We start from the raw sequence: 262199 nt of genomic DNA, 5'->3' as shown, positions 1-262199 counted from the left end.
TATTCCCTGAACATGAACATGTGTGTGCAGTTAAGTGTGTGTGTATGTGGTCCGCTGGGAGCAGTGCTGGTTGTGCAGTCTGATGGAGTGTTTTTATTTTTTTTCATTTATTAGCTTATGTTATGTTTTGGATCCAGGATTCTCAGACTTTGTGAACACAGGGACTCCTTCCCGTGAAAACAAAATCCACACATGTATTTCAGGAATTCATGAAGACATATTATGTAATTGCACATCATGCTAATTCAACGTCAGCAAGTCAGCATCTATCAATCGGCTGAGCTGCTAATAGTTTCCAGACTCACTGTTTCATCTGTTTCTGAAGATTGCTCCACTTATTTCCAGAGACTTGAAATGGGAGAAAAACACCATCTCCAAGAAATTCATCAAGAAAGCTCAACAAAGAATGTTCTTCTTGAGACAGCTCAAGAAATTCAACCTGCCACAGACCCTGATGATCCAGTTCTACACAGCGATCATCGAGTCCATTATCACAGCCTCCATAACTATCTGGTTTGGTTCCTCCACCTCACAAGAAAGAACCAAACTCCAGCGCATCATCAGGACAGCAGAGAGGATCATAGGATGTAACCTGCCATCACTTCAGCAGATCTACTCCAGCAGGATGAGGAAGCGGGCTGGCAAGATTACATCTGACCCCTCACATCCTGGACACCTCCTCTTCCAGACACTCCCCTCGGGTAGAAGACTGCGGTCCATCAAAACCAGCACAACACGTCATGCTAACAGCTTCTTCCCCAGAGCTGTAGCGCTCCTCAACCACAGTGGACTCCTCCCACTGTAAACCTCAAAACATAAAACTGAACTGTACCAAACCGGACTGAACAGCTATTTTGCACTCTGCCTATTTTGCACTATGACTATTTGCACACCTGTACAGATGTTCTTTTCTGTAAATATATTTTCAGCTCTTTATTACCTTTAGTACTTTTTACTTTTTTAATTTATCCCCTACCCTATTTATTGTTTAGTGTCATTTTCCTTTAGTTTAATACTGTGAATAATCTGTGTTCTGTGTTTTTTGTTACTTGTCATACGTGTTGCTCTCATCAAGACAAATTCCTTGTATGTGTAACATACTTGGTGAAAAAAAGAGATTCTGATTCTGATTATTTTCTATTCCAGAAAAAAAAACAAATGTAGTTGTTTTGCAGAGTGATGAGCATAGTAACATTGCAGCATATCTCATATCTTGTTTCTTTTGGCTCATACTGGCACAGAAATGTACCCCCCCCCTCTAAAATGAATGATGTTGACCTAATCACACAGTAAGCATCAAGGCCGCATAGCATTTCTGTGATGAAACTGTTATTGTTCATTTTAGCAACATAAATACGAAATATGGGAAGCACATCCACAACAACCTGGCCTGCTTTCTTCCCAGACCTCCATGCCGAGTTGTGACTGCACTACAAGTGTGAGGGCCCGTAGGTGCAGCTCAATTTACACAAAGCAGAGTTGGCAGTGACTCAGTAGCTCAAGGTCATCAACTCAAACCTCTGTCTTCTATCAACATGCTCAGCTGACAGGAAATATCGGCCATGCGTCAGTTGTGCCCTACAATCTTAGGGGAAACCCCCCAACCCACACCACCCCCTACATTCAGCCAGCCTCCTGTCGGTGACCTGGCAACATCTGCAGGAGGCCCAAGCCTGTATGAGTGTCACTGAACCTGAAGGCCTGCTAAGACCCCTATGGTGAATGTTATCGATGGGGGAAAAAAAAAAACACATCTGTGACTGATACAGGCATAGTGTGAGATCCTTCATCTGACCTGTTAGCATGTTGCGCTGCATAGTCAGCATTCCTAGAGGCACTTACCTTCTTGTCAGGACCCTGGAGGCCCTTTTTTTGTATGTTTAAACCGGTATTGTAAGGAGTACAACTGTAAAGTCATATAAATATATTACATACATATCGTAGGGTTTCTATTGAGGTATTTAGTGTCCTGGTATTCAGTCTAGTAAATCTAGCTAGTATTTAGTCATCCTGCAGTTGATGCACCGCAACGACTTGGAGGGATGCTGAGAGGTCAAATGCTAACCATAGCTACACTAGGAGACTTTAGGAAGACGTACACTTTACTCTTTACACTAGTAAAAGACTAATGTCTGACATCCACGCACATTTAGAGACAAATTGTCACTAATCACAACGTTTATACTCACAGACTATGACTTTGCAAAGACTGAATATCCTGCAGGTCCACTATTCAAATCAAATCAAATTTTATTTGTCACATACATAGTCATACACAGTATAACTTGCAGTGAAATGCTTTTATGACAGTCTGCCCACATCAAGCTATACAATAAAGATCTACATTTAAACTTAACTAAACCTTAACTTAATGAAGTAAAATGCAAAAGTGCAAAAGAAAAATAAAATAAAAAAATAAAAATAGAATAAGTTACATTTAAGTTAAACAATAAAATATAAAAATATGAAAATATAGAAATATAAGCAAAAAAAAATAAAAATACAAATATATATACACAGATGAAATAGTGTATTCAAACTAGCTAAATTATTTTACAGTTTAATTTCCCTTCATTTTAATTTCATTTTTTTACTTTTTAATTTAAATGTTATTTTATTCTTTCCCTTTTTAAAAAAAAAATATTTATTTTACGAGGCCTCACAGGAGTCTCCTCCACGTCCTCCATGTTCCTGTAGCCGCTTTGCTACTTCCTGTTTGGGGCTGGAGCGAGCCCACCGGTACTTCACAATGTCCACGTCAAAATTACCACGAGCCAAGACTTATAATTAATATTACAATAGATTAATAATTAATATAATAATATTATCATAATGTTGAGATGGGGACAAAGCGTTAATAGGAGTTAAGGCCGCTATCCGGACCACCTCACACCAAAAGACGAGATGACGGAAAACCTCCGCTGCAACTCCAGCAAGACTCGCGTGACTTTCTTCCGACGCTGGAAATTAGTCAGTGAGACATGACATACAGCTTAAAATGAACACGGTGTGACACACTGATCGGCCCTGGTGTTTTACGAACACAACCCTTCTCAATAGATCATCAATAATGCTGTACTGCTTGGGTGCTCGGCGTGTTTTTGTCTGATCAAGCTTTTTTATTATTATTATTATTATTATTATTTTTATATAAAGCTCTGCCGTGATAATCACAATATAGCTAAGTAACAATCGTTAAAAAAAAATGCATTAGTTATTAAGTTATAATCACGCAGCGCCGGCCTGCACGGCGCGCACACGTGAGCTCCTCCACCTGACCTGCAGCGCTGTGTGTGTGTGTGTGTCCGTCCAGCGGGACGGGACGGGCCCGGCCCCTCTCTGTGCTGGAATCCTTCAGCCTGCTAAACGTTGCCTCCTTCGTAAATCATTTTTTAGCTTATGATGTAACATAAATCCAAAATGAGTGTGTGCAATAGAGTTATTCGTGTGCAGCATCTTATATCCGGTTTAATTCGTTTTGATTAGACTACAGTTACGTTTGATAGGCCATTATAGGCCTTTATTATTTAAAGAATATCTAATGTTATTTTGCATGCAAATGTAAGTTGCACTTATGCAATGTTTTTTTTTTTTTTTACATACTTTTTTATATTAGAGTAGAGGAAAGTCATTCACACATCATTTTTGTAGCCTATTTTGCAGATTGTTGGTGTTTTAATCATTTGCAGTTGCATTCTTAATAAACAGATTTCTTAAATATTGGCCAATGCTGTTCATTAACAGCATTCTGAACAGATTTCGGTCATTCAAACAACTCTTCGTTGTTAGAGATCAGTTCTAATGGTCTACGTAGTCATTTTTTTAATGTCAGGTTTAAATATGGCTTGGGCATAAGGACAGTTTATGGGGCAGGCCAGGTCGGCTGGGGTAGGGTCCAGCTGGATTTTTAAGGCCTGATCTAAGCTCCACGGTGAAAGCTGCATTTAAACCCTTCAAAAAGGACGGCGCCCCTTTAAACACTATTCGAGCTGGACTCCTTGTACCATGTACGCTTCTGTAATTGCATTTGCACATAATTTGGGAGGCTCATTCATATATTAGAAAGTATACACCATTTTAACAAGACCCACAGATCATGTATATACCATGTGACCATGCTATTCTCAGTAACAGCAGGAATTACAGAAGGTAAGTTACCCCAGAGTTATTAGTATTTGTTGCTTTATTTAAACATTGGGTCATCATATGTTCATACTGGTTGAATTAGAGTCTGTGATGTGTTCCAATAAGTCAGAAAGATCTTGTGATGGCCTACAGATTCAGCAGATTCACAGTAGTTTCTAAGAGAAGATCATGCAGAAAATTTATTGTGGCTTGAAATCAACATCCATATCCAGGATCTGGTCAGGTTCACACAATGTGTCCAGAAACAACACAAACAGATGGCAAATGAGCACGAAATCAAAACAACTGCTCAGATTACATTTACTCTGATGGAATTCCAGTAAAGAAGAGGACTAGAAGACATACTGGAACTTATGCTGTCTAATACTGCTATATGCCAGTCCAGGGGTCTCTGTCTTCTTTGATCGGTCTATAGGGGATTGCATGGTTTGCTGTCTCTGTAAAGTCACCTGGGGTCATCGTCCATGTCGACTAACACCCGAGCCAAGGGTCCTGCCTGTTCGTCCTTGATATGAAGGAGACCTTGCGGGCCATCTCTGTATGGTAGATTCTCTTGCAGTTTTCGTAGTTCTTCCTCTGTCTGAGTCTGAACGGCTTTTCATAATAGCGGCCACGCTTTACAGTGTCAATGACTCCGTCCATCGCCAACACCCTGGAGCAAGAAAAGACAGCTGGATTAAGGATGAGATGCATGGGTCACCCATTGCCACTGCAGCGAACAAACATGCACTGGTTAAACAACCTTCATTTTTAATATCCACACTCGTCCACTTTAATAATGGCTCACATCTGCCCGCATTCACGAAACCTAGCATCACCCCTGGCCACACCCACCCGCTCTATCAAGGTCATGCCTGCCTGCATCTGCCCCCTTAAACACAGGCTAGTGCCTGCGCAGACCTGCCCATGTTCAGCCTTTGTCATCTTGTCTTCACCTGCAGAGATTTAAAAAAAAAAAATCTCTTCCATTTAATTCCATTTACAAATGCCTGCCTGAATGTCTGACATTCTGCACATTTTAAACACTGAATGATCCTTAACCAGAACCTAATAATACATACGAGACCCTGCGAGAACAATAAAAGATAAGAAATTCAACACCCAATTCCTGTGTGATTAAGTTATAACCCCCCACAAGTCCCTCCATGACTTCGACAGATATTCCAAAGCTTTAAATTTCTTCCTTGATCGTGTGCTTTGGATCATTGTCTTGTTACATGGCTCAACCTCAGCTCACAGACAGGTGCTTTGACATTCTCTTGAAGAATTCACAGTTCCCTCAATGGAAGCAGAATCCAGTAGACCACCTTTGAGCTTTGGCAGATCTGGGGCTTTAAAGCCTGAAAGTGCTCCTGAAAGGTCTGCAGGAATTGTGCGAGACAAACAAGTCAACTTAGGCCAGAATCTCAAAGAAATGTTGTCAGCAACCTTGTGGAATCGCCGCTGTTCCGAGAGCAAAGCAGGCCCTACTCCTAATGAAGTGTTTGGTATGTGTGTGTGACTGATTTACGTGTCCGTTATTCGATCCTAATCAACGCTGAAAAAAAAAAAACGTTACCACACTTTTATACCTTGTTCTGTGAATGTGAGGTCTTTAGGGTGGGGTAGGATTTTAAAAGCCCTGTAGTGTAGAACAAAAAACCCGCAGCCTCGCCCATGTGTAATTTAATGCACAGGCTAACCTGGGCTTAAGCCAATGGGCCCACAGTACCTAAGGACCTCCGGCTGACCACTTTTGTAAGACTGATATAGACTTAATATAATGTAGTAACAGAGATGATGAGTGTAAAGACAGTTTAGCAGGCTCTGTGCGAGGCCTGCAGCCTTAGTGCAATTAGGTGCAGGTGTAGTTCCTTACCTAAACACTAGGTGGAAACACATTGGCAGTTTTAGAACCGTGAACCCAGAACCTTGTTAATAGGTGGTGTCCCAACTCACTAGCAGAGTCCGTTGATCGTGTGTTTGCTGTAAATGGAAATGTATGATAAACACTAATCTGTAAACACTCGTGCGCATGAAGAAGAATCCAATTCTGCCACAGAATCGAAATTCACCCAAACAACTCCAGCAAACTAGGCTGTTATGGTGGACAGGGACTGTTCACGTACTAGCTGCAATGTCTTCAATCATGAAAACTTGGGACTTCCATAATTACCAGTCTGTCCCTTTTATAGTAAATGTGGTACATTGTGTACACTATCGGTGTTGACTTAAGCATCACAAACCTGATCTTTTTCACAGACAGCTTATAGCTGTAATATTGTACCCAGGCACGCAAACGTTCAACTGACAGGAGCTTCATTTTATTTCAGAGCAGATATAATAATTCTTTGTTTTGCAGTATTACTGATCTCTTACACCTGGATGTGGCTAGATGTTGATCTGCATGTATGTTATTTGCTTTAGATTATGTATTAATCTTCTTGTGGGCTTATTATGGAGAGATCTATAGATTGCAAGCAGTCTATTACACAGCAAATACATTTTCACCACATCATCCCTGTAACCAGCTGTGAATTTAGAAAGGAGGAGGATGAGGATGATGATGATGCAGTACACATTATTAGACTGATGATCAGACTGATGAGTGCCAGGTGTTGAGCTCTGAGGTCAGACCGGTCACATGACCTCACACAACGACTTAGCACGTTCATGCCGGTTTATCAAGACCTCTACAAAAAAAAAAAACATCAAAACGTGTAGCTTAAATACCTGTTAAGAGAGCTATAGGCAGCATCAACGTTCCCGCCTCGGACCATCACTGTCCGAGCGACGAAGCGAAGGTGGTTCGCCATGTTCCACGCGTTGTCCAAAAACCAGCGACCGGGCGGAAAAGTCGAACAGCGAATAAACGTTCCGCCATCAGACCAAGCCAAAGGCAAAGAAATCCCTCAACCTGAGCAGAGAAGGAAGCGACCTGACTCTGAACTACTGTTCGACAACTGTACAAGCTCAATGACTATTTAAATAAAATACATTAATAAATGAATTTAGAAATGTATGAAAATTTAGTGAGATGTACTAATAAGGAGCTAAAATGTATTTTTAAATCGATAAAAATGATGAAAGAGGTCAACGGCCAGACTGGTTTGAGCCACAAAAGCAACATGGCTTTATACTGATGTTGGGATTATTCAATAATGAATTATTTGGTGTACAAATAATTGAACCTTTTTTATTTTTAATAAACAAATTGGGTAGTAAACAGCAGAAAACATGTTATGTAATATGAAATATTTTAAATAAATAAATAAATAAATAAATAAATAATAGCGAGAGGCATCCACCTACAGAGCCGGATTGCCACCAGCAGTTCCTTGGCACGCCGTTCGCTTAAGACGTGCGCCGCCTAGCGGAGCGCAGTTTAAGGCAATGCTGTGGTTCCTGGATTAAGACGCTGGAGCAGTGCTGTTGTTGTTGTGGTTGTTTACATTAAACCTAATACAGCTTAGTTAAGATATATCGCTATATATTAAAATCATAATTCACAACTTTTTTTTTGTTTTTATCCAAGTCAGAGTCATTTCAGAGACTTTCTAAATTACTGTTTTATACAAGAGCATCTCAGGTGTTGTTGCGACCTGTTGTGAATAATCAGGTCAGCTGATTACAGATGAGCTTATCTTTAAATAAACGCTATTAGGAAAGAGGTCATTCATTAGGAGGAAGATCGCTGCCTGTTGATTCTGGGGCTTTTATTTATTTATTTATTTATTTATTTTTTTACAAGGTTTTAGGCGAGTTTGTACAGCAAATGATTTATTACTGAACAATCCCAACATCAGTATAAAGCCTTGCTTTTCTTTTTTTAAACAGTTTTAATGTGGGTCTGGAATTTACAGATTCTCCTTAAAATATTTGATTGAAAAATAGTTACGTGTTAGTGTAACTTCTACGATTAAAACTAAGTTATATGGATGAATATAGACATATTCTCTATTTAATGTGATAGAGAAACCATCAAACTGAGCAGAGACGTTGGCTAAAGGCGAAAGAGCTGTAGTAAAACAGCAGACATCTTGGGTTTCATAAAATAACATAAACTTTATTTCGGTTAAATAAATATACATCTAAGTTGGATTAGGTCATTTATCCAGGCATAGTAAGATTTAAAGTGTAAAACGACTTGTTGCAGTCGTTAGCTTATCCAAAACTCCGGCACGCCTCGAAACTGCTGGCCTGAATCTGTAGGTGTAGAGCTGCGGCTGGCTCTCCTGCTCTGCAGATGGATAACGTTGGATAACGGCACAGGGTTTTCACCAAGCACTGTATCCCTCCGCCGACCACCACGACTATACATCATATAACTGACTAAGAACTTAAGAAAACAAGAACGACCTAAAATGAAACCGATGAAGACAAAAAATACACAATAAGAAAAAGACAAATGGCCAAGAAAAATAACCTGTGAGCGGGGAGATTAATGCGCTGGGCTGTGTAAGGAGCTGGAGAGGGAACTGCAGGCTGTGTGCAGTGAGCGGGCTTCTGTGAGGCAGCAACCAGCTGCTCGTTAAGGAACTAGAATTTGGCGGAAGGAAATGCTAACTGAATTCAATTCAGTTCAAATCATTTATTTCTTTCTTCATTTATTTATTCTATAAAAGCAATAGAACAACAAAGGTTGTGTGTTAACGTAAAATAACTGCACAGCTGTGGTGAAATAGGCCTGTAAAAAGTGTTCACCCCCTTGGGCCCCTCTTTTGTTGCTTTCATTAATTGAATCATGGTGAATTTATTGTATTATCTTACAAGAAATAACATAAAAAAATATTTCATGTGAAAACAGGTGTCTTGGTGACCTCCCTCACTATTCTCTTTCCTGCCCGGTCACTCAGTTAGTGAGGATGGCCTGCTGTAGGCGGATTTTAACCATGTGCCATATTTCTTTCATTTCTTAATAAAGGCTTTAATTTAAGTCAATGAAATGTTCATTGACTTTGATTTTTTTTTTTTATACTCTTCAATAAATTTTTCTCTGAGTTGCATGGAGTACAATGGGAAAGTCCAGGGAGCTCAGTGCAGATCCGAGAAGGGTGATCATAGATTTTATAGAAGGAACGTCTCTTGGAGGCATTTCTGTACAACTGCAGACTTGAGATCATCAGATCAAACAACTGTACATACCTTTTTTCCCCCTATTATTTTACGATGTAGCCACCTTGCCAAAGTCTGAAAGTACACCCAGATTGTCACATTCAGATGAGAGGAGGAAATTGGTTTCAGATGGTCAGGAACAGCCCATAGCTCGGCCATAACCTGAGAGCTGAGAGCATCCAAGGAAGAAGCCCCTGCTCCAAAACTGTCACTGTTATCTCTTCAAGCTCAGTGTTTGCAGCAACAAGAAAAAGCCTTCTTAAGGAACGTTTTACGCTCAATTGAGAAAAAGCTGGCCTTGTTTGGCCACAGTGATCAGTGATATATTTGGAGGAGTAAAAGTGAGACATTCGAATCCCTATGTTCGAACTGTTAAGCATGATGTTGGTTGCATCATTCTCTGGATTGGTTTTCTGTCACAGGAACGTTGCACAAAGATAAAGGTGCACGTATTTGTCACTGTACACTGTACACTGTACAGCGAAATGTGTCCTCCGCATTTAACCCATCTGGTAGTGAACACACACTCACATGTGTTAGGGGCAGTGAGTACACACACACACCCAGAGCTGTGGGCAGCCAACTCCAGCGCCCGGGGAGCAGAGAGGGTAAAGGGCCTTGCTCAAGGGCCCAACAGTAGCAGCTTGCCCCCAGATATATGATATATGAAGAACTCCATATATCATATGTATACTTCATATATCTTTTCACTTTGTGCAATGTTCTTGTGACAGAAAACCAATCCAAATAATGATGCAACCAACATCATGCTTAACAGTTCGAATATGGTCCCTCAGAATTCTTTAGTGGTAGTAGTAGTAACATTAGATAGACAGTTGAAACCTGAACACACTTGGGTGATCCAACAGGACCCCAAACACCCATTATCATTAGGGAAGCAGGTTATCATTAGGTTTTTGTAATGGCCTTGGGAAGATCCTGGCCTTTAACCTTCTAAAACATATGTGGACTGTGCTTAAAAGTTGGGTCCATGCCAGGAAACCTAGTTCTGCTTAGAAGAGTGGTTGGTATATGTTATACTCTCATCAATATGTTTATATATATATATATATATATATATATATACACATTCTCACAGAATATCAGTGAGACATTAAGGTTAGTGCTGAGTGACTGTAGGAGTTATCTCATTGAAATGCAGTTGCCTTACAGAAAGCGTTCAACAAGAGTTTAAGAAAACAGACTAAACTTCTTCCACAGACTCCATTTCGACTAAAAACACACACACACACCCCCCCCCCCCCCCCTTCTTTTTTTTCCCTCTGCCCTTCTTTCCCATTCTCTCCCTGTCCTCATTTCCCTCTGTTCGTTTTCCAGGAGTATCAGTTATGCCAGACATGCTGAAATGGAGCTGCTGAAATGTGCTGGGGGGATGAGGGAGAAAGAGAGAGAGAGAGAGAGAGAGAGAGAAGGAGGTGAGAAGGGAAGAGTGGGGGGAAAAAAGAGAAGTTGGTAATTACCTCTGAGCATTTGAAGCGGTGTGTGTGTGTGTGTGTGTGGAGGGGGGTCTCAGTTTACACTACCTCCTCTATTTCTACCTTTGACCACTCGAGCTCTCCATTTGCCTTTCATCTCAGTCAGACGTTTTTTCAGGTCGGCCCTCTTTGTCAAACACGCACCTCCATTTGGAGATGACCCTTTTTATGGTCACTTACACACTTCCAAACAATTTCCTTTCATTTACCGTGAAATGGCTGACATTCTCCTGCCCACCCACCCACCCAACCTCCCCAGCCCAGCCCAGCCCAGCCCAGCCCAGCCCCCCTTGTCTCTCCCTGTCTCTGCACCTCAGTCTCGCTCGCTCTCAACATCAGGAATGTACCGATGTGTTCTAAGCCGATGAAGATGGAGGGATTACAGGGAGGCTGGAGAGATATGAAGACACTGGCAAGCAAGGAATGAGCAGAGTGATGATAAACATGTGTGGGCGTCATCCTCATTGTGGAATGGTCAGCATGTAGTTCAGTTAAGCATGAAAAAGTCCTTCAGGTCTCTGTGTTATTTCCTATCAATATCTTTACACATCTAGGGTGAGTCTAGGTCTAGTTCCCTTTATTGTTTCTCCGTTTATGCTGGTAAAAATGCCCTTTTTTTTTTTAGCTCCCAGTGGTCCAGTGGACTAAGGCAGTGCCAATGATCCAAGGATCGTTGGTTCAAGCTTGGTTATGCTGCTTGTCATCGGCAGTCAGAGTCAGAGAGAGCACAGTTGGCCTTTCTTTTTTTTCTCATGTGCACCTTAGATTTGTTCAAATCAGAGATATTCATTCTTTACTCATGCGTAATGGTTTGGCCCTCACATTCCTCTCTGTAGGAGCTCCTCGTGTAATCTTATTTTGAGTGATGAGATGAGATTTACTTTACCCGGTACTACTAGCATATTATATGCTGTCAACTATCCTAAAAAGTTAACTGTAGCCTCGTGTAGCCTCCACCCAGCGCTTCCTTGTTTGCATTTCATTTACACTTGAACAGAACATGGTCAGGAACCATCTCTCGCCACCTCCAAAAGCATCACAGTGGTAGTGATAGCTAAAGTGCAGGATAGGGCTTTGTGGTATGTGTTAGCTAAGCAAAAAGACACCAACTCAGCACTGCCCATTCTTCAATTAACACCCTTCCAACAGTAAAGTATTGGGGTGTCAGTCTCATCTTGTGGAGGTGGAGGTTCATCAGCAGGAACTGGACAATTTGTTAAACCTAAAGGATGGGAGGATGGTATTGAATGAGGTTTTTCAAGGAATGCTGGCAAATACATGGTACATTTTGAACGTGAAAGTTTATGTGCAATAAAAAATACACATATATTTCTATAAATATTGAACACATCTGATACATCTAAGATCATACACACATCACAGATAAATCAGATTTGTGTCAGTTTAAGGCCAGAAAGTTGCGTTGACATTTGCGTCCAATCGAACTAGTCCCTTTGTTCAGGCTGTCAGCTAGCAGTGCTGGTTCTTGTAACGGGTTTTGATTAATTAGTCAAAAAAATCCTGGCTCTGATTTTGGCAAGGTTCTGAGTTTGCTTTCACACTGTACTGCTGCAAAAAATGGCCCACAGACTCGCCTCGGAAAATGTGGTGAAGTTTCCCCTTTAAACACGCGTAGTACTAAAGGCTAAGCCAAATAACTGAGTGCTGCACTGGTGTCTCCATTTGTCTTCCTCAGTTCACAGTGAAGTGCTGAGTCCTCTTTAGCTCAGCTCATTAGCACACTTTTCTATTGTGCGTCAGTCGCAGCGCAGTTACTCCATGGACATACAATGTTGTTGTGCGACGGGGAGAGAGTGTCGGTAACTGTTTGCGTTGAGCGGTCGCCACAGTGTTCGCTGGTTTATGAGCATGCTGTGACTTCCTTTGGCTGGGGTGACAGGTCATGTCGTACACTACGGTTTATTCAGGGCCCATGAGAGATCATTAAATCAAGCAGCACTGGCAATGTGTTGTTTCCATTACACACTATGGACAGCTCCTCAGCTCTCTTTCGGAAGCCAGAGATTAAAAATGGGCCTCTCTGCTTGAGACGTCCCGGAACAATACTTTGCTTTTTCGAAATGCAGAACTAAGAGCATGATTATACAGTTTTAACATGGTTAGAACCGCTGTCTACCGTTTCTCTATGCTGGTGGCTCTTGTTCGGTGGACTCTAGAAGAGCCACTTAACCATGAAAGAGAGATTTACGTTCCTCATGTCGCTGTTAAACAGGGACAGTAGGCTTCAGGTCGAGGAGACCTGATGAACAGGAGACAACAGCAGAGATGAGAAGCAGTGATAAGATGGACTAAACATCAGTTTGTGCAGTTTGGTTTGAATGCTAACAAGCACTGACATGCATACTCTAGCAAAGGTGAGTAGAGTAGTCTAAAGCCTGTACTCACGTAAAGCTTCTACAGACATAATTTCCCCAAACAGATAAACAATCACGTGCTTAATATAAAGATCATTCATAAATGAGCACTATAATTGGGTAGACACTTCTAGCCTGCAGATTTACCAGAAAACAACCATGGTGTGTGTCGGACAACTTGTTTCGCTAGTATTTTATTTGAAGTTTTTACATTTGTATGTGATTTTTATACTATTTTACTCTTATCTTTTTAATCCCTTTGGTCTAAAATCAGACAAACTTACCAACACAACCAACTTAACGCTATTAAATTAAACACAATAAGAAATGTAGAGGGAAAAAATGAGTAAAAGGTGAGTAAAAGGACTTTCAATTCAATTTAATTTTATTTATATAGCGCTTTTTACAACAAAAGCGATCCAGGTCTGAGCCTCTTTTGAGCAAGCTAGTGGCAACAGTGGGAACGAAAAAACTCCCTCGAAAGGAGGACCCATCCTCCTCAGGTCGGCACTTTACTTCCTTATCAGTATTCTGGAGCAGTAGTTGTTCTCATTAAAGAGGACAAATTCTGAAAAACCCCCGTTTTCAATGCTTGTGTTCCTACGTTTGGGTAATCTGCAGTGCCTACCAAACCACAAAACAGGACAACAGGACAGGACTACCCTGTCAGTTTCATGTAGGCTACCCAGGTGAGAAATCCTACTTAGCTCAGGATGTGCTCCTGTTCCTACACCAGAGAAGGTGAAACTCTTTTTAGAATAAGAGTTGAAACACCCTCTTTGAAGTATCTCCACCCAAGAAATTTCAAACAATATCTCCTACCCATTGAACTGTCCTACCAATGCTTACTGCGCATGCGCACATCAGTATTACGGCATGATTCATGTGCTTGGCCGCCCGCCCATAATTTCATCCTACCTGGACTTTCCGCATTTCATCAGTGCAGTATTTATAATATGGTATTTATAATATGTTTTATTGTGTTTTTATGTTAATTGCTTGATTTAACTGTATTATATAATTGTGCACGTTTGTACAGAATCGTCCAAAATATGTTTCAAACGTGTGCATAGCAGTCTATCAGATTATTCTAGCTACCTGTAGAGTAATTTCGTTAATGCCATTTCTCTACTAAATCGCTGGTGTAAGCAGAAAAAGTAACAAATAACGCGCTGTGTAATTTCCCTATGAGTTGCTGCCTCTCTATCTGTAAATGCGCGCTGTGGTAGGACAATCAGAATCAGATTTATTGGCCAAGTATGTTCACACACACAAGGAATTTGTTTAGGGACTCTCTAGTATAAACAATATACAGCGACATATAATTTACAGACAATACACAATATACAGAACAATAGTATACACAGTATATCTATAAATATGCGCTACGGAAGGACATTTCGATATAGTAGGACAACTCGACAGAACATCAGCTAACGTTCTTATAGCAATGCTAAGACCGAAGCACTGCTCCGTTTGTGTGTATGTGTGGGCAAACAACTTTGCGTCTGGCTGCTTCACTGGGTCAGTACAATGTGCAATGCAGGACCGGCAATTAAAATTCTCTTAATTCAGTACCAATTTTCTTTGGCAGGACTGCAGACGAGAGAATAATTAAGTATAAAAATAATTACGCTGTGCCTTCCATCTGCTGTTTAGTAGGTGCAGCAGACTACAGCTGGGAGAATGGGGATGTGAACTCAAGGTGAAGTAAAAGAACTGCAAACAGTGGAGAAATGAGAATACATTTGGAAGGAAAGTCTGAGAAAATGCTTATTATTATTATTATTATTTAACAGAACAGCCACTAAGAAGGTGTTTTTGTGTGTATTTTTTTTTGTGTTTATAGAAAAACAGACTTTTAGTATAAAAGACTTTTTAGACACTAGTGATCTGTGTTCACTTAGGAAAATGGGAATAAATTGTGATATTTAATACTGGATTAATGCTTGTCGGGCTAAATCTAAATGATTAAACTCATTATAGGATGAGAGGCTGAATAATTAGCTGTTAATAAGACAGTACTGTGCTGTACTGTACTGTACTGTAGTGAATTGTGGTAAACTTCGGCCGTTAGCTGTCGTTTGCTCTCGGTGAAGCAGCGCAGGGCGCGCGGAGTGTAAGCCCCGCCCACCAAACAAAACCCACGAGCCGCCTACAGAACTTGAGTTCATAGAGAGCGAGAGAGAGAGAGAGAGAGAGAGAGAGAGAGAGAGCGAGAGAGAGAGAGATCTACATAGACACGGAAAATAGACCAGAGAGAGAGAGAGAGAGAGAGAGAGAGAGAGAGAGCGAGAGAGAGAGAGATCTACATAGACACGGAAAATAGACCAGAGAGAGAGAAAGAGAGAGAGAGAGAGATCTACATAGACACGGAAAATAGACCAGAGAGAGAGAAAAAGAGAGAGAGAGAGAGAGAGAGAGATCTACATAGACACGGAAAATAGACCAGAGAGAGAGAAAGAGAGAGATGGAGAGAGAGAGAGAGAGAGATCTACATAGACACGGAAAATAGACCAGAGAGAGAGAGAGAGAGAGAGAGAGAGAGAGAGAGATCTACATAGACACGGAAAATAGACCAGAGAGAGAGAAAGAGAGCGAGAGAGAGAGAGAGATCTACATAGACACGGAAAATAGACCAGAGAGAGAGAAAGAGAGCGAGAGAGAGAGAGAGATCTACATAGACACGGAAAATAGACCAGAGAGAGAGAAAAAGAGAGAGAGAGAGAGAGAGAGAGAGAGATCTACATAGACACGGAAAATAGACCAGAGAGAGAGAAAAAGAGAGAGAGAGAGAGAGAGAGAGATCTACATAGACACGGAAAATAGACCAGAGAGAGAGAGAAAGAGAGAGAGAGAGAGAGAGAGAGATCTACATAGACACGGAAAATAGACCAGAGAGAGAGAAAAAGAGAGAGAGAGAGAGAGAGAGATCTACATAGACACGGAAAATAGACCAGAGAGAGAGAGAAAGGGAGAGAGAGCTACAGATACACTAAGGAGAGAGAGAGAGAGAGAGAGAGAGAGAGAGAGAGAGATCACATAGACACGGAAAATAGACCAGAGAGAGAGAAAGGGAGAGAGAGCTACAGATACACTAAGGAGAGAGAGAGAGAGAGAGAGAGAGAGAGATCTACATAGACACGGAAAATAGACCAGAGAGAGAGAGAAAGGGAGAGAGAGCTACAGATACACTAAGGAGAGAGAGAGAGAGAGAGATCTACATAGACACGGAAAATAGACCAGAGAGAGAGAAAGGGAGAGAGAGCTACAGATACACTAAGGAGAGAGAGAGAGAGAGAGATCTACATAGACACGGAAAATAGACCAGAGAGAGAGAGAAAGGGAGAGAGAGCTACAGATACACTAAGGAGAGAGAGAGAGAGAGAGAGAGAGAGAGAGATCTACATAGACACGGAAAATAGACCAGAGAGAGAGAAAGGGAGAGAGAGCTACAGATACACTAAGGAGAGAGAGAGAGAGAGATCTACATAGACACGGAAAATAGACCAGAGAGAGAGAGAAAGGGAGAGAGAGCTACAGATACACTAAGGAGAGAGAGAGAGAGAGAGAGAGAGAGAGAGATCTACATAGACACGGAAAATAGACCAGAGAGAGAGAGAGAAAGGGAGAGAGAGCTACAGATACACTAAGGAGAGAGAGAGAGAGAGAGAGAGATCTACATAAGCACGGAAAATAGACCAGAGAGAGAGAGAAAGGGAGAGAGAGCTACAGATACACTAAGGAGAGAGAGAGAGAGAGAGGGCGAGAGAGAGAGAGAGCTGCATTCAGAAGGCAGATCTACACACACAGAGACAGAAAGTAAGGAGGAGGAGGAGATTCCTGAAAGAAAAGGGACAAGAAAACGTCCGAGTTTCTGCCAGCAAGTAATAACGGAATCAGCCATCAGTGAAAGAGGGAACCATGGAGGGAAAAGTCACGGACTTCTCTGGAACCTGGAAAATCAAAAGTTCAGAGAACTTCGAGGAGCTGCTGAAAGCACTCGGTAGGTTTTATTACTTATGTGTTTATTTAGTTTTGTATATTTATAATTACATATATCTATTACTAAATAAATCTATCATTGTTTAATCGCCTGAAGGACAATGTTTGTTAATAATCAAATCAAATATGTTTAATTACATGTGAACACGATTCTTTACTAATCCACCGTCCCTGAGTAGCTGTACAAAAAAAATTATATATTTTTTTTTCACGTGGGAACAAGATACCATAGTTCTGTTCATCTCAAATAAACACTGAATTAAACAATCATGGTTGATTCGAATGATTAATTTAGTCTTTTAACATTGCCTTTCCTTTCACCAAGGCTTTTTGAGGCTGCTATCTTTCTAAAGTCTTGCCCTGTGTAGCCTGTAATCAGAGTTACAGCAAATGGGCTTAACACAATTCAGTGCAGTTCAATGACCGGCCTTGTTTTTCTTAGTCTGTATCAGTTTAGCATTTCTAAAGGCTTTTAGGGCAGTTGACTGAGGTGCTGTGCTTTTGCCTATGGGGCTATAATGTCTCCACTGCAATTTACATCCCAGTTCAGTAAGTCTGGGGGAGCCAGACCATAAAAAGAGCGAGTAATGGTTGAGTATTGTCAGGTAAATTTCCTCCCCGTTAGAAAGCATTGTAATGAGGAATTCGGGACTAATTTGCTTCAGCGCTTGTAGGTCAAATCTTGGCCATCATCAACACGGCAGGACAAATGGCTCCCTCATGAAGAAAAGCTGGAATTCGGTGATCTTCTGGGAAAATACCCCCCCCCCCCCCCTCAAGGAAATAAGCTCTGTAATGAAACCCCAGGCATGGCGAGATATTTGTGAATGAATCAAGCGCTCCCTGGCCTTCCCAAAGTGGGGGAATGGCTTTTGATTACCTCCAGGAATATTCAGGGGGAATGCTTTCCATCACAATTGGCGTGGGTGTGCTCATTAAGGTGCGGAAATCTACCCCAGGAGAGAGTCTTTTGATGTGGCTGTGTGTGAATGGCCTCTCATTCCCCATCCCTCGTTCTCTATGTGTGTGTGTCTGTCTGTTCTGTAGGTGTAAATGTGTTCTTGAGGAAGATTGCAGTAGCAGCCGCGTCCAAGCCCTCCGTGGAGATCTCCCAGCAGGGTGAGACCCTCTCCATACAGACCTCCACCAGTGTACGCACCACCCACGTGTCCTTTACCGTGGGACAGTCCTTCAGCGAGACCACTGTGGATGGACGGCCATGCACGGTAACTTTGCGCCTCTGTTCATAGATATCTAGATCTCTGAGAACAGCGTTTCCGTTTCAGAATTCACCACAATTTTAAAATATATTCAGCAGATGGAAACAGATGTTTCCTCTGTTAGTCTAATCTCTGTTTGTCATTTAGGCTATGCAGTGTATGAGAAGGAGCGCCTTTCAAAGAATCTGTTACACGTTTATCAGCTAACTGCTTTATCTCTGTGTTCTTCCCCTCAGAGCTTTCCAAAATGGGAGACAGACAGAAAAATCACATGTGAGCAAACACTGCAGAAGGGCGAGGGGCCCAAGACTTCCTGGACACGTGAGCTGACCAATGACGGAGAGCTGATTCTGGTTAGCTAATCATTGTGATTGATTACATAAGTGCACGTTATGTTGTATGTAAATAAAGCCTGACTGCTAGTCATGCCATATGACTGCTAGCCCAACTGCTAGTCATGTCATATGACTGCCAACCCAACTGCTAGTCATGCCATATGACTGCCAACCCAACTGCTAGTCATGCCATATGACTGCTAGCCCAACTACTAGTCATGTCATATGACTGCTAGCCCAACTACTAGTCATGTCATATGACTGCTGGGCCAACTGCTAGTTATGCTGTATGTAAGTAAAGCCTGACTGCTAGTCATGTCATATGACTGCTAACTCAACTACTAGTCATGTCATATGACTGCTAACCCAACTGCTGGTCATGTCATATGACTGCTAACCTAACTACTAGTCATGTCATATGACTGCTAGCCCAACTGCTATTCATATCATATGACTGCTAAGTCTACCGTTATACATGTAATATAACTGCTAGCCCAACTACTAGTCATGTCATATGACTGCCAACCCAATTACTAGTCATGTCATATGACTGCTAGCCCAACTGCTAGTCATGTCATATGACTGCTAGCCCAACTACTAGTCATGCCATATGACTGCTAGCCCAACTACTAGTCATGTCATATGACTGCTAGCCCAACTGCTAGTCATGTCATATGACTGCCAACCCAACTGCTAGTCATGCCATATGACTGCTAGCCCAACTACTAGTCATGTCATATGACTGCTAGCCCAACTACTAGTCATGTCATATGACTGCTGGGCCAACTGCTAGTTATGCTGTATGTAAGTAAAGCCTGACTGCTAGTCATGTCATATGACTGCTAACTCAACTACTAGTCATGTCATATGACTGCTAACCCAACTGCTGGTCATGTCATATGACTGCTAACCTAACTACTAGTCATGTCATATGACTGCTAGCCCAACTGCTATTCATATCATATGACTGCTAAGTCTACCGTTATACATGTAATATAACTGCTAGCCCAACTACTAGTCATGTCATATGACTGCCAACCCAATTACTAGTCATGTCATATGACTGCTAGCCCAACTGCTAGTCATGTCATATGACTGCTAGCCCAACTACTAGTCATGTCATATGACTGCTAGCCCAACTACTAGTCATGTCATATGACTGCTAACCCAACTACTAGTCATGCCATATGACTGCTAGCCCAACTACTAGTCATGTCATATGACTGCTAGCCCAACTACGTGTGCTGGAATTCATGTCTGTTTCTTATGTCTTTGCTTTGTTTCAGACCATGAGTGCAGGAGATGTTGTCTGCACCCGGGTGTATGAGCGAGAGTGAGGGGTCGGCCCGATGGTCCAATGGCTCGTCTAGCTACATCCCGGCCCTCTTTTTTTTAATTACTCACTTATATGGTTGTTCATTGTCACTGACAGCACCTTCCCCCCATTTATATGCATCATTAGGACCCTTGGGTGTGTCTGAGATGTGTGTGTGTGTGTGTTTTGTGTTTCAGTGTGGATGTGTGTGTGTGTGTACTTCCTGGCTTCACACTTGGATATCAAATGCAAAAACTGTATTTATTGTGAAGCGTTCAACAGTTTCTACCGGCTCACAACAGTGAAAATCTGCATGGGTTTATTTTATATGAGGTTTAGGATCAATAAAACATGTTAACATCCACACACACACACATGCATAGTGGCCTTTTTTTTCGGCTTCTGGTAAATCCGTTGGCTCCGCTGACAGTGACAATTCTGTGGTTGGTCGTACTGCAGTCGCTAAATGACAAACAGATGTTTCTGCATGCTAAGTCACTGCTTATGTAACAAAAAAATGAGGACCTTACCTTCCTTCCTCCTCTGTCCTCGCTGAATCTAAGTCTAAAATCACTGTATGAACATAACGAGCCCATGTCCTGCATTTGTCTTATGTATTTATTATCTGTTAATGATGTTTGTGTGACGTTTGTAACACTGCTTATAACTGTAGTGCGAATGGGCGGGGCTAAACTGTTGTCATCTGTGACTAGGCACTAGGTAAATATGTTGGCCTTGGTAATATGAGCTAGTTTTAGCTCGCTTAGCGTGGATTGGGGCGTGAACGATGTGAAACTTGAACAGTGTGAACGAAAAAATGCAACTTTCCATGATATGGGCTGTTTTATTTAAAGTAATATCAATATATTACTTTTCTCAGATGTGGCCGATCTTTGTTGCTAACAAATATCAATCTCATCTCTGTAAATTCATGCATTCACAGAGCTTCATTTTCTTCACATAGACAAATCAAAAAGGTCTAGAACATGGTATGGCTTACCTCAGTCTAGAAAACCAGAAACTAACTTTTTGAAAGAGCTGAATGGTGGGGAGGCCTTTATGAGTAACACAAACCTTATAGCAAGTCTAATTCCTTACAGAACACCTTATAGATCCTTATAGCATGTCTAAGTCTAATTATAGCATGTGTAATACCTTACAGAACACCTTATAGTTCCTTATAGCATGTCTAAGTCTAATTATAGCATGTGTAATACCTTACAAAACACCTTATAGTTCCTTATAGCATGTCTAAGTCTAATTATAGCATGTGTAATACCTTACAGAATACCTTATAGTTCCTTATAGCATGTCTAAGTCTAATTATAGCATGTGTAATACCTTACAGAACACCTTATAGTTCCTTATAGCATGTCTAAGTCTAATTATAGCATGTGTAATACCTTACAAAACACCTTATAGTTCCTTATAGCATGTCTAAGTCTAATTATAGCATGTGTAATACCTTACAGAATACCTTATAGTTCCTTATAGCATGTCTAAGTCTAATTATAGCATGTGTAATACCTTACAGAATACCTTATAGTTCCTTATAGCATGTCTAAGTCTAATTATAGCATGTGTAATACCTTACAGAATACCTTATAGTTCCTTATAGCATGTCTAAGTCTAATTATAGCATGTGTAATACCTTACAGAACACCTTATAGTTCCTTATAGCAAGTCTAAGTCTAATTATAGCGCATCTAATTCCTCACAGCACGTCTTTTAGTTCCTTATAGCAAGTCTAATACCTTACAGAACACCATATAGTTCCTTATAGCACATCTAAGTCTAATTATAGCACTTCATATTCCTTACAGCACGTCTAATAGTTCCTTATAGCAAGTCTAATTTCTTACAGCACACTTTATAGTTCCTTATAGCACGTCTAAGTCTAATTATAGAACATCATATTCCTTATAGCACATCTTATAGTTCCTTATAGCATGTCTAATTCCTTACAGAACACCTTATAGTTCCTTATAGCATGTCTAATTCCTTACAGAACACCTTATAGTTCCTTATAGCATGTCTAATTCCTTACAGAACACCTTATAGTTCCTTATAGCATGTCTAAGTCTAATTATAGCATGTGTAATACCTTACAGAACACCTTATAGTTCCTTATAGCAAGTCTAAGTCTAATTTAGCACGTCTAATTCCTCACAGCACGTCTAATAGTTCCTTATAGCATGTCTAATTCTAAGTATAGCATGTCTAATTCCTTACAGCACACTTTATAGTTCCTTATAGCACGTCTAAGTCTACTTATAGCACTTCATATTCCTTACAGCACGTCTAATAGTTCCTTATAGCATGTCTAATTCTAAGTATAGCATGTCTAATTCCTTACAGCACACCTTATAGTTCCTTATAGCATGTCTAATTCTAAGTATAGCATGTCTAATTCCTTACAGCACACCTTATAGTTCCTTATAGCATGTCTTAGTTTAAGTATAGCATGTCTAATTCCTTACATCACACCTTATAATTCCTCATAGCACGTCTAAGTAATTATAGCCTGGCTAATTTCTTACAGCACACCTTATAGTTACTTATAGCATATCTGAGTCTAAGTATAGCATGTCTATTTCCTTATAGCACATCGTGTAGTTCTTCATAGCATGTCCAAGTCTAATTATAGCACGTATAATTCCGAATTGCTATGTTATTAAATGTGTTTATGTAGTTTTTTGATACATTTTGAAGCACACTAAAATTGATTCACAGGGCCCTATGTGCCCTATCTTTAGGGCCCTATCTTTAGGTGAGCCGTCAACCACACACCGCGCAGCTTGACGTAGGGTGTGTCAGTTTGTGTTTGCTATCGTAACAACAGGAAAAGTACGGAAATGTGTGCGTAACAATCAGGGGTGTACACGCGTTGGCTTTGTGCCTGTGTTGACAATTCACTGCCAAGATAGCAATGAACGTCTGCCTAGGTTGTTTTCAGTCAGTGGAGCACCTGTGTTTTCCGCTGCCAAGACAGCAATACGCCAGAAATTTACCTCATTTCTAGACCACCACCCCTATCGGCATAGATATATTCGCGAGCACCATTGCAGGCGGAAGGTGTGAAACAGGCTGTCGGCGGGGTGTAAGATAGCAATGAGCATCCCGACACGCCTTGCGCAAGGTGTAAGACAGGGCCCACAGACTTTATTGAGTTTGGGGACAGTCTAGATCTAGTGCTTGTTAGCAGTGTTAGGCTATCACCTTCCATTCTGAACTCAAAAAGCAAACATATCGATTATCGGACATCAAGGCTGATCAAGAGCATTCTAAAAAAGTGATTTATCATGTACATTTCAATGAATTTCCCTTTAGTCAAATACAGATACAGTCAGCTTACATAGACTTTTTTTTTATGAATCGTCTGAAATTTAAACAGCCCTATTGGGTATTTGAATGATGGCTTGCTTTGCTCTTGACCTGTTCGTATCTTTCTGAGGGTCATTCTATTGTTTTTCTTCTATGTTTCCTTTCTCTAAGGTAACCGTCATCTGCTTACTTGCTTTCTATCATTCTCTGAGCCTTTTCCAGTTTGGACTGGCCACGATAAATCCGTATTTTTTCGCACACACCCTGTTTTTTCCGAAAGGGCTTTGGCAGTGAGGTCTGAGGAACATGGGAGTGGTTGGAGGGAAAGAGTGACCGAAAGAAAGAAAGAAAGAAAAATAATTTCATAGTTTTGAGCATTTATATTCCCTTTGCTCATCAGAACATCTGTAGCTAGTTACTGCGCTATGAGGTCAGAGAACGCCTCTCATTATTTCTCTCTCTCTATCTTTCTCTCTCTCTCTCCCTCTGTAGCTTTAGCATGTACAGTGCAGTGTTTGTGTTCGGGGCTTCTGGGTTGATTGCCCCTTCCCCCCGACATTCCGGTACATTTAACATAGCTTTGTCTTATTCTGATCTGACATGATTAATGATTGTCTGGTACACAATGAAGTTTTAATGAGCTTCACCAGAGTCAGTGTGGGTTCACCGCTTTCTACCCTCTGTTCACCCCCCCCCCCCACCCCCACACACACATACCTATGTGCCCCATTTATATTATACATATGCAAGTACCCAAATTTAATAATATGTTTTGTATGTATTATATATACATCATTTAGACAAATATATTGGGACACCAGCTAAAAATGAGCTCATCCAGCTTTCGTTGGAGTAACTGTCTCCACTGTCCAGGGAAGATTCTAATAGACTTTGGAGCGTTGCTGTAAGGATTTGATTGCATTCAGCAGCAAGTGCCCCACCTCATTCCCAACTCCCCAACTCATACCAAAAGTATTGGATGGGGCACCATCCATCATTCCAGTGAACACAGTTCCACTGCTCCACAGCTCAATGCTGTAAGGGGGGTCTGTGTACCCCTCTAGCCCACGCCTGCTATTAGGCATGGTGGCAGTAGGTTCACGTTTATCTGCTCCGAATAGAAGCCTATTCTATTGTCAGTACTTCTCTACAGGGACTAGACAAGCTGTGCATGTTTGCGCATTTGCACATCTGTGTCAGCAATAGGTGCCACTTGAATGCGTTCATTAGAAGGGGTGTCCACAAACATTTGGACATATAGTGTATGTACAGTAGCATGCAAACATTTGGGAACCGTGTAGATTTACAGTGTAGATTGTAGGCTAGCTTTTGTCCTGATAGTGTTCGTACAAACACACACACACACACACACACACACACACAGGCTCTGAGTTCATAAGTCCTCTGTATTTTCTCAGTCTGCAGCTGTGATGGTTTTTCCAGGCTGCCAGACAGCAGAGCACACTGAGAAGCCCACTGAGTTTTCATTCAAGGTTAAGGTTCCAGTCCAGTGTGTGTGTGCAAGAAAGAGACTGTGTGCACAAAAAAATCTCAGGGGTACTCTTGAACTCAAACAAGCCCTGTGTGTGTGTGTGTGTGTGTGTGTGTGTGTGTGTGTGCACGTAGCCCCTCATCAGGTTAACTGGCTCTTTTAAATAGTCTGGGAGAGACAATAAAGACAGTGTTTTCTCATGCTCCTGCAGGAGCACTTCGATTAGGTCCAACAATACAGGCTAATTCTTCGGAACAGAGTGTCTCAGAGCACAAAGTCAGGTCAGTTCCTGCGAGCTGATCCACTAAAAGGAATAGAGATTTATCTTTTAGCCCTGATGCAGCCAATCAGCCAAGACATGCATATATTTATAGTTTGCGTCTTCAGTGCTAAGCTAACTTTGGTACCAAACACTGGACACTGAACGCTGTCACCAGTCCCATCAATGTAAAATCTACATAGACACATTTAAAAAATATCAGGAGTCTGGAAAATGCCATTGGATGGATAAGCTAAAATTGGAACGACTTTATCTCCTGCATAATGTCCTGTTTTGTAGTACCGTTCCACTTTAAAACTGCATGAACCGCAACACACTGGAATATACTGTGCAATACTGTGCAATGATTCCATTGACTTAAAATGGTTGCATCAACATTCAGCTATGCAGAGAAGGTTGTTTCTCTGTTTATAGTCTAAAGTCAATCAGGTTCTAACCCACATTGGTTTGGCTAAGGGCCTGTTTACACCCTACATAGTATCTGGATCTACTTTAACCGGATTCTGTTTACACCTGGCACTAACATACGTTGTGTATCCGGATAGGATCTGTATCTACTTTGACCAGATTCTGTTTACACTTGACACTAACATACGTTGTGTATCCGGATCTAGTTTGACCGAATTCTGTTTACACCTGGCACTAACATACGTTGTGTATCTGGATAGAATCTGTATCTACTTTGACCGGATTCTGTTTACACTTGGCACTAACATGCATTGTGTATCCGGATAGAATCTGTATCTACTTTGACCGGATTCTGTTTACACTTGGCACTAACATACATTGTGTATCCGGATAGAATCTGTATCTACTTTCACCGGATTCTGTTTACACTTGGCACTAACATTGGTTGTGTATCCGGATCTAGTTTGACCGGATTCCGTTTACACCTGGCACTAACATACGTTGTGTATCCGGATAGAATCTGTATCTACTTTGACCGGATTCTGTTTACACTTGGCACTAACATGCATTGTGTATCCGGATCTAGTTTGACTGGATTCCGTTTACACCTGGCACTAACATACGTTGTGTATCCGGATAGAATCTGTATCTACTTTGACCGGATTCTGTTTACACTTGGCACTAACATACATTGTGTATCCGGATAGAATCTGTATCTACTTTCAGCGGATTCTGTTTACACTTGGCACTAACATGCGTTGTGTATCCGGATCTAGTTTGACCGAATTCTGTTTACACCTGGCACTAACATACGTTGTGTATCTGGATAGAATCTGTATCTACTTTGACCGGATTCTGTTTACACTTGGCACTAACATGCATTGTGTATCCGGATAGAATCTGTATCTACTTTGACCGGATTCTGTTTACACTTGGCACTAACATACATTGTGTATCCGGATAGAATCTGTATCTACTTTCACCGGATTCTGTTTACACTTGGCACTAACATTGGTTGTGTATCCGGATCTAGTTTGACCGGATTCCGTTTACACCTGGCACTAACATACGTTGTGTATCCGGATAGAATCTGTATCTACTTTGACCGGATTCTGTTTACACTTGGCACTAACATGCATTGTGTATCCGGATCTAGTTTGACTGGATTCCGTTTACACCTGGCACTAACATACGTTGTGTATCCGGATAGAATCTGTATCTACTTTGACCGGATTCTGTTTACACTTGGCACTAACATACATTGTGTATCCGGATAGAATCTGTATCTACTTTCACCGGATTCTGTTTACACTTGGCACTAACATGCGTTGTGTATCCGGATTCCGTTTACACTTCTCATTAGTATACACACCCATAGTGACCAGATTAGATCAGATTTCCACGCGTTTAAAGCACACCAATGCATACGTCTCATCAAAACCAACAGTTTCTCATGAAAAATGTTGCCGCTCAGAAAGACAGTTTATAGTACGGGTTAGTTCTTTAACAATGTGGTGGAACCGTACATATGTTTCTGCATTCCTGTAATGTCTCTATCAGAAAACTCAAGGGAAAGAGAGGGCGAGTGAGATAAAGCAAGAGAGAGAGAGAGAAGCCATAGATCCACAGGAATCATTACTCATATTAAGCTTTTTTGACAAATGTATTTCCGCGCACCTGACGGAATCTGATAAAAAGAATTTCATTTACACTTGTAGTACATGTGGACGAGGACCGTCTCTGACCACCTCTGCATGTGATTTGAGTAATCTGATTGTAATCTGATCACAGTGCCTCTTGGGGGTCTTTACACCTGGATTTTCAAGTGGGCACGTGATATTCAAACATGATCCGATCTCCAAATACACACCTTTATGCCAGTGACTGCTAGCAACATTAGCCTAACAGCTCATGTAGATATTTTACATATTTTACACTACATTTATTTTATAATTATACTAAGATTAAAAATCTCATTTGCAAATGAGCCCTGAGCCAAGGCGACAGCGCCAAGAGGACAACCAAACAACCCCAAGAGGACAATCAAAAAACAACGAAATGAAAGCAAACATATATGAATATATATATTTTTAAAGGGGGGGGAATAAAATCTATTAATCTTAAATTAATCTTAAAATCACACTTAGGCATCAGCAGCCGATGTCAGAGAGAGCACAATTGGCTGTACTCTCTCCTCTAACAACCCTTCAGAGCTGTTGGCGTATGTTAGCTGGTATGGTGGAGCTGTGCACTTAGCATTTTCCTCTGCCTGGCGATGTCGTATTGGCGGCATTTCGAAAAGAGGCTGTGGCAGACTTTCCATGTACCCTCCTACTTCTGGCAGTACTAGATTGGGAGAAAAAGGAGACATTTGCCAAACGTTTGACTGAAGACTGCTCCTGCACCATAAGTGCCAGCATGCCTAGTGTAAGATAGACTGACCTCATTTTGGTCTTAAACGCTAGGAGCAGTCAGCAGTTGCCTTGTTAACAAGGGTCATGTTACACCAACACTGGTAAAGGGTCACTGACATTTCGCAGCTCATTCCGCACAAAGGCATTGTGGTTTTTCGTTGTAAAGGGGGCCCAGCCCTCCCTAACCCTCACTAACATAAACCATACATACTGGAAATGTGTGTGTGTGTGTGTGTGTGTGTGTGTGAGGGGGGTGCAAAACCCACAAACCCACACAGACCACTGGAGCCCCTTCCTTCCATCCCTGGCTGTTTCCACGGCAACTCTCCAGCACCAGGCTTGAAGTCAGCTCTCATTCCTGAGGTGGTGTTATCATGGGGCTGCTCGCGCTGGATTGGCTGTGGAATGCTGTGGTTTTTCGGATCCAGAGCTGAGGGTGAAGGGGTGGTAGGGGGTCTGTGAAGGGGAGGTTTGAGGAGGGGTGTGTGTGTGTGTGTGTGGGGGGGGGTGGTGGTGAATGTGGCTGCAAAACAAAAAACACCTCCATATGAGCAGCAAATGGTGAAGTACTGTCCTGACGAGCCTGAATGACAGACAGGATGATGTGTTGAAGGTCCAAAACCATTTTGCCTTGGTGTTGGCCCAGTGGGTGGGCTGTGGACTGAGTGTGTGTGTGTGTGTGTGTGTGTGTGTGTGTGTGTGTGTGTGCCAGCACATGGATCATATGACTGCCCCTTACTCACCTTTGAACCCCACATGATGCAGGGTCATACAGCCTCAGTAATGAGAGAAGGTACAGAGAGATGGAAAACAGGAGGCAAAGCAGAACAGCTAGAACAGAAGAGGACAGTAGAGAGAGAGAGAGAAAGAGAGAGAGAGAGAAGGTATGAGTGAAAGAAAGGGGGGAGAGAGAGAGATCATGACAGATTAAAGTGTATTTGAGAGAAAATCATCCATATTCTTCTCCACTTCTTCCTGGTCAAGGGGTGCGGTGGGTCCGGAGCCCATCGGGAGTCACTAGGAGCAAAGCAAGAGACCACACACATGCTTTCTCACACTCATTTACTCTCACCCACTGTGCAGATATGAAGAGAACACACCAAGCTCCTCACAGACTGAGACCGGACCGCGGATGAAACCCACAAGCCCAGGTCCCTGGAGCTGTGCAGCACACACACTGCAGTAAAGAAGAATAAGGGAACACTGGGCTGACCTGAGAAGAAGTGTTAATACTTAGCATTTAAAAGCATGAGCACTGTTCTCTAAACTCTGCCGTGATTTGAAGGGCCCCACAGACAAAGGCCGACATGTGGATGTAGAGGGCATAAAAGGTCAGGAGTACTGGCTTTCCCATATGGAAAAGAAATATATGGCCATGTGAGATACATTTCAAGCCCGCATAACAGGTACGGTTCAGTACATAGATTCAGGCTGTCCCATTAGGCCTCACCCTTAGACAATGCTACCAGCACTGTGAACCTCCTCTTCCTCATGGATGAAGGAGAACATTAGCTGCCCATTCAGAGAGAGCATGAGGCCAGCTGTGCTGTCTGGGGCTCCCAGACATGGATGGCTGTGGCATCAGTTGGCACTGAGCTCTCAGTAATAGAGCCAACACTTTAGACAACTGCTCCTCTTTAAAGCCTGCATTTTGTATGTTACTGTATTTAGACCACAGGATAGTGTTGGTGCACAGTGTTTACCTCAGCAGCCCCCTTAATATCTGTATGTGACCGCACTGTTCAAGGTGGGTCAGCACCGCCTTGTGGATGAAAGGGACACTCACACCTTGTCCTTCAGATGCTTCAGAGAAATGTGTCTTGTTTGTTTTGTCCACAGACATCTCTGAAACGAGCTAAGCTTAGATAAGTAACAACTGAAACACTATATATAGTGTTCAGCTCACTGATTTACCCTCAGGGGTGAAAGTGTCATAGTGGGGACACAAACCATTCCCTCAATTGAATAAACCATTCCCTGTATTTAATAAACCATTCCCTCAATTTAATAAGCCGGTCCCTCAATTTAATAAACTGTTCCCTGAATGTAATAAACTGTTTCCCCAATTTAATAAACTGTTTCTTCAATTTAATCAACCGTTCACTCAATTTAATAAGTTATTCTCTCAATTTAATAAACCGTTCCCTCAATTTAATAAACTGTTCACTCAATTTAATAAACTGTTCACTCAATTTAATAAGTTATTCTCTCAATTTAATAAACCGTTCCTCAATTTAATAAACTGTTCACTTAATTTAATAAGTTGTTCTCTCAATTTAATAAACCGTTCCCTCAATTTAATAAACTGTTCACTTAATTTAATAAGTTGTTCTCTCAATTTAATAAACCGTTCTCTCAATTTAATAAACTGTTCACTTAATTTAATAAACTGTTCACTCAATTAAAAAGGTTGTTCTCTCAATTTAATAAGTTGTTCCCTCAATTTAATAAACTGTTCACTCAATTAAAAAGGTTGTTCTCTCAATTTAATAAGTTGTTCCCTCAATTTAATAAACTGTTCCCTGAATGTAATAAACTGTTTCCCCAATTTAATAAACTGTTCACTCAATTTAATAAGTCATTCCCTCAATTTAATAAACTGTTCCCTGAATGTAATAAACTGTTTCCCCAATTTAATAAACTGTTCACTCAATTTAATAAGTTGTTCTCTCAATTTAATAAACCATTCCCTCAATTTAATAAACTGTTCTCTCAATTTAATAAGTCGTTCCCTCAATTTAATAAACTGTTCACTCAGTTGAATTAGTTGTTCTCTCAATTTAATAAGTCGTTCCCTCAATTTAATAAACTGTTCCCTGAATGTAATAAACTGTTTCCCCAATTTAATAAACTGTTCACTCAATTTAATAAACCGTTCCCTCAATTTAATAAACTGTTTTCCCAATTTAATAAACTGTTCACTCAATTGAAAAAAAGTTGTTCACTCAATTTAATAAGTAATTCCCTCAATTTAATAAACTGTTCCCTGAATGTAATAAACTGTTTCCCCAATTTAATAAACTGTTCACTCAATTTAATAAACTGTTTTCCCAATTTAATAAACTGTTCACTCAATTGAAAAAGTTGTTCCCTCAATTTAATAAACTGTTTCCCCAATTTAATAAACTGTTCACTCAATTTAATAAATCGTTCCCTCAATTTAATAAACTGTTCACTCAATTTAATAAGTTGTTCTCTTAATTTAATAAACCGTTCCCTCAATTTAATAAACTGTTCACTCAATTTAATAAGTTGTTCTCTTAATTTAATAAACCGTTCCCTCAATTTAATCAACTGTTCACTCAATTGAAAAAGTTGTTCTCTCAATTTAATAAACTGTTTCCCCAATTTAATAAACTGTTCACTCAATTTAATAAATCGTTCCCTCAATTTAATAAACTGTTTCCCCAATTTAATAAACTGTTCACTCAATTTAATAAACTGTTCACTCAATTTAATAAATCGTTCCCTCAATTTAATAAACTGTTTCCCCAATTTAATAAACTGTTCACTCAATTTAATAAATCGTTCCCTCAATTTAATAAACTGTTCACTCAATTTAATAAATCGTTCCCTCAATTTAATAAACTGTTCACTCAATTTGATAAATCGTTCCCTCAATTTAATAAACTGTTCCCTCAATTTAATAAACTGTTCACTCAATTGAAAAACTTGTTCTCTCAATTTAATAAGTTGTTTTCCTCAATTTAATGAACTGTTTCCCCAATTTAATAAACTGTTCACTCAATTTAATAAATCGTTCCCTCAATTTAATAAACTGTTTCCCCAATTTAATAAACTGTTCACTCAATTTAATAAACTGTTCACTCAATTTAATAAATCGTTCCCTCAATTTAATAAACTGTTTCCCCAATTTAATAAACTGTTCACTCAATTTAATAAATCGTTCCCTCAATTTAATAAACTGTTCACTCAATTTAATAAATCGTTCCCTCAATTTAATAAACTGTTCACTCAATTTGATAAATCGTTCCCTCAATTTAATAAACTGTTCCCTCAATTTAATAAACTGTTCACTCAATTGAAAAACTTGTTCTCTCAATTTAATAAGTTGTTTTCCTCAATTTAATGAACTGTTCCCTGAATGTAATAAACTGTTCCCCCAATTTAATAAACTGTTCACTCAATTTAATAAGTCATTCCCTCAATTTAATAAACTGTTCCCTGAATTTAATAAGTTGTTCTCTCAATTTAATAAGTTGTTTTCCTCAATTTAATGAACTGTTTCCCCAATTTAATAAACTGTTCACTCAATTTAATAAATCGTTCCCTCAATTTAATAAACTGTTTCCCCAATTTAATAAACTGTTCACTCAATTTAATAAACTGTTCACTCAATTTAATAAATCGTTCCCTCAATTTAATAAACTGTTTCCCCAATTTAATAAACTGTTCACTCAATTTAATAAATCGTTCCCTCAATTTAATAAACTGTTCACTCAATTTAATAAATCGTTCCCTCAATTTAATAAACTGTTCACTCAATTTGATAAATCGTTCCCTCAATTTAATAAACTGTTCCCTCAATTTAATAAACTGTTCACTCAATTGAAAAACTTGTTCTCTCAATTTAATAAGTTGTTTTCCTCAATTTAATGAACTGTTCCCTGAATGTAATAAACTGTTCCCCCAATTTAATAAACTGTTCACTCAATTTAATAAGTCATTCCCTCAATTTAATAAACTGTTCCCTGAATTTAATAAGTTGTTCTCTCAATTTAATAAGTCGTTCCTTTAATTAAATAAACGGTTCCTTCAATTTAATAAGCCTCAATTTCACAATCTGTTTATTTAGTTTAATAAATTGCTCCCACTGTGTAGAAAAGATGCCTTAGTTAAATTAAGGGAAACATTTATAAAATCGATGGAATGATTTATTACATTGAGGGAACAATTTATAAAATCAAGGGAGGCTTTCAAATATTCTATTAATAGTCTCTAAATATGATTTTTTACCTGATCTTTCTTATCTTTGGGACTGGGTATTTGTTCACGTGTTTCTTGGCTCCAGTGGCCCGGTACTAAAAAATCCCGTGCACGTTATTAAGAACACTACTTTAGAGTGTAGTTCAGAAGTCAGCACTTCGCGACCTCTGTAGGGCGCTTCGAAGGCACAGAGAGCTGTTTGAGACGCGCCCTCGTTCCTCCGGTGATTCCAGGACAGGGGCGTGGCATTTCTCCGGCGCGCGCACGCACGTGGCCCTGTAGCCGCAGTCACATGACTCTTGGTTTCCTGAACTCTCCTTCGGTCTCTCGAGGCGTTAAAACGTCGCCGTGTCTGTCCGCAAATTCGCTAAAACTGCGGGGCAGGAGAGCGCGGTAAGGGCACGGCATCCCCAGGACTAACAGAGGGAGCCTTAGAGCCAGTGGAAAGAAGCTGTGAGCTGAGCTGTGGAGGACGGAGGACGGAGGCCCCTCCAGCAGGGCTTGTTTACGGGGTTTGTTCGCAGCGCCGCTCGAAAACGAAACGAAACCAAACGGCGAGCCTTAAAAATCCGACCCATCGGTCTGAATTATGATCAGATTTTAATCGGACGCGGTTTAAGCTGATCTTCAGAGAGCGGGAGGGGAGGTTCAGTAGCTCAGTTCTGCTTCAGAAAGTGGCCGAAGCGGACTGTTGGTTAGCTAGCCAGCTAACACCCGAGTCTTCACGAGACTTCACCAGATCCAGACATGTCAAAGTACTCGAGTTTTCCGGAGCCGAGCGATGACCACAACCCCTTTCAGGTGATGATTAGACCATATTAATCCTGTGTTTTTTTTTTTTTATTATTATTATTATTATTCCACTGATGGTCCACTGTCTTTATTAACTAACTTTTTTTTATTGTATTTTTATTTATTTTTTTGCCATGTTGCGCACAGGACCCTTCAGTCACACAACACAGCAGCAACACGGACTACCCCACTCTGGACCTCTACAACCCCTTCGACACCAGGACGGCAGGGGTGGGTTCAGACACACAGCTTCACCTCTCACAGATCCGTCCTTAGACCGCTGCCACTGCCCCTGACTCTCATTCATTGGGCTCAGAAGCCCTCGATTCAGCATTTACTCGCACAGACTAGAGAGACTTGTGGGTGTAATGATTTGGCCCCGGGCTCCTGAGTGGCGCAGCTGTCAAAGCGAGAGGGGTCTCGTCCTCTGGGTGGGTAGGAGGGCCCTCCCTCTCCCCCGTCACAACTGCCTGTTAGCCGACGTCACAGAGCTGTAAAGCAAATGCGGGTCGGCGGCGGTTCCAGAAGATGTGGTGGAGCTTCATGTGTCTCAGAGGAATGTGCATGTGTTAAGACTTCACCCTCTCTTGTCTCTTCTCCGGTCGTCCTCCTCCTGGTGTGAGGACTGGTGTTGAGAACTGCGTTAAATATTAGATATTATAATTCAGTTATAATTCAGAGTTCCAGCTCACAGCCTGTGTCCGAAATGACCCCCTATTTACATTGCAGGGCGCTGTTTAGTATGTCAGCCATTTTTCATTCAGAGTGTCCGGATCATAAAGTGGACTTCAGGCGCTATATGAGGGCACTATAATCCCCCCACAGTGCACTTTATTTATACAATTTATAGTAAACGGTGTAGCTCACTACATGAGCTGAATGTATGCCAAAACAGATTGCAGGTGTCTTGTTACTAAGCAACAGGCAGCGAGACGAACTTGCAGCTAAGCAAGTGATGGTTACGAGCCAGTGCACGCCGTGAATTTCAGATATTGTCCCATGTAGTTTCTTAATGGTTCAAGCTTATGTTTCTAAGCAACGTAGCTGTCAAAGATTAGTCCATGAACAGCGCCTTCAGGCGATTTGGCCTTCAGGCACTCGGTACTGACGCTATGGTATAAATACTGTATCACAATATTTAAAGACTTTTTTTGCGATACACAGTATTTATCACAATACATGTGATCACAGACTAAATAAATCAGTAGCGTCAGATTCTTTTATTCAACATCTGCTGCACTTCATCTAATTAAACCAGTCTAATTACACTGTCTGTAATGAAACCTGCAGCTGATCAGTGTTTATTAGGCACTAAGAGCATCCTCGAAATGCTTAGAAAATGTTATATATTATCACAATAACAAAATGTATAACAATATGATAAAATATTGTCATATTGCCCAGCTCTACAGACACGTGATGATGATGATGATTATGAGAAGGGGGAGGAAGTGTCCGAATTCTCTCTCTACCACTGCATAGTAAACTAAACAGTCTCTCCCTATATAGTGCAATGCTAATGAGGGAGTAAGGATCCATTACATTTACAGCCGTTATCACATTATTGCACTGCTGTATCAGTGTTTTTGACGTGTTGTCATTACACCCTATCCTAACCAGTTATAAACTCTCTCTAGAGTGTCCAAATGTCAAATATTGACCTGAATCATTTTAAAAGAATTAAAATTGTATCACATTGTGCATTGTTAGCATATGTGCTTTCGATCAGTAGCCTTTACCGTTCTATTGTTCCGCTAGTCAGTCATGGTTCTGTAATAAACAGTGACGACTGGTTGCCTGGTTAACGGCTTCTTCAGATTGATGGATGGGTGGTTCTGTATATAGAGACTGGTTCTACACGGCACCAAAAGCGTTCCACTATTATATCAGCACTACATAGAGCCCTTTTTGCATAGCGTGTGTATGCATGACCCTTTTCCCCTTCTAGTCAGCAGACAAGGAAATGACATTATGTATGAACTCGCCAGTCTCTGAAAACAAAGTTGACTGTTCAGCAACAATTAGTGGTGCCCTAGTTTAATGTAGGGTTTAATGTAGGGTTTAATGTAGGGTTTAATGTAGGGTGCAACTATGATGAGTAATATTTGGGAATGACTGCTAAATAATCAGTTTTTAATAATGATTTATTTCATTCTTGTGATTTTTATTAGAGGGGTTAATATACCCTCAGCCCACAGTTCCATTAACAATACTGACTTCACTACTCAATATGCTTCCGATATTTTTCAACAAAGAATGAATGAAGCTAAATGATGATGAAACGATAAAGACTAGACTAGAGTAGAGAGGAGGGGGGGGGGCTGTGTGTTACGCATGATGTTTACACCACGTTTTCTTGCGGTGGCTGACAAACACCCAGGTATACTGTATGATATACAATATCATACACTATACATGGCTGTGTGTGTAATGTTGAATAACTCATTGTCGTATGTGTGATAATATTGCTAATGGTAATCACTAGTAATTACTTCTCTCTCTTTTACTCTATAGCCTCCACCTCCTTATGATGCCACACCTCCATCTGCACCGCCTCAAGCTCAGACTCCGCCCACCAGAACCACTCCTACAGAGCCTAGAAATTATGGGTCCTACGGCACGCAGGTACCTTTTAAAGCCACTTCACAGATATCTCACATCATTCCACTATTCGAGTAAAGCTGCCATGAACACAGGTTCTAAGGGCATTTTCTTTTATTTTTGCTTATCGTCATAAATTCAGTTTTACTGTGTTTGGTGTGCAACTAGGATGTAGTGTTCCTGTGCTTGTTGAGAAATTGAACAGAAACATGCTGGACGTTTATTTTGGTGGATAGTATGGATGCGTCGATCCGACGTTTTCCGCTCCAATACCGATACATAAACTCAAAAATAAAAATAAAATATAACACATTAACATGGATATAAATGAACTGAGCTGTTATTTATTTGTCACAAAATTAATAATTTAATTAATACATTACCCCATCCCCTCGCTCTCAGCTCTCTTCCATTACAGGAGCAAGTCTCCAACCAAGCAGCTTAGCTCTCGTCTCTCAGTTGCTGAAAACGGCAGAAACAGCAAAAACTGTGGCTTTAAAAATTTGACGGGGGATTTCAATCTGGAATTTCTAGAAAAAACGTTATCTGTGGATTTTGGACACTTCTAAGTTTTAAAGCGGTATGTTACCGTCATCCTGAGTTAAACAGCCTAGAATTCCGGCAGTGCAGCATTCAGTGAACGGATCGGTCCAGTGAATCGGCCTAGATATCCAATACCTGATCCAGCTAACTTTGTTAGTATCAGGACCGATATCCGATCCTAGTATCGTAGAAGGTAGTAACAGAGAAAGTGAAAGAATGTGAGTCTGTTGTTATCTATCACAGTTCAAAACACTGTATAACCTCTTTCTCGCTGTCTCCCCAAAGCAAGCTGCAGTGAGCGCCACTACAGCAGAACTCCTGAGGAAGCAGGAGGAGCTGGAGAGGAAAGCGAAGGAGCTGGAAAGGAGGGAGAGAGAGCTAGACTCGCAGTCCCGCAGCACTGGATCCTGTGAGTAAAGGTTGGAGATGGGAGTCTAGGGGTACACAAAGAACCTGGCACTTCAACCTGGTGTTGATTCAGGACTACTCCAGGGTCTGCACAGCTCAGTAGTGTTTAACCAAATACAGTACGATACACTGGTGTGTCAGTAGATGGCATTTTTGCAGAATAGCAAAAATAAGGAGTACCTAGTGGTCACAAGTCACTGTTTGAAAATGTTTGCAACAGGCTCATAGCTTACATGCATGAGCAGGAGGGTCATAACTATATACTTCTCAGGTCCAGTAAACTCTTATTTCGGAGTAGGGTTGCACAATATATCGTTTTAGCATCGTCACTGCAATGTGTGCATGCACATTCGTCACATCGCAGGATTTGCAACTTCATGTAAGATGAAATCATGCCTCATGCTAAATCTATCTTGATCCAAAGGGAAAATTCGCACAGAAATCTGATGTCTTACTTAATATTGCAGTGTGTATCGCTAACAGGGCGGCCATTAATGACTATTTTTCTAGCGATACCAATCATTTTCCTCCAAAAAAGTTAAACTGAGCATTTAAAATTCCTTTCATTTTGACAAAACTGTAAATAAAAGTTTACATAGTAAGTGTAAAACTGTAGACTTAAACAAGCGCTTTAATGGTCAGCAGTGCAGTGGGGTGTAAACTAATGGCTAAATATATTCGTTAGACTATAGCGCTGTGTGAATGTTGACGGAAGAGGCGCGGGTTCTTCTTTTAAAGACGTGTTTATGGTTGCTTGCGGCACATTTTTAAAAACGTATCAGGTCTCCATTGTCTTGTATGCCGTCTGCGTCGCTACCACTGCATAGTTTAACTTACTTCTGTGTGGGCAGCGCAGCGGCCTCCAGACAGGAGATGTGTGTGGAAGTGTGCTGTCAGTTTAGCCACTCGGACCGTTTGCGACTTTCGAGGCGCGTCAAGTATAAACCAGGCATTAATCTTGAATAGCCAACAGTAAACCCCTTAACCTAGAAAGGCTTATTACACACTAAGGCATATAACTCTGTATTTACGGGGACATCTGTACAAACTGCTAGGGCTACTGATAGTCTGTAACAACACTTTTGGCTCATCGAGGGTGGCTGATTAGAATAGCAGCAGTGTGTTTTCTCCTCAGGTGCTTGTGCGTCGCGTGAGTGCTGCTATGGTATGTACCCCCGTGTACAAACCACCTTTTTGTTTTGTGCTAGTTTCAGGTTCTCTCATACTTTCACAGCAGAGTCGGACTCTGCTGGAGCCCCAACTGTTTTTTTTTTAAAACCATAGCTTTTAATGGAGCTGAATGGGGCCAGAAACAACTGACCTGATCAAGCTGTTACATAGTGGTAATGAGGAAAGGGGCGTGTTATATGAACTGTGAACGTGTTTAAGACCTGAAAATCTAAATGCATGAAAAAAGAAATAAAAATAATGTTAAAACGATGCATCGGCTTAATAGCGCAGACTTCATCTGAATCTGGCAATTGTTGTTTACATCGTTTTTAAGATTCATGATGAATGGACCAATAGGAATGCTTCAGAATGACTTAATAAAATCTTCCATTAAAAGTGAAAAGGGTGTTCTGGAGAGGCAAGGTTTTGTGTGACAGTGATGATATATATAATAGATAATATATAATTTAGTTTCTTTAATTTAGTGATCCATTAGAGAACCCCTCATACATAGAACAAGGAGCTTTGTGGCTAATTCATCATACACACTGACTGTAGCCCATCTGTTGGTGCACAGTTGATCAGGCCCCTCTACCTCATCTATCAATGGAAAATGACCCCCATATGATTAGCGCTGACAGGACATTATTTGGGTGGTGGATCATTTTTAGCGGTGGCACTGTTTTTAACATATTAGCGGCATGGTAGAGTGCGTGTTGCTGGTGGACGTGTATTAGATGAAGCAGGATTTACACACCTCTGTGTCACTGCTGAGTTAAGAATGGTCCACCTACTAAAAATATCCAGACAGACGTTGTTTTTGCTGTGGGCAGAAAGTGCTGACGAAGGACCAGAGGATGATGTAATACAAGCTAGTCAGAAAGAGATGAGCTACCGACTCAAACTATATGCCTTTAGGGAGATGTGTGTGATAAAGTGGAGAGAGAGAGAGTGTATAAAGTGTATTTAAAAAAAAAAAAAAAAAGCATACACTACTCTATCTGTATTATAGATGCGCTCAGAATGGCCCACCAGTAGTCCACTTCCACTGATTGATGAGTTACACAGCATCAGATGGGCTGCAGTAAGCCATAGTTGTGTAACTGATGAAATGGCCAGTGAGTGTAGATACCAGATAGGTGTATCTAATAAATAAATAGGTATTATACAAAGATGGGAAGAAGGGAAGTTATTGATGAGGATGAAAGCCAGCTGAAAGGGTGAAAGGGAAGGACCGAATGGACAGCTGACAGTTGATGAACATGGCATTAATGGAATGATGTTCTTCTTTTTTTTTTAGCTCGTCAGAATAACTGGCCTCCTTTGCCCTCTTTCTGTCCGATGGGGCCCTGCTTCTACCAGGACATTAATGTGGAGATCAGCCAGGGATTCCAGCGCACTGTCACCATCATGTACTACTTCTGGATGTGTAAGAGGCTGTGATGACTCTGTGTGTTTATCTGAATGTGCGCACTGCCATTGACTTCTGAAAGGAGCCAGCCTTCATATACAGTATACACTGATCAGTCATATTAACACCACTGACAGGGGAAGAGGAAAACCATTGATTCTCTTCATCTACAGCGGCATCTGTCAAGGGGTGGGATAATTATTAGGCAGCAAGTGAACAGTCAGTTCTTGAAGGTGATGTGTTGGAGGCAGGATGGATGGGCAGACTGTCTCGGATGGGAAGAATCCGAGACAGTCTAGAAACTGTGATGGCTAGACGACTGGGTCAGAACATCTCCAGAACATAAGAGAGAGTTTGCAGATTTTTTTTTCTGGTATACAGTAACTACCAAAACGTGGTCCAAGAAAGGACAACTGGTGACCCAGCGACAATGTCATGGACATGTGAGGGTCACTGATGCGATCATGGAGGCCCCATCTCACAACTTGCAGAACTTAAAGGATCTGCTGCTAACATCTTAGTGGCAGATGCCACATGGCACCTCGAATGGTCACATCTGTTGTGAAGGCACAAGGGGACACACTCAATATTAGGCAGGTGGTGCTAATGTTATGGCTGTTCAGTGTTTATCCAGTCAGTTGTAGTCACCTGCTTTTCCAGTGTGTCTTGTGGAATTGAGGGTATTAACAGGGTGTTTGCTGCAATTACTACATATACTCTTCTGAGAAGGCTTTAGGCTAGATGTTGAAACATTTCAATTCATATTTGATTGCATTCAGCCACAACAGCCTGTTTCCTTCTTGTGGGGGCTTTGTACACCTCTAAGTAATATTTGTCACTGAGCACAATGACCTAAGGCTAATGCGTGGCTGCTCCAGAGTGTCCCACTGCAGTGTGTGTGTGTGTGTGTGTGTGCGCAAAGCTGAATGCCTGAAGAAAGTTACAAAAGGACAGAGTGTAGTTTATCACTGCCATTCAGCTTGCAATAACTTTAATATATCACTAGAGGTCAGAAAAATGCAGATTTACTTGTGGAACATGAGGATGTGTCATTTATATTTATTCTTGAATCTTTTCCATGTCTGTTGTCAATGACTTTTATTTTTCTTCTTTCTCCCTTTCTTTTCTTTACAGTCTCAGCTGGCATTCTGTTGTTTAACTTCATATCATGCCTGTCTCTGTTCTGTGTGGATACCAATGGTGGAGTGGGCTTGGGTCTGGCTATCCTCTGGGTTCTGCTTTTTGCCCCGTGTTCATTTGTCTGTTGGTACAGGCCTGTGTACAAAGCTTTCAGGTATGTACCGCCGACCATACCGGGGCTTGGCAAGCATTCCGTTACATTTGAAGCACAGAGCAACATCAGTGACTAGGCAAGGTTACTGCATTTGAAAAGAGGTATTACTAGCCATTAATAGCCATTACTGAATATTAATGCATGGATCTCAATGCTGGTTTCTCAACAGGAGCGACAGCTCTTTCAACTTCTTTGCATTCTTCTTCGTCTTCTTTGCCCAAGTGGTCGTCTACGTCATCATGACCATTGGGATCCCTGGCTGGGGCTTCAGGTGAGGTGAATGGTGCAGGGCAGGTAGCCCCTCAGGGTCCAAATGTGTTTCACAAATCTACAGTAGTTTGGTCTCCTGTTATTCTGATGTGTTTCAGCTGCTATTATACCTGGTGTAACTGCTCTCTACCAATGCCTCCCCTTCTTTCCCTCTGTCTTACATTCTCAGTGGATGGATAGTGGGTCTCTATGCACTAAAGATTAATATTGCCGTTGGAGTGATCATGCTACTGAATGCTGTACTCTTCACCGCCCAGGCCGCCATGGGAGTGGTCATGCTGAAGAGGGTAAACTGAAGAACTAGCTAGCTGTATTTAGATATGTTAGCCAGCATGCTAAACACCACGCTGCAGCCTGAGCACAGATTTGAGGGAATGTTGTTTTAACTGTTTTCAGGCACATCTGATGGCCAGGTTTGCATGTCGCAATTACTTTGGACTTGTTTTTTTCCCACCTGTTTTCAGAGCGTGATTTTACAAAACATTGAGCTCACACAGCGCCCCCACCCAGTGGCTCTTTTAAATGCACGTGGGGGAAATGAGCTATTTGGCCATGAACTAGATACACCGAACAGAAATTTGACACATCAGACACGTTGTAATTTTGTAACATACCGTCCTCATCTGTAAACCAGATTTGGGCCATATTCTCTTGCTCAGCCAAACACTAGGCACATAGTCTTACTGTATGTAAAGTAGCATAGCATGCAGTGTGTCAGATTCATTCCCCTGTTCGCTGTGATTGTGGACACTGAGATTTTAATGGTACAATTTGCATAATATTTTTTTTCTCTCAGACACCTGATATTGAATAGATTTTTTTATAAACAATCTCTAGTTTTACTCAACATTTATTTTTCATTTTGTGTGTTTTTATGTTTATTTTTTGTAATGCACTTTCAGCTCTATTTAAACTGTATTTTTATGTTTTTTATTTTTTGAAAGATTATTATTATTATTATTATTATTACTACACTATCAACTGTGTAATAAGCATTTTTCTTTTCCTGCAGGTCCACTCAATGTACAGGCAGACCGGAGCCAGCTTCCAGAAGGCCCAGGCTGAGTTTGCCACTGAAGTATTTTCCAATCAGGCAGTGCGCCAGGCAGCTGCGAGCGCCACAACCTCAGCAGCACAGGGGGCTTTCACAGGAGCCCGGTAGAGTGAATGAAGAGCGCAGAATTTTGACGGGGTGGGTGGGTAGTGGGCAAGATGAAGCTGGAGTGGTAAAAAAAAACAAAAAACAGGTACAGCCAACAGGGAATGTAGTGAATTGATATTGATCTTGATAATATTCCCAGTCCAGCTCTGTTCCAAACAGACGCCTGCACACTTAGACTAAGCCCTTCCTGATCGTGTGTAAGGTATAGAGATATAGTGGCTCAGGATAAATGTAACTGAAATTGTCCCTTTATTTGCTTTAATAGCTATGCTGGACTGCTAACCTGCTAGCTGTTATTTTGAATATACTGTTTGGGGTAGGTGTGAGTGGATCACTACAGATTTATTACATAAAGATTCATTAGGAGAACACAACTAAGCAGATTGAACTGACGTACCACTATGTTATAGCGATTTGTGCCAAAAGGTTGGCACATAAACGGTGCCTAAAAGGCAGAACGGTAACTGGCCACACAGATATGGTGCAGAGTTGTTTGATGGCCATAAGGCAGTTACCCAGGCTTCTGTATTGTAATGAATGCTCTTTCAGTGGTTTGGGGGCAAGATTGTTAAGCAGTAAGGTAAAGTGATGCTGTTGGAAAACATGGGAGAGTAACTACAGTACGTATCATACTATAGAATCACAGTTCAGCTTCATGATGACGCAATCGTGGTGGATGCCACCACCAAGAGCTAGATCATGACTTGAGGAAGAGCACTGAGTTAAACTAGAGCTGAAGAGCTCACACAAAAAAGTGACTACTGGCAACAAAAATAGATCTGCAGTGTGGAATGTAGCCTAAAGAAGAAAACGCACCACAAAGGTCTGTGCAACTAGTAATGTGTAAATATATTAAAATAGCATTGCTGTCACACAAAAACCACTTATCTCCAAAACAGCATCTCCATAGAAGAATTAAAAATGGAAGTCACTTGTCATTTTGGAGCATTTCTATTTGTCCATTCATCATAAACTTTTGACACTGGAACGAACAACTGCCAGCTTCACATTATGTCAAAAAGTGAAGAACAGCAAACATGGCGATACAAGGTTTTTGTGTGACAATGATTTTGTTTTTGAGGCTGCATTCTGTAGGATTTGATCATTTTGCTAATGAATGACTTTGTTCTATGGCCTAACAGGACTTGCCAAAATTAACTCTGAGAACACACATGTAAAAAAACAAACAGTGGGCTCCTTTTTTTTCTGTTTTCTTTTACATTTATTAATAAAAGATAAATGGCCAAGTGGAATTGAAGACTGCTGGCAGTGTGCTTCGCTCCTGCACCTGACATTTAGCCTTATATTTGCCAGACACTGTCTAGTCTGGAGACCTAACAAGTTGTCAGATTGACATTTTGTGAAAATGCTTTGCATGTAGGACTAACGTGACTGTGCTACTGGACCTCTGACTTGTGGCTAACTTTGAAGGCATTTCTAAACGCCAAAGATGAAGCCTTGCCAGTCATTTGCCAAGAGAAAGTACCTGCTTTCGTATTGTCCTGAAAGAGTCAAGCCACCCTTGTGGAAATTACCCATTTTGTTGATTTGGTTGAAGTCTAAATAAGTGGGCAAATCCTTAGCAGGAATTTTGCTGCACATTTTAGGCCTATTCCTATTTATTCACCAAATTTAAACTGTTATGTGCCATAGCTTCTTTTTTTTCTTATTTTTTGTACATGCAATGTTTCTGGCAGATTCAATAAATCAACAGTAAATGCGCATTACACAGAGTAGAAGTGTGTCTTATTAGAGGATGCGACCGATTTTCACTTAGAAAATCAAGAATTGATTAGGAAGAGTCAATCTATCGGCTGTAAATTGATTCGCCATGATTTAGCATGAGTGGGACAGTGGATCAGTCTCAGACCCAGGCTGTTCCACTGGCCAAGAGCAAAGCAAACTGCCATCAGTTTAGCACCCAGGCTCCTGTTCATATACACAAGTACATATTAATGTCGGCTTTGTAAGCACTAACATTTTCTGTCCTTCTTTAACTTCAGCAGAGAATGCCAGTCTAAGAGTTTGCCTAATGCCAAATGTATATCTCCAAATAAGTGTTATTTTTTGGGTGTTTTTGATATTGGTTGTAGCTGTAGGCTATGTTCTCGTCTTGTTTGTCAATGCTGTTAATTTGTTTTAATAAAAAAAAAAAAAAGACTGCCTCTAAGAATAGGATTACCTTCTGTGTTGTGTCTGTAAACAGTGGGTTAAGGATCATTTATGCTTGAGTAAATAAAAGCAACCCCAGCTGACTTTATTTTACAGTTTTTACAGCAGAACATGTGCTCGCCGAGGCGATAACTGTTTGAGAGAGTGGATGTGTATTAAACCATCAGTGAAATGGCATATTCTCAGAGCTTGCAGATCTGGAACAAATTGAAAGGGGTAACCAAAAATGATTATCTGTAGGAATGTAACAATGCAGTGTCAGGTTTGATCAAATTTTGAATCTGAGGTACAAATTCAACGTGATTCCTGGTGTTTGTGTTGTAATGTATTTGCATCTGCTGTGTTGAGCTCGTTTCAGCATGATCACCTTGATGTTAAAGTCAGATCTGATTGGTGTGGCTGTGTTACTTTTTGTTTAAAAAAAACAAAACAAAAAATGGCCTGTGTTATGAGCACCCCCCCCCCCCAAAAAAAAAACAAAACACCCAAATTATTATTCTATATATAACACACATACATACATACATACATGAACATAGTGTTCAATGGTTTGGGCACTTGTGGTCAAAATGGCTGATGTAAATAGTTTAGTAAGTAGAAAATTAACTGAAGTTAAAGAGGACATTTTTGAGCAGTTTACAGGAATAGTGCAGGTCAAGTTGAGGTCTGAGACTTTCCAGCGAGAACTGTTAATGGGATTGCTAGAATGACCAATCAAAACCAATCCCATTTTCCAGCGAAAGACCTTTTGGAACATTCAGTAGACTCTGGAGTGGTGAAAGCTGCATCTTTGCCACAAAATTCTGTTTTCAGCATCTAAACTGTGAAGTAATGATGTTAAAATGAGCAAAGGGTGCAGAATTTCATGAATGGACACCTCTCCAACTGTTAAGCATGAGGATGGATCAATCAAGCTTTGGGCTTGTGACATTGGGAACGTTACATTGGTAGAGAAGCAAACAACTGAATAAAGCGGGATAATCCTAAACAAACTCCATAATCCTCAACAAGCTTCAAGTGGCGGAAGCTGAAGGTTTTGCCATGGCCCTCAAAAAACTCGAAGGAGCGGTGCATGCTTGACAACCTAAAAACACACAAGCTTTGATACTTGCCTAAGGAGCTGATCATGCAGGGTGCCCAAACGTTTACTTCATGCCTTTTGGAAATCATACCATAAACCGGTAAACTGTGTCTGTGTAGGAGTGTGTACAGGTTATTTTTTATTGCTTAGCTTCACAGTAACTGATATTTTGACCAGAAACATGCAAACATTGGCATATATATATATATACACATAGGCATATGGTATAGTGTGATGCAAAATCCTTTATTTTTGTCTTGTTGGCCCTAACCTGCTAACATGATCCATGAGCCACAACCGGTAATCGTAGTGGAAAAACTCAGATGAGGCAAGGTGTGTTTCTAATATGCCTCTGTGTGACGTGGAACAGAAGTCAAATGTGAATTCCAGTATGTTGAAATCCATGTTTTCTAAACCGGGCAGCTCAGAAAAAAAGTAACAGGGTTGTTGTATTTCAGTTTGTGGGTTGGTAGGCATGATAGGGATGTGCACCAGCACTGAAAAAGTGTGTGTTTTCATAATATGCCCCTTATATAGTCCGGGCAGTTGCTGACCACACGTGTCCATCAAATATAACCAGTTTTGTCAAGTTGGTCACACTACTAGACCAGCTAAACCATCAAACTACAATGAAATTCTTTTCACCCACCTCGACCATCAAGGACCAGCTTAGATCATCTAAAACTAAAAGGTTTAACCAGTAAAAGCTGGTCTTGACTTGGTTTATGTAGCAGGAAAGTAAGTTAATGTAGGTTGAAGGTAGGTTAATGTAGAGAATCCAGCTCAAGACCAGCTTTTGCTGGTAGCTGATTTCAGAGGGTCTTAAATGGTCATCCAGGTGAAAACATACCATACACTGGTAAACTGGATAGTTCATAAGAGTGTGATGGACTCAAATGATGGCCTACCAGTATGACCAACTTTATCAAGCAGATCGTATGCAGGTATACCAGAATGGTCATACTGGCCGACTAACTTGGTCAGATTAATCGTGCTGGTCTAGCTGGACTGCCATCTCAAACGGACCCATACTCTAGGCTTGCCAAGAGCTAAGATGGTCCCCCAGGCTGTGGATTATCAGCAGTTACACCTTATGCCATGTTCTGTTGCTTAGTGTGGAGGTGAATTTACCTGTATTGTGGTGCCCCAACCCAGGTTTAGACCCAGAAAATGGGGGACCCCTGACTGCAGCATTATCAGATGTACCCTTTAATTCTCAGACGACGTGCACTGATTTGACCCCGCTCACAGTCGACCCCTCCTTCTGAGCCGCGTCACATGTCTGTCTCTGTGTGTGTGTGTGTGTGTGTGTGTGTGTGAGTGTGCATGTAGGAGTGTGTACGCGCGTGCTGGGCAGTGAAGATGGCGGAGGCCGCCGCTGGTCCTCGACACAGTTTTTTCTGTCACTGCTGTAAGAGTGAAGTGGAGCCCAAGTTGCCGGTGAGTTTCCGCCGCACCTGCTTTATGATCGGTCGTGTGGGGTGGGAGCGGGGTGTCCTGGCTGTTTAACACAGGGGGTCTCTGAACGAGCAGCAGCCCGTCTGATGATCTGATCCTTACACTTCAGCCGTATTCAGACTTTAACTACAGCCAGCCGATAAACACCGGGAGGGATAAACAGCACTGTGCTCGGTCTGCTCGCCACACTCTCAGAAAGGTAGGATATTACAGTGGTCCTGTTTTGCCCCGCGGGGTCGGTCTGATCTAAGTTTGGGAGTGACATCGTTGCCATATTTAGCCGCGGACAGAGGGGCGGTCAGCTGTGCGCCTGCGAGCACATTCATGAGGGCGAGCTGTGGCCCTCGCTACACCCGCTGACGGGGACCTACTGTTCGCAGCTGTTTTGACGCCGCTACGCACGCGCTCGCTGCAGACCCCGCCCGCTGAAGGACGAGCGCGACCACCACCAGATTGCAACCAGTCACAGAAAATATGTTCAAGCAATGTTAAACTGTCAACATTACCTTCACTGAATCACCAGTCCAAGCTGATGATGATATTCACTGAAACTTAATATTGAAACAGCCCTGAAATTATAACCAAAACAACAACAACAACAACAATATTTCTGCTGTAAAAGATGATAAATCAACGCTGCCTTTTGTACAGCAAAGGTAGCTAATTTCAGTGAAAACAGTCCAATGTAGCTATTAAAAATTTCAGAGATATCAGTGAACATCAGCACAGTACAATAGGAAACATGCACACCTTTATACTACCTACTAAAAACAACTTAATGGTGCAAACTATGAATCTTGACCATTAAAACTACTTACAACATAAAATACATCAAATATCCACGTGTAATATTTTGCCCTGCATGAGGCTGGTCCCCTCTCACACACTCTCCCCTGTGTGTTAATGTTCATGTGCCAAATCAGGAGGCGCAGCGCTTGACTGTCAAACCTGTTCAACCTAAGCAACCCGGCGCATTACAGGAACCTACAGCGCGTTCAAGGCAAAACATAGCTAATTATTATAGGACCCAAAAAGCTTGGCAATATGAAAAAAACAGCCCATGCTGGCTGGCAAGCTCCCCATGCAAACGACAGAAATGGCAAACTAGTGTAGCTACATGCTGCACCAGCCGGACATTAGCCGAGCAATTAGCTACAGAAACTAATGCATTTCCTTTAACAGCTGAAGACAAAATGCCTGGTTGTGACTGAAGATTTTTTTGTTTTATAGATTTTGGGCTGTAGAGCTAAACTGTTCAGTAATGTAAAGGTAATTTAGGTGCAAGCAATAAAACTAGCTAATGCATTTCCATTAACAGCTGAAGTCAAAATGCCTGGTTGTGCCGCTAGTTAGCTAGCTAGCTAAAATCTTCAGTCCCGACCACGCATTTTGCCACAGTAATGTAAAGGTAATTTAGCTAAAATAATTTACAATTATATAAATTATATAAATATATATTTTTATTTATTTTAATGAATGAATGAATTAATTAATTAATATGAATATTTTCCTCATACCTCAGAGGCAGCAGTTGGCTGTTAACGGCCGTTCGGGTCTGTTTAAATCGCCGGAGTGAGCGCGCGCGTCCTCTGTCACGTGATCTCCCGGTCAGCTCATTGCGCCCAACGTTATCATCGATCTTTTACCATTGATCCAACGTAGTACTGGTTATCAGACTATACCTAAATCAAATCTGATCAAAAATCAACCTCGCCTTGCGAATGTGTATGAATAAAAACATCTACTAACTGTGTATTTAGCTAACACACATACATACTAAACTACTAAACTAAAACATAGCCAACTCACCAAACCTTAAAAGAGCATAATTATTTGTTGTGAGTGTGTATAAACAAATTCATGCATTTTATAGACACTAGATACATATAGAAAATACATCTAAAATTAATCAATCTAAGATGAGTCGCTAACAGTGAGTCCTTGTTGGCTACATTAGCCATGTATAGCTAGTTCCAGTGCACAGCTGAAGAAGCATAGCTTGGCTCATCAACTACTTTTGGAGTAAAGTGCCTACGTTTTACATGCAGTTATCCCTTTGAACGTTGTTCTGCTGTTTTAGATGTGAGTAAAGGGCAATGCATAAAGCACTTGCTAATCATCTACACAGGAGTTTCAGTGCCCCAGGTGTGAGTCTGGCTTCATTGAGGAGGTGACTGAGGACTCTAGGTGAGAGGTTTGCATTTGTGCCAACAGTGTGTGAAAATGATGTTTCTAGGACAGTTAGCCGGCCTTTTGTCAACACCACACATCTAATATACCAGAAATCTTCATGGTTGTTAATGTAGTTCTTTGTGTGTGTGACTTGAAACGAATGGGTGTTGTACTTTAGCCTTTTACAGAGTGGAGGAGTTGCGACTGATGGAGTCGTGGGCAGTGATGGCATGGCCTCGCAGTTTGCTGAGGTAACTTTTCTTTCCTAGGCTTTTCTGAAAGTCTCCTTTTCCAGCTCACGTATGAGAAACAAGGACAGTTATTGCATGAGAGATCTGTCCTCGTATTGAGTGCACAGTCTTTTTTTTGTGTTCTTAATGCTTGCATTTAGTCTTTAATAGTCCTAAAATGATGACGTGGAGTGGTAATGACGGAGATGCTGTTCTCCCTTTTACATGGGAATACTACAGATAGGAATTTTTTTTTTAGGTAGTCACCACCATAGTTTGTAAAGTAATAAATAAATGTCAGTTAACGGAAATGGTGGAGGTCAAGTTGAGGTCTGGAAGAAAGTTGAGGCCTGGCCAAGAAAACCATTCCAGAGAACTGCTCATAGGATTGCTAGTAAGGCAAAAGCCCTTCATGAAGAATTAGCAGACTCTGAAGTGGTGGTGCACTGTTCTACTGTGCAGCGGCACCTGTCAAAAAGTCATAATCAGTGTTTGATGTTCATAGCGTCACTTCCATGAAGCCAACTCAAGAAATCATCTTCTACTCGCTTAGCTATTTACACTGACACATTTTTGACCAGGGTACCCAAACCTTTGCATCTCAGTTCTCTCTGATTACATTGCTGCTGTTTCTGGCTCATATTCTGTGTAACCTTGCTTTGGGTGATCTTTGCTGTGAACTTGTCTTTTTCGTCATCAGTTGTGGCAGCTGCTCTTCATGGAACGTTCTGCCCTCCTCTCCGACCCCGCTGTCTCTGGCTCAGAATCACTCCATGGGAGCTCTGCTGTGCAGACGGTGGCTGATCATCCTCCCGAGACGTTGAGGCCGGTAGCTGGTCTAGAAGAGCTTTCAGAAGCCGTGGCTCCTGAGCCGGTCCCTCCGCAGCACAGTCAGGGGAGGCACTCCCGAACAGACCGAGGACCAGCAGTGGAGGGGTGGGTACAGATGCGTTAAGTAAACTCTCGGTATTTATGCAGTATACAGCATGCAGAGTTAAAGAAGTTTGAACACCACGACGTAATTAGGCAGTTTCATCCTATTGCATTTCTGCCCTATGTCTGTATCTATAAAGAACTACAATGTCAGTTTACAGTGGTTAAGGTAAGGTTTTTTTTTGCGCTTGTCTAAGAATACCAGGGTCAGCCATGCTCTTCTAACTGCTTTAAAGGCTCAAGCTGTCTATTACACAGAGAGGATCTAAACTTAGACGAGGAGGATAACCAGAGCTTTGTCTGCTTTTTGTTCTGTCCGATCCCTTAATTACCCAGATTAGGTCAATTACCAGGCTCCTATAATGCCTGTAATCATTTACTCTGCGCTTTACTGGGGGATTTAACAAAAACACACAAGATTAGTTTCACTCTGTTCGAGGTTTCTCATGCTATAGCCTATATCCAAACAATGCACATGACCTGATCTTGTTTCTCTTGTTAAGAATTGTTCAACAGTTCTTGGCTGGCCTGTTCACCAACTCTGGTACTATGAATTCTCAGCCAGCAGCATGGTAGGTGGTTTGATGTTTTTTCATGTCTTTTGGGGTCTATTTTAGAGCTGTCACTATCGATTAAATTAGTAATTAAGGAACCTATCGATTAAGTTGATAACTGAGTAGTCCGAGGCCAAAGATTCCCTGTCCCTGTCATATAAAATACCCTGTACCTCCATTTTTGCCATTTCTCACTTTTTGACATCATTTTAATAGCCCACACCTGGCATTAGGCATGGTGCCAATAGGTTTATGTTTATCATTTGCACATCCGTGTCAGCAAAGCGTGCAACTTAAAGTAGCTAAATGCATTCATTACAAGGGGTATTTATACAGTTGGGATTGAAGTTATTCAGCACCCATTACAAACATTCCTACACCTCCTACACCTCTACTGACCCAAAAGCACAAGAAAAGTTCCTGTATGCTTAAGTCACAGGCGTTTTGAGATATGGGCTATGTCTGAAGGACACCGAATGAAGCATACTTTGAAAAGATTTCCCTGCTTACGCTGAAGAATAGCGGTGTCTTGGTGATGCTCTGAGGCTGCTTTGCTTCCTCTGGCACAGGGGCTCTGCAGCATAGAAGGGCCAAGATGGATTAAGGCAAGTATCTTCATTCCTTCTGCGAGGAAGCTGAAGCTTGGGCCTTCACTGGACCTTCCAACACGACAATGATCCCAAGCATACCTCACCAAGTTCACCAAGGCTTGGTTTCAGAAGACGTCCTGGAAGATCTTGGAGTGGTCGTCACAGTCGTCTGACTTGAACCCCACAGAAAATCTTTGGTGGGATTAGCAGAAGGTGGTTGCAGCAGCAAATCCAAGAAAACTATTGGACCACTGCCCATGAGGAATGTGCTAAGATTCCTCAGGAATGCAGCCAGAAGCTGGTGTCTGTCATAACAGCAGAAGGGTGCTCTACTAAGTACTAAAGATGCTTGCCATGAAGGGGATGAATAAATCTGCAGAGACTGCAGTCGTCATTAAAAGTGATGTAGTTTGTGTTGAATTTGGAGAAAGCACTTTATATTATAAAGTGTATAATATTTTCAGCAAATGATATCACCAGGGTGGCCTGTGGAAACGGCATGACCCCTTTACACAAGTCAGGACTTAATACACCCTTTAGCTGAAATTCCAGTTTACAGATGCCAGATAAAGTTTCAGTTCTTGTAGTTGGATGCTTAGGTCAGGGGACTGTGTTGGCCAGTTTGCATCAGTTTGCATCTCTTCAGGTTAGGTAGATTTCTGTGGTATATTTTGGGCCATGTTCCTGTTGTAGAAGCTGTTTTTGTTCACAGATGGTTTGTTCTTTGGTATTTTTTAGAATACACTCTTCCCTCCACTTGTGGTATACTACTAATGACTAGTCCACGTGTTCCCAAAACCCACCCGGCTTCTCTAGATGTTCTATATCATACTTCAGGCAGAGTTTTTATGATGAGGTTGCAGTTGAGGTTTTCCTCTTATGATTCATATATGAAGATTTTGTTTGTGCAAGGGGTTCTGCGCGCTGAACCGGTGCACCACCCTCTTGACTCAGCTAAACTTTCATGCAGGTTCTTAACAGTCATAGGGGGGTTTTGATTTGTCTTACAAGCATACGAGCCGTTCTCTCTGAGAGTTGCCTCAACGGTTCCCCTGAACTGGCATTTCTTAACAGTCCACACTGATTAAACCACAAGCTGAGACGCTTTTGGCTTGTCTTCTTTTAGCCTTCTTCTGCCTTGTGGGCATCAATTACTTTCATTTTCAGATCTTCAGACAGTTGCTTAATGGAGCCCATGTTTGATGAGTGCTAGTACAAGGGTTAAAGAAAAATCGTGATTATTGATTAATATTGATTATGGCTATGCAAAAATGCCTCTATATTAGTATATGAGCAAATAGGTGTGTGATGCACCCTGCAATTGACTGTCAACCTGTCTAGGGGGTATTCCCATTTTTGCACCCAAGGAAAAAGTGGATTACCTGCAGGAGCTGGGTTTCTACTTTTTAATAAAAAAGACCTGGCCTGAAGTGCCAAACTTATGCACAAGACTGCATCGTGCTGCTGTCCAGTGAAAAACATGTATCTCAGTTTTTGTCTGTTTTTAATTTTCTCCGTTGCTTGGACCTTGTAGCTGCACACTGTGTGAATAGAAATGCTCTTAATTACTTGGTGTAAACTCTTACTTTACACTGAACTTCTATTCAGAGTTGAGAACATTTTTGTCTTCTCCTGTAAAGTCATAATTTTGGAGAAACGTTTTTTTTACTGGACAGTGATGATGTACTTTGCTATACTAAGAGACAAGGATTCACTATTTGAATAATCTTGTTAAACTGAGTAATAGTGACAGCCCTAATCTGTTTCCTCGTGCCTGAGCTGAAACACAGTGAAGTGGAAAAAGTATACCCCTTGTCTGAATGTCTGAATTTGTGGAGAAATGGAGAAAGCTTGTCCCAGTTGTCAATTTTCCCATGTGTGGGCAACCTCCCAAAATCGAACTGAAGGCCTTTCTTGCCTAGCTGGGGTCAGTGTTGATGTCTCAACCGCTAGGAAAGAGCACCAGGCAAGAATGGAGTCTATAGCACTATAGCATGGCATCCATTGCTAACTTAGAAGAATAGAAATACTCCATTTGTTTGGGGTCTGAGGTCTGGGATAATGTGTTATGGACAGATGGATCTAAAGTGGAGTTTTTCTGGCTGATTTAGGCCCGGTTATATCTGCATAAAACCTACCGCTGCTTTACAAAAGAAGAACTTTATATCAACTGTGGTAGTGTGATGATTTGGGGATGCCTTGCTACCACTGAGGGGACTGCAAGATCTGCTCTGTATCCAATAAAGCTTCAAGAAATTTTCAGGCAGGTCTACCTTACGATGGTTAAAACATAAGAAATTTTGAATGTGCTACCACAGTGGCCAGGGGGTCGCAAGCTTGAATCCCAAACCATGCCGCTTTGCCATCAGCAGCCAGAGTCCAAGGGAGCACAATTTGCCATGCTCTCTTCGGGTTGGTAGATGGAGCTCTCGCTCCTCTCATCACTCTGAAGCGATGTTGCCTGACAGACAGGTGTCTGTTAGCTGGTCCGGTGGAGCTGAGGGCCCAGCGTTTTCCTCTGAGCGTGCCGTTTGCCCAGTTTGAAAAGAGGTGGTGGCTGGCTTGACATGTATCAGAGGGGACTTCTTAAGTCCTTGGGAGCATTGCTAGTACAGGGGGAGTTATGAATGGGGGGGTTAATTGCCAGTTTTGGTTGCATTTATTTTGTCTGATGGGGGCTATTGAAATACCAGCTATTGAAAGGAAAGGGCAATTATTTACTTTTTTAAATCAAGTACTGGTTCATGCTATAATGTCCTTCAGTGTTTGAAAAATGCACATATTTAAGAATTCAGACAGGGGGGCCACACTTTTTTACATGCACTGTATCTGTTGGGCCTAACCACAGTAATTTCTAACCACAGTCTTGTTGCTCAGGACTGGAATGCTGCATTCAAACCCTGGAGATTATGCCTGGGGACAGGGAGGTTTTGATGCTGTCATTACACAGGTGGGTGACTTCAGTGCTGACTACATTGACTGATGAGATGAGGACCTCCATAATAATTTCCTACACACCTCAGTTCTTTCACATTGCTCCAGTAAAGTGGGCATATCATGCATTTTTTAGAAACATGGTTTATATTTATTTTTTGACTGCATTAAACTGCATTGTGCCTCTTAAAACAGCAGTCTGAGATCCTTAAAACACTCCATACAGCTTCAGTGTGAATGAGTGGATCTAAACCTTTAGCGAGATGTTGTGCCATGGACTGTATTAGGTGACAGAAGATGTTCATTATGGAGGTTAACTGGTCGGTTGCTCTGTACCACTTGCCGGAGTCGTCGTTCCCCTCTGGCATCAATGGCCCGTGGGGCACCACTGTTATGCTGTTGGAAGGAAGTCATGGTGTGAAAAATTCATTCTCAGTACACCTTCACTACAGCAGATCTACAACACACCATGAAGCAAGCGGTTTCCGAGATGCTATCACCTTTTACACAGTACCCTATCATCATGCGTCTTTCTTCAACAGCCGTTTTTTGTCGCCAGGTCCATCTGTGAGGTCCTAGGTCGACTTAATTTCAAACCATAATAATCTGATATGACAAAGACTGTGGGCGAAGGATGGTAGTATGTTTTAAAGATTTGCACATTGCAGTGAAGAAGTGCCCCCAACAGCATAACAGTGGTGCCCCATTGATGCCAGAGAGGAACAACGACTCTGGCAAGTCATACAGAGCAATTGACGCACCACTGTGGACCAGTTAACCTCTATAATGAACACCTTCCATCACCGAATACAGTTGGGGGTAGATGATCATAGAGGCCCTGAGTGGTCCAGCGGAATAAGGCGCTGTCACTATGACTAGATCGCTAGTTCGAATCCCAGTCATGCTGCTAGCCATCGGCAGCCGGGCCCAGAGAGAGCACAATTGGCCTTGCTCTCACCATTTGTCCGTCTTCACCCTCTTAGTGGCAGTAGCATTGCATGTGATGGGGGAGGATATGTATGGTTTGGGTAACTGGCAATCCAAACTGGGGAGAAAATCCAGGTTCAGTCAGAAATAAAACTTTAAAATGGTAGGCGGTCATACAGTTCTGATATGGCTGTGTATTTTGGTTTGCATGGCTCCAAATGTTTTGCAGCTTAGCTTACATAAACAGATGTAAACACTGGGAATGGTTCAAGTTTAACAATGATTTTGAAACTCTTTGATTTCCCCTGATTCCTTTATCTCCTAAACACCTATATATACACCTATACCTATAACACCTTTATGAGTCTTGGACTTTCCCGTCAAGTATGGTAATGTTCTCTTTACTTTTTTTCTGTGTTCTAAAAGAACATGAATTATGTATGTAATTCTGTCCTTTTCTGGCATCCTTTTGTCCTGCAGTTGCTGGGTCAGTCAGAGAGCGCTGGTCCACCGCCTGCAGAGAAAGAGATGATCTCATCCCTCCCTACAGTCCACGTTTCCTCAGAACAGGCTGGTGAGTTCCCATAATCTCCTGAGTCATTGCATGCAACACCATCCTTCAAGCAGCGCAGTGTAAAAAAAGGACCCACCCACACATTTCTTGACGGTTTCCCAGAAGGGATTTTCCAGCTTCTGCCGACTACTGACAGTCTCTCAAAGGCTTGTACGGCCTGTAGAGCCAGTCAGTGTGAACTGAGGGCGGGGGTCTTTAGGAGTGAGCATATTGTTCGTAGTGATGCACTGATCTGATATAGTGAATCGGTATCAGCACTGATACTGAGCAGATTAAACAGATTAAATACTGATCAAATGACCAGTCCATATCCAATGCAGTTTCTTATTCATTTAGCAGTAAGGTCACAAAGTATGATACTATTTTTCTTTTGTAGTGAAGCAGTGACATATGCTATCTTGCATACATAGGAATGTCAGATGTAAATGATTAAAAATCATTCAAAGAAAAAAAAATCAATGTTTCCATTGACCAGAACTATGCAGCTTGCACTGTGCGACTCACTCTGCGGTGTATACACTACAGGGGTTTCAATTTTATATTGGCTCTCAGCAGAGGATGTTTGACAGCCCTCAATTGAACATGGCTAAAGCCATAACAGTAAAGGGACAAGGAGGGGCCAAGGCAGTGGCCCATTTACTAAAGGCTGAAATCACCTCCCACTTTGCCACTTTCCCATGAACGCCTGGGATGACGAACGGCACAACAGTAAACAGTTCTGGCATGATGTAGTAACAAACCCTGTTCTAGATTAAACATGGACATTCAAAGCTTGTAAAAGACTGTGCATCAATGACAAGACAAGACAAGCCAACACACACATACACGCCAGTGAAACACACACAGTGGACAGTAAGCGCACATGCCACAAGTGGTGAGCAGCCATTGCTGTGGTGCCCAGGGATCAAAGGGGGTGAAGGGCCTTGCTCAAGGGCCCAACAGTGGCAGCTTGCCGAGCCCAGGTGTCGAACCCACAATCCTGTCATCAATAGCCTGAAACTCTAACCGCTAAGCGATCACTACCCCACTGATTTATGAAGTGTTATTGCCACTGCAGGAACCTAGAATGAGGTTAGTTCATATGAAACTGGCCCCACCCACTGAAAATAACCACGACCAGGGGATTCCTCTGCCAGATCATATGTATCTTTGGTGGTTTAGCTAATACGTTAGGCCTGCAGTTCTACCAACCAATGGAGTCGAAACCAATTGGAGAGCTGGCTTAGTTGTATCCACCCAGATACCACTCATAATGATACAAAAATCTTAATTGGACACATGTATTGCAGACATGTATTTACCCATTCCCAGTAATGATTAGGGCTTTTCTGAAGGCCTGGAAGGCTCTTAGTGCCCCCCACTGGTCCTGAATTCATAAACTAACTTTTCCAACTCATCCAAGTGCATAGACTTTGATACAGCCTTTTTTTTTTTTTTTTTTTTTTTTTTGTATTTATGTACACAAGAGCTTGGGTCAGTACTGAAGTCACTCTTCTTTTGAACATATTGCTTACCCAAGTTTATTCTCCCAAGCGCTCTCTCATGCCTCTCTCTCTCTCTCTCTCTCTCTCTCTCTCTGTCCCACAGCATGTCGTCTGGAATGTCCCGTGTGCAGAGAGGAGTTCTCGGTAGGGGAATCGGTCCGACAGCTGCCCTGCCTGCACTGTTTTCACAGTGACTGCATTGTGCCTTGGTTACAACTGGTGAGAGCCAAGCACAGCAGCTTTCAGACATGTCATATCTGTAGAAAGGAGAGGGATTTCAGCCCGGGCAGACAGCATTGTTCTTTACGGTGTTTGTTATCAGTTTAGTGGCTTTCTCTAGTAAAGTAATACAAAGATGAGTCTCACTGCCTTGCCTTGAAGTAGCATTTGAACTGAGTGACATTTGAAATAATAATAATAATAATAATAATCATGGAAAACAACATAGACCCAGCCCTGACACATACAGACAACAGCTTATTAGTGTCCATTATCCTTTCAGCCTTTTTTTTACTGGTCACTTTCATACCACAGGACCACTGGTCCCAGCAGTTATAATGCAGAATAAAAATTGCTGTGGTCCTATGGTGGTCCCATTCCATTGATGATTTGTAAAGCAGCAGAGGGGCTACAGTGTGTAAATGTAAACCTAGCGGTTGTATGTCTGATAACATGGCCAGTTTGTATATATACAAAGTCGATATACTTAATAAACTGGCAACCAATGGGAATGTATTCGAGGTATAGAGTTAATTTGGCTCATGACAATATTGTTCAATACAAGAATTCTACAACGAGCTTGTTGGAAACATGGTCTTCACTCTTTGTCCACAGCACGATACTTGCCCTGTCTGTCGCAAGAGTCTAAATGGTGAAGATCACAGCCTGCAAAGCCAGCCTGCACCTCAGGAGACCAGTCCTATCGCCACAGAACCCTATGGGACCCAGCACCTCTGATGATGGTTCTCTATTGTCTCTCTTTTACAAGTATACAGAGAGAAACATAAAGCGCTCCAGAGGCAACAAGTGCTCTCCGCCATGTGCCTTCTGTGCTCGCTTGCATACAGACTGAGACACATTTTGCGGCCCCTGATCACACTATTTTGAATTCTGTTCAGGGAGAACTTTCTGAGACGGTCAGTAAACCATGATCTCTTACTGATGTTATGCACAGCACGTACGATCACTTTTTTTACAAAGTGAATAATAACTCATTGAGTATGTATGTGTTTTCTGACATGAGAAGCATTTGTACAGCTCAACGTATAATTAAATTGTTTATTGAGAAGATTGTTTTCTGTCTAAATTAATAATAAATTGAGATACATTTGATCTTGGTGAGGGATCACTTTCCCAGACAGGAATTAAGCTAGTGCTGGACCAGAGTTTCCTTTCAATGGAGAATGTCTTCAAAAAAGAGTAGAGATTTTGCATTACCAGAAGACCAACTCTGGAATTTTGCTACATAGAACATGAAGGCATTCACTTTAAACAGTGTAGTGTGTGAATCTGAATGGTTCTCAGTTATGTGTTTACATTAGTTTTTTGGGTTTTTTTTATTACATTGTTTATTACTAGTAATAGTAGTATTATTATATTCCTGCAGTCCCTAGGATGTCTAGTTCAAGTAGTCCGTGCCTGATGACTTGCATATAGTTGCCTTTTAGTTGGTTTTATCTTGCAGCTGATTATGAGCGGGCAATTTTTGCAGTTTATCTGAACAGCAAAAACAAATGGGCTAATGGTAATCTTGTCTTTTCTTTGGCTGATGTGGAAAAAATTGGGAGGAGGAACATGCTTGAAGCCCCTCCTCCTCGTCTAATGTCCTATAAATGCCATCTCTACCTTGTTCACGTGTCTATGACAGGTCTTCGCAACTGTCCACCACCCCACCCCCTCCCTTTAACTTTAGCAAATGTATCATTCCTGGCTCCACTTATCAGAGAGGATGGACTGGCGTCCTACCACACGCAGAAGCCCCTGGATCTCCAGGCCAAAATCCAGAGTTCTCTCTTACAGTTTCCTCCTAAGTTGTCATATGCTGATGGCATGGTCTGAACTAGCAAAGTTAGGTATAAATAAAAGGAGAAAGAGGTGCAGGTCTTCCTTAAATGTCAGTTTAATTGTCTGAATTTCTGCCTAAATTCGACCTGAAATGTGATTAGATCTTCATTGTGAACCCTAAAACTGTCAAAACATGAAGAGAACACGATTAAACAAATGACAAAGCAAATATATATATATTTTTTTATTTACTTATTGAGCACAAAATAGATTTCAGTTCCATTAATAGAGTTCAGACCATTATCTAACACTAGATTTCAGTAACTTCAGCAGCAACAACTTCAATCAGACATTTCTGTTAAATGGCATTCAATCCTATACAATGGATTGGAGAAAATGTGGGCCCATTTCTTCCTTACAAGGAAGAAACTCAGTGATGTTGGTGGAATTGCTTTATTTTGGTCCTTCCACAACATTCTGTATTGGTCTCATTGCCTTGCTGCATGAACCACCTGAAACTACCCTGATACTGCATACTACACGGCTAAGGGGACACATGATTACTATCCTTCTTAAATGGAACACCTGACTTTATTTAGAATCATATACTTAAATACATAAACATAGATATTCAGTGGTGGATAATTTAGTTTATAATGTTTCTCCCTTTATCTGGTTTAGGGATTTGATTAGATTAACTACAATTAAGCATTGAGTCCCTGTTGGAGTATGGTTCTACCAGCTTTGCATAGTTTGAGAGGGATTTTCACCCGTTCCTCGGCTTGATTGGATGATGCTCCTGGACCAAAATTTCCGAATAAAACAGATTCTTTGACCTTGACCTGTTGTTGGTCAACCTCTCCATGTGCTTGGATGCTGAAAGCTGTCACAGTTCCAATTCCAAATAGTCCACAAAACATTATTATAAATGGGTTGATGAGCCTTTATGGTCTTGCTTAGCAGTGGTTTCATCCTTCCCTTCGCCCCTGTGACAACATTTTGCCCAGTCTCCTTATGGTTGAATCATGAATGTTGACCTTCTCTGAGGTGAACGAGGCCTGCAGCTCCTTATACGTTCGCCTGGGTCCTTTTGTGACTTCCTGGATGATTTGTCACTGTGCTCTTGGAAGAATTTGGTAGACCGGCCACTTCTGGTCCAAGTTTTCTCTATTAGGATCTCACTGTGGACATAAAGGACATATTTAGACCCTGGAGTATCAAAGCCTAAGATTCATATTTTAGCCCTTTTTTGGTTGCTGTGCAGTGTCCTGTTTCTTCATACATTTTAGCCCACTTTACATAGCTGGAATGCTCAGATTTGGGTCCAACAGAGCCAGCAGAAATCCTCCTAGCTACATCTAGCCCAAAATAGAAGACAAATATGCAAAAATGGAAAGAAATCAGCAACCAACACTTTAGTCACTTCTATTTTCTGGCAGGTTTCTGATACCATATGCTTGACTCATCTAATTACAGCACAGAGACTCAAAGGTCTTACAAACCTTGCTTTCATGCTTAGGTGTTCTTGCAATGAGGCCTTCTAGACTTCTAGAACCTTTTTTAAAACATTTTTGTAGAGATGTGTGAGTGGTAAGATCTTATAAATTGGTTTAAGAAAAAAAGACATTACATCTAGTGAAGGTTCTATAAGCCTTTAATATGTCCCTCACACTCTTATCTCAACTGATTGATTACATCTAGACAAACGGGGGGAATGGTGTGCATTAGATTTTTGGTGAGCTGTTCCTTTAAGCTTAAAGACTAGCTTAAAAAAGTAAATGGGCTGATGTCAGCATGCTTAAAATGATATTTACAGAGATACACTTCATAGCTAGGATATGAGTCACAGCTGCATCATGTACCATCTGTGGCTGGATGAGGCTGCTTCTTTGTTCTCAGTACCAGCCAGGTTGATATCTTGGGGCCTTAAAGGTGCCATACAATTGAATAATGTATTTGCCTTGGCGCAGATAAATATGAAAAGCTTAATAAGTGTATAATACTTTTTTTTATTATTTTACTTGTAGTGGGTTTTCTATGAGACAATCTTGCCATGATGGTGCACCAGTAACTATGGTAAGCAAGCATGAAACTGGCAGGCTACAGATATATCCAAAAACGGTAGGTACATGATTTAGACAGAAACAACAGTGAATATAACTCTGTCTGGCTGTAAGCTATGACTTACAGGAAACCTTTTATACCCCAGGAGTGCCCAACTCTGGTACCAACTTTCCCTCCGCAGTTGGCCAGTCCTGCCATAAACCACTGATGAATTATCTTTGACAGCTGACGGCCATAGGTTACCAAACACTGGGACGCTTTACATTCCTGTCATCACATAGTGCAGCCCAAAATATTCCTGACTTCCAAAGCAAGTCACTGTCTGACACTCTCTATTGCACGTGCTGACTTTTATGTTATTACGTCCTCATAACATAGAATCACACATCGTTACCGTTACAACAAAACCTGGTCTCCAAACTGAGGACTTTACAGGAGAAGGAAAAGACCTTCGTTCAGTGATGGTCAATATCGAAAGATTTAAGAGCACCAGTCCAGGCTTGTGCTTATTTTTGGCACATGTGCATCCCTTCATGGCCACAACCTAACCTTCTTCTAATGGTTATGATATCAAACTGGTTTCATGAACATGACAATACATTCAGTGCTCTTTAGTGGCCTTTCCAGGCTGGGCAATATATCATAAATATTGACATATTCGAAACTATTTAATACAAGCTGTAAAAACACGACCATATTTATAATATCGCGCCTGCTATGGAGGTTGTCATCTGTTTGTGAATTCTAAAAAACAATCCAAAAAGGAAAGTACATGGGTTATTTGTGTGGAAATGGTTTGGTTTCCAGAGGGATGCCACTCAACAGAGTACAGTCTTGAAGCAGCATGCTTTATTTCACAATCTCAAACATCAACACAGCTCCGATGTCATCATTAAACTCGTTGATGACACGGAAATCGTGGGCCGGATCTCCAACGACAACAAGGCAGTCCACAAAGAGGAGGTTAGCTTCCTGACACGCTGGTGCCAGAAAAATCAAGTCAGCATGGAGCACCACAGAGAGGGTCAGCAGCTTCGAGTTCCTTGGCGATCACATCCCATGGACAGAACACACCACGTGTGGCGAAGAAAGCCCAACAGCGCCTCTTCTGCCTCAGACGGCTGAGGAGCATCCTCAGGACGTTCTATGCTTGCACTGTGGAGAGCATTCTGACGGGCTGTATCGCCACCTGGTACAAGAACTGCTCTGCAGAGGGTAATGCAGAAAGCCCAGCACATCACTGGGGTTCAGCTCCCAAGGCCTCTGCGTTTATATACCAGTTGCTGTCTGAGGAAGTCCAAGAGAATTCTTTAAGGACTCCAACCCACCCAAGCCACTGTCTGCTCTCACAGCTGCTGCCCAGCGACAGAAGGTTCAGAAGCTTGGAGACCGGAACAGCTTCTACCCCTAAACCATCAGGCTGCTGAACAGCCAGTAGTGCAGTGTATCAGTCCACAAGTCATCTCACCTCAGTCTCATCTCACACAACCACCCCATACACACACTTAACAGCAATGTAAACATCTAAATATGTAATTATAACATCTATCTATTTTGTTAATGTTTAGTAAATGGTTAAAAAATCATATATATATATATAAATAAACCATTTAGTAAACAGAATATTACAATATTTACTGTTCAAATATACAGCATGTAACTGAATTTTGGTGTTAATAAATGCGGACTACTACTAGTAGGGCCCTACTAGCCCTACTTCCCAATCAGGTCTAAAGTCCAACAGAGCACCTTTGGGATGTGGTAGAACTGGAGATGGGGGTCATGAAAGTGCACCTGTAAAATCTGCAGTAATTGGCAGGAAACGATCCTCAGAGACATGTTTCCAAAAGCTAGTGGAAGATTCACACAAGATTGAAAAAAGGGTGTTTTCAGCTGTTAAACGTGAATGAATGAATGAATGGCTGGCTTTAGGTCTCTGTTTCAACGCCGTAAGCCCAAACAAACCTGCAGTCCGACCACCAGCAACACACAGCAGCGTCTCCACGTAGATCAATGTGTACAACCGTCCTGAGATCAGCTCCGCCTCCAGTCTGCGGCGGCGAGCCAATAGAACGACTGGAGGTTTCTGCGAGCGTGGAAAACACACACACACACACACACACACACACACACACCCCCCAACTAAAACAAGAGGCTTCACACAAACCTTCGCCTCAAGTCCGTCCACTTATCGGGCCGTTCAGACGCCTGCCTCTCCACTACCATTCCCACGGGACGCTACGCGTTTCACTGAGGGTCACCAGTGGCCCGGGGCGCACGAAAACACGACCCCTTCTAGATAACGTCCTCAAGCGGCCATCACGCCTCTGTTCCTCCGGGCAGTGACAGATGAACACAAACAGGCCGACATTTTGTCAGGTCCACACACACACACACACACACAGCTATTGGGGGGAAGCAAGCAAGCAAGCAAGCAAGCAAGCTTCTGGTTAGAAAAGCGCGAAATAAAAACTGAGGGGGAAACCAGGAGAAAGTGGAAACACCACTCGATACTGCGCCCTTCATTCACTCCCTCCCTCACTGCCTCACTCCCTCCCTCCCTCGCTCCCTCGCCCCCTCCTCTCCGTGTCTGCCTCCCTCCCCTCCCGCCTCTGACTGGGAGAATGCCCGTGTTGTACTGACAGAAACGATACGGGCTCAGCAGACATGGAGGCCCGATTAACGCCACAGGCCCGCTCGGACACCCCTGAGCTCGACTAGTGCGGTCCCCGGAGAGGGAACACGGCGACATTTCGGGAACATTCACGGGTAACGGCCGTTGGGACGAGCAAGGCGGGAGAGGGCGAGGAAACCGAGAGAGAGAGAGAGAGAGAGAGAGAGAGAGAGAGAGAGAGAGATCCATTTCGGGTTTCTGTTGATTCAACGCAGCCGCCATTTTGTTGACAGTTCGTGTTTTTTAATAACCTGTGCGGGGCTTTTTCCAAACAGCACTCGGGTGTCATTCCGCTTGTGTTCACGCTTCGGGAGACGCCGACGTCTTATTATTGCCCTTTTTATGGGCGTCCTGGGTGTGGAGGAACACTTTGGCTAAGCTAGCCGAGTCGCACCACAGCGGGCGCCTCGTTTAGCTAGCTAGCTACGTACGTAATACGTGCGGAGCGCTCGCAGCTAGCCCGCTAACGCTAGCCTTACCAGTAACGTGCCACTGACAGGACACCTTCCCCCAGTTTCTCCCCCATGTTTGCCCACGACGGGCTCCGTTTACGACGTGTTCTGCTTTTGTTTTTTTTTGGTTTTTAACAGTGTACCTCACGCCACGGAGCATGTGCTTCGCGTATTCACGGCTTACAGCCACGTTGCTGGAAAGCCACCTTACCATCACAGAGCGAAGCCCTGAAAAATGAGAGCTAACTCGCCCGTAGCGCAGGAATAGCTCCATACATATTCGTGCTCCCTGCAAAATAACCCCCCTGTCTTCGCACAATGAATGGCATTTCGTCCAGCGCGGGGCAAACAACTGGAGAGAGGCAGGGGTAGCGCTGTGTTTTCGTCTTGTTAGCTAGAGATAGCTAGCAACTGTCTTGTTTTGGAGAGCCGCGAGCAGCCAGCGTCCATGCCCCTGGAACGCAGCGCTCGCAGGCTGGATCAGGCTGGATCACGCTGTGCTGGCCCTGGATGTTGGGGGTCGAGTCGTGCTGCTAGCTCCGTTGGGACCCTAAGCTAGCTAGGACAGGTGCAGACGTTCGCAAGATTTGGGAGGACTTTCGTATCCTACTTGGCTGCTTGTGTTTTTGTTGTTTTCTTCCACCTTTTTGACCTTTTTTATTTTTTAAATTGTCTTTTCCTCTCTTTCCTTCTCGGGACATGGGCAGTTTCAACATCACTTTCCCGAGGGAACCATATTGGTACGCACGCAGGGTGGATTTGGACCTGAACGATGTGATCGCTGTTTAAGACCGCTAATCACGGTGAGTTGCCCCCCTCCTCATCCTCCTCCTCCTCGTCCTCCTCCTCCCTCCTTCGTACCTTCTGTCAGAAGCACACTGGTGGTCCATCCTGTTGTGAGAGGTACAGCGATGTCGAGGAATGCCCCATCAGATCTCTGTTAGGCTGTAGGATCCACATGTTTGGTTGTTTGCGGTGCTTTTACGACTTCCTAGGCACTTGCCAAAACTAACGATGGGAGTCGGTAGCTAGTCCCATTACAACTGCAGAAAAAGGTGTAGCCAAATTGCCGAGCTTGCTGTTCTCTTTCTGGAAGTCTGCATCAAGATCCAAGACTTTTATTAGTCATTTGGTACAAGCAGGCTGTGCTGGAGCTCAGACTGGCAGCTCTCTTGAGTTAACAACAGAGAATATGAGCCGTGCTAAAAGTTCTCTAGGGATTGATGCCTTGTGTTGTAGTCTGTGTGTGTGTGTGTGTGTTAGCCGCACTTTAGAGGTAGACACTCACTATGCCTTAAACTCGCTGCTGCAATCCCCACCACTGTGAAGTTCTATGAGGCTCATAATTGTAAGCCTCGTGTGTTTACGCAGTGGTTTAAGTGGTTCATTCACCACTGATTTGGAGCTGCTTTTTATTGACAGGCAAGGAAGTTGAAGGGGAACTTTCCAAGTGTTAAACAATGATCGGATTGTGCACCTGTCAGTGGGTTTGGTGCCTCGGTGGTAGAGGAACAAGCCATCCTGAAGGAACCTCAATTATAATGGGTCACTGCACGTGCACGCTTGCCGGAGCCCTGTGTCTCGGCTGGTCTGCATGCGAGTGCCGAGCTTCTTTTACTGACTGACCGACTGGCCGCTGATGAGGGAGAATCAGTCTGGAAACCTCTGAGCCACCCCTGACCTCTGACCCAAGGCGAGGTTATTTGCTGCCAAAAGGGAAGGAGGAGTTCCCACCGCCTGCACCAGCCGGCAGTGCCTCCTCCTCCTCCTCCTCCTCCTTCTTCTTCTCCTCTCCTTAGATAGATGAAGACCTTTTAAAGATAGTTCAGATGTAGAACGAGCCTACTCTCATACGGGACTGCTGACTGCTGTCTGCTGTCTCATTATTATTTAAAAGAGCGGCCTCACCTTTGGAATATGTTGCAGGAAATGCCTGCGTCAGCACTGTCCTGCTGTAGCAGGCTGTACATTGTTCGTTTTAATGGGGTTCACTTAACCGGCCAAAGCTCTTGGAAAGTGACGTACCTTGCGAAAACGTTCACAGAGTAATAAGAAGGATGCCACCGACATCCGTCCTCGTTTTTGGTTGCTTTTCAGCATGTAAACTGGTAAGCAATAAAGATCGCCTTCATAGCGAGAAAATAAAAGTATTGCGACGGAGGTAGTTGAAGAAGGAAAGTGGCACTAAGTTGTTAACTGCATCTCTGCTGCAGCGTATTACATGTGCTTTTTTCCCCCGCTTCCGTCGTTTTTCTCCGTGCCATCTGGTCACCTCCAGCCTCACAGTATGTTGATGAATTCCTGGATCTGTGACTCCTCCTGTGTGTCTCGGCTCAGCAGCGTGTTTTGTTTTAGACCTCACTAGTTACAGCATTCGCAGTGGAGTCAATTGAAGGTAGTCTGTGGTAGAAGAGAGCCTGTCAAATTTAGAGAAGTGGATTGTACCTTTACTCAGGATGTCAGAGCAAGGCCAGCTGCCTGGACAGCAAACAGAAAGAAAGGGTACTTCATGTCCTTCTGTTGTTCTAGTCTTGGCTACAGTGAATAAAAGACACGTTTCAGACTTTGTGTTTGGAAGCCGTGGAATCTGTCGAAATAATACTCATGGTGTGGAAGTATTGTGTTCTACTACTGTGTCTTTTCTTTAAAAAACGTATTCTCCTGCTAGGCCATCAGAGGAGATGCCAAAAATAACAGTGATTCACGGTCTGATTTCCCTGTTTTTGTTTTGTTTTGTTTTACTTGTGCCTTTTCTCCTTTTAAACAAAGGCAGCGTGAAAATGTGCCTCAGCACGAACGAATAAGTTTTGTAAGAACTAGAACACTTAGGAAATAGTGGAGCGATTGTCACTGAGGGAGGGACGCACAGAGGAAAGCGAAGGAGGGAGGGTGCGCAAGAGAAAATCTGTTTTCGATTAGCAGGAACACAGCGACTCTGGTTTGACCGCTGTACTGTGCGCTTTCCAAGTGAGTAAGAGACGGAGAGTGGAAGAGAATGAGTGGAAAAGGAGAAGGAGGAAGGGAAGGCAGTATTGGTAGGGGGTGATGTAGTGAAAAGGCAAGAAGGATGATGTGGTTGTGGAGGGAGGTATGTGAAATAGGGGGGTTCATTGAGAGAGAAAAAGGGGGTTGGATTTTAGAGATATGGAGTGAGTAATCGTAGTAAACATAGAAACGTGGGCGTGGGGAAAAGGCAGGCAAGACTCCAAGTTCTGGACCACAGTTTATAGTGGCAGTGATCCGGCAGAAAGCAATTTCCCTGCACAGAATGCAGTCACTAATGAAAATGCGTTTTTCCATCAGATTTCACATGGAGCGTTCATCCTGCCTGGATCAGTAAACAGCCATGCTCGCAAGCGTACGATTGAGATGATCCAAGCACTCTTAATAGACTCTTTGCTCTGCCGATAAGCTTTTGGTCTCAGTGGGGCATGAAGAAACCGTCTGCATGCCTCTTCTCTCTTGTTCTGCCTTTCTCGCTCTCGTTCTCCCTCTCTTGCTCTCTCCTGCTCACTCGTTTTGATTGGCTGTCGCGGAGGGCTGGAGAAGGCGGTCAGATCCTCTGACTCCCAGAGGGCCGTGTGTGCTTAGGTCACAGCTCCAACTTGCCTCTCAATGACTTCATCCACAGTAAGCACCTGCTCTAAAGCAAGCCCTGTGCTAAATCACTTTGTAGCTGGCGAGTTGGAGCGGGAAGAAAGCTAAGCTAAATGTAGTTATTTGTGCACCGGTCACAATAAAAAAAAATTGATTAGCCAAACTGACATTTGGGGTGTGTGACGTGGCTGTAACTGATAGCTCTATAAGTTTTGAAAGTCTATATCTGGTTACTTTAGAATCGCGTGAAATTTGGGGCTTATGGTGTCCACACTCTCTAAACTACTGGACATTCCTACTGACTGACATTGGTGAGACTGGCAACAGACTGCAGACACTCTAAAAGTTTGGTGGTTCATGCTGGCAGACATATTGTCCCAGTCTTCCCTGGATACTGTTAACTGTTTGGCCAATCGGAAAACTGCTGAAAATGTAGGAAATCTTATGATGAGAGGATTTTGTCTGAGAGTAAATTGTCACTGGCATTCTGCTTAGAGGTCAATCCATACAACTGTCTGAAAGCGAAGCGCTATCATAGAGTCGTCCTCATTTGTGCGTTTTACCAAAACCCCAATTTGTAGTGCCAGGCTTGTCCTCATTACCAAGCTAGTCTGTCTAGCAACAGTGAAACCAGGCTAATGAGCCGCCAAGTTTTTGGCTTTGTTGATAAACACTGAAAGATGATGCGTATAAAATGTGAGCTACAGTGAGAAGTATCATCTACTGTTTGTTTACGAGTGCTTTAGGAGGCAAGGGCAGCCTGGGCATCAGTTAGTTTAACAAAATCTGCTGTGGTTGTTAATGCTTGTACTAAAGTTGCTAAAAAGCAGGCTGTGTAACGCCTTATTAGGTCATGGAAACAAAAAGAAGAACACAAATGCTGAAAAATGGTACTGGTACAGCCATGATCATTCATGCTTCACTTTTGAGTTCACTGTTCTGGTTGAGGTGATCCTGGGTGGCACCTTTTCCACTTTTGAGCAGTCTCTGGAAATCGATGTAACTGCTAATCTGATACACAGATTCATTCCTGATTTAGAGTAAAAGGGACATTTACTGAGTGCATTGTTGGTCGATAGGTCTTGCTTACCAAATGAAATAGACTTTGGTTTAAAAATTTAAATGATATATGAGCAAGCAGTGTTATTTACTGAATCTTTGAACTTTGGGTAATGATGTCCTGCGAATATAATTTTGCTTGTCTGAACTCCCTACTCTGTCTTCATTTCCACAGCTTGAAGGCGAAGAGGGCTAGGCAGCGAGGAAAGGACGACATTGCTGCAACCCAACCCAAGTATTTCTTCTCAAGTGTTACTATACCCCCTTCCCCTTCCCCTCTACCCCTTCCCCTCCTCCTACTGGACTTGTGAACCTGCTACTTCTAAAAACTGTACAACTCGTGAGCACATCCTGTCTTGCTCAACCCTCCCTGCCAATGGATCAGAGGACACAGGGGGGGCCCACCACGCCACCCCCTCTCCCTGCAAATGCCCTGCCCGTGGAGCGTGAGAAGGAGGGAGTAGGTGGGCAGAAAGAGGATGAGGAGGACAAGAGGAAGCGCGAGAAAGACCGAGACGGGGTGCCAGCCAACCTCTGCAACCCTGAGAATGGCCCCGGTGACCCGCAGCAGCAGCAGTCTCCACAATTCTCTGTCAAAGAGACCAGCTATTCAGAGGGCAATGTCAAGCTTAAGATAGGCCTACAGGCCAAGCGAATGAAGAAACCCCCTAAAATCCTAGAGAACTACGTATGCCGACCAGCTTTTCGAGCGACTGTTAGACATGGGACCCGAGGAGGGGCACGTGGAAATCGTCGGGGAGGATCCAACGATGGCAGTGGCAACACCCCTAGTCCATCCCATATTAAAGAAGCAGAGAAGGGCCCCACCGTTAACCAAGGAGCACCTCAGTCGTCAGGTGTTCCCGCTGCTACCGCACCAACATCTTCTCTTCCTCCTCCCATTTCCACCAGCACTGCCCCTCCTGTGAATGGGAGTGCACCAGCTAAACGAGTGAGTAGGCTCACTGTCTTATCCCAGATTGGGATTCTGGTCATAGAGTAGGGAAGGGAAAGAGCTGTGTTTATTAGTTCTCCAAGGACATTTTAAAGAAAGAGACTAGAAGGAGTTATGTAACAACCCTCCTGCTAGGGACTTTGATTTACAGAGCCAACATTTTGGAAAGTGTATGTTGAACTCTCAAATTTTCCAGGCTGATTTACATTGACAGCTCTTTTTTGTAGTTATTTTATTCCTTTCCTGGAATCTCTGACAAAGCTTCATATAGTTATTCCTGTCTCAATCATTTTATCTGTCTCTGTTTGTTGCTCACTTTTACATGTACTTTATCTTCATCCTCCATTTTTCTTTCTAACCGTAATTATTTTCTTACATTTATTACATTTACTTTCTCAGTAATGCTGATCAGATCACGGTTATTGTGTCATGGATCAAAAAAGGGGAGAGTTTTATTTTGACACTGTTTGTGGAGTCCGTTTTTCCAAGTTTCACTTACTTGAAGACTTCTCCTTTTTACACTCAGCCTGTGTCTATATAAGACTCCCATTTCTCACACTAATGGAACTCTGCTCCCCACTGACAGCATGGTGATGGCGCTGCAGATGTGTGGCCATGCTCAATGTGTTGCCTTATGGCTCTCATGGCTCAGTGTTTACAAACCGTAACGGTTTTATCCACATGCTCTGTTCATGTGACAGCTGCTCAGTCTGTGTCTTCTCACTGCAGCGCTGCATCCAGATTGATAGAAATACTACTGTAAAAAGTAACAGCGGCAGTAAAACTGTATCCTGCACTGTTATGTATTCCGTGGTTCAGGTGCCCCCCCAAACCGATGGGTGCAATCCGTATGAATCTCTTTTTCTTTTTTTCCTTTATATCACATACTCTTACACTCTTGTTCTCTCTTTCATTTGTTTTTATGCTACTGAAGGTCTTTTCCTCAGTAGCATTTTTTTCCTCCCTGTATTTGAAATGTATGTAAGGTTTCCCCTCTCTGGTAAAAAACCAAAAGGACTTGTTGGCAGCAAATGACCTTATTGAACAGGGATAGAAACTGATATTTACTTCATTTTGGTCTGAAGTTGGATTTAGGTTTGCCAGTTAGGCTTAAGCTGAATACGATTATTTTTAATCTTTTGTATATTTGAACTTTTTGGAAAGTCTTTGAAATGTACGATGTTATGCAATAAGACCCTGTAAAAATGCTGCTGCACATGTTAATTTCTTGTTGCTCATTTATTGTATTTTTTCCACACTAGGGTCCTCCAAAGCTGGCCTGCAAGTCAGAAGGAAAAGCAGATGTGAAAACCATTGCACCTTCAGAGAGACCCCTAAATTTGCACCGATCTTTAACAGACAGCAAATCACACTCCTCCGGAAAAAAGGGCCTTGTATCCCAATCCAACCCCTCAACCCCTTCTCCACCAACTCCTACCCCCACTGCACCAACTATACAGGACACCAAGATGGATGGAGTTACAAAAAGCCCTGAGTATACATACACCGATAATCAGAAAGAGCAAGAGAGGGGAGTTCAGAACTGGGGTGCGCCTACAGTGACTGAGAAACTTGCACAGCTTATAGCCACCTGCCCACCTACTAAGTGTCCTAAGCCCAAACCTCGCAAAGTGTCCCCAGCGTCATTACATAGTAGTTCTCCCCCCTTGGTTACCAATTTGCAGCGGCCTGAGCGAAACAGGAACACTTATTCCAGAGCGGTTCACCTTGCTCCTCCTCCACCTGTGTCACGGCCCCCAGGCCGTCCATATGGATCACGAAACAAAGACAGTATCCTGGAGAAGTTATCCAGCATACCAAGAAAAGAGGAAACTGATGGACTTTCAAAGGGGATTACAAGTAGCAACAGCCCCACCTCCATTCCAGCAGTAACGTATGGTAACAGCCGCTTTCCAAACATCACAAATGATAGCAACGACAACAATAACAGCAATGGTTTGAAATCACAGTCTCGTCTCGGGCACTGCCCTTCTTCTTATTCCTCCACACCTACTCTTTCCACCTCCTCGTCGTCCTTAGAGAGGATAGGGAGTGGGAGCAGCCACCAGGGGATGCCTGCCTCCATTGGCTCTCGAATCCGAGCAAGCCCCTCACAAACAGATGAGAACATGGAGAGGGAGAAAGAGCGGGACAAAGACACTGATAATCCCAGAGACTTAAGCAAAGGTTCTTTAACAGCAGTATCAGGGAAACAAGACACTAAAGAGAAGTTGCCGGTATCCATACCTCGAGGTGATAGGGGAAAGAGCTTGAGTCCAGCCAAACGGAGTCCTGCTCAGGAAAGTCACGCTAGTGGGGAATGTAGCCCTGTTGAATCCACCAAACATGCTGCATCTCCTTCTAACCCTTCTGGTACGAGCAGCAACAGCCCAGCACCACCTTGTGATGATCCTGATCCTGACTCTCCTGCATCCCCAGCAGAACAGGACTCAAAGCCCCTGAAAAAGCGACGAGGTCGACGCCCTCGCTGGACAAAGGTGGTCAGCCGTGCACAAAGACCACTGCAAGATGCTGCTTCTTGTCAATCCAAATCCATCGCACCATTGGATGCAGATTTCACTTCATTACCGCCCTTACGTCGGCCTGTGGGAAGGCCACCTAATGCTAATCGTGTACCACCTGTCGTCTCCCAGCTCTTTGCACCTCCACCCAAGAAAAGGGGCCGCCCTAAGTCCAAAATGCCAAGGCTTGATGCACCTGCACGTGGTCGACCGCCCCTGAAGGCCGCCCCCTCAAAAGTCTACTCCATGCTTAAGTCCAAAGAGGAACAGGATCCCCCTGTCTTGCACCCAGAGGTGGACCTTAACCCTCCTAAACCCATGCCAAGGAAACGAGGGAGACCGAAACGATTGCCTCCAACCCTACCACAGGAGACCCAGCCACCGACACTAGCTCCAGAGTCAGGGGATGCTGCCGCAGGTGACAAGGGCTTTCGCAACAAGGGCAATGGGCAGCTCATAATGAAGACGATTATTGGCAAGATAAACAAGATGAAGACAGTGAAGCGAAAACGGTTCCTTAGTCAGATCCTGTTAGGATCAGGCTCAGGACCTGACCAAGAAGTACCTAAAAGCACTGTTGTGTCAGGAACTGTGACTTCCGCGACACAGTCTCTCTCATCACTTGCTGCAACCTTTGGTGGAAAACTGGGACCTCAGATCAATGTAAGCAAAAAGGGGACAATATACATGGGTAAAAGAAGGGGTCGCAAGCCAAAAATGTCAACCAACCCATTACCAGGTGCTCCTACACCACCACCTGAACCGTTCTTGACCCCAAACACCTCCTCCCCTCATCACTCACATCAGGCATCTCAGGCTTCACAAAACCAGCAGCATCAGGTGCCTCCTTCTGATATTTTCCCTTCCCCATCACTTTCCCAGTCCAGCGGGGGCCAAAGCCCCATCAGCGATGCCAGCTTTGTTGAGCCAGGTTCTGTGCATTTCATGACCCATCCACACTGCAGCCACTCCCATCAGAACCACCACACATTTTCCTTTACCCCGCCAACTTTTTCAGCACCCTCTCCTCGTACTCTTGGAGGTACCACGTCTGCACACTCCTCTCAAAAGAAGCCTTCTTGCAGAGGCCATCACCATCACCACCACCACTACCGGCAGCACTACCATTATCATAAGCTCTCGCCTCCCAGGCCACTATTGCCCACGTCCCCTGCTCCCCTTAGTGAATTGAAGGAAGCTACGCCGTCACCTGTCAGTGAGTCGCACAGTGAGGAAACTGTGCCTAGTGACAGTGGCATTGGAACAGATAACAATAGCACTTCAGATCGTGGTGAGAAGGCTGGGAGTGCCGGCGGCTTAACTGGAGTGGGAGTTTCACAGGGTATGACTAGTGGGCTACTGATACCTGGCTTAATGGGGTCATCTGTAGGTGTTGGGGTGGGGCTTAACCCCAGAGGCAGTAGGAGGCATTCATCGTCTGTGCTTCTCGATCGCCCCTCACCCACACCATCCCCGCTTGGAACAAGGTCATCACCTGACCCACGTCGACCACACCCAGTGGCACCTCCCTCAGCACTAGTTGGGCACAAAGAGAAGCACAAGCATAAATGCAAACGCCGTGGGCATGGCTGCCCAGGCTACGATAAGTTGAAAAGACAGAAGCGCAAACGAAAGAAGAAGTACCTGCAATTGCGATCCAGGAGGCAGGATCCTGACTTCCTGGCTGAGCTGGATGAGATTTGTGTGCAGCTTAGTGAAATACGAATTTCCCACCGCACACCCGCCCTCCGTTTGGGTAGTAGCTTGGGTCTGGGAGCGGGTCCAGCTGGCGCAAATCGTGGGGCTGGCTTGGCTAGTGCCAGAGCAGGCAGTAGCATTGGAAGTGGAACCAACCCTCCACCTCATCATTATTTGCATAGAGACCTTCTACCCACTATCTTCAGGATCAACTTCAGTGGTTACTACTCACCCCACCCAGCCTACCCATGTGATTCTCTGCACTATGTCCGTAAGCCTGATCTCAAGAAAAAACGTGGGAGGCCCCCAAAGCTGCGAGAGTCGATGTCAGAGGTGCCTTTTGTTCCTGGACTAGGGTTCCCCCTATCCAGCGGCGGGTTCTATCACCCATCTTATGGCGTTCCATATTCTTCTGCCCCTCTTGGACTTGGCTATTATCGGGGCTATCCCCCAGCCAGTGCACTATACCCTCACCCTCACCATCAGACTCCACATTCAGGCCAGTCACACCATGGGCATCATTCTCCTTCCTTCCCCCCTCCCCCTTCATATGTTCATCACCATCACCCCTCTCACCTGCTTCTTAACCCTTCTAAGTTCCACAAAAAGAAGCATAAGCTGCTAAGACAAGAATATCTAGGTGGTGGTCGGTCACCAGTGCTCTACCCTGCTATGTCCTCTGAACTGTCATTCGGCTGGCATCACAAGCACAAGCACAGGCATAAGCACCGTGACCGTTGCGGAGAGGAAGAAGGTGATGATGGTGCAGGTGGTGGAGGAGGGAGAAGTGGAGGTGAGAACATGGGGACAGGGCGAGGGGAGCGAGGGAGAAGGGGAGGGAGCCTGGAATCTCTCCAACGTTGTGGATATGGTCGGGATGGCTCGGCTGACTCCAGTGCTAACAAACAGGCAGCTGCCACCTCTGGCAACTCCCCCTCTTCTTCATCGTCATCCTCAGCAGAAAGATACAAGCGTAAGGAAGCCTCTATGTCTTGTCTGGGCCCTTCACGGCTATCTTTGGGCCGAGGGAGCAGGGGTCATCACCCGGTGGACTCCTGGTTCAGGATTGGCAGCTCTGATGTTGATTACTCCAAGCTCTCCCGTAACCAGATCCTCAACCAGGGTGCGTTCTCTGACGGACATGCGCAAGACCCAGTAGGGTGTTCAGATAGCGAGGAGGAAGATCCTACTTCGGCTAATGAGGAAGAAGATTCAGGCTCCCACCACACCAACCTGTTTGCTTCTGCTCTCACTCGGAATTCCCTTAAGGGTAATCGGGGCAGGAAAGGTGGGAACTCCGAAGGCTCAGGTCTGATAAGATTGGATAAATCGCTGAGGAAGGATCGTTCCACGTCAGCTGAGAGGAGAGAGTCTGGTGAGTGAGTTTAAGAGATCAATGCTAATGTTAAACTACTAGTTCCATAAGAAATACTGTGCTTTAGGTAATTTCCAATCAATAAGATAAATGAAATAGTGTAGAACATGGGATGATGTTTGCTGTGACAGAATGCAAATCAATCCTTGAGCCTTCTGAGGTGACCCACATTCAGTCTGACATTGTGAAGGTTACAGAATTAATGCAGTAATGTAGTCACATTCCAAATATAGCTGTTACTTCTGTGTGGTCCAGAATTCGTCGCTGTAATTTGATTGGATGACGGCATTCTTTGTTTCAGTGCACTCCACGCATTGGTCTCCAATCTGTTACTGATCAGACTGGATTGATTTCAGCTCAAGACTGACGTTTCAGAGAATCAGACAGTTTAGTGGAGTTGACTCCTCTCTGCCCCAATCTGCAGTTTGCTTTCACCCAAAACCCCACCGACATGAAATGCCTCCCACAGCATGAATGCAGCACCTTGCTTTAAATAGCAACAAGAGGGAAGAGTAATGGCTTTGCAGCAATATCGGCACTGCACTCCAGAGCTCTTTTAAAAGCAATGGACTTTGTTTTGCGTTTTTCAGAATAGAGACCTGCAGGGTTTCAGTGCCATAGACTAGAATCCACACAGATGTGTGTATATATTTGCATGCATGCACTGCACCTGCTCAGTATTACTGTACTAGGTAACATGGAGAGTTGTAGGTAATTATACAGGCTGACTGGAAGGGGGGGGGGGGGAGTGGTCTCTATATAGGCATCCATGTGCGAATGTGAAGCGTCCCTTGTGAGATAGAATGTAGTGTACTATAAAGCCAGTCTGTATCATTCAGGGTTAGACCTCAGGTTGCTGGGTCATTCAGTGCTCAGTGACTGCACCTTGGAGCTGTTGTAGATAGACATGTTAGAAAGTGGTTTTCAGGAGAAGGAGGAGAAAAGTGTCATTAAGAGAGTGTGAGTGAGTAAATGCATCATGTTGAAATACTGCTTTGATGTAATGAAAATTAACATTCCAGAGATCTTGAAATAAGGCACTGAAGAAACAGTATTGGCAGCAAAGCATGGGAAAAGTAAGACCAGTAGAGCTAGAGATTTGGTTTCAGTAAGAGAATGAGATGCATGCTACGCAGGTTAGCTAAGCAGCACATTGTGAAAGGCTAGCCAAACAGCTTTGGTTTCACATTTTAGTTATCAGTTGAAATTGTGCCTCTAATAGTGGGAATGACCACCCCTGGCTTGGATGATGCTAGTGAGACCTTGTGGTATTAGGTGATGGAAGGTGTTTGTTATAGAGGTGAACTGCTCCCCTGTGGAGCGTTGATTGCTTGTCAATTACTACTCCCCAGAGTCGCCGTTCCCCTCCTGGCATCAGTGTCCCGTGTTGCACCACTGTTGTGATGTTGGGAGCTCTGGGAAACAATTATCTGCTTGATTAGTTAACATCTAGCTAACATGGATGGAAGTTTACATGGACTCTCACTGCTGCTATTATTGTTGTTGTTGTTTGTTATTATTACTATAAACAGTCATCTTTACTTTCATTATTCTTGCCATTACTACTATGGTTATATCAGCACACCTGAGCAGTAGACCAGTCTTATGTGGTGGTACAGTGACTTTTTAATCAATAATTTAGTGGGATCAGCCCCCTTATGAGTCTTCGTTCCTTCCTAGGCTTCTTCCTTCAGCGCTGACAGAGTTTTTCATTGCCACAGTTGCCATTGGCTTACTCACCGGAGGTCTTTGTTTTATTTTATGTTGATCTTTTCTATCATTACTGGATTTCTGTAAAGCTGCTTTGGGACGACCTCAGTTGTAAAAAGTGCCATACAAATAATGTGATTTGATGATTTGATCTAGCTGACATCAGGTAGAGTAGTTAACAGCTGTGTCTGCTCTTGTCCTATCTCATGTCTTCTTGGTCATGTGCCTAAAAACAAGGCCATGGCAACATGCTCATTTGTCAAAACCCCAAATTGCAGTTTGGTCTGTGTATTTTCTTAAAAGCTAGTTATAAAAGCCAAATAGTCATTTCAGAATTTAAATCAGCCCTCAATGAGGTTTGCACATCCCTACTTGTTAGCCTGTCACTTTTTAATCCTGCTTTCAAGTACAAACATTGTGTTAAAAGCACATGGTGTGAGTTAGGGCCGTACAATGTCGTTTTAGCATTGTCATCCTAATGTGCGCAATAGTCACATCGCAGGATGAGCAATGTTGTGTATGGCTAAGAAAATTCCCAATTTCTCATTTTTCATGGTATATCTACCAGAGGCAGATTATCATTGCCCAATATCATTTATTTTACTTGAATCTCGGATACATAAGAGTACATTAGTAATATCATGACCTGCTGAATTACTGACACCTGGTGACTTCTGATAAAAAAAATTCTGTACTTTTTTTTTTTAAACCTAAAATCAGTATCACCATTAATTAACCGTTTACCTCAATGACAATTAATTAACAATTATATAAGCTGCTTGAGTTGCTCATTTGGCTTGGTGTTTGAGCTCTTCTCTATGTTGCTTCCATGTCACAGAATGGATGGGGTGGCAACACTTGCGGGAGTATGTTTTTAAGGGGACAGTACCCAAACACACACAGTTCTAACAGAATTGGAAAACAAAACCACATGACCAAGATTACATTGATTTATAGGTTCTGAATGTCAGTTTTAATTAATTTTCGATTAATTGTCCAGGCTTAGCATGAATTTGTTTTGTCATGTTGTCAGTGCTTTTGAGAAGCCAAGAAAAACATATGGGCTCATACAGGCTGTGAATGTCCCTCCGTACATTTAAAAAGTGCCACTCTTTCCTTTCTTCTTGTTGGTCTTGCAGGGAATTCTAGTGTGCAGACACGTGGTGGCCCGTCGGGTACGCCTGAGTGTTCAGAGGCTCCCCTGCACCGACACCATCATCATCCTGCCCTGTCCGTCTCCTCCTGTCTGCCCCACTGCAACCTGGAACAGCCTGGCGGTGGAGTGGCACCCCGCCCCTCCAGCCGTCAAACAAGTCCGTCTACACGCCCCTCCCAACCTGCATGCTGCCTGGACTCTTCCCCCTCACGCTCCTCCCACCGCTCAGCTCCACCTCCTCCCAAGAACAACCTACATCATGTCAACAAGATACTCCGTGCCAAGAAGCTACAACGACAGGCACGCACAGGCAACAACGTAGTGAAGAAAAGGGGTCCGGGACGGCCCCGCAAGCACCCGCTCCCCTCCCCTCCTCCATCTCCCCCGCCTCCAGTCCCCGAACTAGAGAACCACCCGCCTCCCACGAAGCACAGAGGGGGCTGGGAAGGAGACACGGTGATCGACGCCATTGAGTCTGTCGTACAGGGTCAAAAACGAAAGAGCCGGAAGAGAAAGCGATGGGATAGAGAGAGAGATGAAAACGAAGAGGAGGAGGAAGAGGTTGAGGAGGAGAGGGAGGAAGAGGAGGAGGAAGAGGAAAGGACTGAGACCAGAGAGGAGGAGGAGGTGGTGGCAAGAGCACGAGCGACAGGTGGGACAGGATGGCTGGCGCAAGAACAGTGCTTTCAGAGGTTTGTAACTATTCATTTATTTTAGGGCTGAGTGTGGATGTGTGTCACGTTGGTGCACTGCTGCACATAGAAAATGCAATCAGGAAATGAGCAGAGGTCTGATGTGCTGCCACGGTGGCCCAGAGGTCGCAAGTTCGAATCGCGGGTGCTTTGCCATCAGAGGCCGGAGTCATAGAGAGCACAGTTGGCCGTGCTCTCTCCGGGTGGGTAGATGGCGTTTTCTCCCCTCATGACTTCTAAAGCAATGTTGGCTGGCACAGCTGGTGCTGTTTAGCTGGTGTGGTGGCGCTGGGCACCTGGCACTTTCCTTTGAATTGTAGTTTTAAAAGAGAAGGTGGCTGGGTTGGCTTCAGAGGAGGAAACGTGTTAATCAGTGGGTTAATTGTCAGTACCAAATTGGGAGAAAGAATTGAGTATTTTTCTGTTTTTAATGTTTGGTCACTATGAAGTCTTTTTAGACAAAGTAAATCAAGTCACTTTTCATGCTTTTTTTTCTTTTGTAACACTTGGGAACGTGAGATATATATAAATATATATAAATAACAGCAACAAAGTTATCATTTTTCTTTGAGCCAGAATGACCTTTCGGTAAGAATTTTCAGGTGTAATGGACTGTTAGCCAAACAGCACAGGAAGCTCCACCAGCTCACACAGAGAACAAACTACAAGAGCTCTGAGCTCTGATGTGAGAAATGGCATTTGTGTCAATGCGTTCCATTTTGTCAGTAAAATGTGATGTGGGGAAAAAGGTAAAGCTAGAGAGACTGTGTACCCCCTCTGGTGCAAGTGGAGGCGGTCCAAACGCTGTGTAGATGTGTAGGGGCAGTGGTGGCTCAGCGGTTAGAGCGCTGGGATATCGATAACAGGGTTGTGGGTTCGATTCCCGGGCTCGGCAAGCTGCCACTGTTGGCAGCTTGAGCAAGGCCCTTTACCCTCTCTGCTCCTCGGGCGCTGGAGTTGGCTGCCCACCGCTCTGGGTGTGTGTGTGTGTACTCACTGCCCCTAACACATGTGTGCGTGTGAGTGTGTTCACTACCAGATGGGTTAAATGCGGAGGACACATTTCGCTGTACAGTGTACAGTGACAAATACGTGCACCTTTATCCTTTATCCTTAGATGCACTGAGGTTGTGATAACCATGTGGCTTCAGACTAATACAAATGCTAATGAGGATACTTTGTTTACTTTTCAGTGCGGTGGAGGGTAAATCTGATGCCCACTCCTCCCCTGAACGCACAGGTCCAGGTCCAACCCCCGTAGAACAAGTTCCCCCCACAACAGTAACTAATCAGCGGGAGAAGAGACCTGCTAGGCCACCTAAAAAGAAGTTCCAGAAGGCGGGGCTTTATTCGGATGTATATAAGAGTGATGAGTATGTGAAACACAGAAAGGCAGTTTTGTGTTTGCAAAACTGTCTCTGTCAATGTTTATCTTTTTTTACGGCACAAAATACAGGCTGTTTATTACTGTATTATAATAATATACACATATATACCCCCCCCCATACATTCTCCTACTTATCTCTCTTTCTGTACCTTTAATCAGTCCTCGGAGTCAGCTGCTACAACTAAAAAAGGAGAAATTGGAGTATATTCCAGGTGAACACGAGTATGGCCTTCTTCCTGCTCCCATTCATGTTGGTGAGTTGGCTTATATGCCGTATATGCCGTAACGCAACTCGCAGGAGTCTTGTGCTTTACTTTTCATGGACGTCAGTGTCATGCATGTTACAATAGGGCATCAGGGGTGCTCACTTTCTCCCCTTCTCATTTCTATAGCCATTAAGCTTTTAAGCAAAACAGTCTAGTCAAGCTCATATCATTGGGTGGCATTGGACATAAAATCTCCTTGTATGCTAATGACAGTTCTAATTTTGTCTGAGCCAGAACAGTCAGGCCATCCCTTGTTTAGGCTGTGCTTGTATAATAATTTCTTTCATTTTCAAGTTTTCTCTGACAAAATTAAAAATCTGGCCATAGAAATAACACATGTTTATATGACCCTATTATGAACAGTATGGCAATATTGGACTTTCAGTGATTTCTTTGAACTGTTAGTTTTCAATATGCATTTTGGAAAGGGGTCAAAACACATACAGCAGTCAGAATTGGTATGGTTCAACTATATTCGTTGGTTGCCTGACCCATATTTTAATCACAGTCCACATATTTTGGCTATGGTAGAAGTCAGGACTTTGAGAAAGACATGCCAAAAGCTTAATGTTAGTCTGCTTTAGCCTCCTTTGGTGTGTGTTTGGAGTCATTGTCCTGTTTGATGTGAACTGTCTAGTTGACGGTTTGAAGTAGGGCTGCAACTATCAAATATTTTTGGAATTAAATATTCTGATGATTTTTTCTTTTTGAAGCGATTAATCAAGTAATCAGATAAATCTTTTTTCCCCCAAACATGCACTATATGTCCAGATGTTTGTGGACATTGTGTCTTTGTAATTGTGGTAACAGATGTGCAAATGCACACATAGCTTGCCTGGTCACAGGAATAGGCTGATAATAATAGAGCAGATAAACATAAACCTATTGGCACCATGCCTAATGCTAGATGTATAAAGCTCCCCAGCATTGAGCTGTGGCTTTACTTTTAGGATGAGCTGGGGGTTGGTGATCAGCCAACATCCTGGCTTCAATGACTCTCTTGTTGCTAAATGCAATCAAATTCTCACAGTATTGTTCCAAAATCTAGTAGAAGGCCTCATCTGAACAGTAGAGACTATTACTCCAACAAAAGCAGTATATTTTAGTATTATGTTTATTTAATATATAATAAACCCCATCTTTATCTCTCTAGATTTGTTTTATTACTTTAAACATTATCTTTAAGTCACTAGATTTAGGGTTTGGGTTGGAGTTAAGGTAAGCATTTGGGTTACGTTTAAGATGACTCTTATTTCAGTTGCATTTAATAGACATATAGGTGAATATTGGTTAAAGATAAACTGGAAGATAAAGGTGCTTTTCAAAGGAGCATCATCGCAGATTGACCTTTTACCAAGACTTAGCTGTTTTTGGTTTCTCATTTTAATCTTTTTCACAACCAAATTGAATGATCAGCAACTTCTACATTTCCTAAATTTCCAAATCTACTTCAAATTGGGTCCAGGGAACTTTCAAATATGCCGCATATCAAGAGTCCCAGATATGGGCTATCTGGTAATCTGAGGAGGTTTTTCCAGGGAAGGGAATCATTTTTTAGAGTAGTTGGCAAAATAATGCAAAAAATACAAATACACTAGTAACACTTAATCAACCCCAGGGGTACCACAGCAACTACTTGGCAACACCTAAGCAACCACCCTACACACTTTGAGTTTTATGAAGAAGCATTATGACAGGTATATGAGCTGAGAGTTTTCTTGGTCTTCCAGATTTCAACACAGCCTCCACAGGTCTTCTGAACTGACATTTCATAGTAACAAATCTTCTTATAGCCTTGTGGGCATGAGTTACTTTCTTTTACTTTTCAGATCTTTAGAAAGTTGCTTTGAAGAGTGTTTGTACAAGACTTGAAGAGTCCGAGAATGTATAAAGCTTGGAAATTTGATTCAGTTGATGGTTATTGTTAGACGTGCCTTAGGCTTGATTTGCTAATCAAGGTCTAAAAGCTTGAAACAAATGAAGCCTTTGAGTCTTTTTAGTTCCAAAATCTTTACACAAGCTACATTAATAATTTGATTTATGTTGTAATGTTATGAAAGACAGAGTAACTGCATTAGGATTTGCTAAAAAGGCTTTATTTTATGGTTTATTAGCTATAGAGGCTGTGTTTAGTTTTTGTTTAGTCATCATAAAAAATACAGTGTATCATTTGGATGTTTTTAATCACTGGTGCTCAGAAACGAGAACAATGATCAGTATATAGAAATATGCTCACTAATAAACTATCTCACTATTTGTTACTTAAACACATTTAGTGACACTGTGACACGATCGATTGCGGATTGGTTAGGTATTCAGTTGCATGTGCTACTGTGTAATACCGCAGCCTGCAGAGTTTAATGAGTAGTACAGTATGTCACCCTCCTCCCAAGACTGCCTATTATTAACCTCTATCTGTCTCCACTCCTCTCCAGGGAAGTACTTGAGACAGAAGCGCATTGATTTCCAGTTGCCTTACGACATCCTGTGGCTTTGGAAACATGACCAGGTAGTTTGCTAGTACTACCCCCATTTATCTAGCAGAATGCAGTATGGCTTATTTGTTGTTTATGAAATGTTGTCATATGTCTTTAACTGTGTATCAATAACCTTTTCATTTTTTTTGCCCCCCAGCTCTATAAGAGACCGGATGTGCCTCTTTACAAGAAAATTCGATCCAGTAAGGAGATTTTCATTCATATCAGTTGCAGTTTCATATCAGCTGCAATAAATGATCATTGATTATTTTATAATAAAAAAATATATAAAATAATAATGATAATATATATATATATATATATATATATATTTTTTTTTCTTTTAAATTATTATTATTATTATTATTATTATTATTTTATGTAAAGTTTTCTTAACTTTCTTTAATCCTCTCTCTGTCTCTCAGATGTATATGTGGACGTGAAGCCTCTCTCTGGCTATGAAGCCACTACCTGTAACTGCAGGCTCCCAGAGGACCACAATGATAAGGGCTGCTTGGATGACTGCCTGAACAGGTAATAGCACTTGCTGCTATTTAACAGAGCTTCATTTAGAAGGCTTTTGCCTTCACCTCTGTTCACCAGACTGATGCAATTACATTTAATGAAGCTAGACAGCCTGTTTTGTAAGTTTAAAAGGTTGAGCGTGTTAAAAGGTAGTTGAAAGGCCCCATGATACGGCTGTGCCCTCTTTACTGTAGGCCTTTTGTCCAAATGTTCTAGATTCACATATTTAATTCTGCAAGCCGTCTAAGGTAGACTGATTGTGTGGTCTTTTTAAATCCTTTCCAAGCTGAAAGAGTGTTCAAAACTGTAAGAACCATGTGGAGCTGAGCCAGAGCAAAAAATTGGACGATCTGAGGAACCCTGAGGACTGTTTTGGGAATCACTGGTTTAGGATGATAAAAGACTAGTACAGTAGGATAATATAATCAAATTCTCTTCCTTTCTCTCTCTCCCGTGATCTTCTCCCCCCACATCATTCTTTTCTTTCTCAGAATGATCTTTGCCGAGTGTTCTCTTAACGCATGTCCATGTGGTGAACATTGCGATAACCAGCGCATCCAAAGGCACGAGTGGGTGCAGTGTCTGGAACGCTTCCGGACAGATGGGAAAGGATGGGGCATCCGCACAAAGGAACCACTCCGTTCTGGACAGTTCATCATTGAGTACTTGGGCGAGGTGGTCAGTGAGCAGGAGTTCAGGTAGGCCTTGTACTAACCAAAAAAAACACCAGTTTTTCCAGACCCTATAGTTGATAGATAGGGAGGAAGATGCATTCAGTGGCTGAATTGGTTACAAAATGCTCCTGTTAATTGAGATTTACCTTCTTTACTATTTAACGCAGGGGTGTGGAACTGAGGGCCGGCGTCCAGCACCATTTTGTAATTTAACCTGCTCCAACAGGTCGACTAAAACTGGTAATTAAACGATGAGGTGAATCAGGTGTGCTTGAGCAGGAAAATCACAGTGCTGTGCAGGAATCCGGCCCTCTTGGACTGTGCTTTTAAAGCTTAGTGACGTGTTTCATAAACGTGAATTCATTTGTTAATAGGTGGTGCACAATTACAGGCACTGGAATAATGTAAACATTTGCCTGCTCTCTTTAGGAGTCGGATGATGGAGCAGTACTTCGCTCACAGTGGCCAGTACTGTTTGAACTTAGACAGTGGCATGGTGATTGACAGCTATCGTATGGGCAATGAGGCTCGCTTCATCAATCACAGCTGCGAGCCCAACTGCGAGATGCAGAAGTGGTGAGTAGATCACTTGATGGGGACTGTGACAACAAATTAAAATGAGTATGATATAAGTATACACTGTTATGGATAATGCTTTTCCAGATTATGTTGTGGTTTCTGTGCTGTAAATGGTTCAGATATATGTTAAGCCATTGGTACTCGCTTACAAAGCATTTGATGCTTATGCTGTAGTCGCCGAGTGATTACCAGGAGTAAGTGGTCGTGACAGTTCCGCAAATTAAACATAAGATGTTTTTTCTTTGGCTCTGTTGTATAATAATAAATGGCAATGATTAGGTGAAACGTAAACATCCTCAGGAATAGGGCAGTGCGCTCAAGATGTAGGCCAGAGACCCTACATCTGCTTGGTACCAAAGGACAAATGTGTACACACACACACACACACACACACACACATACTCACACACACGAGAAAAGCTTCCAGGCTAGGCGGTGGGTCATCTGTCTTGTCATGGAAGAGCAATTATGTCTAGCTGGTAGAAGAGGGTGGAGGACACAGCTGTGCTTCCCACTATATATGCATACCTAAACGTGCGCTTGCACTCACTTGCACATTCAGACACAAAGCCATAGCTGACTACAACTTTATTTCATTGTCTACAACAAAATTCTTATATATATATTTAATATAAGAAATAATGTCATGGTCATAATAGCCTCTTGGTTATTTTTCTAATGCTCTAAAGTGTTTTTCATATTAATTCCATCTTTCCTTTAGTCAAATTCACGTTATTAACATGTCAAAGAATTTTAAAGAAGTACACAGAAAAAAATTGATGATAAGTGATATTAATCAATTTCCTGTCTCAGGTCAGTGAATGGGGTGTACAGGATTGGTCTGTTTGCTCTGAAAGACATGGACAGTGGGACAGAGCTAACCTACGACTACAATTTCCACTCCTTCAACACTGAAGAACAGGTGTGTTTTGGCTGCGTTTGAGGTGCACACATACACACAGTAAATGGCATGTACTGTTTATTAGGAATGCTAGGAATGTTAGGAATATTAGGCATGCTTTTTTTTAACTGCAAGTGGGAGGTTGGAGTTTTCTCAACTGGTTGTTGAAAAACTGTCAACTGATTATGGAATTTGGTTTGTGAATGGAGGCTCTGTTATGCTTAAACAGGAAAATACTTCTCCTAACTGCTGCAATTTTCTAGATTATTACTGTATGCTTCAGCATTACAGATTCTGTTCACATTTGGGTAGGTCCTGCTCTTGGCATCTACCAATTCCGGATTTATTCGTCAGAATGCCGGATGGCATAATTATTCCAGCGAGCGTGTTTCCGCTGCTTCACAGTCCACTTTTGACTGTATTTTGTATCTGCATTCAATAGAAAATAGTGTTCGTTTGTTTGTAAATGCTTACATTCAAATTAAAAGTGGTTAAGATGCCTATCCCTACTATTTGTGATAACTGTCACTGTCTTTATCTTTATATAACTTGTGGATTTATTGCTTTGTAAGGTGTGCCTGAGTATTTCATATATTTTTCCTTATTATTAATTCATGCTCTTCAATGTCTTCTCTGTTTTCTTTTACAGCAAGTCTGCAAGTGTGGCTCAGAAGGTTGCCGGGGTATCATTGGTGGCAAGAGTCAACGAATCAATGGCCTGCCTGGCAAAGGAGGAGGGTCAGGAGGTGGGGCCCGGAGGCTTGGTAGATTAAAAGAGAAACGAAAGTCGAAGCACCAGCTAAAAAAACGGGTATGAGAGACTGGATTGGGGTTACCGGTGGAAAGAAAGTTTTACTTATACATTCATTATAGTTTTAAGACACTATAACAGTAATGTTAATTTTTGTCTCTCACACACACAACCTCACAGGAGGAGGAGTCCAGTGACAGCAGTAAGTTTTACCAGCACCTTCTGATGAAGCCCATGTCTAACAGAGAGAGGTAGGTTACCACGCATAAGAATAGAAAGCCAAACTTGTTCAAAGATTAAAATTCAGATTCAGTCACATATCCATATCTGGAAGCAGACATGTGCACACACTCTCATTTACCAGTTTTCAGTTTCCAAATATGTTCATATATGTATAGCTGTATTCCCCAGCATCCTCAACTGGCTGTTTCCATTTGCAGGAACTTTGTGCTGAAACACCGGGTGTTCCTCCTGCGGAACTGGGAGAAGATGAGGGAGAAACAGGAGCTGCTGAAGAGGGAGGGAGAAAGAGAGCGAGAGAGGGACAGCACCAGCCTCTCCCCGTATGCCCGCTGGGGAAACGTTATCCGGGACGACGGAAACATCAAGTCAGGTGTGTGAAGTGCTTGTTGCACCTGGGTCACTTCCAGAGAAGGTAGGACTGGACGTCATGACCCAAAAAAGCACATTTTATCATGTTTTGTTCTGATTGACTACAGAAAGACAAGCCAGTCACGTAATGTTTTCCTCAAACTCCATCATTTCGATATTGAAAATAGCTTTCTAGCCAATTAACTGAATTGCCCACTAGTTTCTGCTGTTGAGTGAGTGGCTAGTCTGCTGCCTCTAGCAAGTTGATTTTGATAATTAGATCTAATTAGTGTAGATTTATTGCTGCATTGCAGTGCTTCTTATCTGATGTTTCTCTGTTTACCCTGGTGTATTCAGTTTGTGTGAGAAAGTTAGGGCTGCGCAATTTTGCTAAATCAATGCATTTTTGATGCAGTGAAAATGGATGGTTGTCTTTAATTTAATAGAGCAATCGACATTATAAAAGTGGAGTATATGAAGCAAAGGGTGCGTAGGGTGTAGGGTGAGTGTCGTGTCTAATTAACGGTATTATCTGTGTGCGTTTCAGACGTGTTCCTGACGCAGTTCTCTGCGCTGCAGACCTCTCGCTCCGTGCGCACACGCAGACTTGCCGCTGCTGAAGAGAATACAGAAGTCACCCGCACAGCGCGACTCGCTCACATCTTCAAAGAGATCTGTGACATGATCACCAGCTACAAGGGTCAGGACTACATCCTTAAATGCACATCATACAAAAGTATTCCAAGCTGTAATTATCAGTTAATACATAGAAACCCACACATTTTCTTGGCTCAAGGATGCACATATTCTTCATTCTTTTGCATCACACTCTGTCAACACTTCCAGCTAATGTGTAATCTCACTGTTAATGAGTGACTAATGACAATCTGTCTCCGTAGCGTTGGCACACACTCTCGCGCACGCCCGCGCTCACACATACATACATACCAGTGAAGCTGAGGTTTTGCTTGTGGGTAGGCCAGCTGAAAATGGTTGGGGTACAGCCTGTAACCTGACAGACTTCTTGTTTTAGGCAATGCATTAATATAAATATATGACTAATACGAATTAAGACATTTAATTATATAACAAATGTATTCTAGCATCGATCGAAGCACATTACAATACATTCTCAGAGCCACACATAGTACTTAGTATTAGAAATCACAGTATCACAATTTAATTGAAAATTTGACCTTGATTACGATCTATAAACGATTCTGTAACAGACTGAATATTTTTTGATGCAAGCTTCTTGAATTGACTCGATGTTCGATTTCTCCTCCATGTTTTATCATGCATAAAATTAATGCTTTGTATACTTAGGCGTTGTAATCTGTGTGCACGAAACAGTTGCAAAATAGAAACTTTCAAAAATGTCAAAGTTGAAAATGTAGTTTTAGCTCAGAAAGCCTTTTGTTTACTAACACTGTAGCTCAATTTCACCCTTTTTTTGTTGTTGGCTTCTTTAATTACGGTATTACGGACTCGGCTGAGTCACATGACTGGAAAACCTCAAGTCCCACAAGCACACACATACACACAGACCATGATGTAAAGCCACCACAAGTGTTTTATTTACACATTTGCACACACAACCCCCAAACCCATAACAAAAACACACAATCTGCTGGCTTAAAGAGTCCCTGCAGCCTCAAGCTTAGTCTCTGCTCTCACACACACACGTTAGTCCCTCCAAGTTTCTCACCTCTCCAGCTCTCAGCTCTATCAGAGCTTCCCCTGTTCTCTTTCGGGTGTCTGAACTGGGGCATTACAAGCGGTTGGGAGCTCTTCCTTAATCCCCATCACCTGGCAGTGGTCAGGTGAGAGCTCCCAGCACCACATGACTGAGAAACACGACCGCTCAACCCCTTGTCCTGCCACATGTGAAAACCCTCTGATAGTCTTGTTCAAAATGTGTACCATGAACATCTCAACATTCAATGGAGCCTCTTAATGGAGAATGTATCAGCGGTCATGAATCTATAGATCTGGAGAGACAGCACTAGACTAAACTCCTTAAAGCATGAAAAGACATGAAAACTACATTGTGTTTAACCATGGCTGGACAAAGTGTATACCCATAATTAAATTGTCCGACCTAGGTTAAACATGGACACAAAATGCACACATAATGTACATCCTGCTTTGTAAGAACTACATTTGCTGAAAGCACATATATGAGGAAAGTGAATAACATTATGAAATAAGATGTTTGACTTAACCTTGCATTACAAGCAATGACATAAACACACATGCTTGTATTGAGAAACTTTTTTCCCCCCTCTTTCTCAATGCAGATTCAGCTGGCCAGACCCTTGCTGCTCCCCTGCTCAATTTGCCTTCTAGGAAGAGGTAAGAGAATGCTTATGGCCATTTACCACTTTCCTCCTTATTCTGTTGTACTTGATCACTGTTGTATTGGTCACAGAAACACTAAAATGGATCTACCCCCTCCTTCCCTCAACGCTTAATAAGTATGTTTATAGATCAGACATGATATTCAGTCTGAATTGTCTACAGTATAAAGCTTATAGATCTATACAGAAATGCAATAGCTCAGTAACTGGATAAGCAGAGTGTGTGACAGAACTTGGGGTTGGAATAAACCAAATGGGTTTAGAGATGTACTTAGTAGTCACAGTCTATTCTGTAGGAGATTTATTTTTGGTGGCTTGTTGCTTATTTATGATGTGTTTTTACAGGAACATGCAGTACTATGAGAAAGTTTCCGACCCTCTGGACCTCAGTACCATAGAGAAGCAGATCCTCACCGGACATTACAAAACCGTGGAGGCCTTTGATGCAGACATGCTCAAAGTGTTCCGCAATGCTGAGGTATGTCTAACCGATGCCACAATTCTATTCATTTATTTATTTTTTTCATTCAGTATTTGCTGGTGCTTTATTGGCACCTTGCATGCATTTAGTCTCAGTACCAACTGTTTCAGGGAAAAACAAATCAGTTTCCTGTTAGCATACAATGGAATGGACCTCTGGCTGAGCTACTTTAAGTTGCACCCATTGTTGACACACACATCTCTAGTCTAGTCCCTGTAGAAAAGCACTGCCAACAGTATAGTATATGTGTTCTCTGAAAGGACGGTGCTTCATCTAGTGCTTTTGGGATGAGTTGGGAATGAGGTGGGGTTGTGATCATCAAACATCCTGACCTCACTAATGCTCTTGTGACTGCAGTCAGTATATCATTTATAAATGTTGGGAGTCTTGCTTAGGCTATCTTACTGGTATTGCAGTGGTGTTTCTGCCTGAACAAGGAATTGAACCCTCAGTTGTCTATATGTGGTATGCTGTGTAAAATGCTGCTTCAGTAGTGACCAAACGTGTGTCGCTGCTTGTGCTTTCCAGGTTACTGGTTGTATTCATCAGCTGTAATTGTATCATAATTGCCAGTTTAGTAATAATAATCAGTAATAACTTTGGCAACAATGTATCATGCACCCCTAGTGCATTCAGTTGAATTTCTGTGAACTTCAGTTCAGGTCTATTCTGTTCACCCCAAGTTTAAGGGTGCTCAGTTTGTGTTGCTTGATGGAAGCACAGCCTAACCTTCACCCTCCCAGTGCTGATGGAATGGTCTACGTGGGTGTAGATGTAGCTAGTGGGTGGGAATTGGCCACAACAGAATTAAGGACAGTATTGTAAAGTCCACAAAAACAGAACAGAAATGTGGCTCTTACTCTGTGTTCTGTCCTCCAAAGAAATATTATGGCCGCAAGTCACCAGTGGGCCGGGACGTGTGCAGGCTGCGCAAGGCGTACTACGGCGCACGGCACGAGGCTGCTGTCCAGATCGATGAGATTGTGGGTGAGACGGCCAGCGAGGCGGACAGCTCCGATTCCTTGGAGCGTGACCAAGCGCACCACCATCACCACCATGGGCCTGGTGGCCACGACAAGGACGACGATGTCATCCGCTGCATCTGTGGCATGTACAAGGACGAGGGCCTAATGATCCAGTGTGAGAAATGCATGGTGAGTTTACCACTGCACTGTATTTTTCGCACCATTTAGACAAAGGCTAAAGCCAAAAGAACTAAAGGGGATCCAACTTCCGCCCTTGGACAAGTACACTGAAACAGAACTCTCTGGGTGGATCTCATACCTTTTAGTTCTAGTGCATCGTAGTTCCTTTCCTTGCGTCGTTCTCTACCTTCTCAAAGGACAATTGGAAGTGGTGCATGGATAAGATGTAGGATGGAGAAATCTATGTGAACACATTAGCAACATGAGAGGTCCTTCACTCATTCGTCACTTACAAAAGAGGTTTAGGTACAGAAATTGTTCCATCGTGCCATTAATAAAGTTGTTGAAGATGGAGGATTTCAGTCGATTTCCAAGTCATGGCCTGATGGTTGGATGAGCGAGGAAATGAAGGGGACATCGGCAAGTTTCGAGATTCACCCTGTGAATGTCTCTGCACTCTAGAGATCTGCTCTGCGCTATAACATAGGCTAGCATGTGACTAGGAGTTCTGTTTAGCGACTGTCACCTACTGCCCTGCACAAACTGACCATCCTGTACTACCGTACTACAGTGCCAGTTGTGGTTTGGAATGTGGCCAAGTTTAATTAGCTTGCTTAAGTTTATTTGTTTATTAACAGTACTATTATTATTATGAATCCTACTATGATGCATGTTAGCTCAGTTCTCTTGAACCTGTTAGTGAACTAGAATTAGAACTGTTATGTTCACCCACTGTTTCCTGACTGTTGAAGTCAATGGTACAGTTTTAAGAACAGAGAGCAGAGGAAGGTCATCTGTAGGTCTCGGGAACTTCGGCTGATGTCGCACAATTTGTTACTTTATGCTGAATAGCATTAGGAACTCTATTGAGAGTCCCTTTTCTTCCCTTAACTTTTAAGTATCTTTAAATAGGGGTAGAAAGATGATGTGACTGCAACCATAAAATCTTTCTATTCTCTCTTTCTTATTCTCAGGTCTGGCAGCATTGTGACTGCATGCGTCTGGAGGCGGAGGTGGAGCATTATCTTTGTGAGCAGTGTGATCCTCGCCCAGTGGACAGGGTATTTAACCTTTTCACCCTGACCCCGATCTTTTCACATTCCTTTTCCCTGACTACCATCTCCTCTGCCACAGAAGAACCTGTTGAGTTGTGCTGAGCCTCCTAAGTACTCAAGTGTTTTAAGTATTAAAAGCTCCATATTGCGCATTGTCCTTGAATCCTGTGGGTTTATGTACCAAAACAAGTCTCAGTAATTATTTGGTTACATACCGAAGCTTTTTTTTTTTTATTATTGCAGAGGATGATCAACAACAAAAATCGCATCTGATCCCTACCACACCAAGCAGTTTCAATATTTTTTTGCTGTTTCTTTACCTGTGGATTTTGATTTATGAGTGAAACTATCCAGAAAGATTTTGCCCTTTCGTTTGCTAATTGATGTGTCATTGTCTAAGTCCTCAAGACATAATTGTTTAAAACGTGTGTTCTCGTCATGATTCAGTGGGGGTGAGATAAAGCGCTCCACACTTTTGTTTGCTTTAGGAAAAGCGAATTGCGTCATATGACGCACTCGCAGCAGGCTTTCCCTTCAGCACAGCAGTAGCTGCTTGGCTTTAGTCTTGTACTTTATTCCATAGAGAGCACCAATTAATGCTTATTTCCACTGAGAGATGGAGATCTGTACAAGTTAGTGCTGCAAGCGATCCAGCCCGCTAAATATGGTGTTGAAGCCTATACTGGTTAGAGCACCGGGCTATTGATAACAGGATTGTGTGTTTCAATTCAAATGCTCTGCAAGCTGCCACTTTGGGCCCTTGAGCAAGGCACTTAACTCTCCCTGGGTGCCCTGCCCACCCCTCCGGGCACGTGTGCTCATGCTCACTGCGTGCATTTGCTCACTAGTGTTTATGTGTGTGTTCACTGCACAAATTGGTCAAAGGCAGAGGCCAAATTCCATCTGTGTCCAACACTAATGGTGATTGGGGTTGTCTTGTCTTGTCTTGGAACTGAAGTAACATGAAAAACATCATTAGAAAGCAGGTTTGTTCCTGACTAATATTATGAAATTTCCTCATGATAAGTCTGTTTAGTTTGGCACAGTTCCACAAGTTACAGCATTCTGTTACTTTATTCTGTTTATCCATTTGGCTGAATTGACTCAACATGGCTCAGATGAATTAGATAATGATGCGTTCAATTTAATCAGAAAACTGTAATCAAGTACTCCTCCTGTAGTTGCAAATGGAGTCGCCAGATTAAGAATGACGTTTTTTTTTTTTTTTTAATGGAAGAAACTACCATATCGAAGTTTGTGATGTTTGATGTGTATTGTAGCATTGAAAGGTTTCTAAGGAAGCGGGGGAGAGGTTTTATCTGAATCGTATTTATACATTTTATATAAATGAATTGAGCAATTCATGTCTGAGGTGACTGTAAGTACTTAGTCAAACCTAAATGTAAAATAAGGAACCCCCACTTTAAACAGGTTGTTTTTGTTTCTTTGCCTTTAAGGAATGTGTAAACCGCCTCTGTCCTGTATTGTGCTCATTGAAAAAGCAGTCTGTACCCAAAACAATACTTATGACTCCAGCATAACTATGGGGGTGCAAAACTGCTGTGGGCTGAAAGGTGGATTATATGTAAATACTTGGCTATTTGTCTCCTCACAAAGTCAGTGCAGTCTTCATCCTCACAGTGTACAGCTTCTGTATATGGAATGTATGGACTAGGGAGGGAACCGTACCCTGTAATCTCTTTTTAAAAGAACGTCCAGTAACACTTTTACTGTGAACTAAGGACTTGCCATATAAATGTGCCTTGCATGCTTTTTCATGTTGTTTTATGTTTTTCTTATTGTTTAATAGGAGGTTCCCATGGTGCCTCAGCCCAGTTACGCCCAATCAGGTTCCATCTACTATATCTGTCTGCTCCGAGATGAGCTGCTGCTACACCAAGGTGTGTGTGTGTGTGTGTGTGTGTGTGTGTGTGTGTGTGTGTGTGTGTGTGTGTGTGTGTGTGTGTAGTTATGATTGTGTGTACATACAGATGAAAATCTGTTATGAACCTCCTATATGTTTTTTTCTGTGTTCTCTCAGTGTAGAAATAATGTTCTGAATCTAACCTGTTGAAGATGATACTGATGCGATATGCTCACCTTTTAGCTTGAAGATTAGGATGTATTTTTATTTATTTAATTTGATTGTATTTGATTTATTTGTGTTTTATTTTATGTTTTACAGGTGACTGTGTTTACCTCATGAGGGACAGCAGACGCACTCTAGAGGGCCAGCCTGTGCGCCAGTCCTACCGTCTTCTGTCCCATGTAAACAGAGACAAACTAGACATCTTCCGCATAGAGAAGCTCTGGAAGAATGAAAAGTAAGTTCCCCCCTCTGTAATTTCATGACATTTTGCTTTTGTAAGAAAAAAGAATCCAGCAAATATCTTACTTTTGAGGAAACAAAGAATGAAGGATTGTAATGTCATTTAAATGTGACTGTATCTTTCTCTGTTCAAGGGGTGAGAGATTTGCCTTTGGTCATCATTACTTCCGCCCTCATGAGACTCACCATTCGCCCTCACGCCGCTTCTATCATAACGAGCTGTTCCGAGTGCCTCTCTATGAGATAATTCCTCTGGAGGCGGTGGTGGGCACGTGCTGCGTTCTAGACCTCTACACCTACTGCAAGGGTGAGACACATTTCTTACTCTCACACACACACAATGACTTGCAAGATAAAGCTCAGGACCTTACAGATATTGGCACTTTTGTGCTGAAGTTAATATACTGTGCTCACTGGCAGAGTTGCAGTCTCTCGCCCAGGGCACTCTTGTGCAGAAGATATTATGCCTGATTCAAATTTTGCACATAATTTTTCACTTAAGTATGCTGACCTTGTTTCTCTTTGAACGTGTGGCCTCAGGTCGACCGAAAGGGGTGAAGGAGCAGGACGTGTACATCTGTGATTACCGGCTGGACAAGTCTGCCCACCTCTTCTACAAGATTCACCGCAACCGCTACCCAGTCTGCACTAAACCCTACGCCTTCAACCACTTCCCTAAGAGGCTTGCACCCAAGAGGGACTTCTCGGTGAGTAGTATCTGGATGTTTGCTGGCTCTGAGTTCTGTTGGTCTTGGTTTAGCGATGTGATGGACACTGCAAGCAAAGGTTTGAGCCAAAAGAAAATCTAAAATTAATATGCTGCTTATTGACATTCATAGAAGTAGCATATTACAATTCTTGTGATTGACACTTATTGTGACATCAAAGTCCTCAGTGGACTTTGGTGTTTCTGTGCAAACATGACAAACCTGACTAGGTTATCTATAATCATTTTCACTGTACTACAAGCTAACATGTGCCTGACCCACTCTGCAGAATAGAGGCCAGTTAACAGGCAGTTTAGAGGACAGTTAGCCCCTCTTCATAAAGGAAGGTGTCAGACTGATCTCAGATAGTTATCTTTTAATCTTACCCATGGTAAAAAATTCATTCTTAACCCTTCTGTTCTTTGCTGCCCCGGACCCAACATCCTGTTGGGTGGGGGTAATGCACTCACTGTGTTACGTGAGAAAGACCCTATGAACTGAGCAGAAATAATTTAGGGGGGAAAAAAGTAAACTATATTCTCTTTCCATGTAAGCTGCTAAATGCACACACAGTTTACACAGGAACTTGTACCGTGTTCCAAACTACAAACTTCAATACTTTATAAACTATACTAATGGCTGCCCTTCTTACAGAGACGCACTATTTGTTGCACATACTAATTAAGGTGGTGGTATGTGGTTCACATTGCAAGTAAAAGTGGCCCAAATTTTATATTTTTCGTCATATGTGAAACAGATGTGTTATATTTATGGCGGTGTGAATGGCAACGAACAAACTGAATCTGATCGTTTCAATTCCGATTTGGGCCACTTTTTTAAATGTGCTACTGAAATCAGATATATATGCGACTCAGTCTGAACAGCCAGATTAGCGTTCATGCGACTTGAAAAGGAGGGACAGCAGTAAAGAAGGTTTTCAGTGCACGTATTAAAGGTGCACGTATTCGTCACTGTACAGTGTGGACTGTACAGCGAAATGTGTCCTCCGCATTTAACCCATCTGGTAGTGAACACACACTCACACACACACGTGTTAGGGGCAGTGAGTACACACACACACCCAGAGCGGTGGGCAGCCAACTCCAGCGCCCGGGGAGCAGAGAGGGTAAAGGGCCTTGCTCAAGGGCCCAACAGTGGCAGCTTGCCGAGCCCGGGAATCGAACCCACAACCCTGTTATCGATATCCCGGCGCTCTAACCGCTGAGCCACCACTGCCCCACACACAGTGGTGGGATAGCAAGGTAACAGACCTCATAAACGTAGGGTAATGTCTCTGTTAAAGCTACATTAAAAGGCCCATATGTGGCTGTGGTCAACTAACGTGCCTTTTTTTACAGCGAGCTCGAATGATCTGTGATAAACCCAGCTGTCATCCACTGAAACTCCTTGATAGCTCCTGTGATGCTTGTGAACATCAAACCAAAACTTCACGTCAAGCATTGGTCTTTTGCAAAGGGGCGTGGACTGTTCAGAAGATTTTCGGATATTAGGTCACTTTAACAAGAGGGTGTGAACAGCCAAAAAGAAAAAATTGGATTTGGTTCTTTTGACCTGCTGTGTGAACGTAGCTTTAGACACCTCTTGGTCTGAATCTGTTAGGAAGGCCCTGTTTGTAAGTATGGGTACGGCTAGCTGTGAGTTAAAATGCACCTAACCCAAACACACTGTTTACAGCCATATGTGTATATTTAGTGTACAGTCCATCCTCATACCCTGAGTGTCGTTAACAGGGACTGCCCATTCAGCACTGAAGCAGCTGTGCAAGTGAACAGTGTGGATTTAGGAAGGAAAAATGCTGCATGGGAAAAGTAGCTTCGAGAAGGACGCCACATATTTCCGTAAACTTTAGCTAAAACTGCAGTTCACAACAAAACAGTGGATGCTAATGGGCAATAAACAGCCTGTATGTGAGCTGTTTCTTCTTACTGAACAGCATTCCAACATTAGTTTGTCAGAGAAATATATTTTCACTGAAGTGAATTGCTTGCTAATGGTGCCCCCTGCTGAAGAAATATCAGACTGCAATACTGAATAGTAAATTCCAGTGCCCACGTTTTGCTTATATATGGAAATAGACGATCATTACCTTAAAAGCACTGCTGTTGGGTTGCATGTCAGTCATTGATGATATCTTATTATATCGTCCTGTCACTCAGGCCTAATGCCCCATCATTTCTTAAACACTTATTTTACACTTCTCTCACTTTTTTCTTTTCTCTAATTCACTTGCTCTTCCTCTCTCGTGTGCTCTCTCTCTCTCCCCGTCAGCCTCACTATGTGCCAGATAATTACAAGAGGAACGGAGGCCGCTCAGCCTGGAAGAGTGAGCGGTCCAAAGGGGCAGCGGCATGCGACGAAGAATCTTCCCCCAGCGGGTCATGCGACCAGCTGTCTGTGGCCTTCTCCAGAGACGCAGAAGGAGGTGGAGGAGGTAGAAGAACAGAAGGAGAAGTGGACAGAGCGCAGGAGGACTCCTCCACCCCCACGACTTCTCTCGCGCCACCGCAGGAGCAAAGGAGAGCTGCCGAGGAGGACGACGAAGACGATGATGAAGAGGTAGACGAGGAGGAGGAGAGAAGGGAGATGGACGAGAGCACCGCGGAAAGGGGAGGAGCGACAGAAGCGCTGGAGTCCCACGCCACGTCGTCGCTCTCCCCTTCACCCCTGCACCATTCTGTTTTAGGAAGAAGGGAGGCACAGAGGGATCGACTGAACAAGATACTCCTGCATCTGCTGCATCGGGCACCCAGCAAAAATGGTGAGAGAGAAACAGAGGCAAAAGATAAACACACAAGTGGAAAGAGAGAGAGAGAGAGAGAGAGAGAGAGAATGAAAAAGGTTATAGAATGACATGAGGTTGGCTGAGCTGTTTAAGTTAGAGTGGTGAGGTGGGGAGCATGTATGCTCTCTCAGGACTCCTGGCCTCAGATGGCTGTGGCATCACCGTGGATCAGACCAAAAATCTGCCAGTGATGGGGCCAACCCCTAGATGGCTTTGCCAATTGGACGTCCCACTGACGTCTCGCACAACCTCCCCGTTTTATTTAGACACTCATTTTGTTGGTAGCACAGTATGAATGAAGAATCTTGAGTTTAGGAATACCTGCCTTGCTGACGCACCTTATTTGTATAGCACCTTTAACAAGGCACTAAGCAGACTTTACAGAGATCTGGGTCCTAGCTTCATTGGAGAAAGCCAGTGGCGACCGTGGCCAGGAAAATGTCCCTCAGAATCAGAGGAAGAAACCACTGTTGAGGGGAATCAAAGCTCAGTGGAGTTCATCCCCATCTAGTCTACATTAAATATTACAAAAAAACAAACAAGAAAGTAAAAGATATTGGATAAGAACTATGGTTTTGTGACCGCAAGCCATGAGTTATGAGAATGGTGCTCAGTATTTTTGTAGAAGGGAAGGGGATGCAGTTCTTTATCACTAGTCAATTTCTCACCACTGGACCAGGTTAGTTTGACCTGTTTTAAGTAGTGTAATCCCCTTTTATGTCTCCCCAACAGCGATAGACGTGACTTATCTTTTGGAGGAGGGCTCCGGCCGCCGGCTACGCAGACGGACGCTTGGACTGAGTGACTTTGTGAGCAGGAAGTGATGCTGTCAACGTTGCCTGACAAACACATCCCCCTCTTTCTCGCCCAGCAAAAAACAAAACAAAACAGAAAAGATATGCAGGAGGGGGTCATGAAACAGCAAAAAGAGGGAGGAAGGTGTGAGAGAGGAGAGACACTTGGGAGGTTGAGTCCCTCCCTTTCATACTCCTGTCCATCTGTTCTGCTGTCTTCTTAAAAAGGGGCGTGAAAAGAGAGACTAGCCTAGCTTAAATGCACAGGACACACGGCTTCTGCCAGCAGTGAGAGAATCTTGTTATCACCTTGATGCGTTAAACAAAAGTACGATGCAAAGACTCAAGTGTCAAAGACTCAAATGAACATAGGAAGATGTACTCCAGGCGCTTTAAACTGAAGAAGTAGAAGGAAAAAAAAAAGCTATTTAAGCCTTGAAACTCAAATGAACTGTCACATATGAACTACAGCTGAGCTGACGGTCTAGCTGTCTTACGCTTCAGAGGTCAATATTTCCGAGGCGGCGTGTGGTACTACATAGCGTGAGGCCTCTGTGAACAGACTGGGCAAGGGGTTGGACGTGGAAGTGGATTTAAAGAGACGACTGGGAGACCAGCGCCCCCCCTAGTGGTCAGTAACGTCAAACCCCCACTTACGGAGAACTGAGAAGAAGGGGAGGTGGAAAAGGAAGAAGGGGCAAAGAGGAGCAACATAGGAGGTGCAGTGTAGCGCACATAGACACTGCCCATAGAGAGGGGGAAGAGGAGGAAGTGAGCAGCAGAGAAAGAGTAATGGCTAACTGCACTTTTTTTTTTTTTTCCCTTTGTTTAACAAATACGGACATATTGCTCCCGGAGACATGCGTACGGATGAGACACACTAACAGTCAACGCAGTATTGAACAATGCTGTGAGGTAAAAGCAAAACAAATAATTAAGTATATTCTCGTTTGTTTGTTTGTTTGTTTGTTTTTCTGTCATACTGTAACATTAGGAATGGAGCAGGATGGCAGTGGGCAGGCGGGGAATTGCTCTTTACTTTGCAAACTCGGAATTGGAATCTGGATTATGGGAAGAGCTCGAAGCTTTGCTTAGCTTAGGTTAGCTTCTGTTGTCGAAAACATGGAGACTGGTCCGTGAAGCAGCCAGCCCTGCCCCGTTTTTGAGTGTTTGATTCACCAGCGCAACAGGATGGTTAACCAGTTGGGGTGCACTGACTTTAACTGTAACGCCTTAGAACACCATGGTCTTGACCTGTGTGTGTGTTGTATGTGTGTGTGTGTCTGCAAGCGTGTGCATCCATCACATTCATTTTGAGTACTGGCCCAACTGTACGTAAACCTTCAGAAAGATAACAAAAAAGGGCTTGATGGCAGTGGTGGAAATTTGACGCATCCTGTGATGTCACACTTTCTGTGAGAGGGATGCTGGGATGAGTGAGAGTGATGGAGTGGATTTGGAGCGCTAATTTTTTGTTTCTCGTGTCAGATTTAGGTGACCATGGACAATGTTTCTAAACGAATTGTGATTTTTAATTATTCTTTTTAAATGCCCCCCCCCCCGCATCAGTTTGTTTTTACACAAAGATATCGCCACCCCCCCTTTGATGGACTGACAGAAAAGACAGAGAATAAAGAGAGGGAGAGAGAGAGGGAGAGAGAGGGGAAAAAAACTGACAAAGAAAGAAAAATGTATAGTGCCAAGCTATGTATATATACAGACGGGAATATGAGAGAGATTGTCTCCAAAAGCAATATCTTGATAATGGATTTTGTGTATTGTATTGTACAGGACTCGACCCTATATGTATTATTATTATTGCTATTATTATTATCATTATTATTATTATTATTATTATGCCATTTGTATTGATACAATTGTTCATTTAAGCTTGGGCTGGAGGACGAACTGGCTGGTGGACGTTACGTATATTTCTGGTCAACAAAAGCTGAGATCTTACAGCCCCCCCAAAAGAAAAACACAAAACAAACACAGAATCCCTGAATGGTCATAGGAGCGTGGTCAGATAAACGCTGGTGGAAAGGATTTTGGACATCACAGTGACCCCAGACCTGTAACTGTCATTGTAATTATTAATTTTAACATTATTCTAATTATTATTATTACTTTTGAGGGGGGGAAAGAAAAAAGCTACCCCTCATTTCTTGCTGCAAAGTGTTGAACACTAAAAAAACAAACCAACATAAAAAAAATACATATTTTAGAAGATGATGGAAACAAAGGAAAAAAAAAAACAAAAAGAAAGAAAAAACCTGTCAGCTGAATATCATGTTCTTAATCTTTTTCTTTTTTGTTTGTTTGTTCTTTTTTTTTTTTTTCGTTTGTTTTTTCCCCCTTTCAAATTGTGGGAAAAAATGGTTCAGTTTTTTGTGATAGCAGTCATAATTATGATGCTTGTATTTCTTGTATTTGTGTGTTTTTGTGTGATTTGTTTAGTTATTTTTAGACAATCACAAAAATAACATGCAAGCATTGTATATGGACAGACTGACAGACATTTTGTGTTGTGTACAGTTTGTCAAGATTTCTTCCACTCTGGTTAAAAGTTTGTAATTATGATTCTAAAGTCATGAAAATGCTGTTGGTTTTTACTTTTTTTGTTTTATATTCTATTTGTTTTTGGGTTTTTTTGTTTGTTTGTTTGTTTGTTTTTTAATAAAAAGCACTACATTGTTGTGAATATACCTGCCTGTTGCTCATACATTTAGCCAAGAAACCATGTGATAGTTCTTTACTAGGTCATAACTATTGATACTCAAGGTATACAGTCAAAGCATATTTTAATTGTATGGATAGTCAATTAATACATCTGCAAATAAAGTGAATTTTAACTATTGAATAGAACTTTTATATTGTGGACCGTTATTTGAAGAACTCACAGACTGCTCAGAGATCAGAGGGGTCTTCATCCCTTCAAAGGCAACATGCACAGGCTTGAACTTGGGTCTGCTTCCATTTTGCATGTGGGCGTGTGTGTGTGTGTGTGTTCTCCAGACATATTTCCATTTTTTTTTTATGTTTAATATATATATATTTTTTAATATTATTTTTTATATGAAACCTTAAAACCTATCTTTAATTCCCGAGCTCAAAACACTGCTCTAAAATGTCTCTAGTCGTGCTCCCCCCTAGCTCTACGAATTCTTCTTGCGTTTGTCCCATTCAGGCATCAGGCCGCCGAATCTGAGGGATCTCATGGTTTTCGCATTTTACCCACATATGTGATTCCGCCCACTACGACTTTCAGCTAGCTTCTTTTTTTTTGCTGAAATTGTAAAAGTAGTTATTAGTCAAATGTATGTAAATGCTACTTTCTTTGTAATGAGCTACCATGAGTTTGATCAGCCACTAGCTACCCGTGTTGTCTAGTTAGCATCATTAGCTGAGCTGCTCATAATTAGCTAGCATAGCTAGCTAGCTCTCTGCATTTCTCTGAAGGATGTTCACCCAAAGCTTTCATTTTGGTAAAAAGTCTAGATCGACTCAATTCCTTTCCCTATATATATACAGCATTATAGAGTTGCAGCGTTTACATGCCTGTCCAGAAGGTAGCTAGCTAGCTAACTCTAGCTAGCTCTAGTGATATTGGTCATTTTGCAAAATCACTTTTAATGTTAAATCATGTTTAAATTCATTTAGTTCAAATGTATATATAATGCATTTTTATTTATTTGTTTATTATTAATATTATTTTAATTAATTAATTAATTATTACTATTATTAATTAAGAGAATATGGCAAATGTGCCATCAAGCCATGCCAAGACAGAAACGTGAGTGAAGGTGAAAGCGCATTGCAGGTAAACAGTCAGAAGCGTGGTCATGCAGTGAGGTGAGGGTGAGTCAGTGCGAGGCCCCAGAGCAGGACAGCGGGCAGCAGGGTAGAGGAGAGCCAGATCAGGCGGTACCCGGATGGAACAGCTGGAACTGGGCATCTCAATACATGGGAAAGAGAGAGAGAGAGAGAGAGAGAGAGAGAGAGAGAGAGAGAGAGAGAAACAGAAAGGAGGGAAAATACAGGAGGTTAGGAGGAGCACAGCAACATACAGGGGCGTTGACCATGTTGACCATGAGACGATCAGTGTACACACGAAAATGTGCCATCAAGCCATAAAAGGCCACAGCACAGGTTTTCTCAGCCACGTCATACACTGTTGATGCCGTTGCTTAAATACTTTTTTTTATATATATATATTTTTTACTATATTCTACATTATTTAATATTTTGATATGGTAAGAAAAAGAAGTTGAACGTTGACTAATGCTCCTTTAATCCCACACCACATCTGGCAAACATGCCGCACTGAATGAGAGCCCAGATAATCACATCACTATAACAGTGCCGGCATGGTGGCCCAGCAGGCAGCAGCACAGCTCCACGGGTCTGGGGTTGTCTAAAGGCTCTCGCTCGGCCTCTGAGGGGCCTGGTGTGTATCACTACGCCCAAACACTTCCAATGACTGCCACCTCTAGCTAGCACCCATCTGAAATGATAATTTCATTATAAGTTTAATGTTTAAAGTTTATTCCCACCATTTTTAGGATCAGTCTAACAGAACTATGTTAAATTATTGTTTTGGTTTGGCCAATTTATTTATAAAATAAGTAGTCAATTTTAACAAATGGCTTCTTTACGGACCGTAACTCGTTTTATCCAGCATGTCGTCGCTGTCCAATAAAAACATGTAGCTATCTCCAAAATGGGGACTTTACAGGAGAAGGAAAAATGTGATTATATTTTAGTCCAAAAACGTTTAATAACGCTTCAAACCCTTTTTATAGATGTATTTTTTTTTTAATCTGGTGGTTGTTCTTCATATTTTGTGAATTTTATTGAAAGATTATAAGGTTCTTACTTTTCTTCAGAAGCTCCAGTTCGCTAATAAGCCGATGCCTAATTGTACTGCCTCATTCCTGAGGACCATATTCAGAGTGAGGGGCCCTTTCTTCTGGGCTGTGTTTACTCATGGAGACAGGAGGGGGCGCCAAGCCCGGTAACCACAGTAACCGTATCAACAAACCGCTGTGACCGACCTGGAGATCACTAACCTGTTAGCTAGCTCTAGCTCTAGCTCTAGCTCTAGCTCTAGCTCTAGCTCTAGCTAGCTGAGTCCGAGTACCAGCTTAAGACCCACTAAACTAGCCTAGCTACACAGTTATAGCAGTAAAAAATGAAAAAACGATCAGAGAAGGTGAGCAGAGAGAGGAGAGGCTCTGGAGAGGAGGACGATGCGCCCAAGGCTGATGGTTCGTTCAAATTTCAACAACTGAGCTATTTGCTAAAGAAAAAGCTAGATAGATAAAGCTACAGTCGAAAGTAACAGACTTTAATTTTTTAATAAGCATTAAATAAGTACAAAATCACACAAAAATAATACAAAATCCAATCATATTGATGATAAAATGCAGTTCTGCCAATGACGTTGGGATATTAAGAGCCAACGACAAAATTATGATTTAATTAAAGGATATTTCTTTTTTTAAAACAAATGATTTATGATTTGTCTCTATGATTTTAATTTTAATTAAAAAAATGATTTTAATTTTAATATTCTTTTTAAAGGGTGTAGCTAGTTCATCTCCAGGCCCACACCTCAAATGCGTATTTCTCATATCCTATAATAGATGATTAGCAAGTTTTCATACAGTGCCTTGCAAAAGTATGATCGTTGTTGTTTTAAGGATCTGATTCTATGTGATGCATCTCCATAAAACAGTCTAAGTTGGTGAAGTGAAATTAGAAAAATATATAGAAAGAATAAAATTGGCATGTGCATATATATTTATCCCCTTTGCTTTGAAGCTCCTAAAAGGTTCTGCCACAACCAACTACCTTCAGAAGTTGCATTTATAGTAAAATAAAGTCCATCTGTGTGCAATCTAAGGGTCACATGATCTGTCAATATATATAAATATTTATTTATCTGTCAATATATATAATATATAAAACACCTTTTCTAAAAGACCCCAGAGGCTGCAACACCCTTAAGCAAGAACACCATTAACCAAACAACACCATGAAGACCAAGGAGATCTCCAAACAAGTCAGAAACCAGGTTGTAGAGAAGTACGAGTCAGGGTTGGGTTATACAAAAAGATCCAAATCTCTGATGATCCCCTGGAGCACCATCAAGTCCATTATCATCAAATGGAAAGAACATGGTACTACAACAAACCTGCCAAGAGAGAGCTACCCACCAACACTCTCAGACTGGGCAAGGAGGGCATTAATCAGAGAGGGAGCACGGAGACCAAATACTGGTCCGAGTCAAGGGGAAGATGGATGGCGCTAAATACAGGGACATTCTTGACCAAAACGTCTGTCAAAGATTTAAGACTGGGACAGAGGTTCACCTTCCTACAGGACAATGACCCAAGGCATACTGCTAAATCAACACTCGAGTGGTTTAAGGGGAAACGTGTGAATTAATTGGAATGGAAACCATCTAACTGTGGCAAGCTCATAGAGACTTATGCAAAGCTACTTTCAGCTGTGATTTCTGCAAAAGGTGGCTCTGCAAAGTACTGACTTTGGGGGGGTGAATAGTTATGCACGCTGAACTTCCCTGTTATTTGCTGTTTTGCATATGTAACAGAGGCCTCTTACTATATGTTACTTACCTGTCATTTAGGACTGAATGTACAGGACAAAGGCCCAGCCCAAAGCGTAGGTAGGTTTATTTTCTACCTGCAACATCTAGGAACTTGTGTTGTTCAAGCCTCGTCTGACTTTTCTGGTCTGTGTTTAAAGAGGACTACCAGTGCTCTGGAAACTTAGAGATGGACTTCCCAGAGCTGTGTGCTTTGCTTGGCACAAGGGAAATTCCTTCTGTGAAGCTCAAGCAGCCAATAGTAGCATCACCTGCTACAGACAGCGGAGAAACAGGTATATCTTTTGGGTATAGATTAATTCATCATTAATATGTTGACTCTTACCTGCATGTTGCTGCTGTATTGTTTAAACTAAAACATGAAGCCAGTTTAGATTTTATATAAAAAAATGAATTACATAGCCATAATTGTTGCTATATGGCAGCAGCTCACCGTGATCCACAGTTCACTGAGAGTCAATAAAAACACTGGTGCTGGACACATTGGATATTGACATATTTGCATAATTATTTCCACATTCCATTCTATATTGCGAAACCATTTCTGCATATTTCATGCCTTATAGACATGTCTTATGGCAATGTATTGGTTTAATGTTTGTGCTTACATTTAAACGACAGTCCACTTATCTGTTTAGAGGATGGCCAAATCTCATCTGGAGGCTCAAAGACAACTTGGTGTCCTAATCCCTGCCTTCAGGTAGAGATGGAGAATGAAGACACTCGGAGTGCAAAGAAAATCATCATATCTGGTAAGATGGATAAATTCAACAGCGTACATTTGCACAATAGCATTGTATATTTGAATTCCTGGGTTCTGCTGCTTACACAGATGATATTAATTTTATTTATTTATTTGATTAATTTGGGTAGGATTTACCTACCCAGGCTTTAGTCCAGCAAATCATTTTTAAAAATCAGCTGCAAGAGTTGCAACCATCCCAACAGGAAAGTAAGGGCATGGTAGCATCATGCACTATATATGCTAATGTCAGGCATGGGCTAGTGGGGTATAAAGCCCCCAGCATTGAGCTGTGGTGCAGCTCTGGAATGACAGTGCTCCATCTAATACATTTGGGATGAGTTGGGGATGAGTTGCTAAAAGCAAACAAATCCTCACTGCAATGCTCCAAAATCTTTTGGAAGCCTTCCCTCTTCTTGATTTCTTGTTGATTTCAGAAGAAACAGTGAATGAGCAGGTGTCCCCGTACTTTTGTCCATATAGTGCCTTTTCTCAGCGGGGACTGGGCACCTGGTTAAAGTGAGGGATGGACGGTGAAAAAACAGGGAGATACTGTAAAATAACCAGCTTCAAGCTGAAAATCGGGAGAAACCTTACCTAATCCAAAGAATGAGACGAAAGCGAAGTCTAGTCGAACAACAGAAACAAGGCTGAACAATGACCTCAAGCTATACGAGAAGATGTACCATGGTCTGAACATGGTGTTCCACAATAGTCCAGTCCAAATCAACATGAACAACCTAGATTAGATCCGCCAGGAAGAGACTTAAGCAGAAACTTAGTAGGCAAACAAAATAAAAACATACCAGGTCATTTTATACAGCCAGAAGAGTATGAAAAATGCCAACACAACTAAAATCTTGTAATCTCTGGCAATTTAAATGTTATTTTATGAAATCATGGCAAGTACGTTTTAATAACAGTGGATAGCAAACTGTAACCAAAGAGCAGTGACTCAGCAGATTCATATAATTTCAGTGAAAATGCACTCAATTTTCAATTTCATGAAAATGCACTGTGTACAGATTCTACACAGAGCACATTTAACCCGTCAAGTTGCTCGAAATTGCTTGTTAGACCCTAAAAGAGTTTGATGTGATTTGTTACTGTCTAGGTTGGAGGGTGGATGAGGTGATGGCTCAGGTGCTGAATAAGACATTACCATCCCTGAGCAATCTACAGAGTCTAAAGTGAGTGGTTGAACTGCTTATTATGTTGGCGTGAAACAGTATTTAAGCTACAATGTTGCTCAAGTTAAGCATATGATGAACTGTATGGTGGCATATTTTACAGGATGTGGCGGGCTGGACTGACTGATAGTGTTTTGACCTCCTTGGGAAGCACAATTTCCATGTGCTCCAACCTCCGGTAACTGATTGTGTAGGCCTTCATTTGTTGCTTTATTGATAGTCATTGACATTTTTACATTCATGAGATGCACTTTTTCAGAACTGTGAAAACCAAACCAGTCTAAATCTAATCTTGATCTTAATAGACAAGAGGTCTTTAAATAGAATAATTCATTTATTTAGTATATTTTTCATCTTGCATACAACTACAGTCAGATGTTTACTTGTTAAAAGCTAGGTTGTTCATACCTGACAACTTGACTTTTGACAGCTTTACATATACAGCAGTTGGCGGACACCCTTATCCAGGGCAGCTTACAGGTTAACAACTTTACAGAAGTAGGTGGAATTAACAGTTAGGTTCTTTTCTGGGAAGGGGTCAACCCCCCAGTCCAGTCTATGCTACATACAGTAGGCTTCTCCAACATGCACATGCATTTCTGTAAATTCTTAAGATTAAAAGTTACCAAAGTTCTGCTCAAGAATCTTCTTTACATGTAAAAATCTGTAAATCCTGGATGCCTCAAAATACCCACCCATTGCCCAAATAATAGCCTAAAATAAAAGAAATTAAAATCAGCAGAAAATCATAAACTTTGCTGGCTTAAGCTTGACTAAAGGCCTTATACCTTAGGTTTACTGGTTATATTTTAGTTCTAATCATTGTCAATAAAAAAGGAATGGCCTGAAGACTGAAGTTATTGTTATATTACTGGTGCCTTTGCCTTATGGGGCAGTGGTGGCTCAGCGGTTAGAGTGCCAGGATATCGATAACAGGGTTGTGGGTTCGATTCCCGGGCTCGGCAAGCTGCCACTGTTGGGCCCTTGAGCAAGGCCCTTTACCCTCTCTGCTCCCTGGGCGCTGGAGTTGGCTGCCCACCTGTGTGTGTGTGTGTGTGTTCACATCGACAAATATGTGCACCTTTAAATGTAGAGGAGAGAAAAACACTCTTCACCTCTTCTCTGTTCTTGCTTTGTCTGCGTTAGGACAGTCATTTTGGAGGGAAACCCACTTCCAGAGGAGAGTTATCATATCCTCATGGGAGAGGACAGTATGTAAGTGTCCAACACAAGCCCAAAGCAAGATTGGTCCATTCCAGTACTTGACATTTGTAAAGGACAAAGGAAAGGCTTTCTTCTAAAGATCATATTAATGCAGGTGCTGTTGCACAGTAGAACAGTGTTGGCTTTTGCCAATAATTTTGCATGCCACTGTATACAGGTATAGACCTATTATGTAGTTTGGGGTCAAATGCTTCAGTTGCTACATATGCAGTAGGCTATATTTTAGTAACTGGTATCACTGTGTAGTAACATGAAAGTAGTGTATAGTTATAATAGCATATTATTTTATAAATATAAAATATATACAATACTTACTTTATATAGTATATAACGTAATAACATTTAAAATTCAGATTATATATATGTTGGAATGAGAGGTTGGAATACCGTCATGTAAAAACGAAAACCCTCACACACACTGTTTTCTGCTGTTCTGATAGGGTAGCTCATCTGTCATTACGAAACAACCATATTGGAGAGGAGGGAGCACGTTTAATTGGTTCAGCTCTGTCCACAGCTCACTCTGCCAACAAGACTCTTCTGACACTCAACATGGCCTTCAACTCTATTGGTGATAGAGGAGCCATTTATATTGCACAGGTGTTGACACTGACAGAATTCTGTAGAATGCAATACAGCGACAGCACGTCTATCCCTATTTTTACTATTTCTTCCCATATTTTTATTTCATATTATTTCTTCTGAGAAGTTTAGTATTTGAGCAATACTTTGTGCCACTAAACTAATGTCTTCTTTTCCTAAACTAATGTCGTTTCCTCTTTTGCAAGCATCTAGTAGTTTATATGTGTCTTCTAATTACTAACCTGTCCTTCTCTCCTGTTTACTTATCTTTCTTTATAGGGGCTGCGTCTCAACCGCTCTTTGTTGTGTCTTTCCCTAGCCAACAATCATATAGGAGATGCAGGGGCAAGCTGTCTGGCTGAGGTACATCTTATGAGGTATCCCTTATGGCAATATGATTGACCTTAGTAGGTCAACAGACAGCTGATGATGCTGATAACTTGGTGGTAACAGATTTTTTTTAGGAAGTACTGTCAACATTCCATATTAAAAATAGTCCATTCTAATCAAGCCACCAAGTCCCTTTGTTATTCTGTGTAGGTGCTTGGCCCTTTTGACTTGACACATGAAGAGATTGTTGAGAGAAGGAGGCAATTAATCAGTAGGGACCAATCGGTGAGGAATCGAATGGCAGAATTGTTTCCTATGTGTGGTTTGTAAGGGTCTTTCTCTGCATCACATTTCTGAACACATCAGTGTTTTATATTGGCAAATTCATAACCAGGTTTGTTCTGCTATTTGTCTGCACAAACCTGTACCTTTCTTTCTTTATCTTTCCTTCACCACATTCTCTTATCCCACCCTCTCTCTCCTTTTTTAGCCATCTCAGGTAGTTGCTGCAGACTCTAAATGTGAGGGCTCTCTGTCCGTCCCTAGCAGCTCATCAATCGAGCACATCAGTAAAGGATCCAAAAGCACCTCTAAGAAAAAGGTACAGACTCTTTATCTCGTGCTCTCTATCTTTCTTTGCCATTATCCTCACTGGCCTGTTCCGACAGATAATTTTGTCTGAGCCATCAGGTCACATCTGGGATATTTGGGTGTTATATGATCACCATACCACCTCATCTCCAACTCCTCAGTTCATGCCAAAAGTATTGGATGGAGCACCATCATTGCAGAGAACACAGTTCCACTGCTCCACAGTTCAATGATGGGGGTTTGTATACCCCTCTAGCCCATGCCTGGGATTAGGCATGATGCCAATAGGTTCATGTCCAATTAAGAAACCTTTAGCCAATAGGTTCATGTCCATAAGTCCAATTCTGTTGGCAGTACTTCTCTTCTGGTACTGGACAAACTGTGTGTGTGCCTTTCCACATCTGTGCAAATCATTACTGGGTGCAACTTAAAGTAGCTGAATGCATTCATTAGAAGGGGTGTTAACAAACATTTGGACATGCAGTGTATTGTACCCAATTGGAGCTTTAACTGACCCAGTTATGACTTTAATGGAATGTAGGTTTGGACTTTCTTAAGTTTGGATTTCTTTGCAGGATGCTCCCAAACAGGAAGAGAAGCCAGCAGCAAGTCAGACAGTGGCCGCTGCAGGAAAGAAAGAGGAGCCCAAGCTGGCCAAGAAAGGTAATAAGACTACCATGTTGTGTCTGGTACAGTTTCACAGCATCTCAGAAATTGCACACATAGCTAACACAGGTAAAACACAGCTTGTCCAGTCTCTGTAAAGAAACATTGCCAAAAAGAATAGGACACTCTGGAGCAGATAAACGTGAACCTACTGGCACCATGCCTAATGCCAGGCGTTTGGCTAGAGGGGTTTTAAAGCCCACCAGTATTGAGCTGTGGAGCAGTGGAACTGTGTTCTCTGGAATGATGGATTCTTTCTTTTTATTTAAGCAGTTAGCATGCTGTTAAAGTGCACGTCCTGAATGGGTATTCATTTCTACATTTTACTTATTTAACATGTAGAAATTAGAGCACTTTTCATATAAAATATCGCCCCAGTGCAAACGTAGGCCTACACAGATCCTAGCTTCTTTTATCTTTTGTGGACATGTCAGTCATCGACTGGAATCATGATCAATATAATTTGGCTTCTCTGACAATAACTTATGAAAAAACTATTTTATGTCAAAGTGAAAACATATTTCTACAATATCAATTAAATGAAAATATACACTGTAAAATAATTGACTGCATAAATATTCAGAGCAGGCCATCCTCGCATACTGAGTAAGAAGTGATTGTGTAAGAAGGAGACCGCCAAGTCACCTATGACTGTGAGGAAGGCCACCAAGATATCCTATGACTACCTGTAATCATCTTATCTATTTACAATACACTTATCTTACACTTTTACACACTATTTATGGAAGTTTTGACCAGAGGTGCCCCCACTTTTTGTATATATATATATATATATATATATATATATATATATAAACATTTGGGTGGCCCTGGTATATAAAGAGAAAAAATGGTGCAAACTTTTACGAAAAGAACTGAGGTAGATCAGTTATGCTTTGGGCTTGTATTACAATGGCACAGGTGTTACAAAGTCTTGACCATGCAGGATGCCAAAATGTTTTTCTTTTTTTGGTATTCTGAAATTGTAAAAGATGGAAATTAAAAAGTAGTCTTGCTTAAAATTTCAAAGAGACCGGTCATCTTTAATTTTATGCTGTTGAGGTCATCTTTTTACATGCTTAACTGTTCACAGTAACAGACCTTTTGACCAGGGATGCCAAAACCTTCAGCAGTGTATATACATACACATATATTTCAGCCATAACAGGTCTATAAAATCAAGTCCACATCCATACAGTAATCGCTACTTACTTGCTACTTACTTACGCTACTTGCTAACGCTACTTGCTAATTTGTTCGATATTGATCTCATTTACAGAAACAAAGGTGCCACGTGGTCGAGGAGGAAAGTCTGGAGGGAAGGAAAAGCCCCTGTCAGGATCAGAGCAAGATGTAAGATAGCAAAAGGGAAGGTTGACTAGAGAAAAAATTCATGAATTCTAATAAATATATATTTCCCCTGTAACTTTTATCACCCACACAAGCTCAACAATCACAAATCACAAAGCTTAAGGTCTGTTTTTTTAAAGCTAATGTTCTTTGTTGTTATGTGTTTTATGCACTACGGACATCCCAACAGGACAAAAGCAACTTTGCACAGAAGGTGTGTTCATCTCTGCCTGCTGTTTTCTCTTATTTAAAAATTCACTAGAAAACTAGAACTGAACAAGAAGTTCATTGGGATCCACAGTTGCCAAAGATTAGGAATCTTAATTGAACAGCAGAGGCCCAGAGCGCCCTGTTCCCTCCACCCCCGGTTCCCCAAAACAAATTCAAACGTTGGTTTGGTGTTCCAAAAACCTTTGTTTTATTGGAAACTTGTTTTACAGTCTGTTCCTTTCTTTTCACACAGTTCAAGAATGTTCTCCTCCATGTCTGACTGTTCTAGGATGTTCTCCGTTTCAAAGTCTTGAAGACATGATTGTAGAACATTCTCCCCAGTTTCAGAATGTTCTGCAATGTTCTCCTTCATTCTTACACTGCTTTACAGCTCTCCCCCATTCACACGCCATGTTCCAAACATTTTACTTTCTTGTGGAATGTTCCTGTACATCTGCACCATTTCTATAGTATAGACTTTTGAATTTAGTAGCGTCTAAGCTTAGAGGAATCCTTTGGATCCTAGCCTATAAAGTATCTAAGCTTAGAGGTATCTTCTGGATCCTAGCTTATACAGTATCTAAACTTTGAGGTATTCTTTGGATCCTTTATAGTATCTAAGCTTAGAGGTATCTTTTGGATCCTAGCTTATACAGTATCTAAGCTTAGAGGTATCTTTAGGATCCTAGCCTATACAGTATCTAAGCTTAGAGGTATCTTTTGGATCCTAGCCTATACGGTATCTCAGCTTAGAGGTATCCTTTGGATCCTAGCCTATACAGAATCTAAGCTTAGAGGTATCTTCTGGATCCTGGCCTATACAGTATCTAAACTTTGAGGTATCCTTTGGATCCTTGCCTTTATAGTATCTAAGCTTAGAGGTATATTTTGGATCCAAGCCTATACAGTATCTAAGCTTAGAGGTATCTTCTGGATCCTGGCCTATAACTCTCCCCCATTCACATGCCATGTTCTAAACATTTTACTTTCTTGTGGAATGTTCCATTTCTATAGTGTTCATCTTTATTCACACTGTTCTTGAAATATTGCCCCTAGATGACACTTTTCTTGAAGGTTCTCTATTATTAGAAGGTTCTGCCCATTTTGCTGTTGTAGAATGTTGGCCTACTTTCAAACTTCTATACAGTGTATACCACTAACATTGTTGTAGTATAAACTCACATTCACATTGTTGCACTACTGCCAACATTCAAGGCTTGGTGCTTGTTAGAGAAAGCTGGGACAGTGCAGTGGCCTGCAGTAAAACACTGTAGAGAGAAAGGGGCATAAGATGCAAGTGGCATGAAGAGAGACTGTATATTTACTGTGTATTGTTTTGTTTTTAAATAAACTGTTCTTGTACATTTGTTTGTATAAGACAGGAGAGGAAGCACTAAGCCCTTTGCTAGATCCTGGCATACGACACACTGAGGGAAAAGTAATTCAGCCAGGAAACACCGTACTTGTCTCTCTCAATCTGTCAGGTCAGTCATACAGAGCTTGTACTAAAACTGTCTGTGAGTGTTTTGAGATTAATGATAGATCCCTTTTCTTTTCATCCAGGTAATAAACTGACAGAACAGTCACTACAGAAGTTCTTGTCGTCTGTGGGTGGCCAAAGTGAAGGAGGACTCCTACGTCTGTCCCTTAATGTGAGGTTCATTTTCCTTGTGTGTTCTGCAATTAACCTGTCCATGTTTCAACCTCAAACAGCTTCTGGATTCGGCCAAATGACATACATAAAACACTCATGTGTTTGTTCAGAGCCGCTACGCAATGTTCAATTTCCAGTTTCAAATGGTGCATTGCAATTGGTTTTGGTTTCTCTGGGTGATAGTCTATGCTGACAGTTGATGTAACAGAACTGGCAGTTCTGGTAGTGTTCTCAGACGAATATGTTAAGCTGTTCAGGGATGTTTCATTAGCAGCTGATCGAAAAGATGCTGTGTCTCGCTTCAACACGTTAGCTTTCCCCCCCTCAGCACTGGTAGCATTGTGTGATAGGGAGAGTCCCAGCTAGTGGGTGGGAACACAAAAATGACTACGTTGGGTGGAAAGAAAGAACTCAGTAGGTAGCACAGTTTTGTCAGTCCTCTGTCAGGCTTGTCCAACCTCACAAACATATTTTAAACCCCTGATGCTGGCCTAATAAAACAAAGAACGGACCAGCCCCTCCGTACTTGATAGCAGTGTTCAAAGATCGATCAGTACCAAGAGCCCCTCAAGTTTTAAGTACTGCACAACATGATCCAAGACAAGCATCTGGGCTTTTTTTCTGTCCTGGCACCGAAGTGGTGGAACGAAGTTCTTCTGGGTGTCCGAACGGCAGAATCACTCGCTGTCTATAAATGCAGACTGACCTCTTTCAAGAGTACTTGGGTTAAGTGTAGTGTTGAGTATTGTGGTCTCCACACTGACTTTTGAATTTAGTAGTGTCTAAGCTTAGAGGAATCTTTTGGATCCTAGCTTATACAGTATCTAAGCTTAGAGGAATCTTTTGGATCCTAGCTTATACAGTATCTAAGCTTAGAGGAATCTTTTGGATCCTAGCTTATACAGTATCTAAGCTTAGAGGAATCTTTTGGATCCTAGTCTATACAGTATCTAAACTTTGAGGTATCTTTAGGATCCTAGCCTATACAGTATCTAAGTTTAGAGGTATCTTTTGGATCCTAGCTTATACAGTATCTAAGCTTAGAGGTATCTTTAGGATCATAGCCTATACAGTATCTAAGCTTAGAGGTATCTTTAGGATCCTAGTCTATACAGTATCTAAGCTTAGAGGTATCTGTTGGATCCTAGCCTATACAGTATCTAAGCTTAGAGGTATCTTTAGGATCCTAGCCTATACAGTATCTAAGCTTAGAGGTATCTGTTGGATCCTAGCCTATACAGTATCTAAGCTTAGAGGTATCTGTTGGATCCTAGCCTATACAGTATCTAAACTTTGAGGTATCTGTTGGATCCTAGTCTATACAGTATCTAAGCTTAGAGGAATCTTTTGGATCCTAGCCTATACAGTATCTAAACTTTGAGGTATCTTTAGGATCCTAGCCTATACAGTATCTAAGTTTAGAGGTATCTTTTGGATCCTAGTTTATACAGTATCTAAGTTTAGAGGTATCTTTTGGATCCTAGCTTATACAGTATCTAAGCTTAGAGGTATCTTTAGGATCCTAGCCTATACAGTATCTAAGTTTAGAGGTATCTTTTGGATCCTAGCTTATACAGTATCTAAGCTTAGAGGTATCTTTAGGATCATAGCCTATACAGTATCTAAGCTTAGAGGTATCTTTAGGATCCTAGTCTATACAGTATCTAAGCTTAGAGGTATCTGTTGGATCCTAGCCTATACAGTATCTAAGCTTAGAGGTATCTTTTGGATCCTAGCTTATACAGTATCTAAACTTTAAGGTATCCTTTGGATCCTAGCCTATACAGTATCTAAACTTTGAGGTATGTTTAGGATTCTAGCCTATACAGTATCTAGGCCTAGAGGTATCTTCTGGATTCTGGCCTTTACAGTATCTAAGCTTAGAGGCATCTTGTGGATCCTTGCCTGTACAAACTAGCTACATATATTTTCTGAGTAAACAGTAAAGCCTTTTTATAAGTTGCTCTGGATAAGAGGGTCTGCTAACAGCAGTATATCTGAAATGATGCATTTGTTGGCGCATGGCTAGGTTAACGTTAGCAGTGTTTGCCACATTGATTTTATGCAACACTGGTGCTGCTGCTATATATTGTAATGTTTAAATTGCCTTGTTCTGTGTGGTGACAGTTTACCATCTCTACTACACTCCTGTTGTAGGTTTCTTCACAAGCTAATCTGAACACTGACATTTATTATCATTATTATTTTTTGCAGAGAAACCGCTTTCCCATGGACTGTGAGCCCTTCATGAAAATGTTGGAAATTATGTCTCTTAAGGATCCTCTTAACAAAACCAGCTCTGTTCAGGTGGATGAAGAGCAGGGACAGGCATATTAGTGTTGCTGAGTGTATGACATTAAAATATTAAGATTAAGATTGCATTGCTAAGTGTTCATTGGAAAAACACAGATTTGACACAATTTGACATAATAAACAGTTAACAATGCCAAAAACGAAATTCTACAGTATCCCTTTACAGCCTGTGAGGTTTGTATGTGTGATGGTATGTTGAATAAATGTGTAATTCATTATTTGTGCGCCAAATATGTAAAACCTGCCATGTTTAGTTATAAATAAAGTGTAATTGTGCTTATAACAGTTAGATGGTGTTGTATGACTCGATTTAAACATTATGTCTAGTTATTACTGGACACGACAAGATTAGAATGCCACACCAAACACCTCCCATCTGGACGGAGGACCTATTGTTATTAAGGACCAGGTGATTGGACACTGCTTACAAGGTGCAGCACCACAAGTTTCTCTTTGAGTTGGGAACTGGAGGTCTTCTTATTTAGTTTTTAAGGGGCATGCAGCATTTGTCCTGGGTGATTTTCTTTTTATTGACCTCAGTCAGACCATCTCATCAGCAGATAGGACAAAAACTTGATATACACTCATTCAATCACTGTGATTCCTGGGAAAATTGACCAAAGACTGGCACTGGGCCTCTCAAAGATCAGCTGGGCCTCTCAATCATCGAGGGCAATCTCAAAAATGTAAAAATACTTCGTTTTACTCTGCTTTTCTCTCCGTGTGACATGAAGCAGGTGTTCTCAGATACTGTAGCACTACTGATTGGTGTGATCATAAAGTAGATGGGTTTATTTATGTTTATGTGTTTTTCATATTTTCAATATGACCTTGCTCAAGCTTTTGGTCTGTTTAGCAATGACTATATTATTAAACTATATATTTACCCACGCTTGTACTTCTTGTCATAGCAGTTCTAATAGGAAATCTGAGTGATGAAATTTCCTTTCCAGATATTAAGAAAAAGAGATTTGTTTTTTTTATTGTTACTTTCATCTCCTTAGTGTTAGTCATTAAACGTGTAACTCATTGTAAGACTTTTTGACCCATTAGAACTAGTGCCCCATTTATTACATTTATTATTAATAGCATTGATTTCAGATATATTACAGTACAGTAAAAACTCTGACCTATTATAACATTTTAGTGTGTGGTTTGTATATTTCATATTAGCATTCGGTTTAGGATAAAGTTAAATGACTTCTTCCACTTGAAGCCTACATTTCAAATAATTTAAACAGTATTTGTCATTTTTTGTGGTACATCTAAATTCTGTGGATTAAATGTAAAAGCTAATTTGAGTAATAGTCATTTTAGTAATTGACATATTGTATGTCATATAATTGACATACTATTATCCATGTGTATATAACCTTTTGTGCTGAAATTGTAGCACTGCATTAAGTGAACCATTTAGAAATCAACCCTTGTTATACAACGTGTGACACATCTATATGCATGGTATACATTACACATTAAATATATTAGTAATTATCTACATCCAGCAAACAATTTATAAGAAAGGCTAATAATTAGAGTAATGCTGCTGAGGTGGGCCTCCTTCTCAAGTTCTTTATGGTATGGATTCCATAAGATATTGGAAACCAGAGCAAATGAATGCTCTGAATCTCTCGTTTGGGACGACTTCTGCTTCATGACATTCATGCCTTATCACACTGGAAGGAACCCTTAGAAGATGGGATACACCATAGCAAGACCGTGCCAAGAATACATACAGTCAGGTTCATAAGTATTTGGACAGTGGGATTTCTGCCCTCAGTTTTGTGTCCAGTACTTGAAAAGTGTGCTTGATTGGGTTAGGGTCAGATGACTGACTCGAGCATTTAGGAGATATCCATAATTTTTCTTTCAATGAAACCAAATCGAGAACCTTCTTGACATCTTTAACATCAGTTTGAACTAAATTCAGCCATAAATCCGTGATGCCATATTCATCATGTTATGTTCATAATAACGCTCAAAATATGACTGACAAAAAATGATCACGTCAGGTGAAATCAGGTCTTCTAACATTTCATCCTAGCCCCCTTTCATCCTGTCCTGCGCATGCGCCTGGCGGTCCGCCCATAATTTCATCCCACCTGGACGTTCTGCAGTTCATCAGTGCAGTATTTATAATATGGTATTTATAATATGTTTTATTGTGTTTTAAATGTTAATTGCTTGATTTAACTGTATTATATAATCCCATCTTCATGTTTAAATTGTGCACGTTTGTACAATCGTACAAATCGTCCAAAATATGTTTCAAACGTGTGCATAGCAGTCTATCAGATTATTCTAGCTACCTGTAGAGTAATTTCGTTAATGTCATTTCTCTACTAAATCACTGGTTTAAGCATTAAAAGTAACAAATAACGCGCTGTATAATTTCCCTATGAGTTGCTGCCTCTCTGGCTGTGGTTTCGACAGCTGTGTCTATAACTATGCGCTACGGCAGGACATTTCGATAAGGTAGGACAACTCGACAGAACACCGGAACAGCCTGGAGTCAGTCTCTAGCTCCCACATAGGCATACGGTCAACCCCTTGAGTTTCACAGAACTTTGCAGAACTTTTCGATCTTTTTCAATCCTCAAAATCCACACAAACACCTCCCACCACTGGAGTGAACAGTATAGACAGCCCCGGTTACTGTAGGAGGTCGTGTCTGAGCACCACTTCAGTACGGGGCGAGTTTACGCTCTGGAGGGAGACGTAGCGACCATTACTGTACATTATTATTTTTGTCGAGCTCTATACAAAGACACGTAGCTGCCTTAACAAAAATATATCCAGAGAAAACAGAGAAAGACACCCGTTATTTATGATACCCACTTGTCCTCTCGTGGGCTCCGTCCGTATCAGCGTTACAGAGGGAGAAGTCTGAACACACTGAGAGTCAACGGTCCCTGCGCACTTCCCCTTGCGGTACAGCCTCCACTGGATCACTCGTCTTCAAGCACGCAGATCCAAGGTACTTGAGCCTGCCTACCTACCTACCTACCTACAAAGCTACAAACGTAACATAATAGCAATAAACCGTCTGGTTCAGGGGGAAGGGTACATTTGCCCAGCGCTGCAGCTCACAGAGTGTGGACCGGTTTCAAGGGAAGGTGGCTAGGGATTCAACTTGCCGACCGGCATGCGCCCTAAAGCAGGGAACAGTATTCCGCCAAAACACGACCTGTAAACTCGTTATTCCATGTGGGATTCCCTCTAGTTTTGATAAGAGTCCGATACTGCGCCTGAACAGGTAACTAACACCACCGTAGGCGTTTGGCCATGTTTTTTAGTCTGTGAAGTCCTGCTTAAAGGTAGGCAGTTCCACTTTTGTGCGCTCCTGAACCAGCGAGACAGGCTAGCCAGTTAGGTAGTGCTAGCTAGCTTGCTAGCAAACTAGCTGGCTAGCTTGCTGGACCATTTGTAAAGCAGGGCTGCTTCTGTAGGTTATTGTAGCCCAATAAGCACAACCCAAACCACCGATTTAAGACTTAAACAGCAGCAGAAAGACTTGGTGTGACCATGCTGATGGCTCAGTGTTTTTATTTATTTATTATTATTTAGCTAGTTATTTTATGCTATGTTCTCTTGTCGTGATGTTTAAGATGATTTCTGTTGTTACTTATGTAGCTAGTTTAAAGAGCAGGGTGTTTTCCCTGTCATCATCCACGTGTTGTGGTCTGGCTGCCATGCTTAATTATGGCTTTTATAATGATTAATAATGCTCATCATGGCAGTGCACTAATTTCCCATGTAAATCTGGAGTTTTAAAATCTGCATTATAGGTTGATAACACTGGTTTCACTGTCAGTCATGTCTTGCCCAGTTGTCCAGTGTAGGAAAGTGCCCTGACCTGGAAGAGTCATCATGAGAAATTTCAGTCACCTTCAGATTCAGATGTGTATTGTTTTGTTTACTATGTGTGTGTTTTTTTCCCCTGTGGTTTTGCAGCCTGCTCTTAACCTGTCCAAGTTTATTATCTGTGGCCGTGCAGCGATGAAGAATGAAGAGGAGGACGAGGAGCTGGACATGACGGTGGAGGAACTGCAGTGCTGGGTGCAGTCAGAGGTGGATAAGAATGAGCTGCTGGTGCAGAAGCGGACACAGCTGGCACAAGTGGAGGAGTGGGTGAAGCAGAAAGAGAGGAATGCCACCTACACCCGCCTGCTGTACAACAGCGCCTGCGAGTGAGTACCTTCAGCTCATGCCAGCGGACACCAGGGCTCACATACAGTGTCGGGCAAATGTTTGGGCACTCTGGTCAAATGACCAGATGTTTTATTGTTTTTCTAAGTGTAACTAATTGTGCAAAACCTGTACGTTACTTGCTAAATATAACATGCTGGGGGAAAAAAAACCTAACCTATTAAATATGCCATGTTCCGCCTGTGTATTATTGTGTGATGTTTTAGTTTTACGCAGTTTTAGAGTGAAAAGAAAAAAAAAACATTAAAGGCCAGTCATTTTAGGGTCTTTCATGTTGTCAAGTTTAAGAATACAGAGGCTGTTCAGGTCTTGGTTTGAACTCTCCTCAGCAAATCAGCTGTTCTGCTGAAATGCAAGTGGAGACGCCTACAAGGCTTTAGAGGACAATGTGACACTGTCTGTGCTTGTGTGCTTTGTGAGTGTAACCCTTTTAACAGGTTGACCACATACTCTAGTCTGTGAAAAATCTCTTTTTAATGAATGAAAACATACAGTTATATATGCAAAAGTTGCATGACATTTTTATGTCATCCTCTGTATGCGTGCAATCAGTTTCACTGGTCATCATCCTGTCGCTAGGTTAGTTATGCCGGTGGTCAAACTTTGGCTTAGCTGTATTCTCAAATTTATAGTTGAAGTTATAAGCTTTGGTACTCCAGCCTGTACTTTTAGGCTGAGTGTGTGCTCAAATGCTGTGTTAGGATATAAGTAAGTATGTATGTAAGCACCCCCTCTGGGTCACGCTTGTCAAAATTCGCAATTCAAAAGGGACAATTAAGAAACCTCGCATGCATACACACACTGACCTTTTGGGCCTTGGGGCAGTGGTGGCTCAGCGGTTAGAGCGCTGGGCTATTGATAACAGGGTTGTGGGTTCGATTCCTGGGCTCGGCCAGCTGCCACTGTTGGGCCCTTTACCCTCTCTGCTCCCCAGGCTGCCCACCGCTCTGGGACAGCAGACATTCAAGAGCCAATGTACCCAGCAAGCAAAGCATTTCATCCTTGTCCTGCTTTTCTGCCACCACCTTCTTCTACTGTGACACCTCAACCTGGCTCCATTTTATTTTGAATCAGGTCAGTCCTCGAGTGCGAGTCTGTGATAAAAGGGGTCTATGGAATGCTGGGATTAGAATATCAAGACACGGACTCGGAAGAAGAAGGTGCCAAACCAAAAGAAAATGTCATTCAGATCCCAGATGATTGTGATGAAGAGAGTGAGGATGAAGATGTCCACGCAGATGGGGATGATGATTATGTTGTCATTGATTTGGGTGGTAAGAACCTTCTATATTTTGTTAGCAGATTGTTGTTACAGGTTATTTTACCTTTCATAAATGTGTTGGTTTAAACATTTAAACATCTGAATTTTCATTATAATTAATGTTATGCAGGCAAAATAAATAAATATAAGAATATCAATACAACTTAAATGCTAAAGTTATATTCTTGATGACACGAAAATGTATTGTAATACTTAATAACCTGAGGGTATCCTGGACATTACACTTACTTGTCAAGTTTAATGATATTGACACCCAAAAATAGGAAAAGAGAAACCTGCTGCATTGAGGATGCAGTGAGACAGCATGTTTTTTTTCATTTCCTAAAATCCTTCTCTCCTCATACATCTCCATTGAACGCCTTGCGCTTCAGCTGCGGTTCCAGATTCATCATTTGAGAAGAAGCCAACAGTAAGAAGATTTTCGTTTTTCATTTTTAGGCCTACTTTCACAAAAATGCAGAGTGGGACAATGTCTAAAATGGTTTTGTTTTTTGTGTCTTCCCTGTGTCTTTCAGGTTGAGGAATTGTCTGCAGGCATTCACATGTCTTCTGAGCTGTCCAGTAGTTTCCTGCCAACTGTCAAGACCAGAGAGTCCCCTATACCCATTAGTAGTTCTCTTTCACCTGATGCCATGTCTCCTACACTTTTCAGACCCATCAGTTTACCATCAAAGAGGGAAAGCAGCCCTTCTAGAAGCCCAGAACCATTCGACAGTTTATCATCCATCAAGACTAGAGAGTCCCCAATACCTATTAGTAGTCTGTCACCCAGTGCCTTCCCAGTGACTTCCTTCACACCGGTTATTTTTCCAACAAAGAGGGAAAACAGCCCCACTAGAAGTCCAGAGCCATCAGACATTTCATTGCCAACCATCAAGACCAGAGAGTCTCCAGTACCAATTAGTAGTGCTCCATCATTTGATGTCTTGCCTTCCAGAATCTTCAAACCTGTGTCTTCGCCAACAAAGAAGGACGCTGTCCCATCTAGAAGTTCAAAAACGTCTAACAACGCATTGCCAACCATCAGGACTAGACAATCCAGTGTCTTGAGTTCTCCAGCGACTCCCAGAAGCACCTCACCCATGAGTTGCACTACCGAATCCACTCCATTGACCATACCTAATACACCCATGAGTAATGCAGAGCAGCATGAAAACAGTGTCAGCAGAACCTCTGCTCCTGAGAAACAGAACCGTGAAACTCCGGCGCGTTCTGAGGCACTCAATCAAAGGCCAGTCTCAAGCAATACAAGCTCCAAAACACTAACCTCCAGCTCAAAAACCACAGCTGGTGAAACCACAGCTGGTGAAAAGGCTAAAAGCACCAGTCTGAAATCTGCTAACAAGCCTTCAAACGTTGTAACCAGCAGCACCACAACGGCCTCGACACCTGCTGCTAAAGCAACCTCCTCTGTCACTACAGCCAGCCCAGCAACACCTAGTACAGCTACGTCTAAGTCTTCAGGCACTAAAGAAGGTTAGAGGTTTGGTTTTGTTAATTTTGCTTCCTCAACATTGAGCTCTTCTTGGTTTCACTCTAAACTGTCACCATCTGCTCCTCTTTATCTACACAGCATCGGAGTCACAGCATGTATGTGTTCAGAAAGAGGTGGAGCTGAAAACTAACATGAACGTTCTTGGAAGGCGGAGGACTAAAACATGGCATAAAGGCACAATTTTAGATATCAAAGAAACAGGTAACAGCTGTTCTAGGGAAGGTGTGGTTCATTTGATCAAGCTCAAACATTACACTATCAGTAAGATGATTTTTTTAGTCTTCAGAATGTCAACCCTCTCTTACTTCATTGGCTTAGGCTGCCTAAAGCATGAAATGTTTCTGTTGGGTCTGGGTTTAGTAGGTGACTCTGACCATTTCTGCTTTTCTCTCTTTTCTTGTCCCAGAGTCTGGAAACAGGTATAAGGTCAAGTTTGAGGGTGATAAAGGGAAAAGTATGTTATCTGCTCATCACTTGGCATGTGTGGGTGCTCCTATGCTGAAGGATTTGTTTGTTGGTTGTCGGGTGGTGGCCAGCTACAAGGAGGAAGGCCAGTCTTGGCTGCATGCTGCTGTAATAACAGAGATGCCAGACCGCAAGAACCGTATGAGGTATGTGTTTGTTTGTTATTCTAAGCTTCACTTACCACAGCTGTTTACTACTTGTTTATCTCTTTGTCTACAGTCCGTAGTGGTCAATATAACAACATATTAAGATTATAATGGTTAATGTTATACCACAGTTTTAAATCACAATACTCTTGAGTGGTCCAGTGGACTAAGGCACTCCTACTATGATCAGAGGATTGCTGGTTTGAGTCCTGGGAGTCAGAGAGAGCACAGTTGGTCTCAGGGGTGGGTTGATGGAGCTTTAGCCCTGTAAAGAGTTCAACAACTAACACCAGTGTATAGGAATAGCATAAACTGCAAAATAGCAAGTAGCTGCATAAAAGTTGGGTTATTACTTCCCATAGCTTTCTTTTAATGTGGCACCATTGTTTTCATGGTACATATGTCCATTTCAACTTAATTATATATACTTGAGAACTCCTTCTCAATCACATAGGTTGTTTTCATAATATGTCTTCATCCACACTTGAACTGGTGAATATTTGTCACTGATGTCTCAGGTTCATGGTGTTTTTTGATGATGGCCATGCAGCCTATGTTTCCTTGCCAGACCTTCATCTAGTCTGCAAACCAAGTAAGAAAAGGCAGACACATTTTTTTCTCTCTCTCTTTACTAACTCAATAAGGTGCTAGGTCTTTAAGGGCCATTAAACAATCCCTGAAAGAGATCATTTTGTTAAAGGTGTTGTTTGTGTAAAGAACCTTTTCTAATTTTAAGCAGTTGATGTAAAGGTTCCTTACCACATTAAAATGTTGTTTAAGCTCACATCACTTGTAGAATAATAGTTTCTTTATGGAACCAAAATGGTTCTTCTGTGGTATTGCTCAAAAAAACATTGTTTTGAGTGTACGCAAACTAACACTTGTGCATTGTACTGTCTCCACAGTGAAGAATATGTATGAGGACATAGAGGATAAAATGTGTCGTACAGAGGTGGAAGAATACCTGCAGGCATATCCAAACCCCATCTTTGTGGTGGTACGGGTAGGGCAAGAAAGCAAAGCAGAGCGTGATGGTGAATGGGAAGACTGCACCATTAGTCAAGTAGATGGTAGCTTGATTCAGATCTGCTATGCGGTAAGAAGCCGGCTGTTTACTCATCTCGAGTTTTAGGGCCCAGCCAATTTGAAATGTTTTCCCTTAGTATTAATTTTACAGACATAAAAAATTCTAAACAGGCAGTTAATATCAGCAGACTTGATGTTGCATAGACCTGTCGACTAATATATATCCATTAAGCAGTACTGTGGAAAGCTGTTGAGTGATTGGGGACATTTTCATGTTAGGAATGAAATATGGTGACAGAATTGAGCATGCAGTAGTTTTCTGAGAATCACAAAGCTAAGCATAGTTAAAAAGTATTTTGAAATCAGTTTAATCAATTACAAATTCCATAAGACTATCCCAGAGTGTTATTTAGGACAAAAAGTGCCTAATTTACTTTTTAAAAAGCATTTTACACTTTCATAGGTTTAGTGTATAGGCAACACTAAGTCCCCCTTGAATAATGGCTTCAGAAACATTTCTAAATGATTCATTGATTAAAAAATTTACACCATGTATCAACAGTGTGTATGTATGCATATGTATGAGATTCTAGCTCTTGATCATTTGACCAATGTCTCATCCCCATCCACACACATTCAGGTATTAAAACATAGCATTTTTTAGTTTTTAAAAATGCTTCTGTCAGGATGTTAACTTGCACATTGTTGAGTGGTAAAAGCATTTGTGCCTGGGTGATGCTGAGACATCTGAAACACCATGGCAATGGATAAACAAACAAACACAATTTTTTTTTCTTCTGGTTTTGTATTTTTGTTGTTAGAAAATGGGCCTCAGGTTCACACTGTAGTTAGGTCTGTTTTGGCCATTACGCTTGCTTATTGATGAATTTCACATTAAACTTTGAGGTGTTGGCACCCTTTTTCTGTGCAATGCATGCTTTCATGTATTCTAGCATGCTCATGTGAGGGTTAGAAAAGAGTGTGGATGGGACCATAATTATCTGGTTAAGACCATGGCTTGTTCACGATCATTGTTAAGAAAGGCCTTGCCATGCAAATCGAAGCTATTAATACTCTGACTCTTCAACCTTAAAAGAAAAGAAAACAGGGGGTGTTCACAAAGCAGGGTAAATTTGTCTTTCGGTTTCCATCTTGTTTCAGAAAGACAAAAAAAAGGAGTGGTTGTATAAAGGCTCAAATAGGTTGGACCACATCCAAAGAATCAAGCAGCGGATGGCTGGGCAAAAAACAGAACAGGCTTCAAACAAAGGTTGAGTATGTCTGTTTATAAGAACGTGTGAGAGAGAAGGCGTATTCACAAGAATATTATTTTCACATTTCTATTCTTTCTCTTCCTCTCCTTCTGTCTGTAATTCAGTTGGATGTGTCGCAAATCAGAATAACACAAGACCTCCCGCAGCCACCACCACTACAACCACCTCTGCCAAAGTTACCACACAAACCGTTGCATTAAAACCTACAACTCCGAGTGTCTCCCAGGCTGTGCCAACAGCTACGGCAAAGACTGCCACCACAACGCTTATGCAGCCGAAGATCGTCCTTCACAGAATTACCTTGCCTGCGACTTCCTCGTCAACTGGCACCATATCAAAAGCCAACCCAGATACAGAACCCACTTTAACCAGTCTCGAGAACAAAGGGTGAGAGCTTGCACATAATATTAATAATAATAATAATAATAATAAATATTGTATTCATATGCAGATATTAATGAATGAAGTCATTAATTAATTACCAGTTATTGTACCATAACATTTGGTCCGGTCTCTCCACAGTACAAAACGACCTGCCTCTGCAGAGTTAGACATTTACCAAAGCGCTCCTCTGCCAGTTGTTGGGCCTTGGCTGAAGTATGTGCCTCACCGCTGCTGCCCAACCTGTCTGGAACGGGTGAGGCCGGAACAGAAGAACCAGCACCGTGGCCAAAACCCGCTGCTCATCCCTCTTCTTCATGGCTTTCGCCGCATGACGGCTAGAAGACGTCTGGACGGGAAAGTGAGCTTTGGGGTATTAGTGGGGTCACTGGAGTGGGGTACTTTTTTAGTACAGCATTTGGTAAACATTTACTCTAAGCTTTAATACTCCAGTGAGCTATTCTTTATATAATGACCTCAAGTCTGATTACAAGTTCAGGTCACTGACGGTAAAAAATCGAGCCGCATTTCGTATTTTGAGTTTGCGTTGCAAGTTTGTGACTTGAGTCAGACTCTATTCCAAGTCATGTGACTAATTTGTATTCCTTAAAATAAAGTGCTACCAGAATAACCCTACCAGTTGGCTTCAGTTAACTAATCTAATTTGAGGTAAAAGTGTATTGTTTGGTTGGTTGTTTATTTGCCTGTTGACTGTTCACTTTTTGTTTATTTTAAAGATTAATCTTAGGACAGAACCTCTTGTTGGCTTGACGCTTTGCCTCATTCATTCGACACGTTGACAACATCTCTCTGACTTTTGATCTCTCTAGATGTCCTTTCACGTTTTCTACCGCGCTCCATGTGGGCGGAGCATGTGCGAGATGGAAGAGGTGCAGGACTACCTGTGTGAGTCACGTTGTGACTTCCTCTTCCTGGAGATGTTCTGCTTGGATCCTTTTGTGCTCGTGAAAAGAGCCCTGCTCCCCTCCTCCATGAGCAGCCGGCCTCATTTGTTCTTACCTGACATCTCAGAGGGGAAGGAGCTGGTCCCTGTGCCGTGTGTTAATGAGAGTGACTCCACCCATCCACCCCCTCTGAACTACACCAGACACAGAGTGTCTGCCCCTGGGGTCTCCATCAACACCAGTCTGGACTTCATGGTGGGCTGTGACTGCACTGATGGCTGCCGAGACAGGTGTGTGCAAAAACATGGTCAGATGTGATCAACAATCGCGATTGATGACGTCACAGCATTAGTGTGTGATTAGGGATGCTACTGACCGTGCCATTTTACAGCAACCTACACTTTCTTTTAATTAAAGTAGGTAGCAGTGTAAAACTCTCTACCTCATCACTCAAATCCTGTCAACAGGTCACTGTAGTGTAACCTCACTTAATCACATGGTTGGGGAGGTTTACTTTAAAAATGGATTCCGTTACAGATTACGGATTACCTGGTAAAAAGGTCCTTGTAACATATTTCAAAAGATTACTGTGTTAATGTGAAATTAATGTTAATTTATTATGTGCCTGAAGCTCTTAATGCAGCAAGGCTTATTACATACTAAGATGTTTTACTCTGTAACTACAGGGATGTCTTTACAAACTGGTGGGGCTGTTCTTTGGTAATAGAAGTTTGTATTAACACGTGCAGCCGACTGATGGGCATTATGCTTTATAAGGGTTAAATTCCAGGATGGTCTAAAATGGTCTATGCTGCTTTTTGCTGGTGGCCAGCTATGCTCAAAGGCATCACTTACACTTCAGATTTAATTATAATGTTCTTTTATGTTCTTTTTATTTTCACATTTAAAAATTAAAAAAATGTTCTGTAGAAATTTTTGTCTAGGGAATGCATTTTAACTTACTTAATTAATAGACACCCAATTAGTGACACTGGGGAAGGCTGGACTAAGGAGGTCATTGGTTCTGTATCAAATGGAGGGAAGATTCTTCCCAATTTGGAAGTAGCTGAAGTATGCATAATCATATAATAATGCTTCTATCGCAGGAGATTATAATCCAGAATCTGGTTCAGTTGAGGTATGGCCATGGGCAGGTTGTGTAGATTTAGCGATGCCACCACTAATCCAAATTATACAGAGTAACTCTGATAGATAAATATTATTACAAATTGTGAAAGAAAATGTTCATAATTCTAAGTACTTCAAACCTTGTACAGTTCTTAAAAAAAAAAGATTTTTAAAAATCTTACGTTTAAAAAGTAATTGCATGGTGTGCACTACATCCAATGCTAACGATCAAATCTGCTATCTTCAGTTATGTAGATAGTATGTTTCTGTTATTACACAGACTTTGGTTCGATGTATCATAGTGTATTGGGTAGCACTATAGCCTCCAACTATGTAGGGTCCTCAGTTCAATTTTGAGCATAAATGTATTTAGTGTTTGATTTTATTTCAGGGTTAATTTTATTCACATTGAACAAGCTGATTAGTTGATGTACACATTCACATGAAATAAAACAAATGCTTATTCTAGTGTATTAGTAGTAGTAGTAGTAGTAGTTGTTAATGAATAAATGTAATTTGTGGAGTAGTGCTGGTGTGCTGTTTCCTGAGTTCTGCCAGCTTTCTTTTGGCTTAACTAGAAAAGTAATTTTCTGTTTATAGATGTGATTTGCGCTAGGTAGAAATTGCTACTGTAATGTTTTCTGTTTTTTTTTTTTTAGTAATTTACATACTTATTATGTAAATTATAGTTATTTGCCTAATTACACTTTTGTAGTATAATAATGAATTTGTGTAAATTGATGGTTCAGTTTTCAACTGGCAGGGCCTTTCTAGTACAGAGGCAACACGTAACCTACTTAAAAGCCGTCCTTAATTTTGGAGACTAAGAAGGCTTTGGGGAAACACTCTCAAAACTGGCGTTCTCAAAGCTGTTTGTAAATTTCTCAGGTTAACTGTTGGAAAATATACCCCAGGACAATATCTACATTTGTTTCTAAATACCTCTTTTTTTTTCATTGGACTGGACTGTTTATTAAGACTCTTCTTTTGACTTCTCTTAAATCCCTTAATGTTCTTGCTTCATTGATTAATCAGTTAATTAAACAACATGCTGAGGATAAATCCCCGCATCAGTATTATTTTCTTGAATCAGTATCCTCTGCTGGTAGAGCAGGTCAGCGTGATGTGGTAGGATTGTGAATGTCTGTGTTGTCACTGCTGTGTCACAGGTCAAGGTGTTCCTGTCACCAGATGACCATAGACGCCACGTCGTTGTTCACAGGTGGTCCTGTGGATGTTAATGCCGGATACACACACAAACGACTAACAAGATACGTGCCCACTGGGTGAGAATCCTCTGTCTGTCTCTCTTTGGTTTTGCTAAGTTTTTCATGAGGACGATGCGTGACACATGCGGTCATGTAGTAAAAATGTTACCTTGTTGTTTCTTTATTCTATCTCTCTGCAGAGTGTATGAGTGCAATCCGCTCTGCCGCTGTGACCCGTGGATGTGCAGTAACAGACTGGTGCAGCATGGTCAGCAGCTCCGTTTACAGCTCTTCATGACTCAGCACAAAGGCTGGGGCATCCGCTGCATGGATGATCTCTCAAAGGGAACATTTGTATGCATTTTTACAGGTAGGATGAAGGCTACGCTGCATGTCCTAGTGTTTGTGGACACCCCTTCTAATGAATGCATTCACCTACTTTACATTGCACCCATTGCTGAAACCGATGTCCATATCCATACACACACCGTCTTGTCCCTGGAGAGAAGGACTGCCAATAGAATAGGACTGCAAAACTCAGCTTTACATTTTCCATCTTGCCTTTGCATTTGTGTTTACATATTTGTACCATAATCCCTCACCCCACCCATTGCATTTGTTTTAGTGCTAAAACATTCGTTCTGATGCTCCCTTTTCTCTAGGAAAAATAGTTACTGATGACATGGCTAGCACGGAGGCTGTTCAGTCTGGCAATGAGTACTTGGCTAACCTTGACTACATTGAAGAGGTGGAGAAAATGAAGGAGGGTTATGAAAGTGAAGCCTTTTGCTCTGACACAGAAGAAGAGGGTGACAAGAAAGCACTTGTACGGATGACAACTGTATCATTAAAGAAGCATAGCGTGCCAACAAGGGACTGTAGCAGTGGTGAAGGTACTGAGTGTGTGTGAGAGCAGCAGAAATGGAACAGAAATACTATAGATCTGAGTGATTTCTAAAAAAGAATTATAATCTGTTGAAATCAGTTTGATTTCTGTTCCTCTTCCATTAGAAATGACGGTTACTAAGCAGAAGAAAAGGAGTGAAGGAACAGTGAATAAAAGTAAAGCAAAGGATGCTGAGGATGTGACTGACCATTCTGAAAATTTCTCTGATGATATGGATGATGAGGATTATAAAGTAAGCTTGGAAGAAGCCAAATTCTCAGACCCTGACTATCAGAGGAGCTACATCACACGGAGGAACGCCAAGATTCTGAATGGTGAGAACTAGATGTTTTCAGACTTTTGCCAAATATAACAAACTGGATGGACCTAGAAATTAAGTGGTGTCATTCCTGCCTTTACTGACATTCTTTTTCAGTGTGAAGATATGCTTGCGGCATGTGCACATTCGCAATGAAGACATGTTTGCGGCAAAAACCACAACGCTTGTGGAAGCTTCACATTAGGAATGAAGATGTAGCCTACTCATTCGATCTGAACACAATCACATTAATCCATATTTCAGCATAAATAAAGTGCTTAATAATCCTCTCTGAGCTCAACAGTAGCAACAGTGTGTTTACATTGCCAAATAAAGCCGCTAAGATGTCACTAGACTCTGTAAAGAGAGTGACCTACAGGTGGAAGTTTGGGCCAAACTAGGTAAGATGATTCATTTGTGTAAAAAAAAAAAAAGATTAATCATGCGCACTAATTATTTTACCTTCTTTTTTCCCTACCAGACTGTAAAAAACGGTCTATAGACAGAATGTGAGGCTGCTACTAAGTGTGTTTCAATAACAGCAACTTTTTTTATGTGACTGTGTTCAGTTTGAATGAGTAGGTTACGTTTTTTTTTATTCCGAATGTGAAGGTTCCACAAGCATGTCTTCATTACAAATGTTCATGTACCGTCAGCATATCTTCAGTTCGCATGACTACATCTTCGTTCTGCAACTGCATGTTGCGCAAGCATTTCTTCAGGCCAAAAGAGAATGTTAATAAAGGCAGGAATGACCCCGCATAGAATTAGAATAGACCACTATTAGGGTCACATGGGAAATGAGGACACCCCAACACTCCCTCTAAAGAACCCTTCCTATTTTCATAGATGTTAAATAGGAATGCTTGGAAGCAAGAAAATCTGTTTTTCTATGTATTCTGTGTTTCTTATTTTCATGCGTACCCAGTTCATGAAGACTCGCTCAAAGACGGCCATCCTTTACTTCCGAAAATTTCAGCAGAACAAACAGAGGTGTCCTCGTCCATGGCCAAACAGATGAGGAAAGAAGGTGATGCATATATATGTGTGTGTGTGTGTGTGTGTGTGTGTGTGTATATATATATATATATATATATATATATATATATATATATATATATATATATATATTTTTTTTTTTTTTTTTTTTTATATATACATAATATATATATATATACTTAATATACATAATATATACAAAATGTGATTTAAGGCAGTTACAAGATAGCATTAGCACTACAAAAGGGCCTTGATCTGAATCTGTTAATGTTCCCTTTCTCAGGCCCTGGGGAATCTGCGTTGGGGTTTGCCAGGAAGTCCACACGCAATTTTGCCATCAAGTCCAGCCACAGGAGGGTGAAGCAAGACGTGCCCAAGGAGAGACAGACTGAAAAGAAGGCTGCACACTGCAGAAGGAGCACACGTAGCTTGTTCAGTGATGAGAGGGCCTGTTACCTTATTGACGCCAAGCACGACGGCAACATAGGGCGCTATATCAATGTGAGCAGAATGGAGACGCAGAGAAAGAGACATGCAGCCTATGGAGGCAGTCTCTTATGTGTTAAGGAGCCAGTAGCTGGGGGATGCAGCTTTTTCCGCCCTCTATAGTGATTATTCCTAGCTGTATATAACACCAGGCGGGCACATGTTTCAGTGAGCTATAGTCTGACATGTATCCTGCTCTCAGTGGCCAGTAGCAAACAATTTAGCAAGATAGGTTTGTCAAATCATGTATACCTCCCACATCCATGCCCAGATCTGAAATACTGTCCTGATCATTCATGAATTTTAAATATAAACAGTGCCCAACTCCACATTCTTTTTGTCCTACATGTACACATGTACTACATTCTCTGGAATGATTGTGCTCCATCCAGTACTTTTGGGATGAGGTGAGGTGATGATTAGGGTTGGGTTCTATACAGTATAATAACAGTATACTGTATACCCCGGTATTTAAAAATGTTGACTGTATCTCAAAATGAGGACAGTATTTCAAAATTACGACATGTCTGATGTGACAGATTTCTGTTCTAGTTAAGGCCAAATACGATTATTCCTCCATGTGCATTTATAAGAGCCAGATTGGGGCGCTGTAAGAGCTCACTGATTGGTGGCGTCTAATCTAAACTTGTCAGCTTTCAGCCTCAGCTGGTCTGTGCTGTGGTGTTTAGGGCGCTAGCTAACCTATCTATATATATATATAGCTAGATACTTCTAGCATTGCAAAACTATTCCAAACACTGCAGAACCTGTCTCAATTTGCCTTTCTGTTTCTCCCAACACCAGATGCTCGACATTGCTCTCTCAGACACTTTGTCGGTAGCTCAGCAGAACTGAGCTGTCTGATATCTTGGCACTTGCTCGATCTGAGTCATTTTCTTCTAGACGTTTATAAATGGGCTTTCTGTCAGCCAGACATGAATGTGTTCTGTAGTTAGCAGGAGCTGTTATGAGCTAAGGCTAACCGCCTTCTCACTCCTGATTCAAAGCAATTTAACATTTGCATTTGTCAAACTGATGATTTAACACTTATTGAATGACACTTCCACTTAGTTCATCCTGTGAGCAAACTGAGTTTTGTATTTGGTGAGGTGAGGTGGCTGAGGTGGTACAGAATACAATCAAATTCTCACAGCAATGCTCCAAAAAGTAGAACGACTTTTCTGGACAGTAGAGAAAAGTGGAATACACTCTCCCTTTTAAATAACCTTGGTTACAGAAGTAATAATGAATGAGCGAGCAGGTGGTCCAATACTTTTGTGAATATAACAGAATATAACAGGGTGAATATAACAGGGTAGATCTATGGCTGCTTTACTGATTATTCCACTATGCCCACTTTGTTGACTCGTCTTCTCCTCTCCACAGCATAGCTGCAGTCCCAACCTGTTTGTCCAGAATGTCTTTGTGGACACACATGACCTTCGCTTCCCCTGGGTTGCATTCTTCACCAGCAAGTGAGTGGGCTGTTCAGTCCTGTTATTTTTGCTGTTCTGGATGTAAAACACTTTCAAAAGCAATTTAAGAATTCTGAGTTCAATTTATTCCCTCTCCTCTGTCTCTCTCTCTTTTGATCTTAGGCGGATCAGGGCGGGCACCGAACTGACGTGGGATTATGGCTATGAAGTGGGAAGCGTGGAGGGGAAGGTGTTGCTCTGCTGCTGCGGCTCGTCTGAGTGCACTGGGAGACTACTCTGAGCGCACCTTCTTCAGTGAACTGGACCTCTAGGCATCACTGATGAATCTCTGTTCTGCTTTTAGAGCAGAGCTGTCCAATTCCACGCCTGCTTGTACACACAGTCTTAACATAGTAGCTAGCTTTTAGCTACTGCCATGGTAGACTGAGTTGAATCTTGTGTGTTAGGAGAGGAGAACTGACAGTGCTGGATTATGGGCCTTTGAGGGCAGGGATGGGCACCTCTGTTTCTAGAGTATTGTTTATTGTCTAGTGTTTTCTAGAAGACCAAGAATGTTGGAGATTGCTTCAGTGCATGCTGGTTTCTGGCTTTACTGAGTCTGCTCTTCATGCTGTTTGTGTACATCATGTAGCAAATAAATATGTTAAATGTTTTTGAATTACAGCAGACTGTTGGGTAGGCTAACCTTCATTATGTTTATTTGGATACACAATATTTGTTAATAAAAAAGATGTGAGTCTTCACTGAATGAGATGCGTTGTTTTTCGGAACTAGTGATGGAGCCTTTCGCTGGCGTGGCAAAACAAAAAATTAAAGCAGGGCTACGTTTATTACAGAAAATGGTCAAACATGAAAAGAAACAACCAATTATCTGCTCAAGTTAAAGGTTGATGGAAACAACAGGGATCCTTCCAAATTACCATGAAACAAATGGCCCATGGACATTGATGTGTGGTCAAGAAAGTCCAGACACATGTGAACGGGCCCTAAATGTAGCTGCTGTATTTTTATACAGATGCTGTATAAGTTCCGCATGCCATTGGGGGGTCAACCAGGGTGGCATATGGTGGCAAATTCCACCATTAAAGAAAGCCTTGCCACCTCTGCTGCCACCCCAGTTGGCAGCGACAAATAAAAAAAAAAGGTTTGGCCAGTTTGACATTTACGTGCAGGAAACTCCAATGTCCGACTGCAGTGAACGAAGCACAAGGTGGTGTCAAAGTGGCAAAAGATTAGTTGATTGATTAGTTTGGGAAACTGAGTGGTGCAAAGCAAGGGAGCCAGGAGTCGTGAGGAAAGGAGACACGAGTGGAAAAGGAAAAAACTGATATACTATCCATCAATAAATAAAATTCGAATGAAAGCACACAGATTCTTTTGGCCGTTGCCTGAACAGACAAGGATTCTTTTAACCATTGAATGAATAACCAATGATTCTGTTAAACATTGACTTGACAAACAGTGATTTTTTTTAAAAAAGTGACTAAACAATCATTCTTTTAACAATTGACTGAACAGCCAATTATTATTTGAACCATTGGACGAACAGCCAAGGATTTTATTAACCATTGACTGAAAAAACAACGAGTCTGTTAAACATTGACTGAACAGCAAATGATGCTTTTCACCACTGAATGAAAAGACAATGCACTGCTTTCCTCAATGCAGAACTGCATTGAATACTGTACCACTGCTTTCACTTTGAAAGCTTGAATGTTCAATTTATTTCATTTTATGAGGATAGCTACTTTTCTGTTGATGTTCTGTGCACATAGGAAAATGTTAGATTTTTTATGCTAAGGATTAACAGCTGCTTCTATTATATTGTTCATTTCTGCGAAAAACATTTTGCGCTTGACATATTATCTGTAATTTAAAGTCTGTCCTATAAATTCTGTAAAAACCAATCTCCACACCTGTCTACTGTATTTATCGATTACCCTTACTAAAGCATACATTGTAGTGGTGCAATAATTAGTATACACTGTGTAGAAGTGGCAGCGCAGGGAATGAAGGCTTTTTTGTCAGTTCCTGTGGCGCAATCGGTTAGCTTGCAGTACTTACACAGCAGTACTTGTGAAGGTATGCCGAGGTTGTGAGTTCGAGCCTCACCAGGAGCATAAGTTTTAAAAACTGTATGCTGCTGTTAGAGATGTTTCCCTTCTCAAGCAATAAAAGAATAGAAGAGGTAATTGCTCAAAAAACAATTTGAGTCAACATGTCAGAACAGCATAGGCAGCTAACACATCAAGAACATTTATGTCATATTCATCAACAACCAAGTGTAATGTCCAAAGAATACCTAAATAAACTGTGAAACCAAAGCCCATTTTCTAGAAAAGATTTGGATTTTAAACAGCTCTGACGAAACAACCAATGATTCATTTAACCATTTAAAGCATTGACTGAACAGTCAACAATTCTTTTTTCGATTGACTGAAAAGACAATGCACTGGTTTCCTCAATGCAGAACTGCATTGAATACTGTACCACTGCTTTCACTTTGAAAGCTTGAATGTTCAATTTATTTCATTTTATAAGGAAAGCTACTTTTCTGTTGATGTTCTGTGCACATAGCAAAATGTTTGTGATTTTTGATGCTAAAGATTAACAGCTGCTTCCATTATATTGTTCTTTTCTGCAAAAAACAGTTTTTGCTTACATTTTGCACTTGACATATTATCTGTAATTTAATGATTGACCTAGAAATTCTGTAGAAACCAAACTCCACACCTTTCTGCTCTATATAGCTAGTAACCTTACTCATGCATACATTTTGGTGGTGGAATAATTAGTATACACTGTGTAGAAGTGGCAGTGCAGGGATTGAAACATTTTTTGTCAGCTCCTGTGGTGCAATCGGTTAGCGCGCTGTACTTATACAGCAGTACTTGTGAAGGTATGCTGAGGTTGTGAGTTCGAGCCTCACCAGGAGCATGAGTTTTAAAAACTGTATGCTGCTGTTAGAGATGTTTCCCTTCTCAAGCAATAAAATAAAAGAAGAGGTAATTGCTCAGAAATAATCTTGAGTCAACATGTCAGAACAGCATAGGCAGCTGACGCATCAAGAACATTTATGTCATATTCCTCAACAATCAAGAGTAATGTCCAAAGAATACATAAATACACTGTGAAACCAAAGCCCATTTTCTAGAAAGGATTTGGCTTTTAAACAGCTCTGACGGAACAAGATATGATTCTTTTAAACTTTGGCTGAAAAACCAACGATTCTCTTAACCATTTAAAGTATTGACTGAACTGTCAACAATTCTTTTTTCGATTGACTGAAAAGACAATGCACTGGTTTCTTCAATGCAGAACTGCATTGAATACTGTACCACTGCTTTCACTTTGAAAGCTTGAATGTTCAATTTATTTTATTTTATAAGGATAGCTACTTTTCTTTTTATGTTCTGTGCACATAGGAAAATGTTTGTGATTTTTCATGCTAAGGATTAACAGCTGCTTCCATTATATTGTTTATTTCTGCAAAAAACAGGTTTTGCTAACATTTTGCACATGACATATTATCTGTAATTTCATGTTTGTCCTATAAATTCTGTAGAAACTAAACTCCACACCTTTCTGCTCTATTTAGCTAGAACCCTTACGAACGCATACATTTTGGTGGTGCACTAATTAGTATACACTGTGTAGTAGTGGCAGTGCAGCGATTGAAGCATTTTGTGGTCAGCTCTTGTGGTGCGATCGGTCAGCGAGCGGTACTTATACAGCAGTATTTGTGAAGGTATGCCGAGGTTGTGAGTTCGAGCCTCACCAGGAGCGTAAGTTTTAAAAACTGTATGCTGCTGTTAGAGATGTTTCCCTTCTCAAACAATAAAATAAAAGAAAAGGTAATTGCTCAGAAATAATCTTCAGTCAACATGTCAGAACAGCATAGGCAGCTAACACATCAAGAATATTTATGTCATATTCATCAACAACCAAGTGTAATGTCCAAAGAATACCTAAATACACTGTGAAACCAAAGCCCATTTTCTAGAAAAGATTTGGCTTTCAAAGAGCTCTGACGCAACAACCGATGATTCTTTTAAACTGTGGTTGAACAACCAACGATTCTCTTAACCATTTAAAGCATTGACTGAACAGTCAACAATTCTTTTTGTGATTGCAATAATTAGTATACACTGTGTAGAAGTGGCAGTGCAGGGATTGACGTACTTTTTGGTCAGCTCCTGTGGCGCAATCGGTTAGCGCGCGGTACTTATACAGCAGTACTTGTGAAGGTATGCCGAGGTTGTGAGTTCGAGCCTCACCAGGAGCATGAGTTTTAAAAACTGTATGCTGCTGTTAGAGATGTTCCCCTTCTCAAGCAATAAAATAAAAGACGAGGTAATTGCTCAGAAATAATCTTGAGTCAACATGTCAGAACAGCATAGGCAGCTGACGCATCAAGAACATTTATGTCATATTCCTCAACAATCAAGAGTAATGTCCAAAGGATACATAAATACACTGTGAAACCAAAGCCCATTTTCTAGAAAGGATTTGGCTTTTAAACAGCTCTGACGAAACAAGATATGATTCTTTTAAACTTTGGCTGAAAAACCAACGATTCTCTTAACCATTTAAAGCATTGACTGAACAGTCAACAATTCTTTTTTTGATTGACTGTAAAGACAATGCACTGGTTTCCTCAATGCAGAACTGCATTGAATACTGTACCACTGTACATACCGCCTAGCGCTAGCGCTAATGCTAATGCTAAGGAGGCACTGTGGGAACTGCACGGGGGCATCAGCGATCTGCAGACCAAACATCCAGACGGGCTGTTCATTGTCGCCGGAGATTTCAACCATGCAAATCTCCAGTCAGTCCTCCCTAAATTCCATCAACATGTGGACTTTGCCACGAGAGGAGCGAACGCGCTGGACCTTGTTTACACAAACATCCCCAGCGCGTACCGGGCGGAGCCCCGCCCCCACCTCGCGTTCTCGGACCACATGTCTGTGTATCTGACTCCAGCATACACACCCCTCATCAGACGCTCCAGACCAGTTCAGAAGCAGGTGAGAACCTGGCCGGCAGGAGCCATCTCTGCCCTTCAGGACTGTTTTGAGTGCACTGCATGGGACATGTTTAGGGAGGCTGCGACAGAAGGCGACTCTGTTAACTTGGAGGAGTACACAGCATCAGTCACTGGCTACATCAGTAAGTGTATTGATGATGTCACTGTCTCCAAGACCATCACCACACGCCCAAATCAGAAGCCGTGGATGACTCCTGAGGTGCGTGCGCTACTGAGGACCCGCGACTCGGCCTTCAGAGTGGGTGACAAGGCGGCCCTAAGGAAAGCAAGAGCCAAATTGTCACGAGCCATCCGAGAGGCAAAGCGCGCACACGCCCAGAGAATCCACAACCACTTTAAGGACACCGGCGACACACGGCGCATGTGGCAGGGCATCCAGGAAATCACAAACTACAGGACAATGCCACCGTCCTGTGACAGTGATGCCTTCCTCCCCGATGCCCTGAATGATTTTTATGCACGGTTTGAGGCACAGAACAACACGTTGGTGAGAAAGACCACACCCAAGCCGGACGAGCAGGTGTTGTGCCTGACTGCAGTGGACGTGAGGAAAACTCTGCGCAGAGTCAACCCACGGAAAGCTGCAGGACCAGACAACATCCCCGGCAGAGTGCTCAGAGAGTGTGCAGACCAGTTGACAGATGTTCTCACGGACATCTTCAACGTCTCCCTGCGCAGCTCCACTGTCCCAACGTGCCTCAAGACCACCACCATCGTCCCCGTGCCGAAGAAGTCCACGGTGTCCTGCCTCAATGACTACCGTCCCGTAGCTCTCACGCCCATCATCATGAAGTGCTTCGAGAGGTTAGTCATGAGGAACATCAAGAACCAACTGCCCTCTTCATTGGACCCCCTGCAATTTGCATATCGTCCCAACCGCTCCACGGACGATGCCATCACCACCATCCTTCATCTCTCCCTTACCCACCTGGAGAAGAAGGACACCTACGTCAGAATGCTGTTCATAGACTTCTGTTCAGCATTCAACACCATCATCCCACAGAACCTCACAAGGAAGTTAAGCCTGCTGGGCCTCAACACCCCCCTCTGCAACTGGATCCTGGACTTCCTGACAGGAAGGCCCCAGTTAGTCCGGTTCGGGGACAGCAGCTCCAGCACCATCACCATGAACACTGGGGCACCTCAGGGCAGTGTACTGAGTCCTCTGCTGTTCACCCTGCTGACTCATGACTGTGTTGCGAAACACAGTTCTAACAGCATCATAAAGTTCGCCGATGATACAACTGTGCTGGGTCTCATCAGCAAAGGCGACGAGTCAGCATACAGAGAGGAGGTGCAGCAGCTGACAGACTGGTGTACAGTCAACAACCTTCGCTGGAATGTAGAGAAGACCAAGGAAATGGTTGTTGACTTCAGGAAATCAAGACCGGACCACTCTCCGCTTAACATCAACGGCTCCTCTGTGGAGATCGTTAAGAGCACCAAGTTCCTTGGTGTCCACCTAGCGGAGAACCTCACCTGGTCCCTGAACACCAGCTCTACAGCCAAGAAAGCCCAACAGCGTCTCTACTTCCTCCGGAAGCTGAGAAAGGCCCGTCTCCCTCCACCCATCCTCACCCTCTTCTATAGGGGAACCATAGAGAGCATCCTAAGCAGCTGCATCACTGCCTGGTTTGGGACCTGCACAGCCTCTGACCGCAAGTCCCTCCAACGCATTGTGAGGACAGCTGAGAGGATCATCGGAGTCTCTCTCCCCTCCGTCATGGACATTTACACCACCCGCTGCATCCGCAAAGCAACCAGCATTGTGGATGACTCCACCCACCCTTCACACAGACTGTTCTCCCTCCTGCCATCAGGAAGAAGGTACCGCAGCATCCGGTCCAACACGACCAGACTCTGCAATAGCTTCTTCCCCCAAGCCATCAGACTCCTCAACACAACTCAACTTCTGAACTGACATCTTTCTGGTACATGTACACTCTCCCTCTCTCTCTCTTTCCAACCATTTACCCCAGATAACATGGGAAGCATTTTTTTTGCACAAGCATTTGCACTAATAACTTTACTACCTCACTGGACTCTATTTATCGCACATTGCACAACTTGCACACTACAGTCATTATTTATTATCCTCTGTCTGTACTGTGTTGTTCTGTCCGCACTTGTTTGTTTGTTTGTGTTGCACTTGTGTCTTGTATGCACTGTCTATGTTGCACCATGGTCCTGGAGGAACGTTGTTTCGTTTCACTGTGTACTCTGTATGTAGTTGAAATGACAATAAACCCACTTGACTTGACTTGACTTGCTTTCACTTTGAAAGCTTGAATGTTCAATTTATTTCATTTTGTAAGGAAAGCTACTTTTCTGTAGATGTTCTGTGCACATAGCAAAATGTTTGTGATTTTTGATGCTAAAGATTAACAGCTGCTTCCATTATATTGTTTATTTCTGCAAAAAACAGATTTTGCTAACATTTTGCACTTGACATATTATCTGTAATTTCATGTTTGTCCTATAAATTCTGTAGAAACCAAGCTCCACACCTTTCTGCTCTATTTAGCTAGAACCCTTACGAACGCATACATTTTGGTGGTGCAATAATTAGTATACACTGTGTAGAAGTGGCAGTGCAGGGATTGAAGCTTTTTTTCGGTCAGCTCCTGTGGCGCAATCGGTCAGCGCGCGGTACTTATACAGCAGTACTTGTGAAGTAATCTTCAGTCAACATGTCAGAACAGCATAGGCAGCTGACACATCAAGAACATTTATGTCATTATCCTCAACAACCAAGTGTAATGTCCAAACAATACCTAAATACACTGTGAAACCAAAGCCCATTTTCTAGAAAAGATTTGGCTTTCAAAGAGCTCTGACGCAACAACCAATGATTCTTTTAAACTGTGGTTGAACAACCAACGATTCTTTTAACCATTTAAAGCATTGACTGAACAGTCAACAATTCTTTTTGTGATTGCAATAATTAGTATACACTGTGTAGAAGTGGCAGTGCAGGGATTGACGTACTTTTTGGTCAGCTCCTGTGGCGCAATCGGTTAGCGCGCGGTACTTATACAGCAGTACTTGTGAAGGTATGCCGAGGTTGTGAGTTCAAGCCTCACCAGGAGCATGAGTTTTAAAAACTGTATGCTGCTGTTAGAGATGTTTCCCTTCTCAAGCAATAAAATAAAAGAAGAGGTAATTGCTCAGAAATAATCTTCAGTCAACATGTCAGAACAGCATAGTCAGCTGACGCATCAAGAACATTTATGTCATATTCCTCAACAATCAAGAGTAATGTCCAAAGAATACATAAATACACTGTGAAACCAAAGCCCATTTTCTAGAAAGGATTTGGCTTTTAAACAGCTCTGACGGAACAAGATATGATTCTTTTAAACTTTGGCTGAAAAACCAACGATTCTCTTAACCATTTAAAGCATTGACTGAACTGTCAACAGTTCTTTTTTCGATTGACTGAAAAGACAATGCACTGGTTTCCTCAATGCAGAACTGCATTGAATACTGTACCACTGCTTTCACTTTGAAAGCTTGAATGTTCAATTTATTTTATTTTATAAGGATAGCTACTTTTCTTTTTATGTTCTGTGCACATAGGAAAATGTTTGTGATTTTTCATGCTAAGGATTAACAGCTGCTTCCATTATATTGTTTATTTCTGCAAAAAACAGGTTTTGCTAACATTTTGCACATGACATATTATCTGTAATTTCATGTTTGTCCTATAAATTCTGTAGAAACTAAACTCCACACCTTTCTGCTCTATTTAGCTAGAACCCTTACGAACGCATACATTTTGGTGGTGCACTAATTAGTATACACTGTGTAGTAGTGGCAGTGCAGCGATTGAAGCATTTTGTGGTCAGCTCTTGTGGTGCGATCGGTCAGCGAGCGGTACTTATACAGCAGTATTTGTGAAGGTATGCCGAGGTTGTGAGTTCGAGCCTCACCAGGAGCGTAAGTTTTAAAAACTGTATGCTGCTGTTAGAGATGTTTCCCTTCTCAAACAATAAAATAAAAGAAAAGGTAATTGCTCAGAAATAATCTTCAGTCAACATGTCAGAACAGCATAGACAGCTAACACATCAAGAATATTTATGGCATATTCATCAACAACCAAGTGTAATGTCCAAAGAATACCTAAATACACTGTGAAACCAAAGCCCATTTTCTAGAAAAGATTTGGCTTTCAAAGAGCTCTGACGCAACAACCAATGATTCTTTTAAACTGTGGTTGAACAACCAACGATTCTGTTAACCATTTAAAGCATTGACTGAACAGTCAACAATTCTTTTTGTGATTGCAATAATTAGTATACACTGTGTAGAAGTGGCAGTGCAGGGATTGACATACTTTTTGGTCAGCTCCTGTGGCGCAATCGGTTAGCGCGCGGTACTTATACAGCAGTACTTGTGAAGGTATGCCGAGGTTGTGAGTTCGAGCCTCACCAGGAGCATGAGTTTTAAAAACTGTATGCTGCTGTTAGAGATGTTTCCCTTCTCAAGCAATAAAATAAAAGAAGAGGTAATTGCTCAGAAATAATCTTGAGTCAACATGTCAGAACAGCATAGGCAGCTGACGCATCAAGAACATTTATGTCATATTCCTCAACAATCAAGAGTAATGTCCAAAGAATACATAAATACACTGTGAAACCAAAGCCCATTTTCTAGAAAGGATTTGGCTTTTAAACAGCTCTGACGGAACAAGATATGATTCTTTTAAACTTTGGCTGAAAAACCAACGATTCTCTTAACCATTTAAAGTATTGACTGAACTGTCAACAATTCTTTTTTCGATTGACTGAAAAGACAATGCACTGGTTTCTTCAATGCAGAACTGCATTGAATACTGTACCACTGCTTTCACTTTGAAAGCTTGAATGTTCAATTTATTTCATTTTATAAGGATAGCTACTTTTCTTTTTATGTTCTGTGCACATAGGAAAATGTTTGTGATTTTTCATGCTAAGGATTAACAGCTGCTTCCATTATATTGTTTATTTCTGCAAAAAACAGGTTTTGCTAACATTTTGCACATGACATATTATCTGTAATTTCATGTTTGTCCTATAAATTCTGTAGAAACTAAACTCCACACCTTTCTGCTCTATTTAGCTAGAACCCTTACAAACGCATACATTTTGGTGGTGCACTAATTAGTATACACTGTGTAGTAGTGGCAGTGCAGCGATTGAAGCATTTTGTGGTCAGCTCTTGTGGTCAGCTCTTGTGGTGCGATCGGTCAGCGAGCGGTACTTATACAGCAGTATTTGTGAAGGTATGCCGAGGTTGTGAGTTCGAGCCTCACCAGGAGCGTAAGTTTTAAAAACTGTATGCTGCTGTTAGAGATGTTTCCCATCTCAAACAATAAAATAAAAGAAAAGGTAATTGATCAGAAATAATCTTCAGTCAACATGTCAGAACAGCATAGGCAGCTAACACATCAAGAATATTTATGTCATATTCATCAACAACCAAGTGTAATGTCCAAAGAATACCTAAATACACTGTGAAACCAAAGCCCATTTTCTAGAAAAGATTTGGCTTTCAAAGAGCTCTGACGCAACAACCGATGATTCTTTTAAACTGTGGTTGAACAACCAACGATTCTCTTAACCATTTAAAGCATTGACTGAACAGTCAACAATTCTTTTTGTGATTGCAATAATTAGTATACACTGTGTAGAAGTGGCAGTGCAGGGATTGACGTACTTTTTGGTCAGCTCCTGTGGCGCAATCGGTTAGCGCGCGGTACTTATACAGCAGTACTTGTGAAGGTATGCCGAGGTTGTGAGTTCGAGCCTCACCAGGAGCATGAGTTTTAAAAACTGTATGCTGCTGTTAGAGATGTTCCCCTTCTCAAGCAATAAAATAAAAGAAGAGGTAATTGCTCAGAAATAATCTTGAGTCAACATGTCAGAACAGCATAGGCAGCTGACGCATCAAGAACATTTATGTCATATTCCTCAACAATCAAGAGTAATGTCCAAAGGATACATAAATACACTGTGAAACCAAAGCCCATTTTCTAGAAAGGATTTGGCTTTTAAACAGCTCTGACGAAACAAGATATGATTCTTTTAAACTTTGGCTGAAAAACCAACGATTCTCTTAACCATTTAAAGCATTGACTGAACAGTCAACAATTCTTTTTTTGATTGACTGTAAAGACAATGCACTGGTTTCCTCAATGCAGAACTGCATTGAATACTGTACCACTGTACATACCGCCTAGCGCTAGTGCTAATGCTAATGCTAAGGAGGCACTGTGGGAACTGCACGGGGGCATCAGCGTTCTGCAGACCAAACATCCAGACGGGCTGTTCATTGTCGCCGGAGATTTCAACCATGCAAATCTCCAGTCAGTCCTCCCTAAATTCCATCAACATGTGGACTTTGCCACGAGAGGAGCGAACGCGCTGGACCTTGTTTACACAAACATCCCCAGCGCGTACCGGGCGGAGCCCCGCCCCCACCTCGCGTTCTCGGACCACATGTCTGTGTATCTGACTCCAGCATACACACCCCTCATCAGACGCTCCAGACCAGTTCAGAAGCAGGTGAGAACCTGGCCGGCAGGAGCCATCTCTGCCCTTCAGGACTGTTTTGAGTGCACTGCATGGGACATGTTTAGGGAGGCTGCGACAGAAGGCGACTCTGTTAACTTGGAGGAGTACACAGCATCAGTCACTGGCTACATCAGTAAGTGTATTGATGATGTCACTGTCTCCAAGACCATCACCACACGCCCAAATCAGAAGCCGTGGATGACTCCTGAGGTGCGTGCGCTACTGAGGACCCGCGACTCGGCCTTCAGAGTGGGTGACAAGGCGGCCCTAAGGAAAGCAAGAGCCAAATTGTCACGAGCCATCCGAGAGGCAAAGCGCGCACACGCCCAGAGAATCCACAACCACTTTAAGGACACCGGCGACACACGGCGCATGTGGCAGGGCATCCAGGAAATCACAAACTACAGGACAATGCCACCGTCCTGTGACAGTGATGCCTTCCTCCCCGATGCCCTGAATGATTTTTATGCACGGTTTGAGGCACAGAACAACACGTTGGTGAGAAAGACCACACCCAAGCCGGACGAGCAGGTGTTGTGCCTGACTGCAGTGGACGTGAGGAAAACTCTGCGCAGAGTCAACCCACGGAAAGCTGCAGGACCAGACAACATCCCCGGCAGAGTGCTCAGAGAGTGTGCAGACCAGTTGACAGATGTTCTCACGGACATCTTCAACGTCTCCCTGCGCAGCTCCACTGTCCCAACGTGCCTCAAGACCACCACCATCGTCCCCGTGCCGAAGAAGTCCACGGTGTCCTGCCTCAATGACTACCGTCCCGTAGCTCTCACGCCCATCATCATGAAGTGCTTCGAGAGGTTAGTCATGAGGAACATCAAGAACCAACTGCCCTCTTCATTGGACCCCCTGCAATTTGCATATCGTCCCAACCGCTCCACGGACGATGCCATCACCACCACCCTTCATCTCTCCCTTACCCACCTGGAGAAGAAGGACACCTACGTCAGAATGCTGTTCATAGACTTCTGTTCAGCATTCAACACCATCATCCCACAGAACCTCACAAGGAAGTTAAGCCTGCTGGGCCTCAACACCCCCCTCTGCAACTGGATCCTGGACTTCCTGACAGGAAGGCCCCAGTTAGTCCGGTTCGGGGACAGCAGCTCCAGCACCATCACCATGAACACTGGGGCACCTCAGGGCAGTGTACTGAGTCCTCTGCTGTTCACCCTGCTGACTCATGACTGTGTTGCGAAACACAGTTCTAACAGCATCATAAAGTTCGCCGATGATACAACTGTGCTGGGTCTCATCAGCAAAGGCGACGAGTCAGCATACAGAGAGGAGGTGCAGCAGCTGACAGACTGGTGTACAGTCAACAACCTTCGCTGGAATGTAGAGAAGACCAAGGAAATGGTTGTTGACTTCAGGAAATCAAGACCGGACCACTCTCCGCTTAACATCAACGGCTCCTCTGTGGAGATCGTTAAGAGCACCAAGTTCCTTGGTGTCCACCTAGCGGAGAACCTCACCTGGTCCCTGAACACCAGCTCTACAGCCAAGAAAGCCCAACAGCGTCTCTACTTCCTCCGGAAGCTGAGAAAGGCCCGTCTCCCTCCACCCATCCTCACCCTCTTCTATAGGGGAACCATAGAGAGCATCCTAAGCAGCTGCATCACTGCCTGGTTTGGGACCTGCACAGCCTCTGACCGCAAGTCCCTCCAACGCATTGTGAGGACAGCTGAGAGGATCATCGGAGTCTCTCTCCCCTCCGTCATGGACATTTACACCACCCGCTGCATCCGCAAAGCAACCAGCATTGTGGATGACTCCACCCACCCTTCACACAGACTGTTCTCCCTCCTGCCATCAGGAAGAAGGTACCGCAGCATCCGGTCCAACACGACCAGACTCTGCAATAGCTTCTTCCCCCAAGCCATCAGACTCCTCAACACAACTCAACTTCTGAACTGACATCTTTCTGGTACATGTACACTCTCCCTCTCTCTCTCTTTCCAACCATTTACCCCAGATAACATGGGAAGCATTTTTTTTGCACAAGCATTTGCACTAATAACTTTACTACCTCACTGGACTCTATTTATCGCACATTGCACAACTTGCACACTACAGTCATTATTTATTATCCTCTGTCTGTACTGTGTTGTTCTGTCCGCACTTGTTTGTTTGTTTGTGTTGCACTTGTGTCTTGTATGCACTGTCTATGTTGCACCATGGTCCTGGAGGAACGTTGTTTCGTTTCACTGTGTACTCTGTATGTAGTTGAAATGACAATAAACCCACTTGACTTGACTTGACTTGCTTTCACTTTGAAAGCTTGAATGTTCAATTTATTTCATTTTGTAAGGAAAGCTACTTTTCTGTTGATGTTCTGTGCACATAGCAAAATGTTTGTGATTTTTGATGCTAAAGATTAACAGCTGCTTCCATTATATTGTTTATTTCTGCAAAAAACAGATTTTGCTAACATTTTGCACTTGACATATTATCTGTAATTTCATGTTTGTCCTATAAATTCTGTAGAAACCAAGCTCCACACCTTTCTGCTCTATTTAGCTAGAACCCTTACGAACGCATACATTTTGGTGGTGCAATAATTAGTATACACTGTGTAGAAGTGGCAGTGCAGGGATTGAAGCTTTTTTTCGGTCAGCTCCTGTGGCGCAATCGGTCAGCGCGCGGTACTTATACAGCAGTACTTGTGAAGTAATCTTCAGTCAACATGTCAGAACAGCATAGGCAGCTGACACATCAAGAACATTTATGTCATTATCCTCAACAACCAAGTGTAATGTCCAAACAATACCTAAATACACTGTGAAACCAAAGCCCATTTTCTAGAAAAGATTTGGCTTTCAAACAGCTCTGACGCAACAACCAATGATTCTTTTAAACTGTGGTTGAACAACCAACGATTCTTTTAACCATTTAAAGCATTGACTGAACAGTCAACAATTCTTTTTGTGATTGCAATAATTAGTATACACTGTGTAGAAGTGGCAGTGCAGGGATTGACGTACTTTTTGGTCAGCTCCTGTGGCGCAATCGGTTAGCGCGCGGTACTTATACAGCAGTACTTGTGAAGGTATGCTGAGGTTGTGAGTTCGAGCCTCACCAGGAGCATGAGTTTTAAAAACTGTATGCTGCTGTTAGAGATGTTTCCCTTCTCAAGCAATAAAATAAAAGAAGAGGTAATTGCTCAGAAATAATCTTCAGTCAACATGTCAGAACAGCATAGGCAGCTGACGCATCAAGAACATTTATGTCATATTCCTCAACAATCAAGAGTAATGTCCTAAGAATACATAAATACACTGTGAAACCAAAGCCCATTTTCTAGAAAGGATTTGGCTTTTAAACAGCTCTGACGGAACAAGATATGATTCTTTTAAACTTTGGCTGAAAAACCAACGATTCTCTTAACCATTTAAAGCATTGACTGAACTGTCAACAGTTCTTTTTTCGATTGACTGAAAAGACAATGCACTGGTTTCCTCAATGCAGAACTGCATTGAATACTGTACCACTGCTTTCACTTTGAAAGCTTGAATGTTCAATTTATTTCATTTTGTAAGGAAAGCTACTTTTCTGTTGATGTTCTGTGCACATAGCAAAATGTTTGTGATTTTTGATGCTAAAGATTAACAGCTGCTTCCATTATATTGTTTATTTCTGCAAAAAACAGATTTTGCTAACATTTTGCACTTGACATATTATCTGTAATTTCATGTTTGTCCTATAAATTCTGTAGAAACCAAACTCCACACCTTTCTGCTCTATTTAGCTAGAACCCTTACGAACGCATACATTTTGGTGGTGCAATAATTAGTATACACTGTGTAGAAGTGGCAGTGCAGGGATTGAAGGTTTTTTTTGGTCAGCTCCTGTGGCGCAATCGGTCAGCGCGCGGTACTTATACAGCAGTACTTGTGAAGGTATGCCGAGGTTGTGAGTTCAAGCCTCACCAGGAGCATAAATTTTATAAACTGTATGCTGCTGTTAGAGATGTTTCCCTTCTCAAACAATTAAATAAAAGAAGAGGTAATTGCTCAGAAATAATCTTCAGTCAACATGTCAGAACAGCATAGGCAGCTAACACATCAAGAATATTTATGTCATATTCATCAACAACCAAGTGTAATGTCCAAAGAATACCTAAATACACTGTGAAACCAAAGCCCATTTTCTAGAAAAGATTTGGCTTTCAAACAGCTCTGACGCAACAACCAATGATTCTTTTAAACTGTGGTTGAACAACCAACGATTCTGTTAACCATTTAAAGCATTGACTGAACAGTCAACAATTCTTTTTGTGATTGCAATAATTAGTATACACTGTGTAGAAGTGGCAGTGCAGGGATTGACGTACTTTTTGGTCAGCTCCTGTGGCGCAATCGGTTAGCGCGCAGTACTTATACAGCAGTACTTGTGAAGGTATGCCGAGGTTGTGAGTTCGAGCCTCACCAGGAGCATGAGTTTTAAAAACTGTATGCTGCTGTTAGAGATGTTCCCCTTCTCAAGCAATAAAATAAAAGAAGAGGTAATTGCTCAGAAATAATCTTGAGTCAACATGTCAGAACAGCATAGGCAGCTGACGCATCAAGAACATTTATGTCATATTCCTCAACAATCAAGAGTAATGTCCAAAGAATACATAAATACACTGTGAAACCAAAGCCCATTTTCTAGAAAGGATTTGGCTTTTAAACAGCTCTGACGGAACAAGATATGATTCTTTTAAACTTTGGCTGAAAAACCAACGATTCTCTTAACCATTTAAAGTATTGACTGAACTGTCAACAATTCTTTTTTCGATTGACTGAAAAGACAATGCACTGGTTTCTTCAATGCAGAACTGCATTGAATACTGTACCACTGCTTTCACTTTGAAAGCTTGAATGTTCAATTTATTTCATTTTATAAGGATAGCTACTTTTCTTTTTATGTTCTGTGCACATAGGAAAATGTTTGTGATTTTTCATGCTAAGGATTAACAGCTGCTTCCATTATATTGTTTATTTCTGCAAAAAACAGGTTTTGCTAACATTTTGCACATGACATATTATCTGTAATTTCATGTTTGTCCTATAAATTCTGTAGAAACTAAACTCCACACCTTTCTGCTCTATTTAGCTAGAACCCTTACAAACGCATACATTTTGGTGGTGCAATAATTAGTATACACTGTGTAGTAGTGGCAGTGCAGCGATTGAAGCATTTTGTGGTCAGCTCTTGTGGTCAGCTCTTGTGGTGCGATCGGTCAGCGAGCGGTACTTATACAGCAGTATTTGTGAAGGTATGCCGAGGTTGTGAGTTCGAGCCTCACCAGGAGCGTAAGTTTTAAAAACTGTATGCTGCTGTTAGAAATGTTTCCCTTCTCAAACAATAAAATAAAAGAAAAGGTAATTGCTCAGAAATAATCTTCAGTCAACATGTCAGAACAGCATAGGCAGCTGACACATCCAGAACATTTATGTCATTATCCTCAACAACCAAGTGTAATGTCCAAACAATACCTAAATACACTGTGAAACCAAAGCCCATTTTCTAGAAAAGATTTGGCTTTCAAAGAGCTCTGACGCAACAACCAATGATTCTTTTAAACTGTGGTCGAACAACCAACGATTCTTTTAACCATTTAAAGCATTGACTGAACAGTCAACAATTCTTTTTGTGATTGCAATAATTAGTATACACTGTGTAGAAGTGGCAGTGCAGGGATTGACGTACTTTTTGGTCAGCTCCTGTGGCGCAATCGGTTAGCGCGCGGTACTTATACAGCAGTACTTGTGAAGGTATGCCGAAGTTGTGAGTTCGAGCCTCACCAGGAGCATGAGTTTTAAAAACTGTATGCTGCTGTTAGAGATGTTCCCCTTCTCAAGCAATAAAATAAAAGAAGAGGTAATTGCTCAGAAATAATCTTGAGTCAACATGTCAGAACAGCATAGGCAGCTGACGCATCAAGAACATTTATGTCATTATCCTCAACAATCAAGAGTAATGTCCAAAGAATACATAAATACACTGTGAAACCAAAGCCCATTTTCTAGAAAGGATTTGGCTTTTAAACAGCTCTGACGGAACAAGATATGATTCTTTGGCTGAAAAACCAACGATTCTCTTAACCATTTAAAGCATTGACTGAACAGTCAACAATTCTTTTTTTGATTGACTGTAAAGACAATGCACTGGTTTCCTCAATGCAGAACTGCATTGAATACTGTACCACTGTACATACCGCCTAGCGCTAGCGCTAATGCTAATGCTAAGGAGGCACTGTGGGAACTGCACGGGGGCATCAGCGATCTGCAGACCAAACATCCAGACGGGCTGTTCATTGTCGCCGGAGATTTCAACCATGCAAATCTCCAGTCAGTCCTCCCTAAATTCCATCAACATGTGGACTTTGCCACGAGAGGAGCGAACGCGCTGGACCTTGTTTACACAAACATCCCCAGCGCGTACCGGGCGGAGCCCCGCCCCCACCTCGCGTTCTCGGACCACATGTCTGTGTATCTGACTCCAGCATACACACCCCTCATCAGACGCTCCAGACCAGTTCAGAAGCAGGTGAGAACCTGGCCGGCAGGAGCCATCTCTGCCCTTCAGGACTGTTTTGAGTGCACTGCATGGGACATGTTTAGGGAGGCTGCGACAGAAGGCGACTCTGTTAACTTGGAGGAGTACACAGCATCAGTCACTGGCTACATCAGTAAGTGTATTGATGATGTCACTGTCTCCAAGACCATCACCACACGCCCAAATCAGAAGCCGTGGATGACTCCTGAGGTGCGTGCGCTACTGAGGACCCGCGACACGGCCTTCAGAGTGGGTGACAAGGCGGCCCTAAGGAAAGCAAGAGCCAAATTGTCACGAGCCATCCGAGAGGCAAAGCGCGCACACGCCCAGAGAATCCACAACCACTTTAAGGACACCGGCGACACACGGCGCATGTGGCAGGGCATCCAGGAAATCACAAACTACAGGACAATGCCACCGTCCTGTGACAGTGATGCCTTCCTCCCCGATGCCCTGAATGATTTTTATGCACGGTTTGAGGCACAGAACAACACGTTGGTGAGAAAGACCACACCCAAGCCGGACGAGCAGGTGTTGTGCCTGACTGCAGTGGACGTGAGGAAAACTCTGCGCAGAGTCAACCCACGGAAAGCTGCAGGACCAGACAACATCCCCGGCAGAGTGCTCAGAGAGTGTGCAGACCAGTTGACAGATGTTCTCACGGACATCTTCAACGTCTCCCTGCGCAGCTCCACTGTCCCAACGTGCCTCAAGACCACCACCATCGTCCCCGTGCCGAAGAAGTCCACGGTGTCCTGCCTCAATGACTACCGTCCCGTAGCTCTCACGCCCATCATCATGAAGTGCTTCGAGAGGTTAGTCATGAGGAACATCAAGAACCAACTGCCCTCTTCATTGGACCCCCTGCAATTTGCATATCGTCCCAACCGCTCCACGGACGATGCCATCACCACCACCCTTCATCTCTCCCTTACCCACCTGGAGAAGAAGGACACCTACGTCAGAATGCTGTTCATAGACTTCTGTTCAGCATTCAACACCATCATCCCACAGAACCTCACAAGGAAGTTAAGCCTGCTGGGCCTCAACACCCCCCTCTGCAACTGGATCCTGGACTTCCTGACAGGAAGGCCCCAGTTAGTCCGGTTCGGGGACAGCAGCTCCAGCACCATCACCATGAACACTGGGGCACCTCAGGGCAGTGTACTGAGTCCTCTGCTGTTCACCCTGCTGACTCATGACTGTGTTGCGAAACACAGTTCTAACAGCATCATAAAGTTCGCCGATGATACAACTGTGCTGGGTCTCATCAGCAAAGGCGACGAGTCAGCATACAGAGAGGAGGTGCAGCAGCTGACAGACTGGTGTACAGTCAACAACCTTCGCTGGAATGTAGAGAAGACCAAGGAAATGGTTGTTGACTTCAGGAAATCAAGACCGGACCACTCTCCGCTTAACATCAACGGCTCCTCTGTGGAGATCGTTAAGAGCACCAAGTTCCTTGGTGTCCACCTAGCGGAGAACCTCACCTGGTCCCTGAACACCAGCTCTACAGCCAAGAAAGCCCAACAGCATCTCTACTTCCTCCGGAAGCTGAGAAAGGCCCGTCTCCCTCCACCCATCCTCACCCTCTTCTATAGGGGAACCATAGAGAGCATCCTAAGCAGCTGCATCACTGCCTGGTTTGGGACCTGCACAGCCTCTGACCGCAAGTCCCTCCAACGCATTGTGAGGACAGCTGAGAGGATCATCGGAGTCTCTCTCCCCTCCGTCATGGACATTTACACCACCCGCTGCATCCGCAAAGCAACCAGCATTGTGGATGACTCCACCCACCCTTCACACAGACTGTTCTCCCTCCTGCCATCAGGAAGAAGGTACCGCAGCATCCGGTCCAACACGACCAGACTCTGCAATAGCTTCTTCCCCCAAGCCATCAGACTCCTCAACACAACTCAACTTCTGAACTGACATCTTTCTGGTACATGTACACTCTCCCTCTCTCTCTCTTTCCAACCATTTACCCCAGATAACATGGGAAGCATTTTTTTTGCACAAGCATTTGCACTAATAACTTTACTACCTCACTGGACTCTATTTATCGCACATTGCACAACTTGCACACTACAGTCATTATTTATTATCCTCTGTCTGTACTGTGTTGTTCTGTCCGCACTTGTTTGTTTGTTTGTGTTGCACTTGTGTCTTGTATGCACTGTCTATGTTGCACCATGGTCCTGGAGGAACGTTGTTTCGTTTCACTGTGTACTCTGTATGTAGTTGAAATGACAATAAACCCACTTGACTTGACTTGACTTGCTTTCACTTTGAAAGCTTGAATGTTCAATTTATTTCATTTTGTAAGGAAAGCTACTTTTCTGTTGATGTTCTGTGCACATAGCAAAATGTTTGTGATTTTTGATGCTAAAGATTAACAGCTGCTTCCATTATATTGTTTATTTCTGCAAAAAACAGATTTTGCTAACATTTTGCACTTGACATATTATCTGTAATTTCATGTTTGTCCTATAAATTCTGTAGAAACCAAGCTCCACACCTTTCTGCTCTATTTAGCTAGAACCCTTACGAACGCATACATTTTGGTGGTGCAATAATTAGTATACACTGTGTAGAAGTGGCAGTGCAGGGATTGAAGCTTTTTTTCGGTCAGCTCCTGTGGCGCAATCGGTCAGCGCGCGGTACTTATACAGCAGTACTTGTGAAGTAATCTTCAGTCAACATGTCAGAAAAGCATAGGCAGCTGACACATCAAGAACATTTATGTCATTATCCTCAACAACCAAGTATAATGTCCAAACAATACCTAAATACACTGTGAAACCAAAGCCCATTTTCTAGAAAAGATTTGGCTTTTAAACAGCTCTGACGGAACAAGATATGATTCTTTTAAACTTTCGCTGTACAACCAACGATTCTCTTAACCATTTAAAGCATTGACTGAACAGTCAACAATTCTTTTTGTGATTGCAATAATTAGTATACACTGTGTAGAAGTGGCAGTGCAGGGATTGACATACTTTTTGGTCAGCTCCTGTGGCGCAATCGGTTAGCGTGCGGTACTTATACAGCAGTACTTGTGAAGGTATGCCGAGGTTGTGAGTTCGAGCCTCACCAGGAGCATGAGTTTTAAAAACTGTATGCTGCTGTTAGAGATGTTTCCCTTCTCAAGCAATAAAATAAAAGAAGAGGTAATTGCTCAGAAATAATCTTGAGTCAACATGTCAGAACAGCATAGTCAGCTGACGCATCAAGAACATTTATGTCATATTCCTCAACAACCAAGTGTAATGTCCAAACAATACCTAAATACACTGTGAAACCAAAGCCCATTTTCTAGAAAGGATTTGGCTTTTAAACAGCTCTGACGGAACAAGATATGATTCTTTTAAACTTTGGCTGAAAAACCAACGATTCTCTTAACCATTTAAAGTATTGACTGAACTGTCAACAATTCTTTTTTCGATTGACTGAAAAGACAATGCACTGGTTTCCTCAGTGTAGAACTGCATTGAATACTGTACCACTGCTTTCAGTTTGAAAGCTTGAATGTTGAATTTATTTCATTTTATAAGGATAGCTACTTTTCTTTTTATGTTCTGTGCACATAGGAAAATGTTTGTGATTTTTCATGCTAAGGATTAACAGCTGCTTCCATTTTATTGTTTATTTCTGCAAAAAACAGGTTTTGCTAACATTTTGCACATGACATATTATCTGTAATTTCATGTTTGTCCTATAAATTCTGTAGAAACTAAACTCCACACCTTTCTGCTCTATTTAGCTAGAACCCTTACGAACGCATACATTTTGGTGGTGCACTAATTAGTATACACTGTGTAGTAGTGGCAGTGCAGCGATTGAAGCATTTTGTGGTCAGCTCTTGTGGCGCAATCGGTCAGCGAGCGGTACTTATACAGCAGTATTTGTGAAGGTATGCCGAGGTACTGAGTTCGAGCCTCACCAGGAGCATAAGTTTTATAAACTGTATGCTGCTGTTAGAGATGTTTCCCTTCTCAAACAATAAAATAAAAGAAAAGGTAATTGCTCAGAAATAATCTTCAGTCAACATGTCAGAACAGCATAGGCAGCTGACACATCAAGAACATTTATGTCATTATCCTCAACAACCAAGTGTAATGTCCAAACAATACCTAAATACACTGTGAAACCAAAGCCCATTTTCTAGAAAAGATTTGGCTTTCAAACAGCTCTGACACAACAACCAATGATTCTTTTAAACTGTGGTCGAACAACCAACGATTCTTTTAACCATTTAAAGCATTGACTGAACAGTCAACAATTCTTTTTGTGATTGCAATAATTAGTATACACTGTGTAGAAGTGGCAGTGCAGGGATTGACGTACTTTTTGGTCAGCTCCTGTGGCGCAATCGGTTAGCGCGCAGTACTTATACAGCAGTACTTGTGAAGGTATGCCGAGGTTGTGAGTTCGAGCTTCACCAGGAGCATGAGTTTTAAAAACTGTATGCTGCTGTTAGAGATGTTCCCCTTCTCAAGCAATAAAATAAAAGAAGAGGTAATTGCTCAGAAATAATCTTGAGTCAACATGTCAGAACAGCATAGGCAGCTGACGCATCAAGAACATTTATGTCATTATCCTCAACAATCAAGAGTAATGTCCAAAGAATACATAAATACACTGTGAAACCAAAGCCCATTTTCTAGAAAGGATTTGGCTTTTAAACAGCTCTGACGGAACAAGATATGATTCTTTTAAACTTTGGCTGAAAAACCAACGATTCTCTTAACCATTTAAAGCATTGACTGAACAGTCAACAATTCTTTTTTTGATTGACTGTAAAGACAATGCACTGGTTTCCTCAATGCAGAACTGCATTGAATACTGTACCACTGTACATACCGCCTAGCGCTAGCGCTAATGCTAATGCTAAGGAGGCACTGTGGGAACTGCACGGGGGCATCAGCGATCTGCAGACCAAACATCCAGACGGGCTGTTCATTGTCGCCGGAGATTTCAACCATGCAAATCTCCAGTCAGTCCTCCCTAAATTCCATCAACATGTGGACTTTGCCACGAGAGGAGCGAACGCGCTGGACCTTGTTTACACAAACATCCCCAGCGCGTACCGGGCGGAGCCCCGCCCCCACCTCGCGTTCTCGGACCACATGTCTGTGTATCTGACTCCAGCATACACACCCCTCATCAGACGCTCCAGACCAGTTCAGAAGCAGGTGAGAACCTGGCCGGCAGGAGCCATCTCTGCCCTTCAGGACTGTTTTGAGTGCACTGCATGGGACATGTTTAGGGAGGCTGCGACAGAAGGCGACTCTGTTAACTTGGAGGAGTACACAGCATCAGTCACTGGCTACATCAGTAAGTGTATTGATGATGTCACTGTCTCCAAGACCATCACCACACGCCCAAATCAGAAGCCGTGGATGACTCCTGAGGTGCGTGCGCTACTGAGGACCCGCGACTCGGCCTTCAGAGTGGGTGACAAGGCGGCCCTAAGGAAAGCAAGAGCCAAATTGTCACGAGCCATCCGAGAGGCAAAGCGCGCACACGCCCAGAGAATCCACAACCACTTTAAGGACACCGGCGACACACGGCGCATGTGGCAGGGCATCCAGGAAATCACAAACTACAGGACAATGCCACCGTCCTGTGACAGTGATGCCTTCCTCCCCGATGCCCTGAACGATTTTTATGCACGGTTTGAGGCACAGAACAACACGTTGGTGAGAAAGACCACACCCAAGCCGGACGAGCAGGTGTTGTGCCTGACTGCAGTGGACGTGAGGAAAACTCTGCGCAGAGTCAACCCACGGAAAGCTGCAGGACCAGACAACATCCCCGGCAGAGTGCTCAGAGAGTGTGCAGACCAGTTGACAGATGTTCTCACAGACATCTTCAACGTCTCCCTGCGCAGCTCCACTGTCCCAACGTGCCTCAAGACCACCACCATCGTCCCCGTGCCGAAGAAGTCCACGGTGTCCTGCCTCAATGACTACCGTCCCGTAGCTCTCACGCCCATCATCATGAAGTGCTTCGAGAGGTTAGTCATGAGGAACATCAAGAACCAACTGCCCTCTTCATTGGACCCCCTGCAATTTGCATATCGTCCCAACCGCTCCACGGACGATGCCATCACCACCACCCTTCATCTCTCCCTTACCCACCTGGAGAAGAAGGACACCTACGTCAGAATGCTGTTCATAGACTTCTGTTCAGCATTCAACACCATCATCCCACAGAACCTCACAAGGAAGTTAAGCCTGCTGGGCCTCAACACCCCCCTCTGCAACTGGATCCTGGACTTCCTGACAGGAAGGCCCCAGTTAGTCCGGTTCGGGGACAGCAGCTCCAGCACCATCACCATGAACACTGGGGCACCTCAGGGCAGTGTACTGAGTCCTCTGCTGTTCACCCTGCTGACTCATGACTGTGTTGCGAAACACAGTTCTAACAGCATCATAAAGTTCGCCGATGATACAACTGTGCTGGGTCTCATCAGCAAAGGCGACGAGTCAGCATACAGAGAGGAGGTGCAGCAGCTGACAGACTGGTGTACAGTCAACAACCTTCGCTGGAATGTAGAGAAGACCAAGGAAATGGTTGTTGACTTCAGGAAATCAAGACCGGACCACTCTCCGCTTAACATCAACGGCTCCTCTGTGGAGATCGTTAAGAGCACCAAGTTCCTTGGTGTCCACCTAGCGGAGAACCTCACCTGGTCCCTGAACACCAGCTCTACAGCCAAGAAAGCCCAACAGCGTCTCTACTTCCTCCGGAAGCTGAGAAAGGCCCGTCTCCCTCCACCCATCCTCACCCTCTTCTATAGGGGAACCATAGAGAGCATCCTAAGCAGCTGCATCACTGCCTGGTTTGGGACCTGCACAGCCTCTGACCGCAAGTCCCTCCAACGCATTGTGAGGACAGCTGAGAGGATCATCGGAGTCTCTCTCCCCTCCGTCATGGACATTTACACCACCCGCTGCATCCGCAAAGCAACCAGCATTGTGGATGACTCCACCCACCCTTCACACAGACTGTTCTCCCTCCTGCCATCAGGAAGAAGGTACCGCAGCATCCGGTCCAACATGACCAGACTCTGCAATAGCTTCTTCCCCCAAGCCATCAGACTCCTCAACACAACTCAACTTCTGAACTGACATCTTTCTGGTACATGTACACTCTCCCTCTCTCTCTCTTTCCAACCATTTACCCCAGATAACATGGGAAGCATTTTTTTTGCACAAGCATTTGCACTAATAACTTTACTACCTCACTGGACTCTATTTATCGCACATTGCACAACTTGCACACTACAGTCATTATTTATTATCCTCTGTCTGTACTGTGTTGTTCTGTCCGCACTTGTTTGTTTGTTTGTGTTGCACTTGTGTCTTGTATGCACTGTCTATGTTGCACCATGGTCCTGGAGGAACGTTGTTTCGTTTCACTGTGTACTCTGTATGTAGTTGAAATGACAATAAACCCACTTGACTTGACTTGACTTGCTTTCACTTTGAAAGCTTGAATGTTCAATTTATTTCATTTTGTAAGGAAAGCTACTTTTCTGTTGATGTTCTGTGCACATAGCAAAATGTTTGTGATTTTTGATGCTAAAGATTAACAGCTGCTTCCATTATATTGTTTATTTCTGCAAAAAACAGATTTTGCTAACATTTTGCACTTGACATATTATCTGTAATTTCATGTTTGTCCTATAAATTCTGTAGAAACCAAGCTCCACACCTTTCTGCTCTATTTAGCTAGAACCCTTACGAACGCATACATTTTGGTGGTGCAATAATTAGTATACACTGTGTAGAAGTGGCAGTGCAGGGATTGAAGCTTTTTTTCGGTCAGCTCCTGTGGCGCAATCGGTCAGCGCGCGGTACTTATACAGCAGTACTTGTGAAGTAATCTTCAGTCAACATGTCAGAACAGCATAGGCAGCTGACACATCAAGAACATTTATGTCATTATCCTCAACAACCAAGTGTAATGTCCAAACAATACCTAAATACACTGTGAAACCAAAGCCCATTTTCTAGAAAAGATTTGGCTTTCAAAGAGCTCTGACGCAACAACCAATGATTCTTTTAAACTGTGGTCGAACAACCAACGATTCTTTTAACCATTTAAAGCATTGACTGAACAGTCAACAATTCTTTTTGTGATTGCAATAATTAGTATACACTGTGTAGAAGTGGCAGTGCAGGGATTGACATACTTTTTGGTCAGCTCCTGTGGCGCAATCGGTTAGCGCGCGGTACTTATACAGCAGTACTTGCGAAGGTATGCCGAGGTTGAGAGTTCGAGCCTCTCCAGGAGCATGAGTTTTAAAAAACTGTATGCTGCTGTTAGAGATGTTTCCCTTCTCAAGCAATAAAATAAAAGAAGAGGTAATTGCTCAGAAATAATCTTGAGTCAACATATCAGAACAGCATAGTCAGCTGACGCATCAAGAACATTTATGTCATATTCCTCAACAACCAAGTGTAATGTCCAAACAATACCTAAATACACTGTGAAACCAAAGCCCATTTTCGAGAAAGGATTTGGCTTTTAAACAGCTCTGACGGAACAAGATATGATTCTTTTAAACTTTGGCTGAAAAACCAACGATTCTCTTAACCATTTAAAGTATTGACTGAACAGTCAACAATTCTTTTTTCGATTGACTGAAAAGACAAAGCACTGGTTTCCTCAGTGTAGAACTGCATTGAATACTGTACCACTGCTTTCACTTTGAAAGCTTGAATGTTCAATTTATTTTATTTTATAAGGATAGCTACTTTTCTTTTTATGTTCTGTGCACATAGGAAAATGTTTGTGATTTTTCATGCTAAGGATTAACAGCTGCTTCCATTATATTGTTTATTTCTGCAAAAAACAGGTTTTGCTAACATTTTGCACATGACATATTATCTGTAATTTCATGTTTGTCCTATAAATTCTGTAGAAACTAAACTCCACACCTTTCTTCTCTATTTAGCTAGAACCCTTACGAACGCATACATTTTGGTGGTGCACTAATTAGTATACACTGTGTAGTAGTGGCAGTGCAGCGATTGAAGCATTTTGTGGTCAGCTCTTGTGGTGCGATCGGTCAGCGAGCGGTACTTATACAGCAGTATTTGTGAAGGTATGCCGAGGTTGTGAGTTCGAGCCTCACCAGGAGCGTAAGTTTTAAAAACTGTATGCTGCTGTTAGAGATGTTTCCCTTCTCAAACAATAAAATAAAAGAAAAGGTAATTGCTCAGAAATAATCTTCAGTCAACATGTCAGAACAGCATAGGCAGCTGACACATCAAGAACATTTATGTCATTATCCTCAACAACCAAGTGTAATGTCCAAACAATACCTAAATACACTGTGAAACCAAAGCCCATTTTCTAGAAAAGATTTGGCTTTCAAAGAGCTCTGACGCAACAACCAATGATTCTTTTAAACTGTGGTCGAACAACCAACGATTCTTTTAACCATTTAAAGCATTGACTGAACAGTCAACAATTCTTTTTGTGATTGCAATAATTAGTATACACTGTGTAGAAGTGGCAGTGCAGGGATTGACGTACTTTTTGGTCAGCTCCTGTGGCGCAATCGGTTAGCGCGCGGTACTTATACAGCAGTACTTGTGAAGGTATGCCGAGGTTGTGAGTTCGAGCCTCACCAGGAGCATGAGTTTTAAAAACTGTATGCTGCTGTTAGAGATGTTCCCCTTCTCAAGCAATAAAATAAAAGAAGAGGTAATTGCTCAGAAATAATCTTGAGTCAACATGTCAGAACAGCATAGGCAGCTGACGCATCAAGAACATTTATGTCATTATCCTCAACAATCAAGAGTAATGTCCAAAGAATACATAAATACACTGTGAAACCAAAGCCCATTTTCTAGAAAGGATTTGGCTTTTAAACAGCTCTGACGGAACAAGATATGATTCTTTTAAACTTTGGCTGAAAAACCAACGATTCTCTTAACCATTTAAAGCATTGACTGAACAGTCAACAATTCTTTTTTTGATTGACTGTAAAGACAATGCACTGGTTTCCTCAATGCAGAACTGCATTGAATACTGTACCACTGTACATACCGCCTAGCGCTAGCGCTAATGCTAATGCTAAGGAGGCACTGTGGGAACTGCACGGGGGCATCAGCGATCTGCAGACCAAACATCCAGACGGGCTGTTCATTGTCGCCGGAGATTTCAACCATGCAAATCTCCAGTCAGTCCTCCCTAAATTCCATCAACATGTGGACTTTGCCACGAGAGGAGCGAACGCGCTGGACCTTGTTTACACAAACATCCCCAGCGCGTACCGGGCGGAGCCCCGCCCCCACCTCGCGTTCTCGGACCACATGTCTGTGTATCTGACTCCAGCATACACACCCCTCATCAGACGCTCCAGACCAGTTCAGAAGCAGGTGAGAACCTGGCCGGCAGGAGCCATCTCTGCCCTTCAGGACTGTTTTGAGTGCACTGCATGGGACATGTTTAGGGAGGCTGCGACAGAAGGCGACTCTGTTAACTTGGAGGAGTACACAGCATCAGTCACTGGCTACATCAGTAAGTGTATTGATGATGTCACTGTCTCCAAGACCATCACCACACGCCCAAATCAGAAGCCGTGGATGACTCCTGAGGTGCGTGCGCTACTGAGGACCCGCGACTCGGCCTTCAGAGTGGGTGACAAGGCGGCCCTAAGGAAAGCAAGAGCCAAATTGTCACGAGCCATCCGAGAGGCAAAGCGCGCACACGCCCAGAGAATCCACAACCACTTTAAGGACACCGGCGACACACGGCGCATGTGGCAGGGCATCCAGGAAATCACAAACTACAGGACAATGCCACCGTCCTGTGACAGTGATGCCTTCCTCCCCGATGCCCTGAACGATTTTTATGCACGGTTTGAGGCACAGAACAACACGTTGGTGAGAAAGACCACACCCAAGCCGGACGAGCAGGTGTTGTGCCTGACTGCAGTGGACGTGAGGAAAACTCTGCGCAGAGTCAACCCACGGAAAGCTGCAGGACCAGACAACATCCCCGGCAGAGTGCTCAGAGAGTGTGCAGACCAGTTGACAGATGTTCTCACGGACATCTTCAACGTCTCCCTGCGCAGCTCCACTGTCCCAACGTGCCTCAAGACCACCACCATCGTCCCCGTGCCGAAGAAGTCCACGGTGTCCTGCCTCAATGACTACCGTCCCGTAGCTCTCACGCCCATCATCATGAAGTGCTTCGAGAGGTTAGTCATGAGGAACATCAAGAACCAACTGCCCTCTTCATTGGACCCCCTGCAATTTGCATATCGTCCCAACCGCTCCACGGACGATGCCATCACCACCACCCTTCATCTCTCCCTTACCCACCTGGAGAAGAAGGACACCTACGTCAGAATGCTGTTCATAGACTTCTGTTCAGCATTCAACACCATCATCCCACAAAACCTCACAAGGAAGTTAAGCCTGCTGGGCCTCAACACCCCCCTCTGCAACTGGATCCTGGACTTCCTGACAGGAAGGCCCCAGTTAGTCCGGTTCGGGGACAGCAGCTCCAGCACCATCACCATGAACACTGGGGCACCTCAGGGCAGTGTACTGAGTCCTCTGCTGTTCACCCTGCTGACTCATGACTGTGTTGCGAAACACAGTTCTAACAGCATCATAAAGTTCGCCGATGATACAACTGTGCTGGGTCTCATCAGCAAAGGCGACGAGTCAGCATACAGAGAGGAGGTGCAGCAGCTGACAGACTGGTGTACAGTCAACAACCTTCGCTGGAATGTAGAGAAGACCAAGGAAATGGTTGTTGACTTCAGGAAATCAAGACCGGACCACTCTCCGCTTAACATCAACGGCTCCTCTGTGGAGATCGTTAAGAGCACCAAGTTCCTTGGTGTCCACCTAGCGGAGAACCTCACCTGGTCCCTGAACACCAGCTCTACAGCCAAGAAAGCCCAACAGCGTCTCTACTTCCTCCGGAAGCTGAGAAAGGCCCGTCTCCCTCCACCCATCCTCACCCTCTTCTATAGGGGAACCATAGAGAGCATCCTAAGCAGCTGCATCACTGCCTGGTTTGGGACCTGCACAGCCTCTGACCGCAAGTCCCTCCAACGCATTGTGAGGACAGCTGAGAGGATCATCGGAGTCTCTCTCCCCTCCGTCATGGACATTTACACCACCCGCTGCATCCGCAAAGCAACCAGCATTGTGGATGACTCCACCCACCCTTCACACAGACTGTTCTCCCTCCTGCCATCAGGAAGAAGGTACCGCAGCATCCGGTCCAACACGACCAGACTCTGCAATAGCTTCTTCCCCCAAGCCATCAGACTCCTCAACACAACTCAACTTCTGAACTGACATCTTTCTGGTACATGTACACTCTCCCTCTCTCTCTCTTTCCAACCATTTACCCCAGATAACATGGGAAGCATTTTTTTTGCACAAGCATTTGCACTAATAACTTTACTACCTCACTGGACTCTATTTATCGCACATTGCACAACTTGCACACTACAGTCATTATTTATTATCCTCTGTCTGTACTGTGTTGTTCTGTCCGCACTTGTTTGTTTGTTTGTGTTGCACTTGTGTCTTGTATGCACTGTCTATGTTGCACCATGGTCCTGGAGGAACGTTGTTTCGTTTCACTGTGTACTCTGTATGTAGTTGAAATGACAATAAACCCACTTGACTTGACTTGACTTGCTTTCACTTTGAAAGCTTGAATGTTCAATTTATTTCATTTTGTAAGGAAAGCTACTTTTCTGTTGATGTTCTGTGCACATAGCAAAATGTTTGTGATTTTTGATGCTAAAGATTAACAGCTGCTTCCATTATATTGTTTATTTCTGCAAAAAACAGATTTTGCTAACATTTTGCACTTGACATATTATCTGTAATTTCATGTTTGTCCTATAAATTCTGTAGAAACCAAGCTCCACACCTTTCTGCTCTATTTAGCTAGAACCCTTACGAACGCATACATTTTGGTGGTGCAATAATTAGTATACACTGTGTAGAAGTGGCAGTGCAGGGATTGAAGCTTTTTTTCGGTCAGCTCCTGTGGCGCAATCGGTCAGCGCGCGGTACTTATACAGCAGTACTTGTGAAGTAATCTTCAGTCAACATGTCAGAACAGCATAGGCAGCTGACACATCAAGAACATTTATGTCATTATCCTCAACAACCAAGTGTAATGTCCAAACAATACCTAAATACACTGTGAAACCAAAGCCCATTTTCTAGAAAAGATTTGGCTTTCAAAGAGCTCTGACGCAACAACCAATGATTCTTTTAAACTGTGGTTGAACAACCAACGATTCTTTTAACCATTTAAAGCATTGACTGAACAGTCAACAATTCTTTTTGTGATTGCAATAATTAGTATACACTGTGTAGAAGTGGCAGTGCAGGGATTGACGTACTTTTTGGTCAGCTCCTGTGGCGCAATCGGTTAGCGCGCGGTACTTATACAGCAGTACTTGTGAAGGTATGCCGAGGTTGTGAGTTCGAGCCTCACCAGGAGCATGAGTTTTAAAAACTGTATGCTGCTGTTAGAGATGTTTCCCTTCTCAAGCAATAAAATAAAAGAAGAGGTAATTGCTCAGAAATAATCTTCAGTCAACATGTCAGAACAGCATAGGCAGCTGATGCATCAAGAACATTTATGTCATATTCCTCAACAATCAAGAGTAATGTCCAAAGAATACATAAATACACTGTGAAACCAAAGCCCATTTTCTAGAAAGGATTTGGCTTTTAAACAGCTCTGACGGAACAAGATATGATTCTTTTAAACTTTGGCTGAAAAACCAACGATTCTCTTAACCATTTAAAGCATTGACTGAACTGTCAACAGTTCTTTTTTCGATTGACTGAAAAGACAATGCACTGGTTTCCTCAATGCAGAACTGCATTGAATACTGTACCACTGCTTTCACTTTGAAAGCTTGAATGTTCAATTTATTTCATTTTGTAAGGAAAGCTACTTTTCTGTTGATGTTCTGTGCACATAGCAAAATGTTTGTGATTTTTGATGCTAAAGATTAACAGCTGCTTCCATTATATTGTTTATTTCTGCAAAAAACAGATTTTGCTAACATTTTGCACTTGACATATTATCTGTAATTTCATGTTTGTCCTATAAATTCTGTAGAAACCAAACTCCACACCTTTCTGCTCTATTTAGCTAGAACCCTTACGAACGCATACATTTTGGTGGTGCAATAATTAGTATACACTGTGTAGAAGTGGCAGTGCAGGGATGGAAGCTTTTTTTTGGTCAGCTCCTGTGGCGCAATCGGTCAGCGCGCGGTACTTATACAGCAGTACTTGTGAAGGTATGCCGAGGTTGTGAGTTCAAGCCTCACCAGGAGCATAAATTTTATAAACTGTATGCTGCTGTTAGAGATGTTTCCCTTCTCAAACAATTAAATAAAAGAAGAGGTAATTGCTCAGAAATAATCTTCAGTCAACATGTCAGAACAGCATAGGCAGCTAACACATCAAGAATATTTATGTCATATTCATCAACAACCAAGTGTAATGTCCAAAGAATACCTAAATACACTGTGAAACCAAAGCCCATTTTCTAGAAAAGATTTGGCTTTCAAACAGCTCTGACGCAACAACCAATGATTCTTTTAAACTGTGGTTGAACAACCAACGATTCTGTTAACCATTTAAAGCATTGACTGAACAGTCAACAATTCTTTTTGTGATTGCAATAATTAGTATACACTGTGTAGAAGTGGCAGTGCAGGGATTGACGTGCTTTTTGGTCAGCTCCTGTGGCGCAATCGGTTAGCGCGCGGTACTTATACAGCAGTACTTGTGAAGGTATGCCGAGGTTGTGAGTTCGAGCCTCACCAGGAGCATGAGTTTTAAAAACTGTATGCTGCTGTTAGAGATGTTCCCCTTCTCAAGCAATAAAATAAAAGAAGAGGTAATTGCTCAGAAATAATCTTGAGTCAACATGTCAGAACAGCATAGGCAGCTGACGCATCAAGAACATTTATGTCATATTCCTCAACAAATCAAGAGTAATGTCCAAAGAATACATAAATACACTGTGAAACCAAAGCCCATTTTCTAGAAAGGATTTGGCTTTTAAACAGCTCTGACGGAACAAGATATGATTCTTTTAAACTTTGGCTGAAAAACCAACGATTCTCTTAACCATTTAAAGTATTGACTGAACTGTCAACAATTCTTTTTTCGATTGACTGAAAAGACAATGCACTGGTTTCTTCAATGCAGAACTGCATTGAATACTGTACCACTGCTTTCACTTTGAAAGCTTGAATGTTCAATTTATTTCATTTTATAAGGATAGCTACTTTTCTTTTTATGTTCTGTGCACATAGGAAAATGTTTGTGATTTTTCATGCTAAGGATTAACAGCTGCTTCCATTATATTGTTTATTTCTGCAAAAAACAGGTTTTGCTAACATTTTGCACATGACATATTATCTGTAATTTCATGTTTGTCCTATAAATTCTGTAGAAACTAAACTCCACACCTTTCTGCTCTATTTAGCTAGAACCCTTACAAACGCATACATTTTGGTGGTGCAATAATTAGTATACACTGTGTAGTAGTGGCAGTGCAGCGATTGAAGCATTTTGTGGTCAGCTCTTGTGGTCAGCTCTTGTGGTGCGATCGGTCAGCGAGCGGTACTTATACAGCAGTATTTGTGAAGGTATGCCGAGGTTGTGAGTTCGAGCCTCACCAGGAGCGTAAGTTTTAAAAACTGTATGCTGCTGTTAGAAATGTTTCCCTTCTCAAACAATAAAATAAAAGAAAAGGTAATTGCTCAGAAATAATCTTCAGTCAACATGTCAGAACAGCATAGGCAGCTGACACATCCAGAACATTTATGTCATTATCCTCAACAACCAAGTGTAATGTCCAAACAATACCTAAATACACTGTGAAACCAAAGCCCATTTTCTAGAAAAGATTTGGCTTTCAAAGAGCTCTGACGCAACAACCAATGATTCTTTTAAACTGTGGTCGAACAACCAACGATTCTTTTAACCATTTAAAGCATTGACTGAACAGTCAACAATTCTTTTTGTGATTGCAATAATTAGTATACACTGTGTAGAAGTGGCAGTGCAGGGATTGACGTACTTTTTGGTCAGCTCCTGTGGCGCAATCGGTTAGCGCGCGGTACTTATACAGCAGTACTTGTGAAGGTATGCCGAGGTTGTGAGTTCGAGCCTCACCAGGAGCATGAGTTTTAAAAACTGTATGCTGCTGTTAGAGATGTTCCCCTTCTCAAGCAATAAAATAAAAGAAGAGGTAATTGCTCAGAAATAATCTTGAGTCAACATGTCAGAACAGCATAGGCAGCTGACGCATCAAGAACATTTATGTCATTATCCTCAACAATCAAGAGTAATGTCCAAAGAATAGATAAATACACTGTGAAACCAAAGCCCATTTTCTAGAAAGGATTTGGCTTTTAAACAGCTCTGACGGAACAAGATATGATTCTTTTAAACTTTGGCTGAAAAACCAACGATTCTCTTAACCATTTAAAGCATTGACTGAACAGTCAACAATTCTTTTTTTGATTGACTGTAAAGACAATGCACTGGTTTCCTCAATGCAGAACTGCATTGAATACTGTACCACTGTACATACCGCCTAGCGCTAGCGCTAATGCTAATGCTAAGGAGGCACTGTGGGAACTGCACGGGGGCATCAGCGATCTGCAGACCAAACATCCAGACGGGCTGTTCATTGTCGCCGGAGATTTCAACCATGCAAATCTCCAGTCAGTCCTCCCTAAATTCCATCAACATGTGGACTTTGCCACGAGAGGAGCGAACGCGCTGGACCTTGTTTACACAAACATCCCCAGCGCGTACCGGGCGGAGCCCCGCCCCCACCTCGCGTTCTCGGACCACATGTCTGTGTATCTGACTCCAGCATACACACCCCTCATCAGACGCTCCAGACCAGTTCAGAAGCAGGTGAGAACCTGGCCGGCAGGAGCCATCTCTGCCCTTCAGGACTGTTTTGAGTGCACTGCATGGGACATGTTTAGGGAGGCTGCGACAGAAGGCGACTCTGTTAACTTGGAGGAGTACACAGCATCAGTCACTGGCTACATCAGTAAGTGTATTGATGATGTCACTGTCTCCAAGACCATCACCACACGCCCAAATCAGAAGCCGTGGATGACTCCTGAGGTGCGTGCGCTACTGAGGACCCGCGACTCGGCCTTCAGAGTGGGTGACAAGGCGGCCCTAAGGAAAGCAAGAGCCAAATTGTCACGAGCCATCCGAGAGGCAAAGCGCGCACACGCCCAGAGAATCCACAACCACTTTAAGGACACCGGCGACACACGGCGCATGTGGCAGGGCATCCAGGAAATCACAAACTACAGGACAATGCCACCGTCCTGTGACAGTGATGCCTTCCTCCCCGATGCCCTGAATGATTTTTATGCACGGTTTGAGGCACAGAACAACACGTTGGTGAGAAAGACCACACCCAAGCCGGACGAGCAGGTGTTGTGCCTGACTGTAGTGGACGTGAGGAAAACTCTGCGCAGAGTCAACCCACGGAAAGCTGCAGGACCAGACAACATCCCCGGCAGAGTGCTCAGAGAGTGTGCAGACCAGTTGACAGATGTTCTCACGGACATCTTCAACGTCTCCCTGCGCAGCTCCACTGTCCCAACGTGCCTCAAGACCACCACCATCGTCCCCGTGCCGAAGAAGTCCACGGTGTCCTGCCTCAATGACTACCGTCCCGTAGCTCTCACGCCCATCATCATGAAGTGCTTCGAGAGGTTAGTCATGAGGAACATCAAGAACCAACTGCCCTCTTCATTGGACCCCCTGCAATTTGCATATCGTCCCAACCGCTCCACGGACGATGCCATCACCACCACCCTTCATCTCTCCCTTACCCACCTGGAGAAGAAGGACACCTACGTCAGAATGCTGTTCATAGACTTCTGTTCAGCATTCAACACCATCATCCCACAGAACCTCACAAGGAAGTTAAGCCTGCTGGGCCTCAACACCCCCCTCTGCAACTGGATCCTGGACTTCCTGACAGGAAGGCCCCAGTTAGTCCGGTTCGGGGACAGCAGCTCCAGCACCATCACCATGAACACTGGGGCACCTCAGGGCAGTGTACTGAGTCCTCTGCTGTTCACCCTGCTGACTCATGACTGTGTTGCGAAACACAGTTCTAACAGCATCATAAAGTTCGCCGATGATACAACTGTGCTGGGTCTCATCAGCAAAGGCGACGAGTCAGCATACAGAGAGGAGGTGCAGCAGCTGACAGACTGGTGTACAGTCAACAACCTTCGCTGGAATGTAGAGAAGACCAAGGAAATGGTTGTTGACTTCAGGAAATCAAGACCGGACCACTCTCCGCTTAACATCAACGGCTCCTCTGTGGAGATCGTTAAGAGCACCAAGTTCCTTGGTGTCCACCTAGCGGAGAACCTCACCTGGTCCCTGAACACCAGCTCTACAGCCAAGAAAGCCCAACAGCGTCTCTACTTCCTCCGGAAGCTGAGAAAGGCCCGTCTCCCTCCACCCATCCTCACCCTCTTCTATAGGGGAACCATAGAGAGCATCCTAAGCAGCTGCATCACTGCCTGGTTTGGGACCTGCACAGCCTCTGACCGCAAGTCCCTCCAACGCATTGTGAGGACAGCTGAGAGGATCATCGGAGTCTCTCTCCCCTCCGTCATGGACATTTACACCACCCGCTGCATCCGCAAAGCAACCAGCATTGTGGATGACTCCACCCACCCTTCACACAGACTGTTCTCCCTCCTGCCATCAGGAAGAAGGTACCGCAGCATCCGGTCCAACATGACCAGACTCTGCAATAGCTTCTTCCCCCAAGCCATCAGACTCCTCAACACAACTCAACTTCTGAACTGACATCTTTCTGGTACATGTACACTCTCCCTCTCTCTCTCTTTCCAACCATTTACCCCAGATAACATGGGAAGCATTTTTTTTGCACAAGCATTTGCACTAATAACTTTACTACCTCACTGGACTCTATTTATCGCACATTGCACAACTTGCACACTACAGTCATTATTTATTATCCTCTGTCTGTACTGTGTTGTTCTGTCCGCACTTGTTTGTTTGTTTGTGTTGCACTTGTGTCTTGTATGCACTGTCTATGTTGCACCATGGTCCTGGAGGAACGTTGTTTCGTTTCACTGTGTACTCTGTATGTAGTTGAAATGACAATAAACCCACTTGACTTGACTTGACTTGCTTTCACTTTGAAAGCTTGAATGTTCAATTTATTTCATTTTGTAAGGAAAGCTACTTTTCTGTTGATGTTCTGTGCACATAGCAAAATGTTTGTGATTTTTGATGCTAAAGATTAACAGCTGCTTCCATTATATTGTTTATTTCTGCAAAAAACAGATTTTGCTAACATTTTGCACTTGACATATTATCTGTAATTTCATGTTTGTCCTATAAATTCTGTAGAAACCAAGCTCCACACCTTTCTGCTCTATTTAGCTAGAACCCTTACGAACGCATACATTTTGGTGGTGCAATAATTAGTATACACTGTGTAGAAGTGGCAGTGCAGGGATTGAAGCTTTTTTTCGGTCAGCTCCTGTGGCGCAATCGGTCAGCGCGCGGTACTTATACAGCAGTACTTGTGAAGTAATCTTCAGTCAACATGTCAGAACAGCATAGGCAGCTGACACATCAAGAACATTTATGTCATTATCCTCAACAACCAAGTATAATGTCCAAACAATACCTAAATACACTGTGAAACCAAAGCCCATTTTCTAGAAAAGATTTGGCTTTTAAACAGCTCTGACGGAACAAGATATGATTCTTTTAAACTTTCGCTGTACAACCAACGATTCTCTTAACCATTTAAAGCATTGACTGAACAGTCAACAATTCTTTTTGTGATTGCAATAATTAGTATACACTGTGTAGAAGTGGCAGTGCAGGGATTGACATACTTTTTGGTCAGCTCCTGTGGCGCAATCGGTTAGTGTGCGGTACTTATACAGCAGTACTTGTGAAGGTATGCCGAGGTTGTGAGTTCGAGCCTCACCAGGAGCATGAGTTTTAAAAACTGTATGCTGCTGTTAGAGATGTTTCCCTTCTCAAGCAATAAAATAAAAGAAGAGGTAATTGCTCAGAAATAATCTTGAGTCAACATGTCAGAACAGCATAGTCAGCTGACGCATCAAGAACATTTATGTCATATTCCTCAACAACCAAGTGTAATGTCCAAACAATACCTAAATACACTGTGAAACCAAAGCCCATTTTCTAGAAAGGATTTGGCTTTTAAACAGCTCTGACGGAACAAGATATGATTCTTTTAAACTTTGGCTGAAAAACCAACGATTCTCTTAACCATTTAAAGTATTGACTGAACTGTCAACAATTCTTTTTTCGATTGACTGAAAAGACAATGCACTGGTTTCCTCAGTGTAGAACTGCATTGAATACTGTACCACTGCTTTCAGTTTGAAAGCTTGAATGTTGAATTTATTTCATTTTATAAGGATAGCTACTTTTCTTTTTATGTTCTGTGCACATAGGAAAATGTTTGTGATTTTTCATGCTAAGGATTAACAGCTGCTTCCATTTTATTGTTTATTTCTGCAAAAAACAGGTTTTGCTAACATTTTGCACATGACATATTATCTGTAATTTCATGTTTGTCCTATAAATTCTGTAGAAACTAAACTCCACACCTTTCTGCTCTATTTAGCTAGAACCCTTACGAACGCATACATTTTGGTGGTGCACTAATTAGTATACACTGTGTAGTAGTGGCAGTGCAGCGATTGAAGCATTTTGTGGTCAGCTCTTGTGGCGCAATCGGTCAGCGAGCGGTACTTATACAGCAGTATTTGTGAAGGTATGCCGAGGTACTGAGTTCGAGCCTCACCAGGAGCATAAGTTTTATAAACTGTATGCTGCTGTTAGAGATGTTTCCCTTCTCAAACAATAAAATAAAAGAAAAGGTAATTGCTCAGAAATAATCTTCAGTCAACATGTCAGAACAGCATAGGCAGCTGACACATCAAGAACATTTATGTCATTATCCTCAACAACCAAGTGTAATGTCCAAACAATACCTAAATACACTGTGAAACCAAAGCCCATTTTCTAGAAAAGATTTGGCTTTCAAACAGCTCTGACACAACAACCAATGATTCTTTTAAACTGTGGTCGAACAACCAACGATTCTTTTAACCATTTAAAGCATTGACTGAACAGTCAACAATTCTTTTTGTGATTGCAATAATTAGTATACACTGTGTAGAAGTGGCAGTGCAGGGATTGACGTACTTTTTGGTCAGCTCCTGTGGCGCAATCGGTTAGCGCGCAGTACTTATACAGCAGTACTTGTGAAGGTATGCCGAGGTTGTGAGTTCGAGCCTCACCAGGAGCATGAGTTTTAAAAACTGTATGCTGCTGTTAGAGATGTTCCCCTTCTCAAGCAATAAAATAAAAGAAGAGGTAATTGCTCAGAAATAATCTTGAGTCAACATGTCAGAACAGCATAGGCAGCTGACGCATCAAGAACATTTATGTCATTATCCTCAACAATCAAGAGTAATGTCCAAAGAATACATAAATACACTGTGAAACCAAAGCCCATTTTCTAGAAAGGATTTGGCTTTTAAACAGCTCTGACGGAACAAGATATGATTCTTTTAAACTTTGGCTGAAAAACCAACGATTCTCTTAACCATTTAAAGCATTGACTGAACAGTCAACAATTCTTTTTTTGATTGACTGTAAAGACAATGCACTGGTTTCCTCAATGCAGAACTGCATTGAATACTGTACCACTGTACATACCGCCTAGCGCTAGCGCTAATGCTAATGCTAAGGAGGCACTGTGGGAACTGCACGGGGGCATCAGCGATCTGCAGACCAAACATCCAGACGGGCTGTTCATTGTCGCCGGAGATTTCAACCATGCAAATCTCCAGTCAGTCCTCCCTAAATTCCATCAACATGTGGACTTTGCCACGAGAGGAGCGAACGCGCTGGACCTTGTTTACACAAACATCCCCAGCGCGTACCGGGCGGAGCCCCGCCCCCACCTCGCGTTCTCGGACCACATGTCTGTGTATCTGACTCCAGCATACACACCCCTCATCAGACGCTCCAGACCAGTTCAGAAGCAGGTGAGAACCTGGCCGGCAGGAGCCATCTCTGCCCTTCAGGACTGTTTTGAGTGCACTGCATGGGACATGTTTAGGGAGGCTGCGACAGAAGGCGACTCTGTTAACTTGGAGGAGTACACAGCATCAGTCACTGGCTACATCAGTAAGTGTATTGATGATGTCACTGTCTCCAAGACCATCACCACACGCCCAAATCAGAAGCCGTGGATGACTCCTGAGGTGCGTGCGCTACTGAGGACCCGCGACTCGGCCTTCAGAGTGGGTGACAAGGCGGCCCTAAGGAAAGCAAGAGCCAAATTGTCACGAGCCATCCGAGAGGCAAAGCGCGCACACGCCCAGAGAATCCACAACCACTTTAAGGACACCGGCGACACACGGCGCATGTGGCAGGGCATCCAGGAAATCACAAACTACAGGACAATGCCACCGTCCTGTGACAGTGATGCCTTCCTCCCCGATGCCCTGAACGATTTTTATGCACGGTTTGAGGCACAGAACAACACGTTGGTGAGAAAGACCACACCCAAGCCGGACGAGCAGGTGTTGTGCCTGACTGCAGTGGACGTGAGGAAAACTCTGCGCAGAGTCAACCCACGGAAAGCTGCAGGACCAGACAACATCCCCGGCAGAGTGCTCAGAGAGTGTGCAGACCAGTTGACAGATGTTCTCACAGACATCTTCAACGTCTCCCTGCGCAGCTCCACTGTCCCAACGTGCCTCAAGACCACCACCATCGTCCCCGTGCCGAAGAAGTCCACGGTGTCCTGCCTCAATGACTACCGTCCCGTAGCTCTCACGCCCATCATCATGAAGTGCTTCGAGAGGTTAGTCATGAGGAACATCAAGAACCAACTGCCCTCTTCATTGGACCCCCTGCAATTTGCATATCGTCCCAACCGCTCCACGGACGATGCCATCACCACCACCCTTCATCTCTCCCTTACCCACCTGGAGAAGAAGGACACCTACGTCAGAATGCTGTTCATAGACTTCTGTTCAGCATTCAACACCATCATCCCACAGAACCTCACAAGGAAGTTAAGCCTGCTGGGCCTCAACACCCCCCTCTGCAACTGGATCCTGGACTTCCTGACAGGAAGGCCCCAGTTAGTCCGGTTCGGGGACAGCAGCTCCAGCACCATCACCATGAACACTGGGGCACCTCAGGGCAGTGTACTGAGTCCTCTGCTGTTCACCCTGCTGACTCATGACTGTGTTGCGAAACACAGTTCTAACAGCATCATAAAGTTCGCCGATGATACAACTGTGCTGGGTCTCATCAGCAAAGGCGACGAGTCAGCATACAGAGAGGAGGTGCAGCAGCTGACAGACTGGTGTACAGTCAACAACCTTCGCTGGAATGTAGAGAAGACCAAGGAAATGGTTGTTGACTTCAGGAAATCAAGACCGGACCACTCTCCGCTTAACATCAACGGCTCCTCTGTGGAGATCGTTAAGAGCACCAAGTTCCTTGGTGTCCACCTAGCGGAGAACCTCACCTGGTCCCTGAACACCAGCTCTACAGCCAAGAAAGCCCAACAGCGTCTCTACTTCCTCCGGAAGCTGAGAAAGGCCCGTCTCCCTCCACCCATCCTCACCCTCTTCTATAGGGGAACCATAGAGAGCATCCTAAGCAGCTGCATCACTGCCTGGTTTGGGACCTGCACAGCCTCTGACCGCAAGTCCCTCCAACGCATTGTGAGGACAGCTGAGAGGATCATCGGAGTCTCTCTCCCCTCCGTCATGGACATTTACACCACCCGCTGCATCCGCAAAGCAACCAGCATTGTGGATGACTCCACCCACCCTTCACACAGACTGTTCTCCCTCCTGCCATCAGGAAGAAGGTACCGCAGCATCCGGTCCAACATGACCAGACTCTGCAATAGCTTCTTCCCCCAAGCCATCAGACTCCTCAACACAACTCAACTTCTGAACTGACATCTTTCTGGTACATGTACACTCTCCCTCTCTCTCTCTTTCCAACCATTTACCCCAGATAACATGGGAAGCATTTTTTTTGCACAAGCATTTGCACTAATAACTTTACTACCTCACTGGACTCTATTTATCGCACATTGCACAACTTGCACACTACAGTCATTATTTATTATCCTCTGTCTGTACTGTGTTGTTCTGTCCGCACTTGTTTGTTTGTTTGTGTTGCACTTGTGTCTTGTATGCACTGTCTATGTTGCACCATGGTCCTGGAGGAACGTTGTTTCGTTTCACTGTGTACTCTGTATGTAGTTGAAATGACAATAAACCCACTTGACTTGACTTGACTTGCTTTCACTTTGAAAGCTTGAATGTTCAATTTATTTCATTTTGTAAGGAAAGCTACTTTTCTGTTGATGTTCTGTGCACATAGCAAAATGTTTGTGATTTTTGATGCTAAAGATTAACAGCTGCTTCCATTATATTGTTTATTTCTGCAAAAAACAGATTTTGCTAACATTTTGCACTTGACATATTATCTGTAATTTCATGTTTGTCCTATAAATTCTGTAGAAACCAAGCTCCACACCTTTCTGCTCTATTTAGCTAGAACCCTTACGAACGCATACATTTTGGTGGTGCAATAATTAGTATACACTGTGTAGAAGTGGCAGTGCAGGGATTGAAGCTTTTTTTCGGTCAGCTCCTGTGGCGCAATCGGTCAGCGCGCGGTACTTATACAGCAGTACTTGTGAAGTAATCTTCAGTCAACATGTCAGAACAGCATAGGCAGCTGACACATCAAGAACATTTATGTCATTATCCTCAACAACCAAGTGTAATGTCCAAACAATACCTAAATACACTGTGAAACCAAAGCCCATTTTCTAGAAAGGATTTGGCTTTCAAAGAGCTCTGACGCAACAACCAATGATTCTTTTAAACTGTGGTTGAACAACCAACGATTCTTTTAACCATTTAAAGCATTGACTGAACAGTCAACAATTCTTTTTGTGATTGCAATAATTAGTATACACTGTGTAGAAGTGGCAGTGCAGGGATTGACGCACTTTTTGGTCAGCTCCTGTGGCGCAATCGGTTAGCGCGCGGTACTTATACAGCAGTACTTGTGAAGGTATGCCGAGGTTGTGAGTTCGAGCCTCACCAGGAGCATGAGTTTTAAAAACTGTATGCTGCTGTTAGAGATGTTTCCCTTCTCAAGCAATAAAATAAAAGAAGAGGTAATTGCTCAGAAATAATCTTCAGTCAACATGTCAGAACAGCATAGGCAGCTGACGCATCAAGAACATTTATGTCATATTCCTCAACAATCAAGAGTAATGTCCAAAGAATACATAAATACACTGTGAAACCAAAGCCCATTTTCTAGAAAGGATTTGGCTTTTAAACAGCTCTGACGGAACAAGATATGATTCTTTTAAACTTTGGCTGAAAAACCAACGATTCTCTTAACCATTTAAAGCATTGACTGAACTGTCAACAGTTCTTTTTTCGATTGACTGAAAAGACAATGCACTGGTTTCCTCAATGCAGAACTGCATTGAATACTGTACCACTGCTTTCACTTTGAAAGCTTGAATGTTCAATTTATTTCATTTTGTAAGGAAAGCTACTTTTCTGTTGATGTTCTGTGCACATAGCAAAATGTTTGTGATTTTTGATGCTAAAGATTAACAGCTGCTTCCATTATATTGTTTATTTCTGCAAAAAACAGATTTTGCTAACATTTTGCACTTGACATATTATCTGTAATTTCATGTTTGTCCTATAAATTCTGTAGAAACTAAACTCCACACCTTTCTGCTCTATTTAGCTAGAACCCTTACGAACGCATACATTTTGGTGGTGCAATAATTAGTATACACTGTGTAGAAGTGGCAGTGCAGGGATTGAAGCTTTTATTTGGTCAGCTCCTGTGGCGCAATCGGTCAGCACGCGGTACTTATACAGCAGTACTTGTGAAGGTATGCCGAGGTTGTGAGTTCAAGCCTCACCAGGAGCATAAATTTTATAAACTGTATGCTGCTGTTAGAGATGTTTCCCTTCTCAAACAATTAAATAAAAGAAGAGGTAATTGCTCAGAAATAATCTTCAGTCAACATGTCAGAACAGCATAGGCAGCTAACACATCAAGAATATTTATGTCATATTCATCAACAACCAAGTGTAATGTCCAAAGAATACCTAAATACACTGTGAAACCAAAGCCCATTTTCTAGAAAAGATTTGGCTTTCAAACAGCTCTGACGCAACAACCAATGATTCTTTTAAACTGTGGTTGAACAACCAACGATTCTGTTAACCATTTAAAGCATTGACTGAACAGTCAACAATTCTTTTTGTGATTGCAATAATTAGTATACACTGTGTAGAAGTGGCAGTGCAGGGATTGACGTACTTTTTGGTCAGCTCCTGTGGCGCAATCGGTTAGCGCGCGGTACTTATACAGCAGTACTTGTGAAGGTATGCCGAGGTTGTGAGTTCGAGCCTCACCAGGAGCATGAGTTTTAAAAACTGTATGCTGCTGTTAGAGATGTTCCCCTTCTCAAGCAATAAAATAAAAGAAGAGGTAATTGCTCAGAAATAATCTTCAGTCAACATGTCAGAACAGCATAGGCAGCTGACGCATCAAGAACATTTATGTCATATTCCTCAACAATCAAGAGTAATGTCCAAAGAATACATAAATACACTGTGAAACCAAAGCCCATTTTCTAGAAAGGATTTGGCTTTTAAACAGCTCTGACGGAACAAGATATGATTCTTTTAAACTTTGGCTGAAAAACCAACGATTCTCTTAACCATTTAAAGTATTGACTGAACTGTCAACAATTCTTTTTTCGATTGACTGAAAAGACAATGCACTGGTTTCTTCAATGCAGAACTGCATTGAATACTGTACCACTGCTTTCACTTTGAAAGCTTGAATGTTCAATTTATTTCATTTTATAAGGATAGCTACTTTTCTTTTTATGTTCTGTGCACACAGGAAAATGTTTGTGATTTTTCATGCTAAGGATTAACAGCTGCTTCCATTATATTGTTTATTTCTGCAAAAAACAGGTTTTGCTAACATTTTGCACATGACATATTATCTGTAATTTCATGTTTGTCCTATAAATTCTGTAGAAACTAAACTCCACACCTTTCTGCTCTATTTAGCTAGAACCCTTACAAACGCATACATTTTGGTGGTGCAATAATTAGTATACACTGTGTAGTAGTGGCAGTGCAGCGATTGAAGCATTTTGTGGTCAGCTCTTGTGGTCAGCTCTTGTGGTGCGATCGGTCAGCGAGCGGTACTTATACAGCAGTATTTGTGAAGGTATGCCGAGGTTGTGAGTTCGAGCCTCACCAGGAGCGTAAGTTTTAAAAACTGTATGCTGCTGTTAGAAATGTTTCCCTTCTCAAACAATAAAATAAAAGAAAAGGTAATTGCTCAGAAATAATCTTCAGTCAACATGTCAGAACAGCATAGGCAGCTGACACATCAAGAACATTTATGTCATTATCCTCAACAACCAAGTGTAATGTCCAAACAATACCTAAATACACTGTGAAACCAAAGCCCATTTTCTAGAAAAGATTTGGCTTTCAAAGAGCTCTGACGCAACAACCAATGATTCTTTTAAACTGTGGTCGAACAACCAACGATTCTTTTAACCATTTAAAGCATTGACTGAACAGTCAACAATTCTTTTTGTGATTGCAATAATTAGTATACACTGTGTAGAAGTGGCAGTGCAGGGATTGACGTACTTTTTGGTCAGCTCCTGTGGCGCAATCGGTTAGCGCGCGGTACTTATACAGCAGTACTTGTGAAGGTATGCCGAGGTTGTGAGTTCGAGCCTCACCAGGAGCATGAGTTTTAAAAACTGTATGCTGCTGTTAGAGGTGTTCCCCTTCTCAAGCAATAAAATAAAAGAAGAGGTAATTGCTCAGAAATAATCTTGAGTCAACATGTCAGAACAGCATAGGCAGCTGACGCATCAAGAACATTTATGTCATATTCCTCAACAATCAAGAGTAATGTCCAAAGAATACATAAATACACTGTGAAACCAAAGCCCATTTTCTAGAAAGGATTTGGCTTTTAAACAGCTCTGACGGAACAAGATATGATTCTTTTAAACTTTGGCTGAAAAACCAACGATTCTCTTAACCATTTAAAGCATTGACTGAACTGTCAACAGTTCTTTTTTCGATTGACTGAAAAGACAATGCACTGGTTTCCTCAATGCAGAACTGCATTGAATACTGTACCACTGCTTTCACTTTGAAAGCTTGAATGTTCAATTTATTTCATTTTGTAAGGAAAGCTACTTTTCTGTTGATGTTCTGTGCACATAGCAAAATGTTTGTGATTTTTGATGCTAAAGATTAACAGCTGCTTCCATTATATTGTTTATTTCTGCAAAAAACAGATTTTGCTAACATTTTGCACTTGACATATTATCTGTAATTTCATGTTTGTCCTATAAATTCTGTAGAAACCAAACTCCACACCTTTCTGCTCTATTTAGCTAGAACCCTTACGAACGCATACATTTTGGTGGTGCAATAATTAGTATACACTGTGTAGAAGTGGCAGTGCAGGGATTGAAGCTTTTATTTGGTCAGCTCCTGTGGCGCAATCGGTCAGCACGCGGTACTTATACAGCAGTACTTGTGAAGGTATGCCGAGGTTGTGAGTTCAAGCCTCACCAGGAGCATAAATTTTATAAACTGTATGCTGCTGTTAGAGATGTTTCCCTTCTCAAACAATTAAATAAAAGAAGAGGTAATTGCTCAGAAATAATCTTCAGTCAACATGTCAGAACAGCATAGGCAGCTAACACATCAAGAATATTTATGTCATATTCATCAACAACCAAGTGTAATGTCCAAAGAATACCTAAATACACTGTGAAACCAAAGCCCATTTTCTAGAAAAGATTTGGCTTTCAAACAGCTCTGACGCAACAACCAATGATTCTTTTAAACTGTGGTTGAACAACCAACGATTCTGTTAACCATTTAAAGCATTGACTGAACAGTCAACAATTCTTTTTGTGATTGCAATAATTAGTATACACTGTGTAGAAGTGGCAGTGCAGGGATTGACGTACTTTTTGGTCAGCTCCTGTGGCGCAATCGGTTAGCGCGCGGTACTTATACAGCAGTACTTGTGAAGGTATGCCGAGGTTGTGAGTTCGAGCCTCACCAGGAGCATGAGTTTTAAAAACTGTATGCTGCTGTTAGAGATGTTCCCCTTCTCAAGCAATAAAATAAAAGAAGAGGTAATTGCTCAGAAATAATCTTCAGTCAACATGTCAGAACAGCATAGGCAGCTGACGCATCAAGAACATTTATGTCATATTCCTCAACAATCAAGAGTAATGTCCAAAGAATACATAAATACACTGTGAAACCAAAGCCCATTTTCTAGAAAGGATTTGGCTTTTAAACAGCTCTGACGGAACAAGATATGATTCTTTTAAACTTTGGCTGAAAAACCAACGATTCTCTTAACCATTTAAAGTATTGACTGAACTGTCAACAATTCTTTTTTCGATTGACTGAAAAGACAATGCACTGGTTTCTTCAATGCAGAACTGCATTGAATACTGTACCACTGCTTTCACTTTGAAAGCTTGAATGTTCAATTTATTTCATTTTATAAGGATAGCTACTTTTCTTTTTATGTTCTGTGCACACAGGAAAATGTTTGTGATTTTTCATGCTAAGGATTAACAGCTGCTTCCATTATATTGTTTATTTCTGCAAAAAACAGGTTTTGCTAACATTTTGCACATGACATATTATCTGTAATTTCATGTTTGTCCTATAAATTCTGTAGAAACTAAACTCCACACCTTTCTGCTCTATTTAGCTAGAACCCTTACAAACGCATACATTTTGGTGGTGCAATAATTAGTATACACTGTGTAGTAGTGGCAGTGCAGCGATTGAAGCATTTTGTGGTCAGCTCTTGTGGTCAGCTCTTGTGGTGCGATCGGTCAGCGAGCGGTACTTATACAGCAGTATTTGTGAAGGTATGCCGAGGTTGTGAGTTCGAGCCTCACCAGGAGCGTAAGTTTTAAAAACTGTATGCTGCTGTTAGAAATGTTTCCCTTCTCAAACAATAAAATAAAAGAAAAGGTAATTGCTCAGAAATAATCTTCGGTCAACATGTCAGAACAGCATAGGCAGCTGACACATCAAGAACATTTATGTCATTATCCTCAACAACCAAGTGTAATGTCCAAACAATACCTAAATACACTGTGAAACCAAAGCCCATTTTCTAGAAAAGATTTGGCTTTCAAAGAGCTCTGACGCAACAACCAATGATTCTTTTAAACTGTGGTCGAACAACCAACGATTCTTTTAACCATTTAAAGCATTGACTGAACAGTCAACAATTCTTTTTGTGATTGCAATAATTAGTATACACTGTGTAGAAGTGGCAGTGCAGGGATTGACGTACTTTTTGGTCAGCTCCTGTGGCGCAATCGGTTAGCGCGCGGTACTTATACAGCAGTACTTGTGAAGGTATGCCGAGGTTGTGAGTTCGAGCCTCACCAGGAGCATGAGTTTTAAAAACTGTATGCTGCTGTTAGAGATGTTCCCCTTCTCAAGCAATAAAATAAAAGAAGAGGTAATTGCTCAGAAATAATCTTGAGTCAACATGTCAGAACAGCATAGGCAGCTGACGCATCAAGAACATTTATGTCATATTCCTCAACAATCAAGAGTAATGTCCAAAGAATACATAAATACACTGTGAAACCAAAGCCCATTTTCTAGAAAGGATTTGGCTTTTAAACAGCTCTGACGGAACAAGATATGATTCTTTTAAACTTTGGCTGAAAAACCAACGATTCTCTTAGCCATTTAAAGCATTGACTGATCTGTACACAATTCTTTTTTCGATTGACTGAAAAGACAATGCACTGGTTTCCTCAATGCAGAACTGCATTGAATACTGTACCACTGCTTTCACTTTGAAAGCTTGAATGTTCAATTTATTTCATTTTGTAAGGAAAGCTACTTTTCTGTTGATGTTCTGTGCACATAGCAAAATGTTTGTGATTTTTGATGCTTAGGATTAACAGCTGCTTCCATTATATTGTTTATTTCTGCAAAAAACAGATTTTGCTAACATATTGCACTTGACATATTATCTGTAATTTCATGTTTGTCCTATAAATTCTGTAGAAACCAAACTCCACACCTTTCTGCTCTATTGAGCTAGTACACTTACTAACGCATACATTTTGGTGGTGCAATAATTAGTATACACTGTGTAGAAGTGGCAGTGCAGGGATTGAAGCATTTTTTTTTTGTCAGCTCTTGTGGCGCAATCAGTTAGCGCGCGGTACTTATACAGCAGTACTTGTGAAAGTATGCTGAGGTTGTGAGTTCAAGCCTCACCAGGAGTGTAAGTTTTAAAAACTGTGTGCTGCTGTTAGAGATGTTTCCTTTCTCAAACAATAAAATAAAAGAAGAGGTAATTGCTCAGAAATAATCTTCAGTCAACATGTCAGAACAGCATAGGCAGCTGACATATCAAGAACATTTATGTCATTATCCTCAACAACCAAGTATAATGTCCAAACAATACCTAAATACACTGTGAAACCAAAGCCCATTTTCTAGAAAAGATTTGGCTTTCAAACAGCTCTGACGCAACAACCAATGATTCTTTTAAACTGTGGTCGAACAACCAACGATCCTTTTAACCATTTAAAGCATTGACTGAACAGTCAACAATTCTTTTTGTGATTGCAATAATTAGTATACACTGTGTAGAAGTGGCAGTGCAGGGATTGACGTACTTTTTGGTCAGCTCCTGTGGCGCAATCGGTTAGCGCGCGGTACTTATACAGCAGTACTTGTGAAGGTATGCCGAGGTTGTGAGTTCGAGCCTCACCAGGAGCATGAGTTTTAAAAACTGTATGCTTCTGTTAGAGATGTTTCCCTTCTCAAGCAATAAAATAAAAGAAGAGGTAATTGCTCAGAAATAATCTTCAGTCAACATGTCAGAACAGCATAGGCAGCTGACGCATCAAGAACATTTATGTCATATTCCTCAACAATCAAGAGTAATGTCCAAAGAATACATAAATACACTGTGAAACCAAAGCCCATTTTCTAGAAAGGATTTGGCTTTTAAACAGCTCTGACGGAACAAGATATGATTCTTTTAAACTTTGGCTGAAAAACCAACGATTCTCTTAACCATTTAAAGCCTTGACTGAACTGTCAACAGTTCTTTTTTCGATTGACTGAAAAGACAATGCACTGGTTTCCTCAATGCAGAACTGCATTGAATACTGTACCACTGCTTTCACTTTGAAAGCTTGAATGTTCAATTTATTTCATTTTGTAAGGAAAGCTACTTTTCTGTTGATGTTCTGTGCACATAGCAAAATGTTTGTGATTTTTGATGCTAAAGATTAACAGCTGCTTCCATTATATTGTTTATTTCTGCAAAAAACAGATTTTGCTAACATTTTGCACTTGACATATTATCTGTAATTTCATGTTTGTCCTATAAATTCTGTAGAAACCAAACTCCACACCTTTCTGCTCTATTTAGCTAGAACCCTTACGAACGCATACATTTTGGTGGTGCAATAATTAGTATACACTGTGTAGAAGTGGCAGTGCAGGGATTGAAGCTTTTTTTTGGTCAGCTCCTGTGGCGCAATCGGTCAGCGCGCGGTACTTATACAGCAGTACTTGTGAAGGTATGCCGAGGTTGTGAGTTCAAGCCTTACCAGGAGCATAAATTTTATAAACTGTATGCTGCTGTTAGAGATGTTTCCCTTCTCAAACAATTAAATAAAAGAAGAGGTAATTGCTCAGAAATAATCTTCAGTCAACATGTCAGAACAGCATAGGCAGCTAACACATCAAGAATATTTATGTCATATTCATCAACAACCAAGTGTAATGTCCAAAGAATACCTAAATACACTGTGAAACCAAAGCCCATTTTCTAGAAAAGATTTGGCTTTCAAAGAGCTCTGACGCAACAACCAATGATTCTTTTAAACTGTGGTTGAACAACCAACGATTCTGTTAACCATTTAAAGCATTGACTGAACAGTCAACAATTCTTTTTGTGATTGCAATAATTAGTATACACTGTGTAGAAGTGGCAGTGCAGGGATTGACGTGCTTTTTGGTCAGCTCCTGTGGCGCAATCGGTTAGCGCGCGGTACTTATACAGCAGTACTTGTGAAGGTATGCCGAGGTTGTGAGTTCGAGCCTCACCAGGAGCATGAGTTTTAAAAACTGTATGCTGCTGTTAGAGATGTTCCCCTTCTCAAGCAATAAAATAAAAGAAGAGGTAATTGCTCAGAAATAATCTTGAGTCAACATGTCAGAACAGCATAGGCAGCTGACGCATCAAGAACATTTATGTCATATTCCTCAACAATCAAGAGTAATGTCCAAACAATACCTAAATACACTGTGAAACCAAAGCCCATTTTCTAGAAAGGATTTGGCTTTCAAACAGCTCTGACGGAACAAGATATGATTCTTTTAAACTTTGGCTGAAAAACCAACGATTCTCTTAGCCATTTAAAGCATTGACTGATCGGTACACAATTCTTTTTTCGATTGACTGAAAAGACAATGCACTGGTTTCCTCAATGCAGAACTGCATTGAATACTGTACCACTGCTTTCACTTTGAAAGCTTGAATGTTCAATTTATTTCATTTTGTAAGGAAAGCTACTTTTCTGTTGATGTTCTGTGCACATAGCAAAATGTTTGTGATTTTTGATGCTTAGGATTAACAGCTGCTTCCATTATATTGTTTATTTCTGCAAAAAACAGATTTTGCTAACATTTTGCACTTGACATATTATCTGTAATTTCATGTTTGTCCTATAAATTCTGTAGAAACCAAACTCCACACCTTTCTGCTCTATTGAGCTAGTACCCTTACTAACGCATACATTTTGGTGGTGCAATAATTAGTATACACTGTGTAGAAGTGGCAGTGCAGGGATTGAAGCATTCTTTTTTTATCAGCTCTTGTGGCGCAATCAGTTAGCGCGCGGTACTTATACAGCAGTACTTGTGAAAGTATGCTGAGGTTGTGAGTTCAAGCCTCACCAGGAGTGTAAGTTTTAAAAACTGTGTGCTGCTGTTAGAGATGTTTCCTTTCTCAAACAATAAAATAAAAGAAGAGGTAATTGCTCAGAAATAATCTTCAGTCAACATGTCAGAACAGCATAGGCAGCTGACATATCAAGAACATTTATGTCATTATCCTCAACAACCAAGTATAATGTCCAAACAATACCTAAATACACTGTGAAACCAAAGCCCATTTTCTAGAAAGGATTTGGCTTTTAAACAGCTCTGACGGAACAAGATATGATTCTTTTAAACTGTGGTTGAACAACCAACGATTCTGTTAACCATTTAAAGCATTGACTGAACAGTCAACAATTCTTTTTGTGATTGCAATAATTAGTATACACTGTGTAGAAGTGGCAGTGCAGGGATTCAAGTACTTTTTGGTCAGCTCCTGTGGCGCAATCGGTTAGCGCGCGGTACTTATACAGCAGTACTTGTGAAAGTATGCCGAGGTTGAGAGTTCGAGCCTCTCCAGGAGCATGAGTTTTAAAAAACTGTATGCTGCTGTTAGAGATGTTTCCCTTCTCAAGCAATAAAATAAAAGAAGAGGTAATTGCTCAGAAATAATCTTGAGTCAACATGTCAGAACAGCATAGTCAGCTGACGCATCAAGAACATTTATGTCATATTCCTCAACAACCAAGTGTAATGTCCAAACAATACCTAAATACACTGTGAAACCAAAGCCCATTTTCTAGAAAGGATTTGGCTTTTAAACAGCTCTGACGGAACAAGATATGATTCTTTTAAACTTTGGCTGAAAAACCAACGATTCTCTTAACCATTTAAAGTATTGACTGAACTGTCAACAATTCTTTTTTCGATTGACTGAAAAGACAATGCACTGGTTTCCTCAGTGTAGAACTGCATTGAATACTGTACCACTGCTTTCAGTTTGAAAGCTTGAATGTTGAATTTATTTCATTTTATAAGGATAGCTACTTTTCTTTTTATGTTCTGTGCACATAGGAAAATGTTTGTGATTTTTCATGCTAAGGATTAACAGCTGCTTCCATTTTATTGTTTATTTCTGCAAAAAACAGGTTTTGCTAACATTTTGCACATGACATATTATCTGTAATTTCATGTTTGTCCTATAAATTCTGTAGAAACTAAACTCCACACCTTTCTGCTCTATTTAGCTAGAACCCTTACGAACGCATACATTTTGGTGGTGCACTAATTAGTATACACTGTGTAGAAGTGGCAGTGCAGGGATTGAAGCTTTTTTTCGGTCAGCTCCTGTGGCGCAATCGGTCAGCGCGCGGTACTTATACAGCAGTACTTGTGAAGGTATGCCGAGGTTGTGAGTTCAAGCCTCACCAGGAGCATAAATTTTATAAACTGTATGCTGCTGTTAGAGATGTTTCCCTTCTCAAACAATTAAATAAAAGAAGAGGTAATTGCTCAGAAATAATCTTCAGTCAACATGTCAGAACAGCATAGGCAGCTAACACATCAAGAATATTTATGTCATATTCATCAACAACCAAGTGTAATGTCCAAAGAATACCTAAATACACTGTGAAACCAAAGCCCATTTTCTAGAAAAGATTTGGCTTTCAAAGAGCTCTGACGCAACAACCAATGATTCTTTTAAACTGTGGTTGAACAACCAACGATTCTGTTAACCATTTAAAGCATTGACTGAACAGTCAACAATTCTTTTTGTGATTGCAATAATTAGTATACACTGTGTAGAAGTGGCAGTGCAGGGATTGACGTGCTTTTTGGTCAGCTCCTGTGGCGCAATCGGTTAGCGCGCGGTACTTATACAGCAGTACTTGTGAAGGTATGCCGAGGTTGTGAGTTCGAGCCTCACCAGGAGCATGAGTTTTAAAAACTGTATGCTGCTGTTAGAGATGTTCCCCTTCTCAAGCAATAAAATAAAAGAAGAGGTAATTGCTCAGAAATAATCTTGAGTCAACATGTCAGAACAGCATAGGCAGCTGACGCATCAAGAACATTTATGTCATATTCCTCAACAATCAAGAGTAATGTCCAAACAATACCTAAATACACTGTGAAACCAAAGCCCATTTTCTAGAAAGGATTTGGCTTTCAAACAGCTCTGACGGAACAAGATATGATTCTTTTAAACTTTGGCTGAAAAACCAACGATTCTCTTAGCCATTTAAAGCATTGACTGATCTGTACACAATTCTTTTTTCGATTGACTGAAAAGACAATGCACTGGTTTCCTCAATGCAGAACTGCATTGAATACTGTACCACTGCTTTCACTTTGAAAGCTTGAATGTTCAATTTATTTCATTTTGTAAGGAAAGCTACTTTTCTGTTGATGTTCTGTGCACATAGCAAAATGTTTGTGATTTTTGATGCTTAGGATTAACAGCTGCTTCCATTATATTGTTTATTTCTGCAAAAAACAGATTTTGCTAACATTTTGCACTTGACATATTATCTGTAATTTCATGTTTGTCCTATAAATTCTGTAGAAACCAAACTCCACACCTTTCTGCTCTATTGAGCTAGTACCCTTACTAACGCATACATTTTGGTGGTGCAATAATTAGTATACACTGTGTAGAAGTGGCAGTGCAGGGATTGAAGCTTTCTTTTTTTGTCAGCTCTTGTGGCGCAATCAGTTAGCGCGCGGTACTTATACAGCAGTACTTGTGAAAGTATGCCGAGGTTGTGAGTTCAAGCCTCACCAGGAGTGTAAGTTTTAAAAACTGTGTGCTGCTGTTAGAGATGTTTCCTTTCTCAAACAATAAAATAAAAGAAGAGGTAATTGCTCAGAAATAATCTTCAGTCAACATGTCAGAACAGCATAGGCAGCTGACATATCAAGAACATTTATGTCATTATCCTCAACAACCAAGTATAATGTCCAAACAATACCTAAATACACTGTGAAACCAAAGCCCATTTTCTAGAAAGGATTTGGCTTTTAAACAGCTCTGACGGAACAAGATATGATTCTTTTAAACTTTCGCTGTACAACCAACGATTCTCTTAACCATTTAAAGCATTGACTGAACAGTCAACAATTCTTTTTGTGATTGCAATAATTAGTATACACTGTGTAGAAGTGGCAGTGCAGGGATTCAAGTACTTTTTGGTCAGCTCCTGTGGCGCAATCGGTTAGCGCGCGGTACTTATACAGCAGTACTTGTGAAAGTATGCCGAGGTTGAGAGTTCGAGCCTCTCCAGGAGCATGAGTTTTAAAAAACTGTATGCTGCTGTTAGAGATGTTTCCCTTCTCAAGCAATAAAATAAAAGAAGAGGTAATTGCTCAGAAATAATCTTGAGTCAACATGTCAGAACAGCATAGTCAGCTGACGCATCAAGAACATTTATGTCATATTCCTCAACAACCAAGTGTAATGTCCAAACAATACCTAAATACACTGTGAAACCAAAGCCCATTTTCTAGAAAGGATTTGGCTTTTAAACAGCTCTGACGGAACAAGATATGATTCTTTTAAACTTTGGCTGAAAAACCAACGATTCTCTTAACCATTTAAAGTATTGACTGAACTGTCAACAATTCTTTTTTCGATTGACTGAAAAGACAATGCACTGGTTTCCTCAGTGTAGAACTGCATTGAATACTGTACCACTGCTTTCAGTTTGAAAGCTTGAATGTTGAATTTATTTCATTTTATAAGGATAGCTACTTTTCTTTTTATGTTCTGTGCACATAGGAAAATGTTTGTGATTTTTCATGCTAAGGATTAACAGCTGCTTCCATTTTATTGTTTATTTCTGCAAAAAACAGGTTTTGCTAACATTTTGCACATGACATATTATCTGTAATTTCATGTTTGTCCTATAAATTCTGTAGAAACTAAACTCCACACCTTTCTGCTCTATTTAGCTAGAACCCTTACGAACGCATACATTTTGGTGGTGCACTAATTAGTATACACTGTGTAGTAGTGGCAGTGCAGCGATTGAAGCATTTTGTGGTCAGCTCTTGTGGCGCAATCGGTCAGCGAGCGGTACTTATACAGCAGTATTTGTGAAGGTATGCCGAGGTACTGAGTTCGAGCCTCACCAGGAGCATAAGTTTTATAAACTGTATGCTGCTGTTAGAGATGTTTCCCTTCTCAAACAATAAAATAAAAGAAAAGGTAATTGCTCAGAAATAATCTTCAGTCAACATGTCAGAACAGCATAGGCAGCTGACACATCAAGAACATTTATGTCATTATCCTCAACAACCAAGTGTAATGTCCAAACAATACCTAAATACACTGTGAAACCAAAGCCCATTTTCTAGAAAAGATTTGGCTTTCAAACAGCTCTGACGCAACAACCAATGATTCTTTTAAACTGTGGTCGAACAACCAACGATTCTTTTAACCATTTAAAGCATTGACTGAACAGTCAACAATTCTTTTTGTGATTGCAATAATTAGTATACACTGTGTAGAAGTGGCAGTGCAGGGATTGACGTACTTTTTGGTCAGCTCCTGTGGCGCAATCGGTTAGCGCGCGGTACTTATACAGCAGTACTTGTGAAGGTATACCGAGGTTGTGAGTTCGAGCCTCACCAGGAGCATGAGTTTTAAAAACTGTATGCTGCTGTTAGAGATGTTTCCCTTCTCAAGCAATAAAATAAAAGAAGAGGTAATTGCTCAGAAATAATCTTCAGTCAACATGTCAGAACAGCATAGGCAGCTGACGCATCAAGAACATTTATGTCATATTCCTCAACAATCAAGAGTAATGTCCAAAGAATACATAAATACACTGTGAAACCAAAGCCCATTTTCTAGAAAGGATTTGGCTTTTAAACAGCTCTGACGGAACAAGATATGATTCTTTTAAACTTTGGCTGAAAAACCAACGATTCTCTTAACCATTTAAAGCATTGACTGAACTGTCAACAGTTCTTTTTTCGATTGACTGAAAAGACAATGCACTGGTTTCCTCAATGCAGAACTGCATTGAATACTGTACCACTGCTTTCACTTTGAAAGGTTGAATGTTCAATTTATTTCATTTTGTAAGGAAAGCTACTTTTCTGTTGATGTTCTGTGCACATAGCAAAATGTTTGTGATTTTTGATGCTAAAGATTAACAGCTGCTTCCATTATATTGTTTATTTCTGCAAAAAACAGATTTTGCTAACATTTTGCACTTGACATATTATCTGTAATTTCATGTTTGTCCTATAAATTCTGTAGAAACCAAACTCCACACCTTTCTGCTCTATTTAGATAGAACCCTTACGAACGCATACATTTTGGTGGTGCAATAATTAGTATACACTGTGTAGAAGTGGCAGTGCAGGGATTGAAGCTTTTTTTTGGTCAGCTCCTGTGGCGCAATCGGTCAGCGCGCGGTACTTATACAGCAGTACTTGTGAAGGTATGCCGAGGTTGTGAGTTCAAGCCTCACCAGGAGCATAAATTTTATAAACTGTATGCTGCTGTTAGAGATGTTTCCCTTCTCAAACAATTAAATAAAAGAAGAGGTAATTGCTCAGAAATAATCTTCAGTCAACATGTCAGAACAGCATAGGCAGCTAACACATCAAGAATATTTATGTCATATTCATCAACAACCAAGTGTAATGTCCAAACAATACCTAAATACACTGTGAAACCAAAGCCCATTTTCTAGAAAAGATTTGGCTTTCAAAGAGCTCTGACGCAACAACCAATGATTCTTTTAAACTGTGGTCGAACAACCAACGATTCTTTTAACCATTTAAAGCATTGACTGAACAGTCAACAATTCTTTTTGTGATTGCAATAATTAGTATACACTGTGTAGAAGTGGCAGTGCAGGGATTGACATGCTTTTTGGTCAGCTCCTGTGGCGCAATCGGTTAGCGCGCGGTACTTATACAGCAGTACTTGCGAAGGTATGCCGAGGTTGAGAGTTCGAGCCTCTCCAGAAGCATGAGTTTTAAAAAACTGTATGCTGCTGTTAGAGATGTTTCCCTTCTCAAGCAATAAATTAAAAGAAGAGGTAATTGCTCAGAAATAATCTTGAGTCAACATATCAGAACAGCATAGTCAGCTGACGCATCAAGAACATTTATGTCATATTCCTCAACAACCAAGTGTAATGTCCAAACAATACCTAAATACACTGTGAAACCAAAGCCCATTTTCGAGAAAGGATTTGGCTTTTAAACAGCTCTGACGGAACAAGATATGATTCTTTTAAACTTTGGCTGAAAAACCAACGATTCTCTTAACCATTTAAAGTATTGACTGAACTGTCAACAATTCTTTTTTCGATTGACTGAAAAGACAATGCACTGGTTTCCTCAGTGTAGAACTGAATTGAATACTGTACCACTGCTTTCACTTTGAAAGCTTGAATGTTCAATTTATTTTATTTTATAAGGATAGCTACTTTTCTTTTTATGTTCTGTGCACATAGGAAAATGTTTGTGATTTTTCATGCTAAGGATTAACAGCTGCTTCCATTTTATTGTTTATTTCTGCAAAAAACAGGTTTTGCTAACATTTTGCACATGACATATTATCTGTAATTTCATGTTTGTCCTATAAATTCTGTAGAAACTAAACTCCACACCTTTCTGCTCTATTTAGCTAGAACCCTTACGAACGCATACATTTTGGTGGTGCACTAATTAGTATGCACTGTGTAGTAGTGGCAGTGCAGCGATTGAAGCATTTTGTGGTCAGCTCTTTTGGCGCAACCGGTCAGCGAGCGGTACTTATACAGCAGTATTTGTGAAGGTATGCCGAGGTACTGAGTTCGAGCCTCACCAGAGCATAAGTTTTATAAACTGTATGCTGCTGTTAGAGATGTTTCCCTTCTCAAACAATAAAATAAAAGAAGAGGTAATTGCTCAGAAATAATCTTCAGTCAACATGTCAGAACAGCATAGGCAGCTGACACATCAAGAACATTTATGTCATTATCCTCAACAACCAAGTGTAATGTCCAAACAATACCTAAATACACTGTGAAACCAAAGCCCATTTTCTAGAAAAGATTTGGCTTTCAAACAGCTCTGACGCAACAACCAATGATTCTTTTCAACTGTGGTTGAACAACCAACGATTCTTTTAACCATTTAAAGCATTGACTGAACAGTCAACAATTCTTTTTGTTATTGCAATAATTAGTATACACTGTGTACACTGTGTAGAAGGGATTGAAGGAATTTTGGGTCAGCTCCTGTGGTGCAATGGGTTAGCGCTCGGTACTTATACAGCAGTACTTGGGAAGGTATGCTGAGGTTGTGAGTTTGAGCCTCACCCGGAGTAAAGTTTTATAAACTGTATGCTGCTTTTAGAGATGTTTCCCTTCTCAAACAATAAAATAAAAGAAGAGGTAATTGCTCAGAAATAATCTTCAGTCAACATGTCAGAACAGCATAGGCAGCTGACGCATCAAGAACATTTATGTCATATTCCTCAACAATCAAGAGTAATGTCCAAAGAATACATAAATACACTCTGAAACCAAAGCCCATTTTCTAGAAAGGATTTGGCTTTCAAACAGCTCTGACGGAACAAGATATGATTCTTTTAAACTTTGGCTGAACAACCAACGATTCTCTTAACCATTTAAAGCATTGACTGAACTGTCAACAGTTCTTTTTTCGATTGACTGAAAAGACAATGCACTGGTTCCTCAATGCAGAACTGCATTGAATACTGTACCACTGCTTTCACTTTGAAAGCTTGAATGTTCAATTTATTTCATTTAATAAGGATAGCTACTTTTCTGTTGATGTTCTGTGCACATAGCAAAATGTTTGTGATTTTTGATGCTAAAGATTAACAGCTGCTTCCATTATATTGTTTATTTCTGCAAAAAACAGGTTTTGCTAACATTTTGCGCTTGACATATTATCTGTAATTTCATAATTGACCTATAAATTCTGTAGAAACCAAACTCCACACCTTTCTGCTCTATTGAGCTAGTACCCTTACTAACGCATACATTTTGGTGGTGCAATAATTAGTATACACTGTGTAGAAGTGGCAGTGCAGGGATTGACGAATTTTTCGTCAGCTCCTGTGGTGCAATCGGTTAGCGCGCGGTACTTATACAGCAGTACTTGAGAAGGTATGCCGAAGTTGTAATTTTGAGCCTCACCAGGAGCATATGTTTTAAAAACGTACACTGCTGTTAGAGACGTTTCCCTTCTCAAATAATAAAAGAAAAGAAGAGGTAATTGCTCAGAAATAATCTTGAGTCAACATGTCAGCACAGCATAGGCAGCTGACACATCAAGAACATTTATGTCATATTCATCAACAACCAAGTGTAATGTCCAAAGAATACCTAAATACACCGTGAAACCAAAGCCCATTTTCTAGAAAGGATTTGGCTTTTAAACAGCTCTGATGGAACAACCAATGATTCTTTTAAACTTTGGTTGAACAACCAACGATTCTCTTAACCATTTAAAGCATTGACTGAACAGTCAACAATTCTTTTTTTGATTGACTGAAAAGACAATGCACTGGTTTCCTCAATGCAGAACTTCATTGCATACTGTACCACTGCTTTCACTTTGAAAGCTTGAATGTTCCATTTATTTTATTTTATAAGGATAGCTACTTTTCTGTTGATGTTCTGTGCACATTGCAGAATGTTTGTGATTTTTGATGCTAAGGATTAACAGCTGCTTCCATTATATTGTTCTTTTCTGCAAAAAACAGGTTTTGCTAACATTTTGCGCTTGACATATTATCTGTAATTTCATAATTGACCTATAAATTCTGTAGAAACCAAACTCCACACCTTTCTGCTCTATTGAGCTATTACCCTTACTAACGCATACATTTTGGTGGTGCGATAATTAGTATACACTGTGTAGAAGTAGCAGTGCAGGGATTGAAGAATTTTTTGTCAGCTCCTGTGGCACAATCGGTCAGCGGGCGCTACTTTTACAGCAGTACTTGTGAAGGTATGCCGAGGTTGTGAGTTTGAGCCTCACCAGGAGCATAAGTTTTAAAAACTGTATGCTGCTTTTTGAGATGTTTCCCTTCTCAAACAATAAAAGAAAAGAAGAGGTAATTGCTCAGAAATAATCTTCAGTCAACATGTCAGAACAGCATAGGCAGCTGACGCATCAAGAACATTTATGTCATATTCCTCAACAACCAAGTGTAATGTCCAAAGAATACCTAAATACACTGTGAACCCAAAGCCCATTTTCTAGAAAAGATTTGGATTTTAAACAGCTCTGACGGAACAAGATATGATTCTTTTAAACTTTGGCTGAACAACCAATGATTCTCTTAACCATTTAAAGCATTGACTGAACAGTCAACAATTCTTTTTTCGATTGACTGAAATGACAATGCACTGGTTTCCTCAATGCAGAACTGAATTGAATACTGTACCACTGCTTTCACTTTGAAAGCTTGAATGTTCAATTTATTTCATTTTATAAGGATAGCTACTTTTCTGTTGATGTTCTGTGCACATAGGAAAATGTTTGTTATTTTTGATGCCAAGGATTAACAGCTGCTTCCATTATATTGTTTATTTCTGCAAAAAACAGGTTTTGCTAACATTTTGCACTTGACATATTATCTGTAATTTCATGATTGACCTATGAATTCTGTAGAAACCAAACTCCACACCTTTCTGCTCTATTGAGCTAGTACCCTTACTAACGCATACATTTTGGTGGTGCACTAATTAGTATATACTGTGTAGAAGTGGCAGTGCAGGGATTGAAGCATTTTTTGTCAGCTCCTGTGGTGCAATCGGTTAGCGCGCAGTACTTATACAGCAGTACTTGTGAAGGTATGCCGAGGTTGTGAGTTCGAGCCTCACCAGGAGTATAAGTTTTAAAAACTGTATGCTGCTGTTAGAGACGTTTCCCTTCTCAAACAATAAAAGAATAGAAGAGGTAATTGCTCAAAAAAAAAATTGAGTCAACATGTCAGAACAGCATAGTCAGCTAACACATCAAGAACATATATGTCATATTCATCAACAACCAAGTGTAATGTCCAAAGAATACATAAATACACTGTGAAACCAAAGCCCATTTTCTACACAGTTCGTCTCCTTATGCACTTAACCACAAGCCTGATTCCTACAAGTAAAAAAGCTTAAAATTGAGTCAAATCTTTTTGTCATTATTATTGTTATTATTTTTTTTTTCTGGATCATCCACACACTCTTTTTCAGACAGAGAAGAGTTTTACCAATGTTAGCCCAATATGTTTTGTCAGTGCAATGAAAAAGTAAAGCCAGGCATTCCGTAATCCACTAACATGAGTTATCATTGAGACATCAACGTTTTTTAAACTGCTGTTTTGCCCATCCACACAGAAACCCTGAAAATAAATCCCAAGCTTTGTTATTAAAATATCTGGATACATTTGGCCTAAATGATGAAAACACTACAAACTATTTCTACACTAATTTAAACAGGAGAATCACTGTGTCCACATTCACTAAGAAATACTAATGATTTCTATTTCTGATTCAGACTGACTGAACGGCCAAAGATTATTTTAACCATTGACGAAACAGTCTATTCTATTAATCATTGAGTGAACAGCAAATTATTTTTTAATAAACATGCCAATGAGTGGATCCAGAGTAGTTAATCAGTATTGGAAGCTATTGTGATGTTGTCAGTCATTTGTTTTTAATCATTTTTATACATTCTACAATTATAGAAATATTAATTAATGTGATATCCTTTTAGCTCCATTTGACCAATGACCCACCTGGGCATGGCCTCTTGTGTTAGTAGTCATGTTAGGTATAAATGAAAAATATTTTATTCATTGTTGTTGCTTAAATATGACCATTTTCATTAAACTTTTAAGGCATAACAGCACTCTGCATGTACTTGAGGAATCATTAAATGTCCCTCTTGGGTCCTGGTAGTTTCCAGTTCAGTAGTTTTCCTCTGTTTCCTTGATGTGTCCAGATCTGGGCTCAGTTTTCCGAAAAGCATCTTTAGTGGTAGAATTCAGTGTGATGCTCACTCTACCATTTCAGGAGCATACTTCAGGACACTCAGCACTGTTTTTTTTCTAATGGGATTTTAGGAAGATCTCCTAGAAAAAAATATATAGCCTGTAATACTGTATACAATAAAGCAAATTCCACATAGTGAGAGTTTAAGCTAGTGTAATCAGGTCCCACTTGTTCTTACTGGTCATTTTCAGCACGGTTTGGAGAGGCCGGTGGGATTTCTCAGGACGCGTTTTCAATAATTCTTGTCTGGTTCAATTTGCCTGATCTCGACCATTTATTAGTGTGTTTGCGGGGTGAAGCCGAGAGTGGTGTTTACGTTGCAAGAGTGAGAGCAGTGTGTGAAGAAGTGGGAGGAGGCTTCGTTCACTCGTTCGTTTACTCAAATTTGGATAAGAGAAATCGAGAGCCGAAGCGCCAACACGGATTTCCTTTGGGATAAACGTACAGGCCTCGCTGCTAAAACGGTACGTTTTCACATCTGTCGACGAATATTATTGCTTTATTGTACCGCTGCAACAAACAAGCCTGGTTTTGTATGTTTTCCTAGTGAACTAGCTAGCTTTTTTGAGCGGCCCCCTCCCCCTTATGCTAACCTGCCGACTGTCAAGATGGCGGCCTGAGGGTCGGTGGTGGACGGCTAGCTAGCTAACTGGATTAGCCGAATCGCGACAGTGTATTTTTTAGGAATTGTTTTCAGTCATGGGATGTGAAGCGAAATAGCCCCCCACTTAGCTAAGTCTGTCAGCCAGTATTGTTTTGTATTGACGTAGAAATGTGTTTTGCAACGTTTTGCTTACGCTAGTTAGCTCTAGTTAAAGCTAATGCTAGCTAGCTAACCATGCTAGTCAGTTTGCTGTGGCTAAGATTCGTTATTTAGCGAATCTTGTTAAACCGTCCTTATTTCTGTCTTCACATTAGAAGTTTGGTGTAATTTCACTGCATTGTTTAGGGATGTACTAATCGCCTACATAATCCCACAAAATCCCTGAGTTTTATGTTATATGTGCTACTAAAGCGTTTCAGTTAAATCCACAGATACCTTAGACAGCTTTCTGTTTATGTGCTAGCTATAACCAACCCAGCCAGCCAGCCAGCCAGCCAGCCAGCACTAGCTAGCTAACCTCGATAAGCAGAGACACACACACACACACACACACACACACACTGAGCATGAAGATCTCTGTGGAAATCCAAACTGAAATCCCCAGCTGAAGACAGTCAGTCTGACAGTCCTTCATCAACATTTTTACCAACATTTATCTAACATCGACAGCTCCTTATGTGCCCAAAGGAGAAAGTGTTCCTATCAGTCTTTAAAACGTTACAGAAGAAGAATACATATTAGAAGCTAGTATCTTTTGTACATCCCCACATTAAGAATTACTTTTCCTTTTAATCTAAAAAAGCAGTTTGATTTAGCAAATGCTGCAGACACTCCTACCACAGTAATTAGCTAATTCTAACTTAAAATCCTACATTATATTTAAAGAATCTATAAATGTTGAATTTCGGAGATCTGTGTGTGTCACGACCTTAACTGAGCTCCACACCTTGGTCTCTTGGATGTTTCAGCGTTGAAGATTTTTAATTTAAAGCCTGATCTTAAAACGTTTTGTTTACTATTTCTCTAAATCGTGAATCTCACGAGATTTCTGTCTATCTCTATTGATCTGTATTGTATCTGTTTGTCAGGGCTATTAGCTTCCTTTTTCCTGAGGTTTACCAGAAGACCATTGCAGCATGTCACTTTCAGACAGTTCATACTTAAAGTTCTTAAATAAATGAACACACACTCACACACACGCATGTGTTAGGGGCAGTGAGTACACACACACACCCAGAGCGGTGGGCAGCCAACTCCAGCGCCCGGGGAGCAAAGAGGGTAAAGGGCCTTGCTCAAGGGCCCAACAGTGGCAGCTTGCCGAGCCCGGGAATCGAACCCACAACCCTGTTATCGATATCTCGGCGCTCTAACCGCTGACATTTGCCAGTGTTAATAATAAAGTATCCTTTTAAAATTCAGTATGCATGGTGCTGGTATAAGTATTATTATACTTAACTATAGTAGTACTGTACTGTATAATACTGTACATGCTGTAACACTGTTTGTTTTAGCTTAACAACCAGAGCAGTTTCACCATGTTTTGTTTTATGACTGTACAGCTGTTAAATGGGTGTTAGTAGTCTGAGCACCTTTACTGCTCATGGTAAAAAAATCCAGTGCTATATTTGTGTCTGAATGTTCTGTATAGAGCGGCAAGAGTCTACCTCCTGGCCTGAAGAAAAAAATTTAGATGAAGCATGATGCCAATGTCATTAAAACATGTTTGGAATTTCAAAGAAGGAAACTATTATGCCTGTAACATGTAATCTGCATGAATGTCTCGTTTGTCATCTGTACCCACTTAGATGCCTCATTCTCGGCGGTACCCGTCCTCAGAGCGGGCGAGCCGCTGTAGCTTTCAAGACAGGTATCGTGAGCGAGACAGAGAGCGAGGAAGAAGGCAGCGACGGCGACGCTCACCCTCCTTCTCTTCCAGCAGTGACAGAGAAAGACGGGGACGCGGGCACAGACAGGAGGGTGGCTATGCACGCTCTAGGAGGTACGTGTACAGTCTGTCTTTATGAAGCTTGCTAACAACTACACCTGCTACAAAAGCAGGATTTTTCAATTTGCTATCTAACATAAGTCCAAAAGTTAGGACTTTCCAATAGAAATGCCCCTCAGCTCTTCTCTTAACAGACCTTCTATGTAAGTTGAGAAAACCTGCTTTATGAAATACCCTCCTGCTAAGTCTTTATTATTATTATTATTATTATTGCGGACTGACAAAGAAAATGTGCACACTTGTTTTTTAAAAAGCTGAACCTTTGATCTTAAGTGATTAAAGGTTGCTTCTCTATTTTCCAGCTACGACAACCGTTCACTAGACAGACGGCAGTATGACAGACGTTATTGCGAGAGCTACAGACGGCAGGACCACAGCAGGGATCGCGACCGGGAACGTGACCGCGGGACACCGGACAACTACTATTCTCGTGACACCTCGCCCAGTTACGACTACCGCCGCGTCCACGAACGGGAGCGTGAGGACTCGTACCGGCAGAAAGGCAGCAGGCGTAAGCACAAACGAAGGCGGCGTAGAACCAGGTCCTATAGCCCATCCTCCTCGGTGAGTACTTTCTAACCCATGCCTTGCTATTTGGGCCCCCCTCCCCCCATTTTCTCTCTGTCTCCATCTGTTCAGCTCTCGCTTCTTTTCTCTTTAACCTGTTCTTATCCACAGCCCCAGGAATTGGTAAGTATAAACTCTTTTTGGTTTTGTTTAGTTTTTTTTTTTTGTTGTTGTTTTTTTTTTTTTTTAGTTTTTGTACATACAGTACTACGAGAGACACACATTTTTTGGATTACAACTTTATTGTAATCCCACATTAGAGAAAAAAGGGCCTTATATAGTCTATTACAAGTTGGGGTTAGGCATTCCCCATGTTAAATTGAATAATTTTTACTTCTAATAATTTTTTTACTTCTAAGTAAGTTAGTAAGTAGTAAAGGAGTTGGTCAGTTGGGAAATGAGTGAAATATTTCTCATTTGAATTAAAGTATTCTTTCTCTCTACACACCTCATCCTCTTTCACTAGTTTACGACTGAAAGTTAGTGTGTAATTACCAGCACTATACTTATATTAATATTATACAAATATTGTTAATGAATGTGCTTAGATGTTTCCTTTTGTTGCTTGTTTTCCTTTATTTCTACACTGGGTAGTGCAACTTATCTCAGCCTTCTAATGTCTTTGCTCATGTGTGTTTTTGTATATGAGTATATGTTTATGATGCAGGTTGATGTTGACTTTTTGTCAGGGCTGCTAGGCAGAGGGTTGATGGGAGTACATGTAGAAAGCAAGAAAAGAGGGACGAAATGTGATCTTTGACTTGTTCCCTTGCACTATATCCCTATCGTTATATATATCTCCTCACGTGGTGTCATACGAATCGCCCCATGATCACCAAACCTACCTACAACAACATCAACATCACTGCTCCTCTCCATCGCCGTGGCTACGGCTGCCCCCCTCCGCTCTCCCCTCTCCGCCCACCCCCCTCCTCCCTCTGCGGTCGTGCTGTGTCCTCTCACCTGTGACCCTGGCGGGGGCCGAAAAGCAGCGGAGTGACAGCGGGACGCGGGCGCTGTGTGTGAGGGACGACGAGGAGGGTCATCTGATCTGTCGGAGTGGCGACGTCCTGCAAGAGAGATGTACACACTGCCACTACTACTACTCTACTCCTATATCGTAACCTTTCTCCCTATCAGTACCAGCACAGAGCAGAAATACACACACATGGGAGGGCAAGAGGTCATGTTGTTGATGACTATGATGATGTGGATGAATGTGATGATGTCATAGAATGCGCTCCCCGGTTGTCAGAATAGAGCAGGAGGTTGAATGGCATAATGAATATGTATTGTTATATGTTTTTAGTTGCTTTCTTTTTATTTGCTGACAGGGTGGCGTTTAGTAGTTTAGAGCCTGCGTTGCAGGAATGTCTAAAAGTATTTTTTGCAGCTTTTGATATTCTTGTTCTCTATTAAAAGAAAGGAAATCTTTAGTTTATAGCAGAGAAAGTAGAATTAGCATTTGCTAGATTTGCAGCAGCATTGTACTGAGTTTTATCAGTTTTACCTTGTCCCTAAGAATCTGGTGCAGATTTTGTTTAATGCAGTTACCAAAATCAGATCTTTCTTTTATTCGTTGCCTTAGGACATTCACAATGATTTCTCAACAGGGGGTGTCTTAGCTTTCGCAGCATTTTCACTATTAAAAAATTACTCTTGCAAATTGACTACATTTTATTTGTTTATTTCTTTCTGTTGAAGGTGTGCGAATTTGCCGGTTGTCCATTTTAGCTTAAGCTGTAACAAGCGTGATAAGTTAGGGAACCAGTGCTAGAACGTTTACCGCCTGAGTTTGTGTTCTGTTGTGTTCCATTTCTAAATATTATTTATTCTCCCTCTTTCTCTCTTTCTCTTTATCTTGCTTCTCTCTGTCTTTCTCTCAGATGAAATTGTTGGCACTTTGGGGGAGGGCACATTTGGGAGGGTGATGGAGTGCATTGACCATCGCAGGTAAGAATTCAAGCATTTGATTAAAGCATTAGTTAGCATTTAGTTTTAGGCTTGTATAATAAGAGGTTAAAGATTACAGCCGGTTTCTCCCTTTTTCACAGGCTGTAAAGTAATTGAACAGTTGATTGATAAGCAGTCTCATGGCCAGGTGTGGTTTTATTTCATGACAAATGAAGCTCATTCCATGTGTTAAATATACATTTGTTAGCTGTTAATGGCAGCTTTCAACATGAGGTCTAAAGGGATGTTGTTGCAAGTGAAGGAGGCCATCATTAACAAAACAAAAATGAGGTGGCAGAGAAAATTGTAGACCTGCACCAGGCTGGGAAGAGTGAATCTACGATAGGCAAGCAGGTTGGTGTGAATAAATCAACTGTGGGAGCAATTGTATAAAAAGAAAAAAAAGGAAGACATACAAAACCATTGATAATCTCCCTCGATCTGGGGCCCCACGCAAGATCTCATCCCGTGGGGTCAAAATGATCATGAGAACGGTGAACAAAAATCCCAGAACTACACGGAGGGACCTGATGAATGACCTGCAGAGAGCTGGGACCAAAGTAACAAAGGCTACCAGTAACACACTACGCTGAGAGGGACTCAAATCCTGCAGTGCCAGGTACATGTCCAGGCCCGTCTGAAGTTTGCCAGAGAGCATATGGATGATCCAGAAGAGGATTGGGAGAATATCATGTGGTCAGATGAAACCAAAATAGAACTTTTTGGTAAAAACTCAACTCGTCGTGTTTGGAGTAAGAAGAATGCTGAGTTGCATCTAAAGAACATACCTACTGTGAAGCATGGGGGTGGAAACATGTTTTGGGGCTGTTTTTTGCAGAGGGGACAGGACGACTGATCCTTGTTAAGGGAAGAATGAACGAGGCCATGTATCATGAGATTTTAAGCCAAAACCTCCTTCCATCAGTAAGAGCATTGAAGATGGAACGTTGCTGGGTCTTCCAGCATGACAATGATCCCAAACACACCGCTCGGGCAACGAAGGAGTGGCTATGTAAAAAGCATTTCAAGGTCCTGGAGTGGCCTAGCCAGTCTCCAGACCTCAACCCCATAGAAACTTTGTGGAGGGAGTTGAAAGTCTGTGTTGCCCAGTGACTGTCCTAAAACATCACTGCTCTAGAGGAGCTCTGCATGGAGGAATGGGCCAAAATACCAGTTACAGTGTGTGCAAACCTGGTGAAGTTTGACCTCTGTCAACAAAGGTTATGTTACAAAGTATTGAGTTTTTGACCAAATACTTATTTTCCACCTTAATTTACAAATATATTCTTCAAAAATCCTTCAGTGAGATTTCCTGGATTTTTTTTTTTTTATTTTGTCTCCCATAGTCTTAGTGTACCTATGATGAACATTATATTACCTCTCTCATCTTTCTAAGTAGGAGAACTTGCACAATCAGTGGCTGACTAAATACTTTTTGGCCCACTGTATATCATTGTCGGGGTCTACAATATAAATGTTTGTTTATTTGCCTTACAATAAAGAGATGCCTTCATAAATTCAGACCGCGAGGGTTTCATTTGTAATGAAAATCACTGGTAACACTCAATGGAATTGGTCACTGATGTTTATTGGTGATGTGTTGCTGGTGGAAGTAGCAGGATGAATTCTGAAGTGTGTTAAGCTAAGCTTCCTGATCAGATTCATTCAAATTCTGCTAAATGTATCTGATGGTACTTCCTGGTACATGTGAATAATGACCCAAAATATTGTGAAAGCTAACCAAGGGCTACTTAAAGCAAAGGAATGAAATTTTCTTAAATGGCAAAGCCAGTCACCTGACCACTATTGAGCATGTTTACTTACTGATGACAAAACTGAAGGTGATTGCAAGTGAAAACAGCCACAGCAAATGCCTAGTAAAGCATCTCATGGAAGGAATTTCAAAAGGGAGTGAAATTTTGAAATGGTTATTGCGATATTTTTGGTAATTCAGTAAGCTACATTGTATGTGAACTGTTCTGTATTCCTTAAGGGGTGGATGCCACGTTGCTCTGAAAATCATTAAAAATGTGGAGAAGTACAAAGAGGCAGCTCGACTGGAGATCAACGTACTAGAAAAGATCAACGAGAGAGACCCTGACAACAAAAAGTGAGGCAACAAATACAACACACTAATTGTTAATATACAGTCTGCATAGTGACACATATATATATATATATATATATATATATATATATATATATATATATATATATATATATATATATATATAATGCATGTATTCTAATTAAAGATCATTTGTTTATTCATTTTATATAGATAATTAGCAGATGTATGTTGGATTTTTCCCATAAACCCTTGCCTCACTGAAGAAACAGATTTTCTTAATCTTGCTTTGCTTTTCTTGTCCAATCTCCCTCTTTTAGTCTGTGTGTTCGGATGTTTGACTGGTTTGACTACCATGGCCACATGTGCCTTAGCTTTGAGCTTTTAGCTCTTAGTACTTTTGATTTCCTGAAGGAAAACAATTACCTGCCCTACTCAATCAGCCAGGTCCGGCACATGGCCTACCAGATCTGTCTTGCTGTCAAATGTGAGTATTGTATTTAACATTTTAACAAAGAATTGAATATATAAATGAATTGCATGCTGTGGAGGTTTTATAATAGTTAAGTATGAAGAGTTGTGCACTCCATATGTGCACGTTTCTTTAATTCTGAATCATTGCTTCCTCTCAACAGTTATGCATGATAACAAGCTGACCCACACAGACTTGAAACCAGAAAACATCCTCTTTGTGAACTCTGACTTCACCATAACATACAATGTAGAGAAGGTGAGCAAGTGAAAAGGAGGTGAATGATTTGTCAGCTCTTGAAAATAATGCATTTTGGAACCTTGTTGTCTTGTTTTGCTTTTTGGGGGGTATTTCAGTGTTTTGCCGTTTGTTTTGGTCAGAAAAGAGACGAGCGAACAGTGAAGAGCACAGCAGTAAGGGTAGTAGACTTCGGCAGTGCCACCTTTGACCACGAGCACCACAGCACAATCGTCTCAACCAGGCATTACCGTGCACCTGAAGTCATTCTAGGTAAGTATGTTTGTGTTTTAAATATTTACAGATTGATGTTCTATGTAGAAATCTTTCATACATGTACAAACTGTTGTGACATCACTTGGGATCAAACAAGCAATCTCCTGATGATTGGTCCAATGCTGAGAGATGTTTGAATAACAGATTCTTAATTACTTAACTGAAGCCTCCATAAAGGCCCATCCTGCAAACCAGTATGTAGATGACTAGATGGTTTTGGTTCAGAACCTGAAGAGTTTCCAGACTATTTGTTATGTAGTGCCATAAACATTCCACTAGGTGGCTTTTTGTGTTTGGGTAGAGTTAAGGAATGTGGTCCAATGCACCATCATTTTTAACTGGAGTTTCCTTTTCTCTGTGTAGTTCATTTCAGTAAGCTGACTGTATACACATGTTTATCTGGCATAGGGTTTTGTACCAAGGAGTGTACATTCTGTGTAGACACTTTTGTAAAGGGATATTATTGAATCTTCCATACGTGTTTTCATGCAGAGTTGGGTTGGAGCCAGCCTTGTGACGTGTGGAGTATTGGCTGCATTCTCTTTGAATACTACCTTGGCTTCACACTTTTCCAGGTACACAATAGTGTCTTTCTTTCTGTCTGTGTCTTCCCCTCTACCTGTCTCTCTCTGCTCCTCGGTCATGACAGCAGGTAGACACAGACTGAAGCAAAGAGATTAACCATGAGTACAATCTGACCTGGGGTCACAAATGTCCGTACAGTAAACCCAACACCTGTTATTTGCCCTAAGGCCATGTGTGCCCTCACTAAGTCTCTCTCGTTAGCTCATACACTTGTGTTCTAAACTATGCATGAATAGACAGAACCATATGCTCCTGATAAACCAAGGAACTTGCTTCCATTCCAGTATTTGTATGGTTATATTTTTTTTCTTCCACTAGGTGCTTGAACATTAAAGCAGTTGTTTTCAAAATGTTTGAAAATTAATAGTAGTTCATACATATATAGGTTTGTTCCATGTAGAGAATTTGTTCACCAGGGGTGCGTGTGGGTCGCAGCATGAAAACAAGGATATTAATAATTATACCATCATTACCATACCATTGCGACACCGCAAAATAATTCAGATTTTTTATTTGAATGTTTAAAGCTACCCCTGCTGCTGCTCCTAAGGTCTTTCAGCCCAGTTGGGCTGACCAGTGGGAAAAGCACTGTACAGCTACCAAACCCTCAGTAGAGCATATCATTTTGACTGCAATCAGGTAAAGAAAAATTGGGTAATAAGGCAAAAATACATTCTCTGCTTCTCTTTCTGGTTTGCTTCACATGGGATATGTTTTCATGCAAGCAAACACTCAGATGTAGATGCTTTGTAGAGTAATAAGTTAAAATTGTTTTGTACACAAAATAAAGCAATATGAGAGCAATATCAATGATGTACTCTTTATAGACAACCATGTCACGCCTCCAAGCTGAGAACCACTGGTTTAGAACACTTTGGTTTTAGATTTCTAAATCTGAAAGAATGAAAGGATACATAAACGTTAATCTGAGACGCCACATTGTAATTGAAAAATGTCCTCTACTGCAGTTATGTAATCTTCTTGAAAGTGAATGCATTTGCTAGTAATTATTTAATGCTCAAAGTTTATATACTAACTATAGTGAAGCAATGTGATTGTCTTCTGGTTTGGCTGTTGCTTTTATTGTAATGTTTTTGTCTTTTGCAGACTCATGATAATAGAGAGCACTTAGCCATGATGGAGAGGATATTGGGCCCTGTCCCATCCAGGATGATCCGCAAAACCCGGTAAGACTTCATGCCTCATGTCTGGAATGAGTCAGCATTTAAACAGGGTGTTCAGATGGTATTAATGTTCATTTGAATTTCTCCACCAGCAAACAGAAGTACTTTTACCATGGCCGTTTGGACTGGGACGAAAGCTCCTCGGCAGGAAGATATGTCAGAGAGAACTGCAAACCCTTGCGGGTGAGGGGCAAGCAGTTAAAAATGAAAAATGTATTACACAATATGCTATGTGATTTGCCTTTGATTTCTGTCTCATCTGGTTCTCTCTTCCTGTCTTTTAGAGGTATATCCTCTCTGAGGCTGAGGAGCATCACCAGCTGTTTGACCTGATTGAGGCCATGCTGGAGTATGAGCCGTCTAAGCGCATCACACTGGCCGCGTCCCTGAGACACCCCTTCTTCCAGATTCCTGTTGCATCAAGCGACCAGATGCCAGGCAAGAGCTGGGAGGGAAACCGTGACATTAGCCGATGACACTTGTCTCCTCCACTCGTTGTTTCATGCCAAAAAAAATCATAGCAAGGGTGCTGAGTTTTAAGGTGGAACTGAGCTGATCTGCCAAAAGAAAAAGTTGCGTGTCACCTAGTAAAAGTCATTCTTACTTTAAGAAAACTCACTGACCAAGTAGTTTTAAGGTAATCTAAAGAAGAAGAATAGTCTAGAACTGTTTCTACTTTGAAATCGCCTACATAAAACATTTTGAGGTAATACAAAAAGGATGTGCTTAAGATGGAGCTGGTTTTGTTATACTGCAGGTTGGGCAAAGTACTACTTGTATTTATTATACATGTGCTTACCCAATAATCACAGTTTTTGGGCGGGTTGATCACCTTAAGATCATATTTTTTACTGACATTTATTTAGATTGTATGAAGGAAAAAGTCTTCAAACTTGTGGAGTATTGGAACCCTAGTCTTCCACACCGACAAATGTAAGGAGCTTTAGTAATACAGGTAGCAAAGCAAAAAAGGAGGTTTTTAAAATAGCTTTCAAAGACATGAATGTAAACTGGAACCAAGTCACCAGGTCAAGTGCCTTGGTTTTTGTTTCTCTCCTGATTGGACAAGATGGGTCAAAACCGCTCCTTTATCTGAATAAGCTCAGTTCTTCCAGTTGTCATCTAATCACTCAAGCTGAATAATGCTCCCTCACTAAACTTTTGGACTGGCAACAGCTGAGGTGCAGTTTTGTCTCAAAAGCACTTCCCTTGATACGAACTGTATTTCTGTCAGTTCCAACATGATGGGCTGTTCTTTTACAATGTTTTTTTGTTTTGTTTTGTTTTTTTCTCCCTGGAATCATTGTCACATGTTTTAGCGTGGCTGATAAATACACAGATTGTTTTTTCTGTTAAGTTAAAGGTTTCTCTCAATGTAATCAAGCACAGAGCTTTTGTGCCCTTGTTTCTCGCCAGCACAGGTTTACAGTATTTATTTTCAAAATAGAAATAAGCATTATTTCTGGTGTTTTTGTATGAAGCTAACTGTGTAAATCTGTGTATATATAAATATGTATGTATCTATGACTGTATAGAATAAAGACTCTGTCCGTTTGCCTGGTGTTTTTGCAAAAGTAATGGCAGCTCCACAGGCAGGAAACGGCAGACATGTTTCTTTCCACAATGTTTTTCTTTCAATGCTGGGTTTAGAGTCTTTACAAACCAAGCCTTCACACAGATAGGTATGGAACATAACAAGATCCTAACAAAGTTCCCAGTGCCTCTAAAACATCCTGTTCACACCCCTATACTCCTCAGTGGGTGACTGGCATGTCGTGGTGATGTTCTATGCTTTGTGAGTTTTAAACTTCAAAACTAGAGATGAGCATCTTGCATTTTGTAATTAAATATCCCATTTTAACAAATTCCTGTAAGAAGTGTGTACTATTGTATAAAGCAGTATGGTGTCATTAATGCAAATCATTTTCAGAACCTTCACTTTAGCCAAGTCCATGAGGTGCTTCACATATATAAAATGGGAAGATAATTTACTAACTTAGTAAAGTTTGAAATCAAAACTGCTCCCTTTAATTTCACTATAGGACAGTGAAGAAACTGGAGGCTCCAGAGGTCTTAAAACAAGGGACTTGTATGATTTTTTTTTTAGTTTGATCTTGATCTTCTTGAATAGTTCTCTTGGTCATTAATATACTGGTAGAATGCAACTCACGAGCTTTGGCCGAACAGTGTTTGGGCTTACGGCTTTAATGCTTCAAGAGCAGCTACTCGTAAGACCTAAAACCAGTCACCAGGCTTTATTTAGTATGTGCCACTCAGCTAGTTACACTGATCTGATGCACAGTGTCTGAGTTAGAGGGCACTAAACTTGGAACTCACCCATGTTTTAATCCAACCTCTTATCACGTCTAAATCTAGAAACCAGTTACATTGAACTGACTGACACTGTACTAGGAGGCAAATAGAGTGTACTTGCAAAGCTCTCTTTAGACATTTGGACATATAATGCTGTAATACAAGAAAAGTAAGCTAACAAATAAGTAAATATTTTGCCTATGTTTAAAATACTTGCCCATATCGGTGGATCTATATACCCAGGACCTAAAACCTTTATTGTGCACTGTTTGTGATACTGGATGATGAATTTGTATTAATGTACGTTGCTTTTTTTAATGTTTAGCAGTTGTTGATGTTATTTTAGGCTCTTCCAGTGCATTGAAAGAAGCTTGGTAATATAGGCAAACACTAGCTTTTAAAGCGCTTATGGTTCTAATAATGTAAGAATGTGGAGGTCTGAGTGGTTGTTAGGTTACTTGGTTCATCAGAGCTGATGTATGAATGAGGTTGTTCTGTGAATGGAGAATAAGTTTGTTGGGGGTTTTCTGAGTGCAGCAGTTGTTAGAAGGTGTAAATAACACACTTACTGCGTCATTCATGCTTTTCAGCATCTGCTACCCTGTGCTACCGGTCATCCTCCTCCCCTCCTCCATCTGTTTAAAGGAGAGATTTCACTCCTTATTCTGCCTTTGTTGTTTAGAACAAATGCCAATGGATTGTTTTTAAAGGGTATATATCTGAGGTGTTTGAAAAGAAAATGCAATGATTAGTCTGTCAGTCCCGTCACGGATCGCAGGAGACTATTCACAAATGTGCATGTGCTATATTTGGTTAATTTGACTGGTGTTTATAAATTAAAGTCACCAGGCTTTTCTCACCCGCACGTGCATTTGGAATTCCCTGCTGTTTCTAACAAGATTACAGGCCCATTACGTGGGTTTGTGATTAGCACTAGGGAGACGGGGGATGGGACCAGGGTTTAAAAACATGCTACTTGTCGCCAAAGTCTTAAGACTCACAAGGAGGCAGGGCTTTCTGAGCTGGACTACACTGAATGGGATACGAATGTCTGAGAACTTGCTTTGATTGAATGCAGTCATCAGTGATCAGGTATGTAAAATGTCACTTGTCTTGAGCTTATTCTGCTTTTCAAAATACAGTTATAGTAGTAAAATTCACAAATGAATTTCTGCTTGTCCTTGTGAGTTATACTTTGTAATTTGTACTAAATTGATGCACAAAGGCCCTTTAGGGCTAGGGGTCTCTAGGGGTCTCTTGCTTAGTCTGCACGTCGGTTTCTTACATATACTTACATAATTTAGACTTAGTTGCATAACATTCATTCAGAAATTCATAGTAGGTACTGGATAATTTTTTGGACTTACTGAATAATTAATTGTAGTAACTGAACATTTATTCATGGAGGGTGCTGAACAAGTCCTCACTTTTTCATAGTATAATATAATATGATATATAATATAATATGCTGATTAATTAATACTGGATACTAAATTATTTGTAATGGTTGATGAATAGTGCATTGTGCTTATTAAATAATACATAGTTACTGGATAACTCATGATAAATGTTGAACAGGTACTGAATAGTTCATAGTGGATATTGAATAATGCAGAATAGGTACTGAGTAGTTCATAGTTGATACATTTAGAATTCATAGTAGTTTCTGAGTGCATTGTAATTACTAAATAGTTTAAAAAGTCAATGTATGTACTGAATAATTCTGAACAGTCTTTAACTTTATGAGTACTAACGTGCATATTGCTCTTATGTAATTAGACTGTAATTTAAGTGTAATATTTTCCTGATTTTTCAGGTCCTGGCATACTGTTTTCAGGGTGCTAATTAACTTGAACCAAACTGCCTGAAGAAATATGCATTAATTGCTGTGAGATTATTGAAAGTGCTGCTTTGTGTGCCTGTTAAACCAGGGTACGTGTAAGACTCTGTATGGGCAGGAATTTGAAAGAAGCCTACTGTGCTGAGGTTTAAAAAACAGTCCGGCACTCTCCAGTTATACAACGCCACAGAAGAGATACATGGATGCTATAGTGAAGAAATCCCTCGGGGCTCCAGTCCGACAGTTGTCCAGCTGTGTATCAGGGGTGAAGGATGGCATGAGTCGGAAAGGCAAGAGTGCTCGGAGAAAGAGCGCTCCCTGCTGCTACTCACAAACAGCACATGACTCCTCCTGGATCAGAGCCTACCAAGCAGAACTGCACAGAGAAAGGCAAGTAATGTTTTCCATAATGTTTCCTGCTGGGATTGAGCTAAATAAAAATAATTATCCAGGATTTTTATGTATTTTGTCTGTCTAAAATGTTAGGAAAATACAACTATTGTCACTGTCACTAAAAAAAGCATTCTGAGCCTTTTTGAAAAAGGTTGGTAGCTGTTCTTTATGTTGTCAAAATCTTATGATGAATGGACCAATAGAAATGCTCCAAAATAACTTGTAATAAAATGTTTTGTTCTTCTCTTGTAAAGTTGACATTTCACAGATTTCACAGTGCCCCCGTATGTGAATAGTGTTGAGTGGTCTTTTTTTGTACAAACCGGATTCCAAAAAAGTTGGGACACTAAACAAATTGTGAATAAAAACTGAATGCAATGATGTGGAGATGGCAAATGTCAATATTTTATTCGTAATAGAACATAAATGACAGATCAAAAGTTTACTCTGAGTAAATGTAACATTTTAAAGGAGAAATATGTTGATTCAAAATTTCATGGCGTCAACAAATCCCAAAAAAGTTGGGACAAGGCCATTTTTACACTCAACAGACGTCTGGGAACAGAGGAGAGCAGTTTCTCAAGTTTAGAAATAGGAATACTCTCCCATTCATGTCTAATACAGGCCTCTAACTGTTCAATCGTCTTGGGCCTTGTTTGTCGCACCTTCTTCTTTATGATGCGCCAAATGTTCTCTATAGGTGAAAGATCTGGACTGCAGGCTGGCCATTTCAGTACCCGGACCCTTCTCTTACGTAGCCATGATGTTGTGATTGCTGCAGAATGTGGTCTGGCATTATCTTGTTAAAAAATGCAGGGTCTTCCCTGAAAGAGATGACGTCTAGATGGGAGCATATGTTGTTCTAGAACCTGAACATAGTTCTCTGCATTAATGGTACCTTTCCAGACATGCAAGCTGCCCATGCCACAAGCACTCATGCAACCCCATACCATCAGTGATGCAGGCTTCCGAACGGAGCGTTGATAACAACTTGGGTTATCCTTGTCCTCTCTGGTCCGGATGACATGGCGTCCCAGTGTTCCATAAAGAACTTCAAATCGTGACTCATCTGACCACAGAACAGTCTTCCATTTTGCCACACTCCATTTTAAAAGACCCCTGGCCCAGTGCAAACGTCTGAGCTTGTGGAGCTTGCTTAGAAATGGCTTCCTCTTTGCACTGTAGAGTTTCAGCTGGCAACGGCGGATGGCACGGTGGATTGTGTTCACTGACAATGATTTCTGGAAGTATTCCTGAGCCCATTCTGTTATTTCCTTGACAGTGGCATTCCTGTTTGAGGTGCAGTGACGTTTAAGGGCCCGGAGATCACGAGCATCCAGTAGAGTTTTACGGCCTTGACCCTTACGCACAGCGATTGTTCCAGATTCTCGGAATCTTTTGATGATGTTATGCATGGTTGATGATGAGAACTTAAAAGTCTTTGCTATTTTACGCTGGGTAACACCATTCTGGTATCTTTCTGCGCAACAATGGTGGAACTGGTGATCCTCTTACCATCTTGGCTTCAGAGAGACACTGACACTCTGAGAAACTCTTTTTATACCCAATCATGTTGTCAATTGACCTAATTAGTGTTAATTGGTCTTCCAGCTGTTCGTTATATGCTCAATTTCCTTTTTCCAGCCACTTATTGCTACTTTTCCCAACTTTTTGGGATTTGTTGACGCCATGAAATTTTGAATCAACATATTTCTCCTTTAAAATGTTACATTTACTCAGATTAAACTTTTGATCTGTCATCTATGTTCTATTACGAATAAAATATTGACATTTGCCATCCCCACATCATTGCATTCAGTTTTTATTCACAATTTGTTTAGTGTCCCAACTTTTTTGGAATCCGGTTTGTACTTTGGTGAATGTAAAAAGTAGACCTGTATAGGACAGTTTGTTTTCCATTGTGTTTAGATCTGATTTATAAATAAAGAGTCCTAGATTTAAAGTTCTTTAAAGAGTGGAAGGAACGCAAAGTGATGGATCTCCAAAGAACATTCATTTTAACAGTTTGTGTGTGTAACAAGAAAGTTGCAGCTGCTGGGAATTTTCTAAGAAGTGTCTTTTACTATTTGAACAGGAAACTGAGGCAAGGGATGTTATCTAAGAAGAATGCAGAGAGAGCAGCAGGGAGGGCCCACTACAGGAGCCCACATCGTTACACAAAGGTGAGCGAGTCTGTGTGTGTTTGTTTTAGCATTTTGCTGAATATGGCATTTTGGGGAAAACAACCAAACTCGTATATTCCACATCTCTTTTTCCAGTAAAGTTTACTCTTTACTCCAGTAAGTTTAGGAAGTAATCAGTGATTATGCAAGGGTGCGGAAGAATTAACTTTGGTGGTGGATTTTATTAATTGCCTTAATAAAATCCACCACCAGTGTTGCCCAAACTGTCCCATATATCTGTATGTGCTTTATGTTTTAAACCCTATGCAGATATCTTATGCCGTAAAGTAAAGTGTAAAGTAAAATTAAATGTCTTGTTTGCCAAAGCATGACTGTTTATGCTCTGTTTCTTATTCCTATAAATCTCAGGACAGGAAGCAGCTTAACAGCAAAGCCCCTCCAAAGAATGACGACTCCCTTTTTGGTGCCTTCCAAGGGCTGAGTCTCAACATGGGTGGCACCCAGGCCTCTATGCCTGCGGCACCGAGTGCAGAGCAGTGTAAAGTCATGTGATTCATACACTCCATGTCAGTTCTCTGCACCTGTGCAGTTTCTGTTACACTCTTAAAAATAAGGTTTACTAATTGGTCACTGGCTTGTATGTACAGTGCTACAAAACAAACGTGTACTGACGTTGAACCTTTACTTCTTAATCTGCATATCCCATTTACAACAATCGTTCTTATTTAAGAAACTAAATGTGGATCTACTGTGGTCAATAAATCTTAATTCTGGTGTTCTACCTTTCTACATGTTTCACCTCCAGCCCATTTAATCGAACACTTTTGAAGGCAGTGACGAGATTTGGGTTTGTGGGTTCGATTAGAAGGCTGGGGAGGCTTGTTTGTTTTGAAATTGTTGGTGGGCTGAGGACCCAATGTAATTGATGCACCATTTAAGATGGGAAGACGGATGTGAATTAGAAGTCAACTTCTTCTACTTTGTGATGAAATTCTATGGCACCTCTATGTTTAAGTGTGTATAGCAAAATACATATTCTTGTCTATATGGCTGCCACTTATGCACCTGATTTTTTAACTATATCTTAATTAATTGTAATAATTATTTATATTTGATTTTTTTTGTTATTTATTTGAATGATTTGATATTAGCTCTGGGATAGTATGTCCCAGATAACGTGGTTTGTTTTTGTATTTTGGAAATTAATAAACCTGATTTTGCTAAATAATGAATTACATTGTACATCTTCTCACTGTCCCCTCAGCAAACCGGCAAGATAGATTTAATAGACCTCATTCACCCTTGCACAGTTTTCATGACGTTGCTGATAATTACTGTTTTCTGATTTGGGATTTGTTTAATTCACAAAAGCCAATAGGATCCATCTGTATAACAGCATAGCTACAATTATACAGTTTAAAAACACGTCATGAATTTGATGTAGACTTTTGGTTATGTTATTTCTTGAGATTATATATAATACATAATCTTGAGAAATAACATAACCAAAAGTCTACATCAAATTCATGATGTGTTTTGATATGTTTTTATATGGTTATATTATATCTCAAAATTCAGAGAAGATACAGATGAACAACATCCAATGTCTTTTAGCAAACCTTTTTGTTTGCTTAGTTGCGTGGGCTAGTTATGTAGTGTTCCTGCACTTCACAGGTTTGTGTTTTCTCTTTATCTAACGCAAATATAATGCTGAGCAAGCTCTTCATGGGCTGAATCAGATGTGCCTAAGCATAAAACACTGTGTAGTGCAGTAGATTGACATTATTTTATTATGTGCTTAAAGGGTATATATATATTATAGATAGCACTGTATATAGATTGTAGATTTTAGGGTCATATAGTCTCTGAATGCTCATGAGCAAGGATGCTTGAGTTGACTGATTTAGGTTTATGTTAACTGGAGAACATATGATTACTTGTTAGCCTCATTTTTCTCATAGCTTCAGTGCAGATTGGCTAATTTTGTTGGAAGGCTATTTTTGTTTTTTATTCAAAATTGTCCTGCATCAGGTTTATGGATAGTAGTGTGTTTGTGTTCTAATCTTAATAAGTAAGAAACTTGAAATTGACCTTTGAAAGACAATACTATCCACTTGGCCAAGTCCACCTGCTTTATGGATCTAGGTATGCCTGTCACAATTTTTACATAAATCCATGGTTGTTTAGATAAATCCACATTTTTGTTTAGATTTAACAAACATTTTGCAACAAACAAAATGAGTTATCCTGCATGGGTTTTGGGAGACCTGGCCTGCACACTGTACCAGTAATTCAAACCTCATTGAGGTTGCATTGAGGTAGGAAAATATGAATCTCAGACCACATCAAAGTCAAATAGGCCTATAATGTATTTGAATCAATGGGCTGCTGACCAGAAAAAACAACAAATGAAATCAACTCAGTAACTAGTGAGTGCAAAACAGCAATGCCTTATTAAAATTAAAATTGCACTTACACTTTTTAAGAAATTAATCCAAACCTGGTCATTTTCTTAGCCTATATATTAACTAATGACATGATGCAAACTGTTGTATAGTATCTATCATCTTTAAAATCTGTGCACCATTAATGCATAATGCTCATATGTGGTTCTAGAGTTATTTATGGCCGTCAAAGCCATCAATACATACCTCATTGGCCTTCTATAAGCAGTAATCAGAAAACAAGTGTATTTTCTTAACCCAGTTAAGTGTAATGTATTGAACACCTATGACCAACTTTAAACAGACAGTTATTCTACCCTCTTTCCCTTGAAACGCAACAGAAGGCAGTCTGACCCTGAAAAGTTGCCATCCCTATGACCGGTTTTGTGGGAAGGCAGGTTTAATTACTCTAAGCTGTGATTAGATGAATCACATGGTATAATACTTGAGTGAGGATAAGCTCACCAGGACACTCAGACCCACTTTATACAGGGAATTAATATGCAATTAGGATGTGCATATTTGTATTCATAGAACCAGAAAAAAAAATCATGCCATGCCTACTGCAAACATTTGGAGAGCACCAGTTGTTTGGAATATGATTCAAGTCTGGATGGCAACCTAGAAAAGTAAACCTTTTTTGATTCTAACAGCTTGGAAACTATACACACCCACTAGACATGGCAAATGCCATCCAGTGCACCACCTAAAATGCTCACCTGCTAGGGCACCTGCAAAAAAACATTGTGCATTAATCAAAAACCAGGCTTTTTTAAGTAGCCTTTTGGTCTCTGAATGTTTAACCCTTAGAAGTCACAGTTATTGCAAGCAATAACAAAAGCATAATGTCATTTGATATTAGTTATTTCTCACTCATAGCTCATTAACACACTTGTTGAGAGTACAGATTATAAACCTTTCGCAAGTGAAACTACATTTGTTCGCAAAGAGAAGGAAATGCTTTAAGATTAAGATTTAAAATGTGATAGTTTTTGTTTGTAGACTTTTTGTTCAAAGAAAAAAATGTGCAAAGAATGTAAATCAAATTTCCATAAAATTTCTTGTATTAATAACTATGCATTTAAACATACAGCTGCATGCACGAGTTTGAGCAGCCCTGAACAAATTACATTTTGTTTATTTTAAAAATGTAATGTAAATGTAAAGGTGTAAACACAACCTCTGCACCCCTACTTTGGACAGTAGTACACATTTGGCATATGTCACATATTACAGTTATATTTTGTAGCCAGATTGGTGTCTTCTTAGCATGCTTCCAGAATATGACGATACTTGGGGGAATAAATTCTTTCATCTACCCATGTAATGTTTCTTGTGCCTCTGGCCTTTCTCAGTTCACACCATGCGTTTCCAAAGAAGTTACTTATATTGTTTTGTGTACTTCTGGCATTCATTTTGTTATGAGGCATTAGTTGCCTACTGGTGATTCTTCCACACAGTAGAACAGTGCACCACGGCTTCTGTGTTAGCAGTGGTCCTTTGCTATCATCATAAGGGTTTTGGTTAGCCTTAGTTCCCCTTAACTGCCAATATTTAATGACAGTTTGGACAGTGGAAATTAAGAGGTAGATATGCCTGCTTTGTAAGCATGAGCTATTTTTTTCTTAGATGCTTAAAAGAGTCCATGATATATTTGTACTATATATTTTTTATTATAATTTTACTTTTGCCCAAATGTTTGCATACAACTATATACATATATATATATATATATATATATATATATATATATATATATATATTGTATGCAAACATTTATATAAATGTATAAATAGTATAACTAATAATAAGTCTTGACTTCTAAGGGTTACTGTCAGAAAAAGATCCAGATTAGCTAAACGCCTCCAGTCTTTTAAGTCCTTCATTCAGCTGGCACTTGGAGCATGGGCCTTTCAAGCTCAAAGTTCACTGGTGTCCAAAGTATTGGATCTAAGAAAATGAACAATGAAGACGATGAATGGGGCGGGGGGAGGGGGCGCAAAACAGGACAATTAACATGATGTAATGGCATTCTCAAGACATTGCCCTAAGGTTCTGCCTGCACTCCAAGCCATGTCCTTAACCCATGTTTCTTCTAATAAGTTATGTCACTTCTCACTGTCTTCGGTTTGTGTTTACTTAAAAGGACGTGTTCGGTGCTCCTTTATTTTCCATACGGTCCAGGCGGTCCATGGCAACACTCTCAAATGCTCTCCTCATGATTGGGTGCTCCTCCAGAACTTCATTGAAACTGTCCACACTGAGAGAATACAGTCTGCAGTAGGTGTCCGCTCTTACACTAGCTGTACGGCGCCCACGGGTCAGCAAGCAGATCTCTAAAAAAAGACAAATCACATTTTTGGACCTTTTAAGACATTGTGACTGTTGTAGTTCACTCAACTTCAGAATTTCTAATTTATTTTCTTAAACACTACTTGCCATTTACACTGTGTAATCATGATAAATCGAGAAATAGAAATCCTAGGTTTGTTATCAACATTATTAACAAGGATTTTTTTTCATTCTTCTCTTAATACATAAATGCTTCCATCTTCTGACACATAATAAACAAAAAAGCTTTTGAGAAGCTATTGACCCAAAGAAAATGTAATCTACACTCACCTCCAAAGTAGCAGCCATCACTGAGTTTCTTCTCCTTTTTTTCACGGGTCATGACAGTGACACAGCCATGCTGAATAAAATACATCTTCCGGCCTAGTGTGCCCTCACGAATGATGATATCACCTGGCAGGAAGACTTCAAACCGCAGCTTGGTCAGGAGAACAGTGACAAAGTGTGGATCAGCATTGCCAAACAGCGGCATGTTTGCTACCAGTCCACGACAGTTGTAGCTCACTATGTCCTGGCAAAAAAACATGGGAAGTCATGTCATTTTAGAATAAATGGAAGTCATGTGATTTTTACATATTATTTGTAATGTTATGTAATCTTTTGTTGCGCAGCATTGTGTCTCTCTACCAGATAGGTTTGACAGAATTCACGATTTTGTATCTGTTTATGATTTTATCCATCAATAGATGAAAATAAAATACCCAGCATGCATAATGCAAACAATTAAACCATTTGGGTAATAGAAATACTATATTTGGACTGTATTAGAACTACCACTGTTTTAAGACTTTATCATAAAAAATTGAATGATGTACAGTATAGCACAGCAAAACATAATTTATACATAACTAATACAATCTTTTGGGAACATAGGAATGGAATAAGACAGTAAGAGAGCACCTCTTTAAGTGGATCGCTGAGTTCTCCCAGTATGTTCTCTTCGTCAAACATCTTCCCCTGGAAACGGTGCTCATAATAGTCATGGATTCTCTGTCTCATGTCAGCAGGCAGCTTATGAAATGACATGTATTGCTGCACTTGCTTGTACTGTAACAGATACAACATTCAAGCTTACTAATCATTCCTTACAAAATATATATAACCAAGTGCGACAGTGGCAAAGTGATTAACTCTGAAAATACCTTCTCCTGGTACTGACGATGAGAGGCATCCAATGACTGCACCAAGGTGGTGGCGTGGCCCAGGAACATGGCATAACAGGTTGCGCCTACAATCATGCTCATCATGGTGAGCCACACGTCAGTCAGTCTCTCGGGAGCTTGGGCACCATACCCAATACACAGCATATGGCTCATGGCCATGAAGAGTGCATAGGAGTACTGCACTTCCCAGGTAGCATTCTAAGGACAGTATTGAGAGGGAGAATCAAGATCAAGAAGAAGGCTGAAAGCATAAGGAAGGTCAACTGTAAACAGTGCTGAATGCCAGAAATATCATGGATAGTATGTTGCTAGTTAGTAAGTGCCACACACCCCATTTACAGGAAAGAACTTTTTCCATATGCCTAAAAAACACTTAGCCTCCTCACCACCATGTTGTTTTTGGAGACCCAGCAGTTTGAGGGGAAATCCTGCAGCATGGGCACCATGAACTGAAGACAGCCGTCCCAGTGACACAGCAGAAGCATCATTCCGATCAGATTCACTATGCGAACCACTGCACTCGCCAGGTCATACGTCATGTGAAAGATCTGAGAGAGAGGAGTCATACAATGTGTATTTTACTCTAAATCAGAAATGCCCAACACCAGTCCTAAATATCTAGCAAACTGCAGAGTTAAGTTCTGACACTAGTCTAAGAAAGCTGATCACGTACTCATCAAGGCCTTCAGGAACACTGAAGATTGACTATACTGAGTGTTAAAACTGAGTTTTCTATGGCAGTATATTTTTTTCCAGTTCTGCACTTAATTGTACCTCTGTGGACTTCTCTACACATCATTTGTCTCCCTCCATTAATGCCTCCCAGAGCTGTATCCCTATTAAGTATCTCCACTGTGAAAAGACTTGCACCTTGTCATCTTTGGTTTAGATCTGTGGCTTTCAGCTCCAGTCTTTATGGCTAATTGCCCTAAATAGTTTCTGCTATTGGAAGACGAGCTGAATTCCTAGGACTGGAGTTGAAATCACTAGTTTACATCACCAAATATATGTATATATATATGAAGCCTTAAATAATACTACATGTAAATGGACCAAGAGTGTTATTTCAGAACAGGGAGTCTCCAGGACCTGAGCTTAGAACACTTGATCAAGATCAGCATTAGATTTCTAGAGGTGGAGGAACAATTGGTGCTTTGTCTATGTCTGGAAAAGTCTGCTACATCCCTTGTCTTTCTCTTCCACAACCTGTATCTTTTTATATCCTCATCACCTTATTCTCTTACCTCTTCCCATTGGTGTATGTAGCGAATGAGTCTGGACAGTCGGAGTAGTCTTAGCAAGCTGAGGATCTTGGTGAAGCGGACAATCCTCAGTGCCCTGGCTGTGCGATACACTTCTGCAGACTCAACCCTTGCCTCCAGGTCCACCGCCAGGAAAATGTAGTCCACTGGGATAGAGGAGATGAAATCTATAAGGAACCAGCCCTGCAGATATCGGCGCCGGATAACCCTTGGGTCCAGGATGACTTGGCTGTTATCTTCTTCCAGGATGCCTGTGCGGAAGTTTAAGACCAGGTCAACCAGGAACAGAGTGTCTGAGGCCATGTTGAAGATCATCCATGGCAGCGTGTTCTGATCCTCAAAAAAGGTGATGCCCCATGGTAGGATGACAAGGTTGCCCATCATCAGAAAAAGCATTACCAGATCCCAGTAGAACCTGGAGTTTGAATAGAGAGAAAATAGATTAGTATCAAAAGTAATAAATAATTAAGTCTTAAAGGTTTGGGCCCCTTTGGCAAGTATCATCATTTGTAAACTGTGGTTTATCCACAGGTTTGGGGACTGTGAAGAGTCAGCTAAATCTTAAACCTGAACATATTTTGTATTGATCCAACACTCCTATAAGTAGTTCTCTCAGAAGGTTTTCCTGGTCTTCCAGAACCTCCAGCACCATCCCTGCTAATTGCCATTTCTTAAATACAGTACAAACTGAGGAATGGCTACCAGAAAACACTCTTTGTGTGCATCAATTATTAAAAAATGTCACATTTCTATGCAGCTGCTTAGAGGAGTCAATGTTTGCTGAAGTTTGAGGACACACAGTATTTATTAAGCTTTAAATTCCCATCACCTGGTCTTTCGTAATGATGACCATAAACTAGTCATTACCCTAATAAGCTAATTAAGGTCTAAAAGGTCAAATCTCTTGTGGTGGTCCTTTCCTTTTTCTCTCTAGAATTATACAAATTGAATACACTAATCTTGCTTAAATGGTAGAAAAGAGTGTGTCATCTTAAACTTTGTGTCGTTTGGAGATCAATTCAGCATCTACTTACTAAACTATTCACAGGAACAGACTAGGCGCGCCCAAACTTTTGCATACCACTGTATTTGCATATGTAACTAACATCAAAAAGGTTCTGTCAGATATTGCCACTCATTGGTTAGGGTTATCAAACACTCAATAGTCATAGATACCCATTGCTGTATGTTTTCTGCATTTATCTTCCTTCTTCAAGTATTTTTTTTTCTTTTGATTGGTAGAGGGTGTAGAGTTGTCATATAGTATTTACTCATATAGATGCTATGTTTTAAGAAGACCGAAATGCCAAACTGTGCATCAACTATAGTAATCTTTATATCAGGGGTTCCCAAATTTGTGCATGCTAAGGCCCACGTGTAGACACACTGGTAGTCTCATAACCCACCAAATATTTTGTGAAGAGAAAATACACATAAATTATTTAAGCTTCATTACAAATTAGGTTTATTAGCAACATTTACAAACTTTCAGCTGTTCACAATAAACTAATCAAATAAGATCAATTCACATAACTCGTCACAACTAATATTCTGTTATAATGCTTTCTCAAAATTCAACACACAACGGACTTTTGATGACAACTGTAGTCTCTGAATTATTCAACCCCTTCACCTTTAGAGTTTCTGGCAGCATTCCTGAGGAATCTTAGCCCATTCCATGGCCAGTGGCCTCCAGTTCACAGCTAACATTCTTGGGTTTGTGTGCTACAACCGCCTTCTTCAAATCCAACCAAAGATTTTATGTGGGGTTCAAGTCAGGTGACTACTCCAAAACCTTCTAGGACTTCTTTTGATACCAAGCCTTGGTGGACTTTGAGGAATCATTTTGCCCTCCACATAATGAAAATGTCCAGTGCCAGAGTAAGCATATGGTGATGCAGCCCCAGAGCATCGCCGAGCCACCTCCATGCTTTCCTGTAAGCAAGGTGATCTTTGATCTATAGGCCTGAAAAGCGCCAACAATAGCCCCTGAAAAGCCAACTGTTCTTGTGCTTTTGGCTTTACTTACATTGCAAACGGAAACTTCAGTGCCTGCTGTCACGAAATCTTACTCAAGGGTTTTAGATCACCTCACTCCTCAGGAATCTGGTGGCAGCCAGTGATAGCTTCCTCTTTCTGCCACATCCAGGAAATGTAGCCAGCATTCCTTTAACTGTGAACTTGGAAACTATACTTCCAGCTGTGTCTCTAGAAACATTCTGTGTCTTTGCACTCTTTTTGAATCCTGTTCCTTGTTTTTGTAAGGAAATGATATCTTCTCTAATCTTTTGGACAACTCTCTTGAGTTAGCCATATTTCTAATAGGCAATCAAATGTCACAGTTACCAATGCTTTAGTCAATTCAGGAATTTGTTGTGTTTTATCTCAAGCACACCTGATGCAGCTAATGAAGCCCTTGATTTGCCAGCTGATTTGCTAAGGTGTGCTCTCATGAGTGGTTCTGTTCAGTGGGTTGAATAATTTGAAGACCGCAGTCGACATTAAAAGTGGCAGTGTGTTGAATTTGGAGAAAGAGCTTGCTCTATTAGTTGTGTAGAGCTATTTAATTTGGTCTTGTACATAGATCTGTACATAGATGTCATCCATTTGGCACTAATGTTTAGAACATTTAACATCTTGTCAGCTACATCTGGGTTAGCCAAAGGTCTTTTAGCACAAATTAAAGATTGTTGTTAAAATGGTAGCGAGAGCTTCACATGAAATTCTCTGTACATTTAAGATTATCTTAATACTAAGAAGTTAAGAACCTGAGCTGGGTACACTGTACTACTTGTACAATGATCACCCTTACCAGTATTTGTTTCATTGGTGTTTTACCAGGAAATGACCTGCAGATATTTTTGATATGACTGTAGAGGCAGGGAACTCATGGCATGCAGCGAAAGTGACCTTTTACACAGGCACAGGCTTTAAGAATAGTCATGCCCATGCTTGCAGCATAGGCTAACATATTGCTAACACAACTATATAACTATACTGAACCAGAGAGGTTTCCCTTTCTCCCTCGAAGTTGAGATGAGCTTGTTCGCAACAACAGTGGAGTGAGAAGCGGAGGGAATATATAGAGCTGAAGTTCAGAGCATGGTCCTTTTCCCAAAATTGACTTATAACTCAACATAGTGTCAATATGCATAAGAGAGTGCAAGTATTTACCGGGATATATTACCCGGCATGTGTATTCATTATTTGTCAGTGGTTTGAGGTTTCCTCCTGTGGTCATTTTTTCCAAAGTGGTGTCAATCAACACCAGCCTCTCACTGACCCTTGAACCTGGCTTTGAACCTGACCACTCAATGAGCTCATAGCTTCATTACACTTATTATCCTGTTGCAGTTATCTGACCCTTATGAGAAACTATCAGCACTTTTTAATCCTTAAGTTTATGTTTAGTACATTCCAGCTATACCTTCTACTGATCTAGACCTTTTATAGAAGATGTATATAGAGAAATTCCGATGTAAATGATTCATGCTAGCCCTGTAATCTGTAAGTATGGGGTTTGGCTTTCTACAAACACAGCACTGTGAGCTGTAATTAGACCAGGTAATATGAGATGCTAAATGAAAGCATTTTCTCTGGCTGTTACAAAGACTGCTTGAACAGTTTTTAATTGATGCATTGTTGTGTTATGGATACATTAAGTCAGTTTTCTCTCAACTCTGCCCCCACCACACCTTATCCAACTAATCAGCTGATTAACAGCCCACTATTGAGTTAATGTGGGTGTGTTAAATCAGAAAGGGCTCTCTTATTGAGAAACACTGCATTAAGCGAACTTGGCTCTAAAATATGGCCTCACTAAAAAGCTCATTAGTAAATAGGCCATTATGTAAACAAGTTAAACCATCTAATATTTCCAGTGTTTCTCTCTAACACATTTGCATTTTATTTATGGTCCAAATAAACACAAAACTGACAGTGTCATTGTAGTGTAGCATTTAGTTTTTTGCTATGGTTACTTGTACATTTGTTTCTTGCCTTTCTTGTAGATGTTCGCAGGCACTGAATTTAATGAGACAACATACTGAACATAATTCATGGTAAGGACCATCTATTAAAGCATTACCTTGGAGAAGACCTTCTGGACAATTTACAGATACCGAGAAAGAGCTTGAAGCACTCTTCAATGAGGTACATTTGAATATACAATTGTGCACATCAGAGTCATTTTGTCCACTAAACAAACAGTGTTATACTTATCTAGAAACTTTTAGAACTTTATTTGAAGGTCCATCAATAAGAGGTCCTTTCTTGTGTATGTAGGGCTATTTACCAAAGCAACAAACCATGTATTCATTGAATATTCCTCTGCTTACACTAAAGAAACCCCGAAGAACCCCTTTTAAGGATTGTCGGTGGAGGTGCTAGTTTAAATATCCTTGATCACATTACTTGCTTCTGTACCACAATAGATGATGAAATATTTATGCTATCCTCTTTCATTCATGTACAGTGCTATGCAAGAGTCTTGGGGAACTTTTGGGGCAAACATTATGTTTACTGGACAATGCTTGTTTATTCTGCATAGTGTTTACACAAACATTAGAATAAATACAAATTACATTAATATAGAAAGTTTCACCTACTAGATAACAGTAGTGCAAGGATTAATGTAACAGATTTTTTAAAGTTATTCAAAAAGTCCATGTAAATCACACTTTTGGTATTAGTCTCATATTCTCATAGTAATGTAATTCATGAATTTTGACAGTAATCAAATTATCAACACTTACCCTGAAAACTGTTTTGGTTTCATAAAACTACTATGTTTTATGGTCATTTATTACCATTTTTGAAGCACATAACAAACTTCATAAAAAATCATAAGACAGTAAGAGCCAATCAGGCGAAAGTACAGCCGCTGCACGTCAGGGTTTGTCTTAACAAGGTGTCAGAGCTTAGTCTCCTTACAATATACAATAAGTCTATATCTGCCTCAAAGAAATTCAGTTAAAAGTTATCATCCAGGGATTTATCAAAGATACAATAAACAAAATAAAAAACATTACCATTTATTTATAATTTATAATATTGATAATATCTGTGGTCCTACTTTGTGGCGAAAAGTAAATTAGTCACAAGACTCTTTTCACTAATCATATTCATTTGGATGAGGATATTTTTGTATTTATGTAATTAGAAATTAATTATATTGAATCAATTGTGTTTGTACCATTTTACCAGACATTTTTAGTCATTTTTTCCAAAGTGGTGTCAATCAATACCAGCCTCTTAAATGACCCTTGAACCTGGCCTTGAACCTGACCACTCAATGAGCTCATAGCATCATTATACTTATTACCCTGTTGCAGTTATCTGACACTGAGGAAATCAGCATCTTTCATTCCTTGCATCTTAAGCAGTCCTAAGCTTATGCTCAGTACATTCCAGCTATAACCTGATATAAATCTAGACATGATCTAGACATTTTTTTAGACAAGATTTAAATAGAAAAATTCTGATGTAAATGATTCATGCTAGCTCTGTAATCAACACTCTTATTACACAACACTGTGAGCTGTAATTAGACCAGGTAATATGAGATGCTAAATGAAAGATATTTGTTTCTGTATTTAGGTATTTAGGAAATAATTATATTGAATCAATTGTGTTTGTACCATTTTACTAGATGTTTTTGGGACTAACCAATTACCAACCAACTCTGCCATCTGATACAATGAACACAATTGCACACTTTACTTTCTGCACATTGCTGTTATTATACCATTTAAATCATTACCAACATCCTAGCTCTGTATATTTGACCAAATTCATGAAATGCTTTCTCCAATTTTGAAAACTTAACACTGTCATATTTCATTTGGTGTTTTGCATGGAGCATTTCCAACATGTAAAAGGCACTAGTTGAAATGTTCTGGAAGTTGATGGATTTGAGAGGTGAATCCACTGAAGATATGGAAATCCCAAGGATATCTAAAAAAAATACAAAGTAAAGGATGTGCTGTGATAAGGGATTCTTTTTCTTCCTTAGTAATCCATCCATTACGTGGAACAGATTTGAGCATGAGTTTCAGCTCATTTTTTTCAGCCGGATTACAACGTAAACGATAGCCTGAGAAAGCCTTATTGGACAGATGGTTGTTTATGTCTCTGCCATACAGTCCTGAACTCATTGCCACCATAGATCCACCTTTATCTCCAGCTTTAATCACTAAGCCAAAGTTACACTGCAAAGCTTTCAGGGATGCACATTCATCCCTTTAGATTATTTAGACAGATCGTTGTCCACCATCTTGCATCACATAATGACTACAAGATTTACATTTCACTTGGGAAATGTTTCTTTATGCTTTAATCTCTTTGAAAAAATAATTACGTAGACGTTGCTGCTTACATTAAGTATGCCCTACGTAGTAGATGGATTACTAAACAAGAAACTAAACGTCCCATTTGCTCTGTTGTTGTTTTAATAACAACTCTAAGATTCGCAAAGATCCCCTATTAAGACCCACTGTGACAGGCTAGGGGAGCCTCACAGACCTCCTGTCTCAGTAGATACTCAGTAGAGACTTAAAACTAATATTTGACTTGAGCAACAAAATGGATCATGTTAAAGTAACAAGATTAGATCACAACCAATAATTTTATTTTATTATTTTTTACAATAGATAGAGACAGCATTGCTATTTTTCCTTGATTTATCAGACTCCTTGATCTGCCCTTTATTCCTGAATGTCCACAAAATATCTGGAAATCCAAGTTCTTTTATACAGTAGCACTGATTCAGACTACCCTCCATGTAGTGACAACTGTTTTGGAAAAGTGCACCATTGGAGATTTGTTTAAGCTTGGGATTTAGGATGTAAGATTTGATTTTGTAGATGAACTGAACTGCATTTATGATCACCAATATGTATAGAAATTTTGCAGGGCCAAGCCGTAAACCCAAGAACCAGTTTATTAGCTTAGGCTGTATTGCTTTGTAACAATTACCCCCTAGTAACCTTTAAGGCATTCAACACTCTCCTGTCATGACATTTAGGATGCATAGTACAACACCACATTAGTTACACAACTCATTCTGTGAATTCTGTTGTTTATTTACTGTATAAAGGATTATATGAGGGCAGGGAGTTTTATGTAGAGTATAGCCATTAATACCACTGAGCCATCATCTGTTCTGAGATTATAGCTTAACTCTGACTAAGAAGTCACAAGGCTTTAATTGCAGCTGTAACCCGATGGTGCTATGTGCATTTATTGCTTCATTGAACATTGGTTGTGTAGATTTTTTAACACGCCTTAGATTTTGCAACAACTGATAATCGTGCTAGTGCTGCAGGCTCAGTTGTAGGTTTCATACATATTCCAAAGATAAAACTGTTTGACAACTGAACAGGAGTAGTGCTGCTATCATGCTGAGGGGCATGAGTAAACCACATCCACACTAGGCTTAGACTTTTTTTTTGTAATACGCTCACTGAGCCTGTACACCTACTGATTCATGCAATTATGTAATCAGCCAATCATATGGCAGCAGTGTAATGCATAAAAGCATGCAGATACAGGCAAACAGCTTCAGCTAATGTTTACATCAATCTTCAGAAGGTGTGGGGGGGGGGGGGGGCGGTTGAGCAGACATGATTGTTGGTATCAGATAGGCGGATACTGGTCTCCTGACACTTTCAGCACAACAGTCTCTAGAGTTTCATAAGAATGGTGTAATTAAGCTAAAGATGGCGGTAAAGGTGCATGTATTTGTCACTGTACAGTGAAATGTGTCCTCTTCATTTAACCCATCTGTGGTAGTGAACACACACACACAGCGGTGGGCAGCCAACTCCAGCGCCTGGGGAGCAGAGAGGTAAAAGGCCTTGCCCAACAGTGGCAGCTTGCCAAGCCTGGGAATCGAACCCACAACCCTGTTATCGATAACCTGAGGCTCTAACCACTGAGCCACCACTGCCCCTTCACAAGACTCAGATAACCATTTTGTACAATTGTGGTGAGCAGAAAAGTGGTCACAGTCTCACCAAAACTAGACAGTTGAAGACTAGACAAACATAGCCTGGTCTCAATTTCTGCTGAAGCACACAGATGGTAGGATCATTTGGCACCACCGGCATGAAGTCATGGACCCATCCTGCCTTGTGTTGAGGTGGTGTAATGGTATGAGGAAAGTTTTCTTAGCACATTTTGGGCCTGTTAATGCCAACAAATCATTGCTTGAATGCCACAGCATGTTTGAGATTTGCTGCTGACCATGCACATTGCTTCATGACCACAATTTTATCTTCTAATGGCTACTTCCAGCATGATAATGCTCCATGTCACTCTTTAGTGTCTCAAACTGGTTTCATGAACATGTTCTTAGTAACATTTTGTTGGACCTCTAATATGTACTAATCCAGCATTTCCGAGCCTAGTCCACAGAGACCCACAAAGAGTCCACAGAGTCCACAGAGAACATAATCATAAGCTACAGGATAAAGAACACTTAATGGCAGATAGGTTGGGAGCGTGGACAGGGTGTGGACCCTCTGTAGGCCACCTAGGAAACAGACTGAGAAACACTGTACTAATGTGTATGTATTGCTTGCATGTATATCAACATGCATGTATTAGTTAAGATGTAGCACTCGTTAAGCTTCTACGGGCGCACTCAAGGTTTAGACAAGTTTACTTACTGATATGTCATGTCGGCAAAAAAAACAGTAACCCATGTAAAAGTTTAAAAAAATGCATAATTGCATAAATGCATAATTGATCTGTTCAGGCCTTGAGGTTTACTTTTATGACTTTACATAAGAACAGATTAACAGAAAAAAACTGTACCATTTCATATATACAGTTAACTGAAATTGCTGTGTTGAGATGGAACTATGTCCTACACCTCCATGACTTAATAGAAATAATTATCTAATTATTTCTATTAAGAAATAATTAGTTAATTATCTTTTAATTATCAGAAGGTTCTAGAGTGGAATGCAGGGAAAATCCAAATAGATGTAACATTTAGGTTTAGGCTGAACTTAATGCTAAGTGTACCACAATAGTGCCTCAATATTTAACCAGACCAATCATTAATTACTCTCCAAAGCTGAGCTGCTCCAGGGCAGTTTTTTTTGCAGTTTAGGTAGAATATTCTCATAACTCATTAACTCAATAACTCAATACTCATAATTGCATTTAAAATTTGACCTGTTAAATATTACTGATCCTCTCACTTAGGCTCCTCAGAGGGTTCTTTGTGGGAACCACTATCAATAAAGCACTGAGGTGCGCAGTGTGCAGAGGAGTGTGTATAATGTATATAATCTTAGTTAATGTACTTAAAGCTGTGAAATGATTTGAAGTTATTCAAATTATGCTCACAATCTATTACGGTGTCATATTCAAAGCTAATGCTGCTTGTGATGGACGTTTCCTTTTCCTTTTTATGAAAAATGACCTTTTTCATCTTCAGGGTTGATTAAATCCTTAAAACATGCCCTTTTCACATATAAACCTTCAACTTAACACAATATTAAACTAGGCGGAAAGCCTCTTTAAAGGACTCACGGTGAACTTTCAAAGGACAATGCTTTAAGTATACATATACATTTTTTGTAGTTCTTCATGCAGTCTTCTCAGGGCAGCTGTGGCACTGCCTGGGCATTTAAAGCAACACTATGATATATATTATATATATTATTGTATATATCATACCTACGGCATTCTTAATTAGCTTAAAGGAATCTCAAATTAACATGGAAAACAGAAGTCAAATCTAATTTGACTCCTTTGTGATGTGCTGTTTAAGATAAAGAAATTTGAGATAACAATTAAGATAAGAACATTATTATGAAAATTAATATAAGCATACTGGATAAATGATAAATCTCATTTCTTTGATTCACTGCTAAACTATTCCAGCAAAATCTTTGCTTGCAAGGAAATAGCATTCTTGAAAATATCAAGCTTGACTTAGAATGGTTTTGTTCCAACTCTGCTGGCAGACCTGCTGGTTTACCATTAAAATGTCTAACCATGCACAAAGACAATCTGCTCAAACTTAGAAAAACTTTGCATGAAACCAACAATTCTGGTCCTCTGCAGTAGAGGCTCAGTCCTCATGCCCTCCCTCTCTCTCTCTCTCTCTCTCTCTCTCTCTCTCTCTATCTGTTGCTGTCCCTCTCTCCCTCTTAAAACTTAATCCCCTTATCCATTTATCTCAACCTCCACTTCCTGCACTCTAATACTAGGTACAAGATACCAACCTGACACCTGCCACACTTTGCGGGTCTTTCCTGACCATCTAGTTTGCAGCGATACCCCTCACTGACTCATGGTAACCTTATGAGGGGAGAGAATGGTAACTCAATGCCCTGCGTGAGTGTTTGTGTCAGCGGAGATTGAGAGGCCCGGCAGTGAATGTGTTCTGAGGATTTAATTTGTAGCACTTGAGACAATCACCATGGCAATATTGCAGTTTGATTGATGATTCTTCATTAAGTTTTTATTTAGAGTATGTTGCTTTAACTTTACCATCTCTTATTCTTATATTAGACTGTAGCACACTTGATTACGGGGTCTTTGAAAGACACAATTCTGACAGCAGTCGAAAGTTCTTAATCTAAATCTTTATTTTCCCACCATGCTCCATTAAATGGACTGCAGAACTAATTTTTGATAGGTCTTACGGGGCACAGCCATTACCATCAACTAATATACACACTGATTTTGCTAATCAGCTTCTAGAAACCTCTGCTAGTCTGTCCCCGCTGATAATGAACTTGGCCTGTATTCATGATGCTTCTCTACTGAGTGCTGATCTACTTTTTTACTGTTTTATACATGAATAGAGGAATTTGGTCCTAGATCAGCTTTGTAAATATGGGTACTGATTTGTTTAGGTTAAGTCGCAGAGTTAAATCAATTCAAAAGAAGCAGAGGTCAAGCAAGGCTTCTTTGTTATTTCGGAAAGTAGTTTCGGAATGTAAATGAAATGGCTATACTTTGTTGTTGACATTGTGACCCTGGTTCCTATTATCACCACTGTAAAGGACTGTAAATTTCTCTTTAATAAACCTTGTCACACCATGCCCCTTTGTACGGCTTGTTCACATGTCAGTTCATATCTGAATTACACAGAAAAAAGCAAAAAGTTATCGTAGTTATCCAAGAGTCATGGGCTCCAAATAGATCACAGCTGATAGTCTGACCCCTGGATCTGTGGCTCACGTTCGTCCACCAGCTACTTACCTAAAGTCACTGTATGGATGAATAATCCACACCCCAAAGGACCGGACTCTTTCCTGCTCAGCCGCGACCCCTTTGGCGCTCCCAAACATGCGCAGGGAGAACTTGTTGACCCCCGGCTGCAGCATGGAGCTCAGTTGCCTGTGGAGGTATGTGGACTGGTCAATAGAGTCGCAGTCCTCTATGCCTGGGGTCAACGTGACCCCCCCATGCCCCGTTACATCAAGCATGGATTTGTCAGGGCTGGATGCGGTGGATGTGCATTGGCTCATCGCTGTGGTCACTGCTTCGGACCCCATGCTCACCTCCGTGGGTTTGGAGTTGAGGTCAGTCAGGGAGCCGGAATGATCGTCATAAAAGTTTACAAGGTTCAGCAGCCTCCAGCTCTGGTCCACACCTCGCTCTCCATGCATAGAGGACTGAGAGGAGGAGCGCCAGCTCGACATGGAGAGCCTGCCCCGGAGCCTTGAGTTGCCATTAGGGGCTGGACGCTCTTCACTGCCTGCTTCTTCACCCCCTCCATTACCATCCATTCTGTACCAACTTTTCTTGTTTACAAATATATATATATATAGTATGAATATAGTTCTAGTTATTTTTTATTATTTAGAATTTAAGTAGTTTATTAGTTAAATTCTACAATGATGAGCATCGCCAAAGATGCCCTTAAATGGACAAAGCTGTAGAACCAAATTGAAGTCTACAATTGTTTTTTACAATATCTCAAGAAAAATAACAGATAAAAGAAAATTGTAAACAGATAAAACTTGAAGCATTATTACTAATCATTTTAGAACTTGTGGTTGTTATCAGAATACTTCTGAATAAAGCACCTATCCGTCTATTACCACTTTATTAATGAGTTATTACTGCATTCAATTCTCAGTAGCATATAAATTGGTCCACCATAACCGGGCGTGCGGCTTCTTGACTGACCCTACATACACCTTGGTGTGTCCGTCCAGTTCGAGAAGGCTGAGAAGGTGAGAGCTCAGTGAGGGCTGGCGGTTGCCTTTACGATCGCCAAAGGTACCAGCATGGTGAGGTTCTGCGGTCCAACATGAAAAAGTCCTTTCTGCCCCTTCTGCTCGAGTTTCCTTCTTTTCCCCGTCGCGGGTGGTCGAGGAGACTTACTGAACCTCTCGTCGAAAAGTACTCGAATACGAACAGCCCCTCGGTGCGTGGGTGCGTGCGTGCGTGCGTGCGTCTCTTGCGCAAACGGAAAGAGGAAATCCAGAGGTTGCAGTGTAATCGGCTTGCTGTCTCTCCCTGCTAACACCTGAGTGTGCGCTTTAGTAGTCCAGCCCATCCGGGCGGAACGCATCGACAAATCCCTTCGCGCGCCGTTCCCCACGTTGGACGCGTCGTGAACGCGCAGGTGTCTCGTTTCCAGAAGAGAAATGGCTGAAGGGCCGGGTGTGTATCGGTTTCGGACCCAACCTGGCTGCTGTGCGTTATAGCGCACAGAACCCTTTGGAAACGAAGGCGCACAACAGGCGCACGATAAAGATGACTTGTTTCCTAGTTGCTGGACCAAGACGTCTGTCAGCATCCGTGTGCAGATGTAGCTCAAGAATGCAGGAAAGCCTGGGCCAGGGGTTCCCCACCGATTCCTCGCTCAACCGAGCCTCTGATGCCGTAGATTGGAGAAGGACCCAATTATATGTGCACATTTTTAGATGTGGCAGCATGATCCAAGGGTCTTAATAAGAAATATGTTGTTAAAGGTGAAGAATAGGGTCAAATAAAGATTTCCAGGTATTGAGGTCCACACTAATGAGAAACATTGAATCCTTCAGGTCTTGGATTGAATGCTTCTTCTAAGCCTCCACCACAACCAGAAGATCTGGGATTGTTATGATATTCTGAGTCATAACTTTGGGCTGTAGCCACTGAACTGGGGTCAGCAGTGACTATGTGGATACCCATGTGCTTGTTTATGAAGGTGAAACTGGTCTATAATTTGATAACTGTGATCCAGATGCATGACAGTGATTTAAATCAGCCATGATCTACGATACTGTTAAAAGGAATACAATACAACCCCCAAATTAATTGACTTTAAATAATTTGATCACCTGTTCAAAAATGGAATTGTAAATTGTAATGTGCTTTACTAAAGTAACACGATCTGATTCCTTTCAGTTATTTTTGGATTACTTTTTTATTTTAGAAAGACAATAAGAAAAACTTGAATTCACATGAAACCATATTGTGTTTACACCAAATACCAAACCATCTTGTGTCCTCGGAAGCAAATTCTTTTTCTTCGTAACACATCTCCAAAATGGGAACTTCACAGAAAAAAGAAAAGAATTTTAAATGTTCAAAGTTAATGTATTTCTGATCCATTCATCATGAAATATTCAAATATTCTTCTGACACCAGCAACTTAGATCATAAATTCCATGTTCATTTGAATTGGGCTAAACTGCTTAATGCTGGTCTGTTTTGCTGGTGTCTGCTGGTTGTTCTAGCAGTGTAAAGGTCTGTTGGCTAGTTTCATTAAGTAAGAATTTATTTAGTAATCCTTTTTAGGCTGTACCGTACTCCTGCTTGTAATCACCCCATTTCAAACTATTTATCTGCAATCTCATTTCTTACTTTTTCATCGTTTAGCAAGAGAGAAGAATGGGGTGGTGGAGGGTTGCAAGACTTTGTCAAAGATATGTGAACAAGGTATAGATGGCACTTGTAGGATGTTAAATTGGGAAGCATTGCCATGCTTCCAATGACCTGTTTTTAGCAATATCATGTAAGCATGTCACCGGCGTGGAGTGCATGGAGTTTTGAGGACAGGAAATCTTGTTGGACACCTGTTGCTTATTCATGGAGAGAAATCAGCAGCATAAACACTAGTCTCCTGGCCACGGAGCGAGAACTGTAAGGGACACTGTTTTAAAGAGACTCAAAAAAAAGAGAGAGATTATGTTGATTATGTTGATATGGGTTTAATGTATGTATGTGTATGTATGTGTATGTATAAAGGACTTTGGGTTGACTCAGACTGATGTGTGTGACTGAGCATAGGATGGTCCCTCCCAAGGCTGAGATCACAGTACTTTTTTCCAGCATGTCTTTGCGTACAGTCATGTGAAAACATTTGTCTTTTTTTATTTCATTTAAACAACATATTAATTTGTAAAAATGTAATAATAGAAATGCATTTTTCTTGTGAGGAATAAGTTAGGGTACCCTATGCCCTAATAGCTGGTATTTTCCCCCTGTCTGGTTATACTTTTCCTATAATGAGAAAGCTTTTCCCGCTCCTCCATGCAAAATTCTTTCAGCTGTGTGACATTTCAGCTTTAGTTTTTAGACAGACGCTCTGGCATTTTTCTAAAGCTTCATCTGTTACAATAAACAATTCCTAGTGAATTCTATGTTGCAGAGCTCTCCAGGCCCTACTGCAGAAAAGCAGCCCCAAACTATGACATTTACACCTTTATGCTTCACAGTTTACATGGGTTCTTGTGCTTAAATGCTATGTATGTTTTTATGCCAAACATGTCCTCTGTTACCCAAATAATTCATCTGTGGATTCATTTGTCCAAATCACATTGTTCAGATGTCCTGATCTTGGTCTAGGTGTTTTCTGGAAAACTTTAGCCTTGCCCTGATGTTTTTTTTTTTTTTGAAAGCAAGGCCATGAAAAGCAATCATTAGTGGTCTCTTTCTAATGGCAGAAGCTGTATATTGACTTGAGCTGTGACATTTTAGTGTTGTTGGAGACTTCTCCATGTCACCATGTTGGCAGTTGTTGCACCTATTTTTAATTGTTGTAAATTATTTTGTGGACAGTGGAACGGATAATTTCTGAGTGTTCTGAGATCTTTATAAATCCATTGAAAGACTCATTTACATCTACAACATTCTTTCTGAAGGCCTAAGATTCTAGTTTTAGGCATTTGAAGTATCAATACATGTCAGGGGTCTCCTAACTTTTTCCTCACAGAAAAATATTTTTAATAATTACATTTTACTAAATAATTTTTAAAATACAAAATCTTCAGTTTTATGTGTTTGGTTATAGTACCTCCATCTCTCAGTACAGATCAAGCAAAGGTCAAATGTTTATATGTTTAAATATATTTAAAAAGACAAAGGTTTTCATGGGGTGTCCTAACTTTTTCCTGTATGCTTCCGTTCTCCTGCCAAAATGCATGTATTCAGCGTGTTGAAATAAAAAGAAATAGTTGAAGAAATGAGAAATAATTGCAAATAATAAAATAAACAAATTGTTATATTTAAGTGTTACATAATGTAAGATTTAACTGATATGTGTATTATTATTATTATTATTATGTGAATTTATTTGTACTGCAGACATATGCCTGTATCCCTGTTTGCTAATGTTTTAATTCAGGTCTGTGGGTGTCTTTTTGTTGGGATCTTAAAAGTATTCTGATGTTACATTATGACTGTGAACAGTTCTAAAGTGACGATGTTTGTATAAAACGTACTCATAGTAAAAATATATATTTATTTTCAGGGTAAAACATTTTTGTATTTGTTTATTTAATATGAAACACTACTATTATGATGGGTTAGGTTGGGTGGCATGATCAATGTGTCCACTTAAAGTTAAAATGAAACCTACGCCAACTTGAAAGAAGCAATAGAAGATGCTTGCCTGGTTTGATGAGCTTGGTGTGTGTGCACATTTATACCTGTGGAAGTGCTAGGATGCACTGTGCGAAGAAGGCTGCAGATGGACTGTAAGGTTCTGGCTCTGCAAAAGGATCTCGAATTCCGGTTGTATATAACTAAGCTGCATACATCTCTAAAGAGGCGTTCTTTCAGCAGAGCTCGGTCTGCTAAATCCAGCAGCAGTGCAAGATCAGCCATTTACAGACCCTAAACTATACAAATAAATAATTTGCCACATGTTGAATGTGATTTCATTTGATTTCACTTGTAATGTAATATGTATTTTTTCATTCTTTAGTTAATACATAAATAAGTAGTCATGTCAAATGGCACTTTCGTTGTCAATCAGATGCGACACACACTTTGGGCCCTGTTCACACCTGGCATTAACATGCGTTCTGGGCGATTCGATCATAAGTGGCCAGCAACACATCTGATCACTCAAACCACATTAGGAGGTGGTCAGAGATGCATATGACCACATTCTTTTTGTAAATCACCAGATGCTTCGGCATTGAAACTAAAGTAGCAGGAGAGCGACATCAATAATGTGTGCCATGCCCCTCCTTCAGCAGAAATGCCGTGTGAAATCCAATCACAGGTCAGATCACCCAAGATACATATTAGTTCAAGGTGTGAGCAGGGCCTTACACATGGTCAGGAGCAGTTCTATTTCCGAACATTTTGAGACTATGACCACAATTAAATTTAATAAAAAGCTTTATGAACAAATTAGATGCATATTCATTCTGCTTGTGTTTCATCAAATGTTCCAGATCTTGATTAAGTCACATTTCACATCACACCTCACAATTTAGAGGATTTAAAGCAGCATTATGTGAGAATTGGTATTTTTGCTCACGGGCTCTACGCAAATCTCACTTTGATCTCCTACCCTTGTGACAATCATCATTTTTAACAAGCTTAGAGGTAACGAAGCAGCACTGACAGTGAAAGAACCATGTGCACTGACTCCCTGTGGTATGGGGATATTACCAGGTGTGACTCGGGTTATGCAGCATTGCAGAGTGTCGTCTTGCCCAAATGATCAGAGCTACATAGTGCAGTTTCTGCTGTGCTAAACCTGAAGTAGCAATGATGGATGTGTTATTCTCCCTTTATTATAAGAATGAGCACATTTAGAGCACAGATATAGTTCAGACACACGATTTAAAAGTATGTGATCGTCTCTGAAGTGTAGGTGGCAGTAAGTCAGCGCTGACTGGTCACACTCCGCCAATCCACCGCAGAAGCGGAGCTACATCCGGCCTGCTGTGTTAGCTAACCTAATGTTTCCGCTCAGCGGGGTTGAATAAGAGCTCTGGGCATTGCCGAAGGTAAAGAGTTCGTGGGTCGTGGTTCTCTATTTTCTCTAATGGGTGTGTAAAACGAATGTAAAGCGGTTGTGTGTCACTGGCGTCTCGGATGGCCGTTAATATGAACGCTGTGTTGGAGTGAAGGACGCCGCTGCTCCTGAGCTGAAGACCTCTCCTGTCAGTGAGTGAAGGTGGAGGTCACCGCTCTTCCCTCCAGCTAGTTCACCAGTTAAATCTAGCGTGCTGGAGAGAGTCAGGGCATTTTCTGCCTTCAGAAGTTGGGTGCTTTTTTTTTTGATCGTTCTGCTGTGTGCCTTAACTGAGCTGTGACATAGTCTGCAGTCAGACGCGAAACCTGTTCAAGCTAAAGCTAGCTGCGTTAGCTAACCGAGCTAACGGTACACCGGTGCCCAAAACTCGGTGTTGCTTCTCAGTTGCTTTAGCTAACGACATGTAATGATTTGATCATGCAATCGTTGATCAATCGTTTTTTTTTTCAACTGTGATCAAGCTAGCTATAATTTTCACAGTCTGGTCTATAATAATGACGCTATGTGGAATGGGAGCTGCCGAAGGGTAAACTATACACACACAGAGAGACTGGCAGAATATCCCCTCAACAGGGCACGAGGTGTCACTGAGTGATTTGATGAGTGGGGAAATGATGTAAATCATATACGTTGGCATCTGCAGTCACTAGATTGAAATCCTCTTAAACACGAGGGGAGATTTTAAGGGAATGTTAGTCCTGTTCCAGAGCTGAAGCTGAAGACTCACTGTGGCCCACTTTACTAACACACGCATGACATAAAACTTACTGTACTAAAACCTAGGATCACCACAATCCTCTCACTTATTACAGGTCATTAGTCCTCTCTACTGCTTGAAGGACGCCCCAGCCTAAAAGTGGGAATAAGCAAGCTTGGCTCGAATGACACTAGTGTGAAGAGACATAGAGGGGTTTCATTATAGAGGGCAACTGGTCCACAGTGGAGCGTTGACTGCTCTGTACTAGGTCTGGGCAATATGGCCATATTGGATTGTGATTATATCATCATATACTCAATATAAATACTTCAGCATATGAAGGATATTGTTAGTGCTTTATAAACGCTGGTCAACTGCACATTTCATTACCAACAGTGTCATTAGACTGGTTTCATTGGATGGCTAAATTCAGAATGGGAGAGTATCGTAATAGTGGTTTATTTAAGAATCTGTCGCTACTGATGTATTTCGTCTGTTATTATATGTATCATGATAAATGGCTTTAAATATCGTGATATAGTTGTGCAAAAAGTACATTCTCTGTACACTTTCAGTACGGTGTCTCTAGAACATGCAACGAATTTAGCTGTTTCTGAGATGCTGCCGCCCTTCACCCACTGTCACAGTCGTATCAGGATATGACGGATGGAGTACTGGCAAGTACTGGTAGTATCAGATGCTATTGTAGAGAAGGTTATAAGTTATAAGTGAGAGAGGTTTGGTGTTCTTCAGTTGTTGTTTTAGTACAGTAAGCCATGTTAAGCCTTTTTTTTAATTATAGGTTTAAATGGGAAGAAAAAAGTTCTTTCCCCCCCCCAAGTATTAGGTTTACATAGAGCTATATCTGGTGACAGTAAATGTGTATATTTGTTATGTACAGTTATGACGCAGTTCTTTTTAACAGGGAACAATGTTATCCTGCGTGGGTTGCCCTGTCCTGAGCCGGGTTCTCAGCAGCGGGGCTACGCGCTTGCCTGCTGTTGCAACTGCAGCTTCTCGCACTCCCACCCCCTCCACCTCACTCAGTGCTAGTAGCAGTGTGGCATTGGTGCGCTACAACACCACTGCTCAGCAGGTATTTTTCACTATCAAACTTCCTCAAGGGCTTCTAAAGTCAGTCCTGGACAATCACCAAACAGTCCTCAGCCCATCTTCAAGCACACCTACACCAGAAATTTGGTTCCCTGATTGCTTTATGCACCTGGGAGATAGTAGTAATGCTGGAGGCCCACCTTTGCTGCAGTTAAAAGTTAAATCCTGCGATGGTTGTCAATATCTAAATGTTTTCTGTTACAAATTTCTCTTCAGTAACATTAGCTCATGAAATTGCATATAGTTTATATAAGGCTTCAGCAAAAAGCCTCAAGATATGGGTGTGTAATTTCAGGCAGAAAATGGAAAAAAGGACTAAAGTGTTAAAAAGTTAATAAATGTAGAATCAAGTTTGCTTTTCCTGGAATGAAGGCCACATCAGCACTTTGTAGAGAAGATACTATATATATTGTGAGTTGGTTTTGATGGGAGCAGTGGTATGAGGAAAGAGAAAACTAACAAGTTCATTTTGTTTCCAAGGAGAAACCGAAGAAAACCAAGTTTGGACCTCTTGCAGATCAGGACAGAATTTTCACCAACCTTTATGGGCGACATGACTGGAGGTAGTTTTAATTTGTGTCTTCTTATGTGTTAAAATTTATGAGTAAGTACATTTTTAAGTAGTAATTTTTTTTGCTGTCCGTGTATTTACCATGACATAGTACTTAAGTGATCCATCCTAAGTAATGGTAGTGTTAGGGTTGTAATACAATACTTTTCTGTAATTTCCAAAATGTTACAGAAGGCAGCATGTGCATGGATCAAGTTGGATTGTTCAGATTTCCCATTAGACTTTAGTAAAAAAAAGGATTTGCTGACACATCACATTCATTACAGGCTAAAGGGTGCGCTGAGCCGGGGTGACTGGTACAAGACCAAGGAGATCCTGGAAAAGGGAGTGGACTGGATTTTGAATGAGATTAAAGTGTCTGGTCTGCGTGGCAGAGGAGGAGCTGGCTTCCCCACTGGTATGAAGTGGGGCTTTATGAATAAGCCCAGCGATGGCAGGTTGGTTACATCCTGACTTAACATTGGCATAAAAAAACTTTCTGTACCTTTGTTTTAAAGCACAGACTTTTTTCCTGTGTGGCAAACACGGTTACCTCTTAGGTCATAACTCAGAATGCCATTGATGCACATGCGTAATTCTTATTTTTTCCTGTTGCTCAGGCCTAAGTACCTGGTGGTGAATGCTGATGAGGGCGAGCCTGGCACCTGCAAAGATCGGGAGATCATGAGGAATGATCCGCATAAGCTGGTGGAGGGGTGCTTAGTTGCCGGCAGGGCCATGGGAGCACGGGCTGCCTATATCTACATCCGTGGAGAGTTCTACAATGAGTCTTCCAATCTTCAGGTGAGAAACTTGAGTTGGATGCAAAATTTGTGTATCCTTTTGTCATGATTATACAAATACACTAGTAACACCAATGCAACCACCTAGGATATCAGGAAGCACCACAATAGCAATCACTATTGCAGTCAGACAGCAACAGTTTTACCCTAGTGACCACCAATAGCCTAGCAAGCTGTGCAACCATTTGAGTGCTGTTCTGTAAGTCTATTGATTTTGTTTCAGAGCTGTGTTTGTAAAGGATTTAAAAGGGGGTGTTTCTGAAGTTTGTTAACCCTTGGATAGTATAGGAGGAATCACTAAAGAGACCTAACCAGTAGTGTCTTGGTCGTTTCTCATTTCTCCTAGGTCGCCATTAATGAGGCGTACGGGGCAGGGCTGATTGGCAAGAATGCCTGTGGCTCAGGCTACGATTTTGATGTGTTTGTGATGCGTGGAGCTGGGGCGTACATCTGTGGAGAGGAGACTGCTCTGATTGAGTCTATTGAGGGAAAACAGGGAAAACCTCGCCTGAAGCCCCCTTTTCCTGCTGATGTGGGTAAGATAATCCATGAAACAAATTAAAGAAGGCTTGTTGTTGTGTGCCCATTTTGCTCTGTACAGTTCAACTGTAATACAATTTTTCTTTCCATTAAAATTGTCTGGAGGATAGCTTGACTTTTGCTCTTGTCGTCTTGCAGGTGTGTTCGGTTGCCCAACAACAGTTGCCAACGTAGAGACAGTAGCTGTAGCCCCAGCCATCTGCCGTCGTGGCGGTACATGGTTTGCCAGTTTTGGCAGGGAGAGGAATTCTGGCACAAAGCTCTTCAACATCTCTGGTCATGTGAATACTCCCTGCACTGTGGAGGAAGAGATGTCAATTCCCTTGAAAGAGCTGATTGAGAGGCATGCGGGTATGCTGTTTTTCTGCATTTACATTTACATTTATGGCATTTAGCAGACGCTCTTATCCAGAGCGACTTACAAGGTTACTCGTATTACAGAGGTGGGTCAGTGTAGTGTTAGGAGTCTTGCCCAAGGACTCTTATTGGTGTAGCGCAGCATAGTCACCCAGACCGGGAATCAAACCCCAGTCTCCCACATGGTGTGGTAGCTCAGTGGCAGGTAGTGGTGTTATCTGTTGCGCCACACCAACCACCATCAAATATAAGCACAGCCTATACAGTTATGTGCAAAGTAAGAGGTTTAATTACTGATTTAGGAGGAAAAGATGACAGCCGAGTAATGGGCAACCAACAGAATCAACAGTTTTGACGTGCACACTGCTTATTAGTTGTGGAGTTCTATTAGTGAGGTCATTTATTCTGTGAAGAAACAGGTGTCAATTATGTACCTGCTGGTTTTATCCCTTGCTCAGTGAGTAAAATGGTTGTTCCTGTACCGAAGGAGAAAACTTTGATGTTAATTGGAGAAGGGAACACATTATTAGCTCCAGGGAAATCAAAAAAGATCTTTTAGGTTACAAAGGTTACAGTTTGCCAAAGAACACATTGACTAGCCTAAACAGAAGTGGTGCAACATTTTATAGACAGATGAGAGCAAGATTGTTCTTATTGGGACTGTTTGTTAGATGTAAAACGTGAAGATGCAGGCATAATATTTTGGGGATGTTTCTCATACTTTGGGGTCAGCCCATTTATTGATATACCAGGCACCATGGATCACTTAAAATATATAGCTCCGGCTGGAATATCTGTTTGCAGGTGTCGGATATTAGTTGACTTTGTGCCACACAGATGTAAAGCAGTTCAAATAAAGGTTATACAACTACATATTAGTTCAGTGATTAACAGAAAAGCTAAATCTGTTAACACATTTCAGTTTAGTCTATAAATATTTCAGTTTGCAAATGAAAATGACTATTTTTTCAACGGCTTATTACGTACTTGTTCATGTTCCATTTGGAATTGAAAGTGCCGTGCTTTCAGTGCCTATGTGCATATGGCAAAAAATGCTATTATGAAGATTAAGCTTTTTCTCAGTTGTTTTAAACATTGCTATTATTTTACACATAACTGTATATTGGGTGAAAGGTGTGGATAACGTTCTGCCCTGATGTTTACTGTTAGGCTTTGCTTTCTTATGGTCTGTGTTCAAGTGGTTTTCAATATTTGGTTGAAGTGATGAAATCCAACTTTTCCTGCAGGTGGTGTCCGTGGGGGGTGGGATAACCTCTTGTGTGTTATTCCTGGAGGGTCATCCACACCACTCATCCCTCGTCATGTGTGTGACGACGTTATGATGGACTTTGATGGCCTCATCCAGGCCCAGACTGGCTTGGGTACCGCAGCACTCATCGTAATGGACAAATCAGTGAGTGATAAATGCTTAAGATAGTTAAAAGGGCTATGTGTTTATGAACAAGTGCCTCAAAGTATGCTTATATGCTACACTGAGAAACTAAATTGTTCTTGTTTTTGTTTACAGACAGATGTGATTCGTGCCATTGCACGCTTGATTGAATTTTATAAACATGAGAGCTGTGGCCAGTGCACCCCTTGCAGGGAAGGTAAGGAACTGCACTTCACTGTTACTGTTGACCTTCATTCCTAGGTTAGTCAGTCAGGTATATAACGATATTGTTACAAAAACAAAATTGCATCTCGGAAATGAAAAATGAGATATAATTCTGTGATATAAATGCTATAAACTTTGTTTTTTTTTTTTTGGTCAGTGGCATTGGATTGCATACATGAATCCATAGGAACATTAGTAATTTAGGGTATTTACAATAACTGTTCAACTGAACAATATTTGTGCAAATCCTAATAAGGGTTAATAAAGTAATAGTGTGTTTGTGTTCACAGTTTTGAGAAATAGAACTATACACTCATGAAAATTAGTCACATAATTAGGGTCATAAAATGCTTGCTTAAGTTCTATAACCATGAGTGCTACAGGAAACATGAGTCATGAATTTAGCTTTGTGTTTTTCATAAAATCAAAAACAAATCTAAAAATAATGTTGGAGATATTATGTTATGTCAGCGTCCAAAAATGAGCTACACAGTGCAGTCAGGTTCTCGTGCCCTGCCCTTGATCGGTATCGGCGGCTCATTGTGCAGAAAAATGATCAGCCAGGGGAAATAAATGAAATGCTTATCAAATGTTTGTGAAATCAAACCTGGAATTAAATAAGGTCTTTGTTATATTAATATAATGCAATTGATACAATTCTGCCTAAATTGTATACATTTGTAATGATCTAACCAGTACATCTACAAATAATGAGTTAAAATGTTGATGTCATCCAGACATCCAGCCTTTATTGCAGTATTCAGAAAAAACTACAGTATTGTCCATTTGTGCTAAATACACTAAGCAAAATATTCCGCCCGTTGTTGTTTTCATAGGCAATATATTTTCTACTCCTCTGTGATCCTCTGTTTTATTCTAGATGCACATATCTCTGTTTCTCCAGACATGTCACCGTGGGGGGGGGGGGGCATTTAGTCTGAACATGCATATCAGAGCTCCTCCAGTAAATTGAACACTTTCTGATTTGCCAAAGAAACAAAAATTAAATCGATGCCTCCTTGACTGTTTGAACACAGCTCTTGTGAATGTGATCATGTAACATGTTTGTATTGCTTGCCAGAGTATTAATGCTGAGGAGACATATTAAAAAAAAAAGCTATTGCTATGGGTGCTAGAGCTCTATAGCCAGGGCCTAAGCACAGCACAGCACTGTAATCAGTGATCGCTGTCAGCCCCAGAAATGCTGATTGGTCCATCTCTGTTACTCAGCTTAAGTAATATTTAAAATATTCATATATTTAAATGGTATTGTAGGACTGAGCATGCAAGAGTATTTGCAGCTATTATGCAAGTTTAATTTTTTTCTGTTTTCATCCCAGAAAATTGTTGTGCTTGATTTGTTAGTTCAGACTGATGATATTAACGAGACATGAATGAGTGTGCCCATCCCCGTAAAATGCTGTTAAAGAGCTTTGTGTTTGAGCCTGAATATTAGTAATAAAAGTAAGAGGGCAATGTATCAAGGCTTAAATGTGGAAAAGGTTTCGTTTGTTACTGGCAGGCTAATGTTAGAAGCGACTTTTTCTTTTGGACAGGATGAGATATAAAGCATTTGTCATATGAATTGATATAAAATTGAACTTAAAAATACGTGAAAATCTCCTTCATCTAATTAGTTTGGTTGCATTTCACTTGAATCCAACTTTCACTTTTTTTGCTTGTTTGAAAACGCTCATTAAACTGTAATTTACACTTTAGAAGCATTTCTGCATTTTACATTGTTTTATGTAATAAAAATAAATCTCCTTTCTTTGTTGCACAGGAGTGGACTGGATGAACAAGATGATGTGGCGCTTTGTTAAGGGAGATGCACGGGCTGCTGAGATTGACATGATCTGGGAACTGAGCAAACAGATTGAAGGCCACACCATCTGTGCTCTGGGTGATGGGGCCGCATGGCCAGTACAGGTATGTGAGCGGAAGCTATGCTTTAGTATCACAAAACGCAAACGAAAGTTTGAACAATTGCATGGAATACTTATTAAATTGATTCTCCTTCCACAGGGACTGATCCGTCACTTCCGCCCTGTTATGGAGAGCAGGATTGCGGAATTCCAGCAGAAGCAGCAGGCTCGGGCTTAGACCTCGTTTCCACCTCCCTCCCTCTTGGAGCGTTCTACTCTAGCCCATTTCTCTACCTTATCACAATATTATTTAAGCCAATTGTCAAGTGTCGTCACTTGATTTATGTACTGTCATCAACATGCACCCTGTGGTGCCTTGCCGCCCTGTTTCAAAACCGCTAATAAAAGTTCTATGAACCATATTAGATTTCTCTCCCATACATGAACGTCTATAAACATGTACACTGCTTCCTACTAATGTTGTCTTTCTGTGACATCACAGCACATTAAAAGAAAAGGTTAATGCGCAAAGGTGATGGTAGTCATAGCTGTGGATTGCTTTCCAACTCTTTATTTCTGTTTGATTTGTCAGACAAGTTGCAAGTTGACCTAAAACTGTTGCATCAAAACAGTATGATGGAGTATGATCTAACTTTTTTTTCTTGGTTTTAGCATCTCATCCACTACAGCATTTTAGGTGACTGACAATGGGTTTTTAAAAACAGTCTCCACTGTGGTTTTCAGGTTTTCTGTGTAGATTTTTTTGACCCACACACAGATTTAGAAAAACCTTTAAAAGATCACTTTTGTTATATATCAGGATCATGAGAATGGTTCAGAGATGCTTTTTTTTTTTTTAGATTTAATGATTTGATTATTAGGATTATTGGGTTTTGATTTATATGTGAGTTCTGTACATCTGCTGCTTGAACAACACTGAGAAAATTCTTCTCGTTAGAAAATGTGCCTCAGGTCTTTCAGGAACTGGACATCCCTCTACATCACACTTTGTGAGGTGTTAGCGACCCTTGCTGTGGTAGTACGTTGGCGCAGTGTTTTAGGGATATTTCGGCATTGTCGTGGAAATAGAGAGACTTTCAGAAGTTTATCAGAAATGTCTGGATGTGTGTGAACAGAGCCTAAATGTAAGGACTGCATCTAAATACTGGAGACCACTGCATTACAAGAACATCTCATCTTGCCGAAGAAGACATTTGCCCCCAAATGTAATTTTCACAAGCTTGTAGGTTTCCATCACCTTTCTCTGTTACACTTGAGCAGTTTGAGAAGACTATCAGCTCTAACTGTAGCTTTGTGTGTTTAAAACTCATGCTCCTGGTGAGGCTCGAACTCACAACCTCGGCATACCTTCACAAGTACTGCTGTATAAGTACCGCGCGCTAACCGATTGCGCCACAGGAGCCTATGAGAGTCAGCTAATCGACCTCTTTTGAAGACAGTAATAGACAGGGCGCAGAGCACAGCCATTATTGGCGCAGACTCGCTAGCCCCCCCGTTGCAGTGCGTCAAGTATAACCACATCTTCAAACTCGTGGGATGATGCTGTGAAGATTGAGAGCTGAGAAAATCCCGATCTGTTAGCGATCTCCAACAGAAATGCTCTGGTATCCTAGCAGCCAAGCATGGACAGCACATGTACAGGTACGGAAACGGCAGATACAGATAGCAATTATGATATTAAGACATAATCAGAATCATTATTTTGGTTGAGGTTGAAATTATGATGTAATAAAATTTTTGATGAACGTTGTCTGTTCCAAACGTTTGCAGGAATGCCATTGAACATACATTGAGTTATAGTTGACCGGGAGATCATGTGACTTGAGGACGCGCGAGCTCACTCTGTCCGTTTAAACAGACCCAGGGTGACGCTGCTGGCTAACTGTTATACACTACACTATATTACACTATATTACACTATATTTCTGAGGGAATATTGCTCATATAAATAGTCTTTAACTGAATATTAATTATTTTGAAGCACTAACTAAATGACTTTTACATTACGCTGTGACAAAAAGCCTGGTTGTAACTGTAAGCTTAGCTAGCTAGCTAGTTAAGACTAGCTACTGTTAGCTAGCTAGCTACAATATGTCGTCTGCCGTTAATGGAAATGCTCTACTATAAATAATTAGCTAGCTAATGTCAGGCTAGCGCAACGTATAAACTACTTTCTGGTTTCGGTCATTGTATCCCAAACAGTCAAAAAATGGACCTGTAATAATAGAACAACTGTGCTCGTATCCACCTTTTTATCTAGCTAGCTAGTTAGCTAGCTAATTGTCTAAGACATAGCTAGCTATCTAATTGTATCTCTGGCTCAGTCTGGGAGATAAAGTCACTAGATTTACTATTAGCTAGGTTACAGTTAACTCGCTTTTCTATTGAGGTGCTGCAATCTCTCACCCCAGTGTGCTGTGTGCTCTCAGCAGTGCAGGTTAGCTATCAGAGCTAATACAGAGCCGACACAGGTTTCTACACGAAAACCCAAATATTCACCATTCACCTTAATGGAAAAGTATGGACTATGGAATAAAAGTATGGGTGGTATGAGATATTAAAGTGGCTCATTTTATAGCAATCGTTTAACCTGTGTGTGTTTGGGGCAGATAGGATAGGTCCACAGTGCACAGCTAGCTTATTATAACACAGAAACAAAGCCACGTGCTCATAAGTCAGTCTTTTTTCTGTTGCAGAATATTAAACACAATTACTCAAGAGTAGTACACTGTGTTTAAACTGCTGTGGGAGAATGGTGCTACTATTCTTCATCTCATGGTGTCTTTACTGTTTCTTTTACTTTTGTGGAAATCCTCTGCGATGAGCTGTGCGATTGAGGTGATGAAGGCTGAGACCAAAAACAGAGCTGTCACTGAAATGTAAGTATGAGATGTAATTAACAGGTAAAACAATATTTATTTGTTCAGTATGTGCATTACATGCGCTTCTTTTGAAGCTTTTTTACTTTTACTCCTGCCCATGTTTAGTTGGGTGCACCATAGTCCTGAGTGTTTAGCCATTTCATAGTTGACTTTATTTAGTAGCCATTCTAAAGGAAAATAGTTTCTCACTAAAAAAATCACCTTTATAATATATAAATAATCCCGTTTTCAGGTTATGAATGAGTGTTTTTTAATAATCAGAAATCAAATGCTAACACTAGGGATGATCATGATAACAGAAATTTGGTCATCTGTACCAGAATGACTGAAATTCTACAATTCTCAACAACAATTTTGATACCACAGCATAAAAATGTCAACATGAACTCTTGACTCCTGTTGACCCACCTGTTATGGCACAGAATGTCAGCAGTGGTACCCAGTCTGGACAGGTAAACATGTTGATTAGAACAAGAAGAGCACTGACCTGATCCCTAGTATCAAGTCCAACACCGGCATATAACCATGGAAGTGCCATAAATCGTTGAAACTTCCAACATGGCACTGCTAGTAGGTATTCACAGTAGTTAGATGACTGGAGCTATGCACTTCTAGGTATGAGTAGGTCAAACAGGAGGATGCACACAGCATTCTAATATCACAGGTTATGTTTCAGTTTCTTTCAGTACCATGTAAAACAAGTACCATCACATTTTAACCATTTTGGTATGTATTTTGTACCGGAGTATCAGTTCTCATGACATCTCTGGTTAACCCACAGTGTCATAGATGTGATGCATCATGCTAACACGGGCCTTACAATTAACAAATTTGATCTTGCAAGTTATGTAAAATGAATTCATTTTCAAAACATGAATGTGTTAAAATGTTTTCTCTTAGGAATAAAATTAATGTAGTGCACATTTTGTGAGTGGGAGTGTTTCTTCATGCTCATACTAAGTGTGTTAATTCTGAAACAAGCCATCAGAAGCAATAAGGGCAAAACCAAATAATGTTGTATAATATCACAGTGATGATATGTGAACCATAAATTCTGATTAAAGTAATGTGTCTCTTGACTGGATGTGCAACAAATGGATTATGTAAACAGTGCGGAGTGATTATGGTGGGGCGCTGTTAAGTCAGTTTAAGTTAAAACAAGTGCTGCATCATTTATGGTGTTTTTTTTTAAGGCAAACATTTGCGTTTAAAGGCAAGTTTGCGTTCAAGGTCTTGAGCTCCACTAAAAGTGTTTTCTTCTTTTCTAGCACTGTAAAGCACTTTACTACAGTAAAGTTTCCTTTCGGGAGAACTATTATCTTGTTCCTCTTATTCCTGACTTCTCCTTATTTTAATCTTACTAGTGCAGATGTTATTATAACGTGCAGGTGACAGAATATAACTGCTGTTCCATTTAAGGTGGAATGGTAAATGCAATAGTGTATAGAATAAGGTTTTACCACATTAATATGTAAAAATATTGCCATTTCTTTCGTTTTGTTTTTATTTCTTGTACCGAACACTATATCCTTGCAGTTTAAAAGTGCTGACGTCTAAATGTTAACTTGTGCGTGAGGTTTACTAAATAATGACTGGGTGTAATTTTTCTGCTGTGACTCACACACAGATTTAGAAAAATCTTGCAAAATTCACTTTTATTTCTTAAATAGGATCATGTGAATGGTTCAGAGACACTTGCATAGAAATGTACAAAAAACTGCAGTAGGTTTTTTTTTAGATTTTAATGACAAGTTGGGTTTTGGTATGCGAGTAAGATTGAGTTTTGTAGATCTGCTGCTTGAACAACACAGTGAGGAAATTCTTGTTAGAAAATGTGCTTCAGGTCTACACTGTATTTAGGCCTGTTTTGGCAGTTACACTTGCTTGTTGAGCAATTTGACATCAAACTTTGTGAGATGTTAGTGCCCCTTGTTGTGGTAGCATGTTGACACAGTGTTTTAGAGACACTTTTTGCATTGTCGTGTCAAGATTTTCAGAACCGCTTCAACAAAAGGAGAGAAAACCCTAACCTGAGCCAGAGCCAGTGATAATCACAATATAGCAAAGGAATAAATCACACTGTGATCTTAAAAAAATTGCAATAGTGAGCAAACGTGAGCTCCTCTACTTGCAGCACTACACTTAAATTAATGAATGAACTAATGCCTTTTATTGTCACTATACACATGTACAGCAACTCCTTCCACAGTGCAACTGCAGAAGAAGTAGAAAAGAAAAGTAAAGTGCTCAGTTCCTGGCACTATATACATTTACCCAGACAATATTTAGTAAGTAAACAATGGTACTTCACATGTGAAGATACAAACCGGATTCCAAAAAAGTTGGGACACTAAACAAATTGTGAATAAAAACTGAATGCAATGATGTGGAAATGGCAAATGTCAATATTTTATTCATAATAGAACATAGATGACAGATCAAAAGTTTAATGTAACATTTTAAAGGAGAAATATGTTGATTCAAAATTTCATGGCGTCAACAAATCCCCAAAAAAGTTGGGACAAGGCAATTTTTACCACTGTGTACTCTTTCAGGGAAGACCCTGCATTTCTCAACAAGATAATGCCAGACCACATTCTGCAGCAATCACAACATCATGGCTACGTAGGAGAAGGATCCGGGTACTGAAATGGCCAGCCTGCAGTCCAGATCTTTCTCCTATAGAGAACATTTGGTGCATCATAAAGAGGAAGGTGCGATAAAGAAGGCCCAAGACGATTGAACAGTTAGAGGCCTGTATTAGACATGAATGGGAGAGTATTCCTATTTCTAAACTTGAGAAACTGCTCTCCTCTGTTCCCAGACGTCTGTTGAGTGTTGTAAGAAGAAGGGGGGATGCCACACAGTGGTAAAAATGGCCTTGTCCCAACTTTTTGGGATTTGTTGACGCCATGAAATTTTGAATCAACATATTTCTCCTTTAAAATGTTACATTTACTCAGAGTAAACTTTTGATCTGTCATATATGTTCTATTACGAATAAAATATCGACATTTGCCATCTCCACATCATTGCATTCAGTTTTTATTCACAATTTGTTTAGTGTCCCAACTTTTTTGGAATCCGGTTTGTATTTGCACAGTAATAAGTTAAGACTGAAATATTAGCAATGTATACAGAAATTGCACAGTAGTGAATAAAACATTTCCGGTCTGAAAACTGGTGGGGGTCGTAGTGTGGGGGGAGATAATCCTTGATGTGCTGAAGAACCAGCCTCTCGAAGCACTTCATGATTACTGGAGTGAGGGCCACAGGATGATAATCATTTAGGCTGGAGATGGGAGACTTCTTTGGCACTAGAATGATTGTGGCTGATTTCAGGCAGTGCGGGATGACTTCCTTGGCCAGAGAAAGGTTGAAGATTCTGGTGAAGATGGGGGCGAGCTGGTGGGCACATGCTTTGAGCACCTTGCCAGGCACTCCGTCTGGGCCGGCAGAGTTTTTGGGGTTCACTACCTGTCTAACATCGTGCTTCTGTACAGTGACTATATTGTATTGTATTGTCACGATACACATGCACAATGAGATTTAAAGCAACTCCTTCCACTGCAACAAATCAGAGAAAAGAAAAGTGCTCAGTTCCTGACACTGTATACATTTAACTAGACAATATTTACAAGTAAACAATGGTAAACAAGTGAACAATTGATTGTATCTGATGGTCCAAAGTGTTCTTCTCTCTAGTAGAACACTTGACATGTTGATAAAATTTCGGGAGTTCAATCTTCAAGTTTGGTTTCAGTGATAATTAAAACACAGCAGTCACGAACATAGCGTTTCCCAGCTAGTTGTAATTCCAAGTCGTCCATTTTATGTATCAGGGATACATGCTACAAGATCCTGGCGGTTGTAGCAAATGTTCACAGAACCACTGGTGTATAAACAAGCCAAAAAGAAATACAAAAAAGACGACAAACAAGAAAAAGAGCACTGTAAGGGAGAGCCGTGAGCCGCTGCAACCAAATCAAACCAAATGTTAGTTTAACCTTGGGTTAACCTGCAGTGCTGTGTGTGACCTACTAATTGGCCAACAAAATCAGATGAGCTAATGTTGCCCCAATGTGAAGGAAAATCATAAATATGGAGCTGCTCCAAGTTAGTTCATGACAGTAACAACACGTGTGTCGGCTTAATAGAGTGTGTTAGGTGCAGCATGCTCCTAGCATTCGACAGCAAAAAGAAGGGGACCGCAACACTCAATAGGCATAGGAAGAAGGCCTGCCAGCAAAGGAAAGATGAGAGTCAGCCCTGGAGGAGACAAGATTCAGCACAGTTTAGCACACTCAAGTCAGTGCAGGACATATACACAGACCCGTGGTGAGATTGAGCGCAATGCTCAGAGAAAGCCAATACATATACCACCCTTGTGTTTAGTGCAGCTGGCTGAACGATAGAGCAAAGGAGAACCGCTCTGAAACCAGCAACTGTAGAAGAAATCTTGTTCTTGCACGAGAACATGAAGACTATTATGGTTAATATGCCATTATATTGTTAGATTAGTGGCACTTATTTGTACCTAACCAATTCACTTCTTTCATGTTCCAAGGGGACGGGCCGAGTGTCAACCTGTCCTGGAATCTTTCAGCCTGCTAAACGTTGCCTCGTTCGTAATTGATTTTTTATCTTATGTTGTAATCTAAATGTAAAGTTAATGTGTGCAATAGCTTTATTCGTTTGTGGATCACTGTTCACATTGTTTGTGTTTTAATCATTTGGAGTTTCTTTCTTAATAAAAAGTATAAAAGTAAAAATAATAGACCTATGCTCCTTCTGTGTTGCACTGTTCATTACCATCATTCCGAATAGATTTTGCTCATTCAGACAACTCGGAATTGTATTTAGGTCCGTTATAGCGGCCGTTGCTAAAAAAAAAAAGGTCGGGTTTAAATTGGGCTTGGGCTCATAATGACAGTCTATGGGCAGGCCGGGCCGAGCTCAGACAGAATGTGCACAGGCTTGTGTAGGGTCAGGCTGGATTTTTTGTGCTGGATAAGTACCATGCGCTAACTGATTGCGCCACAGGAGCCTATATAGCTGCAACCAACCAACCAAGATCTTCCTTGTGAATTCCGAAATTCATTCTGAACTCACAATATCAGTATAGCTTCACAAGTACTTCTGTATAAGTAATCATAAAACTACTCCAATGAAGATCTTGTAACTGTGAGTTCGAGTTTAAAGACCGTAGCAGAAGTTTGATGGCTTTAGAAAAACTGCAAATGTGAATCAATTAAGACTCTCATGTCCTGGATTGTTTAAGAAGATATTCAGCCCTAACTGCAGCATCATGCTTTTGAAATGTGTGCTTTTTTAAGGATATAGATAATAACTCACCGGCTAATCATGCTTTTACAAATACCTGTGGCATTTTTTAATCTTAACCACCCAATTACTCAATAAAATCTCAATAAAAAAGTATGCTGACATTCTCAAAATCTGGCAAGCCCCTGTTGTACATGTTCTTGGTGTAGCATGTGTCTGCCGGGGTATACTCAAATGTGCCTCACTTCTCCTTCAGCCCAGATCAACCTACGTCTAAATATATATATATTTTTTGTATTTAATATTCCATCTTAAATCTAGGCTCAGATATCATTAAATTGTCACCCTACTCATATTTTAGGTTTATCCTAAGACCTGGTTGCTTATACAGATTTTAAATGATTTTATTCAAATCTTTCCATCAGACCTCAACCTCCACACCTCCATCAGGCTCAAATATCAAAACATATACAGTGGAGGAAATAAGTATTTGACCCCCCACTGACTTTAAACATTTTAATACAAAAAATAAATGAAACGTCTCATAATTTTATGCCAGCTTTATTTTAACAGTGACACTTTCTTGTCAAAAGAAAAAATTAGAAAATGACATGAAATGAGAAATAAAAATTAACTTGAATTTCATTAAAGGAAATAAGTATTTGACCCCCTAGTAAAACACCATTTAATACAAGTACAAACTTTCAAAATCAGTGGGGGATCAAATACCCATTTTTTTCTCCACTGTATGACCAGTGAGGTAAATATGATCTAATGTCCCTCCATAAGAATAATTACATTAATTAAAACAATGAAGTCCGCTTGTTTATTCCACATTGTTTTGGCTTAAACAAGTTGATTCTCTTAATGAATGCCTCTCCACCCACTAGCACCAAGTTTCTTACTCTTATGATCACTTCCTTTTGAGGTGGCCTGTTTTTGTACGAGTGGATCATTAAAGGAAGACTGTTAGAAAGAGATCTTTTGGGTGTTAAACTCTCGTTTGCATGAACATGGCATAAGATTAACCCGGTGGGGTACACTATGTGGCTCTGGTTATCTTCTGTTGGTGGAATTTTACATGTAAACTAAATGACACAGGAATGTGAATGTGAATGTGATACCACAACATATTGACTCCTTGCCATTATTGCTTTGAGGAATCCTTAAGAAAATGTTTTAGAAGAAAAACGTTCCTCAGAGGTTCTTCACAGTTTCAAATGGAAGCACCCTTAAACGTGCTTCAAGGATTTTTTTTTAGAGTGTATGTTAATACCAGTAATTCACAAATTGGCCACACATGCACATTTCTTTACAAATGCCAGAACATTACCATAAGCCCACGAATTGCAAATGACCAGCATATAAGAAAGCTCTTGGACTGAGCATCACAGCTCAACATTTCTACAAAAAAGAAAACTATTCTGAGCAAAGCTGTGTTCAGATCAACACATATGCTATAGATTCTATATATTTGTTTTTCACTGGAGGGAACTTGATATAGCGAGGTATCAGCTAGATAATGGCGTCTAAAGGTATAAAAGTTGTTTTGCGAGAAGCCAATACACGGGGCACAAGCACAGTAATTAAGTCATTTGAGTCAATGGGTGTGAGGGTGCCCATTGCAATGCGTCAACTATAACCAGAGCTTAAAACTCCTGGGATGATGCTGGGATAATTGAGGGCTAAGAAATTCCCGATCTGTCAGCGATCTCCCACAGGAAAGGTCCAGTGTCCTAGGAGCCAAGCATGGACAGAACCTGTACAGGTACACAAACAGCGTCCCAGATAGCCATAGTGGCTATAATCAGAATCATCATTTTGGGTGCGGTTGAAATTTTGTACTTTGTTGCTAGTACCGATGTATCAATGAAAGTTGCCGGTTCCAAACATTGGAAGCATTGTCAGTGAATATACTTTGAGTTATAGTTAACTCGGGAGATTATGTGACTTGAGGATGCACAAGCTCACTCTGGCAATTTAAACAGACCTGCTAACTGCTGCCTCTGAGGTAAAAGGAAAACATTTATTAATGTAGAAATTTGCAATTTTAGCTGTCGCTGTAAGTATAACAGAAAAACCACCTTTATTTGTTATAAACAGTATGTACATGCCCTCAGTGTGTGCTCTCTCCTCATGATTCCGGCCAAAACATGACTCCGCCACCTCCTTGCTGACATTGCAGCCTTTTTGGGACATGGTTGCCATCCACCAATAATCCACTACTCCACCCATCTGGACCATCTAGGATTTCACAGCACTCATCAGTAAACAGTAAGACTGCAACCGTTTCTGCTTGTGAGCAATGGTCAGGGATGGCTGAATAGTAGGTTTATGCACAACTGCAAGCCTCTTGAGGTTTGTGGATCTCCAGCGGCACCAGTAGCTTCAAATACCTATTTGCTGCTTTGCAGTGGCATTTTAGCAGCTGCTTTCTTGATCTGATGAATGGCAGAAACCTTCCTCATTATGCAGTATTATCTGCACGGACCCATCTGTGTTCTGAATCAGCCACAAATCTTTTCACAGTACACTGATCACGCTTACGTGAAATATCTGTTTTCAAACCTTGTCCAAGGCATTGCACTATATTGACACTTTTCGGCAGCAAAGAGATCTTTTTCTTTTCCATACTGCTTAAAAGCTGTGGCCTGCTTAGTAATGTGAAAGTTCTCAAGTAGTTTTGCTTTAAAGAATTCATTGATCCAAAGAGACCTTAGGCACAATACCATCAATGAGTTTAATTTTAAAAGAAAAACATTAAATCTGTATGACACTTAAATCCAATTTGCATAATAATTTTGAATGCTGTGTAGTCCCATATCTATCTGGCTATTTGGGATGGGGGGCAGGCTAACATGGTTACTAACTAGGTAATATTATGTTATAATGATATCCAATTTTAATATTTTAAATTGTAAAAAAGCAAGTATTACAAAAGGTAGCCAGTTCATCACTTATCAAAATATTTTGGGACTAAGTTTGAATGCAGAAATGTCTGTATTTATTTATACAAAGGTATTTCTGGTTTACTGTTCTGACGTTTACTGATATTTCTGAAACTTCTGAGAAATAAAATTTGTACATTTGACAAATACTCTTTGCACTGTTCTTCTCCCTATTCTTCTTTTCACATAATGACTCTTGCTTTACATAAAGCAGGGTTGATTGATCATCTTTTACTGCAGTAATGGGATTTTTACATGGTACACGTGTGTTCACTGTCCACTGTGCGTATATGTGTGTTCAGTGCACGGATGGGATAAATGCAGAAGCCAAATTCCATCTGTGCCCGTCACAAATGGTCAATGTGATTGTAAAGGTGCACGTATTTGTCACTGTAAAATGTGTCCTCCGCATTTAACCCATCTGTGGTAGTGAACACACACACACACACACACTAGTGAACTAGGGGCAGTGAGTACACACACACACCCAGAGCGGTGGGCAGCCAACTCCAGTGCCTGGGAAGCAGAGAGGGTAAAGGGCCTTGCTCAAGGGCCCAACAGTGGCAGCTTGCCGAGCCCGGGAATTAAATCCACAACCCTGTTATCGATAGCCGCTCTAACCGCTGAGCCACCACTGCCCCGTAATGTTTAAATAAATAAGTCAAACAAAACTTACACATATGCATCCAGGTGAAATGAAAGGAACAAATACTGTAGGTATTTGTCATCTTTGCCGTACCCAAAATATCACAATGTATTACGTGATCATCATGATCATATCACATATCATGGAATCATACTAATACAGATAGTACTCTGGTGCCAGAGTCTGATGTCAGAACAACCTGGAGCTGAACATGCAAACTGTAGAGATGAGACTGGACTTTAGGAAACACCCCACAGCTCTGCTGCCCCTCACTATTCTCAACAATCCTGTGTCAGCTGCAGAGACCTGCAGAGTCCTGGGTACCACCATTTCTCATGACCTGAAGTGGGAGCCCAACATCTCCTCCATCCTCAAAAAGGCCCAGCAGAGGATGGACTTTCTGCGGCAGCTGAGGAAGTTGGGTCTGCCTCAGGAGCTGTTGAGCCAATTCTACACTGCAGTCATTGAATCCTTCCTTTGTATATCCATCACTGTCTGGTTTGAAGCAGCCACAAAGCAGGACAGGAACAGACTGCAGCGAACAGTGAGGACAGAAAAATCCACTAAGTCCACTAAGAATGCCAGACACAAGCACAGTTTTTACCCTCAGGCCATCACCTTCATCAACAGCTGATCACCACCATCAGCTACAGGCCATAGATATTACTGATAAACTCTTATCGCTCTTATCCTACAGTCACTGCATTACTGCACCATTACTCATTTCATGTTTACGCTGCTGTGGTTGCACAATATTTAATCTGTATAGTGTTGCTTACTGCTATTCTGTGAATTACGCTGTAAACACTATAGAAATGTCCTCGTGAAGTCTGTGTACATTATATGTAGCTGTATATTGTTAACACTAGAGAGTCACTAACAGTCAGAACAAATTCCTTGTGTGTGTGAACATACTTGGCCAATAAACCTGATTCTGATCAAATTGCTTAGTACGTTTTGTTTTAATAATTGGCAGTTTGCCTTGTTATGTCATACAGTGTCATTTTTGTGTAATGGATAAATATCACGTTGTGCACCACGATTAGGTATATATCACTGACAAATGTAACCACAGTAATCAAATTACTAATATATCTTGTGTATTGGGCATGCAGAAAGTGTTTTGGTGCTTGACAGTTAATATATAAAAAATATAAAGCATTAATAGTCAGAAGACAGGCACCAGAAGCAATGTACAATTGTATAGCTATATTTATTTGCTGAATATATTTATCTGATTATGGTATTATGTCCCATGTTTATTTATTTATTTATTTGTGTTTTATACTTGTTTCTGTTTTTCTGTCTTTGTTTCTGCTTGGTATTAAGTAATTTATTTATTTATTGTTTTGGCTGGCTTGGTCCAACTTCGCTGGGCAAATCAGCATGCCAGCATGACATACCACCATGACCAGCAAGATCATACTTGTCGTTCAGCACAAGTCGTTCAATTGACCAGTATCTCTACCACACATACTCACCTTAATAAACAATAATCACCAGTGTTTTTTTTTGTTTGTTTTACTATTTATTGAATGATTATCATTCTGTTGGGCATGCTGTTATAGTTTAGTTATGCAGACAAATTCAGTATATAATTTCAACATAATTTAAATATATGCATTATTTGTATGCAATGTGTCAGGCCCTCATTATTGTGACCTCCCCCGGGGTGATCTCGGGCTGCTGCCCACAGGCCCATATTAGGACCTCCACCTTGTTTCCGGTTGATTTGTGTTTGATTCATGTTCATGTGTTGCACCTTGGACTGGGAGCACTTAAGGAGCTTCCTGACTGCTACTTACTGTTGTGAATTGATTCCCCACGCGTCGGTGGCATGTTCATGTTGGCTAGTGTTCTGATCTTGTTCAAGATATCTCCTAGTCTGGTTCAAGAGGCAAGCGTGTTACGCCGCTTCCTGCTCATGCTCCTTGGCGTCTTCAGCTCACGAGGCAGTCACGGCATACTCAGGTTGGGCTTGCCTTGTTATCTAGTCAGGCAGCTGGCTCTCCAGCTAACCCCTTTTGTTTACTCAGAGCTCGCCTCTGGTTTTCAGTTCTAGTTTCCCCTGCATCCCAAGCTAGGCTTGTAATTTCTTTTGTCCCCTTCCCTTGTGTAGTTTCTTAGTCCAGCTCATCCCCTGTTACTCCCAGCTTCTCCCAGTCCCAGGTTTGTTGTGTTCGCCACTTGGTTTATCACCTTCTGTTTACGTTCTTGTTTTGACCATTCATTTGCTGCACCTTATTTTATACACCCTTGTATGTTCAATAAAGCATTTGCACTAATAACCATACTACCTCACTGGACTCAATATTTATTACACACTGCATAATTTGCACACTACCCCCAATTATTTATTATTCTCTGTCTGTACTGTGTTGTGTTGTCTGTCCGCACTTGTATTGTGTTGCACTTGTGTTTTGTATGCACTGTGTCTGTGTTGCACCATGATCCTGGAGGAACGTTGTTTCGTTTCACTGTGTTCTCTGTATGTAGTTGTCAACCCACTGGACTTGACTTAGTTGCATCTCTGTGAGTGTTCATCCGGTCCGGTTTTGTCATGCCGTACACGCCATGACACAATGCAGTTGTATACTAGGAACTATAATTTTGACATTTACATTTTTTTAATTTGAATGTTATTTTGACTAGCTAAAATAAGTTATCATTAACTTATTATTAAGCTATGTCTTGTTGCTTTGTAGTTGGTTTAATTTATTTCCTCCCCTTTGTTAAAATGTGTTTATGGCGAGTCATCAGTTAAGTTGACTTAAATGAGATGTTAAGCTAGACTCATTTCACTGTGTTAATTATGAAAGCCTATACCCACTTAAAAACATTTTTACCTAATAATAAATGACTTACAGCATTTAGAAATATTGACTCAGTCACCTAATATTTTTAAATAATGAGACAATATCTCTAAATAATGTAATTCCAATTGCAATTAATAATCATAAAATAATGGATTATCTCAAAACAGTAATACAGTAGAATAATGACAAAGTATCTTAAAACAATGGCATTGCAATTTACTTAATAATTAGGTGTTGTTATTTTTGGGTTGCAGGAATGGGCTTTCACAATTCATCCATTGTCAAGTCAAGTCAGATTTATTTGTATAGCACTTTTTATAACTGTTGTCGTCACAAAGCAGCTTTACATAAATAGTAATTAATAAAAGACAGAGACAAAGAAGAAAGAAGAAAATAACGTAAGACATGATGGATCAAAGACCCCCAGTAAACAAGCCAATGGCGACAGTGGCAAGGAAAACTCCCTCAGAGCTGGAGGAAGAAACCTTGGGAGGAACCAAGACTCACAAGGAGGACCCATCCTCCTCTTGTCAGAACTATTTAAACATTAATGATAAAATGAACAAACCAGGTATAACAGATAGTTAATAGTGGTGACATTAATAATGGCAGATAGTTATGAGTCCAAGTGGGTTTGTTCGCTGTGCAGATTTCTAAAGACATTTGTGACCTTTGTAACCAATTAATCATAGATGTGTTTAGCAAAAAAAAACCCAGAAGGCTGTATACTTTTGAGGTACCAAGCAAAACACACTCAGCAAAAGCCAAAAAAACAACAAAACAAAACAAAAAAAAAACTAAGACTTATAATGTTATGTTACTCAGGAACAAATCTACTTTGCTCAAATCTGTCTCAGACAGCTAGTATTTTCACAGCCTAATGTTTTTAATGAACCAACCACCAAACAAACCACAGATGCTTTCCTAATAGAGAAGATACTCAGCACCTGGTGATAGCTTTGAATCACAGATTTTAAGCAGTCATTGCAAGAGGTATGCAACACTGTACCCATCATTACTCTGTTCTAAATATTATGCCCTAGATGTGTGAAAAAGAGTTGTAATTTAAGATGGTGAAAC

At 41.3% G+C, this 262199-nt stretch overlaps 11 protein-coding genes and 39 non-coding genes across 54 annotated transcripts; 47 read left to right on the top strand and 3 right to left on the bottom strand.

Moving 5' to 3' along the window:
• Positions 1 to 4298: 4298 nt before the first annotated feature.
• Positions 4299 to 6972, bottom strand: mrps21 (mitochondrial ribosomal protein S21). The gene is made up of 2 exons (XM_072674671.1): positions 6859 to 6972; positions 4299 to 4798 (listed from the first exon to the last, which is right to left on the bottom strand). Exons 1-2 carry the CDS (start codon positions 6939 to 6941, stop codon positions 4618 to 4620), a joined length of 264 nt encoding a protein of 87 aa, XP_072530772.1. The 5' UTR covers positions 6942 to 6972; the 3' UTR covers positions 4299 to 4617.
• A 9970-nt stretch (positions 6973 to 16942) lies between these two features.
• On the top strand, positions 16943 to 20352 carry crabp2b (cellular retinoic acid binding protein 2, b). Its single transcript, XM_072674670.1, has 4 exons — positions 16943 to 17117; positions 18164 to 18342; positions 18573 to 18689; positions 19958 to 20352. The coding sequence occupies exons 1-4, from the start codon at positions 17036 to 17038 to the stop codon at positions 20006 to 20008; spliced, it is 429 nt and encodes a 142-aa protein (XP_072530771.1). The 5' UTR covers positions 16943 to 17035; the 3' UTR covers positions 20009 to 20352.
• A 12793-nt stretch (positions 20353 to 33145) lies between these two features.
• On the top strand, positions 33146 to 44967 carry scamp3 (secretory carrier membrane protein 3). The gene is made up of 9 exons (XM_072675591.1): positions 33146 to 33652; positions 33791 to 33874; positions 36158 to 36268; positions 37073 to 37196; positions 39666 to 39794; positions 40911 to 41070; positions 41240 to 41341; positions 41510 to 41627; positions 42353 to 44967. Exons 1-9 carry the CDS (start codon positions 33599 to 33601, stop codon positions 42500 to 42502), a joined length of 1032 nt encoding a protein of 343 aa, XP_072531692.1. The 5' UTR covers positions 33146 to 33598; the 3' UTR covers positions 42503 to 44967.
• Positions 44968 to 47117: 2150 nt separating this feature from the next.
• On the top strand, positions 47118 to 58899 carry rnf115b (ring finger protein 115b). Its single transcript, XM_072674669.1, has 9 exons — positions 47118 to 47195; positions 49342 to 49400; positions 49564 to 49636; positions 50316 to 50551; positions 51052 to 51120; positions 54570 to 54642; positions 56034 to 56127; positions 57715 to 57830; positions 58446 to 58899. Exons 1-9 carry the CDS (start codon positions 47118 to 47120, stop codon positions 58566 to 58568), a joined length of 921 nt encoding a protein of 306 aa, XP_072530770.1. The 3' UTR covers positions 58569 to 58899.
• Positions 58900 to 64313: 5414 nt separating this feature from the next.
• On the top strand, positions 64314 to 102259 carry ash1l (ash1 (absent, small, or homeotic)-like (Drosophila)). 2 transcript variants are annotated; one of them, XM_072675589.1, is made up of 27 exons: positions 64314 to 64448; positions 65513 to 65608; positions 69637 to 70413; positions 71679 to 76011; positions 78861 to 79569; positions 80763 to 80942; positions 81116 to 81210; positions 83658 to 83731; positions 83857 to 83902; positions 84125 to 84233; positions 84716 to 84922; positions 85328 to 85474; positions 86291 to 86399; positions 87028 to 87189; positions 87310 to 87380; positions 87570 to 87742; positions 88268 to 88420; positions 90021 to 90075; positions 90426 to 90558; positions 91443 to 91715; positions 92681 to 92767; positions 94572 to 94662; positions 94947 to 95085; positions 95225 to 95397; positions 95631 to 95797; positions 98087 to 98576; positions 99333 to 102259. In XM_072675589.1, the coding sequence occupies exons 3-27, from the start codon at positions 69838 to 69840 to the stop codon at positions 99422 to 99424; spliced, it is 8844 nt and encodes a 2947-aa protein (XP_072531690.1). In that variant the 5' UTR covers positions 64314 to 64448; positions 65513 to 65608; positions 69637 to 69837; the 3' UTR covers positions 99425 to 102259. The 2 variants fall into 2 exon arrangements, with proteins under 2 accessions (XP_072531690.1, XP_072531691.1); XM_072675590.1 differs by lacking the exon at positions 64314 to 64448 and adding an exon at positions 64541 to 65373.
• A 2195-nt stretch (positions 102260 to 104454) lies between these two features.
• lrrc71 (leucine rich repeat containing 71) lies at positions 104455 to 117767 on the top strand. The gene is made up of 17 exons (XM_072674668.1): positions 104455 to 104661; positions 106047 to 106085; positions 106166 to 106300; positions 106664 to 106777; positions 107882 to 107957; positions 108061 to 108135; positions 109104 to 109172; positions 109622 to 109781; positions 110043 to 110126; positions 110304 to 110378; positions 110584 to 110694; positions 111260 to 111347; positions 112630 to 112703; positions 112891 to 112914; positions 114289 to 114394; positions 114474 to 114562; positions 116779 to 117767. The coding sequence occupies exons 1-17, from the start codon at positions 104586 to 104588 to the stop codon at positions 116899 to 116901; spliced, it is 1518 nt and encodes a 505-aa protein (XP_072530769.1). The 5' UTR covers positions 104455 to 104585; the 3' UTR covers positions 116902 to 117767.
• A 2262-nt stretch (positions 117768 to 120029) lies between these two features.
• Positions 120030 to 135263, top strand: setdb1a (SET domain bifurcated histone lysine methyltransferase 1a). Its single transcript, XM_072675587.1, has 21 exons — positions 120030 to 120133; positions 120832 to 121067; positions 122161 to 122360; positions 122740 to 122777; positions 122884 to 123844; positions 123942 to 124064; positions 124270 to 124474; positions 124993 to 125066; positions 125380 to 125570; positions 126662 to 126770; positions 126879 to 127161; positions 127297 to 127516; positions 127986 to 128350; positions 130358 to 130474; positions 130597 to 130766; positions 131059 to 131289; positions 131408 to 131617; positions 132530 to 132631; positions 132884 to 133101; positions 134473 to 134561; positions 134685 to 135263. Exons 2-21 carry the CDS (start codon positions 120877 to 120879, stop codon positions 134800 to 134802), a joined length of 4215 nt encoding a protein of 1404 aa, XP_072531688.1. The 5' UTR covers positions 120030 to 120133; positions 120832 to 120876; the 3' UTR covers positions 134803 to 135263.
• Positions 135264 to 137366: 2103 nt separating this feature from the next.
• On the top strand, positions 137367 to 137459 carry trnai-uau (transfer RNA isoleucine (anticodon UAU)). The gene is given in 2 exon segments: positions 137367 to 137404; positions 137424 to 137459. It is a non-coding gene; the product is annotated as a tRNA-Ile (tRNA).
• A 1255-nt stretch (positions 137460 to 138714) lies between these two features.
• On the top strand, positions 138715 to 138807 carry trnai-uau (transfer RNA isoleucine (anticodon UAU)). The gene is given in 2 exon segments: positions 138715 to 138752; positions 138772 to 138807. It is a non-coding gene; the product is annotated as a tRNA-Ile (tRNA).
• Positions 138808 to 142570: 3763 nt separating this feature from the next.
• On the top strand, positions 142571 to 142663 carry trnai-uau (transfer RNA isoleucine (anticodon UAU)). Its single transcript is given in 2 exon segments — positions 142571 to 142608; positions 142628 to 142663. It is a non-coding gene; the product is annotated as a tRNA-Ile (tRNA).
• Positions 142664 to 143918: 1255 nt separating this feature from the next.
• trnai-uau (transfer RNA isoleucine (anticodon UAU)) lies at positions 143919 to 144011 on the top strand. The gene is given in 2 exon segments: positions 143919 to 143956; positions 143976 to 144011. It is a non-coding gene; the product is annotated as a tRNA-Ile (tRNA).
• Positions 144012 to 145279: 1268 nt separating this feature from the next.
• trnai-uau (transfer RNA isoleucine (anticodon UAU)) lies at positions 145280 to 145372 on the top strand. Its single transcript is given in 2 exon segments — positions 145280 to 145317; positions 145337 to 145372. It is a non-coding gene; the product is annotated as a tRNA-Ile (tRNA).
• Positions 145373 to 149135: 3763 nt separating this feature from the next.
• trnai-uau (transfer RNA isoleucine (anticodon UAU)) lies at positions 149136 to 149228 on the top strand. The gene is given in 2 exon segments: positions 149136 to 149173; positions 149193 to 149228. It is a non-coding gene; the product is annotated as a tRNA-Ile (tRNA).
• Positions 149229 to 149985: 757 nt separating this feature from the next.
• trnai-uau (transfer RNA isoleucine (anticodon UAU)) lies at positions 149986 to 150078 on the top strand. The gene is given in 2 exon segments: positions 149986 to 150023; positions 150043 to 150078. It is a non-coding gene; the product is annotated as a tRNA-Ile (tRNA).
• Positions 150079 to 150484: 406 nt separating this feature from the next.
• On the top strand, positions 150485 to 150577 carry trnai-uau (transfer RNA isoleucine (anticodon UAU)). Its single transcript is given in 2 exon segments — positions 150485 to 150522; positions 150542 to 150577. It is a non-coding gene; the product is annotated as a tRNA-Ile (tRNA).
• A 1268-nt stretch (positions 150578 to 151845) lies between these two features.
• On the top strand, positions 151846 to 151938 carry trnai-uau (transfer RNA isoleucine (anticodon UAU)). Its single transcript is given in 2 exon segments — positions 151846 to 151883; positions 151903 to 151938. It is a non-coding gene; the product is annotated as a tRNA-Ile (tRNA).
• A 3755-nt stretch (positions 151939 to 155693) lies between these two features.
• Positions 155694 to 155786, top strand: trnai-uau (transfer RNA isoleucine (anticodon UAU)). The gene is given in 2 exon segments: positions 155694 to 155731; positions 155751 to 155786. It is a non-coding gene; the product is annotated as a tRNA-Ile (tRNA).
• Positions 155787 to 157041: 1255 nt separating this feature from the next.
• trnai-uau (transfer RNA isoleucine (anticodon UAU)) lies at positions 157042 to 157134 on the top strand. Its single transcript is given in 2 exon segments — positions 157042 to 157079; positions 157099 to 157134. It is a non-coding gene; the product is annotated as a tRNA-Ile (tRNA).
• A 3763-nt stretch (positions 157135 to 160897) lies between these two features.
• trnai-uau (transfer RNA isoleucine (anticodon UAU)) lies at positions 160898 to 160990 on the top strand. Its single transcript is given in 2 exon segments — positions 160898 to 160935; positions 160955 to 160990. It is a non-coding gene; the product is annotated as a tRNA-Ile (tRNA).
• Positions 160991 to 162246: 1256 nt separating this feature from the next.
• trnai-uau (transfer RNA isoleucine (anticodon UAU)) lies at positions 162247 to 162339 on the top strand. Its single transcript is given in 2 exon segments — positions 162247 to 162284; positions 162304 to 162339. It is a non-coding gene; the product is annotated as a tRNA-Ile (tRNA).
• Positions 162340 to 166102: 3763 nt separating this feature from the next.
• On the top strand, positions 166103 to 166195 carry trnai-uau (transfer RNA isoleucine (anticodon UAU)). Its single transcript is given in 2 exon segments — positions 166103 to 166140; positions 166160 to 166195. It is a non-coding gene; the product is annotated as a tRNA-Ile (tRNA).
• A 757-nt stretch (positions 166196 to 166952) lies between these two features.
• Positions 166953 to 167045, top strand: trnai-uau (transfer RNA isoleucine (anticodon UAU)). Its single transcript is given in 2 exon segments — positions 166953 to 166990; positions 167010 to 167045. It is a non-coding gene; the product is annotated as a tRNA-Ile (tRNA).
• Positions 167046 to 167451: 406 nt separating this feature from the next.
• On the top strand, positions 167452 to 167544 carry trnai-uau (transfer RNA isoleucine (anticodon UAU)). The gene is given in 2 exon segments: positions 167452 to 167489; positions 167509 to 167544. It is a non-coding gene; the product is annotated as a tRNA-Ile (tRNA).
• A 1269-nt stretch (positions 167545 to 168813) lies between these two features.
• trnai-uau (transfer RNA isoleucine (anticodon UAU)) lies at positions 168814 to 168906 on the top strand. Its single transcript is given in 2 exon segments — positions 168814 to 168851; positions 168871 to 168906. It is a non-coding gene; the product is annotated as a tRNA-Ile (tRNA).
• A 3763-nt stretch (positions 168907 to 172669) lies between these two features.
• Positions 172670 to 172762, top strand: trnai-uau (transfer RNA isoleucine (anticodon UAU)). Its single transcript is given in 2 exon segments — positions 172670 to 172707; positions 172727 to 172762. It is a non-coding gene; the product is annotated as a tRNA-Ile (tRNA).
• A 1255-nt stretch (positions 172763 to 174017) lies between these two features.
• trnai-uau (transfer RNA isoleucine (anticodon UAU)) lies at positions 174018 to 174110 on the top strand. Its single transcript is given in 2 exon segments — positions 174018 to 174055; positions 174075 to 174110. It is a non-coding gene; the product is annotated as a tRNA-Ile (tRNA).
• Positions 174111 to 177873: 3763 nt separating this feature from the next.
• On the top strand, positions 177874 to 177966 carry trnai-uau (transfer RNA isoleucine (anticodon UAU)). The gene is given in 2 exon segments: positions 177874 to 177911; positions 177931 to 177966. It is a non-coding gene; the product is annotated as a tRNA-Ile (tRNA).
• Positions 177967 to 178723: 757 nt separating this feature from the next.
• Positions 178724 to 178816, top strand: trnai-uau (transfer RNA isoleucine (anticodon UAU)). Its single transcript is given in 2 exon segments — positions 178724 to 178761; positions 178781 to 178816. It is a non-coding gene; the product is annotated as a tRNA-Ile (tRNA).
• Positions 178817 to 179222: 406 nt separating this feature from the next.
• On the top strand, positions 179223 to 179315 carry trnai-uau (transfer RNA isoleucine (anticodon UAU)). The gene is given in 2 exon segments: positions 179223 to 179260; positions 179280 to 179315. It is a non-coding gene; the product is annotated as a tRNA-Ile (tRNA).
• Positions 179316 to 180583: 1268 nt separating this feature from the next.
• trnai-uau (transfer RNA isoleucine (anticodon UAU)) lies at positions 180584 to 180676 on the top strand. Its single transcript is given in 2 exon segments — positions 180584 to 180621; positions 180641 to 180676. It is a non-coding gene; the product is annotated as a tRNA-Ile (tRNA).
• A 757-nt stretch (positions 180677 to 181433) lies between these two features.
• Positions 181434 to 181526, top strand: trnai-uau (transfer RNA isoleucine (anticodon UAU)). Its single transcript is given in 2 exon segments — positions 181434 to 181471; positions 181491 to 181526. It is a non-coding gene; the product is annotated as a tRNA-Ile (tRNA).
• Positions 181527 to 181932: 406 nt separating this feature from the next.
• Positions 181933 to 182025, top strand: trnai-uau (transfer RNA isoleucine (anticodon UAU)). Its single transcript is given in 2 exon segments — positions 181933 to 181970; positions 181990 to 182025. It is a non-coding gene; the product is annotated as a tRNA-Ile (tRNA).
• Positions 182026 to 183293: 1268 nt separating this feature from the next.
• Positions 183294 to 183386, top strand: trnai-uau (transfer RNA isoleucine (anticodon UAU)). The gene is given in 2 exon segments: positions 183294 to 183331; positions 183351 to 183386. It is a non-coding gene; the product is annotated as a tRNA-Ile (tRNA).
• A 1258-nt stretch (positions 183387 to 184644) lies between these two features.
• On the top strand, positions 184645 to 184737 carry trnai-uau (transfer RNA isoleucine (anticodon UAU)). The gene is given in 2 exon segments: positions 184645 to 184682; positions 184702 to 184737. It is a non-coding gene; the product is annotated as a tRNA-Ile (tRNA).
• A 757-nt stretch (positions 184738 to 185494) lies between these two features.
• Positions 185495 to 185587, top strand: trnai-uau (transfer RNA isoleucine (anticodon UAU)). The gene is given in 2 exon segments: positions 185495 to 185532; positions 185552 to 185587. It is a non-coding gene; the product is annotated as a tRNA-Ile (tRNA).
• Positions 185588 to 185993: 406 nt separating this feature from the next.
• Positions 185994 to 186086, top strand: trnai-uau (transfer RNA isoleucine (anticodon UAU)). The gene is given in 2 exon segments: positions 185994 to 186031; positions 186051 to 186086. It is a non-coding gene; the product is annotated as a tRNA-Ile (tRNA).
• A 1258-nt stretch (positions 186087 to 187344) lies between these two features.
• Positions 187345 to 187437, top strand: trnai-uau (transfer RNA isoleucine (anticodon UAU)). Its single transcript is given in 2 exon segments — positions 187345 to 187382; positions 187402 to 187437. It is a non-coding gene; the product is annotated as a tRNA-Ile (tRNA).
• A 758-nt stretch (positions 187438 to 188195) lies between these two features.
• trnai-uau (transfer RNA isoleucine (anticodon UAU)) lies at positions 188196 to 188288 on the top strand. Its single transcript is given in 2 exon segments — positions 188196 to 188233; positions 188253 to 188288. It is a non-coding gene; the product is annotated as a tRNA-Ile (tRNA).
• A 406-nt stretch (positions 188289 to 188694) lies between these two features.
• trnai-uau (transfer RNA isoleucine (anticodon UAU)) lies at positions 188695 to 188787 on the top strand. The gene is given in 2 exon segments: positions 188695 to 188732; positions 188752 to 188787. It is a non-coding gene; the product is annotated as a tRNA-Ile (tRNA).
• Positions 188788 to 189546: 759 nt separating this feature from the next.
• trnai-uau (transfer RNA isoleucine (anticodon UAU)) lies at positions 189547 to 189639 on the top strand. Its single transcript is given in 2 exon segments — positions 189547 to 189584; positions 189604 to 189639. It is a non-coding gene; the product is annotated as a tRNA-Ile (tRNA).
• Positions 189640 to 190045: 406 nt separating this feature from the next.
• Positions 190046 to 190138, top strand: trnai-uau (transfer RNA isoleucine (anticodon UAU)). The gene is given in 2 exon segments: positions 190046 to 190083; positions 190103 to 190138. It is a non-coding gene; the product is annotated as a tRNA-Ile (tRNA).
• A 1256-nt stretch (positions 190139 to 191394) lies between these two features.
• On the top strand, positions 191395 to 191487 carry trnai-uau (transfer RNA isoleucine (anticodon UAU)). Its single transcript is given in 2 exon segments — positions 191395 to 191432; positions 191452 to 191487. It is a non-coding gene; the product is annotated as a tRNA-Ile (tRNA).
• Positions 191488 to 192244: 757 nt separating this feature from the next.
• Positions 192245 to 192337, top strand: trnai-uau (transfer RNA isoleucine (anticodon UAU)). Its single transcript is given in 2 exon segments — positions 192245 to 192282; positions 192302 to 192337. It is a non-coding gene; the product is annotated as a tRNA-Ile (tRNA).
• Positions 192338 to 192743: 406 nt separating this feature from the next.
• Positions 192744 to 192836, top strand: trnai-uau (transfer RNA isoleucine (anticodon UAU)). The gene is given in 2 exon segments: positions 192744 to 192781; positions 192801 to 192836. It is a non-coding gene; the product is annotated as a tRNA-Ile (tRNA).
• A 3794-nt stretch (positions 192837 to 196630) lies between these two features.
• Positions 196631 to 196723, top strand: trnai-uau (transfer RNA isoleucine (anticodon UAU)). Its single transcript is given in 2 exon segments — positions 196631 to 196668; positions 196688 to 196723. It is a non-coding gene; the product is annotated as a tRNA-Ile (tRNA).
• A 1147-nt stretch (positions 196724 to 197870) lies between these two features.
• On the top strand, positions 197871 to 209454 carry clk2a (CDC-like kinase 2a). Of its 3 annotated transcripts, XM_072675584.1 has the most exons (13): positions 197875 to 198343; positions 200289 to 200482; positions 200791 to 201052; positions 202048 to 202138; positions 202942 to 203008; positions 205002 to 205118; positions 205397 to 205563; positions 205712 to 205806; positions 205929 to 206058; positions 206554 to 206636; positions 207754 to 207833; positions 207923 to 208013; positions 208115 to 209454. In XM_072675584.1, the coding sequence occupies exons 2-13, from the start codon at positions 200289 to 200291 to the stop codon at positions 208304 to 208306; spliced, it is 1569 nt and encodes a 522-aa protein (XP_072531685.1). In that variant the 5' UTR covers positions 197875 to 198343; the 3' UTR covers positions 208307 to 209454. The 3 variants fall into 3 exon arrangements, with proteins under 3 accessions (XP_072531686.1, XP_072531685.1, XP_072531687.1); XM_072675585.1 differs by lacking the exons at positions 207923 to 208013; positions 208115 to 209454 and adding an exon at positions 207174 to 207285 and having other exon boundaries at positions 197871 to 198343; XM_072675586.1 differs by lacking the exons at positions 197875 to 198343; positions 200289 to 200482; positions 202048 to 202138 and having other exon boundaries at positions 200968 to 201052.
• Positions 209455 to 211863: 2409 nt separating this feature from the next.
• LOC140551271 (uncharacterized) lies at positions 211864 to 215714 on the top strand. Its single transcript, XM_072674665.1, has 3 exons — positions 211864 to 212373; positions 214472 to 214559; positions 214929 to 215714. The coding sequence occupies exons 1-3, from the start codon at positions 212183 to 212185 to the stop codon at positions 215070 to 215072; spliced, it is 423 nt and encodes a 140-aa protein (XP_072530766.1). The 5' UTR covers positions 211864 to 212182; the 3' UTR covers positions 215073 to 215714.
• Positions 215715 to 218952: 3238 nt separating this feature from the next.
• hcn3 (hyperpolarization activated cyclic nucleotide-gated potassium channel 3) lies at positions 218953 to 233367 on the bottom strand. The gene is made up of 7 exons (XM_072674666.1): positions 232968 to 233367; positions 221724 to 222156; positions 220866 to 221027; positions 220459 to 220677; positions 220217 to 220363; positions 219587 to 219827; positions 218953 to 219300 (listed from the first exon to the last, which is right to left on the bottom strand). The coding sequence occupies exons 1-7, from the start codon at positions 233261 to 233263 to the stop codon at positions 219104 to 219106; spliced, it is 1695 nt and encodes a 564-aa protein (XP_072530767.1). The 5' UTR covers positions 233264 to 233367; the 3' UTR covers positions 218953 to 219103.
• Positions 233368 to 238845: 5478 nt separating this feature from the next.
• Positions 238846 to 246945, top strand: ndufv1 (NADH:ubiquinone oxidoreductase core subunit V1). 2 transcript variants are annotated; one of them, XM_072675582.1, is made up of 11 exons: positions 238846 to 238951; positions 240603 to 240773; positions 241271 to 241353; positions 241628 to 241798; positions 241961 to 242144; positions 242490 to 242679; positions 242822 to 243034; positions 244288 to 244454; positions 244569 to 244650; positions 246442 to 246587; positions 246684 to 246945. In XM_072675582.1, the coding sequence occupies exons 2-11, from the start codon at positions 240609 to 240611 to the stop codon at positions 246759 to 246761; spliced, it is 1479 nt and encodes a 492-aa protein (XP_072531683.1). In that variant the 5' UTR covers positions 238846 to 238951; positions 240603 to 240608; the 3' UTR covers positions 246762 to 246945. The 2 variants fall into 2 exon arrangements, with proteins under 2 accessions (XP_072531683.1, XP_072531684.1); XM_072675583.1 differs by lacking the exon at positions 238846 to 238951 and adding an exon at positions 238966 to 239111.
• A 908-nt stretch (positions 246946 to 247853) lies between these two features.
• trnai-uau (transfer RNA isoleucine (anticodon UAU)) lies at positions 247854 to 247946 on the bottom strand. The gene is given in 2 exon segments: positions 247854 to 247889; positions 247909 to 247946. It is a non-coding gene; the product is annotated as a tRNA-Ile (tRNA).
• Between the last annotated feature and the right edge of the window lie 14253 nt (positions 247947 to 262199).

The sequence above is a fragment of the Salminus brasiliensis genome, chromosome 3 (assembly GCF_030463535.1).
Source record: "Salminus brasiliensis chromosome 3, fSalBra1.hap2, whole genome shotgun sequence".
Classification (NCBI taxonomy): domain Eukaryota; kingdom Metazoa; phylum Chordata; class Actinopteri; order Characiformes; family Bryconidae; genus Salminus; species Salminus brasiliensis.
Note: the sequence above shows the minus strand (reverse complement) of the source record. Positions and strands in the feature narration are given on the sequence as shown.

Coding starts and splice junctions, on each gene's coding strand:
- LOC140551271 (XM_072674665.1), top strand. CDS start 212,183: ATGGATGCTATAGTGAAGAAATCCCTCGGGGCTCCAGTCCGACAGTTG. Junction 212,374..214,471: donor GCAGAACTGCACAGAGAAAG/GCAAGTAATGTT, acceptor CTATTTGAACAG/GAAACTGAGGCAAGGGATGT. Junction 214,560..214,928: donor GCCCACATCGTTACACAAAG/GTGAGCGAGTCT, acceptor TATAAATCTCAG/GACAGGAAGCAGCTTAACAG.
- setdb1a (XM_072675587.1), top strand. CDS start 120,877: ATGAAGAATGAAGAGGAGGACGAGGAGCTGGACATGACGGTGGAGGAA. Junction 123,845..123,941: donor GTCTTCAGGCACTAAAGAAG/GTTAGAGGTTTG, acceptor TTATCTACACAG/CATCGGAGTCACAGCATGTA. Junction 125,571..126,661: donor TGATTCAGATCTGCTATGCG/GTAAGAAGCCGG, acceptor ATCTTGTTTCAG/AAAGACAAAAAAAAGGAGTG.
- crabp2b (XM_072674670.1), top strand. CDS start 17,036: ATGGAGGGAAAAGTCACGGACTTCTCTGGAACCTGGAAAATCAAAAGT. Junction 18,343..18,572: donor TGGATGGACGGCCATGCACG/GTAACTTTGCGC, acceptor TCTTCCCCTCAG/AGCTTTCCAAAATGGGAGAC. Junction 18,690..19,957: donor ATGACGGAGAGCTGATTCTG/GTTAGCTAATCA, acceptor GCTTTGTTTCAG/ACCATGAGTGCAGGAGATGT.
- rnf115b (XM_072674669.1), top strand. CDS start 47,118: ATGGCGGAGGCCGCCGCTGGTCCTCGACACAGTTTTTTCTGTCACTGC. Junction 50,552..51,051: donor CGAGGACCAGCAGTGGAGGG/GTGGGTACAGAT, acceptor TCTCTTGTTAAG/AATTGTTCAACAGTTCTTGG. Junction 56,128..57,714: donor CGTTTCCTCAGAACAGGCTG/GTGAGTTCCCAT, acceptor TCTGTCCCACAG/CATGTCGTCTGGAATGTCCC.
- scamp3 (XM_072675591.1), top strand. CDS start 33,599: ATGTCAAAGTACTCGAGTTTTCCGGAGCCGAGCGATGACCACAACCCC. Junction 36,269..37,072: donor ATGGGTCCTACGGCACGCAG/GTACCTTTTAAA, acceptor GTCTCCCCAAAG/CAAGCTGCAGTGAGCGCCAC. Junction 39,795..40,910: donor CATGTACTACTTCTGGATGT/GTAAGAGGCTGT, acceptor TTTTCTTTACAG/TCTCAGCTGGCATTCTGTTG.
- lrrc71 (XM_072674668.1), top strand. CDS start 104,586: ATGAAAAAACGATCAGAGAAGGTGAGCAGAGAGAGGAGAGGCTCTGGA. Junction 106,086..106,165: donor AGGCCCAGCCCAAAGCGTAG/GTAGGTTTATTT, acceptor CTGTGTTTAAAG/AGGACTACCAGTGCTCTGGA. Junction 112,704..112,890: donor TGTCAGGATCAGAGCAAGAT/GTAAGATAGCAA, acceptor ACATCCCAACAG/GACAAAAGCAACTTTGCACA.
- ndufv1 (XM_072675582.1), top strand. CDS start 240,609: ATGTTATCCTGCGTGGGTTGCCCTGTCCTGAGCCGGGTTCTCAGCAGC. Junction 242,680..242,821: donor CCCTTTTCCTGCTGATGTGG/GTAAGATAATCC, acceptor GTCGTCTTGCAG/GTGTGTTCGGTTGCCCAACA. Junction 244,455..244,568: donor TCATCGTAATGGACAAATCA/GTGAGTGATAAA, acceptor TTTTGTTTACAG/ACAGATGTGATTCGTGCCAT.
- ash1l (XM_072675589.1), top strand. CDS start 69,838: ATGGATCAGAGGACACAGGGGGGGCCCACCACGCCACCCCCTCTCCCT. Junction 83,732..83,856: donor GGCTTTGGAAACATGACCAG/GTAGTTTGCTAG, acceptor TTTGCCCCCCAG/CTCTATAAGAGACCGGATGT. Junction 85,475..86,290: donor AACTGCGAGATGCAGAAGTG/GTGAGTAGATCA, acceptor TTCCTGTCTCAG/GTCAGTGAATGGGGTGTACA.
- clk2a (XM_072675584.1), top strand. CDS start 200,289: ATGCCTCATTCTCGGCGGTACCCGTCCTCAGAGCGGGCGAGCCGCTGT. Junction 205,119..205,396: donor AGAGACCCTGACAACAAAAA/GTGAGGCAACAA, acceptor TCCCTCTTTTAG/TCTGTGTGTTCGGATGTTTG. Junction 206,059..206,553: donor TGCACCTGAAGTCATTCTAG/GTAAGTATGTTT, acceptor GTTTTCATGCAG/AGTTGGGTTGGAGCCAGCCT.
- hcn3 (XM_072674666.1), bottom strand. CDS start 233,263: ATGGGGTCCGAAGCAGTGACCACAGCGATGAGCCAATGCACATCCACC. Junction 220,678..220,865: donor TCTCCAAAAACAACATGGTG/GTGAGGAGGCTA, acceptor TACTGTCCTTAG/AATGCTACCTGGGAAGTGCA. Junction 219,301..219,586: donor TGATGGCTGCTACTTTGGAG/GTGAGTGTAGAT, acceptor GTCTTTTTTTAG/AGATCTGCTTGCTGACCCGT.
- mrps21 (XM_072674671.1), bottom strand. CDS start 6,941: ATGGCGAACCACCTTCGCTTCGTCGCTCGGACAGTGATGGTCCGAGGC. Junction 4,799..6,858: donor GCCTATAGCTCTCTTAACAG/GTATTTAAGCTA, acceptor TTCTTGCTCCAG/GGTGTTGGCGATGGACGGAG.